General features: G+C 42.5%; 1 protein-coding gene and 1 non-coding gene across 5 annotated transcripts; both read right to left on the minus strand.

The window, feature by feature from the left end:
• Positions 1-21,523: 21,523 nt before the first annotated feature.
• LOC123792016 (U6 spliceosomal RNA) lies at positions 21,524-21,627 on the minus strand. Its single transcript, XR_006779607.2, has one exon. It is a non-coding gene; the product is annotated as a U6 spliceosomal RNA (small nuclear RNA).
• Positions 21,628-44,483: 22,856 nt separating this feature from the next.
• WASF3 (WASP family member 3) lies at positions 44,484-168,609 on the minus strand. 4 transcript variants are annotated; one of them, XM_045797070.2, is made up of 10 exons: positions 168,474-168,609; positions 112,070-112,163; positions 86,483-86,625; positions 66,656-66,790; positions 64,364-64,517; positions 61,277-61,394; positions 53,335-53,501; positions 52,206-52,472; positions 50,055-50,422; positions 44,484-47,799 (listed from the first exon to the last, which is right to left on the minus strand). In XM_045797070.2, exons 3-10 carry the CDS (start codon positions 86,613-86,615, stop codon positions 47,642-47,644), a joined length of 1,500 nt encoding a protein of 499 aa, XP_045653026.1. In that variant the 5' UTR covers positions 86,616-86,625; positions 112,070-112,163; positions 168,474-168,609; the 3' UTR covers positions 44,484-47,641. The 4 variants fall into 4 exon arrangements, with proteins under 4 accessions (XP_045653026.1, XP_045653025.1, XP_087721353.1 ...); XM_045797069.2 differs by lacking the exon at positions 53,335-53,501 and adding an exon at positions 56,590-56,765; XM_087865227.1 differs by lacking the exon at positions 168,474-168,609 and adding an exon at positions 130,780-130,799.
• Between the last annotated feature and the right edge of the window lie 116,402 nt (positions 168,610-285,011).

Consider the following 285,011-nt stretch of genomic DNA (forward strand, 5'->3'; position numbering starts at 1 on the left):
CAGCACAAGCGTGGATCCCCTGACCCAAAAAGTCAGACATTATTCCACAAACGGGTAAACAAAGCCCAGAGATGTAAAGGGCAGTATCTCACATCATAGCTGGAGGATGTGGAGTAGGACTGGCCCTCCTCCCTCTTCTCGGGGCGGGGCTTTTGTTGGAGACCATTCTGAAGAGAGATGGGCCATTTCGCAGATTTCAGCAGGACTCTTTTGGAACATGAAAGTGAAAGTACTAGTTCATTACAGACACTTCAGAAAATTCAGAAACACACAAAGGAAGACACATAAATCTGTAATTCTTCTACCCATTGATAACCACTTGAAGTTGTAATGTATTTTCTTCCATTATTTATGAATGCTTCTCTAAAACCTCAGATCCCATTGTTACAAATGATAGCTCACGCTTACAGAGCCACGCAAAGTGCTAAGTGCTTTACCTGCATTGTTTTATAACATAATTTTTTAAACATGCTGTTTTGTTCCTTGATGTGCAGTGAACATATTTAGGTGTAGAAGTCTTTAACTACATACTTTACTGACTCTATGGAATTATATCAGATGGAAATACTGTTGTTTATTTAGCCAATTTTCTTTTTATTGACTATCCGGACCATTTTCAGTTTCATTATTGGCTACATGCTTCAAAGAATATCCCCGCGTACATGGTTACCCACACTTGATTCTTCTTTAAAAATCCTAGAAGAAGAATTATTATATCATATTTCCAAACTGCCCTCCAGATAACAATTTATAACCCTCCCAGCAATGCATGCAAATGTTCTCCATAGACTTTCGATTCTATTTTAGATGCATTACACAGTTAAGATTTGATGCTTCTGTTGAGTGAATGGCTCACCTTGCAGGTCACAACCCAGTGGAAGCTATTGGGATCTCAAGCTAGAACACAGGGAGAGGAGGGTCTAGTGGGGAGAAAGGCTTCAAGTGAAATTGGAAGGAGGGGGAAACTCCCTTTCCCCCTTTCACTTACCTCCATACAGGTAATGTTTCTATTCATCCATTGTGACCACTTGGGGACACCATATTTGAAAATGGTTGCAGACCAATTGAAATAAATCCTGTTTAGAAGGTGATTAGAGGGTCAGGAAAAGGAGTCAATGAAGAAAGATAGAAGGAACTGGGCTTATTTGTCCTGAAGAAAAGGAGGCCAGTTGGTGACCTAATTACTATCTTAAAGGTATAAATAAATTGAGAGTATTTTTTTCTCAGTATTAATGGAGTATTGACTAAGAATGCTAAATCATATTAAAACAGGGCTTTACCAGTTGGATACAATGCAAATGCTTTAGATGTATTCTTTCATTTAACCCTGACGACAACCTTTTGACGAAGATATCCTGTCTGTAGGGGTCATCTCCAGTTTGTAGACAGAGCTCTAAAGGAACGACAACTTGCTAAAGACCCCACAGTTAATGTTGCAATTACCGTGGTATGCCCAGCCCCCTAGCACTGTGCCTGGAAAAGAATCTGTCACTAAGCATGCATTTATTGACTGTTGACTACAGGTGGTGGAACTAGGACTTGAACCCAACTCTGCTGGACTCTAAAGCCTGGGCTCTTAATGCCTGGGGTACACCATCTTCACTGTACAGACAATGCCTGATGCACGTTAAAGCATCAGTGTAACCCAGATATGAGCTGTTCCTTTGCAAATGTGACATAAATTTTGGTCCCGTCGTCAGCCCTCACTCCAAGCACGCTGTGATATACTTTGGTTCACCCAGCACTTGTGGGATTATGTGTTGCTTTTTCCCCAAATGTCCCTTTGGCATGCTCTTCTCCAAACCTAATCTCTGCCCTTCCCTGTCCCAACAAAGGAGGCTTCCTGGACTCCCTCTTCCCCTTCCCTGGGTGGCAGTCAACCAAGATGGCACCTCCCTCCCGCACCTCCTTCAGAAGTAAACTCCTTTCTTTGCTCATCCCAGCTCTGCCAGCTCATCCCTGTCGTAGGCAGCAACTGCACCAACGCCCTGGAGCCCAGCCTCTACCCTGAGTCCTGTGGATTTTATGGCAGCTTTCCCCTCCCACAGCAGGTCTCATCAAGGGGAGACTCTCACAGCAGCTACTGAGAATGGCATCTGCTCCCAATAATCTTTTCTTTTTTTAAAGATTTTATTTATTTGTTTGTCAGAGAGAAAGACAGCACAAACAGGGGGAGTGTCAGGCAGAGGGAGAAGCAGACTCCCCGCTGAGCAGGGAGCCCGATGTGGGGCTCAGTCCCAGGACCCTGAGATCATGACCTGAGCCTAAGGCAGATGCTTAACTGACTGAGCCACCCAGGGTCCCATCCAATACTCTTATTCAATAACATGTATTACCTGGCATGAAGGTATAAGACATTGCTCTCAGCAAGACCCCACCCAGACCTCATGGTTAAAGCCCCCATATGCTGGAGCTACCCAGAAGGTTCTCTCCCTGGCCCACAGACCTGGAGCCACCAGCCCCAGCACTGGTCCAGTAGGCCTCCTGAACAGCCACTGGGTGGGTCCCCTGGGCCTTCAGGCTCCAAGATGCTGAAGGGCAGTGAGTTCAGCCTGGACTTGGAAGAGAAGCTCAGGAACCCCCTCCTTGGTCAGAAATGGCCAATGAGGCACATACCGTTTCAGGAGGAAAAGAAGGACTGGCACAAGAGCACGATGGCATATCCAAACTAGTTTCTTCATTAGAGAGGGTAAGCTGTCGTATTTTCTAAAGCATCCTCTCTGGCTAAACTCTGAAACTGTGGGGTTCAAATTAACACAGGCCGAAATGCACATGTGTAACTTTGCAGGTAGTGTGGCCCTCCTACAGTTCTCAGGCTGAGCTGCCACGACATATACCACTGGCTGAGACTGCACTTTGGAGAGCATGCTTTCCAGGTAGACTCTGCCACCACATCACATAAGACCCCGGGGCAAACGGGGTCTCAGGTCGTTTACAGTCCACACTTGCGTCTGTTTGTAATTTCTTGGTTTTGCCAGAGAACCAAGGCTGCTTGTGGTGGCTGTTGAAGGAGCAATATTTTCTATGTAGAGAACACCAGATAAGATCAGGTCTTGAGGTCAGAAAGAAATCGAGCACCCGGTCAGCACCCACGGAGGCTGACAGTCCTGGGTGAGACCCGCCCCAGAGCCCCTGTCACTCACACAGGGCTTGTCACTCCTCGGTTTCAATTTCACCCAAGAAAACATACTGGGATGACAGTCACTCTGGAGAGAACCTGGAATCTGTTTTCATGGGTTTGAAAGAGTAAATATTTCAAGCTCCAGCACTTTCTTGTCAGTAACAAATTGCTCAAGACACCCAGGTGGGATGTCCCGCTTTTACCGAGAAGTTCTGAAACAGAAGATAGGGCTCTCACCGATCTGGAGGAATGGAATTCACGCTTTGGTGAAAACAAGCCCATTTCCACAGGACAAAAATTCGGCAGACAGAGCAATACGCTGAGGCAAAGGGGTTATCACTGCTGATAGAGGAGTGGGCGCTCATGGGCTCGACCCCGGGAGGCAGGAAAAGCTGAATGGCCTTTTAGGAAAGGAGTGGGCTCTTCCTGGTCAGGATCTACCCATGCGCTGTATCAAACCCCACATCCAAGAAGGTGGAAATGAATGCCTGGGACTCACACCACTGTGAAACCTGGTGCACGTGTAAGTGCCAAGGTTTTCCGTGACATTCCACATCCAGGCCTCACTAAAGAGAACTGAACTCTGCTCTGGAGGCAAGTGGGGCAGAGGACTGGCCACCTTGTGTCCATTCAGGATAACTGAATGGTCACCGTTCTATGATTCAGTCATGATTTCTTCCAAAGAGTACTTAAAGCTTTTAGAGCGAGCAGTGGCACAAAACACCAAAACTGATGAATAAACCAAAAAGGTCACCATCCATGGGGGTTTTTATTAAGATGTGACTTTGTTTGGCTTTACTGGTTCTTTGGGTCAGCCACTCTTCATGAATAGATGAACTGAATCTCCTGACATTCTCTATACTTTTGTTTTGGTATTAAAATTGTTTAGGACTCTGTGACAGGTGTTATTGTCTCACAGGACTTCTCCCCTCCTTCCCCAAATTTTAGCTACATAATTGACTACCAAAAATAAAACTACACTTGCTCACCTTCCTTACACCTTAAAGTAGCCAATGAAATATAAGCGGGATTGGTGTTTACAATATACATTTGTATGTCCCTAAAAGTGAGAAATGCTACCTTTTTTTCTACCTTCTTTCTTCCAGCTGGCTGGAAAACATATTTGGTGGTTGGAACTACAGCAGTTATTTTAGCCATGACTTGAAATCCAGGTGCTGAGAATCATGGTAGAAAGATCCGGGTCTCTGATAATGTGGTATATTCTACCAGTCTGTATTGGTTATACCAATTGAGTTGATTCCTCTGATTATTGACAAATTGTCCTTCAGATACCAAATTACGGTTCTACCAGCCATGTAGGCACTGCCCTTAAATGACTTGATTCTGAGTAGTCCTTAAATAAATAATGGAAGGGTTTTTGCCCTCTTTTTAAATCATCGTTATTTTGTTACCTACCCCTCATTTATCACCTTATTTTAGTGAAGACTAGCCCCACTCAATGTATGAGAGATAATCTATGGTCTTCCTTTGACCCACCCTCCATGGCTCTGGAGACGTTCACAGGAATTGTTTCTTCAAGTCATCATTGCTCTGATTTCCTGCCTCTGTTAAACTCTTATTCTGTCTATGTCTGATCTCTGTATCTTTTTTTTCTTTCTCTAGAAATCTGGGAGGTGGTCAGGAGGAACACTTCCAGTACTCCTTGAACAACATGCAACAACGTTTTACAGAGTAGACAGCCATGAAGTGCTGTTAAGTTGCTACCAAGGGGCAGAGCAAAGCAAGTAAGAAATCAGGGGCCAACCCTCTGAGGGTCAGGCCTCCCTGCCTGTCCACCTAGATTGGGTAATCTTCAGGGGCAGGAAATGTCTCAGCCCCACTGAGTCAAGCCAAACCCATCCCAGTTTTGATTCTAATTTGTTTGAATCAGGATCTCAGCCAAACTTGAACTTAGATTTGGATCCTCAAACTTACATGAGGTCCGACACTAAAACACAGCTCCAAACAGGGAGGTTAGAATTCAGGACAAAGAAGTAACTGGACTCCACAGCATCAAGTGAGTGAGAGAGGAGGGGGAAGAGAAATGTAGTAGATGATATCCACATACAAAAAACTTAATCTAGACACAGAAATTACACCCTTCACAAAAATCCACTCAAAGTAGATCGTAGACCAAAATGCAAAACTATAAAACTTCTGTCAGATATCACAGGAGAAAATCTAGGTGATGTTGGGTTTGGTGATGACCTTTTCAATGGAACACCAAAAGCACAACCCATGAAAGAAAAAAGTTGGTAAGTTGGACTTCATTAAAATGAAAAACCTCTGCTCTGCAAAAGATACTACTAGAGAATGAGAAGACAAACCACCTGTATGTCAAATATACAAAGGACCATTAAAGCTTAATAAGAAAACAAACAGCTCAATTTAAAAATTGGCAAGAGACATGAATAGACATCTCACCCAAGAAGTCATGCAGGAGGCAAATAACCATATGAAAAGATGTGTAACGTCATATGTCATGGGGGACATGGAAGCTAAAACAGCAATGAGATACCACTACATATCTATTAGGATAATCAAAATCCAGAATGCTGACAGCACCAAATGCTAGAGAGAATTCAGAGCAAGAGGAACTCTCACTCACTGCTGGTAGGAATGCAAAATGGTATGGACACTTTGGAAGACAGTTCAGCAACTTCTTACAAAGCAAACCACGGTCTTACCCTAGGATCTGACAATCATGCTTCAAGGTGTTTTACCCAAGGGAGTTGAAAATTTATGTTTACACAAAAACCTGCACATGAATATTTGTAGCAACTATATTAATAATTATCCCAAACTGAAAGCAATCAAGATGTCCCTTCCTAAGTGACGATGAACAAACTGCGATACACTTGTACAGTGGGATGTGATGGTCTCCAGCCACAAAAAAAAGCACGACGAACCTTAAATGCATATTGCTAAGTGAAAGACATCAACCTGAAAAGGCTACATAGTGGGACGCCCGGGTGGCTCAGTCTGGTAAGCATCCTACTCTTGATTTCTGCTCAGGTCATGATCTCAGGGTCATGAGATCTAGCCCGCACTGAGCATGGAGCCTGTTTGGGATTCTCTCTCCCCCTCTCCCACTGCCCCTCCCTACCACCGTTCACACGAACGCACTCTTTTTTTCTCTAATAAATAAATACATAAATCAATAAATACATAAATAAAATAAAAAGGCTACATACTGTATGATCCCAACTAATTAACTTTCTCAAAAAGGCGAAAATAGAGACAATGAAAAGATGAGTGGTTGCTAGGGGTTAGGGTGGAGGGAAGAATGAACCAGCAGACCACAGATATTTAGGGCAGGGAAACCATTCTGTATGATCCTATCATGGTGGATGTACGTGTTTATATATTTATCAAAACTCATAGAATGTACAGTACCAAGAGTGAACCCTAATGTAAACCATGAACTTTAGTTAAGAAGAATGTATCTGTATCAATTCATCAATTGTTACTAAGGTAACTGGGCCAATGCAAGGGAAACTGTGGGTGGAAAGGGCGGTATATGGGAATTCTCTGTATTTCTTGTGCAATTTTTCTGTAAACCTAAAAATGGTCTAAAGCGGTTATTAAAATTTTTTTAAAAAATTTTAAAAACAGAAGTTGGTGAAAAGATATGGAAGTGGGGCAGGAGAGGTTCAAACAAGGAAACCAAGAGTATCTTGTGTTCAGAGTTCAACCAGGTATGTTCCTCCCTAGCACAGCAACATCCAGCCCTTGCCAGTGAGGAACGCTGAGCTTGGAGCCTTTCCTAACTTGCCCAGGGCTCCGCTGTTGGTAGGTGGCGGAGTCAGGACTTGAATCCAGCTCTTCTTACTGTAATGATCTGTTTCTCATGCACCGCTCCCTGAACTCACCCGCCTCCATAGATGGGAGAGGTGCTCATGACCAGCCATATACACAAAGTCAGATACTCTGATGGGACTCGCACACAGTAGGTGCTCAATATATTACTGCTTTACATGAATTGAGATAAAATGAAATTTCCCTAGAAAGAGCAGTTGCAGCGTCCATAACTCTGCTTCTCATAGAGATGAAAATAAAAGTACAGGGCTGCGAAGGCAGACTAATTACAGCCAAGGTGATCTAAATACTGGGCTTAGGGGGAAAGCAAGCATAGTGGAAAATAGTCCCCTCCATCAGCAAGTCGCTGGCGGTGCAGGCCACCCACCCCTCCCTGACTGCCAGCTCACAATACGCCGAGTGTGAGGTCCCATTGTTGAACACTAATCTCTCCTATTCGAGCTGTTCCTTGGGCACACACGGCTAAAAGGCTCATTACCACTGTGAGAACACGGTCTGCTGTGTTTCTGAACACACGCAATCTGGAGAGAGCAATTTGAAGCTAAACGTGGGCGCTCGGGCCAGCAGCTCTGCGAAGGGCCGCCTCCCACCTCCAGCTCTGCGCCCCGGTCTTCCTCCGCAAGAAGGAATCGATGGAAAGGGCCCAGGCACAAAGTGACACTTACTGTCGTCACAGTGTGCCGGCAGAGATTGCTTTGAATGTTCAGGGTTTTTTTTGCAAAATACTGCGCGGTCCCTCGCCCGGCAGGAAACTTGCCGCAAAGGGCATTCAGTTTGCAAGCAGGCTTTGTGTCGGGTCCCACCCTTCATAGCCAACTGCTGGAAATGCCTGAAGCCACCAGGAGGGGGCCGTGCACGTGTTTGGTGGTGTCCTAACACGATCTGAGGCAAACCGGGCACGTGCCCTGAAATAGCATGAAGGTACCTAAAGCCCTTGTCCTGGGAAAATGTGCCTCATGGAAAGTCCTCTGAGGTTGGGGTGGCTCATTCTACCTGGTTTGCCTGGTTTACTAAACTGATTTTGATATTGATGTGAGAGTGGTATAGAAATTAGGTTTCTCGGGGAGGCCCCTTTCCATCAATGGAGTGGTGGATGCCCCTGTGGGGGCCTCATGGGGCAGAGCGGGTCCTCCTGCTGCCTCTCGGGCTCTGGAGGATTCCATCAGAGGTGACCACATCCTTCCTGCAGGGTGAATTTTGTAGGGAGATTGAATCTCTCTAAAGCACATCAGTCTGGCATTGCCAAGCCCAGGTTCCAGAGCATAGCAGGAAATGAGCAGTGCTCTTGGGTACCAGTTATGTTCTCAGTCTTCATAAAAAATTGCTGAACCCAAGCTGTTATTCCAGAACTGGTCCATTTCACCTACATTTTCAAATGATTTATCATAGTCCTTATTATCTTTTTAAGGATGGTGGGATCTTCAGCAAAAATCCCCTTTATAATCCCTGACGTTAATTTTTTTACTTTCTTTTTTTCATTAACAAACTTGCCAGCAGCTTCGAGTTTTATTAGTCCTTTCAAAGAACCAATCTTTGTCTTTCTTGATCCTTTTTTGTATGTTTATTTTTGAGTCATTATTTTTGGCTTTTATCCTTATTATATCCTTCCTTCTCCTTTCCATGGCTTTATTTTCCTGCTCTTTTTCAAACTTCTTGAGATAGACTCTTAGCTCATTGATTTTCAGCATTTGTTCTTGTCATATATAAGTGTTTAAAGCTATAAATTTTCCTTCAAGCATGGCTTTGGCCACATCCTAGAAGTTTTGATATGTAATATTTAATCATAATTTAATTTAAGGTGTTTTCTGATTACCATTCTGATGTCTTCTTTGTCCCATAGGTTTTTTAGAAAAGTACTGCTTAACTTCCAAACAAATAATTATCTTTTTGTTGTAGATTTTTAGCCTAATTGCACTGAAGTGAAAAAAGATATTCTCTGTATGATTTTAATGCTTTGAAAATTTGAGCAACCAGGTCGCTCTTGTGCTCCACAGGGCAGCCATCCCTTGGACAGACATGAGGAGGGCATCCTGGTCCCTAAAGAGGTCTGATAGGCAGGCACTCAGGCCTCCCTGTGACTCCACTGCTCCGCTCAGGGGTCTCCAGCACATTCAGAGTAATGAGGCCAACACCCTCCTTGCTGAATGGCTGACCATCATCTTGGCAGCTTCCCTACTACAGGTTGGCCATGACTTAAGGGAATAGCTCAGAAAAAAACCCAGCTCTGATCCCACAGGCCCAAGAACTGGGGGCTTGCTTACCCCAGATGAAGTGAAACTCTCCTTTTACATTTCAGCACAGATTAAGGCAAGCACTTCCAGATATTTCTGAACACAATTCACAGTAAGAAATATATGACACCTCATCACCCTGTACATGCAAATACTAGTTTATTCTATTTCTTTTACCTAATGGTACTTATAACCCACCAAATTGATTTCATGCTTTTTAATAGGTTGCAACTTACATCGTGAAAAATACTGGACTAGATGGTCTATACCTTAGGAATCCATCCATTCTTTCAACAAATAACGTGCAGTACCTCTGATGTGCCTTGTAGAGAGGCACTGAATATGTAGTACTGGACTAAATGGAAATAATCCCGACTCATGAAGTATATATTTTAGCATGAAGATAGGCATTAAAAAAAAACAAATATATTTGTGATTATGAGTTGTATTTAGTGCCATGAGAGCAAAAAGGAGAAGGAAACTACTTAGATGGTGTGGTGAAGGACAGCAACTCCCCAGGGAAAGGGATCCCTGTGTATGAAGACTATAGGGTGGGAAGGAACTTGATGAGTTTAAGGGTGAAGACCAGAGGCCAGTGCGTCTCAGTGCAGTGAGCCTGGGGGACATGGCAGGTAGGTGACAGCCAAAGGGTCCTGAGCCACCCTATCCCGTAAGGGAGCTGCTCACAGGTGACTGCTGAGCGTTTGGCATGTGGCCCCTCTGCACTGAGATGTGTTGCATGTGTACAGACACACAGGCTTATAAAGACTTGGCAGGAGAAAATAATGTCACACATCTCAGCAAGTTTTTATATTGAGTATATATGAAAATGCTATTATTTTGGTTATACTGTGTTGGGTTAAATAAAATATGCCGTTAAAATTAATTTCACTTCTTGTTAACTTTCAGTGTGGCTACTAGAAAATATAAAGTTACACATGTGGCTCACATTTGTGGTTTGCGTTTAATTCCCCTGAACAGCATTGTTACTTGTAATGGTTCGGTCAGGGAGGTTATATAATCACTCAGCCTCTCTGCGAAATGCAGATTGCAGAGAGCACAGTGGAAGGAGGCAGACTAGCGGGAAGGCAATGCCTCAGCAGAGAGAGAGAGAGAGGGAAGGAGAGAGAACACTGACATGGAGGGGGGGCAGCTGTGAAGATGGACAGAAGGAGATGAAGTCCAGACCTGTTTCAGAGGGTGTGTTTACAGGACCCAGTGCTGACCCACATAATCCTGTGCATCTGGGGAGGAGTCTGTACCCATCTCCTTGATCTTTCTTTTTTTTTAATATTTAGTCTTATATGTGCAGCACATAAGAATTTGCCTGTGTCCCTTAGCAGCAGTATTATTAGCAGCATTATTGCATATGTCTCTTGGCTTATTTTGGTATATATATGCCAACCGTACACCATTACTATGACTATATACCAGTATTTCTAAGATATGGGCAAATCCCTCATTTCAACATTTATATTAATAATAGGAACATTTATATTTTAAGCCCGAGAGCCAGAGATCTAACATCTAATATTTTTATCATTCCTTTAAGAGCTTAGTTCATTGTGCATGAGCAATATTTATTACAATTTCATCAGCAAGAAAAGCTCTACTTCTTAAAAAAAAATTACCCTCTCTTGCCATGGAGTTAATGAAGCCCAGAGAGCCCACGATGCCTGTCATTGCAAAACAATGACAGATTCTCTTCTACTGAGGTTACATTCTTTTCTTTGTAAAATTGCATTTAATTGGCACAAACACATCTACAGTGTTTTGAAAAATGACAAAAATTCAGCTTTTAGAAGAAAAAGATCTCAATATAATTACTCTTTGTAATAAGAAGAGACAAGAAAGCTGTAGGTCAAACAAATGATGAAAAGAACACAAGGATTTAGGTCAGGCAGAAGGGCCAAGGGCTTCCAAAATAAGAGGACTGCTCAGTTCAAAGCGCAAGTGATGGGATCACCTTTCAACACCACCACTCCCAACTCCCCACCAAGGGGACCCAGTTTGACACCTGGTATGATCAACTTTAAGTATCAACTTGACTAATCCATGGGATGCCCAGATATTTGGTCAAATATTATTCTGGGTGTATCCGTGAGAATAATTATAGGGATGATATTAACATTTGAATTGGTAGACTGAATAAATCAAATTGCTCTCGCACTGTCAGTGGGTCTTATCTAATCAGTTAAAGAGCTTAATGGAACAAAAAGGCAGAGTAAGGAGCTCTTCTTACCTGACGGCCTCTCAGCTGAGACATCAGTTTTTTTCCTGCCTTTTTACTCAAACTGAAATGCTGGCTCTTCCCAGGGTTCAAGCTTGCTGGCCTTCAGGCTGGAACTACATTGCCCTCTCTGCTGGGTTTCCAGCTTGTTGATTTGCCCCAACGAACTTGAGACTTGTCAGCTCCTATAATCACAAGAGCCAATTCTTTACAATAAATAAATTTAAAAACTAATAAATAATAAGTTAATAAATAAATATTGAATGTATTTCTTTAGAGAATCCTGACTCATACAGATTTGGGTACCAAGAAGTGGGGCACTGCTATTAAAAAAAAATACCTAAAAGCATGGAAGTGGCTTTAGGACTGGGTAATAGGTCCAGGCTGAAGGAGTTTTGAGGCACATGCTAGAAAAGGCCTAGACTGACATGATGAGACTATTGGTAGATATGGATGGTAAAGGCAATTTTGCTGAGGGCTCAGAAAGAAAAAAAGGAAAGCTGGAGAGAAAGCCAATATCTTCTCAGAGAACGAATAGCCATGAACAGAACATTGCTGGGAACGTTGATGTTTAAGAACATTCTGGGAGGCCTCAGCTGGAAGTGAGGAACAGGTTACTGACAACAGGTTACTGAGCACAGGAGGAGAGGCAGTCCCTGTTATAAACTGGCAAAAATTTGGCTGAGCTGTGTTCTAGTGTTTTATGGAAGATAGAACTTGTAACTGATGAAATTGGAAATTTAGTTGAGATTTTTAAGCAAAATGTGGAAGGTGTTGCCTCGGTCCTCCTGACTGCTCACCATAAAACGTAGGAGAAAGATGAATTAAAGAAGGAAATGTTAAGCAAAAAGGAACCAGAATTTCAAAATTTGGAAAATCCTCACCCTGCCCATCTTGCAAAAAATAAGGAAGCTTGTTCTAAAAAAAAAAGGGTGTGTCTGGACCCCTTGATAAAGGGACAATGAGATAATTCGAGCAGAAACACTGCGGGTTTGAGTTGATACAGAAGGAGATGGGACTGCTGAAGCGAGGCTGTGGGTTGGGCTCTTGGATTCTCCATGGTAGAATCGGAGCTGTGCAGGTGTGGATGTGTGCTGTTCTTAGAGAGAGGAGAAGAATTCCCCAAAGGCAATTCAGAGGTCATCTGAGCTACCCACTCCATTTCAAAGGGTGAAGTCTCTGCCTGAAGCCTTGGGGACAGGACCACCCCCTAGAACCACGAGGCAGGACCCCTGCCCCAGTGGATCCAGGATATGGGGCATCAAGCCAAAGAGAATGGCTCTTGAGCTTTAAGATCTAAGGAGATTTGTCTTGTTAGATCTGGGACTTGCTTGGGACCTGTCACCCCTTTTGACCTTTTGATTTTTTTTTTTTTTTTTTGGAGTAGGAATGTCTATCCTATACCTGCTCTATATTGTATTTTGGAAGCACAGAGTACACAAGTGTCTGGGTTCACAGGTTCACAGGGAGAATTTTACCTCAAGTCTTATCTATACTTGATTTGGACTTTAGATTCTAGAGTTGATGTTGGAATGAGTTAAGATTTGGGGGCAATTGGGGTGGGAAATTAATTTGTGAGGAGGCATGGGGGAAATAATATGGACCAAAAGTTTGCATCCCCTCAAAATTCTTATGTTGAAGCCCTAACCCCCAGTGTGATCGGATTTGGAGATGGGGCCTCTGAGGAAGTAATCAAGGTGAAATGAGATCCTAAGAGCGGGCCTGGGTTTTATAGGAGTAATATTCTTCTAAGAAGAGACACCAGAGAACTTGTTCTCTCTCCTCTCACTCTCTGTCTCTGTATGCACACACCATGGAAAGGCCACGTGAGGACACAGCAAGGACATGGCTATCTGCAATTCGAGGGGAGAGCTCTCACCAGGCACTACCCCTGCTGGCACTTTGATCTTGGACTTCTAGGCTCCAAAACAGTGAAAAAATAAATTCCTATTGTTTAAGCCATGTAATCTGGGGTATTTTGTTATGGGGACTAATACAGTCCCCTTTAGCTCCTTCCCTTATTTGACAGATGAAGACACTGAGGTTCAGAGTGGGGAAGTAGGATGTAACTCCTTAGAGGGACACCTGGTGGTGCCTGAATTTTCTGGTTAAACTCTTCCTGGTGCTCTTTCCACTATAACACACTACATGTCTTCATTTCCTCCTAACCTTCCTTTTGGCACATTAAATAAATAAATCACAGCCAAACACAGCATCCAGGCCTTCACTCTGTGTCTACAAACCTAGTCAAATCCAGATACTATGACCTGTCTGTGGCCCTTAATCTGATTTCATAGAGAAGATTCCCAAACTCCTCATGTTGTTAAATATTAATACTTTTATTGCTAAAAAAAGCACTAATTCATTTTTATCAACATCCTTCTATTTAATAAACATCCTTCTATTCAATAAACCTATATTCTGCTTGTAAGAATGTATACTCTTTACATGAACAAAACTATAGTATTTTGATTTTGAAACAAGAAAAAGAAAAGGAAAGAGGACTTGAACTATCTCCATTTTGACTTCTGTCTGTACTTTCTGATTGATTAGGTTCCTCTTTCCAGTCGATCTCTTAACTCAGGCAAAAAACCCTGCAGGCAAAGCATCATGGAGTGGGAACTAAAACTACTCCCTCAAGCAATAAGGACTGCCTGGATCCAGCAAGATCCTGCCCATGATTGACCCCAAGACAATGACGACTTGACCTTCACTGCCCACCTGCACCGGCTCACTGACCTTTGTCCCACATTTTCCTAACATAAACCTGGAAGTATTTTTAGCACTTTGGAGACAGTCTTTGAGACGCTAGTTCACTGCTTCCCTGTGTTGGCCTCACTGAGATAAATTCCTCTGTTGTGTCACCACCACTAGACTCTCTGCCTCTGGATTTTGTCAGCAGTGAGTGGCTCAACCTGGTCTCTTGGGGAGCCCCAAAGCCAGGATGCTCTTTTACCCTCGGGTGCCAGCTACATGTAGACACTTTTTTCCTGAATTGACCATTATGCAAAAATCTAAAGATAAGTCAACAAATATAAATGCTTTCTACCATTCTAGAGTCACTGGCCCCAGGGAAAATGTACTGCTTTTAAGACAATGTGTAAGAAAATTTAGTTCATAGCCTTGCACCAACAATTCCACTTCTAGGAATTTTCCCAAATGATAATCAGTCAAGTGCAAAGTGATATAAATCCAAAGATAATAATTATAAGCATTGTTTGGTAAAATGAGGTGAAGGAGTCTTAAATGTATGTCAAGAGGACATTGGTGGAATGCTATGTAACTACTTTAAATATCTGTATCTGTTTACATGAAGATTATAGAAGATTATTGTGTAATAAGGTACATTATATGAATTGAAATATTTAATAAATATAAAATTGTGTGCATGTGCAAACATATATAAAAGGGATACCTCTGTGTTTTTTTTTTCAGAATATTAACAGACAAATATTGTATATCCCACTTATATGAAGTACCTAGAATAGGTGAATTCATAAAGGCAGATAATAGAATACAAGTTGTAAGACGTGGGAAGATGGAGACAATGAGGAGTTGAGGATTAATGGGTATGGGTTTTTTATTTGGGATGACAAAAAAGTTCTGGACATAAATACTGGTGATGGCTGCACAACACTGTGAATGTACTTAATGCCATTAAACAGTACACTTTAAAATAATAAATTTTATTTTATGCATATTTTTTCACCATAAAAAATCAATTGAAATATTTTAGTGGACCCCTTTACTGTTCCCAATTTTATTTAATTTTTCTTTTTGCTAATAAAAACTCTTAAACATTGCTGAACATTTAAAAAATTCTTAACACTGGCTGCCTCTGGGTGGTACGTAGGAGATAGTTTTATTTTTATTTTTTACCTGTCTTCTGTATTGCTGGTAGCATCTTCATCATCAGAAAAAAAGTAATAAAACAATTTCATACAAATGAAAAGAAACAAAAAGTGTAGGTTCTGTCTGTTCTAACCTGTTTAATGTTCTATCTACATCACAGACACCCAATGAATGAGTGTAACATGAAAGAGAGTATGATTACTAACGGATAGAGCCTATCTACAAACCAAGTCTCACACACACACACACACACGCACACACAGGTGCGTGCAAACTGAGTGGGTGATGGCTTTGGTTCCGTCTACGGGAGACAGTATGTGAGTGGCTGCAAAAGTACATCTGGCCTCAGCAAACTAGGGATAAAAGTGAACTTCCTCATCATGACACAGAACATCTACACAAAACCTACAGCTAACATCATACTTAATGGTGAGAAACTCATGATCTCATGCTAAGATCAGGAACAAGGCAAGAACGTCTCCACTGACCACTGTTTTTCAACATTGTACAGGATGTGCTAAATAAAGCAGTAGGACAAGAAAAGGGAGGCAGAGCGCATAAAGATTGGGAAGGAAGAAATAAAACGGTCCTTATTTAGAGATGACATGATTATCCATGCAGAAAATCTGAAAGAATTGTCAAAAAAAACTATTGGAACTAATAAACAATTATAGCAAGGTTGCAGGATACAAGGTTAATACACAAAAGTTAATCACTTTCCTATATATCAGCAACGAACAAGTGGAATTTGAAATTAAAAACACAATACCATTTACATTAACCCTCTCCCAAAATTAAATACTTAGGTATAAATCTAACAAAATATGTACAAGATCTGCATGAGGAGGACTATAAGAAGACATCTGGAGGAAAGACGAGTGCGTTACTACTGGGGCTTGAGCAGGGTTCTCAATGGTGGCTGAACATTGGAATGACCTGGGGACTTAAAAACAGTACAGATTTCTGGATCCAACCTTTCCCACATGGAATTCGGATATAATTGCACTATCTGGGCATTTGAGAGTTTCAAAATCCCCTCAGGTGACTCTCATGTGTAGCCAACTTTGGGAACCAGGGCCTCAGGGCACCCAGGACACTCTTTTCCCATTAACAAAGGCCTTAAGAACAGGGAAACAACCACAGATGGCTTTAAATGATCATAATATCAAGTTTGCACCATGCTAAGAAAATTCTGCTATCTTGCTATTTTGCCTATCCTAATCATCATAAAAATTGTACTGCATGGCATAATTTGGAATCTTAATGAGAACTGCTTTCTTAGTCTTAATAGGATTCCAAGTTACGTTAATCCTTTATAAAAATCTTTCAATATATTATGCTTACTATGCCAAAAATATTTTGTTAGCACTGCATTTTAAACACAAGAGAGAGAGGGGGGAAAAAAGAACAGAGCAGATAGCTCATTTTAAAATACTTTAAAAGGCAAAAGCAGTTCTTCACACATGCCAGCATTGCAGACGTGGATGTTGTCCAAACTCACTTTGTAGAAACAAGACTTTGGCCTTGCAGGAAACAGAAAACACAAGCCCAGGAAGCAGCATGACTCAGGATGTGACCCTGCTGATCTACAGCCAGTCCCCTGCCTAGGCCCCCTAACCCTGTGGAGCCTCTGTTCCCCTGGGCTGGGAAAGAGAAGGAACCTAATTAGCTCTCACTACCAATATGTGTCAGGCATTGGACCAGGGGTCTTATTATTTGCTGTCCCACAGTCCTCCCAGCTACTTTATGAGATAAATATTACTAGTCTTGCTTTAGTCTTGGGGAAACTGAGGCACCAGCATATTAAGTAATCGTCCAAAATCATACAATCAAAAAAGGCAGAGAAAGGACTCAAAGCTGGGTCCTTCTGGGCCCAAATTTTTCTGTCTGCACCATTCTGGTATAACAATTCTGGATGAGATAAAAAACCAGTCTATACTTCTTGATATCATGCCAAGTGAAATAAGCCAGGCACAAAAGGACAAATACTCTATGATTCCACTTATATGAGGTACCTGGAGTAGTCAAATCCATAGAGACAAAGTAGAATGGTGATTTCCAAGGGAGGGGGGACCGAGGAGTTAGTTTTTAATGGATACAGCGCTTCCACTTCAGAAGACGAAAAAGTTCTAGAGATGGATGGTGGTGATGGTTGCACAACAGTGTGAATGTGCTTCATACCACTGAACTGCAAGCTTAAAAATGATTAAGATTGCAAATAGTATGTATATTGTATCACAACAAAAATATTTTTTAAAAATTTTAAATCATGTCCAGAGAAATGAGCAAATAAAGGGATTGTGACCTACTTTACAGCATGGAAAGCAATGGAATTCCTAAGTCTACGACTACCAAACCTTCAGCTGTCTCCTCCCACCAAGACTGAGACCAGGGATTCATCCTCCACGGAGTTGGGGGGAGAGAAACCCAGAGCTCCTGATGTCACGTGCCAGGTGATCTGTGACCACTCCTCAAGAATTTTTCCAAACCCCATCAGAAAGCCAATTGCCTTACTTGCCATGAGATGTTTTAAAATGAGGGCTCTGTTTCAGGCTTGCTCCTCTTACCTCAGAGGGAGAGACTCATCTCTTCGTGGGGTGAGGACAAATACAGTGACTGAGGACAGAAATGCTTCATTGCGTAAAGCAGCAGTTCATCCTGTGTGGGCCCAACCAGCTGCATCTGCGGTACCTGGGAACTTACTGGTAATGGCCCTAACCCAGTCCAACTGAGTCAGAAATTCAGGGAGTGGGTCCTAGCAATCTGTGTTTTAGCATGCCCTCCAGGAGATTCTGATGCCTGTTAAAGTTTGAGGACTATCTGCATGTATCACTACTCATAAGGAAAATACAATCACCTTTGTACTCACAGAACTTTTTGCCCAAAGGAGGAAAAAAAGAGGCAGCATTCTCAACCCTCAGTTGCATATTAGAATCACCAGCAGAGCTTTTAGAAGTCCCCCCCCCAAAAAGACATTCCACCCCCTGAATCTTGACTCAATGGCTGTAGAGTGGGTGTTCTAATGGGAATGAGAGTTTCCCAGGGCACTTGCTAACTTGCTTAATTTGAGGATAGACTCCACCCCAGCCACAACTCTTCTTCTAATACTTTTTTGGAGAGAGAAATGCCTGCCTAGTTTCATTGAATAATAACAGAAGAGTAAGCATCTTGGTAGTTTTCCCTCACTGTTATTGTACAACACTGCAGGATGCTTGACCTGCTGACCTAAGAATCAATTTCCTTAGAGTCAGAGTTCAGAATGATGTATTTAGGCACCCCAAAGGAAGGATGAACACATGTAAGCTGCAAAGATAATTGTGAGCTCAATAGAGCATAGGAAAAGTTTTGAAGGAAAATTAGAAAGACTGTTGGTTTCCAGATAGAAGGGTCTCCCAAACAGTTCCCTTAGACTTTAGTTTATTTCACAAAGACGTGGACTTTCCCGAGGGCTAAGTAAATAGACCCTTCATAACTCACTGCAAGGAGTTAGAGAAACCGAGATGTGAGAGGTATAATGATAAAGTTAGTCTCAATGTGAATGGTCTTAGTGACACTGGTAAGTATTGTCAGAGTATCCATGACGGTCAATGTGGTCAGTTGTCAGTGAGAGAGATGTGACTAGTAATGTCATTGACTGTTTCTGAAAGCTGGGAAAACCAGGGTCTGTCCTTAAAGAACTGGGCAGATGAGGGGAAACAAAAGAAAACAAAACTATGATCTTGAGAAAGGATTAATTGAACAGCATAAGAAGCACACATAAGGGCAATGAAGAACAACGTGAGATCACACAGCACACAGCTCAGAGCGGGCAGGGAGACAGAGAAACAGCAGCAATGATGGGAGCAAAAACAATAACTCTTCCCAGGAAGTACAGCAAGCCCAGGTACTATTGTTATCAGACTTGAGCAGCAAGTCAGGAACTCCTGCAGACAGTCCTATGTCCACAGCCAGGTGGGTCTCTGGTAGAACCACTCTCAGTGAGCTGACTCTGGTCTGTTAATTGTCATATTGTAGTCTTATCATACACATCTGTTCTATTGCACATGTAAGAGAGGACAGAAAATTTACACTGTCTTCATAAAGAATGTTAAAAGGCAGGATTTATGCTGGTGAGACTTGGGTATTTAGGAGTTGTGGGGTGTTGTTCAATTTGAAGTTTCATTAAAACATCTAGGGTTGCTCCTCTGCTCATGTTTTTATAGAATAGGGTCACAGAAGGGTTCTTTTCACACCAAAGCAGTTGTTCCAGGAGCTGGGCAAAGAAGCATGTGAGATAAATATGAATAGGTCATGGGGTGCCTGGGTGGCTCAATCAGTTCAGCATGTAGCTCTTGATTTTGGCTCTGGTTGTGATCTCAGGTTTGTGAAATAAAGTCCTGCATCAGGCTCCATGTTCAGGAGGGAGCTTGTTTCTCTCCCTCTCCCTCTGCCCCTCCCTGCATGCACTCTCTTATGCTTTCTCTCTCAAATAAATAAATAAATAAATAAATAAATAAATATTTAAAAAAGAAAAAGACCAGGTCATATTTAGTAATCCAGAAATCCATGTTCATGTTACTCTCTTTGTTAACTTTTTTTTCTTAATCTTTTCTAGGCTTAGATAAAGTCTTCTTTAAAATCTAGCCCAGTCCCAGTCACACTCTGGGGATACGAAGATAATAGTCATAAGTATCTGCTTGGTAGAATGAGGAGGAGTAACTTCCCATAAAACTAACAATTTAGCAGTGTAAACAAGCAAAAGAACCCTAAGGGGAATATAAATCTACAAGGCCTAGCCACCCTTCCCATGGAGACTCTCCCTCCATTATTAATTTTGGCAGATCAAGGTTGGACTTCCATTAGTGAAAGGTAGTTCCTGTAGTGGGACCCCAAGAAGGAGACAACTAAGGAACAAGAAAAGAGAAAGTGATCAAAAGCCCTCAAGGATCAGAAACAGGCATGAAAACCTGGCTCCAAATACTCAGGGATACATGGGACATGTGAATTTTACCGTGTCTCTGGGTTTAAGCTTACACATTCTTTCCCAACTAATTCTACATTTTCTATGTTTTTAAAGTCCCACCAGTGTTATTTAGAGAAAACATGAAAAAACATATAAAGAAGTATGAATTGAATAGAGATTCTGGAGGTCACACGGTGCTGAGAGACATTACAGATTTGACCATTCAAAATGGAGAGACCTCCTTAAACACTGAAAGCAATCAACTATAACTAAAAAAGGAAATGAACTATATTAGGCCAAGAGTAAGAACTACTGTATAAAGCCCCAAACCAAGTCTTGAAAAGATCAAGGTGATCTGCTCATAAATAAATTGCCTGCCAGGACAAAATGCAGCACTACTTAAAGAAAGAAAACAAATCCAGACTTTCAACAATGTTGCATCCACAATGCCCAGCATAACCTCAAAAATAATTATGCAAAGAAGTAGGAAATATGACATATAATCAAAAGAAAAATTAGTCAATATAAACAGACTCAGAAATGATACAGATGTCAGAATTAGCAAATGAGAACTTTAAAACAGCTCTCATAAGTAAAGAAAAAGAGGTACATAATGAGTGAACAGAGAAGGAGTCAGTAGGAAAAATGGAAACAATTTTTTAAAAGAACAAATGAAGGTTACCTGGGTGGCTCAGTCGGTTAAGATCTGATTCTTGATCTCAGCTCAGGGTTGTGAGTTCAAGCCCTATGTTGGGCTCCATGCTGGGCGTGGAGCTTACTTAAAAAAAAAAAAAAAGAAGATTCTAGAACTGAAAAATATAATATTTGAAATGAAAAAGTCACCGAATGCTGCAGAACACTGCAGAGGGAAAGATCAGTGAACATGAAGACATGTCACTATCAAAACTGAAGACCATAGAGGAAAAAACATTAAAAACATAAGCAGAATCTCAGTGAAACAATATTAAGCAGACTCTCAAATATGTAATTGGAGTGCAACAAGGAGAAAAGAAAGAACCTGAGGTAAAAAAAAAAATACAATCAAAGAAATAATGGCTATTTTTCCCCCAAATTTAAGGAAAACTATCAACCCACAGACACAAAAAGCTCAACAAATCCCAACGAGGATAAGCACACAGAAAACTACACTTAGACATAATCATCACCAAGCTGCTGCAAATGAAAGAGAAATTCTTAACTGTATCTAAGAAAGAAGACACAGTATGTACAGCAAAATAGTGCTAACAAAAACTGCTGGCTTCTCATGAGAAACAAAGCCAACCTGTGCTGAGAGAAAAGAATGTCAACCCAGAAATCTTTTTTTTTTTTTTAGTATGGAATGCTCCACAAATTTACATGTCATCCTTCTTCAGGGGCTGTGCTAATCTTCTCTGTATTGTTCCAATTTGGGTATATTCTGTTGCCGAAGTGAGCACACAACTTAGAATTCTTTACCTAGCAAAAAAAATTTTTTTCCTTTTAAAAATGAAGGTGAAATAAATGTACTTCTAGAAAAACAAAGACAACAACAAGAAAACAAATAAAAATACAATACAAAGTCTTGCAATACAAGAAAGGTTAAAGAAGTTCTTCAGGCCAAAGGGAATAGCACAAAAGTCAGGAGAGGCATAAATGGAAGTATGCACCTGCTGTAAGGTTCTCATATGTGAAGAAGTGTAGTAATTCAAAGTACACTGATAGGTTAAGAATGTATATGGTATCCCTAGGTTCTAGGGTCAAGAGCAAAAACAAACAAAACAAAGAAACATAGTTAGAAAGCCAACAGAGAATATAAAATGGCATACCTGAAAATACTTGACTAATTTAAAGGCAGGAAAAGAGAAAAAAGAAAGATGTGATAAATAAAAATGACTAGCAAGACAGTAGACATAAAGCCAACTATAGCAACAATTACATTAAAAGATGGAATAACACTTCAAGTAAACACTAAGTATAAATAGACTAAGTGCTCCAATTAGAAGGCAGAAATTATCAGATTGGACCCAACTGTGTTGTCTAGAAGAAATGTACTTTTCAGTATAAAAACATATACAGGCAAAAAGTAAAAGAGCAGGGAAAGATATTGATGTAAAATCTAGTCATAAAAGAACTGGAATGACTGTCTTCATATTAGACAAAGTAGACTTCCAAACAAGAATTATTTAAATAGGAATATTTTATAACGATAAAAGGGTCACTTTGACGAGAAGACATACTGTTCCTAAAAGTGTATACATCTGCGAAAGAACTCCAAAACACGTGAAGCAAAAATTGGAAGTACAAAAGGGAAAAATAAACAAATACACAATTAGAGTGAAAGATGTTAACACTCTTTTTAAAAATAACTGACGCAACATTTTGGCTATGCGTTATTGGGCAACATCCCAGTGACTAGAATGGACAGTTAATGCAAAGTTCTTACCATACCCACCATTACATACTCTTTCTCTGAAAGAAAAGAAAAAAAAATTAGATCTCTCAGGTTTGTGAAGGTCTTTATAAGTTTGTAGAGGCAAAAACCATAAAGGAAAATTTTGACAGATTTTACATTTAAAAAAATTTACACCTTGGGGCACCTGGGTGGCTCAGTTGGTTAAGTGTCCAACTCTTGATTTCGGCTCAGGTCATGATCTCAGGGTCTTGAAATCATTCCCCACGTTGGGCTCCATGCTGGACGTGGAGCCTGCTTAAGATTCTCTGCCTCCCTCTCCCTCTGCTCCTCACCTCCCCAAAAGAAAAAGTAAACCTCAAAAATTACCCTTAAGAAAATAGAAAAGTAAGGAAAATAAGAGTAAGAATAAACTATTTGGGATGACACCAAAATAAAAATCTTTTGCACAGTGAAAGAAACAATCAACAAAATGAAAAGGCAACCTATTGAATAGGAGAAGATATTCACAAATGACATAACCAATAAAGGGTTAATAACCAAAATAACCAAAATATATGAAAAGAACGTATATAACTCAACACCAAAAATACAAATAATCCAATTTAAAATGGGCAAAAGACCTGAGTAGATGTTTTTCCAGAGACAACATATAGATGGCAGACACATGAAAAGATAGATGTTCAACATCACTCATCATCAGGGAAACGCAAGTCAAAATCACAGTGAGGTATCACCTTACACCTGTCGGGATGGCTAGAATTAAAAACAAACAAAACAAAACAAAACAAAACAAAACAAAAAACCAAGAAATAACAGTGTTGGGGAGGTTATGGAGAAAAGGGAACCCTTGTGCACTGTTGGTGGGAATGCAAACTGGTGCAGCCACTGTGGAAAACAGTATGGAGGTTCCTCAAAAAATTAAAAATAGAATTACCATATGATCCAGTAATTCCACTACTGGATATTTACCCAAACAAAATGAAAACATTAATTCAAAAAGATATATACACCCTGATATTCATTGCAGCACTATTTCCAATAGCCAAGCAGCAAGTGTCCATCCATAGATGAATGGAAAAAGAGGATGTGGTACAGTCAATACAACTGCTACTGAGCCAAAAAAAGAATGAGACCTTGTCATTTGCAACAACATGGAGGGAGCTACCTGCAGGATATTGTGCTAAGTGAAATAAGAGAAAGATAAATATCATATGATTTCACTTCCATGTGGACTTTAAGAAAACAAACCAGACAAATAAAACAAAACTCATAGATACAGAAAACAGATTGGTGGTGGCCACAAGGGAGGGGAGTTGGGGGGTGGGTGAAATGGGTGAAGGGGACCAGGAGGTACAAACTTCCAGGTACAAAATAATACAAATTATGGGGGTTCATGGACACCCTTTCTCCAAGGCTATATTAACTCTGTTTCACTGGAGAATCCTGACTGATAAAAGGGACATGGAGAGACTAGCAATGATCCTGCACTGGGCAGGCTCCTGTTTCACTGGGTGGTGGGAAGACAATTGCTCAAGTCACATCGCAGCCACCAGAGCCTTGGGACTTGAGAGATGCGGCCCCAGGGAGCTCTGTGGGGCCCTTCCTTCAGTAAGGTTGCTACTCACACTACAAACGCTGACCTGGCCTTCTTGCAGCTCACGGGCCCCCGGTCAACTCTGCGGGGTCAGCGGGCGCTCCACCGCGGGAGGAAGCCCATCTCCCCCCAGCGCAGCTCATGCGTTCACCTGCCCCAGCTTTCTTACCGAGCACAGACAGAAAGCATAAGCCTTCACACCTGCAGAATGCTCCAGAGGCTTCCGGCCGGAGGAGTGCGCTTGGCTTCTGCAAGCGGACTTTACTGCTCAGAATGAACGCGCCCAGCCCCCCCCCCCCCCCCCCCCCCGCATGCAGAGAGCTGGCACGGGCCATCGGGAGGGTGCTCAGCCAGGGAGAAGACCGGGCCACAGGGAGGGTTCGTGTGCTGAGCAGAAGGGACCACGTTCAGGGGCAAAAAGGAACATCGGCTCCCTAGAAGCCAGCGCAGAGAAACCGGCGGAACTCACGGACTGACGCCGGGCACCTTCCCGCTGCTGTGTGCTGACTTCCAGGGGTGGAGGTGAGCTTCGGAAGAAGAGACTGGAACTTGCAAACCGTTAATGAATCTCAGTCCACTTTGCTCTTGACAGAGCTGCCTTGTTGCTGAACCAACTCACTTGAGATTTCCGCACTGTAACATGTTTAGAATCAAAACCACTGATGCAGGAAAAAAATCCTCCAAAACCAACAGTTCCCCGGCTGGCTGCGTTCATGTACATAATCGAGCGTGCCTCCAGGATGGCTGACTGTTAGCCGATGTGCTCACCTCCCTTTCTGGGAGAAAAGCACTCCGAAGTCCTCGCCAAATTGAAGCACAGTACTAGAGGATCCATTGTATAAAGAGGGGTTTCTTAGACCCAAATAGAAGGGGCCCATGAAGATGGGAGCCACTCTACTCACTCTTGCCTCAGTTTCTGTCTCTGCAATAAGACAGCAGCTCAGACACTGGACTAACTTACTGTGCTTTTTGTGATTTCTTCTTCTGAGTCTGCAGCAATCCCCCAGCTTCATGGCACAGAGAGGATGCTGTGAGAACACTTGCGGGGGTGCAGAGGCCGCTCCACACCCCGGCCCCCTTGTTCAGGGTGCCAGCCACATCCCATTTCCCATCCACACAGTCCTGCAGGCCACGGGTCCTGCAGTATCCTTCGTGTCTTACCGGTCAGCCTTCAGAGCGCACCCACGAGATCCAGGTGCCGCCCGATGAGCCTGGAGACGCAGCACCCTGCTTCCGAGGAGTCCCCTGACCCCACAGCAAGGACTGCTAACCCTCCTGAGCGTCAGCATGAATGTAAGCATGGGACATGCGAACTCCTGCAATTCCCACTCCGACCCTATTAAACGTGAGCCAACCATCATGACCCTCCTGCAGAGACGGAGGCATAGGGGTGAAGTTACTTGCCCACGTTTACACAACGAGTGAGTGGCCAGTGGGATTCAACCCTGGGTAGTCCGGGCTCCAGTAGCATCTGACTCTGGAGGGGGAGATGCTCCTGCAAGCAGTAGACCATCCAACAGACGAGGGTGCCTGCAGGAAGGAAAGAGAAAGCAGTGTGCTGAAGGAGACTGAGCCAGGAGGGGCTGGGGGTGGAGGAGAAAATGGTAGACGTCGTCAGGGCAGTATTAGCAGTCATAGTTCCCATTTCTTTCACACTGAATACCAGACATTGTGCCAGGGCTATTGCGTGGTGCTCACATGCGCCCCAAGGAGGAGGCAGGATGATTAGTCCCACTTCAGTTATGAGGAGCCTGGGGCAGCATACCCTCCAGGCTGCCTCACGTGGGCATGCCTCCTCTCTGCACTGGGTGATGCCGTGTTCGTGGCATGAGGTGGCTGTGCTGGGACTCTGTGCCACAGAAGTTGGCAAGTGCTACAAAATCGGGGCTTTTGCAATCCTCTGCCTTAAGACTCAGTCATTAACCCTATCCCAGCACCCCTCAGGGGCCAGCTTGCCCGCTCACCCTGTGAGCAAGTAGCACCTGACTCCAGAGTGGGCTCTTCATGGAGCAAGGCAAGCGCATCTGAGCCCATTAAGATGCACATCTAACTCCAGAACTAAGGGCCTTTCCTAGGTAGGGGGGCAATTTGTTAAGCACCTGCTCCTCTCAAGGAGGAATGAGGACCCAGGCAGGATAAGTAAAGAGAACCAAAAAGCTTCTCCCCCCCTCAACCTCCTTTCCCACAGTCCATCAAGTAGATATCCCAACTGGATGGGAAGAGCCTATTTTCAGAGAGAGCCTTGGGAAACAGAAGGTTGGATCACCCTAATTACGTGCCCTTCACTTAGAAGGCTTGGCTGATGGGAGCTGGGACCCGGGGCAGTCTGCAGGCCTCGTGAGGGTGGGCCCTGTGCTGGTGCCCATCTGGTGGGGCCAGGGCTGCCCGGTCACTTGAGGGCAGGGAGATGCCAAGGCAGGGAGGAGAACTGCAGGCACACAGCTGGGCCCCGCAGAGTGCTGAGGGACCCTGGGCCCTGGTGATACCCATGAGCAGGGGTGAGAGGCAGAGGGAGAAGCAAACTCCCCACTGAGTGCAGAGGTGGACCTGGGCCTCAATCCCAAGACCCCCGAGATCATGACCTGAGCTGAAGTCAAAGGCTTAACTGACTGAGCCACCCAGGCACTCCCTCTTCCTGTCCTTTCAAACATAGTCGGACTCAGGAAGCTTCTAGAGGTGCTCCGAGGCACCACTGACACCCTGTGGAAAGCCTGTGAACTTCTCTGTGAATTAGCTTCTCAGAAAGGCCTGCTCGTGATCTAATCTCATGATATCAAGCACAATGACAGGGCTAAAGCGATATCTAGCATTTGTAGGGCCCTCTCTTGTCACCAGATTCAGGCTCACTGATGCTCACAAGCACACTGTGGGGTAGGTATCATTCTCAACACCTTACAGGTGAGGAAGCAGAGCCTCAGGGACAGGTCCAGGGTCGTCCCATCAGTGAAGGCTGATGGAGCTCTGTCCAAGGTCAGGGCCCTTTGCTCTGCATATTGCTAACCCCCAGTCCCTGGTGCCGCCCTGAAGGGCCTCTGTGCCAAGTGACGTGCGCACATACCCCCTCAGGGCTTGCACCTTTGCTGGACATGGGGCCTCGCTTGAACCCTCCTCTCTGGGTGGCCTTGGGCCAGACTCTCAGCCCAGACTCTCTTGGCTTTCCTGTGCCAAGCAAACCTGACTTCCTTCCAGCTGTGGCCCAGAGCAAGAGAGCCGTAATACAGACCATCTGCGAGCAGCTATTGAAATGGAAACGCCTGATGACACTGTTAGTACAGCACCCTCACCTTTAAGAGAAGGGGCCAGCTTGACCCTTCTCAGCCTTCCAAGGCTCTGAGTGTGGCGGCCACCCTTCTACCCTGTGCAGAGTTACCAGTGCTCTCCAGCCCCCAACCCCACCAGCCCAGGGTGGGGGGTCCTCATTTTCCTCCTCTCTGTGCAGGAACATTCATAACTCTGTGCGGGGACTTGCTCCTAGGGGTGCATGATGCTGGCAATGCGTGGGCAATGCATAGATACTGCATTGCGGAAGGAAGGCAGGCAGGAAGTCTGAATGAACAACACAAAAACTGAAGTGTGGGAAGAATAACAAACTTCTGCACATCACAGAAGACATACATTCCTTCAGAGAGTCAGAGCTCCCCTAGCTTTGCTCCCAGACCACAGCCACAATGGAAAACAAAATTTCAAATATTTGATTAACACACTGCAAACATGCCTATCCAGTATCTTCCAAATCCTTCATCGGGTATGTGTTTTGCAAATATTTTCCCCCAGTCTGTGTCTTGTCTTTCCATTCTCTTAGCAGTGTAGTTTGCAGAGCAAAAGTTTTTTATTTTAATGAAGACCAACTTATCAAATGTTCTTTCATGGATCATGCTTTTGGTGTTGAATCTGAAAAATCATCATCAAACCCAAGGTCACCTTGATTTCCTCAGTGTTATCTTCTAGGAGTTTAATTGTTTTGCACTTGTCTTTTAGGTCATGATCCATTTTGTGCCAATTTTTGTGAAAGGTATAACGTCTGGGTCTAGAATTCATTTTTTTTTTTGTATGTGATCGTCCAGTTGTTCCAGCACCATTTGTTGAAAAGACTGTCTTTGCTCTGGTGTATTGCCTTTGCTTCTCTGTCAAAGATCAACTGACTGTATCTGTGCCATTGACTGAATGTTTATGTCCCCCCAAATTAGGTGAAACCTGACCATGGTAATTTAGGGGGTGAGGACTCTGGGTTCTGCGTATGACTAGATCATGAGGGTAGAGCCCTCTTGCATGGAATTCATGCCCTTATAAAAGAAACCCCAGAGAACTCTCTTGCCCTTCTGTGTGAGGACACAGTGAGAAGACAGCCATCTATGAACAAAGAAGAGGGCTCTCACCAGACCATGTACCTGCCATGTGCCTTGACCTTGGACTTTCCAACTTCCACAACTCTGAGAACTTGATTGGATCTGTTTTGGCACTCTCTTTTTTGTTCCGTTGATCTATGTGCCTGTTCTTTCCTCAGTACCACAGGGTCTTGATTACTGTACCTGTGTAGTAAGTCTTGAAGCTGGGTGACATCAGTCTGACCTTGTTCTTTTTCTTCAAAATTGTGCTGGCTGCTCTTGGTCTTCTGCCTCTCCACCTCCGCAGACCAGCACTATCCCATTCGCGCCCTCTACCAAAGTGGGCTGCTTCTAGAACAGTCCCACCTGTTTTGCATCCTCTGGCCAGGTCAGGCCACGTCTACAGACAAGCTCCCATCCGCCCACATCCTCCTGCCATGGTGGACTGCCTCTGCAGACCAGCGCCAGCTCACATTCTTACAAGATTTTGTTTTCTTTGTTTCGTTTTTCACCACAGAAAGCCTGCATGTTTCTGTGGTCATCATTCCTTCTGTGAAGAGGCCTCAGCCTTGGAGGGGATCCCCATCCTGGCCTCAGTTCCCCCCGTGTCCTCTCTTTCTCACCCTAGAAATAGTAGCTGTTGTTTAGCACCTTCTACCTCCAGGCTCCCCGCCAACTCCTGTTAGTAATGAACCACCTTGTCTTGTTCTACTTCATAATTCTTTATACTAAAACATCCCTGTTCAAGTAACCAGTGAAGTTTCTGTCTCTGTTCCTGATGGACCCTGGCTAATAGAGCCCCCCTGACAGAGCCAAACAAGGAGTCAGCTGGCAAAAGCAGGGACGTCGCTGGCAGAGTCACAGCTCCAGCAGGATGTGTGTTTGGGGGTTGGGGGGTGGTTGGAGTTGACAGACAGTCCCTCAGTAACTAGAACAGAGGGTGAAATAAAGATATTTTGAGATGAACATAACAGTTTTCCATTAGCAGATCCTCACAAAAGAGAATTCTAAAACAACATCCTTTAGGAAAAAAATAAAATGATCCCAAAAGGAAGATTTGAGATATATAAAGAAATGATGAGCCAAGATCATCATGATAAATACTGGGATAAAGCTAAAAGAATGTTGATTGTATGAAACAGTACTATCTTATGAGGTTAAAAAAAAAGAATAAAAACATAGAAGTCAGACAGGGGTTGCTAGACTGAACTGGGTTCCCCTGAAATTCACATGTAACCCCCCACTGTGATGGTATTTGGAGATGGCACCTTTAAGAAGGGGTGAAGTTGAGATGAGGCCATGAGGATGGGGCCTTCATGATGGATTAGTGTCCTTATAAGAAGAAGCACCAGAGGCACACATGAGAAGGCAGCCATCTGCAAGCCGAGAGAGGGCTCTTGCCAAAACCTGAGCTCACTGGCACCCTTTAGAACCACAAGAAAATTAATTTCTGTTGTTTGAGCTCCCCAGTCTATGGCAGCCCAAGCAGACTAAGACAGAGGTCCATGGAATCCAGGCTCTTGCATTGTCCCAGAGGAGTGGATAGATGGGGCTCACATCCAGGCAGTATGTACTTGAACATCGCCCGGAATGAATCAGCCACTGTGTGTGCTGACTGGACCACGTGCATGTCACACTGGTTGTTAAAAAAAAGATATTTTTAAATTACCTCTGAGAAAAATTGTTGATCAACCTTAGATTTTGATAAATTAAGTTTCCATGTTGTAATTCTTAGAGTAATGACTCAAAAAATATAAACAGTATATGTTTCTATTGAAAAAAAAATTAGAATGATTCAAAAAAATCAACCCAAAAGAACACAAGAAAGGAAGGAAACAGAGAAGGGAGATGAAAGAAAGCACAACCTCATCTGTTAGCTCTAAACAACATATGTAGGAAGTCGTATTACATTTTAATTTTCTTCCTTTGAAACACAAAAAGTGTCAGAATGAGGATAACACCTATTTGCCAACAAGAGACATTTCTAACACATAAGGACACAGAAAGATGAAAGGAAAAGGAGAGAAGAAGACTTACCAAGAAGACGTTAATTGAAAGAAAACTTGTGGAACAAGAGGTAACAGGCAAAAGAGATTTAAGGCAAAGACAGTTACCAGAAAGAAGCCCACATCATAATGGCAGAAGCTCGCTCATCAGAAAGAGGTAAAAGTTTGATTAAAAGAACGGTTTCCAGAATCAGCCTGTTCACATCCCAGCTCTGCTACTTCTGTATGTGATCTTCAGCAAAGTACTTCGTCTCTGCGGTTTTCAGTTTCCTCATGTGGAAGCAGGAATGTGAATAGTACCTGCCTTGTAGGGTACTTGTGAGTTGGCATACAGTTAAGGCAATTAGAACAATGCTGGACATGTAGGTACACAGGGAGCATCACATAAATAAGGCATGAAATTACAAACCCTAATAACATGCATCAAAATATGTTAGGAAGAGTTGATGGAACTACAAAAATGATACATACTAGTCCAAATTCTTAGTGGGCTATTTTTTAAAAATATTTTATTTATTTATTTATTTAGAGTGCACACAAGCGTGGGGGGGGGGGCGCAGAATAAGAGGGAGAGAGCAGACACCAAGCTGAGTACAGAGCCACCTCAGGGCTCAATCTCATGACCCTGAGATCATGACTGAGCTGACACCAAGAGTCAGACACTTAACCAACTGAGCCACCCAGGGGCTCCCTTAGTGGACTATTTTAAACACATCTTACCAGTGATTTAAAAAAAAAACAGTAATGATTAGAAGAGTTGACAATACATAAAACAAATCAATGGGCAGGTATAAAACATTGCATCCAACAACCTCATACACATTATTTTCCAAAACTTGCCATATACTGGGTCATAAAGTAAATTTTAACAAATTTATCCAAGCATGCATGCATGAAATCATGCAAAACATGTTCTAGGACTACATGCAATAAAGCTAGAAATCAAAAAGCTTATAATATCCTCATATGTTTGGAAATTAAGAAACATGCTTCTAGATAATTTACATGTGTAAATTGGGAAATGTCACATCACAACTAATGGAATTTAATACAGCAGAATTTAGAGGAAAACCATAGCTCTAAAATATGTATATTGGAAGAAAAGAAAGGCTGAAAAATAATGAGATAAGACCCCATCTCATGAAGCTAGAAAAAGAATAGCAGAGTAAACCCAAAGAAGGGAGAAAGAAGGAATCACTAAAATTCAGAGTGAAAATAAATGAAATTGAAAACAAACACACAATAGAGAAAATCAACAAAGCTAACAGTTGTTTTTTGAAAACATGAATAAAGTTGGCAAGTCTCCAGTGGACCTGGATAAGAAAAAGAGAGAAAGCGCAAATCTATTTCAGTAATGGGACAAAGGGAAATCATTATAGTTGCTGCTTGCATTAAGAAAGATAATAAGAACTATATTTTTATGATTTTTTCAACTCATAAGACACATAAACAGAAAAACAGAATGAGATTTATATCATAATGCAACTGACACAAGTATACAAAATATTGTGTATATATATATTTTTTCATAGTGTATTTTTAAAGGTACACATTGCTAAGTAAATATATAAAAAGTTAACTTGGGGAGAAAGGAAGATAATAAAAGGATGTAATGAACAACTTTTTCTCCAAATTTAGAATAGTCATTTTTTTAAAATTTTATTTATTTATTTGACAGAGAGAGACAGCCAGCGAGAGAGGGAACACAAGCAGGGGGAGTGGGAGAGGAAGAAGCAGGCTCTTAGCGGAGGAGCCTGATGTGGGGCTCGATCCCAGAACGCTGGGATCACGCCCTGAGCCGAAGGCAGACGCTTAATGACTGCACCACCCAGGCACCCCAGAATAGTCATATTTCTAGAACAAGATAATTTATCAGAAATGACTCAAGAAGAAATAAAGAATTTAAATTGCCCTATTGAACATTAAAGAAATTGAATCAGCAATTCATAGCCTTTTCTCAGTGAAACGCTCAGACTCCCATGCCTTCACCATTGATTTCTATGAAACCTTAAATCAAGGACCAAAACTCCAATCTTATATAAGCTGTTCTACAGAATAGAAAAAAAGCAAAAGATACTTTCTTGCTTATTTTATGAGGCAAACATAACCTTGATGCCAAATAGTTAAAGAAAGAAAAATTATAGTATTCCCATGAACAAAACTTCTAACCAAAACATTAACAAAATAATGTAATCTGAAGTTAGTTAACAATTAAAGATGAAAAATTACAGGAGCATCGAAATCAATACAGAAAGTCATTTGTAAAATGACATCTATTTATGATGTTTTTCAAAATTGAGAAAGAAAATTGAAGGGAATTTTATTAATCCAATGAAGTTTCTTTTAAAACATACCTATAGTAAATATCACATATAATAGTAACCCATTAATACAGTAATGCAAGAAAATGACATAAAAGTTATAAAGATTAAAAAAGAAGAAGAAATAACAAGTGATAGGAACAACTACATATATGTGTTATGTATATTGTGAAACACATTTAAAACAAAAGATCACAGAAACATATTTTTTTAAGTTTTTTAACAAATGCCAGGCAAATATAAAGAAAGAAAGCTAATATAGCAAGTTTTGTAGTAGAGCTGTTTTAAGGCCAAAATTTTAAAAATCGGAAAGTAAAGGAAATAATATTATAAATAAAAAGATAGTAGACAATTCAGTTAGAGATTTTATAATACTCTCTTTGAAACAGGTCAAGCAGACAAATAAAAAGGTACAGAAGATTTGATTAATGTGTCTAGCAAAGCTTGATCAATTAAATATTAGAGAAAGAATACACATTGCTTTCAAGTGCACACAAAACATTCACAAATGTGGACTACATATAAGGCCACAGAGGAAACCGCAGAATATTCCAGAGAATCTGGAGCAAGGTGACACTATGTTTTCTGACCCTATGTAAAATAAATCCATATCAAAAAGATCAATTTATAAAATCCCTTATGAATGAAAACTGAAAACAAAATGTAATATGATTGCATAATCTTTGGAATAAAGAAGAAATAATAAAAGAAATTGGTAAATATTTTTAATTGAAATGAAAAATACCCCATGTCCAAATGTATAGGACAAAACTAAAGTAACATTTAGAGGTGAAATTATAGTTTTAAACAACAAATGAGTTAAGTTCTCATTTAATAAGGTCCAAAAAGTGGGGCATCTGGGTGGCTCAGTCTGTTAAGCATCCATCTCTTGATTTCATTCAGGCCATGAGGTTGGGGTTGTGAGCCCCTGCAATGGGCTCCATGCTCAGCAGGGAGTCTGCTTGAGATTCTTCTCTCCTTCTACCTCTGCCCCTCCCGGCCCCCCTCTCAAAAAAAAAATTTTTTAAAATAAGCTCCAAAAAGAGTAAGAGCAGACCTAAGCACTCTTCCACCCCTGCTGTTCAGTGAAGAATCTTGCAAGGTCACAGAGCAGAGCCAGGATTTGAACTCCAGCAGCCCGATTCTAGAAGCTTTACTCTTTACCCTCATGCTTTACTGTTTTGCCTAACTAGCAGGGCAACAGAATAAATGTGATGACGGTGAGTGGGAACTATGTCCTTTGTCTCTATATCCACGTGTAGCATATCAAAAAGGCTTTATACATTTAAAAATAGTCCAGTTTTTAGACATGAACATTCACTTGGTTACGAAATTTACAGTTAATAAAAGGGAAACCGTAGACCTCTCCCTTCCATCTCCACCCACTGAGAACCAGGTACCCTCTCCTGAGATAATGCTCTCACCTTCTTGTGGATCCTTTTGAAAACATTTTTCTATTCCTCTTTTTATCTACTGAATAGCACATTTCTCTGCTCCTTGTTTTTTGACTTTACTGCTGTATCTCGAAGGTCATATCAATTCATGCAAAACACCCTCATTCTTAGTACAATTGCTGGGTACTCCATAACGCATCTATTATAATTTAACAAATACTCTGTTGATGGAACAGGAGGATATTTCCAATCTTTTGTGATTTCAAATAATTCCATGGTGAATATGTCATTTAGCATATGGGCAAATCAAGCACATGAAATAGATACCAGTCCCATTCACTGTAGGCTAACTGTCTCCATTTCTAAAGCTTAATAACATGTTACCCCCAATCTGAGTAACCTGAAACAATGACATTCATCTTTTCTCACGGATCTGCTGTTTCGGCTGGCAGATCCGTGAGGACGGAGGTCTGGCCATCAGCTGCACCGGCTCATGGCAGACTGAGTTCTCTGACGAAGTCTTGTCCACCCACAGGTCCCGCAAGCCATCCTGCCTGTGGGCTGAGACCTCAGCTGGGACCAGACCCTCCCTGGGGCCCCTTCAGGCAGCCTGGGCTTCCTCACAACGTGGTGGCTGAGATCCAGAACGACATTCTGAGAGAGCCAGGACTCTGCCCTTCATGGCTGGCCTTGGAAGTCAGTCATGCAGGAGGCAGCCCCCAAATCCCACAAAGCTTCAAAGGGAAGGGAACAGAGGCCATCTCTTGACACACAGAACAGCAAGGTTCTGGAAGAGAATATGGGTCCACAAATACTGTTGTCACATTTTTGGAAAATCCAATCAGTCGTGGATACATTCTAGATATGGAATTGTTCCATGACAGGTATGGACACTTCTAATTTCGTTAGATGTTTGCTAATTGCCCTTCAGAGACTTTGGATCAACTCACGCCCAGCAGCAGTGCACGGAGAAGCGCGTCCTTGTTTCCCAAAGAGGTGAAAGATTGACAGAAAGGAGTGAACGAAGGAGTGAACTGAAAGAATGAACTTGCGGTTCTTGGAGAAACACTTAATCGTCTGGCCACTGGAGGGCGGTGTTTCCCCACAGAAGTGCAGGGAGGCACCCTGGGAAAGAGGGTCTGTGAGGGGCACTTCAGCGCCCTTTGCTCTGGGCAGGAGAGGCTGGAGCCGCCTACATCCAGGTGCGGACCTGTGGGGTTATACCGCACTTGGCTGTGCTCGAGAGCCCCGAAGGGGGAAGACAGGTGTTCCAGCTCGCCGGTCCTTTTGCCGCTTAAGGTACAGGAGACTCGGATGCCTGTGTGAAGTCCTCCCTGAGCCACAGCGCCGGAGCTCAGAAGGGATTCGTCCTCTGCAGGGGCCTTAGGGGTTTCAGGCTCTTCCTTCAAGGGCACCTTTCCAACGGCGGGAGTTTTAAACCTGCAGATGCAGGGCCTTGCACAGTCCGGGAGACCTGGAGCACAGACCGGGAGGCCTTGCAGGTGCTGAGTCCTGCCCTCTGGCATCTCCCCAGGGTGATTCCCCCGGCTGTGGCCCCTTCCCCACACCCTCCTTCTGGTGGGACCCTTGGTCACTTCCAGGGATGGCTTGGAGCTCCCCAGACCTGCGCCTCCCCTGCCCAGGGAGGGCCCTTGGGCCCTGGATGAGACATCCTGCTGGCATCAGGCAAGACTTTGCGCCCCGCACCATGAACCTTGTAAAACACTGAGTGAGGTGGCCAAATGTCCCCCTTGCCCATCTCGGATGCTCACCTCAAACACTGAGATCCAGGGCAAGGCTGGGGGATGGGGTGGGGGGTCAGGGACAGGGGAAGGAACACAGCCTCTGAAGTTTAACAATTTGCTTTTTGCCCAGATTAGGGAGCCAGCAGGCCTCGTGGGCCGCCCTGCAGCCTACCCTGAAGAAGCCCTGCTGTCATGTGTGTCAAGCTCACCCACTTGTGATTGTCCCCTTGGGTCCTGACCCATCCCTTTCCCAGCCACAGTCCCCCCTCAGCTTTGTGGCACAGTGGGGCGAAGGCCCACCGGTCAGCTGACCGTCCTCCTGCAGTGGCCTGGGAAGCGTGAGCCGAAGCAGGAGTGCAGAGTCGCTTCAGGAAGGCCCAGCTGTGAGCCACACTTCCAGGAGCCTCGGGCAGAGGCCTTGGCCCCCATGTGTCCGCTGTGAAATGGATCTGCGTTACTGCTTCATGGAAGCGCTATGTTAAATCAGGTAGCAGATACGGCGGTCTTAGTACAGGCCTGGCTCCAAGGGGCAACAGGCGGCACTTCCCCCCTCTCTGGGCCTTCTCCGCCTGCAGCTGTGGCCCAAACACCCTCATCCGGACGGGACAAGCGGGCATTCGGGCTACACCCACAGCAGAGAAGGGCCAGGCTGACACTCGGCACCACGCACCCTGCGGGGCAGTCTTGGGTGTCCCCCCAGCAACCCCACGCATACTTTGTTTCTTTGGCTGACGTGCTCGGGGCCCTCAGGGACACAGCGACTGCTTACTGGGTATCACCTGTCCCTCAGGGGACCAGTCCAGCACTGAGTGCCATCTCCCACTAAGGCTCATAGCTGTGTCACTCTACACTTGATTAAATGGGACTTGGGGACTTAAGCTTCACCCTGGCCCTGTGTTGGTGGCCCCACGCCACAGAGAGGTGGGACTGCCCTCCTTTCCTCCCCCTGGCTGTCCTCTCGCTGCTCCCTAGTTAACAACCATGAAAGAGTTTGAACACAGAAGCCCCACCTCCTGCCCTCACGAGTCCTGAAGGGAGACCTTTGTGTTAACCTACTTTCAAAATCTCTTTCTTGCAATGGCCTCAGAACAGTGTCTCTCCCTCTTCAGTGCGTGGCTGGGAACCAGCCCAGTGGGTGTGCGGAGGAGAGGTGGGTATGGCCACACAGCTTCCCATGCTGTCCTGGCTCACCACGGTGAACACAGACGAGGGTCTTTCAAAACAAAGTTCAAGGCCCATCAGGGTGTAAACCCGGCCATTTGTCTTAGCAGAGGACAGACAACCATGATGACCAGATGTGGGGCCAACTCAAGAATGTTTATTCTGTTTCCCAGTTAGGGTCCCTTAACAAAATGGGCAAGGCCACTCCTGGGAGCCCCCTGCAGGGACCACTTAGGGACCTGCCTGTTCTCATCAGCCCACAGACTGACTACACGTGGGGGAGAGGGAACCTTCTTTATCTGAGTCACTGTGCAGCGTGACCGACCACAGCCAGCCCCCACCCAGAACATCTTTGTAGAATGCATGCACGACCCAGAGAAAGTCAATGAAGTGCTTTTGCTTTCTTTCATGCCTCCTTTGATGCTCCTGTCCCAACAGGGGCCAAGGTTAGAGTTCCTGCCGCTGGTATTTATTGCCTCCCACATCCCAACCCCTGCCAGAAGAGGAACTGCACAGCCATGACCCACTGATATAAACAAGTGAGAAGCTTGGGAGGTCTGGACCTGAAGGGACAGCTGCTCTGAAAGGAACAGGAGTTGGGCCACTGGATGCAGAACTAACATGGTTGCAGTCCTGAGATGACCGGGTCATTACTCAGCTCAGCCCTGTAGGCCCTGGGGGTGCTCATGTGCCACCAAGCAGGTGCCGGAGAGACGGATGGCCCCAGACCGCTGTGGGGTCCAGCTCCCAGTGTGGAATCCTGGTGGCGACACCAGTCAGCTGACCAGTCCTGCATTGCTGCAGGTGATCTGTGGGCTCCTAACAGCCCTGCAAGGTCAAGGGCTAAGATGATGTTCCTGAAACTTTGGTGTTCCTAAGAATCACTCCCGGTTCCTGGATTCCAAGGTCCCAGCTCCAGGTTTGATGTGTTGGGTTTGGGATGGGGCCTAGAAAGCTCCATTTTAACATGTGTCCTGGATAACTCTGATGTGGGTGGTGTAGGAACCACCCTTGGAGAAACTCAGACTGATAAGCAGCAAAGGGGACTCTGGCCCGGCTGCCTCCCTGGCAATCAGGGGAATCGCAGCTCAGACAATTTTCTAACCATTTCTGAGAGGGCTCACTCCTCTATTGGCTTCCTTGGGCTTCTGCACCTGCAGGGTTGCCTCAAAACCCCGAGTGGTGGGATCTGGCCAGGCAAAATGGAAGCACTGGGGAAAGAAGAGGAAGGGGCTGCAAGCTGGCAGCTCAGGGGCAACGGAAGGATCTGACAGTGACAGCATGTGAGGGTCCGTGGCCTGACAGCCACCTTGGGGAAGGAGCCTGGCCTGCGGGAGAGGGGTGCAGGTGGGAGACAACGTACACCAGAAAGTGACCAAGAGCCATTCAGAAATGGGAAGGGGGGGCATAGGGCTGGCTGGGGCCTCAGCAATGCTGCAGCTGGGTGCAACGGGAAACCAGGCCAAACGCCCAAGGTCGACCTGACACAAAGCTGCTGGTGTGTGTGGGTGCTCACGGGTTGGGGGGGCAGGGGTGGCGATCAGGGGGCTCTCAACGGTGAACCGCCGCGCTGCCAGTGACTTACTGAGCTGCTCTCTGCCCCATAAGTTGTTGAAACTCTAGCTTGTAAGTCAAATGAATGCCTAGGTCCTTGAAATACTAAAAGGCATTTCAAAGGAGCTGAGAGATGACACCTAACTTAATTATTGAGACGGTAAAGTCTTGATTTCAAAAGGGTAGAAGGGACATTTGGAGCCACTGTCACGTATGCCGCAGAAGGCCACATCTTATCCATGTAAGCGCTAAGTTAGTCACGCTTCGGGATGTGTAGGCTGACATACTCTCAAATTGCTTGACTTCTATTGAAACTGGTTTTAGGCCAGAACAGCTGAAGCACATCCTAGAATATTAAACACTTCTAAATGTCACTTCATGGTAAGTACCACTTGGTAGGTTTTAAATTGCTCTCAAAGGACATATTTTCTTAATTTTTCTTCATGGTAAATCATCTACCAATTCACCACCTCTAACTAATCATGGTGCTATATTTGAAGCCAATTACTCAAATCACAAGTGCACAGGATGAATGCAGTGGGGGATTTAGAAAGATGACATATGCAAATATTCACAACAGAAAGCTATTGTGTTTTGGCAAATAAATGTCCACGTGTCAGCTCTGTGAAGAAAGTGTATTTTGAAAGCAAATCTCTTTATCATCTAAGTCCCTGTCAAGATACCCCTACAAGCTACTCACACCTCCAAATTAAATATGTAAGTCTTCTCCAGCTCCTGACATGCCCCCGTATTGGTACTGTCATCAGAGAATGTGGAATTAGACCCCAGTACAATGTGCTCTCACCGTGTGAACATTCCTTGGTCTAAAGATAAGAAAATCATGTGGTGATGATGTCAAGGAGTGGTTTTCAAACTTTTAGATAGTGGAATCCCTTTTTCAAATGAACCAAGAGCAAAAAAATAAAAATTATTTTGTCTGGATAGATTTATTCTTAAATTTAAAATTTTAACACTCAGAGAAAACATCAAAGTTCTGTGGTGAACATAAAAATTTGAGCCTGGGGTTAAGGCCAGCAATTGTTAGTGTAGTCTCAGTCTCCACATTATTTAGGTACTGTGTTCTACTTGTACAGTTTAAACAAAGGAGAGGAAGGTGGTAAGTGTTCCCTGCCATGCCACGCAATCCTTGTCACAAGTTTTAATGCAGGGCCCCTGCAAAAACAAGTTCACCTGACAGAAAAATTCAAGTGGTCCTCTGTTTAAAATTTGGTATTCAACAACAGTCTGCATTTTTACTTATGTATTTATTATGTTAGTCACCATACAGTGCATCATTAGTTTTTGATGTAGTGTTCCATGACTCATTGAATTGCATTTTAAAATATTTTAAAAAATAAATATCACATCAAATATTTATAGAATGAGGCTCCTGAGAATGCAGCACTAGCCCATTCTAGACCAATACTTTACGGATAACAATTAGTGGACAAAAATACACTTTGCAACTATTGAAGGCACTGGAGAGAAATCAAAATCAGGACACCAGACAGTTGAGGCTCAGAAGGAAAATCTTCAGGGGCATTTTCTATTTTCTAGTAGCTTTTTGCCTGAGGACAGGCTCCATCCTGCCAAGGAGGGCAGCTACACTTGAGTAGAAAACCCACAGCTTTGCTGGTTTACCCCACACTCTTACTGCCTTAAAAAAAATAAGAGGATCAAGTTCAGGGTGACCAGAACAGGTAGAAAGTGACAGAGGATACTAGAAAGGAGAGCTGGAGAGGAGGATCTGAAAATTCTGTGTAAAACTGCCCAAATCTCTGGTTGATCCTGTAACCAGGGGTAAGCAAAGGCAAACTAAAGGCAACCTGGCTGAGCTGAAAGAACTTCTGAGCGTTCTGCTGTTCTCCATCACAGGGCAAGATGGAGAGAGTTGGGAGCTTAATTCTAGTCATGGCAACTCCCTTAAAAATCACGACTTTTCAGAGGAACATAACCAAATCCAGAGCTTCTGAAGTATTATTTGTAAAGTTTAGGATACAATCCCAAACTACTGTGTATGCACTCAAGAGAAAAGGCAATCATTAGAGACTGATCCTGAAAAGATCCACATGTTGGAATTAGCAGGCAAGGGTTTTTAAAGAGCTAGTGTAACCACACTCGAAGATGTAAAGGAAAATAAGCTTGTAATAAATGAACATGTAGGGAATCTCAGCAGAGAAATAAAGCTATATATTAAAAAAAAAAAGAGCAAATAGGCAATTCTACAATGGAAAAAAAGGTCAGAATAAAAGATTTACTAGATGGGTTTTAGAGTAAATTGTAGGTGATGGAATAAAGAGTCAGTGAACCCAAAGATAAATAAAAATTATCCGATCTGCAGAACAGAGAAAAAAAGAAAGTATTTTTAGATCAAAAGTGCCTCAAGGAATTGTGGGCTAACCTCAAAAGGTCTAATATATGTGTAATAGGAATGTAAGAAGGAGAGGACAGAAAGGAAGGGACAGAAAATATGTTAGAAAACATCATGTCCACCAAGCTAACCCATCCCCCCACCCCCCTCCCCTCTAAAACCCTCAGTTTGTTTCCTCAGCCTGGTGAAGGGTATTAAGGAGGGCACGTATTGCATGGAGCCCTGGGTGTTATACGCAAACAATGAATCATGGAACACTACATCAAAAACTAATGATGTACTGTATGGTGACTAACATAATAACAAAAAAAAGAAAGAAAAAAAAAATGTCATGTCCAAATATTTCCCAGATTTAAGACATAAATTTACAGGTTCAGGCTCAGTGAACCCCAAGCAAGATAAATACAAAGAAAATCATACCTCAGCATGTGGAGCAACATTGCTGGTGAGTTTAAACTATTAGTACAGCCACTTTGCAGAAGTCTGTCTATGTCTTATAATTCTAAACATACACCTACCTACAACTCAGAGATTTCACTCCTGGGTATTTATCCAAGGTGGATGAACAGGTATGTCCAGAAAGGACGTGTATTAAGTCTTGCCAAGAGAATGGATGAACCCACTGTGATATATTCATACAATAGATTCATACAACTACTCAGTGACAAAAAGGAATAAAATATTGATATATGCAAAGACATGAACGGATTTCAAAAACATGATGCTAAAAGAAGCCAGGTGTCCGGTACCTGGGGGGCTCAGTCAGCTAAATGTCTGCGTTCAGCTCAGGTTGTGATCTTAGGGTCCTGGGATCGAGTCCTGCATCAGGCTCCCTGCTCAGTGGGGAGTCTGTTTCTCCCTCTACCCCTCCCCCCTGCCCATGACCTCTCTCTCTCTTATGCTCTCTCTCAAATAAAATCTTAAAATAAAACAAAAGGTGTAAAACGGTACTGACTGCTTTATTCCATATATGCGAAGTTCTTCAACAGGCTAAATCAATCTATGGTTTTAAAAAAAAAACAAAAAACCACAATGGTGGTGGCTGTGGAGACTGTAACAGAGGAGAGCAGACTCTGGAAGGGTATGAAGCAACATTCTGAGGTCACAGCTATGCTGTCTTGATGGGGTTGGCACTACAGGAGCGTACACATTGTTACAACTCACCAAATGGTATACTTAGGATGTTGCATTTTACTCTTTTACATTATAAATATTAAATATTAGCTATAAATAGTAAACTCTAATTTACGATATGTATACTGAAGTTCTCAGAGGGGAATATACTGCAACTTACTTTGAAATGCATAAAATAAAGTGGATTGATGGATGGATAGATGGATCGATATGGCTCTATGGGTGTTTACTAAACAATGTTCTTGTAGGTTTTAATTTTTCATAATAAAATGTGGAGGGGAGGGATATTTACCTAACTCTTGAGGTCTACTGTGGAACAGAAAGACCTTAGTTTGAAACTCAAGAACTAAGAGACCAAACTTGGAGTCCCAAGTAATTCAAGTGATGGCCTGTTTCCCCATTTCTAATGCTAGGGAGAGGGACTAGCCGGGCACTGAGATGCCTTCTAAATATACCATGCATCTAAGGCCCAAGGCTGTCAAGATCAATGAATAACCATCAGGCTACAAATAGGAAGAAATTTTCTGTACGTTTGTAGCTGCAGCTGTGGTGGTGTTTGTTGGCTCAAAAAGCTCCCTCAGGGGCGCCTGGGTGGCACAGCGGTTAAGCGTCTGCCTTCAGCTCAGGGTGTGATCCCGGCGTTCTGGGATCGAGCCCCACATCAGGCTCTTCCGCTATGAGCCTGCTTCTTCCTCTCCCACTCCCCCTGCTTGTGTTCCCTCTCTCACTGGCTGTCTCTATCTCTGTCAAATAAATAAATAAAATCTTTAAAAAAAAAAAAAAACTCCCTCAATCCCGAGTGCTGGGCATGGGAAGGTGTCTACCATTTTTGTATATGGTCTCATGCCGTCCCTCTTCCTCCAATTTCTTCCATTTCACTAGCACTTTGTTCCTCTTATTATCCCATACTGTCCTTCCCACCTTAGGGGATGCAAACGCTGTCCCGCTATCGAGAAACTCCTCTCCCTTCCCTCAACCCATAGCTCCAGTTCATTCTTCAACCTCAGCTTCCCTTGGCCCCCAGACTAGATTGGGCACTCCTCACACCACCCCTTGAAGTACATGTAAAATGATCTAAAATTATTTGACAATATTTAATGTCTTTCTCTTTAGACAAGAAGCTCCATGAAGGCAGAGACTGGCCTCCACCTCCCCCAAGAGAGTTGCCATCAATAGTAACGGCTAACATTTACTGAGCGTTTGCTAAGGTGTTTGCTCTACCTATTACTGCTCTTCTTAGGCCTTCAGGCTCTTCTAAAGCCTTCACGTATTTATTGATGAAGAAGCCTCTCCCTCTGCCTTACAAAGAACCACCACTCAATAAAAATTTACCAACACCTATCAAGTGCCAGGCACCATGCTTGATCAACGGCCTAGAAGAGTAAATAAGAGGCCCCATGCCTGCCTCACTCAGCTCAGTCTTGTAGGAAATACACTGAAATCAAGTGGGACGTATTCGTCAAATGACAATAATAAGGGGGAAATACAGGTTACCTGGTAAAATATTTCATTAAGAAGTTGCACACAATTTTTTGGTAAAAAAAGTAACTCAGACATCCATCCATTCACCTAATCATTCAACAAGGGGCTGCTCGCTGTCTAGCAGACTGGCCACATGCTCTTGGGATATAACGATGCAGACGGTATTCACGGAACACATTCGACCACTATCATGAACCGGTGGGGAAGCTGCAGGGAGACCCAGGTAGGACACAGATGCATGTTGTGGGAGGTAGACATGGCGGGCATGGGCAAACTCAGAGGCAGCTGTTCCAGAAGCTTACTCCACCTGGCTTTCCCAAACGTGGCCACACTTACCTCCCCGACTCACTTCCCATTGTCCCCATGTGCACGGCTTCCCATAGAGTGAGTTTGACGTCAGCCTAGGCCCCTGACCAGCAACCTAGCTTTATACTAGTTTGCTCATATATGAAATGGAAAAGGGTTGTCATAAGGACTGAATGAAATCATCCCTTAAGCAATAAACGGTATAGAGTATTCATCACTATTATTGAGACTAGATGTTGGCCAAGACGCCTCATCTGAGAATGTGGTTTCCTGCTCCCAGAATGGCTTTTTCTTTCTAATTATGCCAGTGCTTCCCAAGTCCCTCCCAGAATCCAATCTGAACTCTTGGATATGCAAAACTTATGCAGAAATTTAAATGGAAATCAGAGTGGTATCTTTTGCTATCTAATAATGAAAATGCTAATGAAAAACTCCACCCAACCCTCAACTTCTCCTGTCCAAAAAAGGTTAAACATACAGCACTGTTATCAATGAGCAAAACCTTTTAGGGTTAAAAGTGTAATTTTATTTAGATGTTACTTGTACATAATCTATAGTAAGATATACAAACAGATAAAAATTGTTTAACAGGAGGTGTGTTTTTTTTTTAATACCACTTTAAATTCAATTTACAACAGCATTGGTAATACTGCAAGGTGACAGATACTCTGATTTATAAAACAAAAATTACTTGCCACTCTGGCTGATACATTCCCACTAGTCTTTAATGGATTAAAATGTATCATGTATTCCAGTTGCAAATTATTACAAAACTTCACAACCTAGCCACTTGGGGCTCAGAAAAGATTTTGATATTCTAAAAATTTACTGAAATGAAAATGTTAATTTTCTAACCATATACTTTCACTAAAGAAAAACATAAGTGTACCAAATCTCACGGTTTGGGGTTAACAATGGAAAACCCACCATGTTAGTTATGTTTGTGTAGCTAATGTGTGGTACCAAGTAACCTTCTCATCCCCTCTGCCTAACCTATATGAGAAAAAAGCTTGTAAGAAATTAATCTAAAATATACATGGGGTTATAAACTGAGGGCAATTAAAAATAACCTTACAATATTTAACTACTACTTTAAAATGTAAAATCCATAGATATGAAATATGCTTTTAAATGTTTTTCTCCATTCGTTTTGGTAAATACTTTTTGCAAATGAAAACTGAAAATTTAAAATATTCACTTTTTCCTTTTCATGTAATAGCACATTAGAAAACGTATGGATTTAAATTTTAGAATAAATCAGATTTGCTGAGAAAAATACTGCAAAAATAATCTAAATTGAATTTTAGTCCTTTTCCATTCTTTCAAAGGCTACGCAACACATTAGGGCAAAAGCTTTTTCACTAGTCGGAAAATCAAGTCAAAAATAACTTGTTGATTAAAGTACAGGAAGACAACTAATAATTAATAGGCTTATGAATATTTATGGATAAAGTGCCAGTAATTTTATTGTAATAAGATATAAATAGAAGAAATCCTGACATGGATAGTAGCTTCATGTGTTCTCTTCATCCTGAGAACAGAAGGGACATAAAAAACAAAGAAGCGTTACCAAACAGAAGTTCTAGAATTATACAAGTAATTCCTAATAGAAAAATAACAATAGAAACAAAATATTGTAATAAAGATAAAATCAGACTACAAATGGTAAAAGTTTCAAGAATAATGCCAACACAGTAGGCCTTTATACTGAAAAAAAAGGGGGAGAAATCAAAGAAAGAAATGTAGAGTCCATTAATAACTACTGCTTATATTCAATAAAATTACGGTGACTAGCTCCAAGAAACAGAAACTTGAGAAGCAGGTGCCCAAACAGCCAGTTACAGCTGAAGAGACTCGGGTAACCTGATAGAAGCATGGTCTCTGGAAGGGGATGCAGACATTAGGCTTTTCAGAGTTTCAAAATCTATGTGACTAAAACCCAACGTATGGGCTTTATCCAGTGACCGCCCAAAAGCCCAATCAATGTCCACTGGGGGACACACGGATGTGGTTTGGGGGTGCCTCTGAAGTCCTCAGGAGGACTCATTAACGAAAATCCATTGGTCATGGTCCTGTTTATTCGACCACTACCATGAACCAGACAACTCAGTCTTGAGCCAAAGACTCCTTCATCATGACTGAGAGTCACAAATAACTGCCATCCGTTTAAAACGCTGTAGGTAGGGAAGAATCCCCAGTAAGTGAAGTGTCTTAGTATATTTGTGAAGTCGTATCTATAATCGAAGCCTGGGGGTGTTTATTGATTCTGAACAAGCAGTTACCCTTCACTCAAAATTACAAGAGCAAAGCTACCATCCGTGGGTTTTCCAGTGCTCTGCTTTCACCAGGAAGATAAACCCCGTAGGTCTCTTGAATTGCCATGTGGGAAAAACAGCAGGAAAGGGTAAGGTGAAAGGAAAGTGATCTGGAACAGCTACACGTCTAATCTAATCTGAGGTACTTTTTAAAATTTAATGTGCCCACGATAACACGAGAAAAGAGAACCGTGTGCTTCTAGGAGCAGGGCCAAAGCCCTACTTGGATGATGGATCCCTAATCTGGCCACAGCACCAGGAAAAGCGAATAGCTGTCAGCATCTACTTTCACCTAAAATCTAAGCTTTTAAAATTCAGACCAAGTGGAGCGAGGCGCCACGGGAAGCACGCTCTGGAGCACGCTGACGAGCCAGGAACTCCACCGGCCTCACTTGGGACAGGGCTCCGGGAAAGGCCAGGGTTGGGGTGGGGGAACTCCAGGAAAGACGGGGGGGGGGGGGCTCCTCTGAACGGGGGGCGGAGGGGGGGGCCGCCGTGCAGCCCGCGCCCTCCGTGTTTGTGCTGGCCGGCTGGCCCCCGGAGCTCTAAGGGCTGCCAGGTGTTCCCTGCGTCATCCCTGATGGCCCCCGGAGGACAAAGAACTCTGTTCATTTTCATGACTGCGCAGCTGCTGGAACCTCTTACAGAAATCATCAACAAGCATCGACCAAGTGAGGCCCGCAGGGAATCCTGCCTGGAAAGGGCCCTTCCAATTTCACAAGAGCGTGCAAAGGAAACGAAATCATCTCACAGAACGTTCCGATTCACAGAGGCGACGGAGCCAAGAAATGGAAAGCAGCAACGTTTGATTCTTACTTGTTAAATCTTTCCCTCTAGAACCAACCTCTTCTGAAACACATTTGAAACAAAAAAGGGTGAAACGGTCTCACTCACTGATTGGAAGACATCACTCTGACACACGGTCATTAATCTTGCAAAGACCTAACACCAGGCAGCTTCACAGACACAGAGCAAGTCTGCAGAATTATAGTGATCAAGAAGAGGAAACCCAAACTGCACTAAGTACTTTCATGGCCAAGAAATAGGAAGCAAGAGGCTGTTTTCAGGACAATGCAGTAGTTACAGCGTATTTCCTCATGTGCAGCACAATTTGCTATGTTTAGTGGCACTTAAGTATTACACAGTAAATACTGAAAAAACCCAGAATTTTTGGATGTGCAAAAGCAATATCACATTATTAATACAAAAGTTGCTAAGCTACAGGATTATAATACCACTATGTGGGTGCTGAGACCACTTAAAATTTTTAATACATTCCCGACACACGCTCTCCGGGTGGCCACCGGCCTCGTCAGCGCGCCGCCCCGCTGCGCACGCGCGCTGCCTCAGTCGGACCAGTCGTTCTCGTCGAACTCCGAGTCGTCGTCAGAATCGCTGTACTCCACGGCGATGCGTCGGGACAGAATCGTGGCCACGTCATTCCCGACTGGCTCACGCTTGGCCTCTTGCTCGCGCTGTTCTTGCACCTTTTTCAGCTGAATCCCTGGGGACACAACCGGAAGAGGAGAATTAAATCCCTCCGCTTGCTCCAAATTAAGGAAAACAAACTAACAGGTCTATTTAGCTCCCCCCCCCCCCCCGCCCCACCTCTGCTGACACCAAAGGTAAAAAGTTTTGGAAACCTGAAATGAGAAAAGCTTGGGAAATGGAAGTTTCGTGACCAAAAAAAAAAAAAAAAAAAGGCAAAGTTGTAACACTGCTTACGGTAATGTGTTGAAATAAAAAAACTTAGAATTCCAGTGCACATGAACATCATGAAAGAAAATTCTGGAGCTGCACCTTCCATTCTGGTAGTCACACGTGGCCAATCAAGGGTAAATTCATTGTGCCTTGCGGCTACCACATCGGACCACACAAACATGGAACACTTCTATCGCGAACATTTCCTGGACATTGCTGGAATCCAAAGGCTTGGAAAGCAGCATTTTATGCTAATAGCTTTTGGCTAGTGGGGGGAGGTAACGAAGATCTTTGTTTCACCAATTACTGCTAAAAATGAATATAAAATACAATTCTCTATTTTCTTATTAAGTAACAGCGGGTAAAAAGATGACTTAAAGTTAATTCTTTAACTTTTCCTTTTGAGTCAATTTCAGATTTTACAGAGCCCTTGTAAAACAGCAGAAAAACGGGCACCTGCGTGGTGCAGTCGGTTAAGTGTCCAACTTGATTTCAGCTCAGGTCATGATCGCAGGGTCCATGAGTCAGGCTCCATGCCCAGGGAGCCTGCTTAACATTCTTTCTCTCCCTCTCCCTCTGATCTTCCCCCCGCAAAAGAAAGACTAGTAGACAACCATCCCCATAAAACCTATACCCAGATTCCCCAACTGGTATCATTTGACCACTTTTTTGTAGCAATCTTTCTCTATCATTCTTGCTTATACAAACACACTTTTTTCTGGACCACCTGAGAATAAACAGCATATAATGTTCCTTTGCCCTTAAAATACTTAAGGTGTAATTCCTAAAAAACAATGATCAAAATCAGACTATTAGCATAGATACAATACTATCAACTATTCTACACATTTTATTTAAATTTTGCCAGTAGACTTAACAGCAGAAAGTTTTCCACCAGGCCTGGGATCCAACATGGGAATACGCAGGACATTGGTTGTCATCTTTCATTAATGTCCCTTAATCTGGGCAATTCTTCAGTCTTTGTGTTTTCTGATCTTGACGTTTTTGGAGAACACAGGCAGCCAGCTCCTTTGTAGACTGTCCCTTGATGCATGCTTCTTAGAGGTTTCCTCATGATTAGATCCTGGTTATGTGACCACTCTTATTGGATGGGGCTCACAGGTATCCAAAAACAAAAACAGTGTCCTACTGTGACCCTAAATTTGTTATCATTGAGGTCGCCCAGCTTGGGGACTTCTTTTCTTGACAAAATCAAAGTGTGTCAATGACACTGAAGACATATGAGAAGGCTGGGCTTGTGGGCCACACTCCGGTCTGATTTATGGGCACTCAAGCAAAAGCAGAGGCAGTAATGTCCTTGCCATCCTGTGAAGGATGTCAGTGATACTGCAAGCCAGGCTCCCTTCCCAGTCCCTTCCAGACAGAAACAACAAGCCCCAGTGAACATCTGCATGCCCTGTCAGTGACCCTCAACCAGCCCGGGGTTGTGGCCTGCAGCTGAGAATAAACGGGGTGGAACAGACGGTTAGGGTGGCGATGAGGGGATGCCAAAAAGGGTGAGAGTCTGGGCTCCTCCATCCTGATTTGACCAGAGATGCTCTATTTCTGTATGTCTCATGTTCTGGGGTTCAGTGTAGGACTTTTATCCGACAAAAGAATTTTGCTGCTAAATAAATGTTGAAAAACTTACTGGCTTAGCACATCAAGCTAAAAATATGGAAAGTCTAGGACATAGCTTAGCTTTTTAAAAATAACCCAATCATTGATACGAGCTCACTTTCTTTCATTTATACATTTACCCTTTGAGTAGAACGCAGAGAAAAGATCCAACTAATCACTGATCATTTTTATCATCTATTTCTAGTCAAGTACAGCTTTCCTGAATTCTCTCAATACTCTATCATTGTGTATTTATTTTGCACTGGTAAAAACAGATCTTCTGTTAAAAAAGCAAAATCAAACAGGTGTCCTTTAACCCTATTCTAAAAAGCAGTTCAGTGGAGAGAGTAGTCATTTGAAGAAGACTAGGCTGTGTTTGGTTAGGGCCATAAAGAAGTCTCTTTCTAAAGGAAGACTGTGTTTGAGACGCTCACTTACCCATCCGAATGGCAGCAAGAAGATCGCTTCGGGCATCACTTATGGGTGGCTGTGCCGTCTCCTGGCGCTTTGCCTCGGCCGCAGGGGGGCCATGCATCGGGGAGGACGAGCGAGAAGATCCTGCACCAGGAGGGCCTGGTGGAGGAGGCGGTGGGCCTGGAGGTGGCGGGGCTGTGACCACGAGCCCAGCGGTGGGAGGGTGAGAAGGAGCGGTGTAGGAGGAGCCCGCGGAGGCAGGGAAGGGGGGCTGCATGGGGATCTGGAGAGGGCTGACGAAAGCAGTTTGTGCTGAAGGAATCATGGGGGGTGGTGGAGGAGGAGGAGGTCCTGAGGGGTTGTAATACTCAATTATTTGTGCTGGCAGCATCCTAGTAAAGAGATGAAACGCAGAGTCATTAAAGCAGCAACAGTCACGTCCTCTGACAGTCGAACATGCCTGATTCAGGGGGCTCCCCCAAACACAATATGTATTGTCCTCTGAACTTAAAGCACTGCAGGATGCAAATATCCCCCCTTTGGGTCAGTCATTTCTACAGGTCTACATTATTCACTATGATAAAATTCATCTACTCAATGAACTAGAAAGAAAACCACTCAAAGTAACTTTTGGGGCACCTGGCTGGCTCAGTCAGTTCAGCGTCCCACTCTTGACTTTGGCCCAGGTCATGATCTCAGGGTCCTGAGATTGAGCCCCACATGAGGCTCCGTGCTCAGCACGGAGTCTGCTTAGGATTCTCTCTCTCCTCCCTCTGCCCATCCCCAGCCCTCAATAGGGCTGTCTTTCTCTCTCTCACATAAATAAATCTTTAAAAAAAAAAAGCAACTTTCTGTGGAAGGCTAGAATACAACAGTTGACTGCAAAGGTTATGAACAGCAATTCAAATCTAACCTCTATACTGGGCATCTCAAAGGTGGGTAGCTCACAGACTTGTCTTACAAGGGTTCTGCGGTCAGTCAGATTTGGAAAATTCTGTGTTTTATACCTCATGCCCATGGAAATTCCTCAAGCCCACAGTGCCCATTAGAATATCAAAATCTTTGGAAAGTCCTCCACCTAAGAAGTCCACTGACTCCTACTTAGCTAAGGGTTTTCCACAGATCCTCTCTTTGCCTGACCCTTAGTTAGTGCCTCCGAACACACTCTGGGGACCCTTAAAGAGAAGCAATGGAAGAGAACCTCTGAAAACGGAGGGGCATACATTTAGAAGGTGATACACACTGCTCTGGACTGAAGAACACACGTTAATGGAAACGCACATTCAACACCCCTGGGCACTGTCTCAGAGGGGCTAATTCTTTAAAGATTACGGTTAAGCCAGAAAAGAGAGGGCAATAGGCAGCCTATCAACATAAAGGTGGGTGCTTATACTAATAAACACTTGAGCATGAGGGTCTTTCATTAGGAGGTGTTTGGATTTTACCCAAGTGACAGAAAACAAAAGGACCTGGGGGTACAAGGATGTCTGGGCACCAAGAGATCAAGAAAAAGGACTATATGGCCAAGTGCAAGCAGGGGCTCAAGTGGGGCTGCCCTGGATAGTTTTCTCACTTTTTTTTTTTTTTAAGATTTTATTTATTTATTTAATAGAGAGCAGGAAATCCAGGGGGAGGGGCAGAGGGAGAAGGAGAAGCAGGTTCCCCACTGAGCAGGGAGCCCGATGCGGGGCTTGATCCCAGGACCCTGGGATCATGACCTGAGCCAAAGACAGTTGCTTAACCAACGGAGCCGCCCAGGCACCCCAGTTTTCACACTTGTGATAGGAACTCTCTGTGGTTCACCCAGGACGTGTACAGAGACTTGAGCGTTTGGGACAGGTTCACAAAATCAGCGTTTCATCCTTTCTCAATGCCTTGGCTTAGCAATGCATTCAAACACCTAACACACCTAATATACCAAATGCACTTAAAAGTACGTAGGAAGGGAGTATGTATAGATGAATACAGATACAAACCTGAGATCCATCTGTAATAAAAAGGGGAGCACCGCATATTTTAACACAGAATTGGTCATAACTGGTAGTATCTATATCCAGTCACCCTTGGCCACATCTGGGCCCTACGGTATGATTATTCAGTTAAAATTTTTAGACCACACATAGGAAACTCCCACGTGATAGCAAGCAGAGCAGGAGCACAGGAGTCCTGAGTTACCCGTAGTCTGCTGGCGCCATGGGTGCGGAGGCCTGGGACCCCTCCGCGGCCTGCGGTGGGGGTGGCGGCGGCGGCTGCTGGGGTCTGTTTAGGGCCATGTGCCTCGCCGAGGCGGAGGGGGGTCGGTACTCATGCTCGGAGGCTTGGGTTGCTGGCCCGTGCGGTGGTGCGTCCCCGGCTGCGTAAGAAGGGGTCACGGGCTGCGGGTGCAGAGAGTGGTTGGGAGTCGCCGGGTAAGAGTAATCCGTGACATCCGACGCGTGCGACCTGACGTTCAGGAAAGAGGGGTGGGAGAAATTCAAATTCAGTTAAAAAGATTCCCCCCAGCAGGCATAAGCATATTATCTGAATAATGACTTTGCCAATGCACAGAAATCACACACTGATTTCCTTTACTATGGACTAGGTCCAGCCCCATGAGAGCTTCCAAGCAACAACATAATTACTACTTTAGCAGCAAGCCCCAGTGTTACATGGCTTCAGAGTCACAGCGCTGAAGTGAGTAAGTCAGACAGATCGGCAAGCAGGAAACAGCAGAGCCCCATTTCCGCAATATTTCAGCACGCTTTTTTCTAAGAGAGAAGGCTACAAGACAAATTCCATTTAATTAAAAAACAGCACCTAAGACAGAGGATTTCAGTGGCAACGGAACTGACAGCATATAATTAGAAATTATAAAATGGCAGGTGAATTGGATAAATATGAACAGTAAGAAGAGCAGAAGAAATCAAGAATGCAATACAGTGGGTTGCAGTTTTCTTAAACAGAAGGGCTGTATTTAGCCAAAAGAGAAAGAACGCGGTGCAGTGTGGAAAGGGCTTCTTTTCTTTGCACGGCGGAGCGTGAAACTCTGGAAGGAATGGAAATGTGGTATTAGATGAGTGGAGCCTGGAAAGATGCGGGTACCGGGATGCCAGCGGGGGGGCCCCCCCAGAGGGTGCACGGCCTCATGAGGGTGGCGGCCACGCAGGCCACGGGTATTAGTAAGGACAGCGGTGCGTCGATGGCCCGGGCTACAGGCCAGCTCCCGGGACGCACGGAGTCAGAAAAGGGGCTGCGCGACCTGTCAGGGCAGCCAAAGCAGGGTGGGCAAGCTGAGGCTGGGGTCCGGGAGAGCAACGCGACGAACCCTCTGGGCACTGTGTCCTCGGTGGCGCCCCCTGCCGGCACCAGCTCCTTGGCGTCACTCATGAACTCAATGCCCATTTTCCTTCTCTCCCACTCCTCTCTTCTTGTCCTTACTCTTCTCACATGTATTTGCTGGCTTCTGTGAGGGGTCAGCTTGTGTCTCTCTCTCTGGAGGAAACAGGCAAATACACATTGGGGATGTGGGGGGGGGCGGGGCAGGGAAGACACCAACCGAGTTCCCATCTTTGAAACTCAAGACAGTAGCTTCCCCTCATAACCAGAGCACCACACGGCAGAGAAAACCATCCTAAACGAAAAGAGGCTGCTTTTTTTGCTTTTTTTCTTCCCTGACTGCTGTATAATAACTGGTAACCTGCTTTCTTCCTCCTTATTTGCAGTATAAATTCTAGACTATGGTGTGCATACGAGTATGTTTTCTTAACTATGCAAACTATGCAAGGGAGTTAAAAATATTTAAAATTAAAAAATTTTAATGGGAGAAGAACCCGACCTGGCTTTAGATTGAGCACATTTTTAAAACATAAATACCTAAAACTCTGGAGTCACTGGTGACATGTGCTTGACTCTGTGTGTGTGCTTACGTCACAGACTGTGTGTACAACGTTCTCAAGGAAATGAAGTTAGCTAGCAAAATACAGAGTGCTTCTGATGAGAGGAGGAGGGGAAATTGTAAACACTGTGGCATGACTCAGAGTGCTACCCTCATAAAATGGCTTTGTGACAGAGCCCCTGCGGAGCCAGAGAAAGGGGAAGACCAGATGGAGGAGGGAGTCAGGACCAGGCAGAGCATCTGAGGACCAGAACTGCAGCAAGAGAGTTCTAGAGGGCAGGGCCCGAGAAGGCTGCTTGGTGAGGGGGGCACCAGTGGGCTGGAGGAGCAGTGGGGAGTCGGGGGCCTGCTGGGGGACAGAGATCCCCGTGGGAAGGCAGCAATCAGCCACAGAAGATGCTGTACCAACGTGGAGGTGAGTGGGATGATCCTGAAGCGTCATGATCGGCACTGATTATCTGTCACAGAAAAGAGAACTGTGAAGAAAAGAGTGAAGACCACGTGGAAAAAGGAGGAAGTAAGGGGGGAAGTAAGTGGAGGCAGTGGAGACTCAGTGGGTGGACAGGTGGGCAGTTGGACAGCCGTGGCACAGGCGCAGGACAGGAGGAGAGGAGTACAAGGACACTTGGGCTGGAGGTCTCACACCGCCTGGTAAGGGCGCGAGAGAGCAGTAAGAGAGCATATCAATTCTCATCCTAAATTTACGCTTACAATTAAACCATTCCTGATCTACAGAGAGAGCAAAATTTTATGGTTAGTTTATGTGGATTGGGTTAAAACAGATTACTTACATGAAGAGATCATATACATGCCACGAAATCCGATATTTACATTTAACTCTGTTGTCCCTATACATCCATTAAAAACCGTGTTTCTAAATAATGCTTAAAACATAAATATGAAATAACAAAAGTCAAAAGATAGAAAACATAGAGCATGATTTCAGTTTTATAAAAGAAAAATCTATATGTATACAGAAAAACGACCAAAGAAAGAAATATGCCAAAATGCAAACAGTGGTTTCTCTGGATGATAGGATTATGGATAAGATTTTAATTTTTCTCTGTAATTTCCAAATATAAGAAGTTCATCTTATTTTATAATAAGAAAAAAGTGATATACTTCAGTAAAATAAAAAATAAAAGATTCTAAATTAAGGGACGGAATCCAAGTACAACGATGAATTTTAATCTATTATCTGGTACACGAAGATAGTAAGAGGCCACGGAAATAGGATTTACGTTCTGAAAAATAAGAAAAATGACGATCTATCTAAACAACATAAATACAAATGCAGAATACTAAATCATCTCAGTAATCATCAATTTTATAACCAACACGGAACAACTGAATCTCAGATGCTAGAACAGAACAGCAATCATTCAACTGAGGGATTAAAAAAATCATTTTTCCATCTGTACCTACTGAAATAAGAATATATATGGAGTACTGTAAAATAAAGCTTATGTTTTACATGAGTAAATAATCACAATCAAATTAATTGGGGAAAAAAAAAACCAAAAAAACGCTTTGGGGGCTATCTATCATATTCAAGTACCCCTCCTCACCCCAAGACCTGTGAGCAAACGTGAATCATCACTATCATTTTCTATGGAAATAAATGGACATAGAGATTCACACTTGAGGTGAACACTCAGTTACAGCTCCAATAATTCCCTAGTACTGAACAGATAACAGCTTGTACAGAAAAACTGCCTAGAACTTCCCTCCTATCATAGCCAACCAATGACTGATAGCCCTTCTGGGGTAGAGATATTTCTGGGCATGGGAACTACCAAATATGAAGTATCTTCTGTGTGCAGAGTCTGTGCTAGACGCCGAGGTTATAGAGATAAAAATTAAGAAAAAAGGACACAGATATGAGATAAGGTCCAGGTTGTTGCTGTTTTTGAAACATTCTTGGGTCACATAAGAATTCTCTATTCAAATTCTGAAACGATGATGGAAGACTCTGAGGTTTCTGGCCAGTGAAGGACCATGACCTTACAAAAGCAGAAACGTGAAATTAAACCAGAAGTGCAAACTGACTAGTGCGTCTCTGTCATTCCGCAACAACTGTGACTTAGTGACCACATCATTCGCACCTGCAAGGAATATTTTTACTTAAATGCTTACAAATTCTTACAGTAACTCCAACAGCATTCTTCTCCTGAAATTAGAATACATAAGATTAATAAACGGAAGAAATAACTATCTCTTTTGCACATCACTCTTAGAAAAGGTTACCAAAAAGAATAATAAAGTTCCATCTTAGGCACATCAATTACCACCTGCTAATTATTATTAGATATCAAGTGGCAAAGGAAATTCAACATTCTAAGCTAAAGAGGGAGAGAAAACATGAAATGATTATTAAAATAAAAATGTAAGCCATTGGCAGTTACTAAGCCCAAATTTAACATCAATGTTAAAAACACTACATCTAGGTTAATGGAACAGTAAACTTCAGTCAGAGCAAAGGAAAATCATACACATAACACAACATAAAATGAAACCGCTTTCAAGTATTATTTCAAAAATCAAAAAATACATATCATTAATTTTCAAGGAAAGTTTTTGAAACATATCGTGGGCTATATAAACACCAGAGCCACTGGTGTGTTTCCAACATATAATAAAGCCAAGTACTACGCAGAGGCTTTGCTACAACACACGCACACACACCTAGTGTCTGGGGACAGGGATCCCTCGGAAGACGCTCCGTGGTACACACTCTGAGACAGCCTGTTGTCGGGTCTAAGCTCTTTGTCATATGCCATCATACTCCACTCCTGGCGCCTGTTTCTGGCCTTCCTAACCTTTTTCACCTCCCGGGTTGTGCCATCTATACGCTTTTGTTCCTGATGTCCAGGAAGAGAAAGCAAGCATGCCAAGACAGAAGGGAAAGGAAAAGAGCAGGTTAAATGCAGTTGTAATGCACGGGAAACAAGCCTGGTGTGCAGACAAGAGACATTCCCATTTCAGATCATGCTAACGTTAAGAAAATTCGAACGCAGTATATATTCTCTTACCTGACACAGACCCAGCAGGAGTAACTGACACTTAACCATTTAACTTAAATAAATAGAAGCTACTCTGCAGCAGCTAACTCCACGAATCACCCACCATCATTTCTGGTAAAGAATTCGCATCTTACTAGGTTTTTAGCTTGTTTTAAATGTACTAGATGTTTTAGATCTGCATTATACAGATGCGTCTCTGAGAGACAGACAAATCATGTCCTACCACTACACAATTTTGATTGAATTATTAATATGCAATCATCTTTCACAAAATAACTCAAAATACTCTATTGCCAGTTTCTAAAAGATTATTGCAGAATATTTAAGCTAATCCTGCAACTAGCTTAACACAGAACAGAAACATGATAAGAACTTACCTTCCCATACAGAGAATCAGTCTTGCTCCAGCCCTACTTGGCCAGCAAATATGTATCCAACAAAAACCGGGGTCCTACATAGGTGTTTCTTTAAAGGTGAGGACAGTAATTTCTACGTGTGTATGTGTTTTTCGTGCTTTCCAAGTAAGAGGTTATGGTCTTTAAAAATGAGAATTATTTGCTTTTAACTCCTACACTCCTGTTAAAATACCTCTGCACGAGGCTTTACACAGAGGACACACTCACAAAGTCTGACTAAGTGAGCAGATCCCGGTGAGCTTATAGTGCTCACGATGTCTCAGGCACCATGTCAGGTGCTGATGATACAAACAGCAGACAAACAAACAAAAAAGACAAGGAATCTGCCTTCATGGAGCTTGCAATCTGGGTGGGAGAGGCCCCCAGAATTACACAAACAAATGTACGGTTATAAAATATGGTAAAACACAAATGCATCATATACTGAACGCTGCCTTGTCTGGAAGTCAGGGAGTGAGCTGGGGGGACTGCGACAACCTCTGTTGTGTGAGCAGGCATTCATTCTGCAAAGGAGTAGGGGTCGGGTGCATGGCCAGAGGGGAGAGAACGTGTGCCAGCTCTGAGGAGAAGGGACAGCAGCACACCGGGAGGAATGAAAGACGGTAAATGGGGAACTAGGGGGAATGGCTCCTGAGATCTAAAAGGTAGGCTGGACCTTATAGGTTGGGTCAAAAGTGTTGCTCTTTATCCCAAGAGCAATGGGAAACCACCGCAGGTGAGAAGGGAGGGGCTGACAGACTGCAGAGGCATTTGAGAAGATCCCTCCAGGTTGTGGAGAACAGATTAAAAGGGGGAAGGCAGATCCTGTGAAAGGGTGGCTAGTGGCTCATGGTGGGTGCCAGGATGGAGCTGGACTGCTGGCAGAGGGATGCAGAAGGCCTGGGTGAGGGACGGCAGAGGGTGTGAACATGGAATTCACAGAACATATGTAAACGGTTAATAAAAATCCTAAAAGGTATGTAATGCAAATGAGATTTTTTGGATGGGAGGGATGAGTGCATCGAGAAAATAATAATGATACGCAGGTCTGGAAGAAGTCTGTTAAGAGTGTAAACTGGTCCAGTCTTTTAGCGGTCAGGGACAATATGATGGTATCTTCCAAAATTTAAAGCTCATATTTGTGTCCTAGAAGTTTAGCCAGAAGACCTATCTGTCCATGAGTCACGTAGTACTATAGTACTGTTAAGCAACTATTTACCAACAACCTAAATATGTCCTAATACAGTAAGGAGTAAATAGTTTATGTAGCGTGCATACCTAGGAATACCATACAACTATTAAATAGAGAACATCTTTAATTATGTCAATATATGTATATGCCTGCATGTGCTTGTGTATAAGTCATGTGTAGTACAAGTGTATGTATATAAAAATACTTCGTGAAATGTATGCATATATTTATGAATACTTAAAAGGTCTAAAAATGCGCACACTGAACTGTTACTAGTGATTGGTGATACCCGGGGAAGGGAGAGACTTATCCCCAAATTTTCCAAACTAATGTATTTACTTCAGTGTAATGTGAGCATTTTACAACCAGCATGCATTGTCTGCACACTTGTAATAATCAAAGGAGGGAGATTTCAATGGATTTCAAGACACGTCCTGATTAAGAACCACTGTATTAAGTGAATCAGTAACTGTCACCCTTACTTTTAAAAGACATATGGTGACATATTTAGATAAAGTGCTATGATTATCTGCAACTTTCTTTATAGAGGTTCGGCCTCCAAATCTACCCATCATCACGCACACAACACACACATGCACGTATGCACAAACCAAATATGACATAGCGTTCACAGTGATGCATTTGCACTCCAACCACAGTGGCTTACGTTAAAGTCCCCAGAACGTGCCCAACTGTCCCTAGCCCGGGACGATCCTAGCTGCTTCTACCTTGACCGCTCCTCGATTCTGAAGCACCCCACACTTTTTCTGCCCCCAACTCCTCTGGCACCCCCTCTCTTGCGTGTGTGCACATGTGCGTGTACATACACACACACACACACACACACACTGACTCTGCTCAGCTGACTTCTAACTCCCCACTGTTGGCACTCAGTGAACGACACCACTTCATCTACACTGTCACCCCCCACCTTGTCACCTCACCCACCACACTTTCTCTTCACAACATTTACCAGGCACTATAACTACACACTTACAACTACATATTTATTTGCATCATTAAAAAATGTTTTTAAACGAGCAAACTAAGGAAATCAAGTTCAGAAACGATGGATTTCTCATCCCCAAATTTTCTAAACTAATTTTTCCTTCAGAGAAACTTTTCAGCTCCAAATGGAAAGTAACCTGCGTTTCTGAAATCCTGGGAAATGAAGGATATCTGATCTCATTTTCTATTCCTACATAATAAAAGCAGATTTGTACTAGAATTTTCAAAATTCTTTCCCTCTTTATGAGTTCCAGTGGGCTGCATGATTGCTTAATGTTTGTTTCCCCCACTACATTGTAATCTCCGTGACGGTGATAATCCTTTCGCACCACTGTTTATCCAGCATTCAGAAGGCATTCAAGAAACATTATTATATAAGTGAATAAGAAATTCTTATCAGAATTTTATGCGTTGGAGGAATGTGTAATGAGACAAAACAGCCAAGGAAATGGTATAATTTTGAAGACATGATAATCATTCATCGACTAAGACTGTTTTCCCCTGAAGAACACTGCTGAAAAAAACTAGATATTTTTGCCAAAAGTACCACTGAGAAGGGAAACCTAGAAGACCATTTAAAGGGACAGGCACGTTTTAAAGGAAAATACTCTTAAATCCCTGTTAGTATAAAAAGGTGTAGGGACCAAGGGGCCTTTAGATATCTGTTTCTCTTCCAGTCAAGAGATTAGGATCTTTCTTTTCTTCACTTACATACTTTATACTTTCTTCACTTGACTACTTTTCCACTTCAACACTCAGCAGCTCTTCCAAGATTTCCCCATTCACCTCCTTACCCACAGTACAGGGAGAGAGCATGAATAACCAACCTTTAGAATTCTTTCCTGGACTCTGGTGGGAACATCTTACACTTGTAGTCGGCCAACTGTTTCTATGTTCCCTTTCTTAAAGCCTGTTTTCAAATCTCAAATTCTCTTCCATCCCAAGCTGTCGCTTCTGTGGGGTCAGTACATCCAGATGCCTCCAAACATTAAGGTCACTAACCCACAACATGCTAAGAATTTGTCTTAACCAAAGCACTCTAAGATTTGTCAAGCAAACCAGGTGCTCATTTTTAAAAACACAGCTTACATATGAAAGTCTTAGCAAATATTTGTGTTTGGAGAATAAACTCTCAGTAGGTTCTGGGCCCTAAATGGGCAGTTCTTAAGACAGAAGTCCCTAAACCTGAACAGAGTGTGATTATTCTTCCAACAGTACTCATAATGTGGACACTTCTCAACCTTCAGACTGCAAGCCACTTGCCTACTACACCCCACCAAAAGGAACCTCTTTTTTTGGCAAATACAATGTGCTAAATGTACAGATCACACACGCTTTTCAATCCAATATGAACATCTCATCAAGGTGTTAATTACAGCGAGGTGGCAACGCACCAATTAAGAATGCTTTAAAGAGATGAGAGCAGGTCATTATATCTGATATGAAATGTTGACTGCTTTGTGCGATTTAAAGAGCAGGAGAAAAGTTATAAAACGTGGTTACAAACAAAACTTCTAGTCACTACCTCTATTAAAGCAAAGCAAGTACTAGGGAACAAATCAGACAGTATTTACTGAAAAATAATATCACTGTGTTAGACTGAATTGTCAGTATCTTCATGTAAAACATGCAACCTATACTTCTGCACTAAATCCAACATCTCAACCACTTACATAAAGGACTTACTGACTTATTTCTAAACAGGGATCTCATTTAAACGTCGATTCGCGAGTTCCTGTGCTAGAATTATTTACCTTTTGACGCCTCTTCTCCTTCCTTTTGTCTTCTGTGTCCTGCAGCATTTTTTCTTTCCAGAGGTCAAAGAAATAGGAAGGATCAGTGTAGAATTTCAGCCCATCCTTCTTATCATCTCTGTAAGTCAATGTATCACAAGTCAGGGGGAGAGGCTGTTAGACATTTTCATATGGGGTGAATATTCACTTAATTTAACTCATGAGATGATAACATCAGCATGGGGCATTTTGACTGTCCTACACATTAAGTCTCTCTGAACTCCTTATTTGAAAAAAAAAGGGGGGGGGGGACATGCAAGAACAGCAACTTTTTCTAGAATAATCACGTAAGAAGTACTCTTGCCAATTCAGATTTAAGTGCAGAAAAGTGCCTTAAAATCACAATATGGCTCGTAAACAATGATAGCTGATCCCTCAATTATTTCAGGAAATGTTTTGTTTATTCCAACAGGGGCCATACACAGAGATGAATGGATTCTTGGTGCGTCTATATATTCACCTCTACTCTCGAGCTTCAATATTATTAGGATAAAAATTAGTAAGTACACTCTCCCTTTCTCTTTATCAGGTTGGCCTAACATCTATAAATTCAATTCAGAAAGAAGCAAAATGTTCCCAGTGTATTAAGTGTGACGGAAGTAACCCACAAAGAGAATTCACTCGTGGCATTTCACATTCAAGTCCTGCTACAACCACTGTGGTCTAAAGAATATTTCAAGGATTTATATAAGTTATTCATCAATCATAAGACCAATACAAATCCCAAGTTGTAATATAAATCAATAGTAAAGCTCAAAATAATCATAACACGAAGTAAACGCTCTATATGACTAATGCTTTAAAAAAGTATCTGGCCCGTAGATTACCTTCAAGAGGAAGCAGAGCATTTACGTTTCAAATCAGCGTTTCAATAAGTAATTTAAGGCACAGAGAAAAGCAAAATGAATGAGGCACAGGGAGATAAGTATAAGAAAGAGTTTACGCCCAGACAAAGAAACCTAATTGAAAGACTCCAGGGCAAAGTCCTGCCCGCCTGTCCCTGAAGTTCCTGCAATGCCATGTTCTGGCGAGCTTCTCATCACCACAAGCTATGGACCAGTGTCCTACACGGGCTACTCTGGCCCATCTGACGGTCTGAACATCACCAACCACGGCAATTCGCTTTACACTTCAATCTGATTACTTGAAATCCTTCCTTCCCTTTCCAGGTTTCCTAACTGACAGGAGACCTGCATTACAGAGATTTTATTAATAACATCACTGTGAAAAATATAGTCTCCCAAAGATACCAGGCTTTCCAAATGGACTGAAGATACAGAAAAGCTGAAGAGTAACTTGCTACGAAATTTAGGACATATAAAATGCACACTTTTTTAAAGAAGGGAGCTGATACTTTAATGAAGGCAGAAGCTCATGTCAGTAAACAAATATTAATCTCAACATAAGAATAAACAGCAGTGTCCTGTGTTGATAGCAACTAAATGCAAATACTTCATTTTCCAGTCCTGCTGTGATGCTCATATGTTAACACTGTCTTTAGTGTTTTATGTACCCCAAATATTACTTTATTATCAAAAAGTACCTTTGCAGTAGCACTGCTATTCTTAAACACACTATTAAAAAGTCAAAGACACTTTTATTTTCCATAAGGCTGAGTATACACATAGGATACATATGAATGTCAATTCATTTTTTATACAACTAAAATTTTTCTATCACCGCAAGAATCTAATCATGATCTTGATTCATCAAATATAACTGGTCCACTGAGTTTTCTAGGCTTTTTCCTTTAGACCAGAATATTTAGTGAGGTGTCTTAGGAAAGTTTTAACAGGCCCGCCCTGTGGTTTCTAGTGCTAAATAAAACTGAAATTGCCCCCAAAATGCCTATTTCACGAAAGCAAAATCACGAGGTAAAACCTCAGGCTTACAACACTAGCATTCCTATAGATCATTAATTTTTAGGTGAGTGTGCCAAAACTTCCAGAAAAGTGTACTTGTTCCATAGAAAGCTGTGGCCCATTGGCCCTCTCCCATCATAGTTTCCATGGGATTGCTATGACGTTTTTTTGAGAATCTTTCTGTCCGTGCTGAAAGAAAGGGAAGCAGCTGGAACTGCTGCGTTAGTGGCAGAGCTGCAGTAGAGGGCGGGTTCAAACAGCTCCTTTGGACCCTGAGAAGGGACAGGAATTCAGACCAAAAAAACTCCAAGCACTCCCCGAGAAGGACCAAAGGCCCAAGACGGTGGCACTGGAAACAGAGAACCCACTCAATGGTAAAGAGAGTCTGTCACCCAGTGGAGCTAGTCCGGGGGCCGTGAAGACACCCTCCACCACAGCCCATGCTCATGAGAGGCTGAGGGAGTGAGCTTACCTGGAAGGCAAAGGCGGGAGAAGAACAAGCTGTACAAGGACGGACAATGAGAAGGTATACGGGAAAGGAGGTGACAAAATATGGGAAAAAAAACACTAATGTGGTAAGAGGCAGGGGAGGTGTTTTTAAAAAGCATTTTTAGTTTCTTAATATTAATTTCTTGCACTATTGATTTTCCATTCTTTTTCTGGGAAGTCTGGTCCTGATACTGCATCCCACCATTTTACATTTACAGGTTGATTTGTTGACTGTATTATTCACTCGTAAAAACCCCTAGTGCTGCAGCATACATTTCTCTGAATTAAATAACAAATGTCTCTGCAGTGCTGAAATGCTGAGACAGGTATTTCGCTGCATTATAAATGAATTGTGCAGTTCCTTTAAAATTGACTTTGAATATGAGGAACAACGTAACCACACACAATATTATGCAATGTGTCCACTTGTACTTCAGATACCTACACTCAGGCAGCTACAAAAGTAGTACCTATTACAGATAGCTACCAAAGCTAAGATTAGAGCTCACACTTCTCTGGGTGAGTTTATCTCTATTTTGAAATATTAAGCCTTTAACAATTCTGTACCGGTAACTAATTTCGTTGTATATAATACCTGCAATTACTTTCAAAGTTTGAAAAAAATACGTCCATAGCACTGTCCTCGTCTCTCAGCTAATCCAGACTAAAAAGGTACTGGGAATGCATGACGCCATACCTGTATGGTGTAAGAATATTCAGAGGAGGTGGCTTATCACTCTGGTTGTAAATGTCAGCAACAGGATTAGGAATGCTGTTCTTTGAAACCACCTGCTGGTCTTGGACTGTGGAACTTTTGAAAGCTTTTTTCATGTTGATATCCTGTAGTGACACTATTCAGAAAAAAGTCCCCCAAATTGAGTTACATAGAAATATTTTTAACTGTTTAGCAATAATTATCATCTGAGACACAATCATAAATAGAATTTATGATTCTAGAATAATAAAATCATGTTTTTATTGTTCATTTAAAACCGTGCTTAAATAGCAGGTACATTCCTTCCCTCTTATAAATAACAGCTGTCTCTATAAAATGAAGACAAATCACATCTTTTCTTCTTCTGTAGTGATCTAATTATTTCTTTGAACCTAATATTAGAACATCATTCTTTATAATAGCATTTTTCAGAAACCACACAGGAATATAGTGGAGTATAACAGGCATGTAAATACAAAGGGTCTGGGTATCCTGGAGGAAAAAAATATTCGGTTAATACCAGTTGAATGTAATACATGTAGGAAGTAAGTCTGCAAAAAAATACACAAATGTAAAAAATGCATGAAGTTTTCCTGACACTAACATTATGGGAAGATGGTAAGGCTTTTCAAAATACATATAGTCCTGGAAATTAAGTAGCAGCATATAAAACTACACTCAGGGGTAAGAGAATCGGGGCTGATTATACTTATTTCTTGTGTTTGTGCAACACTTTACATCTCATGTATTAACTCATCTAACCTTGACAGAAACTTCTGAATTGGGCAACCTTGTCCATTAACCCACTTGACCAATGAAGCTGAGAGTTAGGCGTTAAGTGACTCTTCCAAGATCGTCCAGCAAAAAAAGGCAAACCCAAAATAGAACACAGATTTCCTAATTTGGTCAAATGTTTTTTCTACTATAAAATCCATGCCAAAGATAGTAATCAGGTAAATCTTGATTGGGAGGGATTGAAATACACTGTAAAATCTTATGAACTCTAGTGTACAGATTAACCTTTTCTAGCACAGGGCTTATCACTGGTATTCCAATTGCAAGATCCCATAAAAAAACTGAAGGAAGATGAATAAATACTAAAAATCATTTGTGATACCAATTTGAAAAATGAATGACTGGCTTAGGATGCTAAAATTTCTTACTGAATAGACCAAATAGCTATCCAAGGTTTTACTTTTCTCAAACAAGGTAAATTTTAAAAATCAGATTAAAGAATGTTCGTAACGGATATTAAAATTTCAATGCTCTACATTTTTCTTAAATTTCTAATTCACTAATTTAATATTGACCTTGGAAAAAGACCTGAACATGAGTAAACACATTTTTTTTAAACGATGAGCGATGAATTCCCTAAAACACTACATTTTAAAAAAAAGAAAACTTTCATTTTTTACTAATACTGCTATTGTAAGTCTAGCAGAAAAATCAGATACTAAGATCATTTTAACGCAACAAGAGAAATCAAAACTACCACTTTTAATATAAGGGTAAAAATAATTATTAATCTGAACATTTTTCTCAAGTAAATATGAAATGCTTTATCTTGTACTTTTTTTGCAGATATTTTTTTTTCCAGTCTAATCTGTCACTCATCCAAAAGATACAGAAAATGAAATCTTTAAAAGGAAATTGTTGAATTTTCATTTTATTGAAACTGTCAAAATTTCAGGGCATATCCTCAAAATGATTATCAGTTACCTATACAGCGCTTACCAGTATTAACTTTATTCTACACCCATGACACCCAAAGGCCTTCAGTAAATGCTATGGCTTGAGACGTTAAATCAGCAGGATCACCACTATTATTTACAGGCATCAACTCCAACAAGGGTAGCAGGTGGATGCCTTCACTCAGTCATGCTGCGTATGTATCACTCTCCCTCTTAGTTGGACCACATCTTTGGAGTGATTCTGTGATTTTTAGGTAAGAAAGTATCTTTAAAAGAACCACCAATGACCTAAACTAGGGTTTCTAATACCAAAAACATTCAAAGAATCCCTTAAAACAAATACTATATGTGTATATTTTTTATAAAGAGAGTACGGATGGCATCTATGAGGTGGACAAGATAAGACTCTTTTAATTATTACCTACCCCAATGTTGTGGGCTCCCCCCCTCAATATTCTTCTAGAAAGGACAAGATGAAATATCAGCACACTACCCCAAGGAAAAAGCAGTGATTACACCGCAATTAATTACTACCGTCTTGTCAACATCACTTCTAGCTCATTGCTTTCATGCAATTACCTACCCTCTTCCACTGTTGAATCCAGCTGGGTAACTTTGACAGCAAGGCGATCAATTCTGTCTTGAAGAGAATTTGCTCTGATGTAGAAGTTGTTAGCCTCATTAAACAGCTCACCAAATATGTCTTCAGCATGTTTGCCTAGAGAAGAAAATGAATGGAGAAGGCCATCTGTTAAGAAGTGCCGAAGCAGCCTTCACACGTTCTCACCAATGCCGATTACTGTCAACATGTGGGATTTTGTGCAAATGATTATAAAAATAAAGTGTCATAGTCAAAGACCTTTAGAACTTTTGAAAATGTATTGTGGATATTAACATCTATCTGAAATTGACCCAAAGTTGTATAGTTTTAAAATATCCCCAAGAATATAGAATTTTCATTTAATTGCTACATGAGCTATCATGTAAGTTGTTTCCTGTTAAACTTCTTTGGGAAAAAAATGACCCTCATTTTGCATGCTTTACGAATAAATAGAATCTCAGGACCTTAACCTTCCTTTTACTTCCCAAGATAAATAAATCATGTTGGTTTCTAAATTTAAGATTTCGCTTCATTCACAATTAGAAAAGTTAGATATCTTACGTTGTGCCTAACACTCTCCAATGGCATGAAACTGTTCTAATCCATATTTTGAAATCTAAGGATATAGTGTTGACTCTGGCACTCTCTAAAAAATCAGTATTTTGTATTCTGAGTTAAACTTTCTATATGGATTCTTGTGAGTCCCAGACATAACTACTCCCACTTCACTTAAAATGTAATAAAAAACATTTCTGAAAAGATAGAAGTACCTGCCTGAATTTCCAAATCCTAACATCATTCTTTTATTCATTTAACAAACATTTAATATCTGTCTACCCTGAGTGTGCAAGGCACACCTGCATCGTATCTCCTCTGCCAGAGAGAAGCACTTTTTAAAAAGTACTTTAATTTTAAGAACAGTTTCCAGTTCACAGCAAAACTGAACAGAAAGCACAGAAAATTCCCATACACTCCCTGCTCCCCCACAGGCTCCCCCACTATCAACATCACACACCAGAGAGACACATTTGTTACAACTGATAAACCCACACCGACACGTCATTACACCCAAAGTTCAATTTACATTAGGGTTCACTCTTGATGTTAAACGCCCTATGAATGTTGACATATGTATAAAGACATGTATTCACCATTATAGTATCACACAAAATAGTTTCAGTGATAAAAATCTTTCATGCTCCACCTATTTATCACTCCCCACCCCCCACCACTCAACCCCTGGCAACCACTGATTTTTTTACTGTCTCCATAGTTTTGCCTTTTGTAGAATGTCCTATAGTAGAAATCATAATTAATTATAATTAACCATATTCACTTAGTAATAAGCATTTCAAGTTCCTCCATGTTTTTTCATGACAAGACAGCTTGTTTCTTTTTAGTGTTGGATAATGTCCGGCTGTCTGGATGTGCCACAGTTTGATTATCCATTCACCTACTTGGTTGCTTCCAGTGTTTGGTGGTGATGAATAAGTATCTGTATGTAGGTTTTTATGTGGACATGAGTTTTCAACTCACCTGGGTAAATACCAAGGGGCAAGACTGCCAGACTGTATGGTAAGAGTATGTTTATTTTTATAAGAAACAAACTGCCTTCCAAAGTGGCTGTACCATTTTGCATTCCCACCAGCAACGCATGAGAGTTCCTGTTGCTCCAATGCTCATCAGCACTTGGTGTTGTCGGTTTTCTGGATTTTGGCCATTCTAAAAGCTGTGAAGTGGTTATCTCATTTTAATTTGCATTTCCCTGATGACAGATGATGTTAAGTATCTTTTCACATGCTCTGTGCCTGCCATCTGTACATCTTCTTTGGTGAAATGTCTGTTCAGGTCTTTTGCCCATTTTTAAATCAGGTTCTTAGTTTTCTTAGTAATGAATTTTAAGAAGTCTTGGTACGTTATGGATAACAGACTTTTATCAGATTGCGTCTTGTGCAAATATCTTCTCCCAGTCTGTGGCCTGTCTTATTCTCTTGACGGTATCTTTCACAGACAATTATTTCTTTCATCATGGTGCCTTTCTTTGGTGTTGCATCTAAAAAGTCATCACCATTCCCAAGGTCATCTAGATTTTCTCCCATGTTACTTTCCAGGAGTTTTACAGTTTTACATTTAAGACTATGTTCCATTTTGAGTTAATTTTTGGAAGGGGTGTAAAGTCTGTGTGTAAACCTACCATTTATTTGCATTTCTACCAATTTATCACTCAAATGAGAAGAGAACTTAAATCTTCTGGAAAGAACACTTAAAGTAAGAATCACCACGATGTTTTCATAGTGTTTTACAATTTATATGGTGCTCTGATACCCAGTTTCCAGATTGTTTGCTGTAATTCACAACACGGCAAACTGTGAGAGTAAGAACCATGCCTGTCTGTTAAGTGTTGCAGCCTAGCCCTAGAACAATGCCTCCTGACAAATGCCTGTTCGATGAATGCACCAGCTCATGAGGTCAACAGTGAGTTACTGCTTTCATTTTCCAGATGACTAACCTGACCATCGAAAGGTGATCTGTCAAAATCTCACGACTGGTAAGTGGCAGAAAGAGATGAAACAAAACTCTGGTCTTCTAACTTCTAATCCCTTGCTTTTATCATATACTTTCCTGAATTTCCTTGCCTAGAAATTAGCAACTTCCATGAATTATTTCAGACATAAGCCTTTTGGTAATTTCCTGTTTACTTAATGAAATGGACTGAAATATTTGCTGCTTAAATGGTCATTCTCAGACAATGTATGAGCATTTCTTGTGAATCTAAAAGGAATATAATTTCATAAACTCTCATGGTGTAACCGTCTTAACAAGAGGAACTTTCTCTTAAAAAATGAAAGCAGTAAAGAAATCAATAAAAACATCTCGTATCTAAAAAGTCATCCCTCCTGCCAAAAATGGAAGAGGGATCCCCAAGACTACTGATTTCAGCCGAGCAGTAAACGGTTTCTCTTAAAGTCTGGTATCTTTGTATGGTCCTCTGGAGTCACTTAAAATTCTGTCAACAGTTTCCATTCCCACAATATATAAAGTGGTTCCCAAAAAGGCAAAGGAATAAAATAAAGTCTTCACACAAATTATATGTTTTTCAATTCTGTAACTAGATGTGGTATCCAGAATTAATGTCTGTTCACTGGCTTATAAACTCTTTTCTGATGCCGGACTTATGTATTTAATTAGCTCATGAACATCTCTAAGTTGATGTCCTACAAGATTCTCAAATGCTGTACAAGTTCAAATAGGAATTCATTTTCACGTTAACTCAAACCTGCATCCCCGTGTGGAAAGGCATCAACACACCCAAAATGAAGCCCAAGCAGAAATGGAGTCATCCGTGGCTGCTGCCTCCCGTGACAGCTCACCGAACACCAAACCTCGACACTTGTCTCTCCCCAGCACCCCTGAGTTCACACCCTCCCTGTTTCCCTCCTGCACTACATAGATCAACAGCTTTGGTCTTTGCTTTCAAGTTTACCTCCCACCCTCAAATCTATTCATCACATGGCTGCCAAATAATCTTTCTTAAAGAAAGATCTGACTGTCCCTCCTACTCAAATTCTTCATTGTTCCATATCATTCTCAAGATAAAATCTAGGCCTCTCAGTACCGCGCAGAAGGCCCTGTGCACCTCACTTCTGCCCTTCCTTTGTGTTCCGGTCGAAATGAACTATTTGTAATGCCTAAATCCATTCCCCTTTCCCACAGATCCCACTACTGGTCTGCACTTTCAAATCCCTTCCATGCTTTGTCACCTCACTCAGAATAAAAGCCAAAGGCCATGGTAGGTTTATAAAGTGATTTAACTCCATCTACCCTGCTGGCCTCATCAACTATCACCCTCTCCTTTGCATATTCCACTCTTCGTACACTGTCTCCTTGCTTTTTCTCAGACATGCTAATCATTCTCGCTTCTGGTCCAGCATTTGCATTTCCTGCTCCGTCTCCCTGGACCATTTTGTCCCAGAGACTCACAGAGTTTGGTCCCCCACTTCATCCAGATCTATACCCAAACATGACCTTCTAAGTAAGACACCTCTAGCAACCTCAGCTAAAAGTGCCATCACCTCACCACACACATGCACACACATGCCCTTGTCCCCTCCCTGCTGTATTTTTTCTCCTTAGCACACTTATCACCATGCTATAATTGTACACTTATACTTATTCATCCTGTTTCCTGCCTGTCTCCTTTCACGAGAACGTATGATCCAAGAGGACAAGGACTCTCCTCGGTTCTGCGCACTGCTTTATCAGTCCCCAAGGCCTAGGACATGCCTGGCTTATAGTAGGTGCTCAAAAAGATTTTGGAATAAATGAATAAAAATGCATTGACTTAAAATCAGTCCTTCAGGATGCAGGTAGGGATCTAGAAGATCAGATGCCTCTGTGTTCCCACAACACCCTAAGTATACCTCAGTCACAGGACTCTTCACATAACCTGAACGTTGTCTCTGTTTAAGTTCTTTGAGGGTATGAGGGATGCCTTTTTTTTTTTTAATATTTTTTTAAAGATTTTATTTATTTATTTGACAGACAGACAGCCAGCGAGAGAGGGAACACAAGCAGGGGGAGTGAGAGAGGAAGAAGCAGGCTCCCAGCAGAGGAGCCGGATGTGGGGCTCGATCCCAGAACGCCAAGATCATGCCCTGAGCCAAAGGCAGAGGCTTAAGGACTGCACCACCCAGGCGCCCCTGAGGGATGCCTTTTATCTCTGCATTGCCTGTGCTGAGTGAGTGCTCAGTGAGTACTTCCTCAATAAAAAACACAGGATCTCTTCCAGTGTTTTCTTGTTAACAAGTACACAACCAACAAATGCTCCCTGCCCAAGTAAGTTTGGGAAATGCTGGGCTAAAAAGATTAAACATGCTTCTATGCCTTGGGGTATTTCAAATCTTTAATATGCTAAAGTGCAATAGGAATCTGCAAGATAAGCATCTAGCATTCTGTGTTTTCAAACTGACAGGGCCTGGAAACACCTAATAACATCCTTTGGAACTACTGTTTTATGACACCCATTTAGGAAAATGACTGTCCCTTCAGTTGGATGATGTGTAGACAGAGTACCATGTTCCAAATAGTTTATATCCAAGACTATCAGTTGTTTACTCTGAATATCACTCATGGTCAAAATGTAACCAACTAGTTTTTCTCTATTTACCCATTCACAGTTTAAAAGACATATTCCAGTCCATACCTGCCCCTTGAAAAAAATCCTTTCCCTTTCCCTTCAGTTATGCAGAAATCTAATTAATAGGGACAGCATATATCACCGAGAATATGGGAGTATACACCATCACCTCTTGCAAAAGTCACACCAGCATTCTCAAAGCACAGCAGCTACTGTTGAGAACCACATTCTGCTAGATGCTGTACAAGCTGAAAAGGATAAACAACATGGGTCCTTTACCTTCAATGCTTAAAATTAACCCTATTTGGAAAAAAAAAAAAACACCAAAAAACATGCAATTGACACTATATTTCTATAGGAAGTTCTCAATTTATAAAAAAGAAGCAGAAATTAAGGACTCGTACTTAATCTTTTGCCAGCTGCTAAAAGCTAACAAGTGACTAAAGAAAATGGAAGAAACTATATTTTCCTGATGAACAAGAATAAAATGTTGCAAATTACAGTATTCAGTTTCGCAAATAGCAACTTATTTGAAAAGCTTAATTTTACTCACTCTTTCAATGGCAAGGCCATTAATAGCTACACTAAAATAATTCTGAATTGAATTAAAGACCATGCTGAGGTAAGTGCAATTTATTCATTCTTTACTGACAAAGGATCCACTTATGGATTTATTAGTACCATTACAAACTCATGTCCAAGTATGTCAGGTTGAGAAGTATGCCTCTAAACTGTCAAAGCATTCAAAATTACGCATGGATTTTCAATCGTATTTAAAAGCGAAGATTTACTGGAAACAACCACTGTGTCTGATAGGAGTCCTTTCTGTAGAACAAGAAACCAGTCATAACAAGGTCCTTCAGAAATTTTAATACACACATCCAACACCCAGATCTTGATTTGTTGAGATTTTGGCTTTTCATTCACCCCTAGAAGTAACCAGGCTCCTTGGGAAAAGGACTGATTCTAGGGCTGACGGGGAAAGTCCAAGATGAGCTTCACTAGCATCCCTTGCTGTGCTCTTCTAAGGAAGTCCAGAAGTGCTCACACACATGTTGAAAGGACACAGAAGCCAGCCCGGAAAGGCTCCCACTGGCCAAATCGGGGAAAACGTAAGCTTCAAAATAAATAATAGAGACAACGGATTACAACCCACAGAATAAAGTAACAATCCATGAGTTCATACAGATGAATGAATGACAAGGAAAGAAGTGAAAGCACTGACAGCAGAGTTTCAACTAATATATATAGAAGAAATTAGAGAACAACAAAAATCACCTTTCTGCAACCACCACAAGAGTAAGTGTCTGGGGCAAGAACCATTAATGGATGCTAGGATTAGTGGAGAGAAGTGGATGAAAACAGACTATTTTGAAGTCTCAATATGTTTCCCCATAAGATACTTATTAATTAATTACAGAGGGAGACAAAACTTTAATTACGGAAATCTACGGACAAAACATTACTGTGACTGAAAATAAAACGTGATGGAAGTCACCATGGGCAGTTATGGGACAGGCAGAGAGTGAGTATGCGCTTTGAGAAGAAATGCACTGAGGAGGATGTGTCATCACTCTGTCATAGTCCTGCCAATATCCTAAATCTAATCATGAGGCAACATCAGAAGACCCAGACTAAACATTCCAGAAAATAAATGGTCAGTTACCTTTCAAAATGTCAAGTTAGAAAGTCAAAGGAAAATTGAGGAACTGTTCCAGATTAAAGAAGAGAGTTAAGTGTGTGTGTGTATATATATTTACTAAACATAAAATATGTAATATTAAAAATAAAAATCCTAAATATATATTAAATATTAAATATATACATATATGTGTGTATAGGAGAAAGGAGGCCAAGGAAGAAGAGTCTCTGAGAAAAAGAAAATGTGGTAAAATAATATACAGGTGAAAGTCTGAGAATTCTCTCCTGGTTTTGACCTTTTTATAAGACTGAAATCATTTCAAAATAAAAAAGTTAAAAAAGAAGCTTTATTATAGTGTTTGTAGTAAAGTCCAATTACCATTGAATTCCATTAAGTAGCAAGTTATAATTATTGGGCCCTAAGGTTTTCCCCCCTTTTTTTACTTATTTATTTTTTTAAAGATTTTATTTATTTATTTGACAGGAAGAGAGAGATAGCCAGAGAAAACACAAGCAGGGGGAGCAGCAGGCAGAGGGAGAAGGAGAAGGAGACTCCCCGCTGAGCAAGGGAGCCCGATGGGGGCTCAATCCCAGGATCCTGGGATCATGACCTGAGCCGAAGGCAGACGCTTAACTGACTGAGCCACCCAGGTGCTCCCTTCCCCCCCTTTTTAAAGTTTTATTTTTTCTACTATGAAAGCAATCTATGCTTATTAGAAGAAATACAGAAAACATGGAAAGGTAAACAATAGGGGAAATGGCCTGAAGTCCAATCCAAGACATCCACTGCTAACATTCTTTCATCTTTGTTATGTTTATAAGTCTGTGTAAGACAAAAAAAGATAATATACACCCTGATTCTTACTGAAATCTGTCTGTGAGTATAGAAGCAATATATGTTCGTGGCAGAAAATCCAGAAAACTTAGAAAAATAAAAAGTAAGAAATGTCGGGATGCCTGGGTGGCTCAGTGGTTAAGCGTCTGCCTTCAGCTCAGGGCGTGATCCCGGCATTCTGGGATCAAGCCCCGCATCAGGCTTCTCCACTGGGAGCCTGCTTCTTCCGCTCCCACTCCCCCTGCTTGTGTTCCCTCTCTCACTGGCTGTCTCTCTCTCTGTCAAATAAATAAATAAATAAATAAATAAATAAAAAAGTAAGAAATGTCACCCATAGTTAACCACAGTGAACTTTTTTGTATACTTCTTCAAAAATATTCTTTCTAGCATTTTGTAAGAACTAAGAAAATAGAGGATGATTATTAAGCATATTCAGTTTATTCAGCAAATATTTAATAAGCACTGTGTACCAGGCACCATCCAGCTGCTTGAAGAAACACAGCAGTGAACACAGCCACAAAGCTTAGGTTATACACAGACAATATACAAACAGATAACATCACGTGATGCTAAGTCCTATGAAGAAAATAAGACAGTGAGGGAACAGAAAGTGGTAGGAACTGGGTGGTACATAGGTGGTCACAAAAGGCCAGGGAACCATGTAGATATCTCAGGGGGGAACCTTCCAGGCAGAAGGCAGAAACCCAGTTGGTGTGGGAAGGCAGCCTCCAGGAAGTCAATATGGCTGGAACCCAGTGAATGGAGGGAAGAGTGGTTAGAAGACAGCAGACAGATAAATTCCTTCTCTGTGGAGTGGGGTGACGAGTAGTGCAGGGAGACCAGACAGGAGGCTGCTGTTGAGCAGAGACGCACTGGTGGCTCAGACCAGAACATTAGCAGCAGAGGGGCCAGCAGGTATACAGATTTGGTACATAGTTTGAAGATATCTGGTATGAGAGAGAGAAAAGACACAAACAAGAACTGGAAGAGTAGAGTTCTCATGTGCTAACAAAGAAGAGGGGAAGAGAGGAGCAAGAAATAATTCAGTTTTAGACATGCAGAATGTGAGGTGCCTATCAGAAATCCGAGTGCAGATCTCCTGTAGGCAGTTGTATACACAAGTTTGAAATCTCGGGGAGAGGTGAAAATGAAGACTGAAGACATACGTTTGGAAGTCATCACCGTAAAGATGGCGTTTCAATCACCTAGGGAATGGGAACAGGAAGAGAAGAGTGTCAGTGACCAAGCCTCAGAGCACTCCCACATGCAGAGGTTGGGAAGGTCATCAAAGGAGACTAATAAAGAATAGCTTTTGAGGGAGGAGAAACACCGGAGGGTACTGGCCAGCAGCCAGGTAAAGAAATGTTCCCCAGACTCACAACTAAGCACTGGACTTGGCAATGGGGAAGTCACCGGTAATGCTGACAAGCACAATCTTAAGAGTGGATGGGACAAAACTTTAATGGGGACGAGAGAAAATGAAGAGGTTAAGGCAGTGAGAGTATGAATGTTCTTTCAAGGTATCTTGCTGTGAAGGGGAGCAAGAAATGGGGAAACAGGCAGAGGATGGTCTGAGGTTTAAGTCAGGAGATTTCTGCATATATTAATATTTGGTAGGCATGATGTAGACGGAGTGTGGGGGGGAGATGATGCAGAAGAGAGAGAGGGTGAATATAGCCCTGGAGTGAGCATGAGGATGTGAGGGGTCCAGTGTTTTTGATGGAAACATCATCACTCACCATTTTAAAGGAGGGTGAGTGGGACACACTGGTACAGAACATATCAGTGGACTGATCTGGCAGAAGGGGATGTCTGTTTCTCCTCTGACTGCTTTTATTTTCCCAATGAAATAAGAAGCAAGTTATCAGCTCAGAAGAGGAAGTTTGAGGTGGAAAGAAAGATACGAAATAGGCACTCTTAGGGCAGGAAAACTAATTAACAAAGGAATTACAGCAGGATTGCTGATCAACATTGAGAGCTCACCTGAGGAATGTGCTCATGATTTTAAATCTCTCTTCTCTTCTCACATAAGCATTTAAAGGTACAAATTTCCCTCTAAGCACTTCTTTAAGTAAATCCCACAAATACTTGGTTCATTATCACACACGTTAGAAATAGTTTCTAATTTCCTTTTTTATTTCTTCTTTGACCCAAGGATTATTTTAAAAGATATTACTTCATTTTCCAATATGTCAGAATTATCTAAAAAGATTATTATAATTACTGTCTCATTATCATCATGCTCTTTATGATGTCAATCTTTCAAACGTTATTATTTTATGGCTGAGCTTATGTTCATCTTGGTGAACATTCCATGTGAACATTAAAAGAATGTATATTCTATAATTTGGGAGTTCAGTGTTCTATAAAGGTCAATTAAATCAGACTGGTTAGTACTGTTGATCAAACCATTTATATTCTTATAGATTTTTGTCTATTTTTATCATTCACTGAGAGGTTTTTGTTAAAATCTACAATTGTGATTCTGTAAGGTCTATTTCTCCCTTTTGGTTCCATTTTTATTTCATATTCTTTTAAATCAAAATTTTAAATTGTGAGTTCTTGACAAATGGACTCATCACTATGGAACCTCCTTCTTTATCTCCGTTTTATCGTTTACTTGACATTTATACAGCCAATCAGCTTGCTTATGCTTTATGTTTACATGGTATCTATTTTACATTATTTTCTTTAAATCTGTGCCTTCATCCTTAAAAATGCATGTATTTTAGTGCTTTTTTACCTAACCTGATAAGCTCTGCCTTACATTTTAAGTGGGTGTTCAAAATGTTTCCATTTAATGTAATTCCTGATAGGGCTGGGTTTAATTCTATCACCTGGGTACTGCTTTTCCATTTGTCCTTTCTGTTCTTTGTTCCTTTCTTCTTCCTTTCCTGCCTTTTTCTGGGAAAATCAAATGATTATCTTAGGATTCCATTTTATCTCCTCTATGGGTTATCCTAGAGGTTACTGGAAATTAAAATATGCATTCTTAATTCATCATGATGTACTTTCAAATAATACAGTACTTCGTAAAACAAGGTACAACACAACACTATCGTTCCATTTACCCCCCTTCTATCCTTACAGCTCTCCCTGCCATATATTTTAATTTCACATAGGGTATGAACTCTACGATACATTTTGAACAGTCAGCAGACTTCTAAACAAACAGATATAAATATATAATTTTTAATGAGCATTTATATTTACTACCATATTTACTTTTTCTGTTCATCTTTATTCCTTCTTGCAGATCTGGTATCATTTTCCTTCAGCCTCAAGAATTTTTCTAGCATTTTTTGGCACTGCAGGTCTACTGAAGACTGAATTCTCTCAGATTTTGTCTGAATAAAATAAAAATATTTCTCTTTCATTTCCATTCAACTCAGTTCATTCATAGTTCATTTTGGGTTTCATTTCTGATGAGAATCAGCGGTCATGCTGAACACCGTACCCGCCCTATATGTACTTTTCCCCTCTTGCTTATCATTTTCTCTTTACCTTGGTCTTTTAGTAATATTACTATGAGGTGACTAAATGGGATTTTGTTTAATTTACACTTCTTGAAATTTGCTGAGCTTCTCGAACCTGTTGGTTGATAACTATCAACAATACTCAAACCTTCTCATTATTTCTTCAGCCTTATTCTTGCTCTATCCTCTTCTCCTGGGACTCCAGTTACCTAGGTATTAGACCCTCTGATATTGTCCCACATTTTGGATTCTCTGTTCTTTTCTTTCTCATTTTCTCTTGCAAATTAGTTTGAATAATTTCTATTGGCTCGTCTCCAAGCTACTTCTGCTTCGACAGTCTTCAGTTGGGGCCACCAAGTGAATTCCTTTACTTCTGATAGTGGCATTTTCAGTTTTTTTTTTTTCTCTTTAGTTTCCATTTCTCTGTTAAACTCCCTATTTCTTCATGTATGCCATTCACCTTTTTTACTCTGTCCTTCAATGTGTTTTTTAATGCTTTCTTAGAATTTCAATATCTTTGCTGATATGACCCATCTATTTCTGAATGTTTTCTACTTTTTCCATCACATCTTTGACATATTCATCATAGCTATTTTAAATTCCTGGTCTGCTAATTCCAACATCCCTACTACATCTGACTTTGGTTCTGAGGCTTACTCTGTCTCTTCACAAACTGTGTTTTTCACCTTTTAATTTTTTTGTTGAAAGCCAGACATGCTGTACTGGGTAAAAGGAACTGGGGTATGAAGGCCTGTAGTGATGTGCTGGGAAGGTGTGGCAGGAAGGAAAGTGTTCTAGAGTCCTATGACCTTCTTTTCCAGCTGTACTGAGGTTTAACCGACAAATAAAATTGTGTACATTTAAAGTGTACAACGATGATTTGACATATAAATAGGATGTGATATATATATATATATATATATATCATATATATATATATGTTGTGAAATGATTACCATAATTGGGCTAATTTACATACCATCACCTCACAAACTTTGCGTGTGTGTGTGTGTGTGAACCCTTAAGACATACTTTTAGGAAATTTCAAATGTACAATACAGTATTTTTAATTATGGTCACCATGTCGTGCATTAGATTCCCAGAATTTATTCATCTGTAACTAAAGGCTTGTACCTTCTAACCAGCATCTTCCTGTTTTCCCTCCCTCACCTCGTAATAACCATTCTAACTTCTTGTTTCTATGTGTCCAAATTATTTTTTAAAGATTCCACACATAAATGAGATCATATAATATTCTCTGTATAGCTTATTTCACTTATCACAAAGTCCCATAAGTACATCCATGTTGCAAATGGCAGGATTTCCTTCTTTTTCAACGCTGAATAATATCCCATTGTATACACATATATCCATATCTTCCTTGGCCCTTCATCTATCGATAGTAGTCCTATGATCTGGTCTCAGTCTTCCAGTGAGCCTAGGTCCCTGGGTCTCACGCCCCTCCCCCTTAGATGAGAAAGGAGGGCAAGAAGGGGCTGGAGTAGGTATTTCCCTCCCCCCCAGGGGTTGGTTAGGCTCTGGTAAAACCCAGCTCCCTTAGGCTCCATTGAAACAGTTTCCTTTGAGGGCAGGCGCTAAGAAAACACAAATGCCACGGCTGTATTTCAAAATGGTTACTCTTCCCCTCCCTCTGAGGGAAGCACAGGGGATTTTTATCTGATATTCACTGTGAGAACCTGATAGGACTCCTGACGGTAAAACTCTCGGAAGTGCGGGAGTCCCCACTAAGAAGGGACCCCCTAGAGCTTTTAACACTCAAACTTGTTCTCACTGAGCCCCCAGTAATCCACCAGTCTTTCCAGATTTGGGGGTAGTGGTCTGAACTGTGACCTCGGTTCTCTGACAGATCTAAGAAAAGCTGTTAGGTTTTCAATTTGTTCACAGTTTTTTTCTTGCTGTATGACCAGAAATGATTTTTAAGCTCCTTAAATGCCAGACTGGATGGAAGTCCTTTCAATATATTTTTCATAGCTATTTTAAAGTCCTTATCTGCTAATCCAAAATTGGGGTCATCTGTGGGTCCTGCTTCTACCAACTTCTTTTTTTCTCCATTATGCATCACATTTTGGGGCTCCTGGGTTGAGCGTCCAACTTCTTGATTTTGGCTCAGGTCATGATCTCAGGGTCCTGAGATTGAGCCCTACGTCAGGCTCTGAACTCAGTGGGGAGTCTGCTTAAGATTCTCTCCCTCTGCCTCTCCCCCTGCTGGGTAGTATGTGTGTGTGTACGTGTGTTTACACACGTGCGCTCTCTCTCAAAATAAATAAATCTTAAAAAAAATAAAAATTATGTCACATTTTTCTCCTTTTCCACATGTCTTATAGTTTTATTTTTTCACTGAACAACGTATATAGAAGAACAGTAGAGACTGAGGTAGAAAATGTTTTGTCCTATAAAAGGGCGTGCTTTACAGAAGAATACTACTTTAGACTGCTGATAACAGCAATTGTGTTCCTAATATGGAAGTGAACATAGTAAAGTTTTAGAATATTAAGAACCTTTAAAATCTTCCCTCAAAGTTTTTAGATGGTCTGCTTTAGTAACAGTGTAAATCAAAACAATTAGAAAAACATCTATAAATCACATAAGCCTATATATCATGAAATAGGAAGAAGAGATAATAAACCAGAGAAGGACTAAACATTCAGATTTGGCTGACTCTCCAACTTGTGCTGTTATGAATTATTCTACATTTAAACTCTGCTATGTAGAGATCCATCTAGGAAAGGGAGAAATGAAAAACAACCTCACTCACATAATTACTTTTATAATGCCCTCAAGGAAGTATTTCTGATATTCCAGGTCAAACGATGGGTCGGGAAGGTGCCTGAATTCCCAATAACTCTGCCTTTTGAGGGAGGGGGCTCTTACACTTGTCTCCAGCTTGCTGACAGAACTTCTATCTTATAGTGTCCTAAGTATACATTACTCACCTCCCTTCACTGGCTTTCTATTTTAGTCCACAAGAAATGCAAGCATTTATCTCTATTTCGAAGCATTAAAATTTTAAAAATTCTTGCTGTTTCTTCCCATCTACTTCTGTCCAGATGGAGCAATACTTTTTCTCTTAACATCCCCTTTTAACCCTAGCTTTAAACTGCATGGAAATGTACTTGTGATCTATTTCCTACACATACTGCATTTGAATATCTCCCCTTCCTCTCACAAATCCCATTTGGCTACAAACATCTTAGAAATCTATTCAGTGCATGCCTTCAAAATACTCAGATCTCTATTCTGAGTAGAACTGCACTTGGTATAATCAATTAATATGACTCCAAATTTTAGACCCGATTAGATAAAGCAAATGTGAGCAAGCCCTTAAGGTAGTATCTTCATGTTGATCTGGCATTTAGTTTGATATGAAGCACTATGTACCATAAGGAGTATTACTAAAAATATTAACCACTTATTAAAATCTTTGAGAAGAAAACAGACCTCCTTTCTTATTCATGCAATTACCTAAAACATGGAAATTAACAAAAATAGATTTTGTAACCATTTTTATTTTTTTTAAGGTAATATTTGAGAGAGAGAGCACGCACACACTCGAGTGGGGAGAGGGGAAGGAGGAGAGAATCTTACAGGTTCCATGCCCAGCTTGGAGCCCGACACAGGGCTCGATCTGATGACCCTGAGAGATCATGACCTGAGCCGAAATCAAGAGAATGACGCTTAACTGAAGGAGCTACCCAGGTGCCCCTGCAATAATTTTTTAAAGGAAAGACATTTTTAAAGTCAATAGTCTCAGAATTTTTTAAAAAATACCAAAAAGAACCAGGGATGTATGTACTGGTTTACACAGGAATTTACAATAGTGTTCCCCACCCCCCAAACAAGGAAACAACTTATATGTTAACAGTACGAAAACAGCCAAATAATTATGGTATATCAATATAATAATCTCTAGCTATTAAAAATTGTATCTTAGAAGAATCAAAAAAGGTGCTTACTATATACTGAGTATAAGCTACAAAATCATATATAGTAAGATACCATTTTTACAATGATATATAAAAAGCATTACCAATTATCTTCTCTGATTAATGAAAATTTTGTAATTTTTTTCCTTTGTGTTTTCCTGTGCTCTGTTAAGTTCTAATTATCTCATTAATACCAGCTAATATAAGCAAAAACCTTGGGGGTGAGGGGGGTTGTACTAAAGGTCTGACCCTTTTCTTTGTGACATCTTGGGAGCATTCATGAGGTCGGGGAGAGGAAGACCACTATTATCACAAGAACAAAGAGAAAAGAAGTAGTAAAAAACACCCTAGAGGTATTAAAGAAGACTTACGTCATCCTTGGCACAAATGCCCTATGTTCCCACGTTTTTTGTTTTTTTTTTAAGGTTTATTTATTTATTTAGAGATAGAGAGCGTGAGTGAGGAGAAGGTAAGGGGGAGAGAGAATCCACAAGCAGATTCCCTGCTGATCATGGAGCCCAACCCTGATATCATGCCCTGAGCTGAAACCAAGAGGCAGCATTTAACCTACTGAGCCACCCAGATGCCCCCCATGTCCTTTTTTAAACAAATTATATTAAAATTACATTATAATATCAGTAGGAATTTGATTGCAAGATACTGTAATTTTAATTGAGCAACTAGCTGATAGGAACAAGAGCACTCAGATTATTAATCAAGGAAAATGATGAAAAAGCACTCCTGATTTAAAAGTTACTGCTACACTAAACTGTCATTTGAAGAAAAAAAATCAATACTCCATAGCTAGAAAACCAAATGACACACTATTAACCAAAACTGTTAAAAAATGGCTTCCCTGTCTCACTCCCACTACCCCCAGATCAATCCCATTAGAAGTTAGGAACATACAAAGAAAAAAAATCTGAGAATTACTAGATTAATTTTTTATTTTGTTGAAGAAAGCTTTGATACTTTTTCTTTAACTATAAGGCTGTTCAAGTTACAAATTTCCTCTTTCATTTTTATGACTGTTCTTAAACTCATTATAATAATCAATATTTTCTCATTGAAAAGATTTCAATTCCCTGAAAAGCCTGGTAAGAATCTAATGCTGACAAAATTTCTCGCTCTTTAAAGCCAAGTGTCTGGGGGCGCCTGGGTGGCTCAGTTGGTTAAGCATCTGCCTTCGGCTCACGTCATCATCCCAGGGTCCTCGGATGGAGCCCCATGTCAGGCTCCCTGCTCAGCGGGAAGCCTGCTTCTCCCTCTCCCACTCCCCCTGCTTGTGTTCTCTCTCTTGCTGTCTCTCTCTCTGTAAATAAATAAATAAATAAAATCTTAAAAAAAAAAAAAAGTCAAGTGTCTAATTTGAATATAATGGGAACATGGTACCTAGCAAAAATCTAGAAATTCCCCAGAAGTTATGTAGGGCTATAGGGGTGTATAATCATTAACGAATAAGTCATTGATAACCAGAAATGTGCTATTCTACCACCAGTAAGTAGTTAAGTATATTAGTTTCCTACAATTGGCATCCGTATCACTCTACTCCTCTTTCTGTAAGTCTCTCCAGGCTGCAGGCATGGATCGCACAAGAAAGGGGAAGAAAGGAGGTCTGCTCTGAGGATCCCCGAGCACTGCTCCTTGAACGGGAGGGAAAGCCCTCCTGCACAGGTCCAGAGAACAGGTCTCTCTCTACCCTGCTGCACCCCGTGCTCTTTCTCACCGTCAGCTCCTGCCTCCATCTGCACATTCTATCTTCCTTTACCAGCTGACTTCCTCTGCCTTCTCTTACACTCTGCCTACAACTCCAGCTTCAGCGTGCAGGTGACCATCACTTCTTCAGTCCTGGGTGACATTTCAGCAGCAGGTCCCATAACAAACTAGCAAGCTGTGTTTCTTACTTCAAACTTCCTGCAAGCACAGGACTGCCCCAGATCATCTTTTCAATCCAGATACACGGTATCCATTTCTACAGATCACATCTCTAGTGCACTCCAATCATTCTCTCTGGAGGGATTCCTAGCATCTCGTTTTAAAGCTCTCCCAGTGCCTCTAATGGAGACAGGGTTGAGACCCACTGGGGCAGCCTAACAAAGGCTGGCTGACCTTGAGGCCAGTGCCCATCCATGGTCTGCTCATGAGGCAGGAGTGGATCAGGTGGATGCAATGAAACCAAGGCTGGGTGGTACATTAGTTTCCTTTTGCTGCTTTTCCTTGTTGTGTCAAATGACCAAAAGTTTAGTGGCTTAAAACAACACACATTAATTATCTCACAGTTCTAGAGGTTAGAAGTCTGAAATGCAGGGCACTGGGGTGGCTCAGTCAGTTAAGCGCCTGCCTTCAGCTCAGGTCATGATCTCAGGGTCCTGGGATCAAGCCCCGCATCGGGTTCCCTGCTCAGCGGGGAGTCTGCTTCCCCCTTTTCCTCTGCCCCTCCCCCTGCTTGTGCTTTCTCTCTCTCTCTCTCTCACTCTCTGTCAAATAAATAAATAAAAGTCTTAAAAAAAAAAAAAAAGAAGAGAAGAAGAAGGCTGAAATGGATTCCACTGGGCTAACTCAGGTTTTGGCAGGGCTGTGTTCCTCCTGGAGGCTCCAGGGGAGAATCCATTTCCTTGCCCTTTTCCACTTTCCAGAAGTGGCCTACATTCCTTGGCTTGTAGTCTCTTCCTCCACCTTCAAAGCCAGAAATGGTTGGTTGAGTCTCACATCACATCATCCAACACGGGTTCCTCCACCTCCTTTGTCCACATTTAAAGGAACCCTGGGATTACACTGGATAATCAAGGTTCACGTCATTCTCTTAAGATCTCATTAGCAGATTCATTTCCCCATCATGTCGCACAAGTTCCCAGGATTAAGATATGGACATCTCTGGAGGAGCCATTATTATTCTGCCTACCACAAGCAGACTACATGGAACAGAAAATACTGTGTGTGGGGTTTTACTCACAAGCACCATAAACACCACCAACACAACTAGGCTGAGTATTATTACAGCATGAGATATAGCTTGACTATTAAAACTTTAACCACTTATGTTAGTTTTCATCTCTTATACTCCACATCAATAGACATTTCAGCCATAAAAACAAGAGACCAAGGCATTCTTAAGAAAAACATGAATTCAAACAGAAATATTTTTATCCTTCAATAATTTACAAGCTATTTTCCTACAGTTATACAATTTATACATTTTATCAACAACCACTACCCAAAATCAATTGTAATTAGTTTGGATTCCAAAAGAAATCTATTTCAAAACACATTTTAAGTAATTTCCAAATTGCTTTTGCCTCAGCTAATGATTATATATTAAAAATACAACAACACAGTACAATTCCTTTACAGAAAAATACTTAACCACAGTGTTCCTTCTTCAAAATTTAAATAAAAGCTCTTGAACATTTTTAACAAACATTTTCCTGTGCTTGAGGCTACTGGTATGTGAAATCATGGAGGTTTTTCTAGTTATTAACATAGACTCTGAAAAACTTAACTGTGAAAACCTGTCACCCAAAATGCATCTAAACCAAAAAGGAGGGGGACAAAGTGAGAAAACAAGATCATGACATAAATGTAAAAGTTAGGGGGGAAAACATTCCAACTTCAAAAAGCTTTGAAGAAAAATGCATATTCATGCATATCTGAGTCTTTAGAAATGAACTATTTCTGGGCACCTGAGTGGCTCAGTCACTTAAGCCTCCGACTCTTGATTTTGACTCAGGTCATGATCTCAGGGTTGTGAGGCTGAGCCCCTGTTGGGCTCCACACTGGGCGTGGAGCCTGCCTACGATTCTCTCTCTCTCTCTCTCCCTTTATCCCTCCCCATCCCCCTAAAAAAATAAGATAAAATAAATGAACTATTTCTTGGGTATTTCACATTAATGTTCGAAATTAAAATAACAAAGTCCTGGGGCGCCTGGGTGGCTCAGTCAGTTAAGCATCTGCCTTTGGCTGAGGTCATGATCTCAGGGTCCTGGGACTGAGCCCTGCATCAGGCTCCTTGCTCAGCAGGGAGTCAGTGCTTCTCCCTCTTCCTCTGACCCTCACCCCACTCCTGCGTTCTCTCACTCTCTCTCTCTCTCAAATAAATAAATAAAATCTTTTTAAAAATAATAGAAAGTCCCGTCTTCCTTATACTTGTATTTTCGTGAATTTATATGATCTACATGTGTAATATACACATAGTACTGTCTATATAGGATAATCACCTTAGCTGTTGACCTCAATTCAGAAGTTAGTACCTGCATTTATGTTAAAATTAGCAAATCTCACTGTTTTTTTTTGGCTTTAATCTTTGATGTGCTTGGAATATTATTTAATCAACAAATATTTGAGCATCTACTCTATGCCAGGCGTGTGACAAGTGTTAACAATCTTTCAATTTATCACATTAAAAAAAAAATTAGTCCTGCCCAAGCTTAACAAAATAATTCACATTTTTTTTTAAAAGTATCAATCACTTTATCCTCATTTAATAAGCTTTTTAAAATTGACACTACTTTGAATCCACACATTTGGTCTTATCTAATAATTTGTAAGCTGGTCAATTCTAACTTTACATCTTCAGCATATAAAGTTGGTATTACGAGACCAGTAATTTATTTCACACTGGGAAAATCGGGCAAGCTGGAGAGGGCTCTTTGCTTCAAAGTTGTGGTCTCTTCTTCGGACAAAATTAACTACCAAACTGAAATCAATTTGCTAATGGTAAAGTTAACAACATGTTACTGATAATCAGAAAACAGGTGTTCTAGAAATGAGATGACTTACTTAGACTGCTTAGCTGGCGTATGATAGCAGCAAGAGTACTATTGGTTACACATTCAAGTTCACTGGTAATCCCTTCAGGCAGGGCTCCCCGGCACAAGTGCCGGGGTTCGATGTTCCTCTTCACTAAAGGCATGGCTCACAATCTGAAAATTAAAAAGACATTTTTTTAAAAACGCTCATATTCACATTTCCAAAAGTTAGAGTTTTAATTCCCTTGAAAACCGATTCCTTCCCAGGAATTTTCATTACCCTTTCTACGTGAATCAACTAAATACACAACAGATGGTGAATTACTTACGTAAATTTTATCGATTTCAAAGACAGAGAGTACAATCCTACTTTTATAGAAAGATAACGTAAGCAAGATTTCCAGTAAAGTATGAATGACCTAATACATGCATTTTTACCTTCCTTTCCTCTCTAGTAAAATGAAAAGAGATAGAAAAGGCATAAGCCCAGAAGTGCTGGGGCAGAAAGGACACAGCAGCCCAAAACTGGACAAGCCTAACCAGATGAAGACACAGAACAGGCCATACCCAGGCTAAAATGGAGGAAGATGGGAAGTGAGCCCGCCTGAACCACAGAACCTCACCCACCCTCCCCAGCAAAGGCTCAGGAGAACCATGTGTCCATGAAACGGGTGGGGGGAGGATGGATCCCTAGGGGGGGATAAGCCAATGAACCAGACATACTACAAGGATCTACAAGAAGGAATATGAAAACAGGACGGCTGGCTTTTAAAAATCCATTCACAAATTCTGTCTCCCTTTCCGGGCTGCCCCCACTCCACTGCACCCAGCTGTCTTACTTTCTGGTGAATTCCAGAATTTGGACTTGAGACACAAAACATAGCTAAAGGTTAGGGGAGGAAATGCACTGAGGCCAAGAGTATTAAGTCAAAGACTAGACTGGATGTAAGACAGAGCTGCTCCCCCCACCCTCATTCCCTAGCTCGCCTCTCCACTTGGCTCCCAGAGCACTGACAGCCTGCTTTTCACTCCCCACCCCAAGAGACTGCGACATTCCTCCCAGAATGTTGGAAAAGGAAACATCTACAAACATGGACACTAAGCCAGGGATTCTCCCTATGGAAAATGCCAACCAGGTCATCCTACAGCTACACCTGCTAATAATCCCTCCCCACACAATTTCCCATCAGCTTTTGGTACCTTAGACATAAATAAGAATGGACAGTGAAAGATCACCAGACACTTCAGGACAGCCTTCCTGGCAATGTCCTGGCAATTCTTTTCACTTCTCTCCTCAAAAAGTACATTATAAATTAACATAAAATCTCAACTTTTTGTTTAAGGACGCATATACAGTTTCAAACCTACTGTTTATGCAACCAATCTACTGCTCATACAACAGTAAAAAAAATCCAATGACTGGGATTTACTGTCATTTTGACAAGATTATCATATTGCCCAAGTTGTAGGAACGGAAACAGAAAAGCCTAGGACATCGGTTAGCAGTCAAACCAGCCCTGAAATGCCAGTCTGGAATTCTTGTTATGTGAGACAAATAATATACCATTTGCTTAAACCACCGTAGTTGGGTTTCCCTTACTTGGAGTAAAACTCATTTCCAGCTGGTACGATAACTGAATGGTACACTGTATCTAAAGAACCTGGAATGTAGTAAGCATGTAATAAATGTTTGCCTTTCTTCCCCCTTTCTTTAAAATCTTTGCTCATGGATCTATAAATACTTACCGAGCACCTACCCCCTACCCAGCGGTATGGGGGGTGACAAGGACCCAGTGGGGAGTGAAAGCAGACAAGGTCCCTCCCCCAGTGGAGCTCTATTCTATGAGGAAGCAAGACATTGATCCAAACACACAGATTCATGAACTCGGGGTCAAAAAACCATTTTGGGGGGCGGGGTGCTGAGTTGTCTGCAGAGTCACGGCCAGCCTCCGGTGGATGCGGGGCATGACTGCTGACTTGAAATCTGAAGGGTGAATAAGGGTCTTGTAGTAATGTGGAGAATAAATCAACAGACGGCAAAAGTGGGAAAATCTCTGCTCAGTTATCCAATGTTTGGCTATTTCTATCTTATGTCCATGAAGGTGATAGTTCAACATACTGACCATATTTTCCGATTCAAATCCTACTTCACCCATTGACTTAGGTGCATTGCCTATAGCACTTCACTCCCCTCTCTGTGCCTCTGTTTCCCCACCTGTCAAATGGGGATTACAGCAGTACCTACCTTAGAGTGAGAATCTAATGAGTTATTAACACATACAAATCATTCAGAACAGCTGGCTTATAGTAGCATTCAAAAAATGTGACTGACCATATTCATTTTATGGTATCGTACATGTTATAATGTTAATTATTATTCCTATTATAATAAAAAAAGGAACAGTTTACTAGCTGACGATAAGGCTGGACCACAGAAAATAGATAATAATATTTGTCTAAAAATTATGTGAAAGAAGAGGGACACACTCAAGGAAGGAGTGCTAAAATATGTAAATCCTAGATCTCCACGTCTCAAGGCAAAAATATAAGATGTACTGTGAGCTGTCAGGACTTTCTGGGGGAACCCATTAAGAACAACAAGATGGTAACTAATCACAATAGCAATGAATCAGAAAACCAGACTTCATCACAAGGAAAAAAATAGCATTGACAAACTTAATAAAAGCAGAGAGTATGGGAAGAAAAATACTGAATACTCATCAACAGGGACTCACACCATGAAATCGAGAAGAAAACTGAGCAACAAAAGCCATAATGCCCACAAAGAAACACAGAGCGACACGGGGGGAGGAGTCCAGCAGCAAATGCTTCTAGAGACAGCGCAGGTAAGCTACTGAACTGGATGTTCTATAAGAATCAGAGCTCACGGGTAGTCTGCCTGTGATGCTGGTTTGTGAAACTGGCCCAAGCATGAATTCACTTTGAAAGAATTTCTCAAAAGAGGGATTTACAGGGGCGCCTGGGTGGCACAGCGGTTAAGCGTCTGCCTTCGGCTCAGGGCGTGATCCCGGCGTTGTGGGATCGAGCCCCATATCAGGCTCCTCTGCTATGAGCCTGCTTCTTCCTCTCCCACTCCCCCTGCTTGTGTTCCCTCTCTCGCTGGCTGTCTCTATCTCTGTCGAATAAATAAGTAAAATCTTTAAAAAAAAAAAAAAAAAGAGGGATTTACAATGGTTTGGGGTAAATGTAAGATTCAGGAGCTGAATGCTACACATAGAATATCCCCTCTTCTGCATTCATTTCATATTTATTCAGATAAATGGCACTCTTTTCCCCTATTTTTAGGCCTTGGACATGCCCAGAAAACTTGCCAGTACAGCACCTCCCCAGCTCACCACCCACATTTCTTTGGACCTACAATTATTCAAACGCATACAGATTTAATGATACACCTATCACACAGAGGTTCCTGCCAGCATGTCCCAGACCTGGCCACAGCTAGTTCAACTTCCTCCCCTCTTCCCCTGGACTGGGTAGTTCCCTAACATCAGATACCCCTGTCATTCACTAGGGCACAGGTGGGAGCTAGCACAGGCTGTTTGCCACACGGGAATCTCAAAAATGCACACACGACTTTCCTGACGTTCTCAGTTAGAAGGGCTCATACCCTGCTCTGATACTCTGCCCACCACTGCCAAATCCTTCAGTTTCATATTTCAGACATGCCCCTCTTGGGTCACACAGAGAACTGCTGACTTAACATGGTGGGTACCGGAAGGCCCCAGGGGTACCTGGCAGTCCCACTGAAGGTGCTAACCCAGAGGCTTGCTGAAGACGTATTAGGACACAAAAGAGAAAAGCTTCACTCTGTAGAGGTGTATTAACCATGTCTTTTACACCTGTATTCGGATACTTTGACATCTTGGAGGCAGATGGAGGTCCCTGGATTGGACAGACTGCTCCTCCCAGAATGAGCCAATTCCTAGAGTGAGCAAACTCACGCAGGAGCTCACCTTTCCTATGCAAGCCTACCAACCCAGAGCCTACGTCTCCTCTCTCGGCTCTCACACCCCAGGCCGTTGTCCGCCTGCCCTTACCATCCCAGTGCCAGGGACCAGGGAACTAGGGACAATATTATGCCCCAAAGCTGCTGTAATTATTCAGCCAATCCCAAACCTGCTTGCTCTGCCTCACCCATCCCTTCCCACAGAAACCACAATAAAGGCTCTTGCCCCCACCTCCCTCTCTCGCTCCCTCTGTCTCCAGATAGCCCTCAAACCTGGTGCTTCTCCAAGTAGCCCCCTCATGAAGTGGCATACCTCCCGTCTTGGGATCTGGAACACTTATCTTTTCACCAGCAGCCATCGCCCTATTTGTTGGCCTCACCATATGCCCCCTTTTCTGTTAATGTACTATATATTTTTTTTCAGTTGGTTAGGCATCCTTTTTTTTTTAATGTTTTTTTATTATATTATGTTAGTCACCATCCAGTACATCCCTGGTTTCTGATGCAAAGTTCGATGATTCATTAGTTGCTCATAACACCCAGTGCACCACGCAATACGTGCCCTCCTTACTACCCATCACCAGTATATTTTAAAACAACAGGGAAGTCTGGGAAGGATTCCCACGAGGCACCACGGCAGCTGTTCATCGGTGTGACCATTCCGAGCGACCTGCTGGAGTCTATGTGCCGGGTACCAGGCTAGGACTTCCTCCCAGGGTGCACTTGAAGCTTTCTGAATTCCGGGACTGAGTCTTTAAGTCCTGTGTTTTCCACACTGACTTTTACAGTTCCCCAACACAGCCTGAGCTCTGAAAAACCGTCTGCCAGTTGCACACCCACATGCGTAGACAGACACGTCTCTATCTGGCCTTCTCCTTGGGTATTCATCTGCAGTTACTACAGCATTTCAGCTCTAATTAACCCAAGCTTTCATTTCTCACGATCGTTATGCATCTACTTGGCACTCCCACACTTGTCTAAATACAAATGACAACAGAAAGAGGCCATGCTACTCTCTTCCCAATTTTAGAAAAATTGTTTCGTAGCTCCTTTTTAAAGTTCTAATTACCTAGCAATGACTTTTATGGCTTTCCAATTCAGTGCGAAGTACTCTAACACATGTATTTTTCCCCAGATGGCCTTTATTTTATCTGACACTAATCCAGTTTTGAATAAATTGAACAGCAGGGTAGAGGTAAAGGAGAAAATGTTGGGTCAGTCATTACTCTTGGAAATGCTTTGCAATGACAAAAGCAGACATGTAATGAACTAACCCAATTAGTCACCAACAAGTATGCCTCTCAACTCCCTCACTGGAAGAACTATGACCCATCCAAATCATTCTTCAAAGTTATTCCATAGGCTAAGAAAAACAGTCAAAGATTACCAGTCAAATGTTTAAGGATTATTAGAGGTTACGTAAGGTATAACTATTAAACCTGCAGTCTGTCCAACTTTTCTGGGAAATGTTTCAATTTAGAGAGAGACAACCTGGTTCATATAACCGTGAACTAGATTCCAGATGCGGCTGAAAACAGGCCAGAGCCTTTCCCTGGGAATTCGGAAGTGGGACCCCCACACCCCGCTCAGCAGCTGCTCTCTGGAACGGCAGGGATGGGTAACTCCTCCACCACAGGAAATGGAGCTCGGCAAGGTTAGTCAGCAGCACAAGATTAGAACGAAGTAACAGACAAACTGGCAAAGACAAGAGACAGACAAGGACACCCCAGCGCTTTGCCCAATCTCCCTCAGATGGCACGGCCAATGAGGAGAAGACACTTCCACCCAACCCCCACCCCATCTGCATCACACTTTCGTGGCTCTTCCGCCTTTTCTCGCTTCCTCTATTTCCTGCCACACAGGCAGATCCCCCTAACCAAATCCTCACAGGTGTGATTCCATCTTGAGGGCTACCTCTCGAGGACCCAGACGAATACAAGTGACTCTGAGAGTGGTCTGGGAGAACAAGTGCTAAGACAGGGATTTGGGACTCGTGCACACACCATTCTGCAGGCGACGAGGAGGCCGCCTGGAAGGACGGGCACGGAGAGCACTGCCACAAGACCGTGGGGCACTTGTGACAGATTTCCGTTGTAAGTGACCGGGAAACTGTCCTGGTAGAGAGAAATGCCGTGATGGGCATAATAATGCAGGCCCCTGGGAGACACAGAAGGAAGAACACCTGCAAAAACAGCAGAGTTGGCTAGTTACTGCTCGTGTGCGCTGGTGGCCTGCATAAGGGTAATGCGGTACCGAAAGCTGTTAACAAGCAGTTAATAGCTAAGTGCGGGAACCTGCGAGCCTTCCTGGTGGGTGTAAACAGGTCCTCATTATGACCTGTAATGGGACTGCAGACCTAACCGGGACAGCTCTGGAGCTCAGAATGTTCGAATGCTCAAAGCGCTCCATTATTATGCAGGTCGAGGCTGTGTCTTTCAGGGATCCTAACAACTGGAACAGGGACTTCTGGTGGATGCCCATGATGATGCGGAACCCAAACACTCCCCACCCCTGCCCACCAGGACCCTCCGGAAGTGGTCTGCATACCACTGTAGAGGCCTCCCCACCACCAGTAAGCAGGTGCCCTGCACTAGGGGCACACACCCCTCTCCAGATGTCAAGTGGGTAACCAATGCCGAGGGGTTCTGTGCTTCCATCCCTGCACCTCCGGACTCTGCAGGGCTAGGGGCCCGTGTTCCCAGAAGGGCTCATTCTTGGCAGGGGCATGGTCAGGGTCCCAGTGAACTGCACGTTCTGGCTCTGGACACTACTCTGGACTCTTTGGGCCAGGGCCCAGAAATTGAAGAGGAGTCCCCCATAAAGGCAGATGAAGCAGACTGCGACCAGGAGAAAGGGCTGTGTTTACACAAGGGGCAGAGAGGAGCATGCGTGGAGGCCAGCTGACACCCATCTTGCCCACTTCTGGGATCCAGATAACTAATTACGCACCTTACTTAGTGCGCTAATTCATGTGAGTGCACGTGTGCCCGTATACGCTGCACCCGCGGATTTCCTGGAGTAGCTAACCCATTACTGTTAACTGACTTCTCACAGTGGGGGTTTGTTCTCTGCACCTCGTTTCAGGAAAGTTGCCCTACAGGGCAATTTTGTGTTTACTTCTACTGAGACCCTGGCACAGGACTGGGGTTCTCATTTCTCACTGACAGTTCAAGGTTTTTACTAACTTCTGGAGCCCCAGGCAGATGGCAAGCCATTTCTCTAGGTTGGTGAGCAGTTTTTCTATTCAATTTTTAAGGGATTTGACAACCCTCTGAGCATCCCAGCGTTCATTCAGAGGACTCGGTTCCAGCTCGCTGCTTCAGGCTGGCCCAAGACACATTTCCCCATCCCGGGCATCATCAGAACCTAGCCTGCAGCCCCTGTTCCAGTGTCCTTCACCCTCTCGATCCCCTCAGCTTCTAACACCCATGGACGGACTGCCAATGTGTTCTTTTCAGCATGGCAATATTATTAAAAACACATAGATGGGGGGGCACGCCTGGGTGGCTCAGTTGGTTAAGTGTCTGCCTTCGGCTCAGGTCATGATCCCGGAGTCCTGGGATGGAGCCCCACAGCTCAGCAGGGAGCCTGCTTCTCCCTGGGCCCCTCCCCTGCTTGTTCTCTCACTCTCTCTCATGCTCTCTCTCTCAAATATAAAATCTAAAAAAACAAAATACATACATTGCACACAAACTCAGGCTTTAGCAAGCACTTGTAGGAGTTCACAGCAACTCGAGTAGCTCATTCACTTCATATGTGTCACTTGTGAGGGCGCTCTAAAGAACCCCCAGCCTGAGCTCTGCCTCTCCCACCATCACTGTAACGCATCACGCTTCCCTGTTTCTCTAACCCGCCCCGGTGTGGTCCTCAAACTCTGAACAATACGCGGTGACACACATCAACTGGTGACGAGGTTTCGTGAAAAACTGAAAAGGACTGGTGACGGGCAGAGGATGACCTGGATCAAGTGGGTAAAAACGGGGAAGGCAACGTTGAATATAGAACATAAACGTACACCGTACTCCGATTTATGTATTACCTTAACAAATTAATGCCGAGTCCCTGTGTGTGCTAATTACACCCTCCCTGCCTGCCTGACAGCTTGTTGAGAGGCTCACATGAAAATGTGTGTGGGGCAAAAAAAAAAAAAAAAAAGTAACATACTTATGGTATTACTTTAATTTTAACAAAAATATAACATTCATTCCTAAAATAAGATATGTAATATTTTCCCCAATTTTATTTACTGTACAATTAACCTACACCTGTTCACGATTTCCTATAGCATGAATAATTGCAATGTTTTTTCTAAGAAAGTCATAAAATCAATTCAACGAATGTTTAAAACAGTATGAAGTTCTCTGAATGTCCCTTTCCAAACCATTCCTGTCCACACCAGACCATCTGGGATGAGCAGTCATCTTAGGAATCCAAATAACTTGTGGATCTTTCCAGATCTCTTACAGTTACTGATTTTCAGGTTAATTTCATTGTATTCAGAAGACATGCTTTGTCTTAATTTGTCCAAATTTGTTGAGATTTGTCTTATGGCCTAAAAAAAGGTTTGTCTTAGTTCCACAGGTATGCCACACAGATGCATATTTGGCTGTGATGACTGATGATGATGTGATCTTCTATATTCTGAACTGATTCTTAGTAAACTTGTTCTAGGAATCGTGAGGAGGGCTGGAGCTGTCAACAATAATTGTTAGATCTGCCAATTTCTCCCTTGAGTTCTATCATTTTTTGTTTACGTATTTGGAAAGTCTGTTGTTGAGTCTATACACACATTTAAGATTATTAAGTCTTCTTGGTGAAATAACCCCAGTGTCATTATGTGATGTTCCATTTGCCCTTGGACATAATCACTGTCCCAAGTCTACTTCAGTCATATCTTCTTTTGGTCAGTGTTTATGCAATATAACTTCTTGCTTTCAACTTTAACCTGTGTCTTTATATTTAAAGTAGGTTTAAAATAGCATGTAGTTCAGTCTTGCTTTTTATCCAATCTGACAATTTCTGACTTATAATTGGTGTGTTCAGATAATTTACATTCAATGTAATGGTGATACGGTAGAATTTAAACTTTCCATCTTGCCAGTGGTTTTCTATACATCCTATCTGCTCTTTGCATTCAATACATCCCATTTGGCCTCTTTGTTTTCTTATAATTATTTTGTATTATGCCATCTTATCTCTATAACTGGCTTTTATTCACTTTTGTTTTAACTTTTTATAAAGTGGTTTCCCCAGGTCTTAAAATATATGTTTAACATATCACAGTCTACTTTCAACATAGTGTGAACACGGTAACTCTGGAAGAAGGTATTTGTTTTCTTCCTCCAACGCTGTGTCCTGTGGTTCATACATTTTACTTATGTTATAAATCCACAACACAGTTATTTTTACTTTGAACAATTATTGTACAAAGTAATTAAAAATAAAAAATATATGCTATGTTCACCATCATGTTTCACCAATTCAGGGTCTCTTCATTTCTTTGTGTAGATCCAAACTGCCATCTGGCACTTAGACTTCGTTTAACATCTCTTACAGTGCTGGTCTGGCAATAAGCTCCCCCAGCCTCTGATGGTCTGAAAACGTCTTTAAATGGCCCTTATTTAAAAAAAAATTTTTTTTAAGTAGGCTCCACACTTACCGGGGCTTGAACTCACTACTCTTGAGATCAAGACTCAGCCAGCCAGGCACCCCTTATTTTTTACAATATATTTTTTGCTGGGTACAGAAATTTGGATTGACAAGATTTGGGCTTTTTTTTTTTTTTTTGTCTTTTAGTACTTTAAAGATGTTATTCCAGTATTACTCTTATCTTTGTTCCTCCATTTGTAATGTTTCTTCTGCCTATGGCTGCCTTCAAGACTTTCCTCTTTACAGGGCGCCTGGGTGGCACAGCGGTTAAGCATCTGCCTTCAGCTCAGGGCGTGATCCTGGCGTTATGGGATCGAGCCCCACGTCAGGCTCCTCTGCTATGAGCCTGCTTCTTCCTCTCCCACTCCCCCTGCTTGTGTTCCCTCTCTTGCTGGCTGTCTCTATCTCTGTCAAATAAATAAATAAAATCTTTAAAAAAAAAAAAAAGACTTTCCTCTTTACCTTTGGTATTTTGGCAGCTTGGTTCTTGTGTTTATAGAACTGGGGGAGTGGTTCCCATTTCTTTTTATCCTGAGTGGGGTTCTCTGAAATTCTTGGATCTGTATGTATTTCATTAATTGTTTTTTTGCTTCCATTAATTCTGGATAATTCTCAGCAACTGTTTCTTCAAGTATTTCTTCTGGACAATACTTTCTTTTCCTTTTGGATTCCCAATTACATGTCTATTACACTACTGATATTGTTCCATAGTTCTTAGATGTTTTGTGCTACCCTCACAGCAGTATATATACACAGCCATATATTTACATACACATATGCATAAAGATATGTATCTATACATTATATATGTAAATATACATATATAAATATAAAAACATCTTTATCCATTCATCTATTGATGGACACTTGGGCTGCTTCCATATCTTGGCTATTGTAAATAATGCTGCAATAAACATAGGGTGCACATACTTTTTCAAATTAGTATTTTTGTTTTCTTTGGGTAAACAATTCAACACCAAGAAAACAATCCGATTAAAAACAGGCACGTGAGAAGATGCTCAACATCATTCATCTCAGGGAAATGCAAATCAAAACCACAATGAGATCTTACCTCAGCATGGCTATTATCAAAAAGACAACAAATGACAAGTGTTGGCGAAGAGATGGAGAAAAAGGAACCTGTGCACTCTTGGCGGGAATGCAAACTGGTACAGCCACTGTGGAAACAGTATGGAGGTTCCTCAAAAAGTTAAAAACAGAAATACCACGTGATCCGATAATTTCATTTTATATTGTTGACTTAAGCTTCAATTAGCTGATTCTTTCCTCGGCTATGCCCAGTTTGCTAACAAACCCAACTCATGTTTTTGTTTCCAGTAGTTTCCACTTAACTCTTTTTAAAAATAGTTTTCGTCTCTGTTGATATTTTCTACAAGTCCATGTATATTCTCCACCTTTTCTCCTACATACTTTAATACATTAATCACAGTTATTTTAGAGTCTGATAGTTCTCACTTCTGGGTTTTCTCTGAGCCTGTTCCTGTTAATAGGGTTATCTCCTGACAATGGGTTGTTTTTCTTGCCTTTTGTGGAATAATTTTTTTGCTCAATGCTGGACATCATTTGTAGAACACTAGCAACTTAGGCAAACAGTATTTCCGCCTGGAAATGAGCTTGCGTGGTCTTCCAGCATGCTATTGCTACAGAGGATTTGAATCAACCTGTTACCTAATGTAGCAGAGCATCAAAATCTCCCAGAGATGGGGTGCTGCCTACCTTGTACCTGGTGGTTGAAATGCCATATTTTTCTTAGTGTTCCTGCTCCACCCGGCAGCCCCTTCACACCTGTGTCATAAAGGAGTCCCTCTCCACACACTCACCTTCCAGCAGAGGACTGCTGTTGCTTTGCTTCTAGATGTGAGGGTCATGGTAGGGGCAGGGAAAGTTCTTGGTTCTCCTGGTCCAGCCTATATCTCAGGAAGGGCCTATGGACCTGGACCTCAGAGCAGGCCTCTTCAGCATCTGTGCCTTTCTTTCCCATGGCAGCTAACCTCTGCTTTGTATCTGTCCCTGTCTTGGCCATTAGAGTTTTCTGCTCCTCATGCAACATAAGCAGAACTCTGTTTTCTATTAGTGAAAGATTGTGGGGCGAAGAGGTTGTCCTGCTTTTGCTACTATGCTTGGTCCCAGAAGCAGATCATTGCTGGTTACAAAGGGCGGACAAAAGGGTTTCCTAGCCTTCCTCCAGAAGCAGTAATATTTACCTGGGTCCTGGGGGCTAGAGGATCTGTTGCCCTCCCAACAACTTCTGCGTCAAAGGAGGGAAGGGGCAGGATGACAGACCTTACATCCTGCCAGTCCCCCAGTACGATCATTTCCCACACGGCTGCACCACCAATGGGGTCTTGTCTAGTCTCCAGGCTTGCCACTCATCTTTCTTACAAGCATTTGGTACAGGCCTACAGAAAAGAGCTTGTGAGTGTGAACCCCCACTGGTATCTGGGCTCCTGGTTATTCTAAACAATGTGTTAACTCACATTCAACCTTTAAGAACTTATTTTAGTCACTTCAGTGGTGGTCACCTGTTCCTCCCATGCTCTGAAGAACACAAAACTTAGCTTAAGTGCCCTGCTCTCTTCAGGAGGGCTTGTTACTTTTTACAATTCAAGAAAAGTTATTACTTTATAGATCAATGGCTTCTTCTCTTTCTTACTGATGGGAGCAATGCTCATTTGCAACTTTTTACATCTTAACCGGAAGAGAAATTCTCTGCCATCATGGTAAGAACAAGATGAACATATCAGCTTCCTCTTTTGTTAAGACTTAAACTATATTAACTAAGACTAACTATATTAACTATATTAAGACTAACTATATTAACGAAGGGAAAAGAAAGCAAACTGATATTCTTGAGGATTGAACATTTGAATGTACTCTAAGTACCTGCATGCACAGACCCCAGAGTGAGCAAACTAGTTTGGAAAAGAAAGGAATAACACTTAGTATGGATAATTAGTACGGATAATACATCGCTTTCGTGCATGGACTATACTGCAATGGGCAGTATGAATTAAACTGAACTCCCCAACTGTGATCATTCCCCAGCATATACTGCAATTGTAAGAAGGGCAGACTGGATGCAGAGTAACTTATATTAACTGCATTAAATCTTTATGACATATTTTTAAACTACATTACTGATAGAGAAAATTGAGTGTACAAAATCGAATGAATAGATTTGGGGATGGGTTTCTTTCTCCACTCTGCAGCATAAAGACCATCCTGTGAGTTCTGAGAGTATGCACAGCCTGCAGAACCTGACAGTGTTAATGATTCTGCCTTTTCTATTCTTGATGCGCTGGTAACCTTTGCTCTGATTGCCACGTGCCAGGCAGAGTGCCGTGCAAGGCAGGACTAAATCACGCGATACGTACTATATTACACACACGGAACTAAACGTGTGCACATGTGTTGACTTCTACGTGCGAGTTTTATACTCAAGAGTGACCCAAGCAGAAGTGGCCCTGGCCCCACACTCATACGGAACTGAGTGACACAGGGCTGACAAGCCCTTGCTCCGACTTCCCACCATACTTCCCAGCAGGTCCTTTTTATTTTGAAGGGCAAGGGCCATGTCTGCATACCCCAGTCTCGTGGAACACTGCCTGCCTACGGACATTGCCCAGGAGATATTCGCCACTGATATTACATTCCCACAGCCAAAGGAAGAGCCTAGGATTCCTCAACTCCCAACCAGTTACATTATCTTCTAGAGCTGCACTGCCTCGCCTCCTCTTTTAGCTAAGCTTTAGATCAAAGCTGGGAAGGGTGGGGGGAAACTGGGTGAGATTTAATCAACAGCGTTTCACTGGGATAAATGACTTCATTTTGCTCTTCAGAACAAGGTCTGTATGTTTCCACATGATGAGACACAGAAAGGTACAGTGAAATAACGCTGGATTAGGAACAGGGGGACCTGGCTTGTAGTCCCAGTTCTGTCACTAACACCACATGATTCTGTGCAAGTTTCATAATCAAGGTGGGCCTCAGTTTCCTCTTAAGAAAAACAGATTTGCTCCCTCCATTCCCTCCAGCTCTGATATGCTTTGTTTTGTCCTTTCACAGTTAGATATTCCACTGCCTTTCAGACACTACCATATTGGAGTCATAGGCTCTCCAAACACTTGGTGCATTTTTATTATTCTTTAGAGTAGACAAAAATAAGACACAATCCATTTATAGGTGCCTGGGTGGTTCACTCGGTTAAGCATCTGCCTTTGGCTCAGGTCATGATCCCAGGGTCCTGGGATCAAGTCCCGCATTGGGCTCCCTGCTCAGCGGGGAGTTCTGCTTCTCCCTCTCCCCCTGCTCATTCTCTCTCTCTCTCTCTCTCTCACAAAAATAAATAAAATCTTTTAAAAAAAAGACATAATCCCTTAACTCAAGGAATTAATTGTTTAGTGAGACACAGACATATAAATTAAGTTACAACCCAGTGTGACAAGTACTACATTGTAGGTATTTCTCATACCTGGGAAATTAAATTAAATTAAATTTAATTAGAAAGACTCAGTGGTGGGTGGGGGAGGGCGACATGGCATCACAGACCCTGCAGCACCGTACCTGGCACATGGGAGCTGCTAACTCATTAAGCAGAGCAGATGGGAGAATGGAGGTCCTTATTCAAGGTTTACGGGAAGCATTCCATTACTTTTAAAAACTGCTAAGCAGCCTCAATAACTAAGCAAGTATCCCAGGGAAAAACAGCAGATTCATGTCTGCAGAATAATGTGATATACCTGAAATCTGTCCAGTACCTATTTTTGGAGGGCATTCTGAGATAAGAAGTGATCATTTGCCTTTTGTGGGCTACAAAAAAGCACCGAAAGACACTTCAGGTGGAAGCTGATATGTGGGTCTAACTGAAAAGGCAGAGATTAGATGTCTAGGTTGAGATTTCTCCCCACCCAGGTTTTCCCTATTGGCTCCTGTCTTGCAGTTTCTCTGCTGAGGGGAGAAACCTCAAAGCCAGTATAAGTGACAAAAAGCAATCTGTCATAAGTGAGAATATAGAGAAGCAGAGTGGGGATCTTGGCAAAGAACGATCACTAAGAACAATCCTTGGGCCTCTTTCCTCCACTCTTCTCTCCTGGGTATCATAGGGGAGGGTGATGAGTGCTCAAAAAAAAAAAAAAAAAAAGCTTCTGTTCTGAAACCTTCCACCATTTATTTCTACTTATCTGAACTTACCTAAATTGATTCTTATGCTTCTTTAGTCTGGATTGTTTATTTAAATAAATTACTAAGTTCTTATTAGATGTGAAATGTTTTAAAAATATATTCATCTTCTGTTTCCAAGTCCCTTTATAAGGCCCTGCTGTCCATATAACCAGATACTCGTGCTATCTGACACTACAGAATATATTTTATATTTGAGCATACATCTGTTTTCTGTTTCTTTGTTGTGCATTCAGATTCATCCTGATGCATATTACTACTCTAGGAACCTTGAAGATGCTTTGGGAGGAACTATTTTCCTTCCCTGTTTTGACCAGCCAGACAAAACCAGCTATTTAATAAAATAAACTTTTTTAGATAAATGGAATCTGGGAGATTTAGACTAACTTCTTCATTTTATAGTCAGAGATCAAGACAAAGAGATCACAAATCACCCCCATTATGGAGATTTGCCAAGGACCGACGAGGCATCAGAAGCTCAATCTCTGGGGTGCCTGGGTGGCTCAGTCGTTAAGCCTCTGCCTTCGGCTCAGGGCATGATCCTGGCGTTCTGGGATCGAGCCCCGCATCAGGCTCCTCCGCTGGGAGCCTGCTTCTTCCTCTCCCACTCCCCCTGTTTGTGTTCCCTCTCTCGCTGGCTGTCTCTCTCTCTGTCAAATAAATAAAATCTTCAAAAAAAAAAAAAAAAAAAGAAACATTAAAAAAAAAAAGCAGCTCAATCTCTGACTTGGCTGGTGCTCTGCCCACCACATTCCCATTTGTAAATGTTCCCCCATAAGCCACATTTGTAAATACGCCAACAAGCCAAGGCTACTTCATTTCTGTGTTTTGTCATTATATAAAGGCAGCCAAGGTGGCACAAACTCTCTGCCTTGGTATCCAAGTAAGCCTTGACTTCTCCTACCATGCTTCTAATTCCCGCTCCTTCCCGCTACCCTCCCAACACCGAAACCAGGCACCTGCCCATCTGCCATGAGTGGTCAACTCCAACCAGGAATGGAAGAAGCTGATCTACATTTCCAAAGTTCCGTTTATAGAAGATATCTTATTATTGTACTAAATAGGTGGTTTTGTCTGGTCCCCCAACTCCCAACGCTGTCTTGTTGCTGTATGCATAAGCATTAGATTTCTTAATCTTACTCTGTTTTGTATTTTTGATACACATGAGTTTTTATAAGTGGCTGGCTTTCGGTTAACCATTCTTGAAAGCCAGGTATTCATGTCCTATCCTACTTCTCAGGCCAGGGAAGCATTCCACCTACATCTCTGCTGAGCATGATTCAGTATGACACCTGGTTACTCAAATTCCACGTGACATCGGCCAGAAAGTTGTGTGCCGAAGACGAGGAGTATATACCCAGTTTCTAAGATGAATCAGAGAAATGCTGTTGTGTGTGGGTACGGTAAGGAAAACTGCAGTTCAACACAATCTTTAGGACAAGAGAAAGGGACCATCTCCTTTTCCTTGACTTGGTTATAGGTAACTTACTGTTCTTTAGGCCCTAGCAATACTAAGTAAATCTCTCAATCAAAATGAGACATTTGTTAAGAACTAGGTTGTGTGTGTGTGTGTGTGTGTGTGTGTGTGTGTGTTGTTATTAACTGTTTATAGGAAATCATTTCAAAAGCTATATAATTTGAACAGGAAGACTAAAGAAAGAGAAACAAGTCTAGGTGAGGAGTATAAAAGAACACCTTGTCTAGGCTTCTCCTTAAGCTTCAAATCCCCCGAAATGACAAAAAAAGATCTACACTTAAAATATACGCAATAACATGAGAGAGCTATAAATGATACTCTCCAAAAGTTAAAAAGCAGAAGGGTCAGATTAAAGGACATAATAAGCCAAACAGGATAGACAGAATGTGGCCATCGTGTATGTGGCTGGAGAACCATAATGTGGCCATCAGCATGTGTGGCTGGAAGACCTACACAATTCACATCAGAAAAATACAAATAGCAACCAACCCAGAGAGAAGAAGATGCCCCATCTCCCTAGCAATCAGAATAGTGGAACCGCGAGAAATACTATTTTTCTCCCTTACCATATTGGGAAAATTTAAGTGTGTCTATCAAGTCTTAGAAAGGTAAATAGTAGTTAGTTGATGGATGTGTAAATAATGGCAAATTGTCTTTCCAAAGGATTATATTTAATAAAACTAAGAATATCATATCCTTGACCTACCATTTCTGCCTCTTATTCTTCTCAGAGAAACACTTCACTTCTGCACAAGGATTCACGTACAATAATGTTCACTGCATCACTGCTGGAGTGAAAAACTGGAAATGACTACTAGAAGGAAAGGCAGCTGTCAAAAGCAACAAGGTAAATATGTATGCAGTGATCTCTAAAATATGGTGATGAATGAAAAAAGCAAGGTTCACAATAACAGTACAGCATTTGTGTAAAAGTGACTACATATTTCCCTTATTTGTGTGTATACAGATAAGGCTACCAAAGGTCTAAAAGAAAACTTCCCAAGTTCGTAACAGCGATTACCTCTATGGGGATGGATGGACGTGAGAGTCAAAGAGCACTTTAATCTCAAATGCGTTCCCAGTTTTCAAAAAAAAAGAATATATTCAGGCATTACATGTGTAATTATTGTTTTAACTTAGTGCAAACAACTAAAAAATACTTGATGTATCAATAACAAACTATTACAGAAAAAAACTGTAATAAACTCAGCAGTGGGCAGGAAATGGCTTTTAAAAATTTTTTAATGAAATAAAAAGCACTAATAGTGGCCTTATGAATAATTTCAATGAATGTTTATGGGTGAACCCATCTACTAATATAATAGCTAAGACTTACATAATGTGCCAGGCATTATTATGTGTTTTAAATATACTAACTCATTTAATTCTTACAAACTGAGGTAGAAACTATTTATTAATACTTCCCTTTTGCAGAGAAGAAATTGAAGCAACAAGAGTTAGGTAGACTTGACCAACACCTCATAACAGTTTATGGCAAAGCCTAAATTCAAAGCCAGGCAGTATGGACCCAGCGTCACTGTTTTTACCCACTACAGTTGACCCTTGAGCAACATGAGGGTTAGGGGCCTCACCACCTCCTGCAATGCCAGAAATTGGCATACAACTTTGGACTCCCCAAAAACTTAATGACTAAGAGCCTACTGTTGACCAGAAGCCTTACCAATAACATAAAGTCAACTAACATACTTTGTATGTTGTATTATAAACTGTATTCTTACAATAAAGTGAGCATGAGAAAAGAAAATATTAAAAAGTCAAAAGGAAGAGAAAATACATTTAAAGTACTCTACGATATAAAAAAAAAAAAATCACACAGAAGTGGACGCATGCAGTTCAAACCTGTGTGATTCAAAGATCAACTGCACACAAGTCTGTTTGAAAAAAAAAAAAAGCAACACACAAACTCAGTTTTTAGAAACAAAAGCCACATCCAAAACAAAATAGGCAGGAAGGCTGAAAATGAAGGAACTACAAAAATACACCAGGTCAATGTTAACACAAAAGGGGGCAGGTACAGCAGTGTTACCATAAGACACGAGAGACACTCAAGTGAAAAGCAGTAAAATAAATGAAGGCGAATGCACGTTTCACACTGTGAACTTTTATTATCCTTTTTTTGCTACATGACGCCAGCATACTTCTTTCAGAAACCAAAAAAATTTGTATTTTGAACTATATAATTAGCAAATTTTAACTGATAGTACTTTAAAAATCTGTGCATAACAATGTAAAAATGTATTCTTTTCAAACACATACGAAAACATTGGCCATGAATTAAGTAACACCAAAAAAAGTGAATGAATTTCAAAAAATCGAAATCACACAGTAAGCACAGTGAATTAAATTAAAAATAAACAACATTTAGTAACTGGGGGATGTTGGTAAGTCTGTCTCCAAGGTTTCCATCTTTGATTCTGAACCCCTGCTGTGGCTTCTGACAAGGAATCTGGGGTACTTGAGGCCAGGCCAACGACACTGGTCAACACTAGAATGGCAGATCTCCAGACTCAAGAAACAACGCACTGACCATCCTAGAGTCAACAAACACATTTGATAATTAAAAATCATTTCTGCCCTGAAGAGAGGGCTATACACCCTGGAAGGGATTAACTCGTGTACAGATGAGAAGCTGGTCCTAAGGAAAGAGAATACAGACCAAATATGTTGACATAAAGGGGAAGAAGAGGTAGAAAAAAAGTGAAGGGGATGTCAAGAAGGTCATGTCTCTCGGAAGGGCAGACTGGGGAAAGTGCCAAAAATAATATAAATGAATCCTGCATCACTCCCCAAAGTTACATTCTGGAATAAAAGGGAAAAAATTGCTAATAAAATGGACAGAAGTACAAACCACATATCTAGTAAAGGTCTTATATGCAGAATACATAAGAACCTTCAAAACTCAGTAATAAAGCAAACTATTCAATTAAATATACAGGCAAAAGTTTTGAACAGATACTTCACAGAGGACAGACTGATGGTAAATGAAGTGCCTGAAAGATGCTCAACACCATTCATGGTGAAGGAGGTGCAAATTAAAACCACAACGAGATACCACCACATACCCATGAGAATGGCCAACCTTAGAAAGACCAACCATACCAAGTGCTGGTAGGGATGTGGAGCAACTGGAACGCTCACACCCTGCTGAAGAAAACGGAAAATAACACAATTGCTTTTGAAAACAGTTTGGCAGTTTCTTAAAAAGTTAAACACACTTATCATATGATCCAGCCATTCCACTCCTAGGTCTTTATGCAAAAGAAATAAAAGCATAAGCCCACATGCAGATTTGCACATTAATGTTCATACAGCTTTACTTATAGTAGCCACAATGAGCCAAAAATAGAAACAATCCCCAAAATCCACCAACAGATGAATAAACTCCACTAATCAGCAATAACATGGGATGAATTATTGATACATGTAACAACATGAATGAATCTCAAGATAATTATGCTGAATAAAAACCAGACCAAAAAAGAATATATACTGTATAAAGAGTATATTCCTTTTACTTAACTGTGATACTGTGATTTATTATAATAAGAAATATATATATTTGGCTTTCATCCCCATTTCCGGCACAGAGCTTCTAAAATCCTGGGAATTTCATAAGTGATAAGAACTATGATTTTGGTATTCATAACAAATCCCTCTCAACCTTACCTGAGTATGTTACTGAGGTGATTTTAGGAAAGCCACTAAGGATGGGGCTGGTTGTCAGGGGAACCTACCATGTGATTTAGAGGGTTGGAACTTTCAGTCCCACCCACCCCCAAATTTGGGGAAGAGGGAAGGACTTGATTGAGTTCAATCACCACAGGCCAATGATTTAATCAATCATACCTATGTAATAAAGTCTCCATAAAAACCCAAAAGAACAGAGTTTCCAGGTTGGTGAGCCAGAATGCATTCATATGTTGGAAGAGTGATGTATCCCAAATTCCATGGGGACAAAAGCTCATGTGTTCTGCCAGACCTCTGGCTGTTCAACCGTATCCTTTACAATCTTGTAATAAACTAGTAATCTAGTAAGCAAACTGGTGTCCAGAGTTCTGTAAACCACTCAGGCTAATCAATAAAACCCAGGAAGGGGGTTGTGGGAACTCCCAATTTAGAGCCAGTCAGTCGGAAGCACAGGGAACAGTCTGGGCTTGAGAATGAAGTTGGGCAGGCTGTGGAGGAGGGGGCAGTCTTATGCCACAGAACCCTTAACTTGGGGGACCCGATGCTGTCTCCAGGGAGATAAATTGCAGAACTGAGTTAAACTGCAGGACACCCAGCTGCTGTCAAATTGCCTGATGTGTGGAAAACCCACACATCTGGTGTCAGAAGTAGTGTTATATGAAGGACTTACAGTACAGGAGACACATCACAGAGTGTTCTTCCTTTACAATAACATTCTCAGAAATGCAACCTAACCTACAGAGACGGAAAGCAGATCAGTGGTGGCCCTGGAGGTAGGGAACAGACAGGAGGGAGGGATGACAAAGGGCCATGAGGAAACTTCTGTGGGTAACACAATCAGTTTCTTGTTGATGGTGATGGTTTCATGAGTGTGTGCACATGTCAGAACTGATCAGACTACGCATTTTAAATATTCACAGTTTACTGCATGTCAATCATGCCTCCATAAGACTTCAAAAAATGGATAGTAGAGATGGATAAGAAATGAGGACAGAAAATTAACTGGGAGATGACTCACATTTCATTACTCCTTAGATTCTAACATGATGGCCTAGCCGAGATGACTCTACTGTGAGCCGCAGACACAGGACTAAGTATCAAAGGTGGAAGAAACAGACATACAAGATAAATTTAGCACTGAGACGGGCCACCCCTCCAAGAGTACTTACAAAGGGCCAGGTAGTGGCATCATAAACAGAAATGAGCTCAGCTCCTTAAGGCAAGTTTTCCTCCCACACAATTCCCTCACCCCAAGGGGCTCTGAACCCACCAACCTCATCAGGGAGTGTGCTACCAGAAACAGTCTTCCAGCACACGGAAGCAGATGGAGCAGCAAGTGGAAACCCCTGTTCCCCAACAGCTGAGGCCTGGAGGAGCCACGTTAAGTCCCACTAAACCCAAGTCCTTACAGCAGCCATCGCATGCACCCGCCTGCTTGCCTGAAAGGGCTGCGAGGAGAAGGCTCACCTGGAGACCCATGGAACACCACAAAGTGGAACACAGACGCTACATGTTACTCCTATTAAACAAACAAATGCTCACTTGACAAATTAAAAAAAACTGAACTCCCTCCCTTTTCACTTTTATTGGACAGTGAGAGGAAGAAGCCATTAATCAGCACCACATTGTGATGAACATGAAAAGCTCCTATGCTGGTTACCACAATATTATTACTTCTAATCCACACGAAGTATTTGTTAAATTAATGCCCTTTTGAACAAAACCCAAATCATCAGCTCCTCATTCAAGGTGTAACAAACATGATAACTAGACACATTTTACAAACAGAGTGTTAAATTAAGCTAAAAGGCATTGTTTTTATAATACAAAATACGTCAATAAACACTCAGAAGATAAAAACATCAACAGCATTTTAACAGCTCTGTCAGATACCAGAGTCTTATAACATTTCTCCAACTAAGATCCTCTATTAGTATCACCATTTGAGCACCCACTGTCTGCTTGAAGCTCTGAGTATTATTTTTAATGTTTTCAGCAGCTCATCAAGATTATCCTCCTTTCAGAGATGAGGGAAATGAGGATCAAGGATTTAAGTGATTTTGCTCAAAAGCTTAAGCCTGTATGTTTTTAGCATTTGAATCCAAGATTTTCTATTAACGCCTAAACTTACACTCCCTCTACTATACCATACGCTGCCATACCTAGTATCTAGCACCAACTGATACGGTCAATAACATGTCCAGCTGACCCTTGAAAGACATGGGTTCCAACTGCACAGGTCCACTTATAAGTGTATTTTTTTCTATTAATATAGTACAGTACTGTAAATGTATTTTCTCTTCCTTATGGTTTTCTTAGTAACATCTTCTTTTCTCTACTTTACTGTAAGAACACAGTATACATTACACATAATATACAAAATACATGTTAATCGGCTGTTCATATTATTGGTAAGGCTTCTAGTCCAGGCTATCAGTAGTTAAATTTTGGGGGAGTCAAACACTGTAAGTGGATTTGACTGTGTGGGGGTTGGCGACCACTGCACTGTTCAAGGGTCAACTGCAATTAAAAGGGAAATGCACACAACTATTAAACTATATATTTGTTTACATTTGTAAGCATTCAACTGGGACTGAGAAGCTATTTGACTATGAGAGATTTAGGAATGATTCCAGTAACACCATCTCAAGACACATTGTCTTGCCACACAATTATCCCAGGCAACTGGGACATGGACTCAGGGTTTCCTCCATTCTTACCTGCCAAACATCATAAAAATATGTATATGGAAATTACTTAGCAGAAATCAATAGGCATAATATGTGGCTTACATTATACAGAACATGTCAATGTATTCTAAGATATAGACAACAAGCATATGAAAGAACTTTAATTCATCCAATGATACATGATGGTTATAATAGATTTAACAAGTAACTTTGTATGCCCTCTTAGAATTTAAAAGGACATCTTAGCATTGTTTCAAATAGCCTCTTTCTTTAAATCAAAAAACAAGAGCTATTTAATGAACTTTCAACCAATGTATAACTTTTAAGTACTATACAAAGTTTTCTGGTTATATTAGCAGAAAGAAGAAATGCTGAACTAAGACTCTCCCAACAGATTATGCTGACTTTTAACTTTAGAGAAAACAGTAACTTAAACCCACAAGTCATATAAATGTGGCCTTGCTCTTACAATTTTCAGATCATAACCACAGAAACCAAAATGTAGAATACTGTCTAAAGACATTCAACATTCATTCCCACCTCCACTGTCTCCTTCCCTATATCAGAAACTAAAAGACTAAAAGCTCACTTCTCAGATCCCTTGCCATGGGACTTTAATTTTTTCTTCTTTCTGTAGTCTATATGCCTTTTCTTTCTTTTTTTGCTTTACTGCACTGACCAGGACGATTCTGAGTAAGAATGGTGAGTGACCATCCTTCCTCATTCCCAATGTCAGGCAAAAACATGGAGTCTTTCACCAATAATTGTAATTACTAGCTGTAGGTCTTTCATAGACACCTCTTACCAAGTTGAGAAAGCTCCTCCTTTTCTGAGTTTTTATCATGAATAAATGATGAATACTGTTAAATGCTCTTTCTACACCTATTGAGATGATCTCATACAGGTTTGAAGAATTCTGTGTAGTTTGTTGATATTATGAATTACATGACTGATTTTCAAATGAAAAACCAATCCTGCATTTCTGGAATAAATGGCACTTTAGCATGATGTATTATACTTTTTATATAAACTGTATTCAAATTGCTAGTATTTTGTTGAGAAATACCTTTGTTTTTTTTTTAATATCAGAGTAATAATGGCCTCCTAAAATAAATTAGTGTTCTCTTCCTTCTACTTTCTGAAGATTTTGTCTATAATTGGTTTTAGCTCTTTCTTAATAAGTTGGTAGAATTCACCAGTGAGTCCATTTGGGCTTAGAGCTTTTTTTGGGGGGGGGGGAGGATTTTTAACTACAAATTCAATTTCTTGAATAAAGAGCTATGCATGTTATCCATTCCTTCTAAAAGGATTTTTTTTAGAATGTGATAATTTCAAAATATTTGGAGATTTCACAGACAATCTGATACTGATTTCTAGCTTAGTATCATGATAGTCAAAACACATACATATTCCTGAAAAATTACCTGTAAAGTATGGAAATCAAATTAAATACCTTGCGACTTTGATGAAATCTGTCCATTTACCTAAGTTATCATAATATTCCCTTTAACTTCCTTTCATAGAATCTATATTGATAGTCTCTCTTTTCTGATATTAGACATTTTGCCTTCTCTTTTTTTTCCCGATTAGTGCAAACACAAGTTGATCAATTTTATTGATTTCATAAAGAAACTCAGCTTTTGGTATCACTGATTTTTTTTCCTACAGTTTTTCTGTTTCCTATCTCAATGACTTCCACTCATATCTTTGGTAACTTCTCTGTTCTGGGTTTAATTTGCTCTTCGCCCTCTAATTTCTTAAGGTGAAGGTTTAGATTGTTTCAAAACTTCTGTTTCCTATTATAAGAGTTTAACACTATAAATTTCCCCTGGAAGTACTGCTTTAGGTGCATCCCATATATTTGGATATGTTGTATTTTCATTTTCATTCCATTCCAAATATTTTCTAATTTCCCTTGTGACTTCCTCTTTGACCCATGGGACTTTTAGAATGTGATATTTAATTTCAAAATATTTGGAGATTTCACAGATAATCTGGTAATGATTTCTAGCTTAGTTTCATTATAGTCAAAAAATACAGACATATTCCTGAAAAATCACCTGTAAAGTGGAAGTATGAAAATCAAAATCAGTTTTCTGAAGGTGAGAAAGAAGTGAAGATAAGTCTTCCAGCATCCTTTCCTCTAAGGGATATTAACAGCATTCTGTTCTCTCTAAAGCCCACCTCAAAAATCAAGAGACTTGTTATTTTCCCTACTACCCTTCCAAAAAAATAAGTAAATAAAAGGAAGAAAAAGAAGATTTCACACAGATCATCTCATTTGATTTTTACAACTCTATAAAACAAATGACAGACATCTTCTACAAGGAAAATGAAGCTCAAAGGAGTAACTCGCCTTACAGGTTGGCCATGTCTCATTACTCTTGAATTATTCCTTCAACATAAAGCAATGTAGATAATAAATCTCAAAATAATTCAAAACCTCATTTTAGCCACTATTGGAATCAACACCACCTCAGTTCAGAGTAAGTTGTAGTAAAATCCAACTAGGTTTAAGTTTTATCATCCTGACTGCTCATATCCATTCATTATTAACAAAAATCAAATAATAAAGAACTGGTTAAACCCCAGGAAATAAAAAGCAAATGGGAAAATATGTAGGAAGGAAAAATGAGAGCCCAGTTTAATAAGTCATAAACTATACAGCCATATTTGTTTCTCACACAAAAATTAATATGAAATGAATATATCAAGTTACGTTTCTTCTCTTTCAGATTCTTGAACTGTTGATTAGGATCTAAGCCTCTAAAATATTATCTGCTGTTAATATTTACAAGTTAAAATATATTAATATATAATATTTTGAAATATTAGAATATTTTATAGTATTCTATTTCAAATTAAAATTCTGAACTATAATGTTACAGAAATTAAATGGCTTTAAGGATAAGAGGCACACATTCTTACCGTATAACTGTTGACTTACGGGCTGCAGAAATTCCCCTCAGGTAGCATCACCACTTTGGCTCAGATATCAATAGTAAAGCAATCAAAATTAAAACTGAAAAAAAAATTAAATAACAGTAAGTAAAATGCATTCAAGTCTTCAAGAAAGTCTTAAATTCAAATTTCACATTTCAACAATTTCATCAAGGGAGTTCTAGTCCCTGAACTAGTTTTTTTAATTAGTTTAAGCAAGGAGCTAATAAGGTATGTGAATTCCTGTATAATTCCAACTCCCTATCCTGGAATAAGCTCTGAAATTAACTGCAAGAAATCATAGTAAATAGCTAAGGGGCAGCAAAACAAAAAGCCAAGTATGTTACCGGTATATTCAACTGAACTGCTCAGTTCATAGATTCAACACACATATATTTAAGGTTTTCTTAGTGCCCACAATGAACAGAACATTGATGATTCACACAAGAACTCTGTCAGACAAGAGCAGCGGTATCAATTTTTCACATAAAAATATTAAATTCAGGGGTGCGTCAATTTAAATACAGGTGGCACAGTCGGTTGAGCGCGGGCTCTTGGTTTTGGCTCAGGTCATGATCTCAGGGTCATGGGATTGAGCCCTGCATCAGGCTCTGAGCTCCACATGGAGTCTGCTTAAGATTCTCTTTCCCCCTCCCCCTACCCCACACCCCCCCAAAATACACAAATAAATCTTTTTAAAAATCTATTTAAATTCAATAAAAATCCTGGTGATCCCTTTATGTTTTTAATAATAATTTTTTTATTATGTTATGTTAGTCACCATATAGTACATCCCTAGTTTTTGATGCAATGTTCCATGATTCATTACTTGCGTATAACACCCAGTGCACCACGCAATACGTGCCCTCCTTAATACCCATCACCGGCCTATCCCAGCCCCCCACCCCCCTCCCCTCTGAAGCCCTCAGTTTGTTTCCCAGAGTCCGTGATCCCTTTATAAATACTTTAATAGAACGTATGTGGATAAAACAGTAACAAAGATTTAATACTTGCTGAATCTACCCTAAAAAGTGTTTCCAGAATAACTGATATTCATACCAGCAAGACTGTAAAGCAATCTGATATTGTTTATCAATGTTCTGGAGCTAGGCGGTACCAGAAAGTATGATAGAGTTTCCTACCCGGAGTTATGGTTTACTTAGAAAGAATACTCAGAAGAAAAATTTGGTGAATATTATTTATGCATTCAGCAAAACTTTACCAAGCATCTTGTGTGAATAAGTCCCCCATTGTTAAGGCAACAATGCAGACACAAAAATGAATAAGAAAATGCCTGCTCATCAAAACTCACAGTCCTGTGATGGTGACGAATGCCTGCCAATAATTATAATACAATAAGGGAGCTGTATGACAGCAAGAGCGAGGCAGTGGAGTGGGATCTATCAAACAGCTTCTTGCAGGACAAAGAGTAGGGAGGAATGAGGCCAGGCAAAGGCCGTGCAGGCACAGGAAAGGAGCAGTGTGCAATTTCCGAATGGGAAAGCAACTCTGAGTCTACTAAAAGGATTCTCTGGATATGCATGAATTATATGCAGGCCGGTGGATGAGAACCTACACAGTTAAGACTGTCACTACAATTTTGAAAAGAGGGAAAAAAACAGATCATTCAATGATCCTCTAATTTATACACGTCCCACTAGTTTGCTTATTTAAAATTAAAAGCAGCACATAATTTTCTTCCCCTTCCTTAGGAGCAGCTGTACAGCCTGCTCTTGATTATGTAAAGTAAAAGAGAAGAGTGAGTTTTTCCTAAGTAATTTGCATTAGTGATCACCTTATTTCCAAACACAGAGAATTAGCCCTAGGTTTTTGATTATCCAGACCAAATTTTACCTCTACCAGATCACCTTATTTGCATGATTCTGAAAGTAACTAGCACTATACATTTCATGGTTCTGTCTAGCTAACTGTGAAGGAAAGGGTCTGACATGTGTGTTTTCTGGATGACCATTTGTGTTTAGCAATCACGTGTTAATTCTTCCTTCGGGAAATACAACTGTGAGTCTTCCCATTTGCCTGAAATGCTATGTACTATTAATTTGTTAATAGCTATCACTTGGTGAATGCTTTACTCAGGATTAAACACAGTGTTCACACATGGTCACATACATTTTAACTTAACCTTCACAACACAGGTAATGCACAGCTAATATCTATCTCCATCGAAAAATGAAGAAACCGAGGGCCAGAAGGGGACATGCCCAGGATGACACAGCTTGGAAGAAGCAGGGTCAGGACAGGTCTGTCTGGCTGCGGTCACTCTTCTGCACTGTTGTATTAGATGGCCTTCTTTTGGACATGGGCACACGCATTTTTCTCTCCTGCTCTGCTGCTACCATGTCTTACTTAAGTTGGGAACCAGAAAAGTCTTGAAGAATCAACTAGACTTTGTGAGTGTGTTGCTTAATTTTACAGGGTAGAGCTTATCTTTAACTCCTTGGAAGCTACAGTTTAAGGCTATTAAGTGTGAGACCCAGCACCTCTACTTAGAGGTGTCAGGGAAACACATTTATATGCAACACCAGAATTGAAATTCTACTTATGTCCCATGGTTAAGCTCTAGGTGGTACTGAAAAAGCTTTTCCGTGGCCGTGGTCTAAGAGCTCAGCTGCCCTGTAATTTCTTACCAACGGCCCTGCATCCATGATGCTCCCCCAGCATGAAGGCCACCTTCTCGCTTCCACACATCCCAGTTGTGCCTAGCCTTCAGAACGCAACCTAGTACAGCCTCCTCCCCCCACCCATTCAGCTCTCTAGCTGCTCAATAAACACTTATTTATTGTGTCATGTGTCGGGCACTGTGTGTGTGTCCCCACCCTGGAAGATCAAAGCCCAATCCTACAAGTCCAACAACCTCTTGGTCCACCAGAAGAAAACTGTACAAACAAGGAATGCGCATCCAGTGTGATAAAGGTGTATACACGGTATTAAGAGAGCACAAGGGAGGGAGCAAAGACATCACAGCCCTGGTAACACGGGTGCCTTAATTCAGAGGACAGAGGATGATGACCTAAAATAAGACGGGAGAATTTTTTAAAGGGAACAAACCTGACCGACAGAGGTGCTGGGTGACGAAGTGGATGGGATGCTAGGATGTCTCTCGGCAGACAGTCAAGGACCACTAAGGCAGCACTGTCTGGCAATGATGGGTGTGTTTTGTAGATGAACACCATCCAAATGTCAGCCTCCAGCCACACAGAGCACTTGACTGAGCACATGAAAGGTGGCTAGTGTGGCTGAAAAACTGAATTTTTCATTTTACTTCATTTTAATGAATGTTAATTTAAATAGCAACACATGGCTAGCAGCTACTGTACTGAACAGTGCAGCTCTTAACAATTCAGGTTTGAGATACTGAGTTGAGGGGTTATTACCAGTATCTGGGGAAAGGAATACCAAGAGAAAGATATATGAACACTCAGATATTTGTTGAATAGATGAATGAACAAGCCAATGAACAGAGAAACAAACTGGATGATCTTTAAGGACTCCTCCCTTTAAAATTCCATTCAGGAGCACCTGGGTGGCTCAGTGGATTAAGCATCTGCCTTTGTCTCAGGTCATGATCCAGGGTCCTGAGACTGAGCCCAGCACTGGGCTCCCTGTTCGATGGGGAGTCTGCTTCTCCCTCTTCCCCTGCCTTGCTCATACTCTCTTGCTCTCTCAAATAAATAAAATCTTAAAAAATAAATAAATAAAATAAAATTCCATTCAAAGAGGTACTTATCCCTGCTCCTTCAGGTTTTGAATACTGCTTTCAATATGATGGCATCGAAATGTCCTCATGCTGTGTCTAGACCTCAGTCTAATTCTTAAAATACCACTGAATTAAAATTCCTTTTGCTATGTGGTGTAAAAAGAAAGAAAAGAAAAAATGGTATCATGAAATTATTGCAAGGAATAATCAGAGACCAAGGATAATCAAGCCAAGGTAAGTAACTAGTAAAATGTGTCCAAACACATTTATGGATGAGGACCAAACAGCTTATGATGAGCTCAGGTCATTACAAATATATTACAGACCATTCACCTCTTAAGCAGTTCAGCTGATGTTCAATTTACATTCCTCTATATTCTGCTGAAAGAAATGACTGAATTTAATCTCACGAAACACCTAATTTTGTTCTACAGAGCATTTTAAAAGGTCAATGATAATAAAGTTGTCCCTAGTAATATACCCTTTTATCTTAGTTATCCACAACATCCAAGTCAATATGAGATAAATAACTCTGTGACAGGAGAACGTTAAACCTGAGAACAGGTTGTGTCCCAATGACTCACTGTTAATCTGCCAATGTTATCCTAATCTGATTGTACTAGGCTTTGTTTACTATTTTGGTCCTTGCCATTCCCCTACAGCTTCCAAACTCTAGTTTTCCAGAAAGGAGAAGCTGCCATGTATTACAACACCCATGCGAGTTCCAGAGAGCTTTGCTCTGCTGCACTTTCCAAGGCTACCCTGTTAACCAGACTCAAATTCTAAACTCCTCCCTCCCCAGGTCGTCAGTGTTCTTAACTATTCGCATATAAAGTTCTATTTACAAGACTGTTAGGCACATTAGAATCTGTAGTCTCGGTTAGCTTCAGAGAAACAGATCTCTTCAGAATGTCTAATATGAATGCTTTTAGCTAGAATCGTCTAAAAACACGGCAAAACAGCAGTCTTGTGTTTCCCCTCCTTGGCCTCTCAGGGTGGATACCTGTGCTCCAATTCCTAATGCTGGAACAGTCAGTCCTACATCTCTGAAATCAGAGGCGGCAGGGACACACTTAGCTGGCCCCACAATTCAATTCGATGTATGAGTGAGTTCTTTTGTAGAAGGTAAAACAAAAATGCTAAGTAATAAGACAAGGTCTTGGCCTCCGGAAAGCTTTATCTGGTAGGAAAGAGTAAATAAATACAAAAAGTATGAAACAAGTCTCAGAACAGATATTGCTATGAGTAAAACAGAAATAACTGCAGCTAGCTGACATTCACTGGTCACCTATGTGTATCACACTCTTAGCCAGGTTCGCGTTCATGTATTTATTTTTTTTTTTTTGAAGATTTTATTTATTTATTTGACAGAGATAGAGACAGCCAGCGAGAGAGGGAACACAAGCAGGCGGAGTGGGAGAGGAAGAAGCAGGCTCATAGCAGAAGAGCCTGATGTGGGGACTCGATCCCACAACGCCGGGACCACGCCCTGAGCCGAAGGCAGACGCTTAACCGCTGTGCCACCCAGGTGCCCCGCGTTCATGTATTTAATAATTAATAAAACCACATTATGAGTGCAAATGAAAAATTCTCCCAGTTTTGAGTAATCTGTTCATTAAAAAGAACTTTTCCCAGACCTTAATTCAAGGGTCATAAAACAATATTTTCTTCCCCTTAACTTAATGAACAGTGTAACTACCTAGGTAAAATCCGAGGAATGAACGATCAATTCCTGACAGGACTTTTGCAGAGATCCACAGCTGGTCCACACCTCCGGGCTAACAATGGTCCAAGAATCGAATAGGCCAGATAAAGATCTGGGTCATGTCAACCACTCATCCATCCTTTCAAACACTTACTATCCTACTACACATGAGAAATACAACCATGAGTCAGACAAAGGTGAGCCTATATACAGAAATACACTGCACCGCAAGTTCAAAAGTGCTAAGTGGCAACACGCGGCAAGAGAAGAGAAGGTTAGTACCGGCTGTAATAAACAGGAAAGGACTTCTAATCTTCATGGGGCTCAAAATGACACCAAGAGACTGGTTACTATCTTCTGAGATGCACAGAATATACAAAGTTAATATAAAGATACATGCTCTATCATCACTTCAATATTAGGACATCAGGAGGAAGTCAGGGTCGGGAGCTGCTCATTAAATGAAAAGCGTGTATCTGCCCGCCCGTCTCCAGGGAAGTTATGAGAAACTCATGGGCAAGTGTGAGAAGGGGTCCAGAGATCCACCGCCCCCAGGCAGCACAGAGCTCTTCTCCACCCTCTCCCTGTACCCACCTGTCTGAACACTGTTCAGGGAGAGGGAAGCCGTGAGTTTAGAATCCCACTCCTTAAGAAACACTATTTGAAATAAGGCTTTCTTTATATTCAGTTAAAGCCTACATCTTTATTACTGCAAACCAATGCTCTGTTCTGCTCCCTGAAGTCAAGCAGAATCTACCACGCCCTCACTGCTGCACATATCCATGTATCTGAAGGCAGAATTAGATGTTCCCGTCCCTCCAGCCTTTCCCAGGTGCTCTCTGGCCTGTCCTCCAGGAGGTGCAGTGCTCAGAACGACATGGACCAGATGTGGCCCGAGGGAAGCAGCAAGCCCTGCCCATCGACGCTGCCAGCCTGCAGGTTTGTTCCACTGGTTCTCTCTTCTGGGAGCTAACGCCACACTTGGCACACTCCCCCTTAGAACACTCCTCTCTGCCCCACCACTCTGGAGTAGGATCCCCAGACTGCCCTTCTGCAGAGCGGCCTCCAGCCTTTCTCCCAAGCTGTAATCATGCCCTGCATTTCTCTGCACCTGCCTCTCCCTGCTCGCTGGCCCTCCTAGTGAGCGGACTGCAAAGCACTGTTCAGCTTCCCCAGGGCATCCACTTTCCCCTTCTCTGTGCCCACCAACCAAAGGGGCAGTACCGAATGCCACAGTGCGGTGGGCTCTCAAGCCACAATTGAGCTCCCACCGACTTCCCTAACTTAACTTACACACTCCAACATGCCAGACGGGTTATTGAAGCCTACGTTTCCTGAACCACAAAAATGAGACTGTGGGAGTTCTGTGAGCTAATCCACGGGACACTCCGGGCCTTGCCCGTGATAAGCAATAAAGAGCACCAATCACTGCTGTTACTACTTACTACTTCTCCACCACCACCATTAATTATAACCGTCCTGTCCACCAGGGCCCTTCAAAGGGCTGGGAGGGTCACCTGCATCCTTATACCCTCGTGACTTCACAGAGACTCGAGTTCCCAACAACCGCTGGAGAAAGCAAATAGTGAGTGAACACATGAGCACACGAGAACCTAAAACCAAGATGATCGAAGAAGTTCAGATTTAGTTCTATTCTTAAACTTGCCTACTTATTCATTATCACAGCAATGCACTGAGCTGCTAAGAGATCAAAGAATTTAGAGGCTGAAATGTTCAGAAATTCATAGTAAATGGAATCCATTTTCAAAGGAAAAATGGATTATCTAGTTGTATGGTGTTTCTGCCTACTGAAAACGTTGAGGTTTTTGTCTGTTTGTTTGATGTTTTTAAAGTTCATGGCAGAGAGGTCTGGCCCTGGGCAGCCACCCGTGAGCCCTAACACTTTTGACACCTAACTCCACTGTTCACTATAAGAATTTTTTTCATTTTCATTTTCATTTTCATTTTTTAAATTCCTAGTACCTAGCTCAGTGCTTGGCCCACAGCCCACACTCAAAAAACATCTGCCAAATAAGTGAATTTTCTTGAATGCCTAGGTTAAAAAAAAAAAAAAAATCACATTGCCTCTTCCTGACCTACTTCAACCTGGGTAGTTGGACCTGCCTTGTATCTGGTGACCTTGTATTGGCCCCATGGGTCACCACTTTAAGTGCTGGGCTTCACCCAAGCAAAGAGCAGGAGAATTTGGGTCAACAGAACACTCGTTTCAATTTAGCCGAACGGTTAATGAGCTTTTGTGCAAGGGGCATAAAGAGATAAATAACTTGCTCAAGATAAAATAAGGCTTCCAGCTTGAGGAAAGATTGCTGACTACGACAAAGTTTTTTAAATGCTGTTTAGCAACATTATGGAACAATCTACAACCATTAAATACAAATGTGGAGTGGTACCAATTGGCACCATCAGGCAGTTTCTTTCACGACACTCAGAGACAGCCTGAGAGTGCAGGAAAGAAAGGAGCAGGCAGGACAGATGCAGGAGAGTGGTCCCAGTGGGAGAGTGAGCTGACCAACAGGAAGGCTGGGGAAAACAGGGTGAGGCCACGGGGTCCCTGAAGATTTGTTCCAGAATTCTGCAGACAACAAGAGATACAACACACTTGCCCATTAAGACATCCCAGAATCCCAGAATTTTTAAAACTTCCTTTCTTAAAAGTGGGACACTGTGTCCTTGGCTGATGTTCTGGCACTTTTCCTGTTGCTTGTGACCCCAAAAAGATGACAAACCAATGATTCTGGGGAGGCCCCTGAACATAATAGCTTCAAAGTTGAAAGAGATCCAATTCAAGATTTTCTTGCCTAAACGATGTTATATTTTTCTCTGCTTTAATTACTGAATCCTGTAATTGGAATTCATCACTGATTCAAAGAGATGCTAAAAATAGTCTGCTTCAGAATGCAGAATGAGAAGCATCGTGTAATTTTGCTACTAAATGGCCTTCTATTTTTTTCATAGCTCAGTAACTTAGTCTTGAAATAGATTTCCTCTTTTTATTAACCAAAAACGTAAAACACTTCGGATACACATTAAACATTAATTTTCAATACTAATTATCCTTTCTAAGTTTATAAGTGAAATCTCAGACATATACTAACCTTGCTTAAAAACAGTTCCTTGACCTTTTCCCTTTACATTTAATCATGACCTTCATGAAACACCTCTGATTGAAGAGTACAATCTCATTTACATGTGATAAATGAATTAAAACAAAGCCCTTATCCCACAGGCTCTCCACTGCAAATGGCAATTTGAACCCACTGTGCCACTTACAAAGGGCTTTCTCGCATGAATCATCTCATTTAATCTCCACAACTATCCTAACACAAACAGGAAAGGCAGGAATTACTTTAATTATCTTATGAATTAGGAAGCTAGCTCAAAGACTGAAATGGCACTTGAAGTTGGAGGAGACGCTCACACCCATTCTCCTCACCTTCACTCCCACCTTGTATTCCAAACGCAGCTCCTTCAAAGACACACTCTGCGGGCCTCCACCGGGTTTTCTGGACCCCCCAGCCCAGCCAGGTCACCGCTTCCCCACAACTCCAACAGAGCTCATGATAAGTACCACCCAGGTGCTACCCAACACATCTGCTTCCCATTGTGGTTTGCCTTGGGATGCCCAATGCTCTGTCTTCTCAACTCAATGAGAAGCCCCGTGAGGATAAAAACTGAATCTCATATTTCTTAATGTCTAGAATCATGTATATAACAGGCAGACAATGAATTCTTTTGTATGATGCCACCTATCAAAGAACCATCAAATAGACAAATGTCTCTCTTTTCCTAACTTTCCAACTATGGCATTGCTCTTTGCTTTGGCTCTGCCTTCCCAGCTGCAACTCGGTGAGAAATTCCTGGAAGCCATTACCAGGCCATCATAAATTAAAAAAAAAAAAAGAGAGGTTTTCTTAACAATGATTAAAGTTGCTTTACTCTTTAAGTGGTCTGAGTCTCTTCTGTTCTCCTGTACCTATTGAGCACCTGTGAACCTGACTCACTGGTTACCTGTGTTTTTATTTCCTTGATTCCGATATTCACCTGCTTTCCGTTCATGCCAGGCCTCACATCTTTAACTTCCAGCTCCACCTTAGCTCTGCTGACCCTGACTTTGTCACCCATCCTCACATCAATCACCATCCACTGCTACCACGGATCCCTACACAGGGACCTGCTGGCCTGCCATGAGCATCAGAAGAGGGACAGTGCCTTGTTTTTGATCTTTGGCTTATAGCTGGAGTTCTGCATGTCCGTACAATTTCAAGAGAAAGATAAATGTAACACAGGTAGCAGCGGCAGCTGCTTTTAGCTCCCCATGACTCTATATCCTTCCTCTTCAAGCTCACATGAAACATTTGGACAACCATACAGTCAGCAGTCAACATCCTGTTGGAAACCAAACACATCAAAACCAAATCAGGGTTACCATTTGGTTTCATGAAACATGCTGAATCTTAAATTTGGACAAAGAGAATTGTTACAGAAACGCACAGAAGTTCTTAGGAAATCTGTGCGTTATCGGATGGAAACAGCAGATGTAAGCACTGCATTGCAGAGACTTTTTTTTTTCATTGCCATGACGATTTTTACATATTCTAAAATAAAAATCTATTTCAAAGCTAGCTATGTAATACTAAGCCTGACATAAAGATTTCATGTGCCATTCAACAAGTACCTTCATCTATTTGTTTTCCCCCTTGAGGATAAATTATAGTACCAGCCAATATAACAAATGGGTCCATAAACTTCTACCCCCAGGGGACCCTGTGTTCAAAGAAGACTGACAAACATAGCAGTAACATTTTATGGCGCATCTACACTCAATCCCCTTGAGCCTCTAGTCAAACCCTAATGTCCCCTGTATCTAAAGTAATCAGGGAGTTGAATGGCTCACCACCAGACTACAAGAATACCGCAGCTTGTGACAGAAGACAAACGCAAGGGGGAAAAAAAGCATCACCACCCAGAAATAAATATAAAATTGCAGTACCCAGACAGTAACTTATTGCCACTGAAAATATTCAGCATTAAGTTCTGTCTGCTCTTAATTAGTGGCATCCAATATGATCTTGGAGAAAACATTTTCTGAGGACCAGCAGATGCACGATCAAGGGGAGAGAACAGAGATGTGAGCACCGGAGACTGACACTCCATGCCTGGATCTACCACCAGAAGCTACAGACTCTGGGAAAGTTATTACTGTCTGGGCCTCAGTTTCCCCATCTGTAAAATAAGGCCCACAGCCCCCTCCCTTAGAGTGTAAACAAGACGAAAGGATGAGCCATGTTGTCAAAGAACACAGCAAGGAGGCAGAGATGTTTAATTAGCAGTAGCTACTACACAAAGCTAAACTCACACTTGTTGTGCACTTGTCATGCACTGGTCATCAAACAAGGAGGCGGAAGCACCCCCGCCACAAATGGGCAGCGTTACTTAGGCCGCTATGGCAAAGGAGAAATGGAAACACCATGGCATTTGTGAATGCAGAGGACATGCCACTTTCTCATTCTCTTTAAGTGACTGTAGTTAATACCCACCTGTCTGCAAATGACAAAGCAGATGCTTGTGGCAAGTGGCCAATGTACAGGACATCGTGCCCCACCCAGTTCTTGTCTGATTTCGCAAGTAAAGACGATGGCCAATTTACCCACTGAAAGCAAGGGCATGGAAAAGTGGATATTCCAAACAGGAGGTATTTTGATATTTGAAATCCCCATGTTTATTTTACTTAACAAAAGCTCCTTTACTTTTGTAGTTTTTGGTTAAGTTTGAATTCTGCCTGAAATGCTAGCTGAATCTGTCAACCCTGAAGTCGTGAAGATGTCAAGATCCAGATTCTGTTCTGTTCTCTCCACCACCCACCATAATCCCGAATAGTTGACATCACCTTTCTCTCCAAATTGAGAAAAGCCCACTCTTCCAAAGACAGACTTCAAGTCTAAAGAGCCTTTCGGCACAGAGGTCCTTATTAAGTGACTGACTCTACATATAAAGTAAACTGAGGGAATTAAAGTGGCAACAACCTATTCAGGGATTGTCAGCAGACTTGAAATCAAAAATGCACTCTAGCAAGTTTCATGTCCAATTTTATCTTCTCCCTTCACAGCTACAGACAAAAATGAAATTCCATGGAAATTTACTAAAATAAATACTACATAATCCGGATACTTCCATTCTATAACGGTATCAATTTTCCTGTGTTACAAATACACGAAATTAAATACTATTTTTTATCAATCTCAATGCCTAAAATAAATAGCCCTTAAATCTTCCTAACGAAGTAGCCAAAATTCACTGAAGGCAAATTAATGAGTAACTGAACCCAAAACTACTGAAAAGACATTGTAATTAAATAAACAAAACCATGCGATTTCAACATATCATGGCCCTTCCTTACTACGTAACATACGAACTCAAGAATTTTCAACCTAAAAGACCTGCATATTGATAGCCTCTGCCCTGCCACCAAGAAAGCTATCGCCACCACTACATAGCACCTTCCTGCAACAATTAAGGAAAGGAAGGCAGACAGAAGCGGGAAGGCGGGAAGAGATTTGCAGAGGACAGACTGACAAGATTCACTGCAGCGGCGGCACCGGTGGTCCCGCTTCTTCGCTGAGGTCCTAAGCGATGCAGCAGGTGCTCCGGCTCCTCTTCTGCTGACGACCTGAACACAAGGGGATTAAATTCATGCGAAAAGGTGCTGAGAACATCTGGCCTCCAATACTAACCACCCAACAAAACAAAGAAAATCCCAGCTCCAGTAAACACTGTGAGATTTCTTATTTAAAACATCAGGATTTGTATTATGAATTCTCTGCTGGGCTAAAATGTTAACCAGGATTGTATCACATAAGGGCATTTAGAAAGGGAAAAAAAGAAGCATGCTAGCTGACATTTACTGAGCCTGAAAGGCCAAGCCAGGCACGCTGCTCAAGCGCTTTACGTGCTTATTTATATCTTTCACTTGATCCTCATAACGACGCTCTGAAGGTGGTAGCATGATCCCCATTTTACAGGTGAGGAAACCAGGCAACAGAGAGGAGATTGGCCCAAGATCACACAATACATAACGGGTTGAGATTCCAACCTAAAAAGTCTCTGCTTCCAGAGACTATGCTTCTTAACCACTGTCCACCTCCTTTCATTTGAGATTAAGAATGTCACCGTAAAGAAAAAACTCAGGAAATGGAAAGCTATCAAATTTCCATCCCACTCACCACTATGCACTCCACTATTAAAGGTAAATCTCTTTCAAATCTCTTTCTACAGCAATCCTACGTAAGCGATTCAAGCTCTGGGAAGTCTTCTATGGACTTCTTCATTCAGTACATCACTTAATCCTTAGAGACCCACAAGCAGGCAGAGGTAGGTATTATAAACCCCAATTAACAAATGAGTACCCTTCAGAGAGTAGGTAAAACTGAACATTACCAGAAGCTTCTAAGTGGCAAAGGCAAGGTTAAACTCCCAGTCCATTTATAGTAGATGATGCCTTCCTCTGTCTAAATGAATTGAATCTCGTGGAATAACTGTAACTTCCATTCTATAACTTACAGAGATGGCTCCCTCCAGGACTTATCAAGGAAGCGTTCTTCCTGAAGGCTCCTGCTGGGCTCTAGATGGTGCAAGGAGAGGAGGGGGGTGTGTATGTGGGGGGGGAATAGTTACTCTAACAGGAGCAACAGGAGAGTTGTCTGCACAAAGGCAATGAGAGCTCTGAGAATTTAAAAGGAGGAGCTGCTCCCAAAATACATAACCGGCTCTAGTTCTTTAGGGCAATGATCCACGAAGTGCAGGGCACCAATGGGCAGGGGGGAATGGAGACACAAAATGACTGAATAGGGAGAGAGAAAGGAAATCAAACTTTACTCACAGTTAACATATGTAAGACATCATGTCTTCCTGTGGACAACAGGTCAGCAGTCATGTGTCATACAACGTATCATAGGAGCTAAGGGAAGGCTGCCCCAGGATGGGCCACTTTGACATGAACATTACTTTGACTTAAAAGTAATCAAAACCTAGCAGATGGGGGGAAAGCTCTCTGCCTTCGCCTCAACTGCCTAAATTTACTTTGAAAGGAGAGCCTGTACCAGGAAGAGAGCTATTAACAGAGACTCCTCTTTACCTAAGAAACTGATCTGCACAATAGGGAAATCTTTGTTTTTCCAAACATCTCTTCTCACCTTCCTGCTAATGGCCTTCCTCCCCTTTGTATCCTCAGGCCCTACCCTCTCCTTAGCTCACAGAAGCTTCGCACTGCCTCACTGTCTTTGAAATTTCCTGTCTGTGTGGATTCCCCTTCTGTGTGCTATTGGATTTGATTTTTCTCCTGTTAATCTGACTCATGCCAATTTGATTCTAAATCCATCTAGAAGGATCTCAAAGGGCAGAGGAAAGTCTTCCTCCCCGACAGTATAAAATTATCCTATAAGGAAAGCAGGGTCCTGGCTCTTAGAGCTACCAGCAGGCTTAACATTCTGCAGTTTCGGGGGGCCAAGGCAAGTGGCATTACAAACCATTTTAACCAGTTTCAATGAAACTAGTTCTCACAAAATGTAAGAGGAGTTTTAAAAAAAGAGATTCCTTAAACAACAGAAGGATTAAACACTGATAATACAAGAATAAGCTAACAAGAAAATGGTGAAGTTGACCCTCTTGTCAGCTAGATGAATTAAATACGGTCATAATCTAAACAAATCTACAAGAAATTAATTTAAATTTTTTTCAAAGTCATCAAAGTAATGAACTGAAATACACTTATATACACTATCACAGGCTCCCTATCTCCCTGGACACAGAGCCACAGGAAGAAAAGAGAGCTGAGAAACTTCCTCTAAAAAAACAGTAGGGCAGGGGTGCCTGGGTGGCTCAGCTGGTTAAGTGTCTGACTCTTGGTTTCAGCTCAGGCCATGATCTCAGGGTCGCGAGATTGATCCCCATGTGGGGCTCCATACTGGGCATGGAGCCTGCTTAAGATTCTCTCTCTCCGTCCCTCTGCTCTCTCTCGCGCTCTCATTTAAAAAAAAAAAAAAGTTAAAAAACAGTAGGGCAGAGAGATCTCTTGAGGAGAAGAAAGCCACAGACTGTAAAGCAAAGAAAACTCATTACTGTCCCCAAAACTAGAACAAGCTATAAAAGTAAGAGAGACTTCCCTCATTGTTTAGAAAGTTGGAAGCCTAGCTCTAAAACAGAGATCTCCAAGGTTTTACTGGGATCATTCTGAAGTTCTACTGAAAACAAAGTCCTAATCCCATTCTCAAAATATTTGAAGATAATGATGAACTGAATCTAACTCTTGCTACAGCGAAGTCCAGGCCCAGCCCATTCCCCCACATTAGCAGCATGACCAAAAAAGGGACAAGCCCTTTCCGGGGGGGGGGGGGGGTAGATATTCACCAGTCTTTACTGTTTGTTACACATAATGAGCAGTACACAATAAAATTATGGAACAAGAGGAGAACATGATTCATTAAAAAAAAATAGTCATACAATTTATATCTCTACAAACCCATATATAACCCTGATGTTGCAATCAGCAGACATAACTATGTTAAATGTACTACAGAATCTTGTGGGAAAGATGAACAGATGAACATGAACAGGGAAGGATTTCAGCAGAATAAAACAGAAACTGAACAGCTGAACAGAAAAGCTGGAAATAAAAATTACAACTTCCAAAATAACTACTACAATGAGCTTAACAGCAAAGTGGAAACAGCAGAAGGTTCTGCAAATCTGAAGAGGGGGAAAAAAACAATAATTTAAAATCAAACAAACAATAAAACTTTCCAAGATCTGTGTCACAATATCAAATGGCTTAACTACAGGTGTAACTGGGAGTCCTGGAAGGTGAGAAGAGAGAGAATGGGACAAAGAAATATCTGAGAAAATAACATCTGAGAACTTCCTAGATTGTGCTGAAGGACATCAACCTACAGAAACAAGAAGCTCACTCAATTCCAAGGAGGATAAATACAAAGAAAACCACACCTAGGCACATCACAGCCAAACTGCTGAAAACTAAAGATAAAGAGAAAATATCCAAAGCCATCACAGGAAAAGAGCCATATTGAATATTGGGAACAGCAATAAGACATGTAAGAAAGATATTTTTATCAAAAATAATGAAAATCGGAATGCAATGAAGTGACATTTTTAAAATGCTGAAAAAGGGGAAAAAAACAAATAGTCACACAGAGTTTTTTATCCAGCAAAAAACTTTCAAAAACGAAAGCACCAAAATATAAAACTCTTGAGCTGCAAAAACTCTGTTAAGGAAGAAAATATTTGGAAACTGAATAAGCAACAAAGGCCTCCTATCTAAAATATATAAAAGAATCAAGATACTCAGCAGTTAAAAAAAAAAAAAAGCAAACAATCCAAGTATAAAATGAGCCAAAGACCTAAAGAAACATTTCATCAAAAAGGAGACATAGATGGCAATCATTATTAACATTAATAGCCAACATCAATGGTCAACATCATTAGCCACTAGGGAAATGCAAACTAAAACCACAATGAGATATACATACTGGAACAGTTAAAATAAAAAATAGTAATAATACCAAGTTCTGATAAGGATGCATATCACTCATATGCTGCTGGTGGGGATGTAAAATGAGTACAACTACTCTGGAAAACAGTTTGGCAAGTTCTTACAAAACTAAATATGTACTTGCCATTGGACCCTGTAATCACACTCATAGATATTTATTTATTCAGAGAATTTAAAACTTAGCAGCTTTATTCTTGATACAAAAGTACTAGGAACAGCTCAAATGTTATTTGGGTGGATGGTTGAACAAATCCTGCATCCACACGATGGTTTACTACTCAGCAATAAAAAGGAAGAACTACTGATACACACAACAATCTGAATGGGCCATAAGGGTATTTTGGACTGTTTCTGTTTTTGCAATAAAACGTCATTATGATCTAAGACATGAGATACACTGTATAATAAATGGCTCACAAACATGCTCCTAGAAGCACATTCTGAGTATATTTCTGGCTCAATTTTTTATTAGGTGGGCATAAGTACTACTGTAGATATTCAGGAATATAACAAATATTAACACTACTATTTAACTTCCCAAATATTTATGGATTATATAGTGAATTCAGAAAAATGATGTCACTTTCAGTTGTTAGTATTTCTTGAACTGGGAATCTGCTTATTCCTGCAGTTTATTTTTAATTCACTTTTCAAAATTTTTATTCACTTGACTTTACTCAAAATTGTTTCTGTAAATTAAAATGGAGCCCATCTTGCAAAATGAAGATGATTCGTTTCACCTCTTATTCCTATCTTCAATCACAGCTGCAGAACATGATTTCCAGTGAAGACAGAACTGTTTATCAAATCTTCTTAAGAAAAAGTGCCATACCCATATGGTCACTCTTAATTAGTTTATTATCTTGGGTTTGGTGAAACCTTTTTTTTTTTAATTGAGGTATAGTCAACATACAGAGTTATATTAGTTTCAAGTGTACAACATAGTGATCCAACACGTATATGCATTATGAAATGATCACCAGGATAAGTACAGTTACTCTTGTCACCAAAGTTATTACAACAGCATTGGCTATATTTCTTATGCTGTACTCTTCATCTCTGTGACTTACTTATTTTATAAATGGAAGTCTGTACCTCTTAATTCCCCTCTCCCTCCCCCCTCTGGCAACCACCAGTTTGTTCTCTGTATCTGCAGTCTACTTGTTTTTATTTTTTTGATCCCACATACAAGTGAAATCACAAGGTATTTGTCATTCTCTGTCTTATTTCACTTAGCATAATACATTCTAGGTCCATCCATGTTTTTGCTGAGTAACAATCTCTTATATACGGGGAGCACTCTTTTTTATCCATTCATCTACTGATAGACTCTTACGTTGCTCCCATTGCAAATGATGCTGCAATGTACACAGGGGTGCATATATCTCTTTGAATTCGTGCTTTCGTTTTCTTCAGATAAATACCCAGAAGCAGAATTGCTGCATCATATGGTAGTTCTATTTTCAATTTTTTTTAGTAGTCTCCATACTGTTTTCCATAGTGGCTGCACCAAATTTACTTTCCCACCAATAGTGCATGAGGGTTCCCTTTTGCTATTTCTTGTCCTTCTGATAGTAGCATTCTGACAGGTATGAGGTGATATCTCACTGTGGTTCTGACTTGCATTTCCCTAATGGTTAGTGATGTTGAGCATCTTTTCATGTGTCTGTTGGCTATCTGTATGTCTTCTTTGGAAAAATGTGTATTCAGGTCCTCTGCCCATTTTTTACTAAGGGCATTTTGCTTAATGAAAAAGGTAAGGCTCAAAATGTTACATACGGTATAATTCAATGTATATAACATTCTCAAAATAACACAACTACAGACAAAGAGAACAGGGTATAGGGGCCAGGGAGTAGGGTAGATGAGACTACAAAGAAAATGCACAGAAAGATCTTGCATAGTGATGAAACAGTACCACATCCTGATTGCGCCAATGGTGAGACAAATCTACACATAATAAAATTGTACAGACCTACACCTACACACAATGTAACTGAAAATATAGTGAACAGTGAATAAGGTCGGTAGCCTAGTTAACAGTAATATACTAATATCAATTACCTGGTTTTGATATTGTAGTACCAGGTATACCAGATGTCCCCTGGGGAAAGCTGGAGAGAGGGTACATGGGACTGTAAATTTTTTGAAATTTCCTGTGAGACTATAATTATTTAAAAATAAAAAGAACACAAACTAAAGACATCTTCCAATAAACCAAAGCTAAACAGATCCAGACTACAAAAGATGCTAAAGTTCTTCAGACTGAATGGAAATGATACTAACCGGACCAGACAGAAGAAGAAAGGAAGAACACCAAAAAGACATCAACTCAAAAATTTTCATTAATTCAACTAATATTTGTTAAATATCTTTTCTACAATAGTTCCTATGGTCAGTGCCATGGAATAAAGGACAAATAATATGCAATCACACAGCCTAGCTTACAAACCTATAAATGAATATTACCAACACGGATATTGAAGATTCTGTCAATCGAAGTGCTTAAACACCGCCTGTAGTCATACAGAAAAGGAAGTTGTCACTACAAAACAATAAGAAAGTCTTCTTGGAGCTGAATTTACAAATGAATGTTAAGTGAACAAGTGAGGGACAGTATTCTAGGCAGAGTCCAGCCACTGAAGCACAGAAGAGTTAAGACACAAATGCGCAACTCCAAGGGTTCAACACACCTGGAGAATAAGGTGGAGGAAAACACCTCATTACAGGAAATGATGAAGGGCAGACTGCAGGGAGGGCAAGCAGAGCACACAATCTCTGCTGAAGTTCAGACTTCACTCTGTAAGCAATCAGGAGAGTTTGAAGGAATTTAATTAGGACAGCAATAGAAGATGGGCCTTTCAGGAAGACAACTCTGGCAGTAAGGATGATGCATTAGAGAAAAGTGACATAGGAGGTTAGAACAATAATATAATAGTCCAGGGAAGAGGTGGTAATAAGCTTAAACTGAAACAGGATAAAAGAGCATGGAAATAAATGGGCATGCACCAACTAGTTAAGGATAAAGAAGAAAAGGGAAAGACTGAGAATCACGCCCACATTTCCAACTTGGGTGCTGAAAAGATGTTACTTGCATTGATCTCAAAAGGGAGCAGAGCAGTAGGGAGCAGATTTCAATGGAAAGATAATCATTACACTGTTGGGGAATGTGAACTTGAGGTACAGGGGGATCTCCAGTATCTAGTACATACAGAGTTCGAGCCTGGGATAAGAGGCCACAATCACCAGCACTGGCTGTAAAAGCAGTAATAGGTGGATTGCCAAAGGGGACGAGTACAAAATGAGAAGGAAACAGCACTGGAGATCAAATCCTAGAAGAAAGGGACTCTTTTAAACGCCAGTGGGGGTGTGAACTGTTATACTTGTTGTCAGTACATGTTCAGACTTAAATTATTTCAACCAATAATTCTTTCAGTGATATATCTTAAAGGAATAAACACAAATGTGGGCAAAGATCTATACATATTCTCCCTTCAATGTTATTTCTTTTTTTTTTTTTAAGATTTTATTTATTTATGTGACAGATAGACAGCCAGCGAGAGAGGGAACACAGCAGGGGGAGTGGGAGAGGAAGAAGCAGGCTCCCAGCGGAGGAGCCCGATGTGGGGCTCGATCCCGGAACGCCGGGATCACGCCCTGAGCCGAAGGCAGACGCTTAACGACTGCACCACCCAGGCGCCCCTCAATGTTATTTCTAATAATAAAACAGAGAAGAAATTAAATATGCCAAACAAAAGAATCAATTTAGAGCAAATTATGCTAGATCTATAAAATAAATTATTACGCATTGGGTAGCATTTCAGAAGACTTTTTAATCATGGGATAAAATTCTTATGACACTGAACAAAAAAGCATACAAAACAGTATCTGCAGTATTTATTGATACAAGACTATTTCCTGAATACCTGTTATGTACTACTACTCAGGTACTGGACATAAAACACAGTAAAAGACAAACAATTTCTTGTGTTTGTAAAGTTTGGATTCTACTGGAAAGTGACCCAGAAAGCGTAAATAAACCTGTAAGGGAATCTCAAATGAAATAAATGCTAAAAAGAAAAACATAACAGGTGATATAATGAGAATATGATCAATTATATAAAAATATCTGGACTTAAAAGAAATAAGCCTCAAGACTAATAGTAAAAATAATGTAAAATAAAAATTTAAAACAAAGCAAATTTAAGGTGGCTTAGTAAATGGTCTAGAAAAATGAAGGTGTAATTGTAAACACAAAGTGCTCGGGCCCTCGACGGTTTCTCCTTCATCATCATTAGGAGGTGCAACTTCCACAAAAACTCTCACTTTCCCACTCTGGAACCAGGAAACTCAGGAAGTACAGGAAAGCAACATGTGTAAGGAAGCCTATGCTTTTGCTGAGCTGCTCGGGGCCAAAATGAACGCGTCTGTAACGCGGAAGGTAGAAAATCTCACATGTGAGCCTTCCATCTACGAGCTAAGACGGGATTTTTTCCATTTTCCATCTTCATTGTAGTACAAGCCTCCACCCCCACAGACACACACACACACACACACACACTCACCTAAGTGCATTCATTCACTCACTGAACCAGTATTACATGGCAGTACGGCAGGGACTCACTTAAATCCCACTGGCCCTAGAAACAAGACTGAAAATGCTATTGAAACTTAAGGACCGCTTCCCAAAATGCAAGCATCAGACTGTTGTAAGCAATTTGTGAAAAGATTAAACTGGAAAAAAGCATGAAAAATAATGACACAGTTGTACAACATATTACAGAAGCACCCTGTGAAAGTATTTTCTCTGTATCTAAAACACACACACACACACCTGAACATTTATCCTCATCAAATCACCCTTCAGCAGGTAATTGATAGAATGTCTTTATATCAGAGACAGAGAAATAAGAAAGCATGTATATAATTCCATGAAGAAACTGCTGGGATTCACTCAAAAAAAAAAAAAAAAAAACCCACAAAAGTATTCCCAGTATTGTGAAATATTTCCAAAATGTAAATGTGATTTAAATTAATATTAACTACTTGTTTTCAAAAACGTCAATTGTCAGAATGAGATATTATCTCATTAGAGACTGGTTAAAAAAAGCACTTTGTAGAGGTTTGGTGACATCATAAACTCCATTAAAACCATAATACAGCAATGCTTACCAGCACAAAGATCAGGCAAAACCCAGAACAATCTAGAATCAGTCTGATGTGGAAAGCAAAAGAGTAAAACAACTTCCTCTCTGCTCCCACGTCCTTGAGAACTGCTACCTAATATATGTCCTCCAGCCAGACATCCATCCTGAAGTAACAGCCGAGTACACTGGGATTAAAATGTAACAGTGAACCAGGTAGAGACGTAGTACGTCAAGGAGTAACCAAGAGCTACAGGAATCAAAACGCAGCTGCTCCTAAAGCTTTCCCAACCCAAAGAACCATAACACAGTCCCTGGACTTTGCTCTCCACTATCCACACTCCTGCCTTTCCAGGTCTCATCCAGTCTCACAGTTTTAGTGCCAAATGCACAACTGACAACTCCCAAATCTACATCTCCAGGCAAGACCACCCCCCTGAACTTCGAAAGGGGATACCTAACAGTGACCTCAACATCTTCACATGGAGGTCTAACAGGCACTCAAATTTAACCTGCCCAGGAATGAACCCTCACTGCCACCTGCAATCTGCCCCATCTCAGTTCATGGCAGCTCCACATTCGGAGATGCTCAGGTCAAAAACCCTGTACATCCTTAACTTCTCTCCCTCACACACCTCACACTGGCTCCATCAGGAAATCCTACTGGTGGTTCTGCCTTCTAAATATATCCAAATCAGACTGCTCCCCCCACCTCAACTGTTTCCATCCTAACTCGAGCTGTCAGGCAGCTCTCACCCTGACACGTCCACATGGCTGGTCTCCTGCCTCTATGCTTTGTTCCCAATTCCATCAAAAGGGAAGTCAGATCACATCTCGCCTCCATTCAAAACCCTTTAATGGCTGTTCCTCTCATTCAGATAAAAGCCAGAACCCTTGCGATGACCTGGAAGAGCTACAGGCCCTGCCTCCTTCCTTCGCTTTACCACTGTCCCTATCTCTCTCATTCTACTTCAGGCCACCTCCTTGCTCTGGCCTCCTCCCAGCTCTCCCTACACAGAAGGGAGCAGCCAGCCCTAAGACCTTTGCATTGGCTATGACCTCTCCTGGAATGTTCCTCCCCACCCACCCCACACCCCTCGTGGCTCCTTCAAATCTCTATTTGAATACCATCTTCTCTGACCCAACCCCAACATAAAACTGCAACTTCTTTAATGATTTCTTTTTCTCCATAGTACCTATCACCTTCTGATACGCTCTGTGTATGTGTGTAATTAACTCATTTATCTCCTTTACTGCCTAAAATGTCAGCTCTGAGGATAGGGATTTTTTTAGTATTTAGTTCACAGATTTATCCCCAGCACACAGAACAGTACGTGCACATAGTAGGTATTCGATAACTAGTTGCTGAAAGAATGAAGTTTGTACGGCATTTCATTCCTACTTTTTATATAGGAGAAACTAAAGAATTACAAGATTACCAGATTTTAGATGTGTTTATTTGGACCTTTTCCTTGATGACCTCACCCAGTGATCTCATGTAGAGCTGCACAGCACTTAAAATCTCAGCCAGATTGTTTTCTGTGAGTAAATTTCTAGGGGATAGTTCTGGTTTAAAACCTACTCTTAAAGATGACATCTATAGGAGCAAAGACATTTAAAGAGAATAATCAACAATTTTCCACTTTATGCCTTCCTTTATTTTTTTCTCAAATAAAAAAGGTCAAAATTCAAAAAAAATACTGAAGCAAAAGTAAATACCATACTACATCTTCATGTAGAGGATGAGGTGGCAATCTTATTAACACACAACAATTAAAAAAAGATATCAGAAGTTTTACCTTTTCTTCTGGGTGTGATTAAATGGAGGGAGGGCACTTCTCAGCAGAGGGTCACAGATAAGAAATTAACAGGCTGGAAATCAAAGCATCCAGGCTTCAAACCAAGAACATCCTGACAGTGCCTTTCTTGCAAATTGAAGACTGACAAAGCATATTAATGAGAAATACTGTTAAAATGCTATTCAGACATGGGTCTTCAGTTTCAGCTTTCCCAAAGGAATTGGTTGTAAAGAGGAAGGGGAAAGTTAGACGCAGAAGAACCGAAGCATGTTTACGTTTTCCATTCACTCCTGTACACTGAGAGCTAATGAAGCAAACCATCATCTGCATTGGCAGAAACCCAGGAAGGGAGAGAGGCCAGTCAAGGAAGTAATGCAAAAGAAATGCGAAAATGCCTTCGACAACCCTACCTTGGCTTTAATTCAATGTAAGAAGCATGATGACAGTGCTCATGAATATTAAAATCTAAAGAAACATCCAGCCAAAGGGAGTTTATTCATCTGTGTTCAAGACAATCCAAAGCATGGGATCGAACATTCTCTCAGAAGTAGAGGACACCCTACGCCCCACCCAACCTATACTAACACAATGGTTTTTAATTTCGAGAGAACTACACGTATCAATCTGCCCAGCTATACTGTGCTTTGAAGAAATAACACAAGGAAAGGTTTAAATACTAGGTATATGCAAAATCACTCTGAAAGTAGTATCATGGTACCAATTTTATTGTGAACATTCAACTAATGTTAAACAGCAAGACCCCTCATACAAATGCATCTATTGACAATGCCGCACCAGGCCCAAATTTCTAAGCCTTCATAGGACGTTGCCACTTGCCTACATAAGTACGTTTCTAAACCATACAGTCCTTGATCCCCGCTGAGCTCAATTTGCAGTAACAGTTTGCTGTCTACCAATCACGACGGTTTCCACCATGACAACCTGCTCTGTGATCACTTCCCTTTAATGCTCTGCTGACACCTGCCCACTCCACTCCACCTAAGCCAGTCCTGAGATGAACCATTTTTAGTGCTAATTTGACGCCTGACAGAACAAACTGAAACTTTTTCCAAAGTAATACTCTACGAAACAAAAGACTCCCCACAGCCTACCAATCTGGCTGAACAAAAACGGGGAACCAGGACCTGTCCACCCAATGGCTGATGGAAAAGCAGACATGAAAAAATGCCCAACCTTACATGATACTGAGGAAGTGCAAATTAAAGCCAACACTGTGTTACACCATTGTCACTTACTAGATCAGCAAAGATTAATACGAAAACCCCCAGTGTTTGCCAGGATGGGGAGACATGGCCTCTCACACTCTATGGGTGGGAGTATAAATGGTAAATTAAGCTTTTTAGGGCTGCAAAGAATCCAAAAGATCACAACTAGATTCCAAGGAGGAAAATACGTATTTCCCAAAATGCAATCTATGATGACAACTGAATTGGAAGTCAGGTGTAAGGTACTGTTTGGCTTTAGGAGAAACACAAAGGGTTAATGATTCTTTGAAGCCCTCGACTTTGTGACCCTCCACCCCCATCTCCTGGCCACAGCTGACTGGACCAAGACAGGCACTACCCAAAAGGGGCCAGTTTCCCTCCCAGGAATGTGGAATTGGGTCTTCAAATCTGGTTTATTCTAGTCACACTAACTCTTCAAGAAAGGAAATGTTAACTCAAGATCTTTATCTGAAGAAGTCTCGCATTCCTGGGATACTCTATTCCTATTTAGCACACAAACAACATTTGAGGATTCAATAAACCAACTTTCACTCTTAAGATTATTTTCTGCTTATATTTTTGTTTTCCTAAACTCCCTTCCCAATCTTTCTAATTTCAATAGTGGTAATTTATATCATTTTATCTAATTACCATATTCATTCCTTCTTAAGAACATTATTTACATTTCTTAAATAGATTGAGTCTAGTATAACTAGAGTCAACATATCCCAAACCTCACCCTCTACTTCAGAATATTATTCTTTATAGAATTATAGGATTTCTGGTAAATCTTTTTAGGGTTTTTTTTTTTAACTAGGAATTTTAAATCAATGAATCCTATAAGAAATTTTCCAAAAGGAGCCAAAAAAATTGTCGTCTCTTGGGATGCCGGGATGGCTCAGTTGGTTAAGCGTTCGACTCTTGATTTCCGCTCAGGTCATGATCTCAGGTCTTGAAATCAAGCCCCACATAGGGCTCCGTGCTCAGCCAGGAGTCTGCTTGAGCTTTTTTCTCCCCCCCGCTCCTTCCCCTCTTCCCCACCCCTCCACACCACATGCACATGTGTGCTCTCTCTTGTTCTGAAATAATAAATAAATCTTTTAAAAAAATGGTCATCTATTCATTTTAAAAACTTACTTTTAGTGGTGACTGCCATTTACCAACAGATGAAGGCCAGTTTTCGCTCATCATTTGTTTCATTATTTTCCAATCTGTTATAGAATTATACAAATTATAGATGTGACTCATCCTTCAAAATGTAAAGTTTGACTTTTAAAAATTATCATGGCTTTAATTGTCTTTTCTCATAAACCAATCATTCTGACCAGAGGCTCTGGCAGGACCTAACAATTAACACTCAGAAAGGCAAGAAGATACATACATTGTTATTCCAATCATAATGCTCAACTATGACAACACAAATTCAAGCTTTCAAAGCACTTAATTCTGCTTAAGATGCAATCATGTTGCAGGCTTTGAAAATAACGCACTCCTCCATCCTGTTTTTAGAGAACTTTGAAAAATCAGACAATATGCTTCCTTTCAAAACACCAACTGCTTACAGAGGAAAAGAAAGAAACAGACAAATGATCTTGCCAAGAAACATTTCTGCAGCTTCTCTTGGTAGAGTAGCCCTTTCAGTGGCTACAAAGATTAAAATTCAATCCTTGATTGGATTGATGATATACCACCTTTTATTATTTAGAACTGAATTTCAGAACAGAAAAGAGCTAAGAGAACTCTCAATCGTTTCCAACTTTTGAAAGTATAAGGGACCCCTCTGTAATACTAAAAAAAAAAAACAAAACAAAAAAAAAACTGAGGATTCTCATAATAGTTGTATCTACTGATTGAGAAGTAAAGGGAAAAAAAACTGCAAGTACACGGTAATTCCTTAAAAGCACCTGCAAATATCGGCAGAACTGTAAAACATAAATCTGTTTTATTACAGAGCCAGTTAGTGTCAGAACTAGGTCTAAAACCAAGTCTCCAGACTTACAATACAGATGGGGCTCTAAGAATCTGGGGTCATTCATCATAGAGGAAGGTTTTCTTTTAGGCACCCCCAATAATTCCTTCAGGGACTAGACAAGGTGATTTTAAAGTTCTTATGGAAAACCAAGCAAAGAGAAACAAGGCAATTCTGAAAAAGAAGACTAAAGAGTAGGGAGCATGCCTATCAAATACTGAAATGTTATAAGGCTACAATAATTAAAACAGCATGGTGCTGATCTCTGAGGAAATCAACTTAATAACCAGACAGATTAGAAAGTACACGAACTGACTAAAACATATTGAAGAACTCAGTATAAAATGGATGAGGCATTTCAAATCACTGGGGTAAGAATTATTCATTAAATGCTATTGTATCAACAACTGAGTACCCTGTTGGCAGAGGAGAAAAAAATCCGAGATTGAGTCCTTACCTCACGCCTTATATTGCATGAAGTTCTAAATGGAGCAAAAATATATAAAATGAAACCACTATAGAACTAGAAGAAACACAGAAGGATATTTTTCTAATAATCTTGTAGTGGACAAGGTGTTTCAAAGCATGACTGAAAAACAATAGAAGTCAAACATGAAACTACTTGAAAACATAAAATATTACTTCATTACAGAAAATTTCATGAACAAAATCAAGATTAGGCATTAAATGAAGTCCCCTCCAAGCACTACAAACCCAACCAGCACACAACTCAGGTTCTATGCCAAGCAAGTACAGCACTGTTTCTGTATTTCATTCAATCCCAAATCACTAGAAGTTTTAAAACAACAAAAAAATCAAATCCTACCGAATGCATGGTAACAACCTCAGACGTGTCTAGGCCTATGACATGAGGCTTCTACAGCACGACCCACAACTTATTACCTCCACTCACGTTAGAAACTACCAGACATACAATAAGGCGATGTCCTTCACTATGCATTTTGGGAACACAGTTGAATTTCAACAAAACATACACAGAGTAAAGCAACGAAGAGGTTAATAGTTTCCCCAGAATAAGCTTGCTCTGGGGTATATGGCCAGACTGGCAACATGCAGGTTCAGCAGTGAATGCTTACCAAATTTACAGCATCAACAGAGATTACTGAGCATCTACGGTATGTAATGTATTATGCCAAACTCCAACATGATAAAGAGCTAGTCTTCTGCCTCCCAGAAACTAGCTTATTAGTCAAACGATGGGGAAAGGTTATCTGTTGGTATCTGCTTACCAACAGCAGTAACATATGTTATGCTTCAATTGCAAATCTCCCCAGATGACTGCCTGAATGAAGCAAAATTACACTTATCTAACTTATTACTATAAGCAAGTCATAACTAACCATGCGATTTTTTTTAAAACTAGTTATAAGTATACCTAAGTGACTCAGCTCAAAACCTAAAGGCACTACTGTAATAGCGTATCAGCTAAGTGAGGTACTCCACCTGCAGGGGTATGTAAACAGCTGTTATTTAAATTGAGATCATTAGGGGCACCTGGGTGGCTCCGTCAGTTAAGTGTCTGGCTCTTGATTTCAGCTCAGGTCATGATCTCAGGGTCGTGAGATCAAGCTCCAAGTCGGGCCACACGCTGAGCCTGGAGCCTACTTAAGATTCTCTTTCTTGGGACGCCTGGGTGGCTCAGTGGGTTAAGCATCTGCCTTCAGCTCAGGTCATGATCACAGGGTCCTGGGATCCAGTACCATATAGGGCTCCTTGCTCAGCAGGGAGCCTGCTTCTTCCCTCTGCCTGCTGCTCCCCCTGCTCGTCCTCTCTCTCTCTCTGACAAATAAATAAATGAAATGTTTAAAAAAAATTCAGATCATTAGTTAACATATCACCTTGATCCAGAAACCATGTTATTTTTATTTCCATGCACTTTTCTCCCCTTTATCCATATCTGTTATTTCTTCAAGTTCTTATCAATTCATTCTTCCTTTTTGACCTAGAAATATTACTTATTATAATTACACAATAGCTCACTTTCAAACAAAAGCTTTTCTTCCTTCTTTGCTTCCCAAACTATTGCTTGGGAGAATTATACTATGGGTTGTACGATGGAGGCTCCAATCTGGAGGGAGTTTGCCACTACACTACTGTCTTTACCAGGAGCATGGAACGGTGGCATTCCTCCACTCTCTTGGCCGTTTAGCATGAGCTATCACAACTACCAAAGGAGTAATAACTGTTTTCATTTTTTCCACTTAAAAGACTCTGAAGCGGTTACGACTTTCTGTAAGGTCAGTCTACAAGGCAATACTGACTTTGCAAAGAGATTACAAAACCTCTTATTCCCCTATGTACCTTCAACACACAAATACTAGCAACTGAAATTCCTGAATAATTATCCCATCTCTTTGCTGCTGGTGAATGTGCTCTACATAACTGAACATAAAACTACGAATATTTTACAAGTTCCTTATTTTAATTTAAAAAAATGATTGAACTGGGCATCTGGGAGGCTCACTCAGTTAAGCATCTGCCTTCGGCTCAGGTCATGATCCCAACATCCTGGGATGGAGTCCCGCATCTGTCCCCTTGCTCAGTGGGGAGCCTGCCTCTCCCTTTGCCTGCTGCTCCCCCTGCTTATGCTTGCTCTCAATCTGTCTCTTTCTCTAATAAATAAATAAAATCTTTTAAAAAAATTATTGAACTCAAAATAAGTCATCCTTTTACCTGGTTAATTATGAAAAAAAATGAATGAAATTATAAGTCAACTCCAATGAGCTGTCCTTAATAAACTGCTATAATGAATAATTCCACTGGTTAGCAACCAGAACTCTCAATAAACTGCATTAAATGTATCAAATACAGAATAGGTGAACAGAGGCCATATAGTGTTAATTCCAGATTCTACTACTGTTTCATAAAAATTATGTTCACTGCATAGTAATGGAAATTAAAGTCACACTTTTACTCTACAAATAAGCACTCTAGAGAAGTACTCTTAGCAAGTATTTCCCAGGAATTAATAAAACATTCTCATTTGCCACAGTCAGGGATTTTTCATAGTAAAGACCTGTAAAATTCTGAAATGTGCCATTTGCATTCTAGCAGAAACTATTAGCCCTCAAGAAAAAGCAGTAGGAAAAAAAAAAAAAGCGTTCTAATTTATTGGCCCCTTACAACTAAGTAATCTATGATGCCAGAGAAAGAGGCACCTAAAAGGAAGTGCCTTTGTTATAATGTTTGCTGAATCTCCATAATCCTGCCAAACCAAGTAAGTGTCTTTTGGGGAGGAAGTGGAGATGGTAGGAGAGCACCAAGGGTACCTCTTAAAAGTTAGAGGTTTAAGTAAACATTAAGCAAAAATGGCAGTATCTTACAGGAGGTCACAGATTCAATGCACTGAGCCCAAAATGTACTTTACTGAACTGAGTTTTCAGGACCTTTTGGAGCACATCAAATCTCTGGTAAGCCTGCTGGCTTCTGCACTCCAAATCTTTCCAGGTTACACAAGTGGCAACTCCTATTACTATCTGGCTATATGAAGAGACAGAACTGGTTTTTATGGACCCTCCTAATCACAAAAGCAAACTACAACAAAGCTAGAGTTGCTTCAAAAGACTGCCAAGGCTTTAAGAAGAGGAAAGGGGATACTTACGTGTAAATGTAATACAGAAATGTAATTTAAAGATAGTCCAAACTGTTGGAAGAACAACTATTGTTAAAATGTCTATACTACTCAAAGCAATCTACACATTTGACGCAATTCCTGTCAAAACACCAACAGCATTTTTCACAGAACTAGAACAAACAATGCTAAAATTTGTATGGAATCACAAAAGACCTCAAACAGCCAAAGCAATCTTGAGAAAGAAAAACGAAACTGGAGATATCATAATTCTGGATTTCAAGTTATATTACAAAGCAGTCTTAATTAAAACAGTATGGTACTGGCACAAAAACAGACACATAGATCAATGGAATAAAACAGAAAACCTAGAAATAAAACCACAATTACATGGCCAATTAATCTTCTACAAAAGAGGAATGAATATACAATGGGAAAAAAGTCTCTACAACAAATGGTGTTAGGAAAACTGGACAGCCACATGCAAAAGAATGAAACTGGACCACTTTCTTCCACCACACATAAAAATAAACTCAAAATGGATTAAAGACCTAAATGTGAGACCTGAAACCATAAAAACCCTTGAAGAGAGTACAGACAGTAAGTTCTCTAACATTGGCCATAGCAACATTTTCTTGCTATGTCTCCTGGGACAAGGAAAATAAAAGCAAAAATAAACTACTGGGACTACATCAAAATAAAGCACTTCTGCACAGTGGAAGAAGCAATCAACAAAACCAAAAGGCAACCTATTGAATGGGGAAAGATATTTGCAAATGACATATCTAATAGAGGATTAAAACCCAAAATATATAAAGAACTGATACAACTCAATACCCCCCAAAAACAATCCAATTAAAAAATGGGCAGAAGATGTAAACAGACTTTTTGCCAAAGAAGACTTACAGATGGCCAACAGACACATGAAAAGATGCTCAACATCACTCATCGTCTGAGGAACGCAAATCAAAACTACAATGAGATATCACCTCACACTGATCAGAATGGCTAAAATAAAAAATGCAAGAAACAATAAGTGTTAGCGAGGATGTAGAGAAAGGGTAACCCACTTGCACTGTTGGTGGGAATGTAAACTGGTGCAGCCACTGTGGAACACAGTATGGAGGTTCCTCGGAAAGTTAAAAGTAGAACTACCCTATGATCCAGCAATTGCAATACTAGGTATTTACCTCCAAAATACAAAAACACTAATTCAAAGGGAAACATGCACCCCCATGTTTAATGCAGCATTATTTACAACTGCCAAGCTATGGAATCAGCCCAAGTGTCCTTTGATAGATGAATGCATAAAGAAGTGGTACATACATACATACGTACACACACACACACACACACACACACACACACACACACACACAGACTGGAATATTACTCAGCCATAAAAAAGAAGGAAATCTTGTCATTTGCAACAACATGGGATGGATCCAGAAAGTATAATGCTAAGCGAAGTCAATCAGACAAATACCATATGCTCTCATTCACATGTGAAATTTAAAAAACAAAATAAAACAAGCAAAGGAAAAAAGAGACAGATAGTCAAACCAAGAAACGGGCTCTTAACTGATAGTTACCAGAGGGGCACAGGGTGAGGGGATGGGGGAAATAAGGGAAGAGGGTTAAAGAGTACATGATGGAAAAGAAAAATAAGGTATAAGACCAAACAAACAAAAGAAAAAAAAAATGAAAACATGGGACTCATTCAAAAATTCATAAGGAATTTTAAAAAATAAATAAAATAACAAATGAAAAAAAATATAGTCCAAACCCCACAGGACAAGCAATGTTCAAGGCCACTTTTCTGAAAAGCTGTCTAAAGAAACCACAAAAACAAGGAATATATCCAAATCCATAATTTAAAAAATAAACATTTTTTAACAGAATAAGGAATTTTCTATGAAAATACTACCCGGCAGAAAAGAATTCCTTCTTGGGTTTAAGGATCCTTGGGGTCCGGCTTCAACCTTGCCTACCCCGTGAACTATTCTCCATCTTTCAGCACTTCCATGTGGGGCACAGACACAAGCTCTAGAAGAAAGAGCCCTGCACTACAATCAGCAATTCTCTACCAGCCTGATGCATTTACTTACTGTGTGACCATTGAACCTTTCTGTGTCTCACTCATTTAAGCAAAATAATTCTACTTCTCATCCTTGCTTGCTCCCCGCATTGCCTCTGGAACTTGCCCCCATGCAAACCAGAATCATCTGAATAATAAGGTACCTTCTGAGTTGTTGTAAACGTCAAATTCAATCATATCACTAAGACTCTTGACACCATAAATGAGCACACAAGCAGGCAGTCTTATGCTAACTAGTACAAATTATCCACACTAACTCTGCCCAAACCACAACACCAGAGTTGTCACTCTCTTTACCCTAAGATCCCAAATTACTAACTCAGCATTAATTTCTTTCTGCCCTGTTTTAAACATCCACAGAGGTGCCTGTCATCCCCTCTTTCTTGTTGACAAATTATGCCCTCGGAATTCTACCCTATTACTTCTAATGGCTGAAAAGGACACCTAGGTTGTTTTGTCCCTCTCTTCAAAAGTATGGTCAAAGTTACACACACAGATATGAAACTGTCAAGAATTTTCTTACTCTTGCTGTTGTCCTTCGTCTGCTGGCTACTTGGCAATTTTCTATTCTTGGTACATTACTCTCAACCCTTTATTTATTATTTACATGCTCTCCTTTACTCCTTACAACTCTGTGGGGTAAGTACTGTTTTATAGATGAGAAGAGCAAGGCTCACCGAAGTTGACAAATTCCCCCCCAGACCACACTGCTAAGCCAAGACCAGAGTCCCAATCAGTCTGGCCCCAGAGCCCCTGATCTTAACCGGGCTGCAATTCTGTCGCATCCAGTCTTGGAGGCAATCAATCACCTAGCCCTGAGCCTGAAGCCTACAAAGGAGTAGGTCTAGTCAGGAGCCATCTACATACGATTGCACTTATGTACGCCGCACTGTTCCAAAAAGACAGCATTCATTTGCTGCAAGTCAGTTTAAAAAAAAAAAGTCTAGAAGCATTAAGTGAGCTAGAAATGAGACAAGTGCAAAAGGCATCCCTTAAACCCTATACGTCCGCTACAGCTGAAACATAAATTTGGTTAAGAGCTTGTAAAGGGGAATCTGAAGTACTACAGAATTCCATGTCTATCAGCCACAAACCTACCAAATACTCAAAGGAAATGCCTTTACCTCTGATTCTAAGTCCCAAAAGCAAACATATTGCCGTCCACACTTGCTATCATTCTACCTCAAAGCACCACCACATACTCCCTCTTCCTCAATAGCCCAAACAGCCTCTTCTGATACCAAAGCTTGGTTTGTAGCAAATGGTTCTCAAAGACTCTCTGGTAAGAAGTCATTAAAAACAAAAAGCCAGGATGTTCTGATTCTCTCCCACTGACAACATGACAACTTGGGACCCCTTATCCACAAAAGCAGTGGTTCTGTAATGTGAAAACGGGTAAGGGGAAACCTCACTAAAATGGAGCAGGGAAGCCAGAAAGGGGAGCCTGGTCCACTCAATATCAAATTACAGGAAGAACTGCCAATTACAGGCCCCAACAGAAAAGATGGACATTGCTTCTCCCACAAGGAATCAGCCAGCCTTGCAACTCAGCCAAAGAGAAACCATCATCACCCTGAACTCCTGCTTCTCTCCAAGGGACTCTGGTTCCAAACAACCCCTCCCAACTTCCTCCTCCTCCTCCATAAACTAACATTTCTCTCCTTCCTTTGTGGAACTTGTCTGCCCCAGGCTGCTTGTCCCAAATGGCAATTCTCTGCTATCCCCCAATAAACCCATTTTGGTGGTAAAATAGCTGGCTGTTTTAATTCTTTTAGGCTAACAGTAACATTTCATGAGAATGCCACGCAGCTGCAAAGGGAATGAGTGAAAGGGTTCCAACTGATTTCTCTACCCTAACTGGTCCGAAACTGGACAAGACTCGCATCACTATTCCCTGTCCTTCTCCGACGTTTACAGCTAAATCATCTCATATTGCCTTCTACCACAAGATGAATTTATCAAGTTTGCCCCTTACTTTCCTTCCTAAAGGAACAATTATCAGTGAAAGTAAAACTCGGGATAATAAAGCTATTAAACAAATATATACAGAAAATCTCACTAGAAAGTAAAAACAGCAAATTGAGAAAACTGAAACTAACTGAAACAACTTATAAACAGCAGCAAGAAAATACTAGTGACTCAAAGCAGCTACGGAACTATGCTAAATGGACTTCAGTACTCTATAACCAGAATTAAAGCTTTAAAATAAAAGCTTAAGGTGTAGTAATCATTTCTGCATCTTGGGGAAAGGGAAGGGAAACAGATCAAAATGTTCTGGTCAACTCAAGCCACCCTAGACTTCTATACATTCAACTATTCAAAAATTTGCTGTAACTAGTTAATTGTCCATATCTAGACCACTTCAAAAATTCTGAGAACTCGAATTTAAATTTAGTTTGCTAAATCTTATCACTTATTTTAGCACTTCGGTGAGAAGACTAGGATAAGTCAAATTCTACTCAATTTAGGAAGATAAATCACATTCCATTCCTCCCAGATGAGGGGTTCCTCATTTCATTAACAATCAATGCCTATACGAACAAATGCAATCTTTAAGAAAAGAAATTCCAAAATTACTAGAAATAATTTGAGGCTGACACTAGAAAATTGGGGGGGGGGGATGTGAAGAAGCACTAAACTATATGAAATCTGACACTTAATAATATTTGAATGCTAATTAGACCTACAAAAGAATATGAAATCTAATGCTTGGCCAGTTTTATACAAAGCCCATTGAGAGAGTATAACGGCATTCACTGAGATTCTTTCAGATGTTCCTGACAGAAATGGAAACTGAACATATTTTTAACCCACGTTATGCTACAGCATCTCTGAGAAAGCCCACTTCTAGACACATTCATATTAATGAAGCTATCCCAATACTCTCCTAAAAGGAAAAGTTTAAGAGGCTTTTTTTTTTTTACATAAAATCTTATATACCGGAAAGCCAAAAATACACAGTAAGAAATTACTGGCAGTGCAGACATCTCCAATTTTCAGCATCTAAGGTTTCAGAAATGCAGTCAATCTAGAAATCAGCTGTTTTTCACCATGATTTGGTTTCATTTTTTTTCTGGACTCATTCATTCCTTTTCAATGTCAGTTCATTCATTTCTGATGACCATGCATAATCGGTGTTCACACTAACCATAAGGAATGTCACCTCCTGGTAGAAAAGGGTCATTGCAAGGGTATATATCAGGTCTATAAATCACTGGGGGGTGAGTTGCAAGATAGTCATGTTTTTCTTTCTTTTTTTTTCTTCCAGGAATTCACAGACACAAAATATAATGGTAAAATACACAAGGAGACCATGTATGTGAGATTATGTTGTATGTGCAAAACAACACAAGATATAAATGTGTCCTCAGTAAAGGAGAAATACTATTTTCAACCTTATTTCCTACCCTTGGCACTTCAACATTTGTCTAGACCCAAACTTCTCACCTATATAATCCATGGAACATTAAAATATTTGAATTTCATTTGTCTGCCATCCGAAATTACTCAACAAAAGGTAAGCAAGAAAATGATTATAATTAATTTACTTATAATGAATCATCAGTATCCTTCCCCTTTCTCTAACTTGGGTATTTTATTTGCTTTTGTATTTTAATCTAGTTTCTCCCTTATTGTTTTTTCAGGGACTAAATATCCATTTCGCATTCAAAAGACAGCCCCAGACAATCAGCATCATAAAATTCCATGGTCTAAAACACAATCACAGACATCAGATAATTATCATTTTTTAAACAATTTTGAGGTTAAATCCTACCTAGACGGAAGCAGATCAACAAAACTGACAAACCTTCAGACTGACCAAGATAAAAACATTACAAAAAACCTACAGATAAGATTCACTCATGAATACAGATGCAAAAATCCTCAATAAAAGATAAACACACCAAATCTAGGAGCATATAAAAAGGATTATATACCCTGAGCAAACGGGACTCCCAGGGGAATGAAAAGTTGGTGTAACCTCCAAAAATCAATCAGTATAATACAAAGTATTAATAAAGGACAAAACTAAATGACCATCTCAATAGATGCAGAAAAAGTATTTCACAAAATCCAACACTCATTTGTGATTAAAAACTCCCAACAAACTTCCTCAACCTAACAAAAGTGGTCAACAAAAGCACTACAACTAACATCATACTTAATGGTGAAGGACTGAATGCTTTTCCCCTAAAATCAGAAACAAGGCAAGAATGCCCACTCGTAGCACTTCTATTTAATACTGTAATGGAGGTTCCACCCAGAGCAACAAAGCAAAAAAGAGAGGAAGGGAGACCATCCAGACCAGAAAGGAAGTAAAACTGGCTAATCAATTTCATCACTAGAACATGACATGATCCTATATGCAGAAAATCCCAAGGAATCCACAATAAAAACTGGAACTAAAACACAAGCTCAGCAAGGTCGCATGATGCAAATCAATATACCAAAATCAACCACAATAACCACAAAGAGGAAAGATGGGGGCGGGGCGGGGGGGCGCAGCCCTGGGTGGCTCAGTCAGTCAAGTGTGCGACTCTTGATTTCAGCTCAGGTCATGATCCCAGGGTCATGAGATCCAGCCCTGCGTCTGGCTCCACACTGGGCATGGAGCCTGCTTGGGATTCTCTCTCTCTCTCTCTCCTTTGCCACCCACTCCCCTCTGCCCAGCTCGTGCGCACACACATGCTCTCACTCTCTTTAAAAAAAAAAAGAGAGAGAGAGAAGCAGCATAAGGAGCTCCTTTATAGTGAGGAAACAGTCATGAGCCTTAATGTGGTGGTTACATGAACTATACATGTAATTGTACAGAACACAAATGAGTGCATGTAAAAAGTGGTGAAATCTGCATAAGGTCTACAGACTGTACCCTATCAGCTTTCTGGTTCTGATAGTGTACTGTCACCATGGGGGTAAATCCAGGTGAAGAGCACACAGGACCTTTCTGTGCTACTTTTACAACTTCCCAAGTCCACCACTGTTTCAAAATGAAAAATCATTAAAAAAAAATCAATTTTTTCTACACAAGAGCAACAATCAAAGATGAAATTAAGATCCCCGAGGTGATTCTTTTGTGCACGTTTGCGGCCCACCATCTTATTTTTTCAAGACCTCAAGAACAGAAGTTGCATAAGCATATGATATACAACTATTCCAAAATGTGAACTGGTAAAGTTCCCAAGCTTGTGTACACATCAGAATCATTTAGAGATCATTTAGAAATTTCAAAGCCTATGCAACACCCCAGACCCAATTAAATCACAATTTCTGGGACAAGGACTTAGGCACTAGTATCTTTATTTATTTTTTTAAAAAGATTTTATTTATTTATTGGACAGAGAGACACAACGAGAGAGGGAACACCAGCAGGGGGAGTGGGAAAGGGAGAAGCAGGCTTTCCGCTGAGCAGGGAGCCCAATGCGGGGCTCGATCCCAGGACCCTGGGATCATGACCTGAGCCAAAGGCAGATGCTTAATGACTGAGCCACCAAGGCGCCCAGGCATTAGTATCTTTAAAACTCCCTGGGTGAACCACTGATGCAATAATTCTCTGATTTTTGTTCAGGACTTCTTACCATCTAAAACCCCAAACTGCAGTTGCTCATAAGTTACATTTATCAATAGTCACCAAATACCAGAAATTAAGACAGAAACCTTTTAAATATTTATTAAATCACTGAAAAGGACAAAATAAATTCATTATGTGTTAACAAATGCATCTTCAAAAAAATAAGTCTTTTTCTCAAGACAAAAAACTGTTGGCACCATTATATTTTTACAAGTTCCTTTAATGTCTGGCTTAAAAGAAGGAAGCTGGATTTTCATTCTGCTTTCTGAATTCATTCCATTGTGATACATTGTTTTGACCGCAGTATAGGAAGACAATTCAGTCTTACACAGATACCTAGTTGGAAAGAGGAGTGTTTAACAGTCTTTTCAGGTAACTGTGGCTCTGTCACGTAGCCTCTGAAAAACCCATTGTATGCTCTGAAATAATTAGAGTAAAAAGGGCAGATAATGTTTTAGTATAATTATGAAAATAAGTATGACCTCGATGACCCCTTAAAAGGTCCTGGAGACCCCCAGGAGTCCCTGTACTACACTTAGAGAACTGCTGGTATAAAGTATAAAAGAAAGGAGGATTAATGAGGTCTGCGGCTGTCAGAGGCTTTACAGAAAGGCAGGACTTCTACTAGAAAAATTAGATGGGAAACGGGTGAAGAGCTGGCTCAAAAACCATGCTGATTTTCCCTGAAAAGATTAACACTTAAAAGTGAATTGGATAAAAACTAGACACTAGCTGAAAAGGAAAACTATATCCAAACACTAGTATAAATGTGATATTTAAAATAAATCCAGCTTGAAGGATTATCGCAAAGTGGACCAATCCAGGGAACCACCACGGGGGTCGTGAAACAGGGCAATGCCAGCGCCCTCGGAAGTGCCCTTCAGGCCCCTCTCAGTTACGAATCCCTTCTTCTTCCCCCAAAATAATCACGTTCCTTGTTCTTGACACCCCTTTAAAATTTTATTTAAGCAAAATTGTACAGTCTGGACTCTGCTATGTCTAGCATCTTCTACTCAACATTAAGTTTGTGAGATTATTACTGCTGTTCTATGCAGCTTCCATTTTTTCATTTCTGCCACTGAATAAGGTACAAATACACCACAACTTGGGATATATCTAAATGGGGCTATTACAAATAACGTTACTGTGCACAGCACCTTACACGCATAGTGGCACAGGCCTGCACGCACAGCTGTTGAGTGTATACTCAGAGGACCAAGTCCGGTTCGTAAGGTATCTTCAACTTCAGTACAACCCCCGCCAGTTCTTCAACACATCTGTACCAATTTACACTCCCATCAGTTAGGACGTGCATTCCAGTTGCTCCACATTCTCCACACTGCGGACTGCCAGTCTTTTCAATTTTAGCTGATCCGAAGACTGTGGTGGTATCTCATTATTATTTAATCTGCACTTCCTGATTCCTGAGTTCAAACTTCTTCTCATATCTTCATTGGCTAATTGTACGTCTTCTTCAAAAGTGCAAGTTCAAGTCTCTTACCCATTTATCTATTAGATTATCTGGCTTTCTTATTGATTTCTGCCAGTTCTTTAAATTTTCTAGGTAGGAGACATGTCAGTTCACATGTGATTCAAACATTCTTTCCCAGCCTATGGATTATTTTTATAATCTTAATGGTATATTTTAATAAACAAAAGTTCCTAATATTAACTTAGTTCAACTTAGCATCTATTCATTTTATAGTTTATGTCCTGTTTAAGAAAGGTTCTCCTACTCTTAGGCCATGAGGCTTTTCTATATAATTTTTTACCTTTCACCTTTAAATCCACAGCTATCTGGAATTGATTTTTGTGTATGATATAAGACGGGTCAAATGTAATTTATGGATATCCATCTTAACAATCACGCACCAATTATCAAAAAGACCATCGTTTCCAGACTGTTTTGCACTTAACATAATCAAATATCTATACACGTGTGGCCCTGCTTCAGGGCTTTCTACTCAGTTTCATTAATCACGTTTGCCTACACTTACACATGTTAATACCCACACTGCTTAAACACTATCGCATTATAGTAACTCTTCATATTGCATAAGGCCAGATATGTGTCATTCTTCAAGAGTGTCTTGATACTCTTGGCCCTCTATTTTTCCATATGAATTTTAGAAACAGTCAATTTCCACTGCCTCCCACCAAAATTTTCAGGCTATGGTCTAGGGTTGGACAGAGTCCATGTATTGATTTAGAGAGAACCGACATCTCCATAATATTAAGTCTTTCATTTCATGAACATGATATAGTCTCCCTTTAGTTACCTTTTCCTTAAATTCTCTAAATATTTTATAGTTTCCGACACAAAGTTATTATAAATTTCTTGCTAGTTCTATTCCTATATATTGGGATCTTTAATGCCACAATAATACTTTTGTTTATTTCATTTTCCAGTTGCTATAGAGAATTCAACAACCATGCTAAACACACTTCTAAAGTCCAATGACTTTGGATGTTTCTATATACACAATAGTACTACTTACATATATTGAATTGTTTTCTTTTCTTCTAATTCTTAAACCTTTATTTTTCATATCTTACTGTACCGGCTAGAACCTAGAGCATAATGGTGAATAAATAACAAGCATCCTTATTTCACTCCCAATTTCAGAAGATAAGCATTTCATCATTTAATACCATTAATAGATTTGTTGTCTTTGCAGATACTCTTTCTAAGATTATTCTTTCCTAGTTTGCTTAAAAGTTTTTCATCATGAACAGATCTTAAATTTGAGTGTTTTCTGCATTTACTGATGATTATATAGTTTTTCTCCATTAATATAATGATATATATTTGATTTTGAATATTAAACCCACCTTGCATTCTAGAATAAATGCAAAATGCTTGTATTATACCCTTTAATATTGATAGATCTAATTGTTATTTTTAAGGATTTTTGCAAGTATGTTCATGAATGACACTACCCTGTAAGTTTTTTTCTTGTAACATCATTGACAATACTTGATATCAAGTTTATGTGTATCTGGCAAGACTTCCAGGCTTAGAAGACTTTGGCCACCTGATTTCAAATCTCCCCATACAACCTCCCTCCAAAACATCTATAAAGAGAGCAAAAAAATCCACACATGACCCATGCCTTCATGCATTAATAGGAGGCAGAATAACTGCATTCCAACGGAACTTCTACCGTACAGCACAGCAAGCCTATGGGTGGAGAGAACAGGGCAGGGGCGATTAAATGTTCTGTAAAATAGAGCAGAGACATGTGGAAGACTTAAACGACCCCCAACCCTCTGGAAAAAAAACGGTCTAAGTCACCGAACACAGACCAAGATTTAGGTCACAGAACTGGCTACAGGAAAGGGGTTTGAAAGTGAGTGGAACCAGGAGTTGTGGCCTTGGAGAAGCAATGCTTGTGAGGGAGGATTAGGTATTTAGAGAGTGGCACTTCTTGGAGACATGGCAAATGGAAAGAAAGAAATAGGAGAAAAATTAAGGGACTGCAGAAATGAAAGCAAAATAAGACAAGTCATCCACCCATCAAAACCAACATCATTCGAAAGGAACTTCAGGGAAGAAACAACTGGAAAGAATGCTCTCCAACAAAAAACCTACTCACAAAATAAACAGGGATTCAAAAAAATAAAGCCCATACCCACACAAAACTGCTGTTAAGAAAATAAAATGTAAATCAAAGCATTTCACTAATAAAACTTCTCCCCCCTCCCAAAGCAGCCATGAAACCAAAGAAATCTGTAACACAATACTCTAAACTGAACTGAATATCGTCCAACAAGCACGTACAAATCTAATACAGAAAATGGGAACCAAAATGGTGTGAAAAAGAAGTGAAACAAAAGCAAACTGAATTTATTTAGAAATGTTTTAAAATCATATTACAAAAGATTGAATTAAAAGGTGCCCAAAGGAGAATTCAAATGAAAATTTAATGAAAGGCATTGAGAAAAAATGAGAAAACCACCAAAAGAAAAAGATAAAGAAATGAGTATGCAGAAAGGAAGTGAATGAAACAGAAAACAGGCAAAGAAAGTCAAACATCACGTAACAAGATACACATACTCCAAGGTACACATACTGAAGACTCTGGGAAAAGATATTTAACATACTGAAACAGAACATTTTAAACAATAATCCTAGACAATTTTCTGGAAATAAAAAAAGACTTGAAGCTACACATTAAAAGCGTCAACTGGGGAAAACTGACAAGAACAAGTAACTCTAAAATGGACCCTAATAAACTGTAAGACTTTAAGATACAAAAGAGATAACTTACAATATCAGAAAGTCAGACTTACACAAAAGTAGCAAATCATTTTTAAGAAACTCCAGAGAAAAGAGCAAAAACAAGGTTTTTATATCCAGCCAAGCTGTCCTTTGAGTATCAAGGCCTTGAAAAATACTCAAACAAGCAAGAACTCACAAAACACTTACACATGCACCCATCCTGATCACCCTTCTCAACTCAGGCTCATCATCTGAATCACAGACACTCCAGAATGATTTGAGAGACTATTTTCTCAGTTTTTCCAAAGATACACAACTGATACACTTCTAGATGCAGAGGAAAGAAGTTAATCCGTTACAGTCAATGGATGTATTATGGCTTGAACTCCATCTAAACAAGGCAGTTAGTTAGACAGGGGCTGGAGGCAAAGGTGGTGATAATCAAGTAATACATTAGAAGCCTGAAGGCACAACACCCTAGCCTTATGGCTTCCAACACCCGGGGCTGATGGACCAAGAGCTGCAGGTGCAGAACATGCACTCTCCCCTTCAACCTCTGCCCAGGGTAACCTAGAGTATCATTATAATACGTTTACATTGCAGTTTCAACTCCCACTGGGGGAAGATGGCCATGACAGTTCTGGCAAGAACCTTGTAGGGCCAAAAACTCCCCCTCCTAACCAGTGAGAGGAGTACTTTAGATGACTGGAAACAACCTCAGTCTGAGACTGCCATCGCTATGACCCATAACCTCTGCAAACATGAAAAGACACCACTAACCCCAGTGCAGTTGAAATTCCCGGCCTGCCCACTCTTCCATCTTGAGTATACTGTCCTTAATAAACTGCTTTATGCTTGCTACTTTCCTTCTGGCTGTCTTTATTCAAGTGTGAGTCCGAATCCTCACATAAAGTTCTCACAGGGAATCTAGGAACTGAGATCTTCATTCACACAATGCAGACTCTCCCCCGGTAATAGAATGACTGAAGAAATTTATGCAAAAGGACGGATGAAGAAGTGAACAGTTTATGTATTTAACTGTAGAACTAAAACTAAAAACAAGACTGGGGTCATGGGCACAAGAATGGTATATAAACCTATTTATGACAACGTAGAAAATTGCAACTGAAATAATGGGAACATAAAAGAGAAAGAAAAAGAACAGAATAAAATCACTATTACGTAGGTAACAGGTGATAATCAAAAGATGCCATTTAAAGGTGACACAGAAGACAGTAAAAGGACAGTTTAAAAAATGGGAAGGGGATTAAAGGTACTACAAATGTATATAATTGAGAAGTAACCACTAGAACAAAAATTTTGTCCTTCCTAGATATGAAAGGAAGTTTTTTTTATTAAACTCAAGGAAAATACACCTAATAATGAATGAACACAGTAAGTATGATACAGACAATAATTATATCATAGATAATAACAGAATTGAAAACAAACATATCAGTTATAACAATAAATGTGAATAAGCTTAACTTGCCTACTTAAAAAATCTTCAAACTTGCTTAGAGAGAGCAAAGGCCAACTCTATGCTATACATATGAGATGACATATTTAAAATGCAATGATTCAAAAAGGCTAAAAATAAAGGGATGCACAAAAACTTATCAGGCAAATGGAAGCAATTAGGTTGCAATCATACCAGACAAAATATAATTTAAGACAAAAAGTATTTGAATGGATAAATGATAAAAGCTATTATTTCACAATGAAAAAAATGTTACTAACATCTGAAAACCAAATAACAGAAACTATAACCAATCCAAGAAGAAAGAAATAGAAACTCTCTATAAATAAGAGACAGACACCACTCAGTGCACAAAAGAGGTCAAGGGGAGAAAAATAAGTAAGGACTAAAAGTAAATGACCTAGGGTCACCTGGGTGGCTCAGTCGGTTAAGCATCCTGCTTCGGCTCAGATCATGATCCCAGGGTCCTGGGATCGAGCCCTGCATCTAGCTCCCTGCTCCGTGGGGAGTCTGCTTCTCCCTCTGCCTCTGCCCCTCCCCAAACCTGTGTGCATGCACTCTCTCTCCCTCTCAAATAAATAAATAAAATCTTTTTTTAAAAAGTACCTAGAGTGGTCAAATTCATAGACAGAAAGCAGAACGGTGGCTCCCAGGAACTAGGGGAAGGGAAGAATGGGGAGTATTCAGTTGATACAGAATTTTGGTATGGGGAGATGAAAATACATAATTTCCTCCAAAAAGGATTAAGAAGCCCTCGACAAAATTCAACATCCATTCCTAATTTTGAAGAAACATCTCTTGAATAAATAGGAATGGAGGAATACTCCTTAATATGACTTTGCTGAGAAAGAGAGAGAGTGTGTGTGTGTATACAGGAGAGCGGGAGCACCAGCATCTTACTGGGTCAAAACCAGAGGCAGCAGTAAGGCCAAGAACCAAGCAAGGATGCCCACTACCTCTTCTACGATTTAACACTGTTCTGGAGGCATTCACCAATGTAGTCAGACAAGAGGAAACAAAGATACAAACAATGGAAAAGGAGAAATAAAATTCTCTACTGCCTGATGACATGACAGTAAACGTGGAAAACCAAAAAAAAAAAAAAATGATGAAAATAACTCAAGAAAGAGAATTCAGCAAGGCACCAGTATATAAAATTAACAAACAAACAAAAATAGCCTTCATATACACAAATAATAACTGGTTAGAATGTGTAACAGAAGAGAAAACCCCATTTAAAACGCAACAGAAAAGAACACAAACTTAGCAAGAAATGTTCAAAACTTATATGAAAAAAATCTATAGATTCACACATTCTTAAAAGGCACACAAAGTGAGACTTCAGGATCCACCATTCTTGGCTGAGACATCACAACTTTATCAGGTTGTCAGTTCTCTCTAAATTAATATATAAATATAATGCAATTCCAACAAAAATTACTCAGAAGCTTCTTTATGGAGCTATCCAAGTTGACAGTAACACTGAGTGAGGAGGAGCTATGAAGGAGAACTAGCCCCACCGAATGTTAGAACAAAGCTCCATGAGTAAAACTGCGGTAGTAGCACCTGAAGAGGCAGAGATCAAAGAAATGTAACAGAAAACCCACAAATAGACCCAACCTACGCATAGAAATCTAATATATAACAATGGTGGCACCTCAAACGAGTTGAGCAAAGATGGATTTCAAAAATGCTGGGCCAACTGAACAGCCATTTGGAAGAAGATAAAATTAAAGTCATTCCTAATACCATATACCAGAATAAACTCCAAGTACAGCAGAAATCGAAATGTAAAAAATGAAAGCTACCCAAGTTCTTACATCACTGGTGCAGGGAAAGGTTTTCTGATCTTGACTTAAAATCCATACCCATAAATTATATGTGAATTTTTGACTGCCCAGAGGTTGGCACCCCTAGCCCCATGTTAAGGGTCAACTATATTTCCTCTGGGTTTAGTCTGCTTTTCTTTTCCTAACTGCTTGAGATGGATGCACGGATCACTGAATTTTTTTCAGTCTTTCTTCTTTCCTACATATATTTACAGCTATAAACTTCCCTCTAAGTATAACTTTAGCCGCACCCCCCAAATTTTTATATGCAGTATTTCTATATTAATTCTGATCAAAATATAATATACCTTCTATGATTCATGGATTATTTAGAAACAATTTTACTTTTTTTGCTACTGATTTTATTTTAACTTAGAGAATACTGCTCTGTTTGACTTCAATCCTTTGAAATATCCTGAGACTTGCTTTTGTCCCACAAGCTGATAGCCTGGGTGAATGTCACACACACTAGTAAATACTATGTCTTCTGCCATTGTTAAGGGCAATATCTAGGCATGCAAGGCAAGCTTATTAATTGTGCTGTTCAAATCTTCTACATCCTTACTAAATTTGGTTCACTCTGATACAAGACTAGTGTAAAAAATAATTAATAACCCCTCTATAATTGTGAATGGATCTCTTTCATCACCCTATTTCTTTTAGAGCCTGTATTATAATCACTAAACTTCTCTTCAGATGATCTAGACACCCTACAAAAGAGAACAGAAAGGTGAATAACCTTCTCGACGCCAGTAAAAATGGCGGCAATTTTTTCAGACAATTATTACCCAAAATGTGTTCATATCGCCTATCTCAAAAATAAAAATCATCGTTATAGACATCCTCCAAGGTTTCACTGGGTCAGAGCCAATAACTCCAACAGTGGATCAATTTGTTTAATTACTCAGAGGTATATTGTGCAACTAATTCACGCTGCAGGGCTCATGGGAAAGGTTACCAATGCTCCACAATACATTCCATAGATAAATTACTGTGACTTTCCTATAATTTTTCTGAACCAAAATTGCCTTGGTCCTGCTCTCTGGCAAAGATGGCAAAGATCATCCCTGCCCCTTCAGCGCCCACTGCATTGGATCCCATTGAGGCCCAAGGCAATCTTAGGATCAGTGCTCCAGACAGCGACCGTTACAATCTGGAACCCACTGCCACCTCTGCTCGATGGCAGAATTCTGATGATCTGTCTGTTCGTGCAGTCCTTCCAAGAATCTCAGAGCTGGGGTACAGAAGGGGCACCTATGCAAATCAGTCTTCATCAGTGTCCTCCCATTTTCTCAGGTCGGGGTGTCATCTCCCACTTGGATCAAGCAATCCCGAGACACCTTTTGCTTTCCCATCTACAGCTGTACACCACGGTGATCTTTTTACATGTCTTTCTCAGCTGTTACACTATCAGCCCCTCAAGGAAAGGCACCATTTGATTCATTTTGATATCCTCAGGATCTAGCAATGTCTAGCAGGCAGACACAGTCTCTTTGCACTCTCTTTCTTGTCCCCTACAGTCTATTCTCTACACTGCATTCCTAGTGATCCTTTTAAAATCTAAGTCAAATGGTATCATTTCCCTGCTCAAAAACTTGCAGTGGCTTTCCAACTCACTCGGAATAAAATCCAAAGGGCCACCGTAGTCTCCTGGACCCTACATGATCTGGCCCTTCATTACCTCTGAACCACACACACACACCACTTACTCATACTACCCTCCCACCACCTCAAGGGCCTTTGCACTTGCTGTTCCGCCTTCCATAAGGCTCTTACCAAAATATTTGCCTGACTGGCACACTCTTTCACCTTCACCACACCTCTGTCAACTGTCACCGAGGAACACCTTCCCTGACCACTTCCCTTACCACACTATGACAAATGGCAGTCCCTGATACTGTCTCCTCTTGCTTCTTTATTTTCTCTACAGCCCTTTTCATTACATATACTTACGTTGTTTACTTATTGTCTTTTCCCTGCACTAGAATGTGATCTCCGTAAGACAGGGCAGAACCTCACCCTCCAGAACAGCGCCTGGGATTTTTTGCTCTAAAGAGGATAGTGAATATTTTGTACTTGGCAGTTTAGACAGTCCCTGTCGCAACTACTCAGCTCTGCCTTATAGCAAGAAAGCAGCCACAGACAATACACAAACGAGTTGGCAAGCCTGTGCTCCAATAAAATTTTCTTTACAAAATCAGGCAAAAGGCCAGGTTTGGCCCAAAGGCTACTGTTTACCAACCCCTGTTCTGGAATAAGCTTCGCATTACTTCAACTCTGAATTAATCAATCATTACTCCGCTCTTGGTCTCTAAAGCTACCCTTTAATTGACAACATAAAATACCAGCATTCCAACCTCATCAGAAAAAGTAACTCCAAACCAGCTTCTATAAACCTTTTACCAAAAAATCCAGTTGAAGCTAATTATATCCCTGAATGGTTACTTTGACAGATATGCGATGTGTTCATTCTTACCACTAGAAAGTACATAAACCGTGTTAGCCTGACCCTCTGCAGAAATGTTTTTATTAAGTTGTGTTTTAACTTCACTTAAAACCAGAAAAGAATGAGCCTCATAAAAACCACATTCTAGGGGCGCCTGGGTGACTCAGTCGGTTAAGTGTCCAACTCCTATTTTTTTTAAGATTATATTTATTTATTTGAAAGAGAGAGAGTGAGCGAGAGAGAAAGCACGAGCAGGGGGAGGGGGAGAAGCAGACTCCCTGCTAGCAGGAAGCCAGACATAGGACTCGATCCCAGGACGTTGGGATCATGACCAAAGCCCAAGGCAGTCGCTTAACCAAGTGAGCCACCCAGGCGCCCCAAGTGTCCAACTCTTGATTTCAGCTCAGGTCTTGATTTCAGGGTCGTGAGTTCAAGCCGTGCAATGGGCTCTGCGCTGGGCGTGGAGCCTACTTAAAACAAAAACAAAAAATAAAAACCACGTTCTCTCTGCTGCACATCACTCACTACAGCTTCCAGCTTCTTGTATTTGTAAGCAATACACACCCTAAGTGTGAGTTCAGGGAACATACTAAGGAAAGGAAACTGGTATGTTTTTATGGATGATGAAACCACAGCATAGAGCTGAGGATGCTTCCCCTTCTTTCTGGCCATCAGGACACTCAGCCAAGCTCTAGTCTGCAGCCTGGTTATGTCACCAATATCTATGTCTTCTCTTCTTGGGGGTTCAGAGCCAGCCTACGTTTGAGTACAGCCAGTGGGATGAGAAGCCATGTGTTGCTGGCCAATAAAACCTCCCACAGGACTTGGCTCTCACCCTACCCACCTACTGAACTGAGCAGGAGGAAGTTCCCACTTTCTACCGGAGGCTGAGTCACAGGTGGAAAGAGCCTGACTACCAGAATGGCCCTGTGGAAGACCACCGGATGAGGACCCCAACACTGAGCTTCACATGGGTAAGCAACAGATGTTCTTCTGTGCTGAGTCACTGAGATCTTGCATTAATCTTAGCTCTCTACAAGTAAAACACTGACCTGGGAGGCTGGAACCCTGTTCAAAGAATAGGTTTTATTGTTTTCTTCATGATCTTCATATAGCTTTAATTCTCATTACTTATATTCACCTTCATTATTATGAGTATTTCCTATAAGCTAATTCAAATCTTTATGTAATGGGGGACAAGCGACAAGCCTCTACTGTTTGTGTTCAGTAAAACCGTAAGCATCTCAAACAACAAAAATCTCAATAAATACACTTGGACAAACATATATTTGGATAAATATAAACATTCAAACAAAACCTTATTTGTAACTTTCGCTTATACACAGTTGATCTAAACTGTATCAGGGTCCAGAAGGAAAGAATACTGGGCAAATACTAAAATGTGGGGCAATATATTTTGTATCAAATGGAATTTGACAATCATTTGAAACCAAAAGCCTAAGAAATGAAACCACACATTTCTAAACTCCTATCTAGGAAGAATAAGTAACCATAAATGTAGCTTAAAAGAAAAATTGTTCTAACCCCTGTAATACCTAAATTCCCTATATAATTAATTCTATCAAGTGATGCTATGAGGCTTTGTTGTTTCTGTGTTGTTGTTGTTTTTTTTTTGAGTAGTATGGAAAAACCTAGACATGTCAGAAATGGAGGAACTTTTTAATTACTCTGTGTAATGCAAAAGACAAACAGTGTACAAGCTACGAAAATTTTAACATAACTCAGCTATGAACTTCATTATTATTGATAAGACTTGCAAGCATTCAATATTATAATGGCAGCTTTTAAAAAGGGGATGTCTTGGGATGCCTGCGTGGCTCAGTTGGTTAAGTGTCTGACTCTTGATCTCAGCTCAGGTCTTATCTCAGGGTTGTGAGTTCAGCCCCTGCATTGGGTTCTGTGCTGGGCACGGAGCCTATTCAATCAATCAATCAATCAATAAGTAAATAAGTAAATAAGTAAATAAATAAATAAATAAATAAATGGAATAATGTTTTAATAATCTTCCTCCCTACGATATCTTAAAGGACAATTCACATTTTAGTAAAGTCTTTGGAAACAATGTTGTTTGCAATGTGTAATTAAAATCTGAAGACTGGTGACTGGGGAATTTAGGGGTTTCTGTGCATTTCTGGTTTTTAAATCGAAAACCAGGATAATTAACTCTAAAAGATGCACAGAACAGGAGATAAAAATTATGGAAAACCTAGAACCAAGACCTGTTTTAAATTCTATAGGTTTGATTATATGCAAAATGTGTTTTTCTATTTCTACTGAAAAGGGACATGTATCCTATATTGAAAAACTACAATATTTCCCCCCAAAATTAATATCTTACTTTTGAAGACATGGAAGACACTTCTGTTTGTTTTTCCTCGTTTTAAGCTGTGAAAAGCTTCTCTCAGAATGTCAGAATGATAAAAATATAACATAAGCTGCTCCCTCTCTTTCTTGCCACTCTTCTGGTTAATGTCATCCCTCTACTGGACTAGATACTTCACTCCCTAAGTGTTTAGACACTGTTCCTTCCATGTACCACAGGGAGCAATTTAAATCCATGAGCCTCTCCATAAGTGTTCATTCTAAACAGCATAGAATATGGCCCCAAATACAGTTACAAAGTCAATTCAGAGCTGAACTATGCCTGGGTAATAGTTCTAACAAAACTACATTTCAAAACGGGAGGGGGGGCGGGGGGGCTGTCATGTACATATTTTGAGGGACTGAAAACAACAGTGTGACATTAATAGTGCAAAATGACTCAGCCCAGGTTTTTAAAATGTCATAGTAGTGATAGTGTTCTGCTTATTCTATGGTCCTGAATCAAAACACGGGACACGTTCAGGTGATGAAAAAATATTTGTTGAGTATCTACTATGTGCAAAGAATACGCCATTTCTTCCATTTACCTGATAAAATATGGCCACATGGATTCTTAGTTCAGTCAATCACATCCATACTTTTATATTGCAATATAATTTCACTGAACTGCTCGTGTGCATGAAATGGATAACAGCACTCAATGAGAGGCGCCAGATGAGCTAAAATGGAACGGCAGCAGCATGGTAATAAAATCTTCAGCAGGCACCGGAGCACAACCCTAAAAATCCCATACGGCTTTCAGTCGCAGTAAAAGGAAGCACTCAAGGATCAGAGATCACAAAGGCTATGGCAAAATAGCCAGTGGGAGCGAAGGAGGCACTGTTATCACTGGCCACTAAGGTTATGACCCAAAGAACAGTGTGCACGTGATCACCATGTTTAAGAGATTACTTAACAAAGCTGGAACACATCTACTAAGTGCTGGCTGTATACAAGGTACCATGCTGTCTGGTGCCTGCCCACAAGGAGTGTATAGTTAGCAAGACAATTTACCTCTGCTTTCCCTCTCTAGGTTTTGAGGACAGGACCTTGGTCCTATCAACGCTGTTACCACCAGTAACTAGAATGATCTGTAGTAGGCATTTAAACATGGGTGCACTGACTGCAAAGAACCGTAAAGCAAAAACTGAAAGAAAAATATTAAAATAAAGAAAAAGTGCAAGAATATACAATACAGCAGAAGACATCTTTAAATCAATTTCAAGACCACTGCTCTGAGAGGTGGGAGGGCACCTTAAGAACAGGCCCAAGGGATAACTCCATAAGCAAAAAACCTCTGAGAAATGATCCCAGACACTGAGCTCAGAGCTGAGGTCCAGAAGCTCCTAGTAGACCTGAAAGAGGAGAAATGACCCTGGGATATTCGAGATGTTTAAAGTTAAAAAAAAAAAAAAAAAAAAAAGAGCCAACAGAAGAAAAGAGCTAATCTCAAAGAGAAGAGGCACAGATCCAGGGAGAAGAAACAAAAGAGGGTGACTCCAAAGATTAAGGGCGAAATCTGAGTATGGAAAAATTATTCTAATCTAAGGACATCTGCTAAGATGGGAGGATAGGCTCTTGGGCAAAACGAAACTGACCTTGAGGTAAGTAAGCCGCAGAACACTGACAGCAGAAAGCGTCCACTCAGAAAGGAAAACAGGACAGCACAGTCACAGACAATACGACCTTCCGGGGACACCAGGACCTGACAAAAGGCACAGCCTTGCCCAGGGCGCCCCACCCTGAGAAGGACCAATGAGTCCTAAGAAAAGCATGTCTTAAGAAGAAGAAAAAAAGCATTCTTTAAAAAAAAAAGTTAATAAAATAAAGTCACTGTTAAAAAAAAAATTCACCCTGTTCCAGAGGTCCCTCTCTACTGACTGTCCTTTCCTCCTCATAACCAAGTTTTAGAAAGCACTGCGCACCCTGACTAGCTTCCCCGCCTGAGTGCCATTCACTCCTTAGTCCACAGAAGTAAGGCTCCCCTAAGACCCCTCTTGTGAAAACCAGTAATTAGATCCTAGGGCTAAATCCAATGGAAACTTTGGAACCACTCTCTATCTGGATCTCTGGCTAGCTAGCACCCTCTCTCCCTCTTGGTTCCTTAACATGCTCAAATCCCTCCATTCAAAAAAAAGAAGTACTCCCCCACCTTTACCCAGCCTCCTGGAGCCACCCTTCACCACCACCACCCTTCTTAAGAGTTGTCTACACACACTGGCAATACTTCCTGGCCCCCACTATTAAACCCTCCGGCCATTCCTCTCATGCCCCCATCACTTTGTCACCATTGCCACCACCTATATTACTAGTAACTTCCTGGCTGTTAGCATCCCTCCTTGTTGATGTTCTCTTGGACCATGGTTTCTGAGACACCATTCATGCCCCACACCCACACGACGATCCTCCTCAGTCTCAACGTGGAAGCCTATTCTCTCCTGTGTTACCTTTTGAACACAAGAGCGCCTCATATCACATTCTACACCACTCCTTTCTCACTCTGTATACGCTTCTTGAATAACTTCATCCACTCCAACAGCCTCCATTAACAAATACAGGCAAAGGCAGAAGTTCCAGAACTTTCTCTGTTCACTGCACAGTTAGTGTCTCAGGCCAAAAGAAATGCCTGAGTAACACAATCATTGGATAAGTTCAAATACCTTAAGTATTTTTTGCCCTAGCAACTTATTACCCATTTCTTAAAAGCACACTTCAATTGAGAGAAAAGGAGTATCTTTATGTCATTATTAAATAAACCACAGGTATTAACTGAAGGTATGTGTGCACCTGTTGAGCACCTCACAGTTTCTCAAACCTTGGAGCTGGACTGGGTATCACCTCGTTCATTTCCTCTTCCACACTGATTTTCACATGAAATGCAACCACCGAACACCCAGCTTTACAAACATATCATCAAAAGGAAGGCAGCACAACGGACGGTAGAAACTGTTGCCTTCTTTGAGCTAGTATTTCCCACAGGGTTGGACAGATGTTATGTACCGCTGAGCTTCCTTCTACAGTTCAATATCCTGCAGTCCCCCGGTGAGATCACTGCAACACATCAGCACACAGCTTGGGAACTGCGGTGGTAAGGACTCTCAGATGTCTGTCTCCAGTCCAGACATCCCCCAACAGCCAGATCCCTAATGTAGCCAACTAAACACTGTGTCCCACAGCCACCTGAAACATAACAAGGCCAAGCGCACCTGTCTTCTTTTCCGCCAAATGGCTGCTCCATAAGTCTCTAAGAAATGAAAAGATAGGCACCATAAGAAAGGCACCCAACTGGCCAGCTAGGACTCGGCACTGCCCTGAACTCCTCCCTCTCCTAACTCCCCCACCACACGTACAACCCCCAACCAACAACCAAGTCCCAGCAATTCCACCTCCTTGACTTTCTCGCCTTCCACACTTGCTTCCTTCCATCCATTTTCCAAAGCGCAAATCTGATCATGCCCTTTTGCTTCAGAATTCTGCAACTGCTTCCTTTTGCCTATAGAGGGGTCCAAACTCCTTACAACAAGAATCACAAGACCCTAGATGGCTCCACCCCTAGTCTCTTCTCCTGTCTCTCCTGTCTCGTCTCTTGCTGCTTCCCCGCCCTACTGTGCTTGGCCACACCACCATACCTCTTCAGTTGCTCCAATGTACCATCCAACAGCCTTTACCAAGCCTCTCCTCGACCCCAACTCTGACCAATTCCTTCTCCCGCATTTCTCTGGGAGGCTTTTCTCATCTCTCTGAATAGTCCCTAAGCTTGGGTTTGCGGTCATCCTGTGAGCTCCTGTAGCTGACCCCTTTCGGAGCACATACCATACACTGTTAAGTAACCAATGGTAAAAACTGTCTGGAGAACCCAGCTGAAAGAGGAATCTGCCTTGTTTATCTTTGTATCCCCAGAACACAGGAGAAACTCTGAAGTACAGCGAATGAATAAAGCAAGCGAATGAACAGACGAGGTCATTCATGTGATGCTTCACATCCCTTTCTGCTTACTAACTCCAGCACACCACTGATGGCACTGTGCTGAAATTGTCTGTCTCGGCAGGCTATCAACATCTTGAGAGCTTTTATCTCTTATTTCTGCAATCCCGGTATCAAAATAGTACAGTACTTAGCATGCAACTTCTGAAGAAGCAGCTTCTGAAGAAAAAAGCTGATTGAAAAAATTCTGGAAGGCCACACCCCACCGTATTAGGTGTGGTTACCTCTGGAGAAAGACACAGGACAGGACACCAATAAGAGGAGGAAAAGAGAACTGAGACTTGCTACTCCATGTATCTCCACAGTGATACTCTACTTATTTTATACTATGCCTCATTTAGGTATGACTGGTATACAGTATTCTTGTATTACCAGCATAAAATGTATCCTGCGTAAAGAACCAGCCCAGAGGAATGCATGGACTGCAAGCAGCATTTGGCTCCAAATGCCCAAGAGCAGGTCCCAAGAAACCTTGACCTTAAAGAGAAAAACTGGCTTCTAAGAAAAAAGGACGGAGAAGGTGAGCATCTAAGTCTGTACAGCCATGTGGAGGCAGTCCCAAGAAAATATAAGGAATGACAATAGCATATAAGTGGAAAATACAATCTGTGATTATTCTTCAAAGAAAGTTCTGGGAACTCTAAAAGAAGACAAATTGTACTGGCCAACTAGTACAGACAATGCTTTTAATACTTATAATAAGCAACTGTTTTAATGGAAACATTCCAGTAACCAAAAGGTGACTTGCCACATGCAGGTTACTAGGGGAAGTGTAAAGCAGATCTACAAAGACATGCTGAGAATAGACAGGAGGCTACAGTGTTGGCGTGACCACTTAGCAAAGTGCGTTCCACCTTTATTTTCAGAATTTTTAAAAATAGTGTAGCACATCATTGACTATTAGGTCATACATTTTAAGGAAACAGATAAAACAATGCTATAAAGCAACTTCATGTCAGCAACTGGAAATAGGAAGAACAATTTTTATATGTAGATAGTTCCAGAACAAGCTTCTTTTCAGTTGGAAGAGAACAGTGAATACAGGTCAGACTGTTAATATATAAAGTCAAACTTCCCAACCTAGTCAGCTTTAAACATCCAGAAGGACACAACTTCAGTGAATGCAAATTAAGATCTTCAAAAATGAAGAAAAATAAGCACTATGTGGACGCTATTAGAAAGTAGACCAGACACAATAAGAACTGCTTATGGGAAAGGTCAAACCCCGCTTTCCTTTGTTTAACCTCTCAAGTAGATAAAAGAACTAGCTTTCAAGAATCACTGCATTGTTTCACTGCTAGAAAAGGAAAGTTGAGTAAAGCATATATAAAAAAAAGAAGCAACCGAGGTTCAACAGAATTTGCCCCAGAGGCAAGAGAAAAATAAGTCAATTTTAACACGTGAACTTAGTTTTGATAGAGACGGAGACATTTTAAGTTTTAGACAAATCTAATTTTTAAAATGAAAAATATTGCAAATGCTTATTAGCCCTTCCCCTCATAAAATGTGGACTCTGATAAAATTTCATGCCCCAGCATACATTTGATTTGGACAGTCACAAAGCAAAAACGGACCTTTTAATTTTCGGTGTTTTAAAAACTCTTAAATTATTGCTGGTAGTAAGTGCGAATTTAAAACTGATCCCCAACTGTGAAAGAATTCCTAATACGACCAATAGCGGCTAAGAAAATGAGATGCTCCCATTCATCCGTAAGCCCATCGTTTAGCTTCTTAATAATTAAGAACTCTACTCTCCGCCACGGAACTATCCCTTGCAGAGAGGCTAAACCAAGATGAAATCGCCATTGCCTCTAAGTACCACAGACGGAGAGGGGAAGGTTTTCCACTCGCTGAGCTCTGGCGCGGAGGAGGGCGAGAGGCCAGGCGCCGCGGCCCCCGCCCGCCAAACAGGGAAAGTCTCCCGGGGATGATCCATGCCCGCGGGGCGGCTCCCGGGCGCTCAGCCCTCTCCCCTCGCCCTGCAGCGCGCCCCTCGCCGGCTGCACGACCCCCTGCCCTGCGCTCAGGGAGCCGAGCCTGGCTGCGGAGGCCAGGAGCCCCGCGGGCCCGCAGCCCCGGGGGAGGGGGTACCCGGCGCAGAGGGGCGGGGAGGGCGAAGCCGGGGACAGGGCCCGACCCGGGGCGGCGGGCATGCGGAGACTGGGCCACATGCGGGCAGGGCGCGCGGAACCGAGGGATCTGAAAGTGCCGGACGCGGGGCAGCCCCAGGCACCGTGCGTGCGGCGCGAGTGGAGGCCCGGGCGCCACCTGCGGCCAGGATGGCGGGCGTCTGCCCCGCAGCCCGGGGAGCGCGCACCGGGCAGCGCCGGGGCCGAGGGCCGGGGGACGGCGCGGGCGATAGCGGGCGCCGGGCTGCGCAGCGACGGCGGGAAGCCCCAGCTGGCACGGGAGCCGGCGCGGAGAATGCGGCTGGGCTGCAGGGCAAGGCGCGGGGCGGCGCCGCGGCCCGCAGTGGGCCCCGCTGTCCGCCCGAGCGCGCCCGGCGCGATGCAGCAACTTCACTTGGCCACGGGGCTGCGGGGACCCGGCCCGCGCCCGCCCCTCCCCCGGGGCAGCCGCTCGGCCAGGAGCCAAGCAGCGAAAGGGCCAGGACCGAGGAGTCCGGCCGACCGCAGCCCGCACTCACCGGTCCGCGATGCCGCCCCCGGCGCCGGGGCTGCGCTCCGAGCTCCATCGTCCCGCCGCACCGCGGCCGCCCGGCGCCCCCGCCCCGCACCACACCGCACGCAGCGGCGCCAGCGACGCCGCCTCCGGCCCGGCCACGGCCGCGGCCACGCCCCCTCTCGGCTGGGGGCCCGGCCGGAGCAAGAGGGGGGCTCAGCGCCGGCTCCACCAACCAGAGGCTTCTCACCAAGCCGCTTCACCAGGATTGGCGAGCGCCTCAGCCAATGGGGAAACGGAAGAAGCGCGCAGCGCCGGCGCCGAGGGGCGGGGGATTGCGGAGGAGGTGGCTCTCACGATCGGTCCTCCGCCCCCGATTCCGGATGAGGCTTTGGCCCGAGTCCCTCTAGAGTGGAGAGGTGGGGATACTTTGGGCCGAGTTTATCATAAGGGGCCCATCCATCACCTTTGCTGATGATGTACCCACTGCAGTCCCTTTGAGTTTGCACCCGTACCCTAACCTTACCTGGGTTTTGACGGCCCCTGCAAAAACGTCCATCTACCTGTAGGTAGTCAGAGGTCTTGCAGGGTTAAGAGTTCAGGCAACCTTGAGAGGATTATAGCCATCCTCATCTGTTGGTTTTATGCCCTTCACAAATCCGTTAGCATTCTGCCTATCCTCACAACCTTCTACAGATTCTTTTTAGTCACCCTATCTCCAGTCTCCCTCTACCCCACATGTGAGAAAATTCACAATGCCTATTAAACATGGCATAACACTGAAACTAAGCCCCGTGGCAATGAAACACAGCCAGGTGGTACTTGATGACTCAGGCGTAAACTTAAGAATGGAAGAGGAAAGGAAGGAAAGGAAGAGAAAAAAGAAAGAAGAGCCAACTATGTTCTCCTAGGTCTGAAGGAAAGGAGTTTAAAAACATTAGACAGAAATGTGATCCATATTTTGGTTTGCATGCCTTTATTCTTTTTGATTTACAAATAAGATCACTAAATTGAAAAACTTAAGAAAAAAGTTCAAATCCCAATAAAGAATCCGGGAAAAATTAATTCAGGTTGTATTGCTGTTGTCTGTACAGATGTATGATAACCGTCCACATCTGTTACAGCAACTACAAGCTAAGAAAAATGAATAGCAGTTGCTAACAATATTAACAATATTTGCAACACCAGAGATGCACTGCCCCCTCTTCATGTTAATCTATTAGCCTACCTTACTTCCAAAGGAAGGATTTCAGAGCTCTATTTAAGATAGCATATACTTAGTTTCCATTTCATGTCAACATGAAATATACTGGCAATTAATAAGGTAAATAGAATTTTAGTGAATTATTACAGTGCTCTGTATTTGAAATATTGATACTAGAGTGATTAATTTCTTCTGAATTCAAAGCTTATTTAGTATACAAATTAAAATGACTTTCCTTCATTTTGTCTTCACTTATCCAGGCAATAGCTTCAGTGTCTATATTTAGGTCATTGATTTAAAACTCAAAAATATGAAGCTGTAGGAGACACAAAGTATGTTTTCAGAGTTGCTAATTCCATTTCCCTTGCTCCTCTTCTCTTCAGTGAGCCCACGTTATGTGAACTGCTGCTACACTTAGTTTACACCCACTATTAGCCCTTAATCTTACTGTCCTGAAGCATTCGGGGTTGTTTCATATACGTCGGTCTTATCTCTAATTAGGTGGTAAGTTCCATGAGGGTAAGATCCTTATTTTATAGTCTTGTTTCCTCTCCCCATAATGTCTAATGCAGTGCTGAAGATGTTGTAAATATAACTCCATCCTTAGCATTGTGTCTGTAATATACAGAAATACAGAAATTTTTTTTAAATGTAGTACTTCTGTGAACCAGTCCTTTAAATAAAAATTGCTCAGAATAGTCTTGTTAGGAAGATAGAGTCTCACACTCAACAGTGCTTAAAAATGTTGCCATATCAGGGAGTGAATTGGGTGCCTATAACAGAAACTTCACTAAATTCTTACCAAATAGAGGGTGCTTCTCATCACATAAGAAGAAGTCTAGAGACAGCCCTAGGCTTTCTGCAACATCTTCATGGTGTCATTGTACCTCGGATTCCTTCTGTCCATTGGTTCTACTGTCCTTGTCGAGTGACTTTGCCTCCTCATAAGATGATTGCTCCCCTTCTGGGCACTGTATCACATTTTGGAAAATGTCAGGGGTATCAGTAAAGGGCAAAAGATCAAAGAGGTGCATGCCAGCTGAGGCTTCCTTTTTAACAATTTTTCTGGGAAGCTCCAACCAGCACTTATTGGCCGCACTGTGTCACACTGACCATTTCCCTACCCCCCGCCCCCAACCTCCACTCAATGCAAAGAAGTATGAAATACTAAGTGTTTAAGGCCAGGGACCTTTTCTGCAACAATGTCAGGTTTCTGTTAGTAAAGGAGAAGGGGAATGCAGTTTCTGCCATAGTTGTGGAATAAATGAATATGTCATTGGACCATCACTGTATTCATGAGATGACCCACTTAAAAAAAAAGTCATTCAAATCTTAATAAGAAAACAAACAATCCAGTTTAAAAAATGAGCAAAAGATCTGAACAAATATCTCACTGAGATAGAGATGGCAATATACAGAGGGCAAATAAGGATATGCTCAATAGCATATGTCAGAGAATTGCAAATTAAAACAACAAGGAAATACCACCACACATCTTCTAGAATAGCTAAAATTCAAAAACTAATAATATCAAATTCTGGCAAGGATGTGGAGCAATGGGAATGCTCATTCACTGCTGCTGAGAATGCAAAATGGTATGGCCACTTTGGAAGACAACATGGCAGTTTTTCACAAAGCTAAGCATAGTCTTACCATACAACCTAGCAATCGTGCTCCTTGGTATTTACCCAGATAAGTTGAAAACTTATGTCCACACAAAAACTTGCACACGTATGTGTATTCATAAGCACCAAACACTGGAAGCAACCAATCCTTCAGTAGGTGAATGGATAAACAAACTGTGGTCATCCAGAAGATAGGATATTATTCAATGATAAAAAGAATGAGCTATCAGGCCATGAAAAGACACCGAGGAATCTTAAATGTATATTATTAAGTGAAAGAAGCCAATCCGAAAAGGCTACATTCTGTAGATTCCAACTATGAGGTTCTGGAAAAGGCAAAGCTATGAAGACCAAAAAGATCAGTGGTTGCCAGGGGTTGGGGAGGGAGGGATGTATAGGCAGAACACAGAGGATTTTTAGGGCAGGGAAACTATTCTGTATGATACTATAATGGTGAATACATGTCATTATATATTTGTCAAAATCCATAGTATGGATTAGTATAGTCACATAGTATAGTCACATAGCAACACATAGTTTTACCTTAAGGTAAACTATGGACTTTAGTTAATAAAATGGTGAATACATGTCATTATATATTTGTCAAAATCCATAGTATGGATTAGTATAGTCACATAGTATAGTCACATAGCAATACATAGTTTTACCTTAAGGTAAACTATGGACTTTAGTTAATAAAAATGTGTTAATATTGGTTCACTAATTATAACCACACTAATGCAAGGCGTTAATAATAAAAGAAATTGCTAGGGGTAGAGGAGTAAGGGGCAGGGGGTAGGGTGAGTCTAGTACTATGTACTGTCTTCTCAATTATGTTATAAATCTAAAACTATACTAAAAATAAAGTATGTTGATCATTTAAAAAAGGGAACCATCGTTAACATAATGATGTTAACATAATGAAGTTAACATAATAAAAAGGAAATAAATTTTTTTTTGGAGAAGCCACCTTTATTTTATTTATGGGCCTTAAATGTGTTCACAGACAAATTCTATTGCCCTTCAACCATTGCTAAATCTTAAGAAGTTTATCACATATACTTTTTTTTCAATTTAGGATTATTTCCCCAATTTTTATATTGAAAAATTTTCAAATGTAAAGAAAAACTGAAGGAATGGTGCAATGAACTCCTATCTACCTTTTACCCAGATTCACCAAATGTCTATGCACCGCCATATTTGCTTCTTCATTCTTCATCAGAGTCTCTGTTTCTCTGTGTACATGACTTTTTTTCACTCAACCACTGAAGGCAACTTGCATACACCAAGACACTTTAAATACTTCAGCATATATCTCCAAGAGCAAAAACGTCTTGATTGTTCTAGTATATAAAAAGAGACAAGCAGAGCATATAAAATGGGATCCAGAGACGAGGTCTGTCTAACTACTCAAGATGCATTGTTCCCCTTTTTGTTTTCTGTAAGTAACTCCAGTCTGATGTAGAATGTCCTTATCCCCTGGAACCGGTATCATGCCAAACTGGTAAAATCAAACTTGGGGGCAAGGGAGGTTGCTGGTATGGCATCATGCAAGGAGAATTCTGGTGATGCAAGGTGAGTGAGCCATTGTTCACGTTTTTGTGAAACGATGTGCATGAAGCTCGAGGTGCAGCCAGGTCTGGACGCACCAGCAAGCTGAGTGCCTGCTGTCTAGTGTTATTATGACACTGAACAAGCTCTCAAGCATATTCCTAAGATCTTCCCAATGATATTTTTAAGACCTCTTGAAATGTGTCATCCTTGTTCCTCTTTACCCTTGCCTGGTCAAGCTCTTGGATAAATTCCCAAAGTTAAAATGTAGTTCTCGTGTCATCTTTACTTGAATCAGATGACTCGGATAGTGATGATGCAGTGTCTTTTTCAAGATGCTCTATAAATTGGATACTTGCTCAGTGATTCGCGTAAGTTCTCCTTTATCATTACTAAGTCTTCAGTGAAAAAACAATTGCCATTATTTTTCCTTGATAGTGTGTCATATTACATAAAAATTACAAACTGTTTTGCATTAGGAACTGAGTTCAGTCTTGCTTTGGAGAAGCTAAAGAACAAGAGTGGTTACTGATTAAAAGAATATAATTAGAATATGTAAGAAATCAAATTAAAAGCATAATAATTGTCATCACTTTCGACATGTTCATTTGTACTTGTTCGCAGAATGAAGTGAAATGCTAACTACAAATACCTCAGTTTTCAAGAATTAATTTAGCTTCATACATAAATCTTTATGAACATGCTTCACTTAGTCTAGCTTCCTTTGGAAGGAGAGTATCTATTTTTATCTTGACACTAGAGTGAAATAAATACATAAATCTACATACCCACATCTCCCAAGAATGAAATCTTCCTGGGAAAAATGAAGAACTTTATCTTAACTTGGAATATTAACCCAATTATGTCATGAGAGCAGGGCAGTCTATTGGTATTAACTTTATTTTTAAGCGAGGAAAAAAAATAGAAAGGTGAATATAACGAACATGAATTGAGAATTCACTACTTGCCATATGGTTATACTTGTTATATTTAATATAATATCTGTGGGATATATAGCATTACGCCCATTTTACAGATAAAGCACAGAGAAAGTTTGTCATTACCAGGGTTACTCAAGTGGTACTTTCATGGGAAAGCTGTTTTTCCAGTGGACAGGACAGCCCTGAAAGTCGCTAAGTGAGACAGCAGAACAACGTGTCCACACCATTCTGACGCCACAGCCGGGACTTCCGTCAAGTCTGTCCCCCCACTCCTTTCACGTTGCCACCACTCAGGTTGAAGGTGCTGCCATCACCTTCTGTGCTGGAATAGTATTCCTAACACAGTTCCCATGGCTTCATTTCCCTCTGGTCTGTCTTTGCATTATAACGCCGGCAATTTTTTTTTAAAGATTTTATTTATTTGTCAGAGACAGAGAGAGAGAACACAAGCAGGGGAAGCAGCAGGCAGAGGGAGAAGCACACAGAGGGGGAAGCAGGCTCCCCACTGAGCAAGGAGCCTGATGCAGGACTCGATCCAAGGACCCTGGATCAGAACCTGAGCCGAAGGCAGACGCTTAACGGACTGAGCCACCCAGGCGCCCCTCATGGGCGATTTTTAAAAATACAAATCTAGGCAGGGTCCTGGGATCGAGTCCCACATCAGTCTCCCTGATCAGTGGGGAGCCTGCTTCTCCCTCTCCTGCCTTCTTCTCCCTCCCCCTCATGTTCTCTGTCACTATCTCTGTCTCTCTCAAATAAATAAGTAAAATCTTAAAACAAAAACAAACAAACAAAAACACAGATCTAATTGCATCTCTCCACTGCTCAAAACCCTCAGAGACTCCTACTGTCTACAAGATAAGTCAAATAAAACCCTTAATAATTCCCAGCTCCAACTAGTTTCCCCAAAGCCTCCCGCACCCCTACCACTTTTCCTGTGTGCCTGGACGTTTTCTGTCTGAATACCTGTCCCACCTTTCTTCACCCGGGAAGCTTGCTTTTCACAGTGCAGTTCAAATGCCACCCTCTCCAGAGCCATCGTGCAGGTCTTCACACCCATGCCTGGACTCTCTTTACACCCTTTCACGGGCCTCTCCTGCCACGTCTCATTGTCCCCCACCAGGCAGACAGTCCCCAGAGGGCAGAGACTCTCTCTTATTCATCTTGAATCCCTAGCCCTTAATATAGGTAATATTTGTTGAATGGATATCATAGGAGAAACTAATATGCAAACAATCCAAATAACACTTAAAGACAGAGGGCTCTGAGGCATCAGGCTTGGAAATTTCCACAGGCTTCTTATTGTCATGATGCTGATGACAATAGCATCAGGAAGAACAAAGGGGTCCCAGTGACGGTGGGCCTGGCAACGGGCGTAGCTCCAAACACCATGACCTGTGTATGCGGCCTGTTTCCATGTTGCCCCAGCCCCACTGACACTTGTCCATTTTCCTTGAGCTTCATCCCGTAGACACACAGTCCTGACCTTGCTGGGCGTAAAGGGGAGGAGGAACACCTGGATCCAAAGTTACCTCGCTGCGGAAGATGTTACAGCAAGATGAGCACGGGCTGAAAGCAGACGCCATTCGTTGTCTGCTTACTCTGGACCCCAGAACCTTAGGAGGCACGGGGATGGGATGCAAGGAGCATGAGCTCTTGAATGAAACCACTGAGGATTCACGCTCCGCATCCACTATTTACTTAGGAAGGGTCTTAATGTCTGTGAGCCCCCACCCGTTTCCCTCATATAAAACGAGCCTACAAGTAGTTGTACAATTGCCAGAGAACATTAATGATCCCTCTTCTTCAGCCCTCTCCCTCTCCAGATGGCACTTGTTGATTGATTAGGTCCATTTCCTTCACCACCTGAAGGAAATCTGTTTTGAGTCAGTATTTTACGAACAATGCAGAAGGTTTACCTGGAAATGACTAAACCAAAGCTTCTGAAGTGAACTGAAGTTCACTCTACACATCTAAAAAACTATAAATAGGTGTGGAGGATACACCTATGTACTGCAATAGGAAATGTTTCTTAAACAAACCCTGTAGCCAGTTATTGTCAAGGGAATGGCTCTGTGCCAGTCCCATAGAGACCCTCCTCCAATTTTCTCATCCCTGTCTGAGACCTCTGCTGCTTTAAGATCCACGTGTACCTTACCTTCATATTATTAGAAAAATTGAAGAGCAATTGCTCCAAATTCAGTTATTAAAATATAGAGTCTTCATTTTATTGCTGGGGTTATTACTGTTCTTAATTTGCTCCTGAAACAAACGTACAACACTCTCTTGCAGTGCATAGTCTGCAAAATTACCTGCTGCAATTGCCCAGGATGGCTTTTATCTCTGTGCTGTGGTAAGGTGGAGTTATATAAGCCACTGGGCCTTTGACAGGAAATAAATAACTCCCAGACTGATGCTACCTGAAGAACTTGTCTTCATTATTAGTGGTTCCCCTTGACCATCGGGGCCTGGGAGTTTTGCTGGTTAACCGTTCCCAACCCATTTATATGTGTATTTATGCAAAGGCTTTTCCTATAAAATTTAAAGATCTTAACATATTTGGGCTTTTTTTAAAAAGCTGATTTTTCCTTGGAAAAGCCCTTGAAGATGGGATATTTGACAGATGAGTCATCTAAGACACAAGGAAGTTAAATGACTTGCCTGGGGTCTCAGAGGATTTTTATTTTAACAAATCCCAGATTTCCTGATTACCTTAGTTCCCAGTCTGAGTCATTCTTGGGGGTGAGGGTTGTGTTTTATTCCTCTTTGTAATCCCCATGTCCCATCCCCTAGCCCTCACCACCCTTAAGGGAGAATCAGGTTTTCTTAGTTACTACATACAAAGGACTAATTATATTCAATAAGCATTCCTAAAAGGAGACATAGGTTGCAAGATGTTCTGGAGGATGCTAAGCCAAGTATAATGGGTTTTCCTGCCATCGTGGAGCATCCCTCCAGCATGGAAAGGGAAACTCAGCAAGTTTTCAAATGCAAAAACAAACATGTAAGTCAAGGAAAAAAATGTCATAGGTTCTAGGAGAGAAGTAGATCATAAATTAAATCCCACTGGAATATCAGGGAGAGGGAAAATATATCCATCCAAGTGGAAGAATGGAAGAAGTACCAACCAAGTAGACCTTGAGGGACAGATGTCACTTGGAGAAGCAGAGATAGCCAGACAAAGGCCCCCTGGGGTGTGAAATGGCAGAGCTAGGAGAAACTATAGAACTGGGAAATGCTGGAGAAAGTTGCAGAGAGGCTGGAAGAAGAGATTAGGATGTAACTATGTAGGGTCACTAGTGTCTTGTAAGGAATTCAGACAGAGACCGAGAGGCGTCTCTGAGGACAGTTTGTCCATTCAACAAGGTGTGTGAGCCCGGAGGTTGGGCCCAGCGCTATGGACAAGAGTGCAAGGGAGAGTGGTTGGCCTGCTGAAGATTCCTTTCACGCAGGTGCAGTGGATCACAGAAGAGAGATGAGATAAAGTCCTCACAGTACGTGGCAGGCACTGAGAGGAACAGCAAGAGTGTGGGGGGCCGTGTTCTAGAGCACGATCCTTGGGGCTCGGCCATGCACTAGAAGAGGGAAGGATTAAAATGTCAGAGACAATTTCAAGGTTTCAGGCTTCTGGGGGAGGAGCAGGAGGATGTTTTTACAGACAGGGTAGACTGGAGAAAGAGTAGGGTTGAAGGAACACATCTGGAGTTGTATGGCTAAAGAAATGTATTGGGTACTGTAGAAATGAAGAGAGAGAAATGCACAAACACTCTTAGCATGAAGGTTTAGAATCTGAAAACCTGAACCATCGCTCTACACAACCGAATACAAGCTGTAGCAAACCAAATGATATCATGACAGATATTAATAGAGTGAGTGAGACCTTGCTCTCCAGGGGGATCCAAGCGATTTAAGGTAATGTCATCCATTGACATTGATGCATAATGAAATGACCAGATCAAATCCATGTGGAATAGATAAATCCACCCAAAGGCCCGTACCTCTGGAAGCGTTCTCACTGATTTGTATTTTACATTTTGTCACTCATTTCAATGTGAGCACGTGTCCGGAGAAGATTTTACTTGCACTTAATAGGAATGTTCAAGAAAGTAAAAGTCCCAGCCACCAGGGAATTCCCAGTTTAGTGGAGAAGATCAAGAAAAGCAAACACACTATTACAGTTAGGGCACACACTATTCTAGAGGGTTCTATGAGCATTGGGAGATGTGTCTTAAGTGGAAAGGCAGAAGAGGGAGACTGCAGGAGGCTACTTGGGCAGGAGATTCAAACTCTGAAAGAACGAGTAGCAATCAATAAGGTAAACAAAGGGCCAGCTCTGGGCAGAGATGATACCAAATGCAGAGCAGGAAGGATGTATAGTGCATTCAGGTAAGTATTTCCGTTAATTCTGGATAGCCCTGGGAAACTGAGGCAGATGGTATGTGTGTGTGTGTGTGTGTGTGTGTGTGTGTGTGTGGTGTGTATAGAAGAGCAGTGTGGAAAGAGTTTTACAGAAATGAGACTAAGGAAGTAAACTGACGCAAGTCATATTCATTTAGTTAATTAGTTTATGTATACAATATATTATTACAAAGAAGATTTAAGGTGTCTGACAGTATAGCCAACAAAAACAGGATTACGAACTAATGAGGAAATCAAAGAACAAACATATGTGGGTTGGACATTTGCGAGATAATACTAAAATCATGAACAGCAATTATTCTATTTGGTTTCAAGCTAGCTGCCAATCCAAAGAATGAAACATGATACACAGTAGCTATTAAATAAAAAGAATTCAGTTGCTCAGAAGAAACAGGAGCACTTGGAAGTACAAAGTGCTCCTTAAGTTTCACGGGTAAGAAATTTTACTGTTCGGAGCTACAAGTAAGGATTTGGGGAGAACTCCCCTTGAGGGGCATGGAGCCTGAGTAGGAGGGCAGGAGGGTGGCTGCAGTGAGAAGCAGGGCCTCCAGCCTCCCCTCTTTGCAATGGGAGCTTCTGTCCTGCCATTAGGAAAGTAAATCAAGGTCACATACTAGAGCCTGCAGGCATATACAGCCAGCAGACGTGTTTGACTGGAACAGTGTGTCTGTTATGTTGTCTTTTCTTTTGTTTTTATCTCCTCTCATGATTACAAAAGCATTATAATGGACATTTGTAAGATGTTGAAAATATAGACAAACAGAAAAAAAAACAAACTATAATCCTGCTCAAGAATTAGCCCCAATAACTCCTGCTTTTCATCCCAGATATTTGCATCAATGTTGCTTTTCTTCATTCTGATCTTCTAGACAGGAAGTGCTCTCTCCAGGGATCTGTGCCATCTGCCCCCCTGTCATCTTCTATCTGGCTTAAGTCACATGTTTCTGTTTCCTGTCTGGTCCTGTGCGCCCCCAAATCAAATTCTGAAGTATACATGATCCCTAAAATGAAATCCCTAAAATGAAAGTATTTAAAATATCAGAGAAAAGAAAGGAAAGAATAAAAGGGAAGGTAGTCGTTTAAGAGGAGAATAAATCTAATCAGTTAAGATTAATTCACGTACTTTAAAACATCAATTAAACATTTTAAGTAAGAGAATTAATTAAGCCACATCAGGACTGAAAGTCAAAAAGGTATAAATAATGAAATAGAGATTGGGTAAATATAATTTAGGTTTAAAATCTAGAAAAGTAAAAAATTAAAATGCAAAAAGTAGAAAGTATAAAAGATCAAGGACTCTGAGCAAGGCTGTGCTTGTTACCCCCCATATAAGACCTCCTCTCCCTGACAGTCACGACTCTTCCCGGGTGCTATCTGAAAGCAGGGGCGGTTTGCCTCTTAAACGCAAACACCTACGGGGTGCCCAATTCAATCGCAGAAAACATCCTTCAGTTATTTACACCTGTCAGTGGAAGACGCACGACTTAGTCTAAACTGGGTAGAATTTGTGCATAGCCAGGTTGCCCTTGAGAAATGGAAACAAGCACTGACACTGGCTGTGTGGTAGATGCCTCTGGTCCAGAATCTGGTCTTGCTTTTGACAGACATGAGACCTCATTCCTGGGCTCACGTCACCAAGCGACCAGCAGTCCCCATGGTAGCATAACTCTACCAAATGGACATGGTTATACTTGTTTGCTCTGAGCAATATAACACAGACTAACAATGGCAGATTCTTAGGAAAAAACAACTTGTGTTATGACATTACCTTAGACATGTTAAAACTAATGAGATCTTAGCTTCATTTCTATTATTAGTAGCCACATTCTGGCATTTTTATTGAGAACTGAGATTCACTTAACTCTTTTGGTGCTTCCAAGGAACACCCACTCTTGGGGCTCCATTCTCCTGGACAGGAACTTTGAGTGGGATAGCCCAAGGGAGACATCATGCTGAGTGAGAAGCACTCTTGCTGGCCCATCAACAATACTTTAAAAAGTTTTCCTAATTCCTGGTATAAAATGTATTTGAAGCTTAGATCTGACTATGCATCTTACGTGCTTAGGTAAGAGTTCCCTATGGAAAGCCAAAAAGAATGAAGAATGGGTAAGATTGTGGCTATTTATGGTTCTCATTTCAAAAATAAAACCAGGAGCTAAAATTCACCTTGTATTTTTGTATCTACTTTTAATATTATCACCCTTTTCTCTCACCCTCCCATCCACTCTTGACAACTAGATTACCTGGCCAAACAGTTCCCAGATGCCCTGTAAAAATTTCCTTCCCAACTCTGGCTTAGGATCCTTACCACTTCTTTCTGTGCCTCTCCAATCATAAATTTAGGTTTAAAACAGAGCAGTTATATATAGGTATGCAGGAACCCAAGCCTCCATCTATCTATCAATCCATCCATCCATCCATCCATCCATCCATCCATCCATCCATCCATATATCCATCCATCCATCCATCCATCCATCCATCCATCCATCCATCCATCCATCTATCCATCCATCCATCCAACCACGCATCTAGCTATCCAACCAACCATCCATCCATCCATCTCCCCATTTATTCTTCCAAACACCCATCCACCCAGCCATCCACCCAACCTGCCCTCCCTCCACAAGAGTGAGGTTTCAGACCTTGGAAAGAAAAGGAGTCAGAAAGTACCTGTTTCTTCTTTTGTGATTCGTTTTCTGCAGTTTTTATTCTTCCTACTTTAGCCTCCTTCTCCTCTTTAAGCTCCTCCATTTCTTTAATGGACCTTTATTTTATCTCTATTCTGGCCGCTACACAAAACTGCTTTCTTACCCATTCCTTTCTTAATCCTGTCCCATTTTTGTAGAGTACACTGACCGGCTGACAAAGCCACCCCAAGAGAATCTAGCATAGACCTAATGAAGGCTTAAAGAAGAGCATGGAGAAGACACAGGTGGGGAAAAAGGCTAGTAAGGTGTGAACAAGAACAAATGAGATTAATAGAGGACCTCCTCCGTGCCGGGGCTTTCAACAGGTTGATAGGTTGTTTCATTCATGACAATCCCATGAAGAAGATATTTATGCCTCCTGCTTTTAAAACTGAAGAAACTGCAACTAAGAAAACGCCAAAAGTGAGAGAAGAAGGAGAAAGCAAAGGAATACAGGGTGAGGGGGTGTCACTCTGCATGCTGCAGGTTCTCTGGAGCTGTCTTCTGAGAGATAAATAACCATTCTCCGTGACCACTCCCTCTGTTCTCTGCCCTTCTTTGCCTGACCTTGAAGGGCTGCATCATTGCACAGTTCAGGCAATGGGAGGCATTGGCAGAGTTTAAGAGGGCAGGAGGAGAGGGCAGGCAGCTTAGTTACTTTCTCCCTACCCCCATGACCCCCTGCCACTCTATGGCCACTGTTTCTGTCTGGCTGCCTCTCTTCCACAGCTCCAGCTCACCCAGGGGCTCCAGTCACACTTCCCTCCCCTTGTCCTTCAGGTCAGGAGTGTTAATGGTGTCCCACTGCTGCCAGTCCCTAGTTCGCCCCATCCTCCTCAGTCCCCTCAGCCTTGCTCCCACCTCTGGAAATCACCCCTTCCTTAAACTCTTTAGTGACACCCTTGGAATGAACCGTCTCTTTCTAACAGGACTGTATCTGAAACACTTCCTGATCGGCTTCCCCCCAAAATAAGTATCATGAAATAATGTCTATTTAATACTTAGCTATAAACATGCCCAGAGGTGATTTAGCCTTTGTATGAGTTTGCTAGAGCTGCCATAACAAAGTGCCACAGGGTGGGGGGCTTAAGCAACAGAAATTTATTTCTCACAGTTCAGGAGGCTGGAAGTCCAAGGTCAAGGTGCCAGAAGGGTTGGCTTCTCCTGAGGCCTCTTTCCTTGGCTCATGGATGGCCACCCTCTGGCTGTGTCTTCACTGGTGTTCCTTCTGGGCACGAACCCACCGGTGTCTCATCCTCTTATCAGGACACCAGTCATATTGGATTAGGGCCCACCCTAACAGCCTCATTTTTACTTAATCACCTCATTAAAGACCTCATCTCCCAACATAGATGCATTTTGAGGTCCTGGTGTTTGGGACTTCAACATATGAGTGGTATAGCACAATTCAACACCTAACACCATCATTAATGAAGTCTACCTGGAAAACATTGGCTTCGACTTGTATTTACAGAGTGGTTTCTAACTTTGCATCTGCCCCAACACACACGAAAAGATACATTGCAGGCCGGCTTGTGAGACCTCCCAGTGACAGGTGCTCTTAAAGATGTGATGGAAGAGTGCATCCCAGCCCCAGGGAAAAAACTGAAGATGATTGGAAGATGGGGTGGTGCAAATCTCTGCCCCCAGACCCAAAATCATTGTTTTTAAAGGGTTTTTTTTGAGAAACCAGTCTTTATGTCAATAACAATTGCTGGGACCTTAGAGATTGATTCTTGTAGGTTTAAATATAGCTGCAGTTAATGACTTATAGATAATTGCAGTGAAGCCTTGCTAAAAGCAGTTCCCCCACTCGATTGCCAGTGGAAACCAGGAGAGGTCAAGCTCAGCCAGGCTAGGGAAGCTAATGGTGCCCCACAATCTTTCTGGAATTCCAGTTTTTTGAAAGATAAAGAAACTTCAGGGCCGTGCCATATGCAGACACACTACAAGTATGTTCTCCGTGCACCGTGAGGGTGGTGAGGGCTCTGGATGCAGGGCAGTCATGCTTGCTAGCATTGCCCGGTCTCCCCTCCATGTGCCCACATGTCTTCCTCTCTTCCCTTCCCTAGTGTTGGGTCTTTAGATCTGAAATGAGAGAACATTCATCTATTACTCCCCCCACCTTTCCCCACATGCCATAGTCATAGTAATATTTCTCTTCAAATGATTCAGAATGAAGTAATTTTCTTTTTCAAAATGATCCCTGCTGTATTTTTAAAATTATAAATGAAAGCCAAAGTCTTTCTGAATCAATAAATAATACACTTCCACTCCCAATAACTTTGCCCATTTGGCCTACATTATGTCCCAGATTTAAAGGCTCATTTTCAAACTCAGTAGACATCCATCTATCCATTTAGGCTTAACTCCCTCCCACACATGCAGAGGAAGTCCCAAGAACAAGGAGAAAAGCAGGAATGCTTCTGGATAAACAAAGATCTTGGGGTCAAAGCCGGGGCAGATTACATTCGCACTACCTCCCCCTCACCCCAACATCCTGCTGCTCAGAAACGTTTTAGAGAAGTAGGTCTCAACCTTTCAACGCGGGACAGCGGATACAATGTCCCAAAGCCCTGCACTACCCACCATCACCTTTTAATTCTCTTTACATACTTTGTATTTGCCCACCTCCCCAGCCCAATTCAGAAATTCTTTGTCCTGTGAAAGTCGTAGGCTCCTATGTGCAGACACTAGTCCTGTACGCTCGGACTCATTGTCTCAAAAATTGGCATTAAATACACGTCGCAAGGCAATCCATCGATAAGCATTTATTGAGAGCCTATTCTACATCCAGGGCAACAACAATGCTTGCTAATCAATTTTCAGTGGGCTTGGAGCAGGAGGTGGTGTCGCGTGCTGATTAACCCAGATAAAACGTGTTGTGACATTGAACTCTCATTTTCAGCTATGTCGCTTCAGTGTATGTGGTTAACACATAGCCTTGTGCGAATAGGTGCTCAACCCTCTAACCACTTCGCACTGACAGATTTTGATGCAGCACTACAATCAAGATTCCGGGGCTCCCTGGCAAATGTAATACAAAAACATTTGAAAAGGAAGTATGGTCTAGATGGAGACTAACAAACGATGTATGGTTTATTTGCCAAGACATGTAGGAGGTAAATATAAAACAAAACTCTCGCAAGTTTAGCATTTTTCTTCTCCAAATAGAACGTTGCTGACTACAGGCCAACTACACAGCCTCGCACAGTTCCTCGCGTTGAGACCGGCCCGGAACGAGATGCCATCCCTGTTTAGCATTTGGATGCCATCTCAGACATTTGCAACTTCGTGGCCAGATCTTGGTTTACGCCAACAACCTGCAGTCTTATTTGTAACCTACTTTGCAAATAACAAAGATGTGAATGGTGCTACTCCTTGACACATTCAGCCTTTCGTGTCACCAAAGTTCACGATTTTAAATGTGCAGGTACTGTTCCTTCTGTGTGTCAAGCAACAAGTATTCCACCGAAGCAGTAAATCTCAGCACTTCACAGGTGCCCAGGTGGGAGATTTCAGTTAGCATTTTGGTAGGAGAAACGAATCGTCTTCAGAATGTGCGGTTTGACTCAAATAGTTAATGTGTGCTACAGCGTGGAAGGCACGACCCGGGTTCCTGGTGTCTGGTCTAAAAAGGGAATGACACAAGTACACACGTAACTGACAGAGAAGGCAGGGTGCGTTCAGGGCTGGGGACTCGGTACAGAGTGACCGGCAGATGCAGAGGAAAGTGAGGCCACTCCTGGTCAGAGGCTCAGAAAAGAAAGGCTCGAGTGAAGGATTTGGCATTTGAGATGGAGCTTGAAGAATAGGAGGGATTTAGGGATATAGATAGGAGAAACCCAAAGAGTGTTAGAAGTCCAGGTGGGTTTCTGCCCCCTGCCCCCTGCCTGCCTTCCTGGAATAGCTGGCATCGCTTGTGCACTTGCTGTGTAGCAGGCACCTTTTGAAGCACCCGTGACACGATATGATCCATTTCGGCTCCAAAATATTCCTATAAGCTTATCATATCTCATTTTTCATATCAGAAAAGCAAGGCACAGAGAGGTTAAGCAATTTGCCTAGAGTTGCACAGCTATCAGGGGGGAGTGGGAAGGCAAACCCAAGCAAGCTACTAGTAGTTGCAGTGTTAAGCACCCCCTTAAGTCTTAAGCACCTGCTCTCGGGAGTTTGGACCCCAAATTTGGGACTCAGCTGCAACCTCTAGTTCTTAGCTGAACTCTGCTTTTGGGCTGGTGCTCGGCGATGGACATCTGTCTTGTTTCTGAGAACCAGGATCCCTGAAGTTACCTTGTGTTTTTTATTTGTAAAAAAATTTTTTTATGGTTTTCCTTATTAAAAATTCCTATTTACTGTGGAATAATTAGATGATAAAGATAAACAAAAAGGAGATAATTGAAAGACTTCCATAATTCTACCCCCGAAAGACAAGTACTCTTAACATATTGCTGAATATCCTTGTAGACCATTTCTGCACGTGGTCTACACCCCATTCCTGGGCTGAACACAAAAAATACACACTATCTTGCAGTCTGCTTTTTTTCACTTAGCACCAACACCAACATCAATCAATATTTATTTGTAGCATGATTTTAAAGTGTTCCCTCTAAGCGTTATCCTCTGATAGGGAGTTATGTGCAACGCATGCAGGTGGGGGAGGGGCCATTTGGGGTCTGAACCAAGGAAGAAGGTGGTGGAACTGACTGAATGCAGGCTGAAGTAGGAGCAGAGGTGGTAGCTTTGGAAGGGGATCACAATGATAAACCTAGCTCAGGTGGGGCAGAGGAAGCATGACCCATTCAACCTGTTTCTAAGCTGGTACCAGATCCCCGAGGGGCCCTGCAAGGGCTTACCACTAAGCTGGGACTTCAGAAGGGCAGAGCAGAGCGAGTGGAAGGGGCAGATGCAGAGCCAGGTCAGAGCCCAGGGGTCCAGGCAGTGGAGGTGCAGGAAAGTAGGAGACAGGCCGAACCCAGGAAATGTGGCTGCCAGGAAATGAGGCAGGAGAGCACACCCAGACGGGTGGCTTGGTCTTCCCACCAGTCCTTTTGGGCTCCAGGCCTCCAGGGTCTGGCAGCCAAGGACTGTGTCCACCCTGATTAGGGGATCAAGTCTAGTACTACACTCCCCGGACAGATGCTGTTGCCTTGGAGAGGGGGTAGGGATGACAGATTTCTGGATACTTATTGTGAACAGTTGGGACAGGGCTGCACTGGGGCTGGGATTGACATTCTGTCTTATTCTCATTGCCCAGCTAGTTTGATAAGCATTCCTTCTAGGGCTCTAGGACCACAAATCCATGGCCAGGAGCCTACTTTGGTCTGTGATCTTCCTGTCTGCTCGAGCCTCTGAATATCACTACCCAACCTCATGAGACCCCTCCAGTTCTGCATTGGGCTTCCCTCATGTTTGCTCTCATGCCCCTCGGATACCCCACTCCGCCTACCAGGTGGGATATCCCCCCCCGCACCTGTACCCAGCCTGTCCCTTCCAGGGCCCCTGCGCTGCAGGAGTCAACCAGGCAGTGAGGCGTAAGAAGAATGCAGGCAAGCCACAGCACTAAGGCCAACCTGGGAGCTGCCCCATGACACAAAGTGTCTCGAAAGACAGGCCAAAGGACCCAATCAACTCAGAGGTAAATGGAGAGTCACTGAAGGGTTCCAAAGCATCAGACTTTGAAAGATTTATCTGGAAGTAGACTGGGGGATAGGTGAACATGGGGACAGGCTAAAGCAGTGGTTCATTCTGGGTTCTTTAAAATCACCCGGGAAATTGCTATTTTTTTATTGACAGCCTAAGGCCCAGTTTCAGAGACTCTGATTTAACTCAGGCAGAAAGATATTTTTAAAATACCATGAGAGTTTTAAGTGGGAATCAGAAGTCCTAAAGAAAGGAGATTCCGTCAAAACATAGCTGAGTGGTATGCCTAATCTTTTAACAGCAGTCACGGCGAGTGGGGGAGGAGGTGCCTGGCTGGCTCTTGGCGAGAGCATGTGACTTTTGATCTTGGGGTCACGAGCTCAAGCCCCATGTTGGGTGCGGAGCCTACTCAACAAAAAATAAAAAATAAAATAAAAGCAGTCAGTGAAAAGCTAGTTTTAGGATTAAATTCACTTCTCCATACGCTCCTTCGGTCTCTGGTTCCTGCTCTCGCTTCTGCACAGTTCCAGAATTTCAGGCCCACTACTCTGGCACCCATCACTCTTCCCCACCACCTCTGCCCCTGCTTACCAGCCCGCCACTCCTGCTCATCTAAATCCTGGTCCCTCACCACCATGTTCAGAAATTAACCTTGCCTACGGTTCCAAATTCTCTCTCTTTTAAGATTTTATTTATTTGTCAGAGAGAGAGAGCACAAGGAGGGGGAGCAGAAGGCAGAGGGAGAAGCTGACTCCCCACTGAACAAGGAGCTTGATTCAGGACTCGATCCCAGGACCCTGGGATCACGACCTGAGCCTAAGGCAGATGTTTAACCGACTGAGCCACCCAGGTGTCCTGTTGGGTTCCAAATTCTGCATCTGCCTTCCAGACGGGACTCAGTATTTCCCCGTTGCCCCCACCAGCCTCCCCCTCCAGCCCCCTTTCTGTGTCCAGCTGGTGAGAGGAGAGGGTTGTGGGAAGTGCTGCAAAAAGGAAGCACATAGGTCCTGGCAAGGGAGTGGATGTGACAGGCCACGGCTGTGACATTGCAACTGAAGGAAAGAAGGGAGAGATTCCATTCAACCGCCACGGATTCTTGCAGCTTATTAGCATTTTCTGAGAATACAGCGGGTAAAGTCTGTAGGAAGGAAAATATTTCCTAGGTTGCATATCTTTAGCCGTGGGAGGACTTGTGTTTCCGGCAACAGTGTGAGCATGGTGGGGAATCCGAGAGAAGAACAAATTGACAGGTGTGGCACAGCAGAGCACGAGCCTGTCAGAAGGAAAAGATCACAGAGATCAGGAAACCTTCGCCAGGGAGGATAACAGCCTTGCAGGAGCTGTGGCCTCGGAGGTGCCAGAGCGAGGAAGAACGGCTCCGTGGGAAGGCGTGTTCGGGGGTCTGACTGGGGCCACAGTGTGAGCGGAATGAGCTTTCTCCGGCACGGTATGAGGATTTTCTCTTCCAGCGTGAAAGGAAACGATGACAGTTTAACATGAGCATATTTCCTCCGTCCATTTAATGGTGAAGATGGCCTCAGTTTGGAGCTGGCACAAAAGACAAGGAAGTTCTGGGCTAATCGGAGCAGAGTCCTGCCTCTGCTGGTAGAGGATTTCCGCGGGCTCTGAGATGCGCTGGGACGCCCATAGGCGCACAGAGCGCCCACCCAGGGACTCCACCATTTGATATTCATTACCTTCTGTTCCTTTCCCTTTGGTCCTCTTTTTTAAAATTCAGACACTCTCATTTAGAGGTAACACATAGAGCACATTTGCACCAAGGTGTTAATGATTTCTCACATCTTCTTTCCTGACGGCAGAATGTTGAATAAGGGTGCGATCCAAAGGTTGGATTATGAAACAGGGAGAGAGCAGGAGAGAGACAAGGGGAGTTACATGTACACCCACGTTCCCAGCAGCATGAGTCACAATAGCCAAAAGGAGGAAACAGCCCAAGTATCTATTGAGAGGCGAATGGATAAACAAAGAGAGGTCTGTACACACAACGACATATTATTCAGCCCACGGGCTACTATGTGGATGAATGTTGAAGACATTATGCTTACGTGACATCATCCAGTTACAAAAAGACAAATACCGTATGATTCCACTTACGTAAGGTACCTGGAGTGTCCAGATCGTAAAGACAGAAAGTAGAGCGGGGCCGGGGTAGGTGGCGAATGGGGAGTTAGTGTTCAGTGGATATGGAGCTGCAGCCTTTCAAGATGAGAAAGTTCTAGGGGCGCCTGGGTAGCGCAGTCGTTGGGCGTCTGCCTTCGGCTCAGGGCGTGATCCCGGTGTTCCGGGATCAAGTCCCACATCGGGCTCCTCCGCTGGGAGCCTGCTTCTTCCTCTCCCATTCCCCTGCTGTGTTCCCTCTCTCGCTGGCTGTCTCTCTGTCACATAAATAAATAAAATCTTTAAAAAAAAAAGATGAGAAAGTTCTAGAGATTGGTGTGCAGAACAACGTGATATACTTAAGGCTACTGAGCAACAGGGGCACCTGGGTGACTCAGTCTGTTAGGCATCTGCCTTCCTCTCAGGTCATGGTCCCGGGGTCCTGGGATCAAGTCCCATGTTGGGCTCCCTGCTCAGCAGGGAGCCTGCTTCTTGCTCTCTGTTGCTGTCTCTTTCTCTCAAATAAATAAAATCTTAAAAAAAAAAAAAAGACTACTGAACTACACACTTGAAAGGGGTTAAGAAGGTAAATTTTACATTGTGTGTATTTTATTACAATTTTTTTAAAAAGTTAAGGGTAGTGAAAGCCAAAGATAAATTTTGCCCATTTTGAAATTTTGCACTGAGCAGGCCCTGAATGAAATTTTTTGTTGTTTTATTTTTGGTTTTGTTGTTTTTTTGCTATTTTTTTGCGGGTTGTTTTGTTTTGTTTTGTTTTGTTTTAAGAGACAGAAGGGAGAGAAGTGTTGCTTTTCTCTTCTGGAGCTCCCACCTCTAAATCCTCATTGGTAGGCACCTGGGTGTCTGTCACCATCACCATCACGGGCAGGAGCAGCAGGCCTGCTCCGTTACCATTTACCGAAGGCCTTCTAGGGTGCCAGGTGCTCCAGGCTGTTGCTCTCATGAGCCCTCCCAGCAGCCCCGGTGAGGTGGGCACTATCATCCCTATTTTACAGTTGGAAACACTGAGGTCTAGAAACTCCTCTAGGATCAAAGAGCTGATAAGTGGCGAAGTCCTGTTTTGGAAAGTACTTTTTCTCCCCACCTAAGATCAGTATTCCTATTCCCCACAACTTCTTTATTCACCTTAAAAGATTGCAGAAGACTTGTAAGTGGAAAATAAGTGTCTTCATGTATCTTCTTGAGAGAAAGTGGGGGAATCAGAGTAAGAAGATGAGTCCAATTAGAGGACAGCCCACTGTGTGCACAGCTCCAGGCCAGCTTCCCGTGCACCTCATCTTCACTCTAGGCATTTCATCAAAACCCAGCAAGGGAAAATACCCCTTGTTGTTAAGATACATATACACGGAGCTAAGAGAAGTTTGTGAGCTCTTGTGGCACCGCCAGCATGCTGGGCACCAAGGATTTCTGAGCTTGTTGGCTTCTCTCTTCCAATCAGGTGAGGGGTAACAGGTGGAGATGGGCTTCTTGAGATCCCTCTTCCCTTCTCTGTTCCACTGCCTGACTTCACAGGCTGTCAGCGCTCCCCTCACTCCTGTCCTAACTCAACCTTCCACCACTTCTCTCTGCACGTAGGTCACAGCCCACCCTCTGACCTACACGGCTCACTCAGGATGGCCCTGCCTGCTTCTAGCTCCTTCCTCTTGGCTGGTGCGCCTGGGTCCAGGTCCACCATTACTAAGTTACTGGTGGTTCCCTCCACACATCACTCCTTGATATCTTTCCCAGAAGAGCGAGCACCTCTATTTATCGACTGTACCAGGCACTGTGCTAAAAGATTAACATATGTTATCTTTCTTCACTTGTAGAGCAATCCTTCAAGGTAGGTATTATTGATCCCATTTTACAGATGAGGAAATGGAGCCTCAGAAATAGAGGAATTTGCCCGTGGTCGCAGAGCTAGGAAGCAGCAGTCAGAATTTGAACCAGGCCTGCCTGACTCCAAAGCCAGTGCTCTCGAACACGGACTGTGCACGTGGCCAAACAGTACTTCTCAGACACTACTCATGTTTCCTCACCACCAGTGATACTCCTCGATTGCACCACGTGTGCCCTCCACGTGCAGGCACATTCTGCGACTCTAGCCTGCTGCCCTCCACAGCACCCTGGGCTTCCTTACTACTGCGGGTGCGTGTGCGTTGAACAGCTGCTATCAGCCGGGCTTGTGCGGTGTGCACGTGACAGCAAGGCGAACACATCATGTCTGATGGCTTGGGCTCATCACTGCCACTCCTTCAAGGGCAGGGACTGGGTGGTACCACTGTCCATATCCCTCATCCTTCACAGTTCCTCAGTTGTTGCATAGATAGACCTGACTCTCAGTCTGGAGGCTAATGGTTAGGAGAAGGTTCACCCATCCAGGGACCCACTGCCCAGCTTTGTAGGTTCACCCAAGGTGTGTGTGTAGGGGAGGGGGGTTCTTCTTCTCCCCAGATCCTTTGTGATGCCCACACACAACCAGGTGATCCGGAATAGGTTCAGGACAGCAGGACATGGACCCATTTCCCCCCAAGGTGTGCGGCCATCGTAATCCCCAACTTACCATTTCTTTGAATCAACCCTTCGAAAATTTTATCAGTCCAAAAATACTGAGGCTGCCAAAGAACTTCTACATAATACTTTGCTCACACTTGTCACAAACCAAGTTGCCTGAGCATCGGGGACTGGGAGAGAAAGCAAGGGTGACCTCTTCTTTAGAGGCCCACAGACTGTTTTCTTGCAGAAAGGAAGCACATGAAGATTTGGTCATCTGAGTGTCCTGCAAGGTGCTCTTTAGAGGCTGGCTGCAAAGGCAGGGGATGTCCCATAACTAGGGATTTATTGGTCACAGGTATCCGGCTCACTCATCTTTGACTTATGTTTCCCATTCCTGCCTCACCTGCCTGACTCTTCAGAGAACTGTTGAGTTCTCCGTTGTCAGTTATGCGCCACATCGACAAAGAACAAAATGCCCCAGAGTCAGGGACTCTGCCCCTGGACAGTAAGCCAGAGGGAAGCTGCATTAACTCTAGTAGGCCATTTGCCAGATTATTATTTCACAGCAATCAGAGCACCTGTCTCATTAAATTAAATAATGATAATCACATGGCTCCATTAAAACATGTGAATAAGAAGTTAACTAGCGCATGGTGGTCTTGACTATTTATTCTGTGCCTTAGGAAGCATGTCTGCTCCATGAAACACGTCAAATCAGGGAATTTTAAAGATAAACTATTAATAGGTCACTCCATGAAAGGTTGCTCAACCTCTTACCTCTTAACTACCTTAAATCATCAATATGGAAGATGAAACAGCTGTGGGGGAGATGATTAAACATTGCCAGCAGAGGCTTGCCCTATGTAGCTAGAACCTCGGAAATATGGTCTCCCTCCCTCCTTCCTTCCCTCCCTCCCTCCCTCCCTCCTTTCTTTCGCTCTCTCCCTCTTTCTTTCTTTCTTTCTTTCTTTCTTTCTTTCTTTCTTTCTTTCTTTCTTCCTTCCTTCCTTCCTTCCTTCCTTCCTTCCTTTCTTTTTTCTTTTCTTTTCTTTTCTTTTCTTTTCTTTTCTTTTCTTTTCTTTTCTTTTCTTTTCTTTTCTTTTCTTTTCTTTCCTGAAACACATTGGAGTGGTACATCAATCAGCCATGTGGGTCCAAAGCTTTCACTCCATTTTCCTTCCATTGAGAAATGTAGTATTTATGAGGCTGGACTAACAGAGGTAAATATCTCCAACATCTCATCAGAAGCTCTTTTTGTTTTTTCCCCTGTTTTTATTGCCTATATTCTTGGTGTTTTTTGTCTTTTTTTATTTAAAAAATACAATATTAAAACCTGTATTCTCATTGACTTCTGGTCTATAATTTTTCTTCTGGAAAGATGTTCCTTAATATGGCAGGACTAAATCATGGTTTTTCTTTAAAAAAGGAAGAGGAAACCAGCTTTAAGGGTGGTGGCAAATGGGATTTTAGCCTCTCTAATTGTTGAACATTTTCAAAAGGAGCATATATTTGTGCATTACTAATTTACTTAAAATTAAAATTTAAATAAGTATAAACAATAATGTGGCAAAAGCATGCCGTAACTGATTTGGAGGTTGTTTTTGATTCCCTCAAACACAGCTGAATTGATGCCTTCCCTATGTCTTTGCTGGTGACCGAGGACTTCCCTCAGTCTGCACAAGCTCTGCAGCTGTGGCTTGCCCAGGCCTGGCCGCAGCCACCCTGGGACCTGGGCACCCACCATTTCCTGTTTCTGCCAAGCCTCGGGGGTGATGCTGCCCCTGCCCAGGGGGCTGCTTCCAACATCCCCAGAGCTGCAAACTCTCTAGGAGCCCAAATAGACTTCAGTTCCCTTCAGACCTCCCAGGCCTACACCCTGTCTTTCTATGATGGATTGTGGGAAACATTCCTCTCCCTACGATTGATCTTAGTATTTGAGGCTGGAATGAACACCATATTGGCTCTAGGCTCTCTGACTCTTTCCCTTGACTTGAGTTAGGAATTCACCTGTTCATCATTTGCTTCAAGGACCTTAAAAACGTTCCCTTTGAAGACACTCTTCCCCTTGCAAATCACTCAGGAAGGTAATTTGGAGGAGAAAAAAAAAAAGAATCCTCTCTGACTTGACATAGAAACAGCTTAGTTTTAGCCACATATATTTACTTATATATGCATGTAAGGAAATATATGTGTGTGTACTTGAAAATGTAAAACCATATTTATATATGCAGATATATGAGTGAACACTGAATTCAAAAAGGGACTGAAGCAACCACTAAGAGTAGTGCCTAGCTATAATTTTACCTCTTGTTGTTTTTAGAAGTTTACTTTTACTGTGGCCCAATATACCTTTATTAACACAGTGTTAGCTTATAATTAATTTTCAATGAGACACACTATTTCTATGCTTGGAGAGAACTCTTGATGCCTTTAACTGTTGCTATTAAAAAAAAAAAACCCTTGCAAAGGCCATCGGAGAGTAAAAAGATTTCAAAATACCAGAGGTTATTAATGCTATTTTACAAGTTACATTATACATTAGGGTTGACTTGTAAATGACGAGAAATGATGGTACAAAATTCAATGACTAGCCATGATCAACAGAGAAAACATACGGGTGGGCACTCATCTTATGTTTTCACATCGCTATATCCACTATATCCTTTTTTGAAATTACTGCTTACACAATAAGTATATGTCCCTTGACACAAATACACGTGAGGTATATATCCCTATGAATAAATGGAAAAAAGAATAAAAATATACCAAAACAAAGGAACTTATTTTGTTTTTTAAATAACTCGCTCAATTAATCTCACTTGGTTCTTAGGGTGGCTAAGCTTGAAAACTCAGGGTCAAGAACATCTGTTGCCCAGAAAAAGAATCTGTAATTCAAGGCAAAAGAGTAAAAAATGGAGACAAGATGGACTACAGCTCATTTGGCTGGAACATACGTACTATTTCAGGTGTGTGTGTAGGGGGGAAGAGGGTGTGCATGTTTACCTGCATCTTTAATTTGCAGTGGCTTGGCTCCTCGCATAATCCATACGCTCAGCAGTAAGAGAAAGCATGCTTAATTACTTAAGAGACCCAGAGAATAAGAGCAAGATCTTTATTAATGGAGGCGTTTCTGGCCTGTTGTGCTTCTTCCTTTGATAAGATGATTATGGCTTTATTGGTTCCAGTCTTGTCAGGACCCTGGACAGCTCCAACACAGCGGGGAGTGTCTTCCCTGCCTTCTTTTACTTTTAGTTTTAGAGGAAAATAGACCTGAATGATTAACTATTTTCACACCTCCACCTTCCAGACAAGGAAATGGATGCTCATAAAAGTTAAACGACATGTTCAAGTGACACGCTGAAGTCCAGAAATCAGTCTTTCCCCAACATAGCATAAGTAGGGAAAAGATCATTAGAGTAAGGGGGTTTAAATCCACACTCTGCCTCTTAATAGCTGTGTGGAATTTGGGCTTCAGTTTCCTTATTCTGAAAATGGCTCTAAGGATGTCTCTGATGCACAGTAGTGAGACTCAAAGATAAACAATGGGAAATTCTGAGCCCAACCTAACAGAGAGGAAGGACTCCATAAATGATAGCTAATGATAACGTCAACAGTCAGTCCACATACCTTACCAAGAAACAGCTCTAGGCAAAATACCACCAAGGTGCTTTTGGCACGCCCAAATGAGCAAGACTGTGAATTACAGAGAGCTTGGAGTTGCAGCTGACTTAGCATAAGCCATATACATGCCTTTTAGGGCAAGCAATTTCAGAGATAACCATGTTATCCTTTTTTCCCTCAGATCATAAGGTTTAAGTATTAGCAAAACCATATGTACATACTTGAGTAGTTTGAACCTGGATTTATCACCTTAGCAAACTGGGCCCTTCTGTTCAATCTCAAAACTTTGTTCTATAGCCTTCTAGACTGTGTGTTTTCCATCAGTCTCTCCCTTCTCTCTCTCTTAGATAGTATTAATATCACTAATATCCATGCTCCCTTTCTCCGCACCTACCCCTCCACTTTGTGTACGATGTTTACTGAAGAACTCCTGTGTGCCAAATATCATGTGAGAAGACAGGCATAGTTCCTGGCTTTGTGAAGCTACCATCTGAGGGAGAAGACAGACATTAAATAAGCAATTACCATAAAATAGGAGTGTTATCACCTATAAGGATCTCCCTGTTTCAGAGTAGTGAAAAGTAGCTCCTTCTTATAAAAAGCTTAAGGACTCTCATCCAAACTGAAGAAAAGTGACAGAAGAAATCATTATCATTATAATGGCCCAGTTGTCTCCTCTACAATAGATGCATAATGGCAAAACCCAGCATTTCAAATCTTATAAAATAAAACACATGAATTTTCTTAGTGCTGTCGATTTTTTCCTCCACTGGGAAAAACTGTCGATTTTTTCCTCCACTGGGAAAACAACAACAACAAAAAAAAAACCCCAAAAACCCCCCCAAAACAGAATGGAGTCTTTCTAATGTATCTACCACGTAAAAGGGGAAATCTTCTAGAAGTGCATTAAAATATACATCACAAAGCTCAATGCTGTGCCAATAATCACATTGGAAACACACAAAGGATTAAAGCTCAGATTATTGATGGCTCAGTCAGGAAGGAGAGTTTGGGAGTTGTTGATTAGATGATTAATGTAGGTGCTGAATGTGTATTTTGTACACGCTTTTCTACTTTTGAGCCATGTTACCTGATTTATTACATAAATTTCACATCTAAGGCTTATTATACAGAGCATAACTAATACTAATAAGGATTTGTGTGTCAATTTTCATTTCTAAAGAACTTTGTAAGCATTAATTAATCCATTCAGCCCCTTGTTGAAGGAGAGATGTTTTGCATCTCTAGCTTTGGAGACTGGAGACTATATACACACACTTTATCTCAGGGCACTGAGGGTATCAGTGCTACAATCTGGGTATTTAAGCACATAAAATCCTTGTGCTCAATTGTACTTGTGTGTGTGTGTTTCTAAGTATGTTTTCTCTCACTCTCTTTAACTTGTATTGTCTTTTTACTCACCAATTTTAGAGATTAGCAGTTAGAAAAAACTTATGTTAAGAAATTAGAAGAAAAAGAAGCAAAACTGAAAAGGAAAAAATATATTAAAAATGTAATTTATAAATTACTGTCCTTCCCATGATTTGCTACTATTTTATTAGAAATGATCATAATAGTTATCCTGTGTTGAGTGTTGAGTGACTTATAAACAGGGCATTTTGCAAGGCACCAAGGATAAAGTTATTCCTTTTTAATTTTTAAATTTTTTTATTTTTTATTTTTTTTTTTAAAGATTTTATTTATTTATTTGACAGAGATAGAGACAGCCAGCGAGAGAGGGAACACAAGCAGGAGGAGTGGGAGAGGAAGAAGCAGGCTCATAGCGGAGGAGCCTGATGTGGGGCTCGATCCCGGAACGCCAGGATCACGCCCTGAGCCGAAGGCAGGTGCCTAACCGCTGTGCCACCCAGGCGCCCCAAATTTTTTTATTTTTTTGATGAAAGAGAGCAAGGTCCTTGCTTTCAAGGAATGTATGGTATATTGGGAGACAACCGTGGGAATGGGTTACCTGTGATATACTGTGGTAAATGATATGATAGCTGTATTCCTGTGTGTGAAGACAGAAGTGTCTGATCTAGTCTGAAGCAGTCATGAGAGAGTCCCTGGAGGAGATGAAGCCTCGGCTCAGTCTTAGGAGGAGAATGAGAGCTGTCAGGATAAAGTGGGAAACCAGCCAGAAGGGCAGCACAGGCAGCAGCAAGGAATCCGACCCAGCATGCTGAGGATGTCTGTGGTGGGCAGGGGTGGCTGGGGACAGAGGCAGGGAGAGGAAGCAGCCAAATGTTTATCTTTGTTACAGCACAGTGGTCCAGGTAAAGAGTGAGAGGAGTTAAATTTGGAACACAGATGGAAGTCAAGCCCATAGCTAATGGGAAGCCATAATTTCCTGCTGGTGACACTGTATTATCTATATTGTATACATTTTATGGAATGGAACTGTGTTTCTGAATGTATCTTTCATAAAATTTGCTTCTTTCATTTGAGCCTCTAATGGCACCAGCAGCTACAATTTCTCAGGATGCCAAACGAGATAAGGATTTTTCTGCCTAGTCATTCATTCTACAAATATTGATGTTGAGCGCTGCACTGGGTGATAGGGCATGAATGCTAACAAGATCACACCACTCTCAAGGAGCCCGTGATCCAGTGGGGAGAGGAAGCAGGGACACCAGTCATTTTCAAACTCTAGAATACAAGCTAATAGACATATGCTCAAGGTATTACAAGGGCACAGAACAGGGGTATATTAGTCAGCTTGGGCGGCCATAACAGAATACCACAGGCTGGGGGGCTTAGACAACAGAAATCTGATTTCTCACAGTCTAGGAGGCTGGAGGTCCAAGATCCAGGTGTCGGCAAGGTTGGTTTTTCCTGAAGACTTTCTCCTGAGCTTGTAGAAGGTCACATTCTCCAGTGGAAACTGGGCTGGATGTCAGTCCTAATATGTCCCCTGCACCAGGAGCCCTCAGACACCGTACAACCTGTATAATCTTGGGTGGCAGCCTTCTTAAAGAAGAAGAAGGGAGAGCACAAAGTGTCCAGGGTCAGGTGGCTGGAATGGGAACATGTGAAGGACTAGCTGGAGATAAGGTCAGAAAAGAAATCAGGATCCACCACTCAAGGGCCTTCTAAGTAGGCTGTCTGAATGGGACGGGTCTTGCATCCCACCTCACGTCCTCTCGGCCTCCTCTTTACACCAACCACTGCTGCAGCAATTGCCTTTACTCGGGTGTAGCTGACAGAACCACACCTCAGCTTCGCCTGTACCTTGCCTTTGTATCCTGGGGCTTCTCTGATAACAAAGAGGTTGCTAGCACCAACCCACCTGGTCCTCAGGATACACAACTTTGAAGATAGCCCTCCATGGGCCATGCTGAACCAATGCAAGAGGAGAGCAGGGCTGAAATGCTCCTCTTTTCCAAACCACACAGGGTAAGAACCCATGGAGACAAGCCCCCGTTACACACAGAAGGACACCCCTTAGTGTTAGCTTTGACTCTCCCTGCTTCACTATTTCCCAGTTTCCATTCCTATTCTGTGGAATCACTCCCCAAAACAAAGTATCTGTCCACAAATCCTCATTTCAGGGACTGATTTCTGGGTTTATCCTGGGCTAAGACTGTGATCGTGCAATTTTGGGACACTTTTTAGAGTACAAGGATGAAGCTAGAATAAATTTCCCTGGGACAATAGGCATAAAACTGAACTGTACCAGGCTCATCAGGACATATGGGTAGTACTTTTGTTTTCTCATTTTTAAAAATTAAGGAAATGTTTACACACAGTAAAATTCATTCTTTTCAGTATACAGTTCAGTGAACTTCAACCAGTATATACACTTATGTAACCATCACCACAGTCAAGATATGGATACAGTTCCTCAGCTCTCCCCAAATGCCTCTGTGCCCTTTGTAGTTAACCCCTCCCCCAGCTCAGCCCTGGGCAATCAATGATCTTTCTGTCCCTTGTGCCTTTGCAAGAGTGTGAATAAATGGATTCACCAAGTCTGCAGCTTTTTGAATCTGACTTCTTAGCACAGTGCATATAAAATTCATACGCGTTGTTCCTTGTGTCAGGAATGTGTTTCTTTCATTGCTAAGGAGTATTCCATTTTATAGATGTCTCACAGTTTGTTATCCATTCACCAGTGAAGGGACTTTGGGTTGTTTCAGGTTCTGGCAATCATGAATGAAGCCGCTATAAACATTTGTGTACAGGCTTTTGTGTGAATGTAGATTTTCATTTTTCTGAGGGTAATTATGAAGGGATGGGATGTTGGGTCATATGGTAAATGTATGTTTAATTTGCATGAAACTCCCAAACTGTTTCCCAAAGTGGCTGCATCAGTTTGCTTTGCTACCAGCAACGTATGAGAGTTCCAGTCACTCCACACCTTCACCAGTGCTTGATAACATCGGTTTGGTCAGCCTCCTTTCAAACCCACTGAAGAGTTTGAACTTAATCCTGGAAGCAAAAGGGGGACTGCTGAAGGGATATAAGCAGAAAGTGGCATGATGGAACCTGTGTTTGGGGGAAACCACCTCCTCTTCAGGGGGACTGGTGAGGGTGCTATAATTCAGGGAAAAATATGATGAAAGGCTGAATGAAAGCAGTGACAGGAGAGGGGAGAAGTTTCAAAGATGTGCAAGAAATAGAATAAGTAAGAGTTGATCTCCTAGGTGTGTGTGTGTGTGTGATAGAGAGAGAGAGAGAGAGAGAGAGAGAGAGATGGTGATGAATCGAAAGAGCTACATAGAGAGAGTTTTTCCTTAATCCTCTTGTCAGTTGCTTCAGAATAACTAGAAAAGAAGATCACCTGGTAGCTCTGCTAGTTTTCCCCTCAAGGGTGAATTAGTTGTGTTGATGCAAAATAAAGCACAAATAAAGAAATAAAGTTTTATTAGTCTTATGGACTGAATTGTGTCCCCCTGAATTCATACCCTGAAATCTTAACCCTCAGAACCTCAGAATGTGACTATTTGGAGATAGGGTCTTTGAGGAAGTGATTACGGTTAAATGAGGTCATAAGGGCAGGGCCTTAATCCAATATGACTGGTGTCCTTATAACAGGAGGAGAGACACGCAGGTGCACAGAGAAAAGGCCATGTGAGGACACAGGAAGAATGTGATCTTCCACAAGCTCAGGAGAGACCAACCCTGGCCACCTCTTGGTCTTGGACTCCCAGCCTCCTGGACGGTGAGAAAACAGAGTTCTGTTGTCTAGGCACCCCTGCCTGCTGTATTTGGTTATGGCAGCCCTAGCAGGCTAATACAGTTAGCTCACACATTTTCCAGACAACTAAAATCTATTTCTCTCAGTGTAAAAACGTCAAAAAAATGTCTAATCATTTTGGAGAGATATACTTCTAAGCTGTTTCTATAAATGATAATGTAATGAGCATGTATCTTAACCCCTTGTTGATATCAGCCGACCCCACCTACCCTCATTTTTATATCAGGTGGTAATGTGGCACTGCCATGCCCTCAGTTACTTGAGAGTACAGAGTTATCTGCCTCCTTCCAGGGGGCCCTGGGATGCCATGTTTGTTGAGGACTTTGGCCTATTTTTAGGGCTTGTTTTCATTTTGTCTTGGTCTCCTCCCCATCAGGTTGTGATTTCCTTCTGCTTTTTCATGTTCTGCCTCTAGAAGCCTACTGCCTTCTTCCAAAGATGCTTCTTACTGGCTGTGAATTGGACACCACATAACCAAGTTTGTTGCAGTTCTGTCTAAAAATTCATGGAGTTTTGTCACAAATTCTGGGACATCTCTTCTAGCACCTCCGAGATGCTTTGCCTTCCTTTCAAGGTTGTGCCAGCATCACAGATATTGGAGATGGCCATCTAAATGACTGCCAGGTAAGTGAGATGTTGCATTTTTGGCCAAAATGGTGAAGAGTCCTCCCTAATAGGTGCAAATGGTGTCCCAGGGGTCTGAAATGTGCGGTTCATTTATATCTTTCACCTGTATCCTGTCTGCCTTGCCCGAGAGCCTGCGGTGTTCCAGCGTGTGCTGGCTGCTTGGTGGGGTTGCTGTCAGAGATGCTTCCCTTCTCAGCTTCCCAGCCTGACATTCTGCTGAATTTGTAACTCTCCTGGAAGACAGATGCAATTTATCTTCCTACATCTCTATAAAGATCCAGAAAGATACACTAATTCATTAGAATTCATTCAGAACCATCCCAAAAATCAGGGCCCATAGACTGACGAGGCAATTTTTTAAGTGTCAAAACAAAACTCTTGAGGACCGAAATTGAAGTTGAGCAAATTGGCCTGTGAGACAGAAGCCACGGGCATTAGTTCTTGATTTGGCACAGCCGGGCCGCAGGAAAAATGCTCGAGCTTCCTGTTCAGCTCTGAGCAGAGCTGCATTAGGGACCCTGAGTACTTGCTAACCGCTGGCCTGTACATTGACCACACTCGTGGTATGGATTCCTAAGCACAGTCACAGAGGACCAGGGAGGGACAAAGTGGACAGGTCATCCTTTTGACCATCTCCCCTGCTACTTCCAGAACCACAGACCCATCTCCCCTCCAGGTCTTTCCCATGGTGTTTTAAATCTAACATCCTTATTCTGCCAGCAGATAGAGAAAAAAGATATTTCCAGCTTCTTTTACAGATGCATTCAGACCCAGGTAAGCAGATTAACCATTGAAAGCAGGATTTTTACTCAAAAACACAGGCACTGAATGAGAAAGCCAACAGTCCCTTCCCTACCATGTTCTTACCACCCCCAGCAGCCCTCCGTAGGCCCCAGTCACACCTCTCTACTGGAACGCTGGTTCACAGGACTGCCACTGAGATGAACATAATGGTGCTCTGTGACCTTGAGACTATCAAAGAGCTTTCAGAGGGTTTCAGTGTCCTCAGAACTAATGTGAGGAGGTTGGACCATTGAGGGTCTGTTTCTAATCAATATTTATTCTGTAAATCCTGAGCACCTACTATGTGCAAGGCAGTGAGCTGAGTACCACGGGGAGGTCGCTAAGATGAGACAGATGGGAATCCTGCTTCCAAAGAACTTCCTGTTTAGACTTCAGCAGGGGACAGAGAATCATCCATAAATGTCTAGACCACGATAGAACATGAACGGATTCAAGATGGCCAGCAATTCTTTCCCACCAGAGGTGGGGTGGTATTCCCCTGCCCTTGAATCCAGCTGACCCTTTGGCCTGTCTGTACCAATAAAATGAGTGACAGTGAAGCCATGCAACTTCTGAGCTGGCCCTCAAGAGATCTGTAATTTCTGCCTTTGCTGCTTAGAATGCTCCCTCTTAAAAGCCATGAAAGTAGTTCAACTGCCCTGAGCCTGCCATGCTATGAGGAAGCCCAACTAGCCCCATGGGGAAGAGGTTCTGTGAAGGATGCTGCTCAGGGTATTGATCTTAGCCCCATTCACAGGAAGTGCACACTGAGGTATTTAGACATTAAGAGGAGAAATATACAGTTGGCCCTTGAACAATGTGGGGGTTGGGGCACCCCCCCTCCCACGCAGCTGAAAAATCCACATATAACTTTTGGATCCCCCAAACTTAACTATTAATAGCCTACTATTGACTGAAAGCCTTACTGATAACCTAACAGTTAATTAACACATGTTTTGTATATTATACATATTATACTGTAACTTACAATGCAGTCAGCTAGAGAAAAGTAAATGTTGCTAAGAAATCATAAGGAAGAGAAAATACATTTACAGTGCTGTACTTGTTTATTGAAAAAATCTGTTATAAGTGGACACTCACATTTCAAACTCATGTTGCTTAAGAGTCAACTGTACATAACTGACACTCAAATACTTCAAAAAAATAGTCTCTCACTCATATAATACATGATATAATGTAATATAAACATATATTATAGTGCCCAGATAATAAAGCAAATGGAACAAAATATTAACAGTACGTGAATCTGGGAGGTATGAGTGTTCTGTGTACTATTCTTATCCTTGCAATGTTTCTGTATATTTGAAGTTACGTACTTTCAAATTTAAAGTTACTGAAAAATAAATTCTGATATAGACATATTTATCCTCGTAGATAAACAGTTATATTAACATGGTGTTTACCCACGGATGATGTGGCCCGAGAGAAGCCATGTAACCTTGCTGGGCTTCTGGGTTTCCACTAATAGAAACGAGGTTACCATGTTTGCCCAGCCCCTCTCAGTAACCCAAGGGAAAAGCAGACACACCCCCCTCCCCACTGGTTAATTCAGGTTAGGGAGCAGTGCCAAGAGGATGAAATTGTGAGCTTTGTGTTTCATGCTCGTTTGTCTTGACTCCTCTGTTAGATATTAAGTCCCAGTAGGGCAGGGACCAGGCCACTGGCAGGCAATACAGCATTCATTCATTTAAGCAACCATTCATTCACATATTCATTTAATTTAATCAACATTTATTGGATGACTACTCTGGTCATCGGTCTGGCCTGTCTCTCACATATTACTAGAATGATTTCGGACACCAAATACACACTCAGGATGCCAAGTTTCATGGCTCTAACTCTGGCCAGCCATGAGACTGTTGAGTGTCACCATTTGCCCTGTACTCTATCTTATTTCTTTTTTAAGATTTTTATTTATTTGAGAAAGAGAGAGAGAATAAGCAGTGGGGAGGGGCAGAGAGAGAGAAAAAAAGGGAGAGAGAGAGAAGCAGATTCCCTGCTGAGCCGGAAGCCCAACAACCATGAGGGAGTGGATCCCAGGACCTGAGATCATGACCTGAGCCAAAGGCAGACACTTAACCGACTGAGCCACCCAGGTGCCCCGTGTGCTCTCTCCTAATTCATAGTTTAGCAAGGGGTGGTATTGTAGACTGTTTTAATTTTTACTGTACGACCTCTACAAGCTCCCACTTTAGATAACGTTCACAAGAAGAGGGCTGATGCGAACCCTTGGTCCTGATCTGTGCCATCCTCCACAACCTTCTTACTCTGAGATTTTTCAGCCTGTTTTCTAAGCAGCAGGGACTTGTCTAGTGCAATCAGAGGCGACCTTAATTAGAATCTAGATCTTCTAACATCTCCCTGCTGGTTAGTGCTACTTTCAGAAACAGACTGCTTGAAGCGAGGCTGCAGGCTACTGCGTGTGTCGGAAGGAGAGGGAGAGAAGACGTTCACGTGGTCGATGGAGGCTGAGAGTGAGGGGGCCCTTTGCTTGCAAAAGGGAGTCCACAAGAGAGAGAATCAGCTGGTAACTTCGCCTCTGTTCTTCTCATTTCCCTGCCCTCTGCCCCCCTCGCTCTCCCATAGCTCTGGTCCAGGGGTAGACTAAGGAGGGATGGAGAAATGAAGAGGAAAGAGCAGAATGGGGGTAGCGTGAGTGCGGAAGGAAGGCTCTTAGCTCTCCCTCCCCCATTCAGCCCTGCAGCTGAACAACAGCTTAACCCTGCCCACCCGGGCAAGGGTGTGAAAGCATTCCTCACCGCAAAGCTGCTTTTAGCTTTTGCTGTTTGAAGTAGAGATGGAAAAACAGAAGGGAATTATGTGGGGAAAGTGCTCTTTTTTTTATTTCTTTCCTCCAATCCTGGAGGAGAGAACTCGTGTAAATAAACACAAAACAAAAAAAAAACCAAAAGAAGCAAGAAAACCCTTCGCAAGACCATACTACTGGATGCATGCCCTAAGCAATTCTGCAAAACAGAGCTGATCTCAGGGGGTGATACAACCAACCAGAAATATTACCAAAGAGAAACATGCACAGAGAGAATACTGAAATTATTACCTGCCTAAAAACCTCTGCTCCTGGAACACAAATCACCTACAACGTACCATCTGGTAAGCTACGAAGTCAGCTTTAAGCAAGCACACCTACTGTCATTTACACTTTAATTATTGTATCTTATGGGACAGTTAAATTTTATTGAAATACAAATTTGTTTACCCAAATATCCCTTTGCCATATGGCTTAATAATTGGGCCTGTCTCATTAGCTTCATGGGGTCAGGATGAAGAATAATGATGTTTCATAATAGCACGTTATTCCGGAATAATGATGGGCCAGCCACCGCAGACGGGTGAGGTCCAAACCAGCCTTGGGAGCGAGACTTGAGGACATAAAATGCCATTTGAAAATCTCTCCTCAAAAGAATTGTTCTCCACCGCTGCTCTCAAATCATGTGTGAGGGATTTGAATTGATCTTAAAATAGACAGAAAATATAGAAGCCAGTCCTTGTGTCTGGGGAGGGAAGAGCTACTTCTTCTGAGGTTTACTCATTCCTGACCAAGGAACATTTTATTTTGTCATGAGAGAGAGAGAGAAAAAAAAAAGCTTTCTTCTGAAATGGCATATTTTGTGGTGAGACAGGAGTCTCCTTCCACCCTGCCAGGAGGAAGTAGGTTTTTTTTTTTTTAATCCAGTATTCCCTGTTTTCTTTTAGAAATTCTCTCCTGGTGATCCTCAGAATTAGTCTCTGAAGACTAAAGAGGTTTGGAGAAGTTAACAGCCTTAGGGGTTCCCCATGACTTTCTTATTCCTTCTCTCCCTATCTGGTGCTGCATGAGAACAGAGAGGGGGAGCAGAGGCCAGGTTATTTTCATAGGGACAGTAATTGTTCTTTCCCTGTCTGAATAAGGGAAGGAAAGATGCCAAATGCAGGGCTGGGGAGTGATCAGGACTCAAACTAAGTTCAGAACAAGTGGCAAAGGCCTCTCTTTGATTTACCCCCAAATCAGGCTGGAATTGCCCTTCCCACTGCCATGCCCGAGTCACCCCAAATTGATCTCAGTGGTTGGAAAAGACTGGAAGCCAAGGGCCAAGAGCCAAAGTGAAAGGTGAATTGGGAGTCCGCCATTGTTGGCTATGGACTAAGGACATGGAAGTCAAGAAGGGATAGCCAAGCCAGTTGTAATTCTGGCTGTGTGAAGGTGGAGCTGTGTGGCAGGTGTCTATACCTCGGGAACTGGCCACAGCCACGTGTGTGCTGGGGACAGCAGATGAGGGGACCTCCAGGGATGCTCCTGAAAGCCTAGCCAGGCAGAAGGGCCACCTCTTCTCCCTGTCCTTTTTACAGAGCTTCTGCAGATGATGATGACAACAAAAGTTCCCTTTATGATTCTGTCAAGTGTTGAGTCACATGGCACACTTGTCACCATTAAGAAGTAGGCAGGTTTGGTAATTATGCCTATTTCAGAGACAAAGACATCAAAGCTCAGAGAGTTTAAATGTTTTTTCCCAATCTCACAGCAATAAAGTTGGGATTCAAATGATTCAGAGGCTTTAACTCCAAATCCTATGTTCTTCACTACACCAAGTTTTCTTCCTAAAATCCTCTAAGGAAACCACATGTGAGAAAAGAGGGTTGGTCTTTAAGGAATGTCTAGTTGTAGTGCTGAATAGTGTGCTTAGCCTACCAAGAGCAGGATTCTCAAAGTAAGGTCGGACATCTCAGTCTTCTGTTTATACTTTTTTATTTGACAAGTTCAAGGTTGCCTGGAAACAACTAGCAGAAAAAACGAAAAGCCAGTATTATATCTTTTTTTAATCCAAAATTTTAATTCAATTTATTACTCAGATGGGAAGTCTGATTTTAAAAGTCTAGCCTTCCTTCACTTTAACTAATAAAACTTATTCAAAATGACTTTGTAAATTCACAAGTGCTTTAGAAATCCCATGAATGCCAATATAGTCTACTGTTAATCAGATGATGTCAGGTACTGTGGGGAAGGGAATATAAAATGTAATTCTTACCTTCAAGCTGTTTATTATCTAGTTGGAATGGGCAGTATGGTCACCCAAGGAAAAGAAAGTCGATAAATGAAGGCCAGAGAGGAAAGGGAGAGGTGTGAGTAGGGATGAGTGGGGACACACAGATCAGCACCTCAAGACTGGTGGGTGGGTGGACCCAGGACTTTGCAGACAAGAGAAATGCATAAGCACATAAGCAAAGGTGAGCTGGGGTTTGAGGCAGAGTTCTGATGGGCCTGCCTCATTCTAGGAGGAAAGTAGGAGCTGGAACAAGTGACTGGGGTTCTAACTTATGCACAATGCAGAGCCTTGGAAAATTTTTGAGCAGGGACACTACAAGATCTAATGGCTTATGTTGGAGGTAACCTGGATGCACAGACCCACTAGGAGACCATTGGGCCGGAAGACAGAGAATGAGAGCTTGCCTAGAGAAATAGCAATGAGAACAACAAGAGGAAAGGAGATGGAAAAAGGCTCAATGACTTCTTATTACCCTGCATTCAAGATTTCTGCAGGACCCTAGTCAGGGACTCATTGGGCTTTAACCAGGTTCGGTTAAATGACAGTGACACCTGAGACAGTCCTTGGACAGGTAAGGAGGTGAGGAGCCAAAAACATAACCAGGGCAGAAGGAAATGATAGAGCTTTTCCAGACATAGACCTGCCTTTTGTAATACTCCTCAGTGCTTTCCTGCTTCTCTCTCTGTAGCTTCGAGGACACCATCCATCCGTCCATTTAGCCTGTCACAGGCATGAGTACTGTGTCCCATATGAATAGGAGCCTCCTAGCCTGTTTGAGGCCCTCTTCTTGACTTGTGTTTGTTCCTCTCTGTACCCTGTCCCTTCACTTTGACTAGGACTGGCTTCTAAGCTTCCGTTCCCAGGACTTTTCCGCTCTGCATTAGCTCTGGATTCCTTGTATGTTTGTTCGCATGATTTTCATTACTCTCCACCTCTCGGGAATTTCTAGAGTTAATTCTCAGGGTCACCTCATCTTAGGATAAGCCACAGCACGCCAAATGTCTCCCGGTTTGGTGGCCTGTCCCACTTTCGTCCACCCGGTCCCACTTTTCAAGCATTGGCGCCTAGATTCTCTTTGTAGAGCAATAGATGGTCACAACTGCCATGAGCTCACAGCAATTTATAGTCTGTGACTAAAGGATTCAGACTTTTTTCAACAGCTCTCCCTCTCACCTAGTCTTCTGTACATGTATCTTTCTTTCTTTTTCTTTCTTTCTTTCTTTCTTTCTTTCTTTCTTTCTTTCTTTCTTTCTTCTTTCTTTCTTCTTTTGAGAGAGTGAGCGAGAGTGAGAGAGCGGGGAGGGGAGGGGCAGAGGAAGAGGGCGAGAGAGGATATTAAGCAGACTCCACACCCAGTGTAGAACCTGATGTGGGGTTCAATCCCATGACCCATGAGATCATGACCTAAGCCAAAATCAAGAGTCTGACGCTTAAATGACTGAACCACCCAGGTGCCCCCCCCCACACCCTTTCTGCTTCAATGGGCAGCCAACTTCCTATATCATTAATAGCTTCCATTTGGTGTTTACCTACAAAGTCCCTGATACTGTGCTAAGGGTTTTATGTTATTTCTAGGTATTGGTAGAGCTAAGGAAGTGGAAGAGCCAGAATTTCAATCCATCCGTCTAAGGGTGTTCTGTTCTCACTTATCCGTGAGGCATCAGTCAGTCACAGCATGTTCTAGCCTAGAATACCCTGGAACTCTGGAACCAAATTTTTGTGGCACTGCTCAGATTTTATTTCTTCCTTGAAGACTTCCTTTAAGCTTGCGATGTCAGCCAATGAATCCAAAATGGCCTGGAATCAGAACTTTTTTCAAACTGGAAGGAATCTTAGAGGTCATCTCTTTTAACTCCCTCTTTTTACAGATGAGGGAACTAAAGCCTTCAAATGTAGATGCTTTCCCAAGAACCACCAGCCTTTGGGTAATGGAAGTGCCCCAAGACCCCCATGCCATTTCCATCCCCAGAGCAGAGCAGATGCTCACTGGGCACCAGTAATACTCAGGGTCTGGGGCGGGCACCGTGAGAGCTATGAGTCCTTTCTACCTCCCTCATTCCTTGGTATTATTGATGTCTGATTTCCAAATACTGCTAGTTGGTTGTGATAATATGATCTAAATAAGATTTTCTGCCCAACTGCAATCTGGCTGACCTTTCTGCAATTTGCCTTTGCCGGATCCCAGGAGATGTCTGAAGGGAAATTAATAATGAAGTTGATTTTTTTAAAGGTTAAAACCGGATCACTGCATTCCAGTTCAGCTTTGAAATTTTTCCAGATTTTCCAGATTTTTCCTTGTTTATGAGTATACCACTTTCAAAACTACACAAGCAACCAGGAGGTGGGTGTTAAAATAACCTGTATGACAACTAATAGGAATATTATGCTATGTACACTCCAAGATATCTGCAAAGATGAGCATAGACTATGCCCCAAACAGGGATTTTTTTCCCCCATCTCCTCGGTAATTTAAGGTTGCATGGTTAAATAGTAAACAACTCACAGCTGCAAAAAGGAAGTTGGAGACAGACTATAATTTCACATCAAACACAATTCCAAAGAGGTCTGTAATTTGTGATAAGGTACTGTTACTCTGATTCTTTCCTTATATATCTCCTTCCCGTTAGCACCAACCTTCATAAAGGATTCCATGTTTTGAACTATTAACACCTCATTGAACGACCCAAAGAAGAATTTAAAATTTGCCCCCAGGCCCTCAATCTCGCCATTTTGGTCACACACTTGACCACAGCAGACACCACCGGAAGCTTCAGGAACAGTCTTAAACTAAGCAAGGTGAAAAGGAGGTATTTCTGGTGCTCTTTGGTTATCAATAAATCTGGGCATATAATTGCTCCTATGTTTTGTCAGAGTACAATTCACCTGTGTGTAAGAGAGAGAGGGGGCCTGAAATCTGTCAGAGCACAGAAGAACTTGGCATTGAAAAAATACCCAAATGAAGCAATTTATGGCCTAGAATTTTAATAGAAAAGATGCTAACAGTTAACGAGGTTTCAAAATGTTCTCCTCCTCTTCAAATTCCAGGGTTATGCTCCGCTAAATCCACCGGAGATGACTTGGAATAAATGACATGAGTTGAGAAGCCAAGGCAATTGGAAGCTAATGATGTGTAACACACTTCAGCGGCACTGGGCTATCGTGAGGGCTGTGGCCTCTTTCCCTCCGTGTCAGCACTGAACATCCGAACACTCGAATGGAGCCTCGCAGGCAGGGATTTGCCCCGCTGTCGGGGTTGGGGTGGGCGAGGAAGAGAGGGCAGACTCCCTCTGAGCCAAGGTGGAGACAGTCGTCTCTCCTCCACTCAGGGGATTGGTGACAGTGGAGCTAAGACAAAGCAGTGCGTTTTCCTGTCCCAAACTTTCTTGGGATTCAGATATATCTTGAAAGGGGGAAATCCTAAAAATGAGGAGGAAATGAAGGAAGCACTGGCAGAGGGAGAGCAGAGGGGACGCCAGGGAAAGTTCTCTCCAGCTGGCCCCGGAGAGCAGATGAGTGGGCCAGCAGGACTCTCGGGAAGCCGGAAGGGATGTCTGCAAGCGAGCCTTTAAAACGGAGGGAGTTGCATTTCAATATGAGACACTTTTCCTTGCTCTCTATTTTTAAAAAGAATATCAAATCACCCAAGACAGTCCAGAGCCAATTAAGCTGCTTTTCTTCATCTTCAAATCCCTGGAGGAGACAGATCTCGAAATTTAACTACCTGTCATTTTTCCCCCTTTTCCAAAGCAGAGAAAAACACTGCTTTAGCCAAAATGATAAGGAATTCTCCAGATTGGGGTGGGGGTGGAGTGTGTCCAGTTCAACGTTTATATTTAAAAAGGCAATGCCATTTAAAAAAGCAAAACAAAAACCTCTTTAATCTAATCTGGTCTTCAAACCAGGAACCAACTAATCTCTTTCTAGAAAATTCTCCACGTGGAATTCCAACTCCAGCTAGAAGTCCTACGGAGGCCATAACAATGTACCACAAACTAGGAGGCTTACTGCGACAGAAATTCCTTGTCTCACAGTCCTGAAGGCTAGAAGTCTAAAAACTAAAGCTAGAAGGTGTCAGCAGGACATTGCTCATTCTGAAACCTGCAGGGAAGAAGCTGTTCCAGGCCTCCCTCCCAGCCTCTAGTGGCCTCAGACGCTCCTCGGCTTGTAGAAGGCCATCTCCTGCAAGCCTTCACGTCATCTTCCCTCTCTGTGTGCCTGTGTCCACATTTCCTCTTTGCATGAGGACACCTGTCATATTGGATCAGAGCCCACCCCTTGGCCTCACTTTGACTGAATTATGTCTATAAAGGCCTTATCTCCGAATAAGGTCACCTTCTGAGGGACTGGGGGTTAGAACTTCAGCATGTATCTTTCAGGGGGGACACAGTCCGACCCATAACAGGTCTTTTGGTGATAACATAGGCAGGGAACGTGGCATTGTTGCCTCACCGGCTTCCACTGGAAGTTGTGACCACCCTGAGCGTGAACTCTGCACCTTCCTAGAAGCACCCCCAGAACTGAAATCTCCAGGGGGCCCCGAGTCTGTCCACATTGAACCCTTAAAAATGGGTTTTGAACTCAACCTATGGAAGACTTTTCTTTTTCCGAGTGTAACCACCTTCCATTTAAAAAGGAAAATCACAGGACACCTGGGTGGCTCAGTCAGTTAAGTATCTGCCTGCAGCTCAGGTCATAATCCCAAGGTCTGGGATTGAGCCCTGCATCAGGCTCCTTGCTCAGGAGGTAGCCTGCTTCTCTCTCTCCCCCTGCCCCTCCACCCTGCTTATGCTCTCTCTCTCTCACTCACTCTCTCTCAAATAAATAAATACAATCTTTTAATAAAATAAATGAAAAGAAAAATGAGTAGGGATTCCCTTATCTTCTGTTTAAATGTGGCATATTAAACACGAATTTTTTAATGTCCTGTTCTCCCAAACTCTGCAGAGATGACAACAAGACAATAAAGATTATTCTTAAAATATGAATTATGAGTCCAACTATAGGACATTCTGGAAAAGGGGAAACTGTGCCGAAGTGAGAGGGTCAGTGGTGGCCAGGGGTTGGGGGAGGGAGGGAGGAACTGGCCTAGCACAGGGGGTGTTTAGGCCGGTGACACTGCTCCGCGTGACCCTGAAGGTCGACCATGGACTTGGGGTGGTGATGCAGTGTGGATGCCGGTTCATCGGTTGTGACAAAGTTCCGGCTCTACTGACCACGGGGGCGGCTGTGCACGTGTGGGCGCAGGGCTATATGGGAAATCTCTGGACCTTCTGCTCAATCTTGCTGTGAGTCAGAAACTGCTCTTAGAGTTTAGGCACTAAAAAAATACTAACTGACACGCCAAAACCAAGAGCACGAAGAGGAGGGAAATCATAAACGGCATTTTGAAGGCTCAGAGCAGATGGAGGAGGGGCAGGTGAGTGTCTGGTGTCGTAGGAGCTGCACCTAAAGGCAGGAGGGTCCTGACAAAACGCCTCCTGTGTCTGCTTCCCTTGTGAGACTGGAAAGGATGCGAGCGTCCCCGCACGGTACTCAGTCAGGCCTTGTGGGGCATTTAGAGCCCGGGGCAGGGTGCACAGAGGCCCCTCTTGTGCATATGAGCGGCTCTACTGAGCTGGGGTGTTCTGTCCATCTCGTGCAGGGAAACCCTATGATATAGGGCTGGGGGCTGGGCTGGGGTGGGGGCTAGGCGCCTGGCTTCCCAGAGTCCTGAGAGCCCAGGTGGGGAAAGAAGCCAAAAGAGATCTCATCATTTAGTCAGCGGACACATTGTCCCTCTGTTTTTAATGTCACCTCCCTGCAGCTCAGGGGGTGCCTGTTCCCTGAGGCCCCTGGCTCTGCAGAGAGTGAGGGAGGAGGGCAGCTAGGACCCAACTGTCTCTGACCTTTCCAGTGGCCCTTGCTCGGGCCCAGCCCCACCCACGTTGCCTTCCAGGGACCTAGAGAGATGTCTCCAGTGCAGCCTTCCCCAGGGCCTGTAGCAGGGAGTCATGCTTTTTCCCTCCCCCTCCTTCTCCTCCCCTCCCCCTCCTTCTCCTCCCCTCCCCCTCCTTCTCCTCCCCTCCCCCTTGTTCCTCATCATTTTGTGAACAGATCACCACTTACACACATCAGAATCCAAGCACTGTAAAAAGATATCTATTTTGAAAAATCCTGCCCCTGCCTCTTTTCCCTTCCAGCCCATTCCCCTGTTCCTCTACAGGTAACTATTTTTATGGGGTTTTGGCTTCTTATGGGCATGTCCTGAATCCCTCACCAGCCTTTATAGGGAGGGAGGTTTTCAGTGAGGTTTCATATGTTCTCACTCTGCCGAATTTGTTTCTACTCATTTTCTACCCATTCATCTTCCAAATATTTCTCGAAATATTTTGTTGTCTCCTCTCCCATTTCTTCTCCTTGTGAGTTCATACTTCAAAAATCTTCTTTAATGTCATTTTTGCGAAATTTCTGGAGGGAATGGAGAAAAATTCATCAGGAGAGTTCATTCTCGCACCCTTGTTCTCGCTCTTTCAAGCCTGTAGAAATTGTAAAATCTAACTTACTGAAAAACGCACAAAGCTTCTACGTACAGTTTAGCATCTAAAGAGCAAACATTCAACGAACCAGCACCCAGGCCCAAATGTAGACGCTTCCTGCCGCACGAAGACCCCACACATCCCTTCTGCCCACAGCTCCTCCCCCATGACAGCAAACGTAACTATGGCCATGGGGAATCTGGGTGAGGGGGATGTGGGACTCGGTCCTATTCCTGAAACTTCATGTAAATTTGTAATTACTTCAAAATAAAAAGTTCATATATATGTATAATGAATGATATGAGCATAAAATGTGAAGAGTTGAATGTAAGAGTTAAATGTACGCACCAGACAAAATCGTCTGCAAAGGCACGTGTCCCCTTTTTGCTGTCTGTCCGGAAAATGCAGTCACCGTACATTTGTCAGACAAACAGGCGGACAAGGAAAAGAGCAGAACTGTAGAAACTGAATGATTAGCAAACACCACCACGATGTGGATATTATTATCTCCATTTTAGTGACTAGAAATACGTCCAAAGTCACACAGCTGTAGGGAGGTGGCCATTGTGCCCAGCCAGGTGTAAACCTTATGCTGTTGTCACTGAAGCCACAGCCTCTGTCACTTCCTCAGAGACCCACCTAAAACTACCTTTCCCTTCGTATTCTCTCCCTGTACCCCGTCTTATTTCCCCGCACTGTGGTGATTACCAAGCGACATTACAGAGCATACAAATACTGTATACAGTATAGTGTATACAAGAACTCCTATTTTTATTCTTTTTATTGGTTATCTTCCCAACCCCCCAAAACTATAAGCTCCCTGAGAGGTTTTGTCTGCCTTATTTATCTCTGATCAATGCCCAGAAAAATGTCTGACACGTGGTAGGCATTCAAGAAATATTAGGTTAATATAATAATAAGTTAATTTTAATTTAATTATAAACATAAATATAAATATAATTTAATAATAAGTTAATTTTAAAAAACAAAAGAATGGATGTAATCCTGAAGAGAAAAATGGTTCTATAGAAGTGCCCTAAGTAGGATACTTTCTCTCTTAATTTGACACTGGGGGCTAGGGAACATTTGTCTTCCTCATTAAGGATCTTTTCAAAATCTTCAACTGTGTATCAGAAAAACAGAAAAATGCTTGCAGGTGACATTATATTAACAGGTCATCTGGCATGTCCTATTCGATTCCTGCCCTTAAAAAGTTAGTAATTGAGCTAGTAACTGTCATGGGTATTGTGAAAATCACACTGTCACTAAAAATTCAGCACTGTGGGTTGGTGTGTTAGAATCCCCTCCAACCTTGGAAGATGGCTGCCCCATGCTCCCCCGGTCTGCGGCTGGGGGCAGATTCCTCACAGTGCTGGTCCTTAGCTTGTATTTAGCAATTATCCCAGTCGGTTAGGACAATAGTCCCCAAAGTAAGCTACAGTTAAGAAAATATTTTACTTGAAAACAAATCTATTGTTTCTGTGTGCTCTAAGAAAGCGTCACTGATATTCTCAAGAGCTGACCCAAGGAAGCCTGAGGCTGGCCCACTGAGAGAGTCTGTATGATTGATCATGCCGCACATAAAGGCATCTAGAGGTAATCAGAGTATCAGGTAGTCCTCCGCTTCCAAGTCCTTCTTTGCACATCTAGTCCTCCTGACGCCTCTCACCTCACAGAGTGGGAGTAGCAGAGTGAGAATGTCCTGAGAGCAGGCAAGAAATTTTACAGCTGAGTCAGAGAAGTATGGCCCACAGAGAGGCAAATCTAGCCTGGGTGGAAGAGGGAGGACCGTCAGCTCTGTCTCTTTGGGTTGCTTTTGTTTTTAAGATTTTATTTATTTATTGGGAGATTGAGAGATTGAAAGTGCAAGCGGGCATGAGCAGGAGGGGTGGAGGGAGAGGGAGAGGATCTCAAGCAGACTCCCCACAGAGCATGGAGCCCAGCCCAGGGCTCGTTCTCATGACCCTGAGTTCATGACCCTGAGATCAGGACTTGAGCCAAAACAAGGGTTGCATGCTTAACCCCCTGAGCCACCCAGGCGCCCCAGCTTGTCTCTTTGGATGACTTTCGCAGCACATTTGGGCCTCCAGTTCCTCACCTCTAAGATGGAGATAATAATAGTACTTAACCAACAGGGTTGGGATGAGTATTAAGTTAATACATGCAAATACCTACTGATTATTAACTCTTCCTACTTTGTTAGAACGTAAGCTTACTGAGGGCAAAGCTTTAGTCTATTTGGGGTAATTTAGTGCCCCAGAGCCTAGATCAGGGCTGGCATGCCGTGAGTGCACATGAAAATACTTGTGGCATGAATGGATTTGTACAGCAGCGAAGTAGGGAAAGTATCAACTCTATCTAGAGAAATAATGACAAGGGATGTACGTCACATTGAAGCACTTACAAAGGAAGACTTCAATGATTGGCAAATCAACCGCGATGTAAGGGAGATACGGATCCCACACAGGACTACCATCGGATTTGAAAGAGTGCACGGCACCTAGAAAATCAGATCCAAGGTGACAAATAAAGAGTGACTTCTTCCTTGGCCATTCTTGGATAAAGATACCAACTTCCGAGTGAAAATGGAGCAGATGTTAAGAACGAGACAAGGTTCCAGTTTCTCAAATATTTGAGGACAACCAAGGGGCTGTTGTTGCCTTTCTGTCCCCAGTGCCATGCGGCCATCTGGAGACTACAGCTGCCCCCATCCCAGGATCCTCAGGTCCCTCATTGCCCTGATGTCTTATCCTCGGTCACTTTCTGGCTGCCATAACATGCATGGCTGGACGGCAAAGTCTGCATTCCCGTGGCCGGTGCAGAGAGCAGCAGGAGTTCTAGAAACCACGCTTTCATGAACACCAGCTAACAAGCAGTAGCTGTCATAGCAACTACGTGACAGTGTTCACATTAGGTTGACTCACAGGTGACTTGCACTGAGTCACCAAACTGCCAAGTCCTCTCCGCGGGGACTTCTTTCAAGTCAGACAGCCACCTCTTAGGTCCAGAAGAACGAAATGTCTTAGGGGGTCAGTGCAATAATTTTTTTTGGAAAGTTATATTCCTATTTTTCCATTACAAATATACAATTATGTAACTGAAAATTTAGAAAAGAAATCATCCATGATCCCACCACCCTTCTGTAACCACTGTTAATGCTTTAGGAAATTTTATGGCAGGTTTTTCCCATTTCTCTAGAGAGGTACACTAAAATGACTGAATTTTATATCCTCATTTTTTTTTCAGTGGACTTAGCATTTTTCTCATCACTTGTAATGACTGAATAATATTCCTTACTGGGAATTTACACAGCTTACTTAACCGTTATCACCCTATCATTAAATATTTAAAGTGTTTACTGTTTCTTCATGCTAATAAGTAGTGCCATAATAAACATAGCCTTGAATGTAGATTTTCCAGAATTTAGGATTATTTACTTTGGCAAATTCCCAGCGGCAGACTGGCTTACACACTGGAATAAGGGAGAGATTGACTTTTTACCAGGGACCAGCAGGCTTAGCTGTTTTGTGAGAAAATCAAGTTACTCCTCTTAAAGTGGACCCTAAAGCAATTGTTATTATTTAAATTTTTTTTTTCAAGAAACAAATATTCTTAGGGAAGCTAACGGTGAGGCAGAATTCAACACATTTGAGAGCCAAGCCTTTTGGAGCAGGTTGCTGGCTCCACTCCTGCCTGGAGAGCAAATGGAATGAGAGAATGAACGTGCCTTTTTCTCTCTTAATACTCTAAGATCCATCATCTATATTCCATGTCAAGTTGCAGAGGAAGGAGCACTGATCGATCCTACGGGCCCATCCTCTGCTTAGCCCTCCCCGACCTTATTTGCAAAAGCCCATTTTAATGACTGCCAGCCTAATCGCTGAAGGACAGGATTGCCATGGACACTGGAGTTTTCGCCTCCAGACGCATGAAGGCCTGGGGATCAAATCGCCCTTCCACTGCCCTGCACTTCCCTCCTAGATCTGCCATGAGGCCAAGGAGCTGGCAGGCTGCTCATTAGTCCCCTGAAGCATTAAGTAGAAAATCTGGGCTGCAGGAAAAGCCGATCACCCCGATCATCAGGGACGGTCTGTAATGATTTGGAAGTTCCTTCACGAACTAGCCATGGAAATAAACACGGAGCTGGAGGCTGGGGACGAGCTGTCATGCAGTTTGTGCCCCTAAGAATAAAAACCCATTCTTCCTGCTCTGCTTGGCTTTTCCTCTTGGGGTATCTGACATCTTTTCCCCACCCCCAATCCTCTTAGGCCCCTTGACACTGTCCCCTTCACAAGCATTTATTTTGAAAAGAGGAAATGGCTAAACTTCTGGTCATCACAGGTCACGCTGTCTGAAAGAAGCAGGCAGGATGGGCTGGACGTGGGAGAGAACTTTAACCCGCCTGTTGACTTAGACCATGACAGCGTGGTCTGCAGTCTTGGAAACCTTCCTGCTCTGGGCTTTTCTGTCTCCGTGTTAGGAGAAAAGAAAGGCGGGCAGGAGGCAGGGAGGAGGCAGAGCCTGGGCAGTAAGATGCCTCCTTGTCTCCCACTGAGCATCTGTGCGGGCCTCAGTACTTCCAATACCCACACTCTAGCCTTTGTGTGTCCCCCCCAAAATTCTTACTCTGAATCTGAACTCCCAGAGTGATGTATTAGGAGGTGGGGCCTTTGGGAGGTGATTAGGTCATGAGGGTAGAGCCCTCATGAATGAGGTTAGTGCCCTTGTAAAGAGAACCCAGAGAGTTCCCTTGCTCCTCCCATCCTATGAGGACACTGGCAAGGTGGCCATCTATGAACTAGGAAGCAGGCTCTCACCGGACACCGAACCTGCTGGAGCCTTGATGTTGGACTTTGCAGCCTACAGACCATGAGAAATAAATGTTTGCTGTTTAAGCCACCTAGCCTATGGTGGTTTGGGTACAGCAGCCCACACAGACCCATGGCTTATTGCCTAAAGCCCAAGGTTGCAGGGCTGTGAACTCAGGGCATAGCACTGTATGAAAGACAACTGGTTGGATTCGGAGATCGAGTTCCCTCTCTGCTTCTACCTCCCCGCACGAGCTTGGGGAAATCACTTCTGAGTTTGGGGTGCTCCTCTGTGAAGCACCTTTCGTGGAACCTTGGATATGTGGCATCAAAGTTCCATGGGAGCTGTGACAGCCTGCGAGTCTGTGAAACCCGTTGTTAATTGCATGACGGGCTTAATTCTAGAGACCACGTGCAATCCAGCAGCTCAGACCATTTTCCACAGAAAGAAAGAAAAGAAACACTGCTGCTCACTCCTGTCCCTGACAATGAGTCCCATTTAATCTTGTTGTAATAACAGAGCAGTCATTTCTACACCTCTTTGTGGACTGTCATGTCGTCCTGTCAGGGGTGCTGAAAGACTCTGGTGATGGAGCTCCTCCTGGGAGGGGGGACCTTCCCTAGGGAACACCTGTCAACAAAAACATGGTGTTTCATTCTGCTGCTATTTACAGCTTGAGGCCCTTTCTCTCCCTAAGGCACCATGCTTTTGAGATTCTGGTTGCATTCGACAGACATTACATGAAATCCCCACAGAGAGGAAATACAAGGTACCCGCTGCACACATTACAGCGAGGCCATGCTGGGCAAGCAGATGGGCTCTCCTCTCTCCCGAGGACCTGAGGTCCGGCACCAGGCAGGGTCCCAAGCTGGCTGGCACCAGCCCTCACCTGCCTTGCCTGAGTCGGGTCTGGGAATGGCATCTGCCTTCCAGTTGGAAAAAGTAAGTACGTTCTAGCACTTTCCCTTGTCATGTCAAGTTACATTTTCCAGTCTTCTGGAAAAATGACATTTTGTTGTGAACACAGGGTGAATGACCGCATGCAACTTTGATTCCAAAAGCAGCTCCTCTGGGGCTATCAATCCTCCCTTGGCTCTTGCCACCAAAAGAGAAAGGCTTGGATTTCAGAATTCTGTGAATTCCACTGCCTGCTAGGTCGCTCACAAATTGCTGTGCTATCAAGGGAGGGCTGGGGTTTAGAGCATCTTTTATTGGCTGCCAGCCACAGTTTCACATACTATTGGAATTCAATATTAGCAATGACTTCTTGGAGACAGGAAGTGTCTGAAATTGCCCTGTCTAGAAAAATGAGGGTCGATGCATTTTTTAATAAATATGTAGAGTGAAGACTTCTGTGAATCCATGCTGACTAATGCTGAATGGTAATTAAATTGAATGTGTTCTTGGTTTTTCAAAGCCAAGTCAGAACAACCTATAAACCAAATGTTTTCTCATGAGAGGTAGAATTGCAAGAGCTTGCCAGAGCCAGCTCTTGCTGGGAAGTGAGCTAGTGACTCTTTTCAAACTCATTCATTTTCTCCCTGGAGCTGCTTATTTCATACTGGTTATCTTGGAGACCAAACTAGAGCTGCTTATAGGATTTGACTTTGGTTTCTTTAAAACTCTTAGAGATTAAGGTATGGCTGTGTATTCATCCAATAGTATTGAGTGGCTATCATGCAGAGGTCCTGTGGATACAAGAGGCAAGACAGGCTCAGTCCCTGTCCTTTTAGATGAAGTCCAGAGGTGATAACACAGGGTGATCATCACTAGCTTGGGGATGCCATAGAAGCTTCCAGAGACAAAGCTCCCCAAAGGAAGTAAGGTGATATCTAAGGTAATACTTGAGGCATGCAGAGGAAGGCAGATGTGTTTGTGTTCCAGGCAGAAGGAACTATATACGACAAAGCTGCAATAATCAAAGCAGTATGGTTTTGACACAAAAACAGATGCATAGATCAATGAACACAATAGAGAGCCCAGAAATAAACCCATGATTATATGATCGATTAGTCTACGACAAAGGAGGCAAGAACATGCAGTGGGAGAAAGTCTCTTCAATAAATGGTGTTGGGAAAACTGGACAGCCACATGCCAAAGAATGAAACTGGACAACTGCTTAGACCATACACAAAAATAAATTCAAAGGGGATTAAAGACTTAAATGTAAGACCTGCAACTATAAAATTCCTAGAAGAAAACATAGGCAGTAAGCTCTTTGATATCAGTCTTCACAGCATTTTTGGTGGGAGGGCTCTGTCTCCTCAGGCAAGGACAACAAAAGCAAAAATAAACAAATGGGACTACAACAAACTAAAGAGATTTTGTATAGTGAAGGAAACCATCAACAAAATGAAAAGGTAGCCTACTGCATGAGAGAAAATATCCACAGATGGCATATCTTATAAGGGGCTAATATCCAATATATATATATATATATATATATATTATATATATAAACCCTCATACAACTCAATACCAAAAACCAACCCATCTGATTTAAAAATGGGCAGAGGACCTGAATAGACGTTTTTCCAAAAAAAGACATACAGATGATCAACAGACACATGAAAGGAAGCTCAACATCATTGATCATCAGGAAAATGCCAATCAAAACTACAATGAGATATCACCTCACTTCAGGAGGTGATATCACAGCCACACCTGTCAGGATGGCTGGTCTCAAAAAGACAAGAAATAGGGCACCTCGGTTGAGCATCTGCCTTTGGCTCAGGTCGTGATCCTGGAGTCTTGGGATCGAGCCCCATGTCATCTGGCTCCCTGCTCAGCAAGGGGTCTGCTTCTCCCTCTCCCCACCCCCTCCTGCTTTTTCTTTCTCTTTCTCTCTCAAATAAATTCTTAAAAAAAAAAAAGACAAGAAATAAGTGTTGGTGAGGATGTGGAGAAAAGGGAACCCTCATGGACTGTTGGTGGGAATGCAAACTGGTACAGCCACTGTGGAAAACAGTATGGAGATTCCTCAGAAAATTAAAGATACAATTAACATATGATCCAGTAACTCCACTTCTAGCTGTGAACCTGAAGAAAACAAAAATTAATTTGACATGCACCTCTCTAAGCTCATCACAACATTATTTATCATAGACAAGATATGAAAGTAACATAATTTCCATCAATAGATGAATGGGTAAGGAAGATGTGGTAGGGGTGTGTGTGTGTGTGTGTGTGTGTGTGTGTGTGTGTGTAACACACACAATGGGCTATTACCAGGCCATAAAAAAGAATGAAATCTTGCCATTTGCAATGACATGGATGGAACTAGAGGGTATTATATTAAGTGAAATAAGTCAGAGAAAGACAAATAACTTATGATTTCACTTACATGTAGAATCTAAAAACAAGACATATGAGTCAGTTAAGCATCCGACTCTTGGTTTTGGCTCAGGTCATGATCTCCCAGGTTGCTATCCCTGCTCACCTGGAAGTCTGCTTCCCCTCTGCCCTCCCCCTGCTCACGCACTCACTCTCTCTCAAATAAATAAATAAATCTTAAAAAAAATAAAAATAAACAACAAGACAAATGAATAGACAAAACAAAACAAAACCGATTCATAGATACAGAGAAGAAACCAATGGTTGCCAGAGGGGAGGGGTTTTGGGTGGCGGATGGACAAAATAGGTGAAGTTGACTGAAAGGTACGATCTTCCAGTTATAAATAAGACGAGGTATGTAATGCATGGCATAGGGAATATAGTCACTAATATTGTAAAAACTTTATATGGTGACAGATGGGAACTAGGCTTATCATGGTGACCATTTTGCCATATGCACAAACATTGAATCACTGTGTTGTACGCCTGTAACTAACACAATATTGTATGTCAGTTATTCCTCCATTTTTTTTAAAAAGAAAGAAAAACGGGAAATCCAGATATCTGTGTAAAATCTCCCAATATTTAAATATTGGCAATAAATTCAAATGTGTGTAAGGCATGTGCCAGGCCAAATCAAATAGTCTTGGAATTATGCTGCTCAGTGGCCTGTTTGTGACCTCTCAATGGGTGTTTTTTGTTTTGATTGTTTTTAAAAATTCATCACTTCATTTTATCACCTGGCTTTTTTTCTTTTTGCTCTTGTTTTAACTATTTTCAATTCAGTTGTTCTTTAGGGAAGTAGGGGATTGTGGTAGGTGTCTTCTCTTAACCCCACTCAAATCCATTTTCCATCTTTTTGCACCTTGATCTGTGTGCTGAGAGAAGAGCAGTCTGTCCTGCTCAGTGGTTTCCATTAGGACGCACTGGCAGGGTTCAAGGGTTGGGAAGAAAGTGATGTGAGAACACATATGCCCCCTAGATCTCCTTCACCCCCACCTCTGCTGATCCTTCTACAGGAGCAGGCTCTGGTCAGGCAGCCTTGCCTATAGCAACCCTCTCCAGGCTCTGTAATCTGCTCCCTCCTTTTGGCCATTCTAGGGCACATGAGCTAAGGAGTCTTGAGACCTTCACCATAACATGTTGGTCTCCTTCAACCCTGTCCAAATCTTCGTGAATAGCCCCTTCATTAATTCTCATTAATTATGTAGTTTGAGGGTCCCATTTGCTTCCTGCCAGGACTTGTGACTCAAAGTATCAAGTGATTCAGAGCAGCACATGGGAAAACGAGAGAATTGTTTTTGTGAACAGAACATAAACAATACGTTGGTTTCAGAGGATGGGGAATGGTTGTACAGATGGGAAACCATAACTACAACATAAACAGGATGAGTTTCCAGATTCCCATGCATCCAATCAAATTCACGTCACGTGACATGACTTTGAACCCTTGGTTGAAAGCAGCTCCTGGCATTTTCATGTAGAACGGCATTCATCCCATATGGACACTGTTATTTCCAACATGGAAAGTTCGCCCTAGCTGTGAAGTGAGTGAGGCATTTCACAGAAGCCTCGCCTGCCTGTTCTCACAACTGCCTCTCTCCTTCTCCTTCGTTGACTTCTCCTTGGCCTCTTGCTCATGAGACACAGTCTGGGTTTTTCTACGCAGCACAGAGTAGTGGTTAAGAGCAACTGCAACACAAATATATGTGTGCTGGGGTCTGGGATCTTATCGGTTTCCCCCGATAGCTGCGCATGCGCTATTTCACTCCGTGTCAACTTTCTCCCAACGCAGCCCTCACAGAACAGCAGAAAGGATGAAATAAGAAAATGTAAAGAAAGCACTTCATGTGGCTCCTGGCACAGAGGGGGCCAATAAATGGAAGAGATTATTAACAGATCAACCCCTGTTGCCCAGGAAGCTGCTGTTAGCAGTTAGTGTGTTAATGGGAACATCTGTCCATTTACAGTACACAATGAGCTTGTCTATGTAATGACCCGGAAGCAAGGCACGATTCTCAATCACCCTCAGGCTCATCAAAGCAAAATTGAGTTAGGTCCCGTCTGGCGTTCAATATATTCTTATTGTTTCCACGTTTTGAAAATTCCTGCCGCATTATCTGTCTCCAGTCCCTTGGTGCTCCTCCTGTGTTGCGTTTCTCGAAGATTCTGAGATGACACCTGCAAATCCCATTAACAGTTTGCAATTACAGTTCCTCCACATCTAGAGACCAAAACCCATTGAAAGCAGCGTGTTGCTTCCTTCTATCTTTGCACTGATTAGGGGCTGCACTTCCTGTTTTATGTACCAGCTTTGGTGTGAAGCCCGTTCTCCCAATGCACTCTTAACTTGCCAGGATAACAAAATTCACTTTAAAATCAGTATGTCCCTTGCTGGGACCATAAGGCCAAATGTGTTGAGTTGGAAGAAAGGAAGACTGAAAGGTAGTGATGATTCAAACCCAATAAAGCCAACACAGATTAAAAGGGAAAATATTGAACCCTCTCTCTGTAGCCATTGCTAACTTTGTATTTAATGTGAAACTTGATTCTCTTTTAAAAACTACATTATGGGGGTGCCTGGGTGGGTCAGTCGATTAAGCATCTGCCTTCGGCTCAGGTCATGATTCCCGGGGTTCTGGAATAGAGTCCCTGGTCGGACTCCCTGCTCAGCAGGCTGCCTGTTTCTCCCTCTCCCTCTGCCTGCCACTTCCCCAGCTTGTGCGCTCTCTTACTCTGTCAAATAAATAAAATCTTTAAAAAAATAAAATAAAAACTGAATTATGTACCCCGCACTCTCCCCCCAAATAATTCTACCTCTTAGGCTCTTAGTCAGGGGTAGGGTGGCATAAACAGCCAGAAACCTGGATTATAGGCCATCCCTGTCCTGTTGCACGGCTCTCGGTTCCTTAACCTGTAAGTTTCACTACTAAAATCAGCAGTGTTTTAGCTGGCATTTGTTGAATATTTACCATGGGCCAGCACTTTATGAAGATTGTCACTTTAATCCCCCAAAACAAACCTGTGAAATGGAAGCTCTTGTTATTGTCATTCCTGATGAGAGACTGAGACTAGCAGAGGTGGCCCAGCGTTGAAGCCCAGAAGCCCCATGGGCACGTGGCAAGTGAGGTCAGAAAGGCTCACAGAGCGAAGTCAGCATCTCTGGAAGTGCAAAGAAGCCGCGTGTCAGCTCAAGGGAGGCGGTTCTTAGCAGTAGGCGGGCCTGGCAGGGTGCCTCAGCACAGAAGGAAAGGAAGAACAGAGCGCAAGACCAGGGAGAAGGGCCAAGCATACAGAGATCCTGAGACAGGAATGCCCTTGACACATCTGAGAAACTGCAAGAGGGTCAGTTTGGCCAGAGATGAGCACTAGAATAGGTGCTCAGAGAAACTGGCAAGGGCTGGTCTTTGCATCTTGTGGGCTTCAGTAAAGATTTCCTATTTTATTCTGAATGTGATAGAAAGCCATTGGAGTTTTAAGACCAGGGGTTCCTTGGTAAGTTGGTGTTTTAAACAGGTGACCATAACTGCTGTGTGACTTGTGTATAGGTGGGTGGCAGGGGAAGCAGGAAATGGTTTGGAGAACTGTCACATGCAGATGAGATATGATGGTGGCTTGGACCAGTGTGGCAGTATCAGAATCAGGATCTGATCTAACACAGGGCTGGCAGGACTTGCTGAGGGACAGAAGAGACATGAGGGAAGAAAGGTGCCATGGGAGACTCCTAGGGTTTGGGCTGAGCAACTGGGTGAATGGAACCGTGTCCACTGGGGTGGAGAGGAGCAGAGAAGTCTGCTTGGGTCACATGAAGTCTAAGATGGCCATTAGATGACTATGTGGAGATGCCAACCTGGCCACACCACTTGTCATGGCTAATTTTATCTGTCAACCTGGCTGGTCATGGTGCTGATATTTGGTTAAATGGATGTTTTGGTTAAATGGATCCAGTCTGGATGTTGTTGTGGAAGTATTTTTTTTTTAGATGAGATTAACATTTAAATCAGTAGACCTGGAGTGAAACAGATTACTCTCTGTGCTGTGGGTGGGCTTCATCTAATCATTTGAAGGCCTTAAGAGAAAAGACTGAGGGTCTTCAGGAAAGAGGGAATTCTGCCAGCAGATTGCCTTCAGACTTAAGACTGCAACATCAGCTCTATCCTGGGTCTCTAGCCTGCCAGCCTATCTTGCAGATCTTGGGCTCACCAGTCCCAAAATCATGCAAACTAATGCCCTAAAATCTCCCTATCTACACACGCACCCATGCGCGCACACACACACATCCCTGACTAATACGCACTCTACAACTCAGCTCAAGATAGAAATTTCGGAGTCACCAGTGTACAGGTTAGAGTTGTCCAGTAGAAATAATGTGTGAGACACTTAGATAATCTAAAAGTTTCTAGTAATCACAGTAAAAAGAAGGCCTAAAAAACAGGTAACACTAATTTTCATGTGTTCGATTTAATCCAGTGGAGCCAACATTTTATCATTTCAGCATATAATCAATATGAAAGCATTAATTAGGTATTTTACATTTTTTTCCACACTAAGTCTGCAAGATCCAGCCTGTATGTACACTGACAGTATGTTTCAGTTTGGGCCTGTCACATTTCTCATGCTCCGTAGCCACGTGTGGCCCGTGGCTGCCGTACTGGACTAGCACAGGGCATGGAGATACTGAGATCTGTGGGGTCGGGTGGGACCACGTAAGATGCACGTGCAGGTGGAGAAGAGGAGAGAACAGAGCCCAAGACTGAAACTAGGACTCCCAAATGTTTCAAAGGTAGGAAAAGAAAGAGCATCCAGCAAAGGAGCCTGAGACCAAGTGTCTGATGAGCAAGTGAGAAACGAGAGGGTAGAATCTTAAAAGCACAAAGCACTTCCTGTGTGTTCCTTACAAGAGGCGAGCATTCGGTGTGTGTCCCCTGTTCGGGTGTTACCAACACAAGATAGAGCCTGTAAAGAAATATCGGAAGGTACAGTGGGCGAGCACAGCACAGACAGGCATTCGTCACCTTCACCCAGATCTGGAGTCTGACCGAATCTGCAATCTCAGTCCGCCCACCCCCAAGGAAATGAGCAAGGCTGTCCAGGAAGCCATCCTCAGCTGCCCTCGAGCTGTTTGTTCACGCACGGTAGCACACCTACTGCGCGCCAGGCATGACCTTGGGGGAAGAAGTGTGGATTAGACGTGGTCCACCCTTCAAGGAGCTCCCCGCTCAGCAAGGAAGAAAGCCAGGATGGAGTTGCCTCTCTGGGAGCAGGTAGGTGGGTTCTCACATCAACATCAAGAAGAACATTAAGTATAATCAACATCATTCTTGGGGGAGAAAAAAATCCCTTGGGGAGGGTACGTTGGCATCTGAAATGCAGCCTCTCAGTAAATACAACAGAGCCAGTTTCCCTGCAGCACTCGAGCAGATTGCTGTTTCCGCGGCTGAGCACCAGAGGAAGCACTTGGCTTGGCTTGTGTTTTGAGGTCATGTTGTATGAAAAATATGTGTTGTAGCTTTAAACACTGGTGTGTGAGATGCTCCCAGCAAGAGAGGACCAGAACGGGATACAAATGTTCGCAGATTCACACCCCAGAGCGTACGTGGATTGTGGGGGGACGGCTGGCAAAATCACCTGCTTTATATTGTTTTTTATTTAAAGTTTTCTTCGGGCACCTATGCTTAAATTCACTTGAGCTATGCACATACGACGGACTCAACCGCAAAAAGATGATTATGATGCCATGTGGCAAGTGTGATGCTCCTTCGGAGGAGGCGAGGCATGTCAGAAGATGCAGCAGGAATCCCGCTCGGAGCTCCCAGGGCTCTCGAGAAGCCGGTGGGGGTTCGGGTCTTTGCCTACGTGAACAGTGAAGTGAGAGGAGAGCCATGTGGGTTTAGGCTCAACCCCAGCTTGCTCCTCATCATAAAGGGAAGGAGGGGAGACGCCCCACTCCAGGAGGACCCTCGAATGGCCCTGCAAGGCAAGGAGGAGACAGCGCCCCAGCCCCAGCTGGCTGCTAGAGAGAAGGTTCGGTCCTGCCTCTACATGCTCTCTATGCCCTTCTTCCATGGGGTCCCCTCTGAAGACTCAGCACCAGGCTTCCTACTCAAGTCCAGCCACAGTCTCTCACCCCAGGCCCAGGATGAGCCTCGCCCAGGCAGGTTGGTGAGTCCTGAGCCCCATAAAGGGTTAGGTCTGCCCATGCCATTCACCGGGAGCTGCTGTCACAGGTCTTTCTTGGATTATTCCAACCCCTTTCCATCTTATCTTCTTACCTCCTCCTGGGGCCTCTCTGACAAGCCCATCCCAGCCCTGTCGCCTGTTGCAGACACGCATCATGGGCTCAGCTCCCCAGACTTCCTTTGGTCTCCACTTGCAGGCTCCATGCACAGTCAGCAAAGGGTGGGGGACGCTTGCCCCCTTCTGGGGGGGCCCTTGGAGATGGAGAAAAGGCAAGACTGCAAGGAGCGGCCAGCTCCTGAGGATGCGGTGCCCCTTGATGACCGAGATGACGTCTTGATTCACTTGCCCACTAGGGCCCCTCATATAGGCCCTTGGTTGGGTTTGCAGCGCCGGCAAGGATCTGAGGGTGGGCTTCGGATACCATCTTCCCGCCCAGCTCAGGTGTCCCCAGACAAGCTGTCTGCAGGAGGACACACCTTGGGATGACCAACAACGCTCACTATTCCATGGAGTTTGCTGAATAATCATGACACCTCCGTAGCTTACTTCCTTTCCCCGAACCCCCTACAATAAACTTGTCCAAGAAAGAGAAGGACTTGTTCTGTCTCATCACTGCTCTTGACTTCACGAGGCCTTCCATTGCTCCCTGTTCTTGCAGGTCAGCTTTGCCTGGCCTCCCCAAGAGAGGAGAGGGGAGAACATGCCCCGAGTCCCCTCCTGCTGGGGGTGTGTCATTTCCAGGGCTTGCCCGCAGCCCCATGATTACAGGTGGCAGAGACCACTTCTTGTTTGTATGGGAGTTCCATCTTTTCGTGCCTCATAAGGGGACATGGTTACCATGTAACTGGTACATTAGCACCGTCCCAACAATTCCTTCTGAGTGGAATCACAGTGGGTCAACAACTTTTGTTTCCAGCAGTCCCCTGCATCCAAAACAAACAAACAGGAAAAGAACAAATGGATGAAATGATTATAAGACTAAAACGTACAATCACAGAATTGCAAGCTCCTTGAAAAGTCCTCTGGGCCTCCTGCCTCAGACCTTCTCTGGCTCCCAGTGCCCACACAGAACCACTTGCCGTGAAAAGAGACTTGACCCCATCTTTAGAAATAAAAAAATCTGGAGCGGAGGACTGCCACCTTCTCCGCTAAGTTCCAGCCGTCTGTCCTCGTATTGTCACTCCCCAACCTCTACCTTCATTTCTTGTTATGGTTTTTCTTACTCCTGGAAGCTTGTTTATTGTTCTGCCCTCATCCAGAAGAAGCTCCAGAAGGCGGGTGCCTTGTCCTGCTCCTTCACCATAGCAGCCCTGGTGGTGCCTGCCGGGCCGGTGTTAAACAGTGAAATCTCGCTGCTCCCTACACTGCTAAGCCGTCATGACCTCAGGAAGCAATGCAGCCTGGGTGCTTCCGGATGACGCGGTTTGAGACTGGTTCAGCGAACGTTAAGAGGGGTCAGAAGCTGTAGCAAGAGGAGCCAAAGAGGCAGTCATCTGCAGAGCTAGCAATGGGGCTGACCATGTGCCTCTGCTGCTGGCCCGGGCTCCCCCTCCAGCTTCCTCACTACACACACACACACACACATACACACACACATAGAGGCTTCCTGCCCACCATTTACAAACTAGAGTTGAAAACAAATCAGGTGTGGCACACCTGGGTGGCTCAGTTGGTTGCATGTCTGACTCATGATCCCAGCTCAGGTCTTGATTTCACAGTTGTGAGTTCAAGCCCCATACTGGGCTCTGCACTGGGCATTGAGCCTACTTTAAAAAAAAAAAAAAGGCAAGTGCTACCAAAAACTGAGACATCAAGAGGAACAAACAACCAAAAAGAAACTAAGAAGGAAATTTAAAAAGATAAAATAATTCATTTTATGAAAAAAGCATGAAGATAGGTAAAAATTAAAGTGTAGGTAATAAAAGGGTGTTACTTAAAGAAATTAAAATGATTTATAAGTCACAATAAATGGAATAAGAATTTTAATTTTTATTTATTTTTAATTTTTAATTTTTTATTTAAATTCAATGTAATTAACATATAATATATTATTAGTTTCAGAGGTAGAATTTAGTGATTCATCAGTTGCATATAACACGCAGTGCTCCTTACATCACATGCCCTCCTTAATGCCCATCACCCAGTGACCCCATCCCCCTACTCCTCTCCCCTCCAGCAACCCTCATTTTGTTTCCTATGATTAAGAGTCTCTTCTGGTTTGTCTCCCACTCTGATTTTGTCTTGTTTTATTTTTTCCCCTCTTCCCCTATTATCCTCTGCCTTGTTTCTTAAATTCCACATATCAGTGAGATCATATGATAATTGTCTTTCTCTGATTGACTTATTTCACTTAGCATAATACCGTCTAGTTTCATCCATGTCATTGCAAATGGCAAGATTTCATTTTTGATGGCTGTGTAATATTCCATTGTGTGTGTGTGTGTGTGTGTGTGTGTGTGTGTGTGTATCACATCTTCTTAATCCAATCATCTGTCGATGGACATCTGGGCTCTTTCCATAGTTTGGCTATTGTGGACATTGCTGCCGTAAACATTGGGGTGCAGGTGCCCCTTTGAATCACTATGTTTGCATCCTTTGGATAAATGATTAATAGTGCAATTGCTGGGTTGTAGGGCAGCTGTATTTTTAACTTTTTGAGGAACCTTTGTACTGTCTTCCAGAGGGGCTGCACCAGTTTGCCAGAACAAGAATTTTTTTCAAGATAAAATTTCAGACAGAAATAAATAGAAAGAAAAATTTGAAACATGAGCAGGAAGGAAATTAAGGCAGGCAAACTGGATAAAGTTATAAAACAAAGACCAGAAACCTTAAATACTTAGAAAGATACATAAAATAAGCACCGGTTTATGGGCAAACTGATAAAATATTTTCGAAAAGTGCACAACAAGGGAGGCTCTCGAGGCTAAGGTAATTGGAGAGAAGATACCAACAAGTGCAGAGCTGGGAGTGCAGACTGAGGTGGCCCGCGGTGAGGTGCTCTGGCAGGCACTGCCCAGGCCCGGGCTCCATGACTCCTGATGAGATCTAGGAGAGCCTGCCTTCAAAACTGGCTGCCTGCCACCAATCAGCCCGAGGGTCGCTAAGGCCCAGAGTCCAAGGGAAGCCACACTGGCGGTGAGCACTGGCGGTGTCATACCCTCAGTCCCTCCCACCTTTGCAACGTGAAGCATGACGCCACGTGGATTTCCACACACTTCTCTGCGCAGGCACATGTAAAGTAGAAAGCCCTTCTGGGCTGAAGGAAAGAACAAGAGTGAGAAGACAGAAGAGGGGAAGAGAAATCCCGTGGATACATTATTGCATGACATGGGCTGTGCTGTGGATTCACAAATCCGCTTCTCTTGGAGATGCCCCCCAGCTCATCGTGCCACATTTGTAATGATGGTGTGTCCATTGCCCAGATGGGAACCCTGAGGCCCGTGACCCTTTCCCACCCCTGTTAGCCTCTGTAGGATCAGCTTCAGGGATTCACCAGTGATTCTCAGCTCTTCTTCCCCCACCCCCCATTGAAGCCATGTTTATTCTCTTTTTGGCCTGCCAATTTCTACAGTCAGTTCCTAGAGTTTCTCCCTTGATACATGCATGTTTCATGGACTTTCTGTATCCCAGATCCAAGAAGATGTCACTGCTGACATAAGATTCGCAATGCTACCTCCATTCTGCCCACTAAGCCACCAGAAAGCCCGTCTTCTAGCTGTCCTCCACAGCCTCGCCGGGACGTGGGTCCGGGCCTTACAGAGCCTGCCATGGGACTAGGTAAGAGATACCAGGACACTGCCAGTGCGGGGCACAATTAATGGCCAGTGGATATAGAGCTTTGGAAAGCAGGGCGCTCAGAGGCAGATCTGGACTCAGTTGTGACTCAGCACAGGTTTCTGAACCTCTGACTCCTCACATAAGCCAGAATTCATAATCACGTCCACCTCCAAGGGTTGTGTTCCCTGAGTTCATTTCTATAAAGCTTTCCTGCCACACAGCGAAGAGTGGCCCTGGTCCTGAGTAGGTCAGAAATGACGGTGTGGACAGTGTGGCGGGGGCAGGACCCTTGGAGCTGTGCCCAGAGAGGAAATGGACTGGGCCTGTGTCTCCTCTTGATGGCATTGTGACCAATTCCATTTTTCTGGCTCAGTGCTCCTCAATCAGGGCCAAATTTGAGCCTCGGGGCCCACTAGGTGATGTCTGGAGACATTTGTCACACCAGGAGAGGAGGAAGATGCATGTAGGGTAGAGACCAGGGATGCTGCTAATATCCTGCAGTGCACAGGACGGCCCCATAACTAAGAAGATCCAGCCCCACATGGCAGTAGTGCTTGCACTGAGAAACCCTGCCTGGCTAGAGCCATGGATCTCGGTACGTTCAGCTGGTGAAGTTATTAACAGGCAGGTTTTCCTGGGCACTACCCCCCAGAGGGTCTCAATCAGGAAGTTTGGGGTAATATATAGATACACAATATAGATACCCCAGAGATTCAGAAACAGGGACTCCCTGACCCTAGGGCTCGAAGAAACTGCTCTACAAAGTGGACACTGGACTTGGCAAGTAGGTGATTACGGATAGAGGCTTTGCCTTTGGAGGCTTTCCAAACTTCAGCCCCCTACCTGGCTGTACTGAGTCCTAGGACTGTCTTTTAAGGTCAGTATCGAAGGTAGAAGGGGAAATACAGGGAGACCGACTTGCCCACAGTTCTGATAGCCACCAAGCGGCAGAATTAGGACTAGACTCCCACTGTCTTGCATACAATAACAAATGTCTGTTAACTGGATGAATAACTGAATACACAGGTAGATGAATTGAAGCACCCTGACTTCAAAATTCATTTTCTTTGCATTCTTGCATGATACTCTTTAATTATCTCAGAAGGTGCTGAGGAATTGAGATAATGAAACTGAAATGATAGGAGTTATAATAAAATGTAATATGAGCAAAGAATTGCTTTTTGGAACAAGTGACTTTGAAATTGTCGAGATGTTCACACTCACTAATGGAAAATTATCTTAGTACCTGATCCTGAACTTTCAAAGAAAGGGAGAGTCAAACTGATAATAACTTATGTTAATAAGCAGCACAAGGTTGTCTGTTTCTAACTATCTGTTGTTTAAAAAAGAAACTATCTAGGCTTATGAAGAGTTAAAAATCAAGGCTAACGTTTTTAAATAGGCACTTAAAAAGTTTGCCCTCTGGTGGACAGAGGTAAAAATGCATATGATGTTAAGAAAAACATGACGCTTTGCTTAGGGCAGGCAGTACCTTATCTCCGAGTTCACCTGAAACAGGACAGCTGCTGCTTTGAGCTGAACTGTGTCCCTCTCAAATTTGTGTGTTGAAGTCCTACCCCCAGAACTTCAGAATGTGACTGTATTTAGAGATAGGGCGTTTAAAGACGGGCATTGTTAAAATGAAGGTGACCCCTAATCCCATCTGACTGGTGGCCTTATAGCAAAAGGAAATCCTGACATGGGAGACACCAGGATCATGATGCATGGAAGAAAGACCATGTGAGGACACAGCAAGAAGGTGGCCATCTGCAAGCCAAGGAGAGAGGCCTCAGGGGAAGCCAAACCTGCCGGCACCCTGATCTGGAATTCCAGCCTCCAAAACTGTCAGAAATACATTTCTGTTGTTTAAGTGCCCCCCCCACCCCCAATATGGTATTTCTTGCACAGGCTCCAGTGGACTAATCCAGCCATCATTCGGGAACAAGCTTCCCTGTTGTTGAGGACGTTAGACAAGGTGGTGTGTCGCTGAGCATCTGTTCTTTATTATTTTTTTTAACTTTTATTTATTTATTTATTTATTTATTTATTTATTTATTTATTTGACAGAGAGAGAGAGAGAGCACAAGCTGGGGGAGGGCAGCAGAGGGAGAAGAGAAAGCAGGCTCCCTGCTCAGCAGGGAGCCCGATGATGCGGGACTCGATCCCAGTCCTCTGGGATCATGACCTGAGCAGAAGGCAGATGCTTACCTGACTGAGCCCTCAGATGCCCTGAGCATCTATTCTTTAAAGGGGTCTCTTGGGAGTTGACTACAGTCTACTTCACGTCAAAGTCCAGCTAAGTAAGCTGCGGAGAGGTCAGGGCCTCCTCACGGAGCTCACATGGCTGGCAGCACACGCTCTCTCTCCAAACAAGCATTTGCCTCCCTGTCCGCCTCCTTTGGGACTCCTAGTAGGACTATGTCTCTCTATTCATTGAAATTTTACATTCAGAAAATTTAAAACCATCATTTATTTCTTATTTCAAAACTTGTATGTGGATTTCATAGAAAATACAGATAAGCAAAAATAGGGAAATAAAATCCAACAATGATTCTTCTGTACTCAGAAGTGATCCCACTAACATTTATTTCTCACTCACACTGGGATTCCTTTTTTTTTTTTTCCTATGGCTAGAGATGCATGGTTTTGGCTCATTTGCAAAGAAGGGATCATCCTTTACATATTGATTTTTACCTCTTTTTCCACCAATAATATATCATAAATAACTTTCCTCATCATCAAATATTATTCTACAGCCTCATTTGGATAGCTTTTACTACTCTATTATAAGAACACATCTTAATTTAATCAAGTCTCCATAGACGGATATTTGCTTCTTTCTAATTTTCTTTGCTCTACTAGTCAGTGTTGTGATGAACCACCTGGTAATCTTTTCATATATCTATGATCATTTTCTTGGAATGCTAAATTTTGATTTTTAAGTATAACTTAACTACCAGTGACTGGGGAAACCTCCCCATACTCCCCAGCAATAAATGACAAAACCAGACAGGTAGAAGGAACAAAGTTATGTCTTGAAGCACTCACTTTTCAGACTGGATTGTGAGTAGGATGATTTCACGGAGGGCTGATGGGAAATTAACCAGGGTAGAAGAATGAGGGCAGAGAAGGAAGAATGTCACACCTTTCCATAGGATGGCTGAAAAAGAAACCACCAGAAAACAAGTAAGGAAGTAAAAAGATAAGTAAAGAGAGCTCAGGAGTGAAGAAAGTGATCCTTGAAAGGAGTGGAGAGAGAAGGCATAGTCTGAAGACCTGGTATGACTGATAAGCACAAATGTTTATACTCACTGCAAGACTAGTTGGCTTGTCTATTGTACACCAGGAGCTGTACCTAAAACATCTAACTGGTCACCCCACTGTTGCCAACAGCACCCCATCCATTGGTGCGTGCTCAGAAAATACAAAATAAATATAACATTTGACTTGGAAAATAGAGGCAGATCTGCTGAGGGAATAAAATTTATCGAATGCTTTGCAAAGTAAAAATTGAATTCTAATATTTTGTTGTATACCTCCGGTTGCCAATTAATGGAAATCTAAAATTATCTATAATGGACATATATTCAGGGAGCCCAGTTTAGGCTACTTCCTCATTTACCACTTTGTCAAGGAATAGGGAGGGGTGTTTTAATGAGCTCCATTAACCATTAGGAGAGTGATGATTTTGTTCAGAAATGGACCAAGACCCCTGTGTGTAAAGACCACATAATGAGAGTAAAAGGTGTCCTAGGTACACAGTGTTCATTCTAAGAGAATTTTTCAAGCCACACATGCTGGTACCTGAATTGTTCATTCCTGGTCCCAAGTCCTTTCCATGATGATGCTTGTTGGGGCTTCCTTACCAGCCTCTGTGTCTTTCTGTGAGCTCTTGTTGGCCACTGTCAGTTCCCTCCAAACACAAACATGCTGAACCCACCCACCTGTGTGGGTCCCGCTCACCCCTGGGGTCGGGCTTTGCCCAGGATCCGTGTTGCCCTGGTCTGGTGGACTGGGAAGGCATGTTTACAGTGTGATGAATGCAATCTGCAGATTTGAATTCAACCCTAATCCAACTTTAAGAGTTTCACGTCCATTCTGAAATCCAACCATGGCATTTGAGATTTCAGACATCCAGATAGAAGAAGTAATGAAGGGACACTACTCAGCAGCCTACACAGAGACGTTTCCCTGAAAGGAAGGACTCTTGCCTAAGAAGGAGACCCCGCGGCCACATCTGACCCAGGAACACAGGCCAGTCAGTCTTCTTGGGATGGTGCTATGGTCCAGTGGGCTCTGTGGAGCAGGTCACAGGGGCACCATCATGAGCTCTGGAGACCTGAGAGGAGGGAGGCTGTCGGCTAGAGAGGATATGTTGTTTTCAGGAGCTACGTGAGGTCACCTGGAAGAACGAGTGGGGAGAGGGTGAGAGGGAGAAGTGCAGGATAGGAGCAGAGAAGATGTGGGTGAAACATAAGTGGGAAGACATGGGGACAACATGTGGCACAGGCCTTGGTTGCTGAAAGTACACATGCCATGGTTGACAGCTCTGGATCTGAAGTTTGGGCGTGATAGCACTTGTGCCTACATTTCTAGTTGAGTAATGGATACCTATTTCAAAATATTTATCTGGAATCTTGGAACTGGCAAAGATTTCTTAATCAGGACATAGACATGCTAACCATAAAGAAAAAAGTAAATTGGACTACATTAGATCTAAGAACTTCTGTTCATTAAAAGACGCTGAAAGGATGAATGGCAGCACATAGAGTGGGAGGAGATATTGGCGGTGCCCCCATCTGACAAAGGACTCATCACAAACTTCCGCTAATCAATAAGAACAAGGCAAGCAACCAATAGAAATATGGATTAATGACTCGAATAGATACTTCATAAGGGAAACTAGCCAAATGGCCAATAAACACATGAAATGATTTCCTTCATTCATTATCAGGGAAAAGCAAGTTGAAGCCACAGTGAGATTCTGGTACACACTCACCAGAGTGTCTGAAAGAAAAATGGTGGGTGATATCAAGTGTCGGCAAGGGTGTGGAGCAGGAATCCTCCTAGTCTGCTGGTGGAAGTATAAACTGATACAACCACGTTGGAAAACCGTATTTATCTAGCACTGATCCTATGTGTATTGTAGGACTTAGTGATTCCACTCCCGGGGACACAGCCAACAAAAGTGCATGCATAGTTCACCAAAAGACATGGACAAAATTGTTGGGAGAACCCCTATTTTTAATAGTCCCAAACGGGAAACCCACTGCCCATGAGTGTTAGAGTGGACAGATGAATGGGGAGATGTTCCCACAGCGGAACACTATCCAGCTGTGGTTCTCCACCTATGGTCCCGGAAGAGCAGCATCAGTGTCATGGGGCAACTTGGGAGAGCGATCTCTGAGGTCCTGACCCAGACCTACTGAACCCCAAACTCGGGGACAGGGCCCAGCAATCTGTGTTTCAGGAAGCCCCCAGGTGACGATCGTGTCCACACAAGTTCGAGAATCACTGCTTTACGGCAACAAGAGCGATCAAACTACAGCTCGGAGCAAAAATATGGGTGAATCTCACAAACATAATGGTGAACAAAAGATGTCAGACACAAAAGAGCGTTTGGGATCCTGCCATTTCTGCAAAGCTCCAAGGCAGGTGGAACTAATCAGCGCTACTGGAAGTCCGAATGAAGGTGTGGACTAGGGTGAGGGGAGTAAGGTGCCTAGGGCAAGATGTAAGGAGGTTTTTTTTTGCTAACCCTGATGGTGAGTGCCTCCCAGGGGCCTTGCTTGCCTCACCCGACCCTGGCCTTGGTCAGGATGATCCTTACCTCCTGAAGGAGCACAAGGGCCATTGTTTATGTTCTGTGTGTCCGTCCGAGTGCTGGTTGCAACAGGGTGTTCAGTTCCACAAATTCATCAACGTGTACACGTATGATTTATAAACTTTTCTGTATGTAATTCAGAATTATCTTCCAATAAGTAATTTTTCAGTAAGAGCTTATGGGCATATGCAACTGGAAAGATATACCCTGTGATGATCAGTGATGAAAAAATGAATTTTTTGGTAGACTTTGAATATAAATTGCTTTCAGGATATGGGCCTTTTTTTTTTTTAATGAGCTCAGAAATTAACACAAAAAATAATTCAGGGCACCTGGGTGGGGCTGTTGGTGAAGAGCCCGCCTTTGGCTCAGGTCATGATCCAGGGTCCTGGGATGGAGCCCCAGGTCCCGCTCCCTGCTCAGCGGGGAGTCTGCTTCTCCCTCTCCCTCTGCTCCTCCCCCAACCTGTTCATTCTCTCTTTGTCAAATAAATAAAATCCTAAAAAAATAATAAAAATTCAGAATAAAGTCTCAGAGATGATATGTGAGATCAAAATTAATAATACTATCATTTTTGTTCTAAAAAATGAGATGGGGCTTCCAATGTAGCTTACCTGGACTCTGAAGGCCATTGCCAAGGAGAAGTGAGTCCCAGATATGTTCTGGGTGCGGGAAAAACTTTGGAATAAAGTACAACTCCGCAGGGAGCAACTTTGAGCACACTCCCCTGACGTCTCGGATTGCCGGCATCCGTGCTAACACAACAACCATCTTGCTTTATAGGCACATCCCGCAAGGACAGAGTCCCCGTCCCTGTTGCCTGCTTGCTAGGGAAACAGTGATTTTTATTTGACTCGATACTTTAATCTTTATGCCCAAGGGAGCTCTCAGTATGGCTTACCCCGCCCCTGTGTTTTAAGGTGAAGGGGGAATGTTCTCACTGCTGTGCTTCCTACAGCTGGGCTGGAGTCAACGGCAACGCACGAAGGACGTGAGACCCCAGGAATCAAAAGCATGTTTGTTGAGATTACGAAGAAAATATGAATAAGTAATGCTGGGATCAGCCATCGGGGTGGAGGGACCATTGAGCGGAAGAAGCCTCACGGACTCCTGAGCCTCAGACCCCGGGTCAGCGGTGGCTGCCTTCTGAATCGAGGAAGCTGCCTCGGGACCCCAGAATGGCAGATGGCTCTCACAACTACAGTCTCTCCTGCAGCAGGGCACGGGGCTTCCTGTGGAAATGAAGACCTGTGGGAGCAGAAGGGGCTCCGCTCGTCCTGATGCTGCGCCCTCTCTGGGGACCGACCCCTCTGGGAACAGCCCTGCTTCTAACCCCCAGCTCGGACCTGGGAAACGTGATGACCAACCAGGCCTGGCAGAGGAAACATCCCGAGGCGATGAGGAGCCAACTGAGCATAACTGGGTCTGTTTTGGTCTTACTTCACTGTCTAAACTCTCCCGGAATTTTGTTGAATGTAAGCATTTCCACAACCCTGTGATCCTATCCTTGCTCAGAAGTGCACTGCCTCGTGCCTGTTTTCGTTTCGTTGCTTGTGTGAAGAATCATTTTAGTGATCGGTCTGTCCATCTTGTCTAAAATGCAGCTGCTTCCCTCCACACGCAGAGCCTCCATCCCTACTCAAGCCCCCACCTCCTTTCCCCTGCAGCGTTGCCACCGCCTCCGAACTGCTCCGTGTCCGCCCTGTCCCCTTTCCATGGCTTCTCCGCTGGAAGCCAGTCCTGCACACACGGCAGCATGACCACACCCCTGCTTGGCTCCAACCCTGCAGTGTTTCTCTCCGGATTAACCTCCTATTTCTGAGGCTTTGACATCCTGGAGACTTGCAGACCCTGGAGAGACTGCCCCTCCGGGATTGGGGATTGGCTAATTGGCAGAGAGCAAACCACAGCCCTAGGAGTGCACTTTCATATGCAAATCAACCAGCCCAGAGCCCACACCCCCACGACCTCCTCTAGGGACCTGTTACACTCTGGGCCACCAAACCCCTGTCCTAATCATCCCAGGGCCAGCTACTGACAACTAGGGCCAGCCCTGTGCCCTAGAGAGAATTGTTCAAACTACCAGTCCTAAACCTCTCCTGTTTCTTCCCATAGAAACCACAAAATAGTCTATAGCTCATGCTTTCCCCTCTCCCTTTGCCTTCTGACTGCCCCTGGAACCCCTGGTGTGGCCCCTTGTGGAGGGGCACGCCCCTTCTCCGGGAACTGTAAGTGTAACTCATGCACTTTTCAACGACCTGTTGTCTCCTGATCCATGGGTTTTGCCATACCTGAATAATAATAAAACCTATATTTTAAAACACTCTCAGAGGGAAAGTCAAGGTCTTTACACGGTCTAGACTCTGCTGCCCGCTCTCCTAGCCATTAGCTACACGTGGCTATTGAGCACTTGAAATGTGGCTAGTCAATATTGTGATGTCCTGTAAGTGTAAACTATGCACCGGGTTCCAAAGACAACACCAAAAAAAAAAAAAAAAAAAAAGTAAAATATCTCATCAGTAATTTGTATATTGACCACGTGTGGAAATAAGAATATTTCAGATACACTGGCTTCAACAAAATATATTAAAATCAATTTCATGTTTGTTTTTACTTTTTTAGTAGAGCTGCTATAAAATTTTAGAATGCGTGTGTAGCTCTCACGTCTCTGTGGGACAGCCTGGTCTGCAAGGCCCTGCATGATTTAACCCTGCCGGCTTTCTGGCTGCATCTTCTTCCCTTCTCCGCCTCACCTGCTCTGTCCCATCACACTGGCCTCCCGATGCTCCCTGAAGGCTCTTGCACCCCCTCATTTGCTGTTCTCTCTACCTGGAATGAGCCCTTAGAGACCCGCGTGGCTGGCTCCCTCACTGCCCCCATCTCTGCCCCACTTCATCCCCAAGTGAAGCCTGCTCTGGCCTCCCTCCCTAAATATCAACATCACCCCCAAATTCCTCTCCCTCCCCTGCTTTAGTTTTCATGCTTAGTATGCATCACTAGCTAAAATTTTGCTTGTTTTTCTTGTTTATTATCTATGTCCCCATCAGCATGAAAGCTAATAACAGGCAGGGATTTGGGTCTCTCGTGTTCCCTGCTTCAGGCTCTGTATCTAGAAAGCAGTGCTTTGCACAAAGTAACAATAAATATTTGTTGAACGAATGAACACAGGATACAAGCTTTTAGCCTCAGGATCTTCATTCCAAATGGAAGAAGTCAAGTATATGTAACAGATAAAAACAGGGCTGAGGGTTGGAGCAAGGGAGAGGCCTGCAGGGAGCTAGGCCAGCTGAGGAGGCCTGGCCACGGCCGGGAGGCACTCAGACCCAGGCCGGGCTGCTCAGACCTGTCAGATGGCAGTGGTGGGGGGTGTAGGAACCGGCTAGGAAGGAGAGCATAATCTACATTTTTACAAAGCTGCGTGTAAAATCAGCCCTTGGTGCTGCTGCTTATTTTCACAAGTGGGATGGGGCACAGTGGCCGAAGAACTGAACCGGCTTGGGAGGGCAGGTGGTCCAGAACCCTGCTGCAGTCTCAAGCCTCATTCCAGAAATGTTGAATAAAATCTGTGTTTAACCCCATCTCCAGTGAATCCCGAGCGTATGGCTCTTCAAAATGCAGTCAGGTCCAGGAACAGCTGGCAGAGAGACAAAACGTGATCTAGCCATACAATGGGATAGTATTCAGTCTCAAAAAGGAAGGACATGCTGACGTCGGGTGCAGTACGGATGGCCCTTCACGATCCCAGGCTGTGTGACATAATGCAGTCCCGTGAAGGCCACCTGGGTCTGCTGCCAGCAGGCTTAGCCCTCTTGATTAGTGCCAGTTTCAACAACAAACACGCAGTAATTTCTCACCTCCACTAAGGGGGGTATTTCCTGGGAAGAGGTTTATGTAAGATCTTATTCTAGAAAGCGCGTACAAAACAACAAAGAGGGATGGGAAATGGCTGCGAGTAGTAATGGAGAAGCATTTAATAAACTAAGAAGCACAGATATGGGGCCAGTAAGCGTCAAAAGTGATCATTCTCATTAGTAATCAAACGAAAGGAAGAAAAGAGTACAAGAACGCATTTTTCATAGAATGGGTTGGAAAAAATATTAAATAAAGACTAGCCAGTGCCGGTGTAAGTATGAGGAAAACGACCCATGTCCTCAGATTGGAAGGACTGTAAAAGGCATCTCTAAGGAGCATAAGAAGCCTTCATAAAATATATACTCTTCCTATTATTCCATCTCCAGGAATTTGTTCTTACAAAGCAAGTGTTTGACAGCGCAAAGATCCATGCACAAGATGACTCACTACAGGGTTTAAAGCAGCAAAAATAATCCAAACCTCTTAAATAATTGGTAAAATACATTATAACATATCCACATAAAAGAATACTATACAACCATTTAAAATGATACTGCAAATTGTACTATTTTTACTTATTTGGAAGGATGTTTAGCATATACGTGTTGGAAAAGCAGTGTAAAGAGCCATCTGTGTAATATGAATCAAATTTGTTTTAAAAGGTCATATCTATTTACATGGAAAAAGTATAGAATCAATGTTACAGTGGTTGTCTCTGGGTGGAAAGATTTGGATTATTATAATTGTGTTTCTGGTTATCTGTAATGTGTTATCTAATTTTTCCTACAATGATTATGTATTACTAGAGGTTTTTTTTTTTTTTAATCTCCCATTTTGGTGCAGGAAAAGGAGTACACATAAGAAAGCCTAGTTGCCAAGATTAAAGGTGTTTACCAGGCTGAGCTCTTGTGTACTCTGGGATCATCGCCTGCAAACTGAAAAGGGAGTAATGAGACTGAATGTCAAGGGATGAGCCATTCAGGGAAGCAGCGGTCCCTATGGAAGCAGCAGAATCTCCGGTGTTTACCAAGCTACCGGGCACCTAATGCCAACAAAGACACCGGGAATCCGCAAACGGCACCGCGCTATCCGTAGAAAAGTGTTTTACCTCCTGCCCTCCCCAGCTGGCACGTAAAGGGTACTGGGCATGCGCCAGGCTCAGCACTTGACCGTTTTCTCTCATAACCCCAGCAATAACCTTAGGAGATGATTATGGTGCCCGTTTGACAGCAGGGTGGTTAGTGGGTGCTGGAGCTGGATGTGAAACCAGTCTTCGTGATCCCAGAGCCCGCCTCTCTGCACAGCCCCTCACTCCGTCCCTCCTAGCTGCCGGGAAGTGATTGATACTCCAGGGTGCGTGCAGAGCCTCCTCCGGGACGAAAGGACACTTTTCCCCAGCAGCAAGCCAGGCCCAAGTCCCTTCCAGACCCCTTTCCCGGTTAGCTGTGAGCCGCCGAAACAGTGCTGCTGGCCCCTTGGCCCTGTCCGTGCTGCTGTTTGTCTTGCAGCAGCTCCGAGGGGTCTGGGTTTTGACCGGTAGCGCCCCCGCATGTTCCCACGGCAACCTGGACGCATCCCAGCAATGTTGTGCGAGAGCCACCGTCCAGCTGGAGGGCAAGGTCACAGTCACTCACTGAATGCCGTGGGAGGGAAACCTGGCACAGGCCTCCCCTAGGGCACTTGGGATTTTTGTAATCCGTGTTTGGCGTCGCCGCGTTTTCACAGAGCAGCAGGCCTGGCAGGACCCAGCGCCCAGAGCCCCTCCCCATCCACTCTGCCGGCTCCACTCCAGCCGAAAACCAGGCACAGGCCAGGAGCGAACAAGGGGAATGTTGGTGCGCGTTTCTTTAGTGGCAAGTTCAGAGCATCCCGGCCCAACCCCCTCCGCGCGTCCCCCTTGTGAAAGGCTGCACAGGTTATACCACCCCCTGAGCTCCTGGGGGCGCTGTTCGCGCAGGCTAAGACGTGGATGTCGCCTCCGGAAGTCTTGACTCCCCATGACTGGCCCATAGTAAATTAAAACTAGGACAATCTACTGGGGACCCCAACAACTTTTCCAGTAAAGTCAACTGTACCAAACACAACCAAGTCATGGATGGGAAGCAGAAAAATCTGAAGTAGAAATGTCGATTTAAGGCAGCGTTTTAAAATCACTCACTGGCAAACGAAATCAGGCCCTCAATCAGAGCAGCCTGCTCTTCTCTGGTGCATCATCTGCTTGCTATTAAAAAGCACCATAGCCTGGGTGGCCTATAAACCACGGAAATTTCTTTCCTATCGTTCTGAAGGCTGGAAGTCTGAGATTCGGGTGCCAGCCAGGTCAGGTTCTGGTGAGGACCTTCCTCTGGGTTGCATGCCACTTTCTTGTATCCTCACCTGGTAGTTGTGCTGGGGAGGGGGGAGCAGGGCAGCTCTTGGAACTCCCTTTTATGACAGCACTAATACCATGAGGGCTCCACCCACATGACCTAATAGTCTCTTCCCAAAGCCCCCCCCCCCACACCATTGCATTGAGAGTTATGATTACAACACATAGATTGAGGTTGGGGGGAGAATAGAACATTCGGTCCATAGCACTCTCCAAGTCAGTTTGGTTGTCTGGTTTCTAAGCCAACAGAAGAGAAGAGCCTGGGAGCAGAGTGGGTGCCCCTCCCAGGCCCTTTTTATTGTCCCTCTGTCCCCTAGCCCCTGGGAATATTGGCTGCTGTGGACTCACAGGTGTCCCCTTCTTGGGAGAACTGTCTTTGGCAGAACAAGATCCAACTCACTGGAAAGGTTAGAAGCATCCCCCACCCCATCCCCAGGCAGTCCGCTGCCAATAACTGCCTGACATAGGGGTGCACGGGCTTGGCTGCCTTGGGTGTCAGAATCCTTGTCTCAGTCTGTGCTTCCAGGAGACCTGAGAGACGTTGATGTACTGTTGGCAGAAATGGCCCCACCCCCATTCCCCACTGTTATCAAGTCAGACACTTGGTGTCATCTTTAGCCCCTCCCTCACACCAGACAACACATCAACCCCAAGACCTGCAAATGGGGCACCTCATCTTGAGTCTGTCCATTTGTCTCTGTGCTCTGTGACACCACCCAAGTTCAGGCCACCATCACTTCCCATAGGTCTTGCTGCTTCCTGTTGTGCTTCTCCTTCTCCACTCTGTTCTCCTCATGTCGTCAGCATATTGGACAGTGTCACTTCTCTAGTCAAACTGCACAATGACTCCCAGTCTATTTAGAATGCAGTCCTCCTTGACAAGACCGGGCATGACTGGGCCTGTGCTGACCTCTCCACTTGCATGTCTCTGCCATCCTTCCTTTCACAAACCCCCAGCAACCCCACCTCCTCACCCTCCTCCAAACAACTGGAACCATTCTGAGAGTGTCTTGAATATATACAGAGATCCCTGGTACCTGGGGCATGTTCTGTCTGGAAAGTTCTGCCTCACCTCTTTTCCTGGCCCACTCCTTCCTGTCCATTCCTCAAGACGGGATTTGGACACCTTTTCCCACCAGAAGCCATCTGGATCCCCTTCCCTTTTATGTCCTCTACTGGAACAATTGCTTGTATTCTTAGTATCCTCGAGCACATGATGTCAGGGTTGGAAATGTTTTATTCATGGCCATATAATGGGCACTCAGTAGTTACGTAATAAATTAACAAAATGGCAGTGGATGGCCTGATATCAAGAACTCAGAAAGCACAGCCATCTGAAGCCATCTTGTGTGAGACCAACATCCCTGGCTACCTACTTCCACGGCCTCTAAAGCATTCCTGCACCAGAATCCAGAATACTCTATTCTGACACAGAGAAGGAGAAACTAGCAGGTCCTCTGCAGAATTCCAATTTTAATAGGACATGTTCCAATTCTCTGCTCCAGTCACTCTGGCCTCCAAGAATAGGCAAGTAGGTGGTTGCCTCCCCCCGCTCCCGGCACCTGCATGGCCGTCCGTGCCCCCACCTTTGAGGTGACTCTCGGTGAGACCTTCCCAGACCACACTATTTCAAATCTCAACTCCCGTTCCCTCATGCCCCAACACCCAATCCCCCCTTTACTCTGTTCTCCACAGCAGTTACTAGCGCCCAACATACCAATTATTTGGCTTACTCATCTTGTTTATAGTCAGTCTGATGGTATACCGCCAGCTCCAGGAGGGCAGGGTTTATGGCTTTGTTCAGGGCTGTGCCCCCAGTTAGGCCAGTGCCTGGTGCACAGTTAGATAACTCCTCATTGAATGAATGTATAAGATAGAAGCATACTGCTGAGAATGGACACACAGGACACAGTCATGCAAATTTTGAGACTAGATTTGGGAAGTGTGAAGCCGAGAAGCTTTGAAGTTGTGCTTGGCTGGTGGCCTGATGGTAAAAGAGAGCTTGGTGACGACAGAAATTCATCCTAGTTTTCTGTCTTCTCTATCAGTGAAAATGATCTAAAAACTGGGAGGGAAGAAAATGTTATGTGGTGACATCAGTTAGCTCTGAGATATTCATGAAGGAAGACAAACCACTTTCTTCAGTGTTTCTCAATCACATCAAGCCTTCTCCTACTCCTCCTTCCAGAGCTGGCAAGAAATCCAATTGCCATGATTTTGGGGAGGACTTTTCCCCGTAAGGTTATTCAAAAGTCCTTGGTGGGAGTTGCTTAAAGTGGCTGCATGCCCACTCTGCAGCGGCTCCTTGCCCTGACCCAGGCCATGCATGAGAGGGCATGGGCTCTCCCAAATAACATTCTCACTCTCTCTCCCAGACCTGGCCACAGAGACCCATGTCAAGTCCTGGTTAACAGGGAAGTGTGTGGTTCAAGAAAGGGGAGGAAATTGGCAGCTGGCACTGAAGACTTTCCATGAATTCAGATAGGCAGGTCCAAGGGAGGACATCTCAGGGAGCGAGGGTGAGGCTCCTTGGAGGCACAGAGATGATTAGGAATCTTGGAGCAATTATGGGGAATTGGTAAGAGGCAAAAGGACTATGGATATTCAAAGTGGGGGTGGGGGATACAGAACAAGGTGGATACCAGAAATGAAGACCCAATGAATGTGACCTTGAGTACTAACAAATGTCTAGGTTAGATTTAACAAACTGATCACATGTCATTCAGCTGATGTTTCATGCACTTCAAGGAGAAGAATGAATGATTCTGGGGTGTTAACTTGTGTCCAGTTAACCTCATACCTCATTAAATTTCTTGATAGATTGAATTACAGGATAAAAGAGTACCTTCATTTTGGCAAGATGGTTTAGGAGTCTTCTTGATACTCATCTCTGTAGACAAGTTGGGGAACTGTTGGCCAGACGAGTCATCCATATCATGTACATTGCACACTTACTGTGCTCTGCATTGAAATCACAAAGATGAATAAGACATGGTCCTTGCCTTGGAGAGACTTAGCGTGGAGAGCAAGACATCTATGCAAAGAAGTAATTATGATACACTCTGATAAATGCTGTAATTCAGTTGTTTGCAAAGTGCTGTATGTGATGGGACAAGCGAGTGACTTTGTAGTTGGTTAAAGAACATTAATCATCAACATCAAGGTAGAGGGAGGTCTCTTCTACTGTACCACTAAGATGTATATCAATTCTGTGTTGTCCAAACTCTTTTTTAAAATTTATATGAAGACACCAAAGTCATGTTGGTCAAATTTGTCAATGACAGCAACTTGTGGGGGGTAGCTAATACATTGACCATGGAGCAGGCTTCAGAAAAACCTCCAAAATCTAGAAAAGTTATGTCAACACTAAACGATGAAATTGAAAAAGAAAAAAATGTAAAGTCTTGGGCGTCTGGGTGGCTTAGTCGGTTAAGTGCCTGACTCTTGATTTCCGCCATGATCTCAGGGTTGTGAGACGGAGCCTTCGTTGGGTTCCATGCTCATCGGGGAGTCTGCTTGAGATTCTCTCTCTCCATCTCCCTCTGCCCCTCGCCTTCTCTCTCTCTAATAAATAAATAAATCTTTTTTAAAAAGAAAAAAAATATAAAGTCTTGATTTATATTCAGATCTGAAAAGGTTCTAGAGGGTTTGGATGTCTTCAAGATCGGTGTAAACCGGTCTTACTAAAAGCTGAATGAGCAATGTGGTAGCTACTACAGCAGTTTGATGTCCAGAACAAAGAAGGTACTCATTCCACTTTATTCCATACTAATTGAACCACTTCTGGAATATTGTACTTTATTAATTAAAAGTACTCAACCAGGGAGGCAAAGAATCCATGAAAACCGAGAGGTATCAGGGACCCAAGTATCTAGGGCCTGCTCCATCCTGGCGTCACAATGGAAGCCTGAAATGAGACCCATTCTTCTGCACAGTTCTTGCTGCTCCTCAGAATGAAGGAGCCCATGCACATGACAGACCTTGCCCTGTGTATTAATGGGACTTAGAAATAGTTTTAGTTCTGAACTAAGGGGACCTCACCCCACTCTGATGCCATAATCCAGCAGCTCCTTACAAGGAGGAATGGCTGACTTCCTTTTGCTCTAGTCTCTTGGGTATTCTGAGGTTTCCCCATACCATCTTCTTTAACTTCAGCTGGTCCCTGATGCTGGCTTCCTGTCCCCCCTTCCAGCTTTCCAAGTCTGAAGATCAGGCCAGTAACATCACAGTTGGTGGCTCTTGAATAAGGTAGCCCTATGTTCACTTTGCTTCTGGATGCCTCTCCTTCCCATCCTGCCCCAATCTCTGCTGCTTGGATCTTGCTGGCTGTTGGACCGGGATGTGCCAAGTTCCTAGTTGATTTCTAAATGTTAGCTTCACTTCTGCCTCATGTCTGCTCTAACCAGTATCCCGAACACATGCAAGTGTGCATTCATGTATACACACACATATCTGCACACGTGCACACACAAATACACTCCTATTCACAACCCACCCGCTCCCCTGTCCCAGGCTGTTCTCCCAACCCCTGAGTTCAGAAGGCTTTGATTTATTGTGCCAAGGCGTAAACAGGGCAGATGGGTAAACACTCCTCTGTGGCAGATTCCAGCTCAGGAAGGGAAACAATGCTGTAAAAACTCTTTGGCTTGGGGATATTGTGGAAGGGATTTCTAAGCTTATGGGGAGTTTAACCAGTCCAGTGTCCCCAAATCTGGCTATATACCAGCTAGTTTAAGTGCAGACTCCAGGGCCCACTCCAAACCTACTATGTTAGAATTTAGAGTGTGAGGTAGGACTGTGTATTCTCAGCAAGTCTACTGGACCATTTGATGCAACTGGGCCTGAGACTGGCATTTGGATTAGGTTATTTTTTCTAAAGCGAAGATTGCATTTGTGCTTTTTCATAGTGATGATTCTAAGAGACCAAGAAACTGTTTAAAATGTTAAAGAGTTTAAAAGGTTAAGTTTCAGAGTTCTTCATTCCTTAACACTGCTGGCAAATTCGGGATTGCTGTTCATATTCAAGGATGCTGTTGCTACTGGGGATTACTTCCTGCTGGTACGGCAGCTAAAAGGTCAAGTGCATGATTTCCAGGCCTTTCCAAAGGCTTCATTCCCAGAGTGTTTCAGGAAGAATTCCCTAGGGTACCATCATGGCCTTGCCTTGGGAGCACAGCCTTGCCTTGGGAGCACAGCCTTGACCGTGGGCTGCCTCTGCCAATGCTGGGAACAGCCCTGAACATCTGCTTCCCTCTTGAACTGGTGAGCCCCGTAGGTGAATCCCATGATGCTGGGGCCAGGAGCCAGCACATGACAAATGGCTGTTCTGGCTAATTGTGCAGATCAGACCCCATCTCCATTGGGAAATCAACCCATCCTCCTCTGTCTCACAGCCTGACCTCTGTTTTCCTTCCCCCTAAAGAAAAGGGAGTTTTGAACCCCATCATTCAGTATTTGAGATTAGCATCTCTCTATAGTTTTAAATATATATATATATATATATCACATATGTAAATATATATAATGTGTGTATTTATAATCTATCTGTCTATCTACCTACCTACCTACCTGTCTCCCTATAATGCCTGACATTAATCTGGCCAATTCCTAACTCTTACATCAGGGACATATGCTCACTCTTTTTCAGTATATAGCCTTGCCACAAATAAAATTTTTCCAATATCCAAAAAGACGCTAATAATAACATTATTCATAGTCACAGTAGAACAATTTTACTTCTTAGGTTACATTTCATCCCACCATACATTGAGATTCAAATAAGTATATGCGAACAAACTAGGACACATTTTAGTAATGCTGGATTAAAAGGGACTTTTTATTGAACAAGCCCCACACAGTTGCAGTAATAGCTACAGTAACCTCCGTGTTGAGGACAGAGAGGACAAGCAGAGGAGGGAGCATCCAAGGGCTTAGATGTCCCTGGAGCTCTTCATGGGAATGAATGTGCATTCAAAAGTCAGGAATCCCACAACAGCTGCTCAGCTCATGGATGCCCATGAAATCCACCCACTACAAATCCGAGGCCTCGGTGGGATTTATGCACCAATTTGGAGGCCAAAAAAAAAAAAAAGAGGATTTTCTTATATCAAAGCAACATACCAAGAGAGCCAGAGGCTCTTTGGTGTTCTTGAACAAGCGAAAGCGTGTGCAAGGTCCTGCTCATCCTACCATCCACAAGATAGTGTGAGTGTCGTGTCCCTCCCCCTCTGACCCTGCCAAGGAGGTTGGCCATCCCTCTGGGGCCCCTTTGTCGGTGTCAGAAAGCACTGGAAGGTGTGGCACACAGGACAGGTCAGTATCACATTCTGTCAGAGACATGACCAATAGGGGAGGAGTCAGAAGAGTGGAAACACTGTCCCTGCTGGCCTGTGAGGCCCCTTGGCCACAGCCTTGACAACCACTTCCTTAGGCTGGGGAGTGCCCATCCCCATAGAGGCCATGTATCACTCTTGCTTTTGGGAGAATCAAATCGATGTTTGTCACCAGTTTTATCAGCCTGGTCTGTGAGTCATATTGCACATCAGATGGACAAAGAGAGTTTGGTTCATCATCACTTCCTGGATGCAAAGCAAACATGGAGAGTTGGAGGCAGACTCTGGGAGATGGTGTGCCGATGGGGCCAGCTATACAGGTAGCTGGTGCAATGGGATGCTCCTCAGAGAAGTCCCCTTGCCCTAAAATACATTTCTCAAGAGGAGATCAGGGTACCTGAGTTCCCATTGTCACAGTTACTTTTTCAATTAATGACTCCATGAGGCTACTGCTTAATGGAAGGAGTAAGGAATAATGCAGTAATTCCGTGAATGGTTGTCTAGTCTCAGTTTATAAGATTAGTTAGGTAGCTCTAGAAGAAACCAAGAGCAGGTAAGATTGGGTGGGAGAGTCAGGCCCATGGGTGTGGTTTGTGGGAAGCTCCGCACCTGCACTTGTGTAGACTCGTAAAGAATGAGGGCTTTGAGCAGCCAGCAGGGGGAGGGGGAGGGGTGTGGTGGGAGGAGTAGAATAGGTCACCATAGGCTGGGGATCGTGAGAATTAATAATTGTCATAACAGAGGTGTTGTCCCAGTGGACTCTGCCTGCAATTTCTATCTGTTACAATGAGGTGGAGGAAATGCAAGTAGAATTGATCTAAAAAGCAGCACAGATCATTCTGAAAAACAACTTTTTTCCATCACCAGAAACCATTTGTTGATTGTTATGCTCAGGATCTGGACAAAAAAGAACCGCAGATTCAATCTCTGCCTCCTTCAAAGCTTGCCAATCAAAGAGAGATGCAGAAGTAGGACACAGAGAGCAGGAAGAAACATCTAAACATGAATGGGTGGTGAGATATTTATAGCGTGTGTAACTCTGGAATGCACAGCTGCGATCTTCAGCACAGCTAGGAAATGAGCAGTAGGCAAACCAATCAGTCAACCCATCCTTCATTCAGTCCCTCAGCGTTCAGAGTGCCGACCGGGTGCCAAGCCCTGCACTGGGAGTCCTGAGGTGTATAAAGATGAAAAATATATGGTCCTTAGTCTCAAGGAAGTTACCATGAGTGGAGAGTTAAGACAGACATGATGGGGTGGTAATAGCACAGATGTTGAGTCAGCCAGACTGCCATCTGAATTCAGTTTCATGGTGCCACTCTGAACCATTGTTTCCTTTTCTGTAACAAAGGGTACTCATACCCACCTCCCAGGGTTGTGTAAACATTGAAGGAGCTAATCAAAAGTCCTAATGCCATGACTGATCTAATGTTAGTTTTCCTCCTTTCGTTTACAAATTACTCTACCATGAGGCAAAAAGTGATGTGACACAAGAAAAGTGTTCTGAGTTCAGAGAATGGAAGTGCAATTATTTACAGCTGGGGAGTTCAGAAGAAAGTTCAGGGGGAGGGGTAGCATTTGATCTAGTTTGAAAATGGGTGGATTTAGATATGTAGAAACAGGGGGTAAGAAATTACAGACAGAGGGAACAACATGGACAAGTCCAGATGCAGGTGAATGCTGGAGTGGTTGATAATGTTGGGAGATCATCAGGGGTCGGTCATATCATTGAGGACTTTGATGCTAGGCTAAGGTGAACCCTCATAGAATCAAAGGCATTGAGCTAGAAGGTGAGACTATGCTTGGAGCTATGTTTCATAAATAAAAATCTTATGGCTGGGGTTCTTTTCAGTTGAAGAGGAACTCTTATCAATTCCAGAGGCCAGAATGTATGACAAAAGGTCATGATGGTCTCAACTTTGGAGGTGAAATGGAATAAGAGGTAGCTGGGAGATTCAAGAAGCAGGATGTATGTGTGAAGAGCACAGAGTAACTCTCTCTATGGTATTTGTAGCCTTAGTGACTAAATGCAGACAACAGAGAAGATGTGGATGTCAAGCTGCTGGAGACTATTCTGGACTATTCACATTTCTGAGAGGAAAGGAACTACAGGCAAATGGGATACTGAACTGGACCACAGAGGAGAGGTCCCAGATAGAAAGATCTGCTTGTGAGTCACCAGTGTCAAGGTTGATGGAGATGAAGAAGGGAAGAGAAGAAGGTGAAGGAGAGCTCTGGGGACCTGGACATTGTGGAGGCAGAGGAGGGAGAGGTGGGAGAGGAGGAAGGCATATTGGAGAGATGGAAGGACAGGAAGGCACAGCCAAAGAAAGGAGACCTCCTAATTAAAAAAGATATATGTACCCCCATGTTTATTGCAGCGTTATTTACAGTAGCCAAGATATGGAAGCAGCTCAAGTGTCCATTAATAGATGCATGCATAAAGAAGATGAGGTGTGTATATACAATGGAATACTACTCAGCCACGAAAGGATGAGCTCTTGCCATTTGTGACAACATGGATTGACCTAGAGGGTATTATGCTATGTGAAATAAGTCAGAGAAAGAGAAATACCAAAACAAACAAATGAACAACAAAACAAATGAAAAACAAAAATCAGAAACACACCTGTAAATACAGAGAACAAACTGATGGCTGCCAGAGAGGAGGAAGTGGGTGGATGGGCAAAACGGGTGAAGGGGAGCAGGAGGTACAGGCTTCCGGTTATGAAATGAATAAGTCATGGGGACAAAAGGCACAGCGCAAGGAATATAGTCAATGGTGTTGTAATAGCGCTGTATGGTGACGGATGGGAGCTCCACTTGTGGAGAACATGGCGTAACACATAGAGTTGTCCAATCACTATGTTGTGCACCTGGAATGAATGTAACATTGTGTGTCAACTATAGTTCAATTTTTAAAAAGTGCCAAAAAAAGAAGAAAGAAGAGTTCCTGGTAGAGGGAAGGCCACTAGTGACCAGTGGTGCAGAGGCTAAAGAAGACAAAGAACAAGAGCGTCAGCTTGCAATTCAGAGCTCACTGATGGTGTCTTTTTTATACTCCGACTCATTTTTGTTGATGGATTCTTTTTGTTCTTGCTTTTGGATTTCACATGGATAGCTTTTGTAGGAACAACAACAAAACTTACTAATGATCTCAAAGAGGTATAAGCCAGACTGTAAAGGCTTGCCAAGAGAGACTTCAGCATTAGGAAATCTAAGCAGGGATTGTGGATTGCTCTTTGAGAAGTTCTACAACCCAGAGAAGGAGAAAGAGAGCTCAAAGTTAAGTGCAGAACTGACGGAAGGTTGCGGTGATACCCCAGAACCCTTCCATCTTTGGGAGAGCTGGTGATTTCAGGAATTATGTGAGCTTCTTGTTAAACTGACTTGAAATACTCCTACAGTGGATGTGTCTACACTACGGACATTGGCAAATACTACCCATCTGCCACCTGCCATCACCCCCAGCCAGTGGTGAAACACTTCACCTCTGTTAAGATGGAGAAGGCAAGCAGGTTTCTAGGCTGGGAGATTGAAAAGTGGGTACGTAGAGGGATAGGAGATGGGGAAAAGGGAGAGGAAGCAGACCCAGGGTCTAGGGAAGCCCAGGCGGGGACGCAGAGGCTGCGGAGGAGGTGGGCTGGTGAGGATGGAATATTGGCAGCATCACCGCATGGAATCGGACCGAAGAGTTAGGAGACTCCCTGACCCACCTGTCCCGACTGAGTGGATAAGCGTCACCTCCATATCACATCAACTGAAGGAAAGTAGTCAAACGACAACAATGAAAGACCCAAAATGCATCCTTAAGGAAAAAATCATTTTAACTGAGGTTGGAAAGCCACGCCTTTGTTATGGTATGATACGTCTTGGGTTGTTGAGCTTAAAGCCTTAGAAGTTTCATCATTGCCAAGGTCGAGCCTTGTGGTGGTGATCTGTGCGTTTTATAGGATCTCTCAATTCCGTTACCCATGAGAGTAGCTCAGTCATCCAAAACAAGAACTGGGCAAGAAAGCACATTATGAATTTGGGTAAACATGACCCCCCAATGTAACACACTCTGTGTTTTCTTACTTAGGAGAAAATGAACGATCCAGATAAACACAGACACCATCACTGGAATTTGAGGCTAAAATTTGAAACTTAGTTCTGTGGGGACTGTACCCCCTAAAACCAGATTTAAAGTTTCTTTTCTCAAATAAGATGTTTGAGACTTATTTTTTCCTAATACTCCTGTGATACAGTCCTGACCTTTCAGAACTTTTATTTAATTTAAAAGGAGTTACAACAAAAGTACATTTTATCCTAAACATATTTAACCTTCATTAGAGGTTTTATTAAAGTTCTGTGTAGGTACACACGCACAAGAAAAGAAAGTACAAGGAAGGGCGGAAGAGGGAGAGACAGAGAGACAGAGGGAAGGACAGAAAAGCACATGCTTGGCCGGCTCTCGGGGCCGGAACCAGGTGTGATTTAAGCATCTGTAATGACCCGCTGTCACATCTTTCCGGGCCCCGGCGCTGGCTGTCCAAAACAACGGAATTTCACAACATTTCAGGGCTGATTGTGGGAGAGAGCTACCAGCTGTTTCCTTGCTTAAGACGGCAGTCCCCCAGGCTCCCTTGCAAATGTCAGAAATGTCAGACCTACTTCCAGACAAATACCTCAGGAAAGACATTCTCAGGGCAGCTGAGGACACTTGGTGCTGTTCCCTCGTATCAATAGTGTCTTTGATGAACGCACTTGGCCCTTGGCTGCTGAGACTTCCAGCGGGGAATTCTTTGCAACTCTATATGACACATCATCTGGCCCATAAATAAAAACCTGCTTTTCTTTCCTTTGAGGATAAACAGTGTCGTCAATGGGCTGGAGCGGGGGTGGAGGGGTGGAGGGGTGGAAGGGTGGAGGGGTGGCGGTGGGGGGGGTCATTCTCAGAGTAAGGCAGAGCCCAAGATCTTGGACTCCACAGTTCAGGGAAGGGTCACTCTCTCTGACTGAAGGTTTAAACTAAGGAGACTTTCACTATCATAGCTCAGTGTGAATTAGCTTGGAAATGTGACATGCTGTGGAAAGAAGCTAAAATGACATAGCGAAGACAGGAAAAATAGTCCTAACAGAATCTGAAAAATGTGTGGTGGGTAATGAGAATTTTTCAGTATGACCCTGGTACTGTCCCCGGGGAGGAGGTCGGGAGGGTAACATGGTGTCTGATCTGCTTGGCATTCTCATCGTGAACTAATAATTCGGCATCCTGGTTTCTAAAGTGGTGTGAATCTTTTCGCCAGGACTTAATGAGATCTAGCTTGTAAGATAATTTCTGAATCTATTTTAGAAAAACAGCAATAGAAGTGATGATTAATATGTACTGAGACTTCACAGTGTGCCAGGCACTGTGCAAAGAGCTTTGTATACATGGTCTCATCTGATGTCAGAAAATTACCACTTACTCCTCTATCACCGCCACTGCCATCACCACCCCCATGACATAAATAATGAGACTGCGGCTTCAAGAGTTTAAGTAACCGGCCCAAGGACAGCAGCTAGTGGCTGATAAGTGGCAGAGCTGGAATTTGAGTCCAGGGTTTATCTTCCTTCAAAATCCATGCATTTAATCACTTCCTGAGAACCTGAGGCTCCGAAGAGCTAGGTGTAAAGACACAGAATAGAAAGAGACCAAGCGTCTTGGGAGTTGTGAGCCAGGAACTGTGGACAAAGACCAAATACTTATGAGAACAGTATTCTGGTAGCCTGAATGACCAAACATATATTTGCTATAAATCACAATATTGCAGCAAGCAATTCTGTTGTGACATGATTATTGCTTTGATGGAAGTGTGAGAGAGTGTAGCAGGAACTAGCAGAAGGAGCCCCTAAGTATGCCTGGGAGAGCCAGAAAGAGCTTGAAAAGTGAGTCGGAGTAGCTAGACAGAAATGGGGGAGGCTCCTTCCAAGAAGAGACAAGAGCATATGCAGGGAGATAGAAAGAGCTAGACAAGTCTGAGAAAGTAACAACAGCCTGAGACAGTGGAAGGGCAACCTGAGGCAGTGGTGGGGGGCAAACAGGAGCGGGGATGGGGCAAGCCTGAAGGTCACTAAAATGCCTACTATAGCAGGGACTATCATATACAAGACGCATATACATTATGGGTCTCTCTGATGATCTATTATCCCCCAAGTAATACATGAGTTGGACTCTTTATTTCAATTCAGTTAAACAAATATCTATTGAGGGACCTACAGGCATACTCCTCAGCCTTTACTGAGTCTAGGTAAAACCCCCATCCTTTAGTTAACCATAAACAACGATTTCCAGCAAGTGGTAAATGTCCGAGGAGCTCTGCAATCCTCCTGGGCAGGAATCTTTTCCCGGCAGGATCCCTAGAGAGTCTCCTGTTCCTCCTCCTCCAGGACATCAGCAAACCTCCCCATCGCATTTGTTAAGCCTGAAAATAGAAACTGCCAATTATTTTACCAGTAAAAGATGGGTTCATCCGGGGATGAAAGAGACTTGCAATGTGGGACAAACAAGCTGTAGCAAAACTGTAGGCAAGTTCGGGGAACAAAGGCAAGTCACCCGTTTTTAAGGAGAAAGGGGGTAATTGAAGAAGCCTGCTGTAAATTAAAAGTCCATTGGAGTAAACTGGGAGTTTCAAGTGTGGTGGCTTTTCATTGACTGAGCTGTTGCCTGGAGTTGAGGAAAGTGTCTCTTCCTTCCCCTGGAGTGTAGTATGGTGGTATCCACGTGCAAGGTCAAGTCCATGCAAGGTCAAGTCCATGTAAGGTCAAGTCCATGTAAGGTCAAGTCTGGCTCCTCCTGTCAGATCTGCAATCAACTACAAGTGGTAGGGGTAAGTGTTCCCTTGCGGGAAAAACTCCCACTTCCATTGTAGTGAGGTTCCCCATTACTAATTTTCACACACTTGTCTGAATGTAAGATCCCTGAAGATCTCCACATTTAGTTGCCTGGGACTTTGAGGCCAAAAACCCCGGCCCCTGCCTCTCATCCCTGCCATCTTTTCACCAGCCCAGGTGTGGGCCTCAAAGTGTCTTCTTCTGCCCAGACTTTTCCTTCGTTTTCCAGTGGCTACTCCCTCCCTCCTAACCAGTGCCCTGCTATCATCCAGATAAGTTGTATCATCATCTCCAGCTCTTCCACCTCCCAGGCTTACAGGAAACCTGGTTGAACCCCAAGAATATCCCCTACCCACTCTCTGAGGTGGAGACCCCATTTTCCTTTATACCCTAAACATCTTAGGGCCCTTAGCTGGCAGCAGCACCCTTGCTCTCTATTGCTTCTTTCAGACCTTTACTCTGCTACTCTTGGGTACAAACCTTGATGTCCAGGCCACCTTCAGCACACATATGGCTGACAGCTTCTGGCCTTATACTCGCCTTTCATTCATTGAGGTCTTTGATGCCTCACTCATGATACTCCTTTCTACCCACATCACCCTGGGGACTTTAACACTCATGGCAAGACTCACACAACATGGTAGACTGGGCATCAATGATCTTCCCTCTCCTCCACTGCAAGCTTCCACAGCTTGGACATTGGCATTGCCCAGAACTGTCTTCCCTCTGAAATCTTACACCTGAGTACCTTACTCTTGACTGTCATCTGCTATCATCCTGCTCTATCAGTTTGTTTGCTGTGCTCACCAGGGTCCCCTAAACCTCTGACTTCTCTGTTTTTCTCCTGTCAACTTTACCCCCATATCTTTACTTTTGCTCCTTTCAGCCTAGTTCCTGGTGTTTATTCCTTTCTCCATTCTGTTAAGAAGACTCTAAATGTCCTCACCTCCTCGCCTTTCTACCACATCAGTCTTGTTACATCCATATCTTGGGGCAATTCAACAATCTGTTTTCTTGTTTGCCACACATAGGCAGTTCAGTGCTGATGCAGAAAAAGCACAACCATTAGAGACAGATGACATTATGGACATACGGTGCAACTTCCAGTGCCCTTGTAAACTCACAGATTCATTCCATTTCCACTACTTTAAACGGCATTCCAACTCTCACTTCTTTCCTCAAAGCCATTGAGAAATGAATCTTCGGCCACAAACTCGCTCAACTCCCTTCAAAATTATCTCTATTTGGACTTGCCCTTTATGTCCTTCCTGAATTCCCAGAGGAAACGGTGTTCTCTTCCTATTTCAGTCCTTCTTGTCTCCTTCATGGCTAAGATCTTTCTTCACTGGTCCATTCTTCTGTATTTTCAACTTCTTCTACTCCACTGGTGTTTCCTTAACAGCCTATTAAATTTGACAAACCTTTTCAATATTTTTAAAAACAAATATTTTGATCCTACTTCTCTCCCTAGCAAACTGCTCCTTTCTCTGTCTTCCATTCAGAGTCAAACTGCTGCTCACTGCCTCCATGTCCTTCCATACCATTCACTGCTTGGCCTTCTGCAGTCAGGCTCTGCCACTACAATTTCATAGCAATTACCTTGGCATATAACACAGACAATCTCCCATTTGGCAATTCTAATGCACTCTTTCCTGTCTTCATCATGACTGACTTAGAAATCGCATTTGATGGTGTTGACCATCTCTTTCTGTAAAAGCTCACTTGTTCCTTTGCGTCTCTGCACATTCTCTCGGGCCATCTCCACCTCTTTGACCATTATTTCGCAGCTTCTGTTAAGGCTTCCTGTTCTCTGATTGCCCCTTCCATAATTACAAGCCCTCCTTGCCACTCTGTGTAATCACCCTCATTCACTCCTTGGCTTCAGCTGCCATCTGTGTGAGTATTACTTTGAACCACACATCTAGTCTAGATCTCTTCTGAATTTAACTCTTGGGTATATTCACTGTTCTCTAGACACTCCACTGGAATAGACATATATAAAAGTTAACCATATGCCAAGCCAAACTCATCTTTCCCTCCTACACTTGCTCTTCCTTGCATCTGCCATCTTGAAAAATGTCACCACTAGCCACCCAGTCGCCCAAGCCAGAATCCAAAGAGTCCTGTGTGACTCTTCATCATTCCCTTATGCAGCATCCTCAAACACATCCAGCTACACTCCCTTAATACTTCCCATGATTCTCCTCTCAACGTTACTCCAGAGAACAAAACTCATGGTTTATCTTATCTGAGTGACTGCAATAGTCTTTTAATTGGCTTTGTAACTTTCAATCTAGCTGTCACCACCCTCCAATCTGTCTTCCAGAGCAATATTTATAAAACACCAAACTGAACCTGTTTATTACAGCTCAAAACTATTCAGTAGTTTCTCTTTGTTTACAGGATGAAGCTTGAGTGCCCAAGTATGTGGTATGAGACGCTTCAACATTTTCATCTCCGGACATGCTCATCCTGGAACCTTATGTTTCGACCAACTACTTGCATTTCCTGGAACATGTCTAGCTATTTCCAGCTTGTGAGGTTTTGTTCTTGGGCCCTTGCTGCTTAGAACTGCTTTTCTCTCCTTTATTACTTGGCAAATAGCTACCTATCTTTCAAGACTTAGCTCAAATACCATCTAGCCTGCTTTCCCCCTTCTGGTGAGAATCAACCACTGTCTACTCTGTGTAGAGTCTCTATCACAACACTTTCAACGATATGTCACACTTATTTTTTAAATTACAAGCACTTGTAAGTAGCCACCATGTCGGATTCATCCTGATGTTCCCAGCATAGTGCCTGGCAGGCCGAAGACTCCAATAATTTCTGGTCAGCTTTCTTGAAATACAATTTGTATACAATGAAGCTTACCATTTTTAATTAAACAATTCAGTGAGTTTTGACCATTATACACAGTTGTGTACCATTATTGCAAACACAATATGGAATATTTCCATCTTCCATTTCTTCAAAAGTTTCCTCAGGGCCGTCTGTATTCAATCCCCTCTTCCCACCCCCTGACTCTTGGCAACCTCTGATCTGCCTTCTATCAGTATAGTTTTGCCTTTTGTAGACTTTCACATAAGTGAAATCAAATAATATATAGCCTTGGTGTCTGGCTTCTTTCATTTAGTATAATATTGTAGCAATGCATCCATGCTCATGCGTATGTCTCTATTTCATGTTTTTTTCTTTCTGAGTAGTATTCCATTGTATGGAGATGCCATAATTTCATAACTTGTTTATTAATTCATAGTATGTATATATATATATATATATATATATATATATATATATATATATGCACATATATCTCAACTATAGTTATCTAGTTGCTCTAACATCATTTGTTCAAAGATTATCCTTCCTCCATTAAACTGCCTCGTCAGTTTTGTAAAAAATCACACGGCCATATATACAGGGATCTATTTTGGGATTCAAGTCTCTATTTCATTGAACTACTTGCCTATCTTTACACGGATACACTATCGTGATTACTGTTGCTTCGTAACCAGGGAATGTGAATCCTCCAAGTCTGTACTTCTTTTTTAGAACTGTTTTGACTATTCAAGGTCCTTTGCATTTCCATGCAAATTTTAGAATCTGCTTGTTGATTTTTCTAAAAAAGCTTGCTGGCATTTTGATTGGTATTAATATTGCATAGAATCCATACATTAATTGGGAAAGAACTGACATATTTTTGTTGAATATGTGAACTCCTACATTCAAGGGGCTGAAACCCATTCAATTTGTATAGTGGTTTATAGTTTACAAAGCCAATTCACATGCATTACCTCATGTGATTCACGTTAACAACCCTGTAAGTCAGAGGGAAATGCTGGTCTCACTTTGCAAATGAAAAGACTGCATCTCCAGAGACTTGACTCAGGTCCACTGGTGGGGGTACGGTGGTGTTTTCATTTCACTTCTACAGTGAATTTGATGCTTGCTCCTATAGATACCCATGTGGTATATCTAAAATGCTGGCATGTAGGTCTAGGCAGAGAAGACTTGCCAATACTGCCAGTTCAACTCTACACTTTTGCTCCCTTACTCGGGTAAGAAATATCTTGAGACCCATCACCCCTGCTTTCACACCAGCTCTGGGGAGCTGGCTCCAAACTTCTCATGCGTTGTAATCATTTGGGGAGCTTTACAAATGTCACACACCCCAAATTTTGATTCAGTTGTCTGGAGGTAATGCCTGAGTATCAGTAATTCAGAAGAGCTTCCCGAGTGATCCTAATATCCAGCCAGGATTGAACACTGCCGCTCTGGGGTCTCCAGAAAAGGAAGAGCAAAAGTCAGAGGGGAGATTTCTGAGAGTCAGCAAGAAGTGAAAGGCTCATGGGTCACTGGCATAAAGGGTGACTGTGATGGGCAGGAAGGAAGATGAGAGAGCTGGTTGGAAGGTTTTGCCAAATTCCTTAGCAGATTTAAGAAGAGATACTAAAATTATGGCAACTCCCCTTTGGGGGATTGATCCCTATTCCTTCGAAAATATTTTTACTCTTACTGAATAAGAAATTCGATTCTCATAGATTCAGATAAATTCATCACAGGAAAGGGTTGGGGATTATTTTGTCCAATTTTTGTGTTTCACAGGTAAGAAAACTGAAGTGTCCAGATGCTGAAGACTATCAGCCTGTCCACCCACTCCAAGCAAAGTCGAAACTAGAACTCAGAGCCCTGGCTCCCAGAGGGAGCTCTTTCCACTTCTCTGTGTGGCCGGCAACTCACTTTTTTATGGGGAATTAGAGCCATCTGGGATGCAGGGTCCAATTTACCAGTTCATGGGCCATTCCTTCCAATGGCTCCCAGGTCTTGGAGCCCTCAGAATCACCCAGGGAATTTAAAACCCAGATTCCTGAGTGCATGCAGCCTGAAATCCAAATCTTTGGGTTGGGGACTAGAATTTGATTCAAACCATTCACTTCTCCTCCCTTGCTCCTTTTTTGCCTGTTTTGCTTAGTGTTTGTGAACTCCAGGGTCTGGAGAGGTCTGACACTAGAGTCCTTGGAAATTCCTAGGTTTGGTGATTATCTGTGAATTTTACTTATTGGAAAGTCGATGCCTCCCTGCGTAATTGGGAGTGAACAACACAAGATTTATAGCCTTATGCAACCACGGCTTTTTCTCATTTCCACAAGCTAAAATACAGACTGAACATAGCAATCATTTTAAGGCCACGGAAAAGCTAACACCAACACCAGAGCTTTGGGCAACAGAAAAGCAGGATCTGCCCCAGCAACTGTGGGTCTTCTCTGCAGGGCAGGGGGTTGTTGAGGGCATCTGGGGGCTAAGGGCAGGTAGGCACTGGTCCCACTGCCCCACTTCCACCCCAGTGCGTGCATCTGAGACCCAGGTTCGAATCCCCATGCTGCTGCCGCTGGGGTGTCAGCTCTCAGCGCTTCTCTGTCCTTATCTGCAGAAGGGAGAGCTCGCAGCTACTTTATGGGCTGCTGCACAGCTCCAATGAGTCGGCGCTTGTGAAGCTCCGTGCTCGGCTTATGGACACAGGGCTTGTGCAGCAGACACAGGGCTGTCAGCAATAGTATTTGCAAGTGCCGTGTCCCTCGTCTCTGCATGTTCCCAGAAGTTCCCTCCCTGCAGGGGTGTCCTGACTGGCTACTCTCTGCCTCCCTGACCCCCTCCCTTGTTTTCCACTCTCCACTTGGGTACATCACTGAACTCCCTCCCTTCCTTCTTGATTCACTCCCTCCGATCAGTGGTCCTCAACCCTTGTGCACATTTGAAGAACCTGGGGAGCATTTTCAACTGCACCATTGCCTTGGGTCCCTCACCACACGGCTTCGGTTAGAATCTGGGGAGCAGAGGGGGCACCAGGCATTGTGTTTTAAAACATGTGCAATTATAATGTACAGCTGGGGCGACAACCACAGCTTTCGACCTACAATTTCTGGGAATCCCTTGAGGGTACAGGGACACCATGTGCCCAGGGCCTCTGGCCTCTGAGCTTCTTTGCTTCCAGGCCCAGAAGTGAAACTCTTCTCTTACCTTCCTAGACACACTCACACAATGACGGGGTGGTGGGACCCCAGAGAAGAGGTTTACATTACATCAATGCAATTACAAACTTAAGCATCTTAGTTTTTAAGTGGCCTTTTCCTTGCCGCCACCCAGGGATTGATTATAGTTCTCCTGTCCCCCCACTGGCTCCCCTAGCTACCCTCTCCTCCTGTCTTTCCTCACCCTTTCTCCCACCCTCTCCATGAGAGTCTCCTGCTTGAGACTCTGCCCCCTGCATTGCGGCCTCTGCCTCATCTGCTACCCAAGGGCCTCAGCAGGCAGCTCCTTCCCTAGGAAGCTCTTAAGGGAAACTTTCACTCTGTCCTCTTCTGTGTCCTCAGGTTCCTCCCGAGTCTCTCCCGCAGGCTGGGGTGGCTACAGGGCCCCTCCCGGTGCTGCCCTGAGTGCTCTGGGCCGCCCTGGCCTACTGGACCGAGCTGTGAGCCTTAGGTAGGGCAGACAGGCCAGCGCCGACCTACAGTGGCCATCACAGCGTCCTTGGTGCCTGTCCTTGAAAATGCCCAAGAGCCTCAGGGTTGGCATGTCATGGAAGCAAAGAATGACACTCTGTGAATACCAGACCCAACACCCCCTGCCCCCCAACGAAGAAGCAGGTTTGACTACCCACAAATTGCTCACAGTCTGGCAGACAGGCAAGTGTGTGAAAAATTACAATCCAGCATATGATGCTTTAGCCAACAGGCTGCTGGCCTGGAAGGCAGGGGTGGGGTAGGATCACTGGTGTCAGCACACAGAAGTAACTGGAAGCGTTTGAAAGCTCGACCAGGAGTCTTTAAGGCAAAGAGGAAGGGTTGAGGGGTGAGCACACTGGGCAAATGGGCTGTGAGTGTGAAAGGGCAGATTCCCCAGTGAGTCTGGCACATTTGGGGACACTGCGGTCACTGGTTTGGCCCTGCCTGGCCTGGAATCAATCCCTTTGTCCCGTTGGGCTCCATCGAACCACGCAGAGCTGCTGAAAAATGTATTACATTTAAGAATGCTGTGGTGTATTATTTCCTTGGAACACCAAGCAAATCAATGGTTTAATGAGAACCCTCAGCACCCAGGGAACAGTGGGTGGGAACGGCTTCTTATTGGCTGGGTTGTGGCAGCTTCTCATTGGCTGGGCTGTGACGGCTTCTTATTGGCTGGGTTGTGGTGGCTTCTCCTTGGCTGTGTTGTGGTGGCTTCTTATTGGCTGGGTTGTGGCAGCTTCTCATTGGCTGAGTTGCTGCTAGGCGAAAAGAAAATCCTCCTTCCTGCCCCGGAGTGTAAAGTAAGCTACCACAAGGGGCAGTGAGTGAGAACTCTTCCTTCATGACTTCCCATCTCCACCTGGAATTAAGTTTTCTATATTCATTGTCACACCTCGTTGATACTGGCTGCCAGCTTGTGGGAGTCAGTGGTGTGGAGGGACCCTGGCCCTGGGTTTGGCTTTACCATGTACCTCTCCTGACCTCACGCCCGCCCTGGTGGCCCCTGCCCCTCACCCCATGCCCTGGCCAGCGGTTCTGCACACAGACCCAATGCCTTCTCTCTGCACAGTGGAGGGCTGCGCCTTCTTGAGGGCTGATGAGGCGGGGGGGGGGGGGGCGGGGGTCTGACTTGGTGCTCGGCCATGAGTGGGCCCCAGACTGCAGGGGCCACCCAGACCTACTGGTCAAGAGCAGTGCCCCTCTTCCATCACTTCATCCAGGGGCACTTGCGTTCTCGGGGGGCAGTGGAACTTGTACAGCGTGACTGTGCTGATGTGCTGTGAGGGCGCTCCACAGCCTCTAAGCACCGGCAGTGCGTTGGCTTTGGGCAGAGAAGGTGAGGGGTCAGTAGGTGCGTCAGGATGGACTCGGGAGGGCAGGCAGTGCAGTAGCCTCCCTCTCTTTTTTGGCCACCCCCCCCTCCTCCAATCAGCCAGGAAGTCCACTGATTGGAGCTCTTTATTTTATTATGGTAAAATATACATAAGATTTATCATCAACCATTTTTAAATGTACAGTTCAGGGGCATTAAGGACGTTTGCCTTGGCATGCAACCATCACCACCATCTTTCTCCACAACTCTTTGTAATCTTTCCACACTGAAACTCTGTCCTCATTAAACACCAACTCCCCCACCCACCACCCCCCGCCTCTAGCCACCACCCTTCTACTTTCTGCCTCTATACATTTGACTTATAAAACAAGAAAGAAAACTCGTTTCCATTAAATGTTTGTTGATGAAATTTAAAATACAATAGTGATCATTGAGTACAGTGTTTTTGGTAAACTGGGTGAGGATAGGCTAGATCTGGTCCCTTCCCCTTCCTTGGGAGGAGCTCGATGTGCTGGGTCAGAAGATGCTCACTCCTTAACCTCAAGCACAGCAAGGATGGCAGTACCCTGGAACAGAGCTGAGCTGGAGACTGTGCCCGACTCAGCACACAGAGAACAGGTGCTGTAATCAGGCCGGAGCCTCTGGCAGTTGCTTCATCTTCTCCTTGTCTTCCCGACATCTGTGCTTCTTGAACTTTCAGAGTGCTTAGAAATCACCTGGTGAACTTGCCGAAGGGCAGATTCTGTTTTGAACAGGTACAGGGAATGCAGATGTGCTGGCCCCGGGACCACACTTGGAAAGTCAAGGCTGCCTTCCACCTGGGGAACCTTGGCATCCAGGCCACGCAGAACCTCTCTGAGGTTGAACAAGTCCAGGGCCAATTCCTCTTTTTTTTTTTTTAATCACTTGATACAGTAAAAAAGAGCTGCCAAAGCAGTTACAAAAATATTGATGTAGTTTACATGTTCGCAGTTTAACAGATGAATGAATTCATCAAGCCTGCACAGGAACAGCGAGATACAATTGTGCTGGTCACAAAACATATGACTTCCCGGAGCACAGCGGGGAGTGGGCTGGGAATACGACACAATTCTCAGGTTGTGGGATGAACATCTTCCGCTCTCGTCAGTTTTCTCTGGGACTGAGTATGTGACAGCTGATGCTGAAGTGTCTGAAGTGAGGCTCCTTGGGCACAAAGTGGCCCGGTGGTCCCGCAGGCTCTGGTGCACACAGCCGAGTGACCGAAGCTCTGAGACCTGGAGACCTGGCCTTTCCGGCAGAGCCCGCTGGCCTCGTCCTGGTTTGGGGACTGCCTCTTTCCAGCTGATTGTACCAAGGGACATCTAATTCCTCCAGGAAAGTCTTAACCTCTTTCATTCCCAGAGGGGTGGGCCCACTGTGTGGCCTTAACTGGACATGTGGCGCGTCACTGTGAGTGGGGAGCTTCATGCCCAGCAAGCCAGGAAGGGGACTTAGGGCTGCAGGAAGCTAATGGTGCCATCCTGTCCCTCTCCAGGGGCTGAGTGGGATCTGGTCCCACCTCTGTAGGACTCCTTTTAAGGAATCTCAGAAGCTGAGTCTAGCTGTTCTAAGGCTTCCCAGCCCCTCAGGTGTTTCTTGAACGCCCAGTGTTTACAAACGGGATGACTTAGAACTATAAGGGTTTTCTCAGTTTAGGAAAGGAATTATAACAACATTTCTTTGAATAAGAAGCCAGTTTATATACTTATAATACTAGACTTGCAACCCAGCCCACCTTTCCCCACCCACCCAGCAAATACACACACTTACTCTCATTAATCCTTGGAACCTAGCACAGAATCTGGCTGGCATACAGTAGGCCTCAGGGAATGAGTGAAGAAGTTTTAAAAGCAGTCTTATTAAACTCTAATATCACAGCTGTGCCTACAATGGCCCTGTGGGAGCCCCACCTGACCCTTAGGGGACACTGTCTTGCTAAGCCCACCCAGCAGGGCAGGCATGTCAAGACCCAGTGGGCCAGGTTAGCTCTCTCAGTCAAGACTCTGTTAGGAAATCTGTCCGCCCTGACACACCTGGGCTTGTCATCTTATTCGGTGGCGGTACTTGTCCCTTTGGTGAGTCATCTAAGCCACAGCACGAGGGACGTCATCCTCTGTGGCGTGGGAGCCCCATGTCATCCACCCCTGAGTTCTGCAGTTGCTGTGAAGGCCTGCACGCACCCAGGTCACACACACCGCGGGCACTGTCCCCTCACAATTGTGCCCCCTGGCTGGGGCAATTACAGCTATCTCAAGTGTCCCCATTTGGAGGCATTAGGAATCCTTGCTTGCCTGCCCGTCCAATTTCCCAGGCTGGCTGTGCAGATTCCTTAGTAAATAGGTTGGCATGACACCAAACCCTCTCAGCCCTTAAAACCACTTTCTCCCGAGCCAGAGCTCAGTGGCGGCTCACCTCTGCAATTGCCCCGTAGACTCCGCTTCCTCCCGTCCCTGGGGCTGTAAACAAATCAGTGCTTCCTGGTAGACTGAGAAAGCGGGCTCTGTTTAAGGATAAGAACATCATTTAGACATAATCAAGGATGCAGAAGAGACTTCGTCTTGGACAAAGACAGAGCATTTCTAAACCAGCCATTGCTCTCCGAATGTGGGAGACTCTCTTCCCACAAGGCTGGGATTGTGCAGCTCTCAAAGAAATAAATTAGCTTGGAAGTGAGTGATAAAGGGCTTTGTGATCAGAGGGTATGCTTCCAATGCACCACCAAGAAAGAAATGTTACCTCTTTCTCAATGAAGAGCCAGACACTTGCATAAAGTCTTCGGGGCATGAAATAAACACAGAAGTTCGATGTTGAAAAAAGAAAACTGATAAAAACAGAGGCATGTAAACACATTTTTAATAATCAGAAAGCCAATTTAGAGAAAGACAATTATCATATGGTTTCACTTATTTGTGGAACATAAGGAATAGCAGGAAGGACATTAGGAGAAGGAAGGGAAAAATGAAGGGGGGATACCAGAGGGGGAGACTAACCATGAGAGACTACGGACTCCGGGAAACAAACTGAGGGTTTTAGAGGGGAGGGGGTGGGGAGATGGGTTAGCCTGATGATGGGTAGTAAGGAGGGCATGTATTGCTTGGAGCACTGGGTGTTATACGCAAACAATGAATCATTGAACATTACATCAAAAACGATGTACTATATGGTGACTGACATATCATAATGAAAAATAAAAATAAAATTTAAAAAAAGACAATTTATTAATGTAGTTTGAACTCCAACTGGTACATGATAAATATCAATTAAAACTTCATTAAAAAATATGTTCCCACAGAAAAGAAGCATATCTGTAAATAATTAGTAAGCAGAAAATGTAGCAGTGGGTGAAGAATCCCAGACGTAGCTTGTCCAGTGTATCAATGAGTACTTTCCATTGCAAACAGTAAAAAAAAAAAAATCAACTCAAAGTGGCTTAAAGAGTAAAGATATTTATTATTTATGTAATTTGAAAGTCCAGAGGGGGCCAGGCTTCGAGGCTGGTAGGTAGACATCCACCCCTGACTTCTGGTGGTCTCTGCTCTGCCTCCCTGCCTCAGCGTCATCCCAAGATGGCTTCTCCCCTGCTCGCCTCCCTCCATTGACCTCATGGAGCAGCGTGGGTTCTCTGATTCACTGTGGAGGTAAGACGAAAGCTATAGAGGCAGACGGGACTGACTGGAATCCTGGCTCTGCCTGAGAGCTGTGTATCTTGGGCAAGATGCGAACCACTTAAGTGCTAGCCCCCTCATCCAGAAAATAGGAATAATAATAACTCTGTGTCCTAAGATTGTTGTGAGGATTAAGTCAGATGGTGAGATGGTGGCTGACAGGTAGCAGAGCTTAGTAAATTTAGGAACTCATCCCTTGGAGCGCCTGGGTGGCTCAGTCGGTGAAGCGTCTGCCTTTGGCTCAGCTCGTGATTCTAGGGTCCTGGGATCGAGCCCCACATCAGGATCCCTGCTCAGTGCAGAGCCTGCTTCTGCCTCTCCCTCTGCTCCTCCCCACCACCAAACCCCACTCTTGCTTGCTCTCTCTCTCAAATAAATAAATAAATAAATAAATAAATAAATAAATAAAATCTTTAAAACAAAAGGAATTCACTCCTTGTCTTTATGGAATTTAGTAACTGCTTATAACGGGTTAGGCACTGTGCTCACCTGGGGAGAGACGAGTTAGTGAGAATACAGACAAGTAAGTTGGTGGTTAGGGTGGTGTGATAGGTTCCCTACCCATGGTATCCTTACCCCTCTGATAGGAGCAAGACTAGGGACATGGTGAACTGGTACCTGGTAAACGACAGAGACGTAAGCAGGAAAAATGGGGAGGATGGGGACGCTGGTCTCTAGTGTCACTTCAAGAATTGAATGGAAGGTCTTTCGTCCATTTGGAGTTTATCTTTGTGTATGGTGTGAGAGAGTGGTCAAGTTTCATTCTTTTGCATGTAGCTGTCCAATTTTCCCAGAACCATTTATTGAAGAGACTGTCTTTTTTCCACCGGATGTTTTTCCCTGCTTTATCAAAGATTAGTTGCCCAAAGTGCTGAGGGTCCATTTCTGGGTTCTCTATTCTGTTCCATTTGTCTATGTGTCTGTTTTTGTGCCAGTACCATGCTGTCTTTGTGATCACAGCTTTGTAGTACAGCTCGAAATCCGGCATTGTGATGCCCCCAGCTTTGTTTTTCCTTTTCAACAGTTCCTTGGAGATTCGGGGCCTTTTCTGGTTCCATACAAATTTAAGGACTATTTGTTCCAGTTCTTTGAAAAATGTTCAGTATTTTGATCGGGATAGCACTGAAGGTGTAGATTGCTCTGGGTAGCATGGACATTTTAACTACGTTAATTCTTCCGATCCATGAGCATGGAATATTTTTCCATCTTTTTGTGTCTTCCTCAATGTCTTTCAAGAGTGATTTATATTTCTAAAATATAGGTCTTTTACGTCTCTGGTTAAGTTAATTCCAAGGTAACATATGGTTTTTGGTGCTATTGTAAATGGGATGGATTCCCTAATTTCTCTTTCCTTGGTCTCATTATTCGTGTATAGAAATGCAACTGATTTCTGAGCATTGATTTTGTATCCCACCACATTACTGAATTGCTCTATAACTTCTAATAGTTTGGGAGTGGATTCTTTTGGGTTTTCCATATAGAGTATCATGTCATCTGCGAAGAGAGACATTTTGACTTCTTCTTTGCCGATTTTGATACTTTTTATCCCTTTTTGTTGTCTGAATGCTGTTGCAAGGACTTCTAGTACTATGTTGAATAATAGTGGTGAGAGTGGGCATCCTTGTCGAGTTCCTGATCTTAAGGGAAAGCATTCCAGCTTTTCCCCATTGAGAATGATATTTGCTGTAGGCTTTTCATAGATGGTTTTTATGAGATTGAGGAATGTACCCTCTATCCTTACACTCTGAAGGGTTTTAATCAGGAAAGGATGCTGTATTTTGTCAAATGCTTTTTCTGCATCAATTGAGAGGATCATATGGTTCCTGAGTCTTTTCTTGTTGATATGATGTATCATGCTGATTGAATTGCGAATGTTGAACTACACTTGCATCCCAGGGATGAATCCCACTTGGTCATGATGGATAATCCTTTTAATGTACTGTTGGATTCTATTAGCCAGGATCTTGTTGAGGATTTTGGCATCCATATTCATTAGGGAAATTGGTCTGTAATTCTCCTTTTTGATGGGGTCTTTGCCTGGTTTGGGGATCAAGGTAATATTGGCCTCATAGAATGAGTTTGGTAGCTTTCCTTCTGTTTCTATTTTTTGAAATAGCTTTAGGAGAATAGGTATTATTTCTTCTTTGAGTGTTTGGTAGAATTCCCCAGGAAAACCATGTGGGCCTGGAGTTTTGTTTTTTGGACGGTTGTTTATCACTGACTCAATCTCTTCATAATTAATTGGCTTGTTTAAAAAATCAATTTCTTCCTGTGTCAGTCTTGGTAGTTTATAGGATTCCAGGAAGGCCTCCATCTCGTCCAGATTGCTTAATTTATTGGCATAAAGCTGTTGATAAAAGTTTCTAATAATCCTTCCAATTTCATTCGTGTTGGTTGTGACCTCTCCCTTTTCATTCATAATTTTATTAATTTGGGTCCTTTCTCTATTCTTTTGGATAAGTCTTGCCAGTGGTCTGTCAATTTTATTGATTCTCTCAAAGAACCAGCTTCTAGTTCTGTTGATCTGCTCTACTGTACTCCTGGTTTCTAATTCATTGATTTCTGTTCTAATCTTGGTCAGCTGCTTCCTCGTGCGTGGATTAGGCCTGTCCCTCTGTTGCTGTTCCAGCTTCTTGAGGTGAGAATATAAAAACTGCATTTTAGATTTTTCTATTCTTTTGAGTGAGGCTTGGATGGCTATGTATTTCCCCCTTAGGACTGTCTTTGCAGTATCCCATAGGTTTGGGACCATTGTGTTTTCATTCTCATTGGTCTCCATAAATTGTTTAAATTGATTTTTGATTTCCTGGTTTATCGAGTCATTCCTGAGCAGGATGGTTCTTAGTCCCCAAGTGTTTGAGTTTCTTCCAAATTTTTCCTTGTGGTTGAGTTCCAATTTCAGAGCGTTGTGGTCTGAGAATATGCAGGGGATAATTTCAATCTTTTGGTATCAGTTGAGACCTGTTTTGTGACCCAGAACATGGTCTATTCTTGAGAATGTTCCATGGGCATTAGAATAGAATGAGTATTCTTTGGTTCTGTGGTGTAGTGTTCTATATATATCTATGAGGTCCAACTCGTCGAGTATGGCATTCAAAGCTCTTGTTTCTTTGCTGATTTCTTGCTTAGGTGATCTGTCTATTGCTGATAGTGGAGTGTTGAGGTCTCCTACTATTAGTGTATTTTTATCTATATGTCTCTTTATTGTGGTTAAAAGTTGGCTTGTGTATCTTGCTGCTCCCCTGTTGGGGGCATATATATTTATAATTGTCGTATCTACTTGTTGGATACATCCTTTAAGAATAATATAGTGCCCTTCTGTGTTTCTAACTATAGTCTTTAGTTTAAAATCCAATCTGTCTGATATGAGAATTGCTACCCCAGCTTTCTTTTGAGGTCCATTGGCATGAAAGATGGTATTCCATCCCTTTACTTTCAGTCTGAATGTATCTTTAGGCTCAAAATGAGTCTATTGTAGACATCAAATGGATGGGTCATGTCTTTTTATCCAATCTGCAACCGTGTGGCACTTTATGGGAGCATTTAGGCCATTTACATTGAGACTGATTATTGTGAGATATGATTTTAATGATGCCATGTTGCCAGTAAAGTCTTTGTTTCTATAGATTGTGACTTTCTGTTCTGTATCACTCTTGGGGCCTTTTTACAGGAATCCATCAAAATCCTAGAGGAGAACATAGGCAGCAACCTCTACGACATCGGCCAAAGCAACATTTTTCTTGACACATCTCCAAAGGCAAGAGAAATAAAAGATAAAATGAACTTGTGGGACTTCATCAAGATAAAAAGCTTCTGCACAGCCAAGGAAACAGTCAAAAAAACTAAGAAGCAGCCCACAGAATGGGAGAATATATTTGCAAATGATACTACTGATAAAAGACTGGTATCCAAGATCTACAAAGAACTTCTCAAACTCAATACATGAGAAACAAATAAACAAATCATAAAATGGGCAGACATATGAACAGACACTTTTCCAATGATGACATACAAATGGCTAACAGACACATGAAAAATGTTCAAAATCATTAGCCATCAGGGAAATTCAAATCAAAAGCACACTAAGATACCACCTTACGCCAGTTAGAATGGCAAAAATTGACAAGGCAAGAAACAACAATTGCTGGAGAGGATGTGGAGAAAGGGGATCCCTCCTACATTGTTGGTGGGAATGCAAGTTGGTACAGCCACTCTGGAAAACAGTGTGGAGGTCCCTTAAAAAGTTAAAAATTGAGCTACCCTATGACCCAGCCATTGTACTACTGGGTATTTACCCCAAAGATACAGACGTAGTGAAGAGAAGGGCCACATGCACCCCAATGTTCATAGAAGCATTGTCCACAATAGCCAGATTGTGGAAAGAACCGAGATGCCCTTCAACAGATGACTGGATTAAGAAGCTGTGGTCCATATATACAATGGAATATTACTCAGCTATCAGAAAGAACGAGTTCTCAACATTTGCTGCAACATGGACGGCACTGGAGGAGATAATGCTAAGTGAAATAAGTCAAGCAGAGAAAGACAATTATATGATATCTCTCATCTATGGAACAGAAGAATAGGAAGATCGGTAAGAGAAGAAAGGGATAAAGAAAGGGGGGTAATCAGAAGGGGGAATGAAGCATGAGAGACTGTGGACTCTGAGAAACAAACTGAGGGCTTCAGAGGGGAGGGGGTGGGGGAATGGGATGGGCTGGTGATGAGTAGTGAGGAGGGCACGTGTTGCATGGTGCACTGGGTGTTATACGCAACTAATGAAGCATCGAGCTTTACATCGGAAACCAGGGATGTACTGTATGGTGACTAACATAATATAATAAAAAAACATTAAAAAAAAAAAGAATGGAAGGAAGGAAGGAAGGAAGGAAGGAAGGAAGGACGGAAGGAAGTTGTTTAACTCAAAGGGAGTGGAATACATTTTTTGGTATCATGAGAAACTCAACATGCTCTCTGTGGTCAGGAGGTCAAAGGGGCTACTCCAGCCCAGAGCACCTGTGTGGTGCAGAGCTCTGAAAGGGGGCAGGAGTTGGGGAAATTATAAGTTATTCTTTCTGGGCAATGTTAGGGCAAGTATTTAACAGTGCTTAGAAATGTTCAATGCTTTTGGTAGATATAAAAATTGAAATGGCTGAGCAACTTCCCCCAGGAAAAGAAAAAGCAGTCCAGACCTATTTAAAATAACCATTAAAGGTAAGACCTTTGACCCCTTTGAATTTTTAATAGCACTCTACTAAAACCTTCTGTCCACTGCCTGCCATTCCCTGTTCTGTTCTGCTCATAGGCGGGGGTTAAAGAAAAGTCAACCAGAAACTATAGCCTTAGACATTATCTTCCCAGATGAATTAGTTTCACCGACATTTACCCCAGTGACCTCTCCGCCAGGCGCGGGCCGGTGGGGAAGTACAGAAGGCCGGTCCCTGTTCCCATGAAGTTCACAGAGGGGGCCGGGTCATGTCAGTGGAGCGGGGGTGTCGTGAGCTCCTATGAGTCCCATCCCAGGCCCTCTGGAACACTCAGCGCACCCCTGCAGATGGGTGCTGGAACTCGGGAAAGATGCCAGCCTCAGCTTGGTATTTTCCCAGCCGCCCGGGTCTGCCTGTTTGGATCTGTTCCTCCCGCTCCCCCTGAGCCACACGGAACCAGACCCACATGCTCCAATGCGGCCCCAAGAGCCCAGCTTAGGTCACAATACCATTCCACGTTTCTTCTCCAGAACATGCCATTTCCTCAGGCAAGAAACCCATGGCCCATTTTCAGTCTGACTAAACCACACATCATAGTTCAGGATAAAGTAGTGTGAAAGAAATCAAGTTGTAAAGGAAAGACTGTCGGGCATCTTTTCAAGTTGGCTTGGTAGTCCCCGGATGAGAGAGGATGCCATAAACAGCTTGACTCCAGGCACGCTTGCCCTTAAGAACGGGAAAAGAAAAGCCTGAAGGAAATGCCATTTGTTAAATGAATGTTACAAAAACTACCTCTCCTTCAGGATGGTCGACTCAGCACATGTGAAATCTTCTTTCCTGTGAAAATGGTAAACTAATGTGGGCAGTGAGGAACTGGGTTTCTGGCCGGTCAAGCTCTGGTTCCTATCAATGGTCTGGCGGGTAGAGAAAACATTGTTCTGGAAAGGGAAGCAAGGGTGTTCTTTAGGGATAGGAATGTGCTGGGAGAAATTCCTTTTAAGCCAGGGTATAAAGCACTTGCTGGAGCCAGCACTCTTGGCCTCGCCATTGCATCAGCCTCAAAGGCAGGGAGCGCTCTCATTTTCCTTGGAACAGCGGAGTCATCTGCCAACAAGAACAGCAGCTGCTTTTCTGTGTCAAAAAGAAAGAGGAAAGAAAGAAAAGGGAAAAGCCACTGACTTAAAGAGGGCAGTGAATATTTTCACTGTGTGGAAAGGATATTTTCAGCACATCTGGACAAGATTCTAAACCTACCGACGGCTTAATGCAAGATTCTCATGCCTCCTAGGGATGCTTTATTGTGTTACTTCCAAGTTTTTATCGCTTTATTTCCAATTTGTATCCTTGGGGACGAACAAAAATGCTTTTCTGAATCAGAAGAAATGCTCCAAGCTGGGTACAATTTGATAGTAACTGAGGCTATTCCGGAGCCACAAAGGAACTTAACACTTTTTCATAGATTCTAAACTGGGATCCAAAATGGCAAACGTTATTTTCCCCCTAATTTAATGAAGTGACAGAACAAGTTAAGTTATTAAAGATCTGACACCCCACCAGGATTCCATAGTACTGAGGTAAATTGAATTACTCTTTCTAAATAATACAGCAGGGGAAAATGAAGGCATTATTGTCACTATGCTAAGAACAAATGAAGAAAACACATTTAGTTTTATGAAGCGATTCACTCCTCGAGACTTCTATTTTTTTTTTAAACAGTCAATTGGATCAAAGGGATTCTTTAGTCCTAGATTACTTCATAGATATAACCATTTGCCATTTACATTGCCTCACAAGCATGCGTGGCTTAGGGGTTACCTATAATCTGGGGTTTCAGGGTGGTGGTAATCAAGATAACATTTACCTCCGGAATATGCTGGGATGCCGAAAGACTCAGAGAAAATAAGTCCGAGAATATGAAAAGAAAAATGAACACACTTATCTAGGCCAAACCTGTGTTAATGAATATCATGATAATTTAATTAGTAATGTGGGTTCTGGCAGCATTTTCAGAAAATTGGTGAACACAGTCTTCCAACATTTAGTTCTCTGAGTTTCTACCCCTCACCAAGCGAAGGTACTTGGAAGTATAGTCAAGAGTGCTTATGGTATTACTACTTAGGAAGAAAATGATGGTGAAAATTACTGTTAATGCCCAAATATTAGGTGAGACTGTCTTTCAATATTATCACTCAAAAGAGAAGGAATCTGATAAGCAACATCTTATAAAGATTATCTGAGGAAGACATGGATCTAAAATAGGGTTGTATTATCAACAGATGAATGGATAAAGATGTGGTATATATATACAATGGAATATTACTTGGCCATAGAAAGAACGAGATGTTACCATTTGCAACAACATGGATGGACCTAGAGGGTGATATGCTATGTGAAATATGTCAGAGAAAGACAGATACCATATGGTTTCACTCATATGTGGAATCTGAAAAAAACAAAAACAAAAACAAATGAACAAACAAAAAAGCAGAAACAGACCCATAAATACAGAGAACAACCTGATGGTTGCCAAGGGTGGAGGGGATGGGTAAAATGGGTGAAGGGGAGTGGGAGGTACAGGCTTCTAGTTACGGAATGAATAAGTTGCAGGGATGAAACGTACAACATAGGGAATGTAGGCTATGGTATTGTAATACCGTTGTATGTGACACACAGGAGCTACACTTGTGAGTATGGCATAACATACACTGTTGTTAGATCACTATGTCCTACAACTGAAACTAATGCAACATTGAGTGTTAACTATACTTCAATTCTAAAAAATTAATAAAGTGAATAAAATAGAATTGCCAGATTTAGCAAATAAAATTATTTTAATTTTAGCTGGGCATTCTGTATGCCCAGTTAAACTTGAATTTCAGATAAATACTTTTTTTGTAATATAAGTATGTTCCATACAATATTTGTGGCATTTTATACTAAAATTTATCTACTGTTTATCTGAAATTCAAATTTAAGTGGACACCCTGTATTTTATCTTGCAACTCTAGTTTAAAATGATCTTAAAATGCGAATTTTGGATGATTATAGAGGTCACGTGATGAAATGGATTTTTAAAAACAAAGACAAAGAAATTGATGAGGTTTAGTATTTAGTAATTATCTTCGGTGGTTATGATACACCCCATTACAATTGTTGGCTATATGGTCAACAAGCCTTATAAAAACCACTTACAAAAGACACAAAGCAAGTGTTTTGCATGTGGTGATTGCTAAATGAAAACAAACTAACAGATAAACAAAAAACCAGCACAGGACAAGCCACTTCCTGTCATGGGAACGAATACTTGCAGCCTGGGTAAAATTTCCAGTGAGAGCAATATACATAAAAAGGAAAAAACTGCTGTATCTCATATAATTTCAACGACATGAAAATGATATTTTAAACTTCAAAACAGATTATGGCAATGACAAAATTAGTAAAACCAAAGATGAATATAACAGAATGAATAAAATTATTTCATACAAGTGAGTGAATGCAATATTCTAAAATAATATATTAGTTTATCCAACGTGTAATTTTATGTATTTGTAACTAAGTTGATCTAAACTTTTCTTTCTTTTATTTTTAGAGAGAGAGAGAGCTCATGAGCAGGGCGCATGGGGGCAAAGGGGGAGGGAGAATCTTAAGAAGGCTCCATGTCCAGCATGGAGCTGATGCGGGGCTCGATCTCACAACCCTGAGATCATGACCTGAGCCGACCAAGCCACCCAGGTGCCACTAAACTTTTCTTTTTTTAATCTTCTCATTGGGAAACCAGAGGGTCAGATTATATACCAGATTGCCAAACCAGATGTTAGGACATGTACACAAGTTTTAGGAAAATGTATTGACTGTCTTAACAATATCAAACTCATTTATATCACAATGCTAATAAATCTTATGACTCTGCTTTATGTTTTACCCACCTAAGAAACTGTCTCTAGCTGTGACTTCTGCTTCCAGCCACGCTGGAAAAATAGGACCAGATTTACCCTTCCTCCTTAAGCAATTTGAAAATTGACCGAATATATTTAAAAATTGGTTTTCATACATCAGATAATAGGCAGCACAGTGTGTACTGTGCTCCCTGAGAAAAAAAGTGAGTTTTACTCTTGCATGAACTTACTGCTTGAAAGCAGTTTCCAACACAAGAAAGGGGAATGCAGTCCATTGGTCTTGGTGTGTTGAGCAGATAGAAGCTGTACTACATAGAAACTAAGGTGGCTAGAATTTAAGGATAGTGTACTGAAATGGGGGACTGCACAGAGAGAGAGGGAGCTTGGAAGATCTGTACAGGAGTCCCTTCAAATTGTGCATGCATGGAAGAACATCACCTGAGGTCAGAGAAAACCACTTCCTGGAGCTCACACGGGGCTGAGAATAGTCCATGCTCCTACCAGTCAGAGCGGTAGCTGGGGCACCCGGCAAAATTCTCAGAAGGACATTTCTTTAGTTATCACTACTTAGCCCTACACAGTTCTGGACCTGATATATAAGCTTAAAAGCAAGCATCAAAAGGATCCAGTTAATTTAACAGTATGCCAAAACAAAATCCAACATTAAACAAATATAACAAGATCTAGCAATCAACAAAGCAAAATTCACAGTATCCAGCATCCAATAAAAAAATTACCAGCTTAAGAAATTTAAAAAGATCTCATTTACAATTGCATCAAAGGGAATAAAATACCCAGGAATAAATTTAACTAAGGAAGTGAAAGACCTATACACTGAAAACTATAATACTGATGAAAGAAATTGAGGATGACACAAATAAATGGAAAGATATCCCATGTTGATTAAATGGAAGAATATTGTTAAAATGTCCCTACTACCTCAGCAATCTACAGATTTAATGCAATCCCTATCAAAATTCCAGTGGCATTTGTCACAGAAATAGAGAAGACAATCCTGAAATGTGTATGGAACCACAAAAGACCCCAAATAGCAATGCAGTCCTGAGAAAGAATGACGAAAATGGCATCACCCTTCCTGATTTCAGTCTACACTACAAGCTCACAATAAAATGGTGTGGTACTGGAGGAAGAAAGGGACCAAGAGGATTTTGAAGGTGCACAAGAGGAGTCCGGTATTACAATTTGGCATAGTAAAAGACTTTGATTAAATCAGAGAAATGCGAGTTGTCTATTTTTGCCTATTTATAGCATATTTTCCACCAATGAAGAAACTCAATTAGAAAAACAATTACTGCATATTAATCAAGCTGATTTTAGGGCTCAGTAAGCCGGCCTCAGTTTTCACATCCACTAGCATTGTTGAGTATGCTTTCAACAGACATTATCAGTTACTTGGTAAGATACAAATTCTTTTTGTATTTTGTGACTTACATGAAAAAACACACCTAAGAAATGACTTTATTTGTCAACAAAACAGCCCTTACTGGCAGGCCACAAGCTCACCAATTTCATCTCTGGCTATCGCTGCCCCGGACACATCTTGTCCTCTGAACAGAGTGGCCACTTCACCATGTACGACAGTCCTAGACTTATTCCTTTCTCCGGGGCCTGGAAACTGAGGTAATCTGACTTTACCACATAGCTGATTGACTTTGAGCAGGGCATAATCTCTCCAAACGTCTTTTTTTTTTTAATTTGTAAAAAGGGGAAAATAATATTTAATTCCCCAAGTTTTTGTGAGGAATAATATGTGTAAAATGCTTCACATCGTGCCTGGCACGTGGTAGGCAGTCTGTGTTACTTTAGGGCCCAGCTGAGATAATAAAGTTAATTATGCAACTTTGAATAGCAATTGAGCTTGTCCTACATAGAGCCTTTTAGCATTTCTGTGACTCACTGAAAGCCTCATAGTTATGACTACAATTCTTACTATTTACAGGAACTTGGAAAAGAAGGACTTGACCAAGCCCTTACATGAAGTAACTGGCAGAACCAAGCCCTAGGTCTTTTGATCCCAAATCCATGTTCTTTCTGATGCTTTGCCCCAATACCTTCCCCTCCTCACCCCTGAAATCTCTCGCACCATACTCCTTTCTCTTCTCAAAAGAGAAATAGTTATGGTTCTTAACCTTCTGTTCAGTGCTTGATCCAATAATGGCTCCCATTGCTGTATTTCCTGTGTGTATCCTGACTCCTCAACTAAATTAAGTTCTGTGAGTATCTGAGGAAAGGGATTGTGGTCTGTTTCAGTTCTGTTTGGCCACAAGTCCTCACAGCCTATCTAACACATACCCAATGCTCAGGAAATGTGAATTCAGTTCTATTGCTCCCTCAAAACACATTCAGGCTATGAGAAAATCCATAGCTGTCCCTAGGTGAGATGAATATTGTGAGGAGAATTAATTGTTCAGTGACATTTTTGAAAAGCAGGAGCCCCCTAATCTTCATAGAATTCAAAAAGAAAAAACTTAATGAAGGTCATCGAAGTCAGAGATACCTTTAAATATTTCAGCCCTGGAATTACTATGTCTAGCATTCCGCTTGCGCTCTAGTAATTGCTCTAAAGTTGATTCATGAAAGGCTAGGAAACACCTGGTCATGAAATGACCCAGAAAGTTCAACTTACCTGCTAGAACTAGGTCATATTGTAAGTCTTCAGAAAAATTATATCTCCATATGGAGAGAATGCTAATAATGGCGAACGTTAATGAATGCTTATATGCGAGGCATGTGCTAAATGCTGATGAATTATTAGATTTTAAACAAACTGACTTTAAGTCATCATTGACATTCAATACAACTTGCCAAATTACAGTGTACAGTTCCAGGAGTTTTGAAAAATGTGTACATATACCCATGTAACCATCACTACAATTCAGATTCTATTGAATATCCATCATTACTGCTGAGTGATCTACCCACGGCATGGATGAACTACAACTGGTTTGCCTATTCCTCTGTTGGTAGACATCCATCTGTTCTGGTGCTATAACAAATAAAAGTGCTTTGAACACTGTGTGGACATGTTTTCATTTCTCTGGGTAAATACACAAGAGCGCAATCACGGGTCCCATGGGAAAGATATGTTTAATTTTATAAGGAACTGTCAAATTGTTTTCCGAAGTGGCTGTTCTTTTGTATATTCCTACCAGTAACACATGACAAGTCCAGTTGTTCCCTGTCCTTGCCAACACTAGGTATTTGATGGTCCTTCTGTCCCCCTTCTGTTTTTTACTATGATAGAGTTTAAAACTGCTAAAATTCACCTGAACAATTCTGCCAGTTTTGACACATACATTTGTGTAGCCATGACAAAATCCAGGAAATAGAAGAGTTTCATCACCCCAAAAAATACCCACCTGCTCTTTTTCAGTCAACCCCTCTTCTTCCTGCCCCTGTCAACTACTGATCTGTTTTCTGTTCTTACAATTTTGCCTTTTCCAGAATGTCATAAAAATGAGATCACACAGTATGGAGCCTGAGTCTGACTTCTTGCATTTAGCATAATGAGCTGCGAATCATTCATGTGTATTAGTAATGCACTTCCTATTTCACTATATGGGAAATTCACTATTTCACCATATCTCTTCACCATTTGGAGAATGTTTGGATAGATTTCCAGCTTTTAGTAATCACAAATAAAGCCCCTGTAAAGATTCGTGTATAGATTTCTGTGTGAATGTGTTTTTGCTTCACTTGGGAAAGCTGAATTATATGACAAGGGTATGTTTAACTTTAAAAGAAACTGTTAACCTTTTCCAAAATGGCTGTGTCATTTTGCATTCCCACTAGCAACGTGAGAGTTCTAGTTACTGCACATCCTCACTGGCATTTGGTGCTCAGTTATTTTTACTTTTAACCATTTTAATAGGTGTGTAGTAGTATCTCATTGTGGTTTTAATTTGCATTTCCCTAATTAGCAATGATGATGAGCACCTTTACATAAGTTTATCTGCATCTGCTTATCTTCTTGGTGAAATGTTTGTTCAAACCTTTTGCCCATAAAAAAATATTTTTTTATTATGGTTTTAAGGGTTCTTTGTGTTTCTAGATACAAGTTTTCATGTGACCTGCAAATATCTTCTCCCAGTCAGTGTTTGTCTTCCCATTCTCTTACTGGTCTATTGAAAAGCAGAAGTTCTTAATTGTGATAAAGTCTAATTTTTTAATTTTTTTATGCATTATGCTTTTGGTATTATATCTAAGAAATTTTTGCCTAACACAAGGTCATAAAGGTTTCTCCTATATTTTTTTGACAGGTTTTATAGTTTTTGGCTTTACATTTAGATTTAGGTTTATGATCTGTTTTGAGTTTATTTCTGTAATGGGTGCAAGGTATGAATCGAAGCTTTGTTTGGTTGGTTTTTGCATTAGGATACCAAATTGCTCTAGTACCATTTGCTGAAAGGCTATCCTTTCTCTGACAAAAATGCTTTCACAGGGGCGCCTGGGTGGCTCGGTCATTAAGCATCTGCCTTCGGCTCAGGGCGTGGTCCCAGCATTCTGGGTTCGAGTCCCACGTCAGGCTCCTAAATTGGAAGCCTGCTTCTTCCTCTCCCACTCCCCCTGCTTGTGGTCCCTCTCTCGCTGGCTGTCTCTCTCTCTGTCAAATAAATAAATAAAATCTTTTTTAAAAAAATGCTTTCACAGTTCTGTGGAAAATCAATTGCCCTTATATATATCAGTCGTTTTCTGGACTCACTGTGTTCTATTGATTTCTGTGCCTATTCTTTCTCTAATACCACAATGTCTTGATCACTGTAGGTTTAGATTAAGTCTTAAAATCAGGTAATGCATCCTCTAAGTTCTAGTTCTTTTGCTTTTCCATATAAACTTTAGAAAAATTTTATTGGTATCTACCAAATATTCTCCTGGAAAAACATATAACCTCTTGGAACTGAGTCAGGAAAAAATAGAAAATTTGAGGGACTGCCAGCAATGAAATTGAATCAGTAATCAAAAAACTCTCAAGAAACAAAAGTCCAGGACCAAGATGGTTTCACAGGTGAATTCTACCAAACATTTAAAGAAGAGTTAACACCTATTTTTCTCAAACTATTCCAAAATATTAGGAAACTAAATCCAACAATACGTTAAAAAAATCATTCACCACAATCAAGTGGGATTTATTCCTGGTATGTATGGGTGGTTCAATATTTGCAAGTCAATCAATGTGACACATTACAAGAGAAAGGATAAAAATTGCATGATCATTTTAATAGATGCAGAAAAAGCATTTGACAAAGTATAACATCCATTCATGGTAAAAAACCCTCAACAGAGTAGGTCTAGAGGGAACATACCTCAACATTATAAAGGCCATATATGAAAAACCCACAGCTAATATCATACTCAATGGTGAAAAACTGAGAGCTTTTCCCCTAAGATCAGGAACAAGACAAGGATGTCTACTCTCACCACTTTTATTCAACACCGAAGTCCTAGCCACAGCAATCAGACAAGAAAAAGAAATAAAAGACATTCAAATTGGTAAGGAAGTAAACTTTCACTATTTGCAGGTGACATGATACACTATATAAAAAAAAAACAAAAACCTAAAAACTCCATCAAAAAACTACTAGAACTGATAAATGAATTCAGTAAGGTTGCAGCATACAAAATCAATATACAGAAATCCACTGCATTTCTATATACTAATAATGAAGTAGCAGAGAGAGAAATTAAGAAAACAATCCCATTTACATCAAAAAGCATAGAATACCTAGGAATAAAGGTAACCAACAAGGTGAAAGACCTGTATTCCAAAAACTATAAAACACTGATGAAAGAAATTGGAGACATAAACATATGGAAAGACATTCCCTCATGGACTGAAAGAACCACTACTGTTAAAATGTGCATACTACCCAAAGCAATCTACAGATTTAGTGCAATCCCTATCAAAACACCAATAGCATTTTTCCAGAACTAGAGTAATCCTAAAATTTGTATGGAAACACCAAAGACCCCAAATAGCCAAAGCAGTCTTGAAAAAGAACAAAGCTGGAGGTATTACAATCTCAGATTTTAAGATATACTACAAGGCTATACAAATCAAGACAGTATACTACTAGCACAAAGAGAGACACATAGGTCAATGGAACAGAATAGAGACCCCCGAAATAAACCCATGCTTATATGGTCAATTAATCTTTGACAAAGGAGGCAAGCATATGCAATGAGAAAAGGCAGTCTCTCTAACAAATGATGTTGGGAAAACTGGACAGCTACATGCAAAAGAATGAAACTGGACCACTTCCTTACACTATATACAAAAATAAACTTAAAATGGATTAAAGACCTAAATGTGAGATCTGAAACTATAAAAGTCCTAGAAGAGAACACAGGCAGTAATTTCTCTGACACCAGCCATAGCAACATTTTTCTAGATACGTCTCCCGAGGCAAGGAATACAAAAACAAAAATGAACTATTGGGACTACACCAAAATAAAAAGGAAACAATCAGCAAAACTAAGGGCAACCTGCAGAACGAGAAAATACACTTGCAAAAGACATATCCAAAAAAGGGCTAGTGTCCAAAATATACAAAGGACAGTTACAACTCAATACCCCCAAAACAAATAATCCAATTAAAAAATGGGCAGTAGAGATAAATAGACATGTCTCTAAAGAAGACATCCGGATAGTCAACAAACGAAAAGGTGTTCAACATCACTCATCATCACGGAAATGCAAAACAAAACCACAATGGGGTATCACCTTACACCTGTCAGAATGGCTGAAATAAAAAATACAAGAAGCAAGTGTTGGCAAGGATGTGGAGTAAAAGAAACCCTCCAATACTGTTGGAGGGAACGCAAACTGGTGCAGCCACTGAAGAAAACAGTATGGAGATTCCTCAAAAAGTTAAAAATATAATTACTATATGATTCAGCAATTCCACTACTGGGTATTTACCCAAAGAATAAGAAAACACTAATTTGAAAAGACACATACACTTTTATTGCAGCATTATTTACAATAGCCAAAGTATGGAAGCAGCCCAAGTACTCACGGATAGATGAATGGATACAGATGTGACACTACACACACACGCGCACACACTCACAGAGGAATATTACTCAGCCATAAAAACGAATGAAATCTTGCCATTTCAACAACATGGAGGGTATAATGCTAAGTGAAGGCACAGCAAGGAAAACGAAGGAGTCTAAAGTAATTGGAGTAATCAATGGGGAGAGAGAGTAAATGAGAATGGAGAGGAAGCTAACAAACTGGAATATTTCAATGCTGAGAAATTCTGACTTTATTCTAAGTGTGATGGGAAGCCATTGAAGGATTAAGAGCATGTACAATGATAATTCTAGTTTATTCTTTAAAAGGATGACAAAGTCCTTACCTCCACGGGGGAGAGAGACAATAAACAAATACAAACAAAAAAACTCCTATATGTATAAAAATGCCAAGTAGTGATCACTGTTCTGAAGAGAAAGGATTAGTGCTATGTGGAAGGCAGGCTACAGAATGGTGTGAGTGGAAGCACAAGTGGGAGCCAGGCACCAATTAGGAAGCTATATGGTGGCTAGGGAGAGAAAATAAAAAGTTCTCTTTTGGATATGCTGGGTTTGAGATACTATTTGACATCCAAATACAAAGTCACTAATGCACTCATTTATTCACTCAGTAAATATTTATAAGCACTATAGTGTGGCAGGCCCTCTTCCAGTTGCTGGGATTATTGTAGTACATAAAAAGCCTGCCTGGAGGTGTCAGCTAACTGTGGTGGTAATCATGTTGAAATGTCTAAGCGTACCCAATCAACACCTCTTACCCCTCAAACAAACACAATGTTACATGTCAATTACATCTCAATGAAAAAAGGCTGCCTTTGTGGAGTTTATCTTCTGTAGGGTGGGGAGAAACAACAAGCAAGTGTAAGTTAGTGGGGTCAGTGCTGGGGTGGGGGAGATGAAGCAGGGTGAAGGGGATAGGGAATGCAGTTAGGGTGGGGAGGTAGGGAACAGGCTGCTATTTCAGAGTGGAAAGGAAAGCTTCTCTAAGATAAGACCTGAGCAGGCCTGAGGAAGTGAGGGAGTGAGCCCAGAACTAGCTGGCGAGAGCAGGAGACAGATGC

The sequence above is a fragment of the Ursus americanus genome, chromosome 10 (assembly GCF_024610735.1).
Source record: "Ursus americanus isolate L20-20 chromosome 10, mUrsAme1.1.p, whole genome shotgun sequence".
NCBI classification, from domain to species: domain Eukaryota; kingdom Metazoa; phylum Chordata; class Mammalia; order Carnivora; family Ursidae; genus Ursus; species Ursus americanus.

Coding starts and splice junctions, on each gene's coding strand:
- WASF3 (XM_045797069.2), bottom strand. CDS start 86,615: ATGCCTTTAGTGAAGAGGAACATCGAACCCCGGCACTTGTGCCGGGGA. Junction 52,473..56,589: donor TCCCTGTCCCCAGACACTAG/GTGTGTGTGCGT, acceptor CCTGAACGTCAG/GTCGCACGCGTCGGATGTCA. Junction 47,800..50,054: donor TCTTGCTGCCATTCGGATGG/GTAAGTGAGCGT, acceptor TTGTGTCCCCAG/GGATTCAGCTGAAAAAGGTG.